The 220982-nt window shown below is 42.4% G+C and overlaps 17 protein-coding genes and 1 non-coding gene across 22 annotated transcripts; 10 read left to right on the top strand and 8 right to left on the bottom strand.

The window, feature by feature from the left end:
* Positions 1 to 5668: 5668 nt before the first annotated feature.
* On the bottom strand, positions 5669 to 10766 carry scrt2 (scratch family zinc finger 2). Its single transcript, XM_068341075.1, has 2 exons — positions 10165 to 10766; positions 5669 to 6844 (listed from the first exon to the last, which is right to left on the bottom strand). The coding sequence occupies exons 1-2, from the start codon at positions 10322 to 10324 to the stop codon at positions 6054 to 6056; spliced, it is 951 nt and encodes a 316-aa protein (XP_068197176.1). The 5' UTR covers positions 10325 to 10766; the 3' UTR covers positions 5669 to 6053.
* Positions 10767 to 40541: 29775 nt separating this feature from the next.
* Positions 40542 to 43087, bottom strand: slc52a3-1 (solute carrier family 52 member 3-1). The gene is made up of 3 exons (XM_068341942.1): positions 42087 to 43087; positions 41542 to 41665; positions 40542 to 41349 (listed from the first exon to the last, which is right to left on the bottom strand). Exons 1-3 carry the CDS (start codon positions 43085 to 43087, stop codon positions 41137 to 41139), a joined length of 1338 nt encoding a protein of 445 aa, XP_068198043.1. The 3' UTR covers positions 40542 to 41136.
* A 4156-nt stretch (positions 43088 to 47243) lies between these two features.
* Positions 47244 to 52293, bottom strand: LOC137607103 (ubiquitin-conjugating enzyme E2 variant 2-like). The gene is made up of 4 exons (XM_068332603.1): positions 52248 to 52293; positions 51018 to 51166; positions 50337 to 50462; positions 47244 to 48942 (listed from the first exon to the last, which is right to left on the bottom strand). The coding sequence occupies exons 1-4, from the start codon at positions 52267 to 52269 to the stop codon at positions 48796 to 48798; spliced, it is 444 nt and encodes a 147-aa protein (XP_068188704.1). The 5' UTR covers positions 52270 to 52293; the 3' UTR covers positions 47244 to 48795.
* A 4130-nt stretch (positions 52294 to 56423) lies between these two features.
* peds1 (plasmanylethanolamine desaturase 1) lies at positions 56424 to 62017 on the bottom strand. The gene is made up of 6 exons (XM_068332591.1): positions 61828 to 62017; positions 60481 to 60600; positions 60278 to 60369; positions 60016 to 60160; positions 59711 to 59923; positions 56424 to 59635 (listed from the first exon to the last, which is right to left on the bottom strand). The coding sequence occupies exons 1-6, from the start codon at positions 61961 to 61963 to the stop codon at positions 59514 to 59516; spliced, it is 828 nt and encodes a 275-aa protein (XP_068188692.1). The 5' UTR covers positions 61964 to 62017; the 3' UTR covers positions 56424 to 59513.
* A 3469-nt stretch (positions 62018 to 65486) lies between these two features.
* cebpb (CCAAT enhancer binding protein beta) lies at positions 65487 to 67047 on the top strand. Its single transcript, XM_068305037.1, has one exon. It carries the CDS (start codon positions 65697 to 65699, stop codon positions 66564 to 66566), a length of 870 nt encoding a protein of 289 aa, XP_068161138.1. The 5' UTR covers positions 65487 to 65696; the 3' UTR covers positions 66567 to 67047.
* An 8663-nt stretch (positions 67048 to 75710) lies between these two features.
* On the bottom strand, positions 75711 to 82068 carry ptpn1 (protein tyrosine phosphatase non-receptor type 1). The gene is made up of 9 exons (XM_068337301.1): positions 81844 to 82068; positions 80694 to 80784; positions 79718 to 79818; positions 79242 to 79340; positions 79000 to 79137; positions 78693 to 78902; positions 78443 to 78604; positions 78183 to 78343; positions 75711 to 77890 (listed from the first exon to the last, which is right to left on the bottom strand). The coding sequence occupies exons 1-9, from the start codon at positions 81898 to 81900 to the stop codon at positions 77653 to 77655; spliced, it is 1257 nt and encodes a 418-aa protein (XP_068193402.1). The 5' UTR covers positions 81901 to 82068; the 3' UTR covers positions 75711 to 77652.
* Positions 82069 to 84210: 2142 nt separating this feature from the next.
* LOC137614051 (kelch-like protein 12) lies at positions 84211 to 93134 on the top strand. Its single transcript, XM_068343540.1, has 12 exons — positions 84211 to 84387; positions 85667 to 85893; positions 86121 to 86274; positions 88034 to 88251; positions 89331 to 89480; positions 89564 to 89678; positions 89775 to 89881; positions 89967 to 90162; positions 90245 to 90403; positions 91136 to 91234; positions 91306 to 91492; positions 92188 to 93134. The coding sequence occupies exons 1-12, from the start codon at positions 84330 to 84332 to the stop codon at positions 92312 to 92314; spliced, it is 1797 nt and encodes a 598-aa protein (XP_068199641.1). The 5' UTR covers positions 84211 to 84329; the 3' UTR covers positions 92315 to 93134.
* Positions 93135 to 95196: 2062 nt separating this feature from the next.
* Positions 95197 to 99151, top strand: tuba5 (tubulin alpha 5). The gene is made up of 5 exons (XM_068331239.1): positions 95197 to 95388; positions 96524 to 96749; positions 97286 to 97434; positions 97967 to 98647; positions 98719 to 99151. The coding sequence occupies exons 1-5, from the start codon at positions 95386 to 95388 to the stop codon at positions 99010 to 99012; spliced, it is 1353 nt and encodes a 450-aa protein (XP_068187340.1). The 5' UTR covers positions 95197 to 95385; the 3' UTR covers positions 99013 to 99151.
* Positions 99152 to 101542: 2391 nt separating this feature from the next.
* On the top strand, positions 101543 to 116515 carry kdm5bb (lysine demethylase 5Bb). 3 transcript variants are annotated; one of them, XM_068343526.1, is made up of 28 exons: positions 101543 to 101857; positions 103348 to 103425; positions 103934 to 104056; positions 104136 to 104306; positions 105036 to 105092; positions 105784 to 105939; positions 106482 to 106575; positions 106958 to 107076; positions 107381 to 107539; positions 107666 to 107785; positions 107865 to 108023; positions 109270 to 109451; positions 109553 to 109715; positions 109867 to 109986; positions 110258 to 110452; positions 110605 to 110786; positions 110976 to 111100; positions 111205 to 111355; positions 111466 to 111580; positions 112094 to 112449; positions 113159 to 113297; positions 113381 to 113560; positions 113666 to 113827; positions 113949 to 114434; positions 114519 to 114603; positions 114692 to 114900; positions 115002 to 115287; positions 116159 to 116515. In XM_068343526.1, the coding sequence occupies exons 1-28, from the start codon at positions 101702 to 101704 to the stop codon at positions 116176 to 116178; spliced, it is 4548 nt and encodes a 1515-aa protein (XP_068199627.1). In that variant the 5' UTR covers positions 101543 to 101701; the 3' UTR covers positions 116179 to 116515. The 3 variants fall into 3 exon arrangements, with proteins under 3 accessions (XP_068199627.1, XP_068199608.1, XP_068199618.1); XM_068343507.1 differs by having other exon boundaries at positions 101544 to 101857; positions 115002 to 115268; XM_068343517.1 differs by lacking the exon at positions 105036 to 105092 and having other exon boundaries at positions 101544 to 101857; positions 115002 to 115268.
* A 3511-nt stretch (positions 116516 to 120026) lies between these two features.
* On the top strand, positions 120027 to 128153 carry rap1aa (RAP1A, member of RAS oncogene family a). The gene is made up of 9 exons (XM_068333110.1): positions 120027 to 120124; positions 121722 to 121883; positions 124294 to 124381; positions 124555 to 124623; positions 124720 to 124776; positions 124865 to 125005; positions 125949 to 126092; positions 126183 to 126301; positions 127440 to 128153. The coding sequence occupies exons 3-8, from the start codon at positions 124325 to 124327 to the stop codon at positions 126270 to 126272; spliced, it is 558 nt and encodes a 185-aa protein (XP_068189211.1). The 5' UTR covers positions 120027 to 120124; positions 121722 to 121883; positions 124294 to 124324; the 3' UTR covers positions 126273 to 126301; positions 127440 to 128153.
* Positions 128154 to 129091: 938 nt separating this feature from the next.
* xkr7a (XK related 7a) lies at positions 129092 to 134409 on the top strand. Its single transcript, XM_068343554.1, has 3 exons — positions 129092 to 129627; positions 131990 to 132189; positions 132368 to 134409. The coding sequence occupies exons 1-3, from the start codon at positions 129092 to 129094 to the stop codon at positions 133321 to 133323; spliced, it is 1692 nt and encodes a 563-aa protein (XP_068199655.1). The 3' UTR covers positions 133324 to 134409.
* A 2861-nt stretch (positions 134410 to 137270) lies between these two features.
* Positions 137271 to 143920, top strand: cables2a (Cdk5 and Abl enzyme substrate 2a). 2 transcript variants are annotated; one of them, XM_068343566.1, is made up of 9 exons: positions 137271 to 137849; positions 137948 to 138040; positions 139787 to 139864; positions 140007 to 140106; positions 140203 to 140371; positions 140472 to 140569; positions 141379 to 141485; positions 141668 to 141872; positions 142543 to 143920. In XM_068343566.1, exons 1-9 carry the CDS (start codon positions 137296 to 137298, stop codon positions 142681 to 142683), a joined length of 1545 nt encoding a protein of 514 aa, XP_068199667.1. In that variant the 5' UTR covers positions 137271 to 137295; the 3' UTR covers positions 142684 to 143920. The 2 variants fall into 2 exon arrangements, with proteins under 2 accessions (XP_068199667.1, XP_068199675.1); XM_068343574.1 differs by lacking the exon at positions 139787 to 139864.
* A 46-nt stretch (positions 143921 to 143966) lies between these two features.
* On the bottom strand, positions 143967 to 149123 carry LOC137611046 (proteasomal ubiquitin receptor ADRM1-like). Of its 2 annotated transcripts, none has more exons than XM_068339033.1 (10): positions 149060 to 149123; positions 148352 to 148579; positions 148160 to 148276; positions 147801 to 147924; positions 147589 to 147675; positions 147393 to 147498; positions 146845 to 147086; positions 146135 to 146292; positions 145338 to 145440; positions 143967 to 144359 (listed from the first exon to the last, which is right to left on the bottom strand). In XM_068339033.1, the coding sequence occupies exons 2-10, from the start codon at positions 148559 to 148561 to the stop codon at positions 144256 to 144258; spliced, it is 1251 nt and encodes a 416-aa protein (XP_068195134.1). In that variant the 5' UTR covers positions 148562 to 148579; positions 149060 to 149123; the 3' UTR covers positions 143967 to 144255. The 2 variants fall into 2 exon arrangements, with proteins under 2 accessions (XP_068195134.1, XP_068195125.1); XM_068339024.1 differs by having other exon boundaries at positions 148352 to 148582; positions 149060 to 149121.
* Positions 149124 to 149804: 681 nt separating this feature from the next.
* LOC137612727 (oxysterol-binding protein-related protein 2-like) lies at positions 149805 to 157203 on the bottom strand. The gene is made up of 14 exons (XM_068341403.1): positions 157062 to 157203; positions 156627 to 156770; positions 156461 to 156545; positions 156059 to 156134; positions 155463 to 155597; positions 155102 to 155199; positions 154818 to 155000; positions 154049 to 154156; positions 153870 to 153959; positions 153652 to 153778; positions 153039 to 153155; positions 152687 to 152810; positions 152474 to 152564; positions 149805 to 151896 (listed from the first exon to the last, which is right to left on the bottom strand). Exons 2-14 carry the CDS (start codon positions 156661 to 156663, stop codon positions 151794 to 151796), a joined length of 1374 nt encoding a protein of 457 aa, XP_068197504.1. The 5' UTR covers positions 156664 to 156770; positions 157062 to 157203; the 3' UTR covers positions 149805 to 151793.
* Positions 157204 to 158671: 1468 nt separating this feature from the next.
* On the top strand, positions 158672 to 167987 carry si:ch211-197l9.2 (uncharacterized). The gene is made up of 9 exons (XM_068333336.1): positions 158672 to 159452; positions 160393 to 160617; positions 161481 to 161639; positions 163490 to 163561; positions 163662 to 164804; positions 164884 to 165009; positions 165891 to 165940; positions 166037 to 167186; positions 167347 to 167987. The coding sequence occupies exons 1-9, from the start codon at positions 158847 to 158849 to the stop codon at positions 167503 to 167505; spliced, it is 3690 nt and encodes a 1229-aa protein (XP_068189437.1). The 5' UTR covers positions 158672 to 158846; the 3' UTR covers positions 167506 to 167987.
* A 2227-nt stretch (positions 167988 to 170214) lies between these two features.
* Positions 170215 to 170286, top strand: trnae-cuc (transfer RNA glutamic acid (anticodon CUC)). The gene has a single exon. It is a non-coding gene; the product is annotated as a tRNA-Glu (tRNA).
* A 657-nt stretch (positions 170287 to 170943) lies between these two features.
* dnmt3ba (DNA (cytosine-5-)-methyltransferase 3 beta, duplicate a) lies at positions 170944 to 185867 on the bottom strand. Its single transcript, XM_068324211.1, has 26 exons — positions 185652 to 185867; positions 182578 to 182712; positions 182137 to 182282; positions 181711 to 181879; positions 179899 to 181622; positions 179707 to 179821; positions 179560 to 179595; positions 179264 to 179376; positions 178890 to 179039; positions 176596 to 176658; positions 176342 to 176491; positions 176150 to 176257; positions 175770 to 175899; positions 175539 to 175655; positions 175400 to 175444; positions 175221 to 175300; positions 174967 to 175079; positions 174582 to 174765; positions 174414 to 174498; positions 174116 to 174261; positions 173922 to 174012; positions 173682 to 173830; positions 173521 to 173606; positions 173363 to 173432; positions 173170 to 173288; positions 170944 to 173076 (listed from the first exon to the last, which is right to left on the bottom strand). The coding sequence occupies exons 2-26, from the start codon at positions 182699 to 182701 to the stop codon at positions 172926 to 172928; spliced, it is 4464 nt and encodes a 1487-aa protein (XP_068180312.1). The 5' UTR covers positions 182702 to 182712; positions 185652 to 185867; the 3' UTR covers positions 170944 to 172925.
* Positions 185868 to 197964: 12097 nt separating this feature from the next.
* On the top strand, positions 197965 to 217962 carry nol4la (nucleolar protein 4-like a). The gene is made up of 11 exons (XM_068335641.1): positions 197965 to 198337; positions 206579 to 206734; positions 210326 to 210437; positions 211852 to 211961; positions 213720 to 213861; positions 214578 to 214876; positions 214955 to 215140; positions 215429 to 215617; positions 215719 to 215838; positions 215954 to 216143; positions 216689 to 217962. The coding sequence occupies exons 1-11, from the start codon at positions 197996 to 197998 to the stop codon at positions 216916 to 216918; spliced, it is 2076 nt and encodes a 691-aa protein (XP_068191742.1). The 5' UTR covers positions 197965 to 197995; the 3' UTR covers positions 216919 to 217962.
* The last annotated feature ends 3020 nt before the right edge of the window (positions 217963 to 220982 follow it).

Below are 220982 nucleotides of genomic sequence, written 5' to 3' on the forward strand. Positions count from 1 at the left end.
CTTTTGCTTGAGTGCTGATGACAAGTTGGATATCTTAGATGCATGAAAATGTGATTTTGACGTGACTTCAAAAAGAGAAGCATACGGATGAGGTGGACCCTCTGCCAACAGAGAGACGAGGAAACAGATGGGTTTTACACAAACAGCACAAACATCAAGAACACTGAGTTAAAGAGCTTGGCAGTCTCACTTGATGAAACAGTGAGGAATGGAGGCGTTTTTAATGAGCATCTCTCCTGTGATGGAGAATGTGAAAAGACAAACTGTTAGCTCTTAAAGGGGCCGTTACAGTTGTTTGGCCCATTCGCTGAACCCACTGGTTTTACTGACCCCATTTTTGGCTTTTATTTCAAAATAGTTTGAGTGGAACTTTTTGTTTTAATACTGAAAACAAAAAATTGGAAAAAGAATTCCTTTTTTCAGTTGAAGTCAAGCCACTGTTATTGATAATAAATTGCATGTTGGTGTTTGTTTGTTTGTGCTGATGAGCCAACAGATGGCGCCACATGTTTGAAAAGGGTCAAATCGAAGGCCAGCACCTGTTGGAGTGTGAAGCCAGTATTGTTCTCCTTATTGTAAAGATAAACTGCTGTTTTCTGTCACCTGTGAGCAACTGAGAAACACTAGTTGCAACTAAAATGCATTTTTCAATTGTGAGTTTGCACAATGAAACCCAGCTTTCTAGATAGGTATACATTGATTAGTAATTTTTCAAAATACAATAAGAAGTGGAGGACCAAAGAAGCTCCTTCAGATTTATAGTTTTATCTGACCAACAGTCCAAAACCCAAGTATTTTCCAAATGTAGATATTGTTCCTGGTTAATTAAATATTCATTGGATTATCCATTACTGCTTTCATGGCAATAATAGTAATCTGCCCTATGATGCTATTGTGCTTGATATAACTAACCATCTGTAGATCATTTGTGTAATTAATCAGTGAATAGCATATAATAGTAGAAAATGCTGAACCCTGAGGTGATTCCAGTAAATCCTTTGTCCCAGGCCCAGGAAGAAGAATATATAGATTCAACATTGGATGGAAATATTACAGTGAGATTTCAGCGTTATTCTCTTTTTGTTATCTTAGTAAAGGAGACCATTTCTCAGGTGAAGTTTTATAGCAAGACAATCCGAAGTGTAGTTTTGTGTAACCTCATGATCACCCTGTTATAGAAGGCATTTCTGTTTCCTCTCAGACGGTTGCTCAGAAGAAGATGCTTTTCTCAGGTCACTTTCTTTGAAGTGAGAGTGTAGCGCGCTCAATTTTGCAGGCTGTTATCAATTATTTACCTGATTTGGTCTGAGTGTGTGCGGCTGCCTGTAGATATGTATGAAGGGGTCACACTACCCCTACCCGCCTGCGTGTGCTGATCACTCATTGCCGCTCTACCAGCACCACCACGGGTAATGTAATTGAATTCTGTGCGTCCTCATTTTATACTCCAATGCCGTGTAATGAAATCAGTTATTTACTTTCATCATAAAATGTGATAAGGGGAAGCATCTGCCAGGGTAAAGTCTGAGTGATGCTGCACTTGAATGTTGATGCGTGCGGTCTACAGCATCCTCAGCTACAGCGATGGGAGCGCTGGAGAATCAACACTTGGTTGTGAGCTCGTCATTTGATGTTTATTTAGTTACCTTCAGCAACATAACTAGAAAGGTAGCGTGTAACAACAGAAATGGAAATCACTGCTTTCCCACAGCGAGAGAGGAGAATGAAGCAAAGTGTGTTGTTTCTGAGTCGCTGCTCTGTGCTGCCTGCTGTCTCATTATTCTGCCGCTGTGCTGCTGGAGGACACTGAAGGACAGAAGCGATTGAATTCAAGTGTTGTATATTCCCTGGAAACCAATCAAGAAAAGCCCCGGAATAATAATCCCTGTCCGCTGTCATGATTCATTTTTATTTTTTTTTCCATATTTTTCTCTTGGCTTTTGAGTCACTCAGAAAGAGTAGTTCTAGCATAAAATCAATGTTCCATTAAAATTTAATGACCAGAAAGGCCTTAATAGTGGCAGAACAGATGCCTGTGCTTCTGTTTAAAGCTGAGTTCTCAGGAAGTCTTATTCAAAGCTGCGCCGGCGTTCTCAGGTCGTCTGACCGCTCCGGCTCTCAGCTGCTCTGGGAAAACAAAAGGATATTGGCTTTTTTTTTTCTTTTTTTTTACAGTGAAGCTCATAGGATTGCTCAAACATTGACAGACGAGGCTACAGCTGATGGTATATTATAATCATCCCTATAATTATTCGCTGCTAATGTTGACCAAACAGAATTCAGATTCTCAAATTATTCCTAAAGATATACAGATAATTTTTTTTTAAAAAGTGTGGGATAAATTGAATAAACAGGTCTGAAAACAACAAAACGTTTTCCTGTTTAACCAAGTCAGACTTTGGCGTTTTAAAAGAAAGAACAATGGGCCGGTGGGTTCCTTGTGCTATTGTTTTTATTAACGTTATCATTGCTATTGTTGTCATTATTAATTGTAGCAGAACAAGATAAATCAAAAACATCCCTCAGCAATCATGGCTTAAGTTTCTTCATACTCAGCTGGAACAGAGAGAGAGAGAGAGAGAGAGAGAAAGATAGAGAGAGAAAGAGAGAGAGAGAGCGAGAAAGTGGAAAATCTTAATCAGTTTTTTTTTTCTTTGAGGACCATATGGAAGGTTTCAAGCAGCCAACCATATGTTGAAGGCTTTTGTCATGGAAATCATACTTTTTGGCACTTTTTCATTGCGCAGCCAAGCCGGGCACATAAATTTAAAAAAAAAAAACAGAAAAAAATCATACAGAACATGATCAAATCTTTGAGAATACATAGAGTTTGATGTTTTTGTTTGTAACTTACAACAGATAGCTTTTTAATCAAGACACTCCCTGATTCGCGTGGCCACCCAGACTGCAATTGGTACCTGTATTTGTCTTTTTTTTTTTTTGTTAATAAAAAAAAAGACAACATGAATAGAAAAAGAGCAATTAAATGTCTACATGCATTGTCATATTATTGCTGTGATATATTTACAAATGTATTTACAAACTCATCAAAGAGGAACAATGTTTCCCTACGTCTAAATATTTAGAAGGTTAGAATCCAACTGCGCCTCCTTGTCTCCGAGGACAATCTGTACTACTGCCAGTTTCACATACAATCCTGCAGTGCTTTTCCAACGTTTTTAATGATCTCTTTGCTTTCATCTACATTTTTACAGCTCCCAAGTTTAGCGACGTGTCTGTGCTGCACGCTACAGAAGGTAAACTTGTAAAAGAATCCATAGGAAGTCAAGATTTCTGTATTTGTGTTAATCAGGAGGTTTTGGATGCTCTCACGCAGTGATTCAGCTGCAGCGTTTAGACAACACCGACAGGGAACGAGGGAGGAGAACTCTCTCCTCTCTTTCCTCCACAGTTTAGCCTGTTTTTATTCCTTTATTTGTTTGTTTTTGCAGGGTCGAGCTCAGCATTTCTACGACCGCCCCATCCATTTGAAATATGCAAATTTAGCTGACAGTGCATTTGCCGGCTGGTGCTTGACCTTCCCCTTGGAGGTCGCTCACCGACTCAATTACGCTCCCTATCTGCAGTCTGTCTACAAACACCTGTTATCCTCCCACACTCCGCTACCCTCTGCCAATCCCACTTCAGCACATCTCATCCTCAGTGCGTCTGTTTAAAGGCAGTTGGGATGGGATGAGGGCGGCTGCTGAGGGGGTAGGTGGGGGTGTGAGGCAGGGACAGATGATGGGAGGGCAGCCGGGAGTGCATTACAGCATGTTGCTTTATCACAATAATGATAAAAAACTCTCTAATAAGAGAGTTAACATCAAGATAATTTCCATTAGTGCTGGTTGAGACATGTCTCCTTCCATCAGGAGGACCCTCGGCTTCGCTGAGCAGTAATGACTTTGAATTTGATTTTATTCAATATGTCAGTGACCGAAATGAGATAATCCTGTTGTTTAAAATGTAACGTAGCAATACGGGAGGATCAAACCTGCCTTTCAGCCGCCACAACAGTTTTTTATACCCAGTTAATTTTTGAAAGAGATGTTTAAAAACCACACGATCATGGAAAAGCAGTCTTTTTCGACTGAATTAACACTTAAACTGTGGCAGAGCTGGACGATTCCTGTGTTAATCGTGGTTAATGCTTCATTATCGTTATTGCTTTTACACCTTTCAAAGCTCGGCGTCGCTTTATTACTCCTATGTTATTTGGCTCTCTAATTTTAACAAGCAGACGTTTTACATTTTCACATCGACATCGCACATCAATTTTCTATTGCCTGAGATTTATTAAAGACAAAAAGGGGCCAAACTCTCCTCTCATAAGGAGATAGTGGACTTTTGGAAAACAGCAACATGGAGATTATTTTAGTCTTTAGGGTATTTTCTTTTCCTTTTATTGCCCTCAGTCGACTACAAACAGGAAAGGTGTGATTGTTATATATGTCAATTGCTTTTTCAGTAAAGTTATTGCCTTGAAAACAAAAATAACTGCATTCAGTAGTTTTGAAGCATCCTAGCATCCTATCCTAACGCTTTACATTGTTCCCCTTTAAAACAAAACTAAGTCCCGTGGACTCTCTACAGTTTTCATGCATATAAACATTTTCTTTGATGATCAGCAGCATCTTACAAGGTCAATGGATGTTCATTTTTTAAAATTAAAAACAGTAAATAAATACATGATCATTAACAAATAAGCGTTCAATAAATACACAAAATAAGGTTGATAAATAAATAAATAAGCCAATAAATAAAGTATTTACATGATAAATAGATGGTATGCATCTAAACTGTGGGCGGAGCTTTGAGCGACATACAAAACAAAGAATAATTTGACTGTCACTTTGTAACTGAGGGTGTTTCACACTGAGGTAATACTGGTGGAGGGGGTGCACCTCAAACACTGGGTGACGACTGCTCTTTGAGACTGGACGATGCACCATAAAGGCAGCAGAGTTTCTACAAGCCACCATGGTAGAGGAAGAACAAGTTTTCATTGCTATAGACAAGTCAACCGCACATGGCACTTAGATCATTTGGTCTGGATCCCAGTGTTTCTGTCCGAGTCTGTACTTCAGGGTGAGACTATGAATCTGATCAGATGGTGTGAGTGGAAACCTGTCCAACAGGCCTCTTAAACATTTTAAAATCACTGCTCTGGCAGAATTTAATTGAATGACCTATGGCCTGTAGCTTATTTAAGTGATTTTTTTTTTTTTTTGGAATACCCACAGTTACAAAGATGCTTCTTTTGATCAACAAGGGATAATAAGCACAAAAAATAAATTTAGAAAAATCAAATAGAAAAATAACATCCGTTTAATTGAAACATTGGTGTGAAAAAAGGGTTCTGTCTTTTTAACTTTTAAAATGATCTCCCTTTTTTTGCAAATACTGTCATAGTTCACATTTTCGTAAAAAGTTCATGTTGGCAGTTGCAAAAGAATTCAATTCTTAGCAAATAAAAAGCAGCATAAAAATACAAGAGGTCATTTTTGTCTCTAAAAAAACAAAAGAACACTGTTAGTCCTTTTTATGTTTTTTTTTTCATTTTCTCATTACTATTTGCTATAAAATATCAGGAATCTAAATATTATTACTATTGATATCAATATCATTATAGTCATTGATAAAAATTCACATGCCAGGCCTCATATATAATTGTGTGTATAAGTGTGCACGCGTGCGTACATTAATGTGTTTGCGTGTGTGTCTGTGTGTGTGTATCTGTTTACATGAGCCCACATCCGCAGGAGCACACATTTGTTTAACTGTATACAACTATCATCTACAGTCAGTATTTGGAAGGGGGGGGCAGGTTTTTTTGATTGTATGTTTGTCTGTGGACGATTAGCTACTGTGCAGGGAAATAATCCAGCATCTTTTGAAATTGTCTTTGCCATAATCATTAGAGTTTTCTTCACATAATCTCAGTGAAAATATTGCTTTCTAAAAAAAGGGAAGAAAAAAGGCATGGAGGGCAGAGTGATCAGGGTTGTGAACCTTCAGCAGGGGTTCAAAAAATTTTGCTTTCCGCGTGGTTATTTTTCTGATCCAGAGTCGTCTTCGTCTGCGGAACCCTTGAAGCACGCCGACTCGTAGTGCTTGTTCAGGTAGGACTTGAGAGCGAAGGTCTTATTGCAGCGCTTGCATCTGTAGTGCTTGAAGGCAGAGTGTGTTTGCATGTGGGCGCGGAGGTTTGAACGGTCAGCGAAGGCTTTGCCACAGTGTGCGCAGGCAAAGGGCTTCTCCCCCGTGTGCGAGCGCATGTGACCTTGAAGGAGCCATGGCCGACTGAAGGCCTTGCTGCACACGTCGCACTTGTGCTTGAGGTCGTGGGTGAGGATGTGCATGGCCAACGCCGGCATGGACACATACACTTTATTACAGGTGGGACACTTGCGGGCCATCTTGCTGTCCAGACTGCGGTGCGTCTGCTTGTGTCTGCTGAGATTGGAGGAGGTGGCGTACGTCTTACCGCACTCGTTACAGGAGTGGCGTGCACCGGCCCCCCTCTCCTGAGCGTTGGCGCTGCTGCTTCTCGAACCCTCTCCGTGACTTTCGTCGTCTCCCTTCCGCCTCGAGCGACCGTCGGAGATGAAGAAGGCATCCATGGTGTAACCTTCGGCCAAGGCCTCCGATTCACCACTGTAGAAGCCGCTGGCTGTCATGCCAGACTGGGGGCTGTCAGGATGCTTCAGGTCGGGGTCACAGTACTCCCCTCCACTGCTCACCTGGGTGTAGAGGGGATCTGACACCGGCGACGCCAGCTTGTGCTCCATCTTCTTCTCCTCTTGGTATACAGATGGTGTGATGTAATCCTGGATGTAGCCTGAGTAAGAGACACACGCAGACACAGTTGGCCAGAGGTTGTGATGGATGAGGGCACAGTGACATACTGGTGATTACATCATCGCTGTGGATGATTGCAGTTTTGACTGAGCGGCACCCCAGGCCTAATTGCATTTTTTCCAGAATGCAAAGGTTTTACACAAAATCATGGAGTAACGCAGAGGAGCGTGACATGCTCAACTGCATTAAGGAAGATTGGGATTTTACAGTTAGAATGAGAACTAGATAATAGCTCATCAATGAAGTCTCCTGCGTGAGGCTATGCATATTAAACATCCTTTTAAATAAAGTAGTTATGCTCTGTGATCATTTTTCAAATCTAAACCTTAAATACCTTTATTCCTAGTAAGTCTAATTAAAGCAGCTTGTAATGTTTTATGTGTTTCTTCAAAACAAAATTCTCTCTTGTCTTTTTGCTGCAAATAAATGTTTTCTGATTCCGGACCGGTGGAACTTTGTTACACAGCTGCTTCTATTCATTCTGTTGGACTTCCTGCTACTTCTTGATGCAGGTTCAACCATAATGCCAGCATAACACAAAAGCACCACAAGTGATTTAAATGTTCCCAACTGCACAGAGCTTGATTTCGGAGAGATGAATTTTATTGGCATCATTCATACCTTTCATTTCCCTGCGAAGCAACACAGTGCCAGAGGAGCTAAAAGGCTTGTTGGCAGCTAAATGCATCCAAACAGAACTCAATATATGTGCTGTGAATCTCAGCAGCTTAATAAAAAGTGAATTCATTTGAACTCCAAGGTTGATATTCAAGAATTTGAGGACAAATGTACGATATGGTGAAATTCCCTTCCTGAGACAAATAATGCCTTGCTGCAGAAAAAAAGCCATTCTAAGCACTGTGTGCATCAAGCAGTGGAAATTAGTTATTGACTGATTTTAATGAAATTCAAAGTTTAGACCTAATCAATAGCCTATCATATGTAAAACAGTGCAGCTGCGAGGACAATCGGCTGCTGCAGAAGATAGAGACAGAAATAGTGCGTGGAACAGATCAAGTATCCGCAACACACAATGAGAGTTTATTGAGCACAGCTCGGGTCCTGATTATGTTAGACATGGCATCACACACATTGTTTGTGAAGTGGGGTCACCTGTCTACAGCGGCGAGCTCGCTGAAGTGGCTTCAAGAAACAGGCCATTAAGAAATCAGTTTAAGTGCTCTCTCACTATAGCGTCTCCATTCCCAGGGGTTTCTGCGCACACACCCACTTTGTCAAAGACATGACCATGACACCCGGTGACAGGAAAACATCGGGCCTGTGCACACATTAATATGCTGCACTGTATGGGTTCTATACACAGATTATGTTGGTTGCAGAGAAATAGAGAGAGAAGGAAACACGTTTTGTTCAGAAGATGCAAAAAAAAACCCTAAGAAATTGGATTTATTTGTTGTTTTTTTACATTAAGTTGATAGAATGCAACTTCAGCAACCATTCACTGCTGGATCCACCTGTTTTACCGTTAGACTGTTGTGACTGTTATATCTGAAGGGCCTCTACATACAGCAAGACGTTATTTTTTAGTTTTCCTTTTTAAACAAACCATACTGTTTCTGTGTTGGCAGATTTTTTTTTTTTTACCGTGTTTCGATCACCCAAGGTCAGACACGGAGCTCGTCATTTAGGTCTAGAGCTGCATCAGCCTTTCCGGCTCATAGACTCGTTTCTCTAATGCAAAGTAAGCATGTAATTAATGGACCCTCTCAGCCACCCCTCTTTGTTGTTCGACAGACACTCAAGTCAAATGTCTCCTCAATGAAAGGGGAAGAAAATCTGCTGGCGCGGCAGGAGTGCGAACATTACGTATTTCATCCATGGTGATTTCTTTTATTTTGCTGCTCCTTTATTTTTGAAGATTCTTTTGTTTAAATTAAACAGCAATCCCGTGCTTTGTCGTTCTTTTTTTTTTTCCTTTTTGTTTTTCTGCTTATTTTGCAAGGTGTAAAACAATAGATTCAGGAATAATGGTGAAAATCATTTAAGAAATACTTTCTTTAATAATTACAAAATATATTAAAATCCTACAGCAGAAAGTAAAAATGTTATTAATCACATGTATCAAAATACACCTTCTAAATATTGTGAAAATGTTTATTTCCGTATTTAATTTTACTGTTTATTTTTACAGTTTTCAGTAGTTTTGACAATTTTCCTATCTCCACTCATTCTGAACCACTTATAAATTGTTCAACCTCATCTTTGGCATTCACCGAATAACAGGTGGGCATTGTCACGGCGTTCAGCTGTGGACTGCGAAGCCTCTCTCGCTGTGAAAATATCCTGACAAATCATAACAAAGACGCACATATGGCCTTCTAAATGTGGCTACAAAATGGAAGCGGCGAGCTTAAAGCAAACTGTGAGAGTGAAGGTCGCCTCTCAGCTCTGGCTGGAGCTCGCTTTGGCCGGTCCGTCTGTTGACCACAGTGCAGCTATGTGCCTTTCTTCATGTTTACTGTACAACCTCCCTCACGTGATCGGGCCTCGCTGCTGCCCCGAGCATTTCTGACTCCTTTTTTTCTCCTGCCCTTTGCTGCACTTCCCTCTTCGCTGCACTGTACAGTGTGTTGATGTCTCTTGTGGAGACGATAGGCCTGCACGGCTGAAACTCTAACCCCTGCTAGTTTTCAAATGCCCGGAAGGAAGAGAAAGATGTAGTGGAGTGATGGGGGTGGGGAGATTCTGCATGCTCCATTTGGATGGGAAGAGGGGGGCAAGGGACGATCGGCCCATGATGGGAACTCAAGGACAATAACAGCTAAGGACAAATGTATCATCTGATACTCATCTCTCATAGCCATGAATTTTTTACTCCAAATGCTGACGAGATATTCAGCCTATCTGATGCCCCACATTGAATTGGTACAGTTTTGCAAATACGTAGCCAGAGCCTCTTCTGGTTCTACACACGTTTCTTTCCATATTTACATAAGCTAATCCGTGACTGTGACCTGAATTGTGTCCGTCCTTCACTGGAGTAAAAAAAAAAACAAAAGTCTGGGAGCAGGGTGATGGGGGTGGGGTGCCTCTGGAGGGGATTATACCGGATATTGATGTAAAAATCTGCTGGCTGCATGTAACATCTCACACTAATTTGCACACCATGAGCATATTATTGGCTGAAGCCAAAGAAAATCTCATTTGACGGAAAAAACAAAAGCAGATGACATCTGTGGTAAACCTCAGGCACGCCGAAAACACCGGAGCCGTGCACGAGCCCGAGCAGCTAGCACCTCTCTAATCAGAGCGGGCATGAGTGGAGGCATGTTAACTCACCATTCTCACTGAGACGAACCCCAAGACTGGTCACCGAGTCCGTGATGGAGCGTGCAAAAGTGAACGAGTCGTCCAGGTGGTGGTGATGATTCGAGGTGGCCACATTGGACGAAGAGAAATCATCAAGCTTGATCTTCTTCACCAAAAATGAGCGGGGCATGTTTCAATGGATAAAAACACAGAGCTGAGAAAAATGCATGAGAGAAAATAGAAAAAAAAAAAAGAACCTCTGAGGAAGCACGCGAGCAGAGACGACTTGACGGTAATCCTTTCGGTTAATGTAAAGGCAAAAAAAAAAAAAAAAACAAGATAAGAAAGAAAATGGAAACCAGTGGAGAACAAGGCTGACGACAATGCTGTGTGATACTCTCTGGCTCCCCCAGCTTCACCCAGAAAAATGAAAAAATAAAAATAAAAGCGATCCTGTTCAGCACTGGATAGCTCCTGTGATGCAGCAGGCTTAAGGGACCAGTGAGGAAGAGAAGAGATGGAGACAGACAGAGAGAGGAGGGAGAGAGAGACTGTCAGACTAGCTGAGATCAGCAATCACGCCAGCCTTTATATGGGGCAGAGGCAGTGGAAGATCAGGTGGTGCTGCGAAATGGAGCTGCTTAGCTTTAATCCATCAAATGTCCCCGGGGACACACATCAAATTACTACTGAACCGTCTGTGCATTCGCACACAGACAGAGGAGAAAGAACACAGCCAGACCCCCGCTGCCCCCGCTGCTGCTCCCCCTTTTCCTCCCCGTCCCTCCCTCTTTCACCCCGCTTATGCTCCGTGCTCGGAGGAGGAGTAAAAGAGGAGGGTAGACAATGGAGATGTGGATGAGAGCACACTCAGTGTCCTGTCCCCCATTGTTTTCAGATGAAGTGGCACAGTTTATGTTTGCCTTGTACAGGCGCTGCCTCTCTCATGTCGTCTCTGTTACCTCAAACAGCCTCAGATCTTTTGCGTCCCTTCGACACCCTGCTCTGCGCTCGCATGCTGAGAGCCCTCACACAGTGCAGGAGAGGTTATCCGAGTGTCTGCGAGTTCTGGACCAGTTTCTCAAAGCTGCACTGGATTCCACCACTGCTTGATGAGCGGGCTATAGGGAAGTACCAGTGCTGCGCTGCTCAGCTTGGCTCGCTCCCTCCCCATTACCGCTGCACAGATGTGTGTCCTGCCATGCGTGGCAGTGAATTATCTGATTAATTAATTACATTTTTTTTATTAGGGTGAAATCTAGAATTAGATCCGTGCTTTGCTAAATTGGCCAGTTATTCTCTGGGTTGTCGTGCAGACTCATTAGCTCACTGTGTATTTTATGCTTCGTTTTCTTGAAGTGTTATTCTTGAGCTTTCAATATTTACTGTTATCATAACTGGAGGGGATTTTTTTTTTTCTGGTTCTAAAAGCAGCAGCGGCATGTTTTCAGGTGAGCAGTGATGCACCTGTTTGATTCACAGTCAACAGGAAACACTTGTGTCATATCACTTGTTTGATTAATTAATATGTTGCAGCATTTAATTAAATAAATACAGATTATTCAAGGGAAACTAATCCTGTTACACCACTCATAATATCAGTGGAATAAGTGCAGTCATCGGAAAATATGTCTATTCTTAGCTGGGGGTGTTTTTTTCCTGTGGCTGTTGCGTGTTTGACGCAATGATCTAATGATCATATAAAGTAAGATCTTCTCATGTCAGCAGTTAGTTTTCAATTATTTGTTTCATTCATTGCTTAGTCTGTGAAATATGTGGGTGAATTACAGCTTTTGGATTGGTTTCATATGTCCAGCAGTTCAGAAATAATTCAATCTATAAATCCTTGATGGAAATATGAAACATTTACATTCTTTAGAGATAAAAGTTGTTTACAAAACAGTTTAAGACCACTTGTGGATCCTCATGGAAGAACTCAAAATAGTTCCACTGACATAAAGTCATTTTTTAACCACTTTTAATACGTTTTGCATCTCATGTTCATCCCTAATTTGTGCTTGGATGCCGTTCAAAGTGCTATAGATTTATCCAGACGTGCAGGGGTGCCCCCTAACCTCCATCGCCTTCAATCATGCCTGTCGCCAGCAGTGACCCTGCAGCTCCAACGCATCAGGTTTCAAGAGGGGAAGGTGTTAAATCAGAGAGGTTAGGATTTATCACATGTATGTGATTGTACATTACAGCAGAAGTTCACATTGCTGTCACCAAGCCAAGCTTCTAGTGCAGAGGCAAGGACAAGAAAGGTCAGGGGAAGAATCATCGTCCAAAATAATAGCTGTGGTGAGAAATAGCTTTTATAATAAACAGTCTTGAATCTTGTTAAGCACTTTCTTTACACAAGGTGATAAATTAAATTGTTATTAATTGTAAGAGGTTTCTTAAAGATTATTTACAGTTTCAAATGTGGGAAAAAACACACACACACACACACACACAAAAAAACAGTAGCTACCCAATCCTGCCACTTTCTGAACTGCAGCTCATCTCTGGGAGAAACTCTCACTGTTCTTTTTATATAATTCTGCCGAGCATTAATACTTTCAATCTGCCAAATAAAGGGAACATTTAGCAGTGATCTAGGTGGAGGCATGCAACTGGGTGTTATTTAAATTGCATTATTAAATCATTATTTTATTAATTATTTTTCACATAGTTATGGAATTGAATCACACACTCATCTACCTAAAGATGCACAGCTTGGACTGATATGAGGCAAAGAGAAAATATTTACATAACAGGAGAATTTTTAGGCTGTAGTTTTGCAACTTTTCCCCCCTGAATATTCGACCTTTTTCTATTAATTTGTCTACATATCAGCTTATGCATAAAGGTTTTGCCAGCTCAATATGTTTCAAGTAATGGATTTAGTAAAAAAAAAAGTCAGATTTCTTTTGCTGGTTACTAAAGGAATGTTTTCTTTTTTAAGAGAAATTTGTCCATGTTGTTTGAAAAACGAATTTTAATGAGCACTTTAAGTCAAGAGACTTTAAGGAAGCTTTTCATGCTCAGGATTTTGCCACCTGGCCCCTGGTTGCTGACCGCCGCTTCAGCGTTTTATAGCAGCTGATAAATGTAAGACTTGAAGCAACAAGTTAGCCACAGGTTATCGGTGAACAAAATGAAAAACTGAGATCAAATCCTCTCTCAGGTTAGTATCCAGCAGTAGACACAGATTGTTTTCTCCTCCTCATGCCTGAGCTCCGGTCCACTTATGGCCCCCCGACTCTCTCTGACATGTGGTCACTGCCTCAGGATGTTACCATAGCGACAGACCCCCTCGGGCTGGAGGAATGGTTTTTACAATGTCGTGATGGCGCTGGAGATTGGTGGTGGTGGGGAGGGGGCAGCGCTGGTCAGATGGGACGGAGGCTCTGATACAATCAGCCTCATTAACATCCTGTTTGGCCCTCCAGGGTTATGGAGATGACCTGTTTGGTCGGATGAATGAAGTCAATCTAGTTGATTTGTTCCTTCGCACTGTTCCACAGGAGACGCCGCTGACTGTTAACCTATCTGCAGGAACATTTGTTATCTCCATTTACTCACAGGTGAAGTCTGTTTAATCATTCAACTCCCAGCTATTTCAGACACCCAGCATAAAAAAGATAAATTTCTACACACAAAATGCGATTCTGGTGCTTTAAACCCGAACCGTAAGCAGCTCATACTTAGCGCTGCTTATATAAGCTTGTTGAGCAAGGTGAAGAGAAGCCGAGTCCATTAAGTGAAGCCATGTATAATTCACCTCACTCTTGCTTACTGGGTCACTTTTTTTATTTTTTTATTTTTTGAGGGGCTACAGAGGAAGACTGGAAATAGCAGATAATAAAATATTTGAAATAAAACAAGAGCGCTCATCAAAGGCAACTAGTATTTACTTTAAAATATTGCTGATTAGTTCCTGATATACAGTAAATGTCTGTTTTTCCATCAGGCAGAAATGCATCAAAACCTGTTGACTCATATGCTCACACATGCCTCATTGATGAAGGTCACAAAACCAGTATTTAATATTTTTACCACGGATTGACATTCCAACATGAAGCCTGAATGGACCTTAGCCGCCACTCCAGAAGTACTGTATGTAATGCTGTTTGGCAGATAGTTCAGTGTATCACTCATGCCCTATTTGGCTTGTGTCTGCCTGTTGTCCTGTATGCATCTCAGAGCGTGTGCACATTTGTTGTCCATGAGCAACTGTTCAGTAAATAGGGCAATTAAGTGTGAAAAGCAGAAAGGAGCTAGCATGTTCGTATCTCTTTGGTGGGGGAGATAATTTATGCTAATAACATCTCTACTGCTCAAGCTGCCCAAAAATGATAGCAGACCCTTTTGGCTTCAGAAGAATCTTTTCATCCTCTTGGAGGAAAAAAAGAAAAAAAAGTGGTTTCTCAACACCTTGCAAATAAGACAGCTGTGTGGCAGTGAATGAATCTCTCTCCCTCTCTCTCCTCCTTTCATCTGCAGATGATAATCTTTTCTCCTTCACTGTCTTGTATAGTGCATGTTTGTTCTTCATTTAGCCTGTGGAATACTTGAAGCCAAGTTCCCCCTGCCCCCCCACCCCACCCCCTGCACTCTTACAGACTCGATGCCCGCACACAATCTATCATCATTTTTCCTTTAAGAGCCATCACAGGACGCCGCTGCATGTGTGAATGTATTACTGTAAATAGTATCCTATGCATGAGTGATGCTTCTTAATAACACTTAAACTGGAGCTCAGTATGCTGTTCATGTAGCATAAATTCTTCTATCACACTGAGGGCCACAGAGGCATTGGGTGGCTGAGGAGAGCAGAGGCCATGATGGCAGTTCAATAAATAACATCTGAGAAAGTGGAAGCAATAAACCATATGAAACCTCCACCAGCTACCCGCTATCATGCTCAGCAAGGAGCTCTCGCATCAGCCACAAAGAACAAATGTGCCAGATACCAAGGCACGGATAATTTCTTATGTGCACTACCAAAAAAGAAAGCCTGATCAAAAATGTGTCAAACATCCAGTCCTAAGGTTATAGTTTGGAAATCGGGAAAGAATTTATTTGCTTTTTCCCAAAGCATTAGATGAGAAGTTTGATACCTTCTTTTGTCTGTACAGTAAATTTTAAGCTCCCGCTAGACAAAGGTTTGCTTGGCTTAGCACAAAGACAAAAAAACTGGGATAGCGCTGGCTTTTACTCTGAAAAGAAACCAAATCAGCCGAATTCGACTGATTCAGATTCTAATCTTTTATTCCATACAAAATTTTGCATTTTACAGAAATCCGAAGAACCTCATCAGATCTCTGTCTCTAAACCTTATCTCCTCAGACTCGAACCCTGCAGGAGAGAATGTTTGTTTCAAACTAAATTTTGGGTCATTTGCAGGGCACCTCTGACCTGAATGCTAGATTCTTTGGATGTAAACTATAATTAATTAATCACCTAAATAATAATAGCGTGAAATCAGATCCTTCTCAACCTGGTCAAGTAAACATAAAAGCATATTTATTTCCCAGATTGCCTAAATTTTCTTTTTATTTGAATACTTTCAGATTGAAGAGTATTTCTGCCACGTAGTTCCGTTAATGTCTATTTCAATAGGAACCATATTTTAATTTAATTTGCAACCAGATACATTTATAAGCATTTCAAAGTGTTCCTAGTGATGCACTTTCATTTTCTAATGATGTAATTAAACCTTAACTATAAAAGTCAACATCGTACCTTGCTCTGATATATTGCGAAATAATTGTTCAGATAATCTTAGTCTAAATTAATTAGGTTAATTAATCACCGTTACATTCTCTCCCTCCCTTCCTCGCTCACATAAAGGCATTGTAGGTCTTCTGCATTACGTTGCAAAGGTCAGGGCAATGGGTAATAGACTGTCGTTTCCAATTTGTACTTCCATGCAAAGGAAGAGCCAGTGCATTAGCGTGATGCTATCAGTGCGTTTAAAATTAGACGACAAATGGACAGATTTGCATGCATGCAGCATGGATGGAGCAGCGTCGCAGAGGGATTACTTGCTGTTGTGTTGCAGCAGCAACAGAAAGAAATAATCAGACGCCAGGTACTAATTTCCTTTTTGAGGATTCACTTCACCTGTTCGCAGCCAAGGAACAAACAAAAGAGAGCAGTTCCTGACAGCGCAGGATGGTGTGGTTTAATGAAAATAATAAAAGCAACCCAATGAATTTTCCACCAGGCGACATAGGAACAGGTATTTTCTTTTTATGTTTTTCTCCAACCGGTACATGTCAAAGAGAGAGGTGTGATCAATTTACACAGGATTAAGCTGCCTGGGGAAAATGATTGCTTTTTCTAATACTTAGTAACAGTTTTTCAATTTCCTGTGGTCTTTGTTACTCTCAACATTTTTGCAAATGAGCAAAACAGAGGCGAGCGGCGTTGCTGCTCTGCGAACTTCACCTTGGGACCAAGAATCATTTGCATATATATTGAGAGCATACGTTTTTGGTTTATAATAGTCACCATTCTGGGGTGGGGGTGGGGAAATGGGGGTGGTTGGCAGGCATTCTGTCACCTGTTATGAGGCCCTTGTCCATGAACATCCCTGGGAGAGGAAAGCAGGCGATAATTACGGTGCTGGGACTAAACTGGTGTTACTCTCTCCCTTCACACATTGTTTTAGACCTGAAGAGAAAAAGTAAAACAAAGAGGGCTTCAGGGAACTCTTTGTTTCCCAGGTCCCAGAGATATTCAGGAGGCTGCAGAATTCACAGAAAATGTAATTATTTTATCGGCACAGCGCTGATCCTGTGGTGATTACAGTTTGAGCCTGACGCTAATAAATCCACACGTTCCACTCTTTGCACTTTCGCGGCATGCAGGGGCTAACTACATTCAGGCAGAATCAGAGGAGATGCACTGCAGATGGTCACATGACAAATGGTTTTATTGCCCCGTTGTGGAGATTTGAATCATAATTGAGTGTCTCTACAGTGATGTGTGCACTGGGTATGACTCACAGTGAGTCTTTTGCCAGAGGACAGATGAGCTCTGTTGCTGCTACTTAAATTTGCCAACGCATATTTAGATTTCATATCAAATCTTTTTAAACCAGCTAAAGCAATTCCATTACTAGTATTGAATATTTGAGGTTTATGTTTAAATAAAGAAACAATTTGCTCAGGGGGGGAAAGAATTATACACCAAATGGGAAATCCCACTCCAGAGAAACTTAAACCACAAATTGTTTTATTGGATATATTAGCTGGATAAAGAATGTGAGAATGCTCGTTTCCACACTGATGCGTGTGCACCACGCATCACTGCTTTTGTGTGTGTCGGGCGCTTTTCAAAGGGCATGCTTTTGTGCAAGCACAGATGATGCAGCTGGCAGAAGCATGACTATTGCTGGAAGCGCATCCACATTGGCACACTTACAGAAAGCCTTGGCTCCTGGGTCACACTTTATATAGGCTGCATAAAGGCTGCCTGCCTGTCTGCTGTCTGGCCCATCGATAACAGCTGTGATGCACAGACTTAAAAGTGCAAGGAGAATTCTGTCTGTTTTCTTACGTCTAGAGATGCAAGGTGTTAAAGCGTCTCTTGTTTCAGATGGCAGGTAGAAACAGACAGACAACCATTTACAACCTTTGTGTAAAATGAAGACACTGTCTGTGGTGTATTCAGAATTACCACGTTCACAACAATCGATCTACAGTGGGTACAGAAAGTATTCAGATCCCCTTAAATTTTTTACTATTTAATATATTTAACCATTTTCTTAATTCTTCATTTTTTAATTCAATAATGTACACACAGCACCCCATATTGACAGAAAATCACAGAATTGTTGACATTTGTGCAGATTTATTAAAAAAGAAAAACTGAAATATCACACAGCCATAGGTATTCAGACCCTTTTGTCAGTATTTAGTAGAAGCTCCCTTTGATCTAATACAGCCATGACTCTTTATTGGAATGATGCAACAAGTTTTTCACACCTGGATTTGGGGATCCTCTGTTCCTTTTTTATTTTATTTTATTTTATTTTTTATTTTACATTCTTGATTAATCCCCGCAGGGAAATTAGTGGAACACTCTAGTTAGTCAAATCAAATCACATGCATATGTTAGTGTGTACGAAAACGCAAAGACACACATGGGGCCTGTACACATGCGGGGGGGGGTAGAGTGGCAGGCAGCCCCTTTGTGGTGCGCCCAAATAAGCAACTTGTAAGGGGGACGGCGCCTTGCTCAAGGGCACCTCAGCAGTGCTCCGGAGGTGAGCTGACACCTCACACTGTCAGCTCACACTCCGGGTGTTTTTGGGCGGGAGCGGGAATCGAACCGCCGATCTTGGAACATTGGACGACCTGCTCTACCGTCCGCTCTACCCTTCCTCCTAGCAGAGCCTCTCCAGTTCTGTCAGGTTGGATGGTGAACGTTGGTGGACGGCCATTTTCAGGTCCCTTCGGAGATGCTCAATGGGGTGGGCCATTCAATGAGTTGGGGCTTTCATGTGTCTTGCATTGAGGAGAGGCTTCCGTTGGGCCACTCTGCCATAAAGCCCTGACTGGTGGAGGGCTGCAGTGATGGTTGACTTTCTAGAACTTTCTTCCATCTCCCAACTGCATCTTTGGAGCTCAGCTACACTGTTCTTTGGGTTCTTCTTTACCTCTCTCACCAAGGCTCTTCTCCCCTGATTGCTCTGTTTGGCCAGACTGCCATTGCTAGGAAGAGTTCTGGTTGTACCAAAAGGCTTCCATTGAAGAATTATGTAGGCCGCTGTGCTCTTAGGAACCTTTAGTGCAACAGGAATGTTTTTGTAACCTTGGTCAGATCTGTGCCTTGCCACAATTCTGTCTGAGCTCTTCAGGCAGTTCCTTTGACCTCATGATTCTCCTTTGCTCTGACATGTGAGCTGCGTCTTAAATACATAGATGTGTGCTTCCCTAATCAAATCCAATCAGTTTAATCAAACAGAGCTGGACTCAAATGATAGTGTTGAACCATCTCAAGGATGATCAGAAGGAACGGACAACACCTGAGTTAAATAAAAGTGTCACAGCAAGGGTCTGAATACTGATGACCATATGATATTTCAGCTTTTCCTTTTTAATAAATCTGCCGAATTGTCAACAATTCTGTGTTTCTTTGTCAATATGGACTGCTGTGTGTACATTAGTTTTAAAATAAATGACTTTAAATGATTTTAGAAAATATGCAATACAACAGAGTTTAAATTTGCCACATAAACAGCTGTTAAAATATGCATGACAGGCCTGTAGTAGAAAATCAGCATCACAGAATTAAATCAACAACAAAACCAAACAGTTTTTTTCATGTTGTTGTCTGTTTGAACAAAAATGCCAAATTTACTTATTTGTGCGACTATTTTATTTTCTTAATTATTTTATCAGATGTAGGTTAACCCTAACACCCTAACCCAAACCTTTTTATCACGGAACCTTGACATGATTGTTTATTCTACCCCATTCTATGGGCTCCAGGTTGTCCGAGTTCAACAACACAATGTTAAAAAATTGTCTCTTATTTTTCCTGTTCTGTTCTTCTCTGCCAAGAACAGGAAAAACATAGAAGTTTTTTGGGAGACACAGACATCATGGTCTTTAAGTAACGCTGTTCATACACCGGGTGATCTTAGAATTAACAAAACATCCTCCACAAAATACAATCACCGCTTGGATACTCTGAGTTTCTTGTCAATACCTGACCCATTACTAAAAAATTAAACACTGTAATAGCGTAAAAGGATCAATCATGTTATTCCCTGTAAAGCTAGCTCTATTTATTCCGTAATTGCCTGATAAATTAAACAGCACAGACACCTGTCAAAACAGCAGACAATCTCTGTGAATCCACCTCCCAACAGGCTCGTCTTGGTGGGCTAAGTTAGTAATGACAACTCCTCAAGTCTGTCCCCTCAGGCTGAAGGATGATAGCACTACGTAGTTCTCTTTCCCCATCCGTCCCTATTAGGATAATGCATCAAATAGACATTTTAATTTGAAGTTCATTTTCTCCTCAAGGCTCCGTCAGCGTCTGCAATCACACATGTTGGAAGAGATAACCTTTCTTTGCAGCATGTGATCTTTTTTTGTTTTTTTTCTGCTCTAATGAAATGTTCTCTTCATTTTCATTGACTACAGTTTGGCATTGAGGAAGAAGATAAATTCATGATATTCTAGGGGCATTTCTGAAACTGGGTGTCTTCCAAGGACGAAATAATAAATCCACGTGTTTCATTCATAGAGCTCCTCCTCCAGTGTGACAGAACAACACTGCAGATGACTCATTGATTTCTATGATCAAACCAAACTACCAGGAGTGGTGCACTCCAGTGTGACTGAGGAAACCTCATCACTCAGCAGTTATATTGTTGTGCACCCTAGAACCTTTTTTCAACCTAGCTAGTGTAATGATAACGTGCGTGAAATTAGCGCCGAGGCCTGCCAGCGGTGCCTGAGCCCTCGTAGGGCCTGACACCTGCCTGCGCTCAGCTGTTCTTGCCACGCATGACAGCATTTGGCTAATAAACAGACCTGTCCTTATCACTGGAACTCCATTAACGGGGGTCACAGTCACCTGAATCCCTCGCTGGGGCGACAGCAAATTACAAGGCAAATGGAATGGGTTTTGCTATATTGCCACACACTGAGATAGTGAATTACACCAAAGGCCTGATGTTATTACATGTCCCCAGGATGCTGGCTCTGTGTTTTATGATGACTACAGTGAAAACCAGGTCAGCGCTCAAATTGTCATGGTCTTCGCCTCCATTGCTCCAGTTCCATCTATCACATCCATTCAAAGAGGGAACAAAGGCATGCAGCAGGTCGTGCACTCACATGTCAGCCAATATTGACCACTTCAGACAAGAGTTTCCATCACACGCTCATGAGACTGCTCTCTTCATTGTCAGAGAAAAACACGGCAGTTTCTTGAAAGAGATGCAGAAGCAAAGTGATTAATCGGGTCACCGTGAGATCTGTGAGTTTTTCTGATTTGAGTATTGTTTGCGTATAAAAATCTACCTGACTTAAATCGGGCAGAAACGCTCACAGATATAAAGCCATGTCTCAAAGAAAGTGCATTTACAACTGTCTTTGCATCCAGCTGAAGAAGAAGCTATCGTAGCTCATTAACTGTTTTGCACCTTTCACTTTTCGCATTGTCACGGTATAAAAACAACACAGACAAGGTTTGAAGCAATCATAGAAAATCTCTCTTAGCTGAGGATCTCTCTAAGTGACAGTAAGCAGGCTAGCTAAACATCTATAATGAATGGAATGACGTTCAGTCCTCTTAACAAAATTCCTGGGGGAGTAAATGACACAGTAACGAGGCAGTAGAATTTCAGGGGCTAACTGTCCGACTAGCACCAGCTTTTTCCCAACCAGCAGCTCATCCTTTCTGGTGTGATGGAGACATTAACAATAGATTTATAAAAGGAAATTTGCTGGTAAACTGATGAGATCATTAGTCAGCCAAAGTGAAAGATGAACTTCCAGGTTCGGGAGAAAACCTGATTCACAATCCCTCCGATAGTGTTCCTCAGTACTTGAAAATACAGCCTTCGCACCTGAGGGAAAGGTTGATCTTTAAAATAACGCTTTAATTGTACATGGAATATTTCTTTTTGTCTGTATATTTTGTTATAATTGATCCAGAACATTATGTTTCAGAATTACATTTTACCTAACCTGATATATTGATTTAAATTTTTTTGGAATTACATTTGAAATAAAGCAAAGTAAAAATTGAATGAAACTTGCTGTTGCCTCTTTGATTCACATCCCATTCACTTTCGTCTGCAGTTATTAAATACAGTCTCTCTGGAAAAAGGGGGACATGTAACAGAAACAGTCAAAGACAAAGGGTTTGGTTTTGATTGTTGAACCCTGTATCTTCTCTCTGGCCATACATCTTCCTCTGCCAGGTCTCCCAGGGGCTTCACGACATCCACCACTATAGCTCCTTAGAAGGAGGCAGGGACAATGGTACCTGCAGGTCTCTATCCACGCTGAGGAGATACCGCTGGGACCACATTGACAAATTGTCCTTGTCTGGCCACATGAGAGAGTGGGGATTGCGGTAATTGCAAATTTCCCTCTAATTGCATTTGTCACATGTGTGGTCTGTTGCTGTGGAGCCAGGTCTGAGGCCCTTTGTCGGTGATATGTTAAACTAAACAGCTGAACTCTCACCTGCACCACTGGAAGAGGATGTGCAAGAAGAGGCCGGCAAAGAGGGCAATAAATTATGCAGTGGCACAAAACATCGGCGGAGCAGCAACGATGTCAGCCACTGAGGCGACTGCCAGACAGAGACATGCTGCAGGTCCATTAAGTCCTTGGATGTGGTCTTGTAGGAGCTGACTCTATGACGCTGTTAAAGGACAATCAAGGGTTTCTACCTGTATCATCACATGGCATGGATTTCACATGATACCTAATGTCAACTTCGATTACTATAACTAATCTGAATAACCTATAGGTAATTTCATTCATTCATTTTCTACCGCTTCATTCTCAATAAATAGCAGAAAATGGTCAAGTATGGCCATTATATGCAAACCCCAAAAATGAATTAAATTAGTTTCAGATCAGTTCTCTGCTGATCCAATATTAATTTCAACTCTATTTTTGACCCTTTTTCATGTTTCATCCGTGTTTCCCTGCTTAGGCGACGTTTCACATGGTTGATTGAGGAGGGGGCAATAATAACGAGCAGCTCTCATCTTGGCTTCTGGTGCCTTGTGATATGGGGCCAGGCTGCTGCATTATACAGAGGGGTTGTACAACTACATTTTAATCCACTCATGTTTCTGGACTGATAAAAGGATTCTCTCCATCTCTTTCTGTTTAATTCACACCATCATCAATCAAATGTGTCCCTGCCCCTCACCCCTCCCAATGCTCCCCTCCTCTTGGGTTTCGGGGGGTCTGCAACAAATAGGTTGGGGGTCCCCCGAGGGGTTTAGGGACATGACGGACCGGTCGCAGATGCCGCAAAAATTAAAATGCAAGAGTCTGTGCAAGGTGTTTCATTTCTCATACATGCTCATTTGCAGTAGCATCGGAGAAGCATGGGAGGCTTATCTGTGATTCCATATGACTCCTGCAAGATTATGTGAATATGATTTAAAAGATACACACCATTTGATCTGATTGTATACATAGCGGGGCTAGATGTGCAGAAGACTCATTGTGTGGCAGATACACTATTTTTGTCTTCCCCCACTGTCTGCACATTACATTCGCCACAGGCTACTTAGTAATGAATATGTGCCTGTAGCATGTATGCTGCGTGGAGCCTATGAATAGAGTAAATATTCACATCTCTGCACAACAGGTCAGCTTTCGAACACAGATAGAAGACAATATGATCATCCAGAGAATGAGGCTCCTGAAAGTACAAAGAAATTACGAGTAAACAACAGCTCATCCTGTGACTAAAGTGTCACACAATGTCTGATATCCCAGCAAACTCTTTTTGTCTAAATCAGGCTACAGTCCTGTGTTCTTCATTGTGTTTCACAGATATCCATAAACCTCTGATGGCAGCTCTCTTTATGTGACACATGAATACACACCCCTCTGACAGGTAATACAGAAAGGAACAGAAATAGCACATTTGTTAAAAAAGCCTATGTTGAACTATTTCATGACACTTTTATTAAAGTAAAGTCTTTTTAGACGATTTGTTAGTGTGACATGGTTCCCGCTGAGCTGCAGTATTATTTAATGTAACAGTAGGGAACAGTGTAAGAGTTTTAGAAATGCTTAGCAGTAATGAAAAATGAATATCAAAGGAAACATATACCAAAACAAGGAATTAAAAAAGCTTCACATAGAGACACCTTTTGGGATTCAAATCATGTACTTTTATGTGAATCAGATCAAATTTAATTCATATACACATATGTCACATGAATATCAATGTATATATACTGTATATGTATGTGTGTGTGTGTGTGTGTGTGTGTGTGTGTGTGTGTGTGTGTGTGTGTGTGTGTGTGTGTGTGTGTGTGTGTGTGTGTGTGTGTGTGTGTGTGTGTGTGTGTGTGTGTTATTACTTTATCAATCTCTAAACCGACATGTAAGCATGCAGAAATTGAGCTTGACTTTTTAATTAGTAATTCATATTCGAGAACAACATAAGTTGAGGTGCCTATTCAATACATAATACAATACTTAATACATCCAATACAATACATCATCAGCAGATTTTTTTGCCTTATAATTTAATATTAAAATGTCTGCTTGATAGAGCGCCCTCTACAGACGTGGATGTTCTGACACTGGCTTAGCAATGCTGTTCTTATAGTGTCTCTGATAATAATTCCTACAGAATGGGAACGTGCATGTTGGCTTTGACAGATGCATTATGTGAAAAATGATAAAAACAAGCCAACCTTGCTTTATGCAATTCAGATTTGGGCTTGATATCAGACCCTACCCTGTCTGATTACATTCAGTATTTGGACCCAGTCTGACCTGGACTCTGGAGTGAACCCAAGGAGACCTCGACATGCAGAATTTGAATTGATTCCCTCTCGTGTCACATCCATAAATATCCTGACATTTGATATCATTCCTGTAGTCAAACACTCGGGGCTTTGCGCTCAGGCTTTAATAAAATGTAAAGGTCCACAACAGGCTTGTATACTGTCAACAGTTTATCTGTGTTAAAGTGTTCCTCCTGCGCTGCGTGGCATTTTTGAAAGGATGAATGATTCAAACAGGCATGCTGCGGTTATTTAATTCTACAGGCTATTTTCCAGCAAATTTCTGGTGTTGAAAGAGAAGAAAGTGAATGTCTAGTCTTCCCTGCTATGATTCTTCTTGAATAGTCCAATTTGAACATAGAATTTAGTGTCCATCTTTAATCACAGGCCAATCTTGTAGATTTAGGAAAGCCAGCTATGATTTAATCATCACAGTTTATGGAGAAAATTGAAGAGCTTTCCGACAAGGTTTTGAGTAATTTGTTGCAGCCGTTCACCTCTGAGATATTTGTGTTTAATGTTTATAATAAAATAAATCTATTAGGAGTGAAAGAGAAAGTAGATAGAAATGCTTCAGCTAGGACACTAGGACATCACGTTTAGAATAACAATAACACATATTTCTTTTTACGTTCTTTGACATATTAATTTTATGCCCCGCCAAAGGGGGCATGTAGGGTTACCCTTGTCTGTTCATCCGTCCATGTGTAACAGGGCATAGTCGAGTCTCATCTCACAAACTGCTGGAAGGAATTACATAAAATTTCACACTTGCTTCATAGGAAACCTCAGGATGTTTATCTCACAACTAGTTTCATGAATTTCTTTATTTTTTAATTTTTTTTATAGTGTTTTAAGTTTCTTTGCTCATATTCACCTGTGATAGACGTTAGAGATCGTTAGCACAAATAGATCTTTTCACATCTGTGTCCAATTCTTTTATTTTATTTCAAACTGGTTAAAAGATTTATTGATAGGACTAATCCAGAACGCTCTTAGCTTGACATCAGAATTAAAATAATATGTAAAGGTGTATTATTATAGAGAATGTCATTTATTAGTGCTCGTGTCACTGCCATGCTTCAGAAATATATGCTTCCTTCTGTTTACCCATGGAACCCCCCTTCCACACAGTTTCTAGTTTATGCATATTTGACAAAAATGGTCCTCAAGACATATCTTGATCTTGAAAAAGAATTAAAATTAAATACCTGAATGTGTAAAACACATGTAACATAAAGTTAGCGTGATTCGCTAACATGATTCCTGCGCTGTCAGTGTAACTCCAGCCTTACTCCATATTTGTAGTTTGTGGGACAAAAGTATAAATATTTCATTGATTGTAAATAATTCAATACCTGTGTATTCCCCAGCGGTTCGCTACCAGCTCTGATCCAGTCACTTCAAGACATCTTTTGTAGATGGAGGGCCCTTCAGCCTAAATGACACTTGGCCAAATAGCACTTAAGTACATGCTCAATATTTTAACAGGTCCATGCAAGGAAGCTGTGGGGAGGTTGAGCTGTTCCTCTAAAGTAGAACAGGTGGGTTGTTTTTGCAGCGTAGACAGAAGCATGAAGCTCCAACAGTCGGTATAGATGCTATAAATCTACAAAGGAGCGGGTTATTTTCGTTATAGAATAAAGTAGAAGGATAAGCTGGTAATCTATATTTTTAATTACAGTGAAAAAAATCCCACAGAAACACCAGAAGTAACAAAATGTATTTGTTTAAGGACCAAAGTAGTTCATCAGTAGTATTTTTAAATACATTTTAAGGTTTAGTCAGATGCTGTGTGAGTTTGTGTTATCTAGGAAGAGATTATAAAATCTTTGGCTCGGAGGAATATAAAAATACACAGTCATGCTGTTTAGTAGGATTAATTCATTGTTGGTTAATGAGATTTCATGGCAATGAAACAATTAAAAAATTCTTTTTGAGATGAAGAAGAAATATGATGAGCAATCAGGGGAAAGATTTTTGTGTGTGTGTGTGTGTGTGTGTGTGTGACCAGTTCTTTTTCTGCTCCATTAGCAGGTTCTGGTAATCAAATTTACCCAACAGTTTTCTGAACTAAACCCAGATAAGCGTGGAAATGCCCATTGAAAAAGCTCTGATTAACGCGCTGTTGATGAGAAAATTAACTTATATACACTTCATTATAAACCCGGCAGACCTCAAGGACCCAGACTTTTATGAAGCTGGGACCAGATGTCATCCAGCCACAGCCCCAATTAATCTCCGGGCCTTGTAACACGCCCCTAGAAACAAAAAAAAAGAGAAAAGAAAAAAACTGATTGGGTGTGGAGGGCAGAGACAGGGAGTAGCAAGCAAGGTTGAGAGATGCTATCCGGGGAGCAGCCGGCCCTGGCGAGTCTGCAGAGGGTAAGATAAGAGGGGGGCGGCTGCGACGGAGTCCGGGTCTCAGAGAGGAGGCTGAGGTTATTCATTGCTCTGCTGTGAAAGCTTGAGAAGATTACCCAGAGCCTGGTTGGCAGTGATACAAGGGGGGACAGGCGGAGGGGGCCCCCCTCTCACCCCTTTGTTCCCCATCCATCTGCTTGAATCTCACAATGGCTCATCAGGACCAAGTAGGGTGGAGGGGTGGAGCAACAGAGGTTTGCAGAATGGGAGGAAGTGAGGAGATGGGGTGGGGCTGAAAGAGGAGGTGGGAAGGGGTGGAGTGGTGGTGGTGGTGGTGGGTGCGGGGGGAGAACCTGCAAGACATTGTGAGGTAATGCGAGGCATCGTAGGGAGAGTGGAGCTAAAAGGAGAGGGAGATAGTGCCGGACGGGGAATGAATCCTGAAGCATGGCGCTTGTTGAGATTGAATGAATGGTGCTGCAGCTGACAGGCTCTGACAGACTACATTAGGAAAGGCCAGGGAGGCGGGTGTTCACATTGTTATTTTCTGGGAGGTAATGGGCTGGCAGCTCCTCTTCACTCTGAATAATCAGTACTTTGGTTAGACTCAGACACCACTTCAAACCATGATAAATACACCACTCCAAACCCTCGCCATCAAGAGGATAGCATTTGTCTCTAAATGCCTTGACCACTATATTTATCTTGTTGAGGAATGATCAGATGATGAAGGTTGCTTTCTTCAATTTTTCAGGTAATTACAGGTGTTTTTACACAGGAAAAACATCATCGACAGCTTGCCTCCATAACATTTGAGCTTTCAACTAGTCCCATCGTGCTGGTGGCGATGAGGGATGATTCTAAAGGTGAAATGGATCCAGTTTATTATTGACTTCCAGGGGAATATTTACACTCAAATACAACAAACATGTTATTGTGCATGTTATGATGATTTCAGTCTCTGGTGTTTTAGCCTAATTATTCATTCAGCATAATAATTCCCCACAAGCTGCCACTGTAATTGATGATCTACTGCATACATTTCAGAGTTCAGGATTGCTGTGGGCTTTTTTTTTGTGGGTAAGTTGTTTTGTTTTGTTTTTGTCAGAGTGCACCAGGTTCTATTAATGGCTGTTCATCATAATGCAAGATTCATTGCACATTCACTCTTCTTTTTTTTTCTCCACATTCATAGTCCCTCAGACAGTGTTTCTGCTCCACAAATAAATCTCCTGTTTAACGCTGCAGACTGGAAGCCTGTGGATAAACTTGGACACATTCAATCATAATGGGATTTATATCCTGATGTATCCCATCAAAGCAGGTTACATTCTCCCCTCATGTTGCTTCAGTTACCCCTCCTACAAAATGACCTTCGGGTCAACCGTCTTTGATTGTTGTCAGGGTAACTAGTGCATGTGTGACTGTGAGCAGCCAGAGGCTATCCTTGAAACATGCTTGCATCTTGCAAGTGGATGTAGCGGGACGATGGTGTTAAACTAATACTGCATGTTGATAACCTTTTACCAATCATGTTTTCATCATGTTTTGATTGTGATTTTCATATAGTTGCTTTGTGTTGACTGATGACACTCAAAATGTTAATGGCTACGTCCCAACCTCAGAGGAGATAAAGTTGTCTTTTGAGCATTTCGTCAAAACCCAAAAATTGAGCAAATGGATATTGCAGAAGAGTCCCTCTCCATCCCACAGGAGCTTTTACTGGGACGTTCCCAAAAGACTCCCATCTCAAACCAAGCCAGTGTGGCTGGCACTCCCACACAGTGGACATATGGCCAATCTCCCGTCGTCTGCTGTGCTATTTACGGCTCAGTAGTCTGTCATTTGTTTTGCTTCTCAGAAACCAGTATGACACCTGTTTGAATTCTCAATAAAAGGCTTTTCTACGTCTGGGAGAAAGCTGCTGTCACTTAATCTCTCTCTCTCTCTCTACATCACTAATGATTGGCACTCTCCTTTTTTCCATGAGATTGACATCAATGTTTGTTGACTGTCAACTCGGCTATCAAAAATCAAACTATCAAATAATTGTTGATGCGTTGATGTACATCTGGACATAAATGAACGATGCGCTTGATTTCTTCACAGCATGCCGCTGTTAAAAAATCATTTAAGTGGCCGTGTAGAGAACTGAGCACTAGTTGGAGGTGTTAATTAGCATTATTAGACAACAATGTCATTAACAAAAACATGCAACATACATTAACGCTCAGATAGCTAACCTGCTAATGAAGTGTAGATTAAAACATGTATGTATCCACTAAACATATAAGGTGGTCTTTTGTGTATGGATAATAAACACGTTTGTTTGACACAGAGTCGAACTGAGATGTCAGAGCAATTAGCATTTCATTATTCTTAAAACTTACATGACAGACTTTATTAAATACAAACCTACAGTTTGTGCAGTACTGAACTTGGAGGAATCTCCATGGACTATGATGTGTGCAGATGACATTGTGATCTGCAGTGAGAGCAGGGAAGAGGTGGGGGAGAAGCTAGAGAGGTGGAGGTTTGTCCTGGAAAGGAGAGGAATGAAGGTTAGCCGCAGTAAGACATAGTACATGTGTGTGAATGAGAGGGACCCAAGTGGAAGAGTGAGGTTACAGGGAGAAGAGATCAAGAAGGTGGAGGATTTTAAGTACGTAGGGTCAACAGTCCAGAGCAATGGAGAGTCTGGAAAAAAGGAGAAGAAGCGTGTACAGGCAGGATGGAACGGGTGGAGAAAAGTGTCAGGTGTGATGTGTGATAGAAGAGTTTCAGCTAAAATGAAAGGAAAGGTGTACAAAACTGTGGTGAGACCAGCGATGTTGTTTGGTCTAGAGACAGTGTCACTGAGGAAAAGACAGGAGGCAGAGCTAGAGGTAGCAGAGATGAAGATGCTGAGGTTCTCTTTGGGAGTGACCAGGATGGATAGGATCAGGAATGAGTACATCAGAGGGACAGCACATGTTAGAGGTTTTGGAGATAAAGTCAGAGAGGCCAGACTGAGATGGTTTGGACATGTCCAGAGGAGAGATAGTGAATATATTGGTAGAAGGATGCTGAGTTTTGAACTGCCAGGCAGGAGGCCTAGAGGAAGACCAAAGAGGAGGTTTATGGATGTAGTGAAAGAGGACATGAAGGTAGTTGGTGTGAGGGAAGAGGATTCAAAGGACAGGGTTAGATGGAGGAAATTGATTCGCTGTGGCGACCCCTGAAGGGAAAAGCCGAATGGAAAAGAAGAAGAATGCAGAACTTGGGTTTATTTTACAGTTCTATTAGGACTGATTGCTAGGCTTACCTCGGATTTTAATCATTACATATTAATGTTGTAAAGTAGGTTTTAGCGGCTGTTAGTACTCACAGTGAAAAATTGAGAATTATGTTTAATTTATGAGGTCTTATTGACATCCTTGTTATAACTGTTTGTATTTTAATACAGTTAGCAGAATCTATGCTTTTCATTATATCCAGTATAAATATTGTAATTATTTTAGAGATTTCCTTTCATCAATATTTCCAGAATCCTCAACACAGCTCTCCTTCCCATCTCTATGCAGTACATGTTGTTGCACAATGGCGATATGTGCAGGTTTAATGGTCTCACCGCGGGTCGTTCTGGGGAATATTTCCACTGTGGCCCTCCCTGAGTTTGGTCTCTGCTAACCTGTAGGGTATTGATCCATATCGGAGCTCATGAGCCAAGGCTGAAGAAATGAATCATCCTTAACCCACCGCCTGATCGATAATAGGAAAACAGATTTCACAGTTTCTTTTTGTGTGCTTGTAATTTTCCCTGTTCTTCATTAATTTGGCAGCAACTCTTTGCTCCAAGATCAAAGGTTGTTTCCAGAGCAAACAGATGTTTGCTTCGAGCTCCGCGGACCATAGGAGGCAAATGCACCCGGCCTGGAGGGGGGAGTTGGGGGGTGGGGGGAGGGTGGCCTGGATATGGAATCATCTTTTGTAGCTGTGTTGAATTACTATTCCTTCCTCACTGGTTGTGAATGCAGGAGACAGCCAGTAGGAAAGAAAAAGAAATACTCACACACACAGACAAACACACACACACACACACACAGTGGAAGAATACGTATTAGATTCATTGCCGATTTTGCAGGTTTTCCCACTTACAAAACTTAAAATCGTAATAATGCTGTAATTTTTATCATAGGTACTCTTCAACTTCTTCTCCTTTTGGCTTTTGCCTTCAGGGGTCACCACTGCGAATCAGTTGCCTCCATCTAACTCTGTCTTCTGTATCCTCTTCTCTCACACCAACTACCTTCATGTCCTCTTTCACTACATCCATAAACCTCCTCTCTGGTCTTCCTCTAGACCTCCTGCCTGGCAGTTCAAAACTCAGCATCCTTCTACCAATATATTCACTATCTCTCCTCTGGACATGTCCAAACCATCTCAGTCTGGTTTCTCTGACTTTATCTCCAAAACCTCTAACATGTGCTGTCCCTCTGATGTACTCATTCCTGATCCTATCCTTCCTGGTCACTCCCAGAGAGAACCTCAGCATCTTTATCTCTGCTACCTCCAGCTCTGTCTCCTGTCTTTTCCTCAGTGACACTGTCTCTAGACCAAACAACATCGCTGGTCTAACCACAGTTTTGTACATCTGCGGTAGCATTTATATCAGGGTTTAACATTTACTTTTTAGCAGTAAACAGAAGCACAGCTGGGGTTTATGTCACTGTTTTCTGTGACATCGCAATCAGCAGGACTTCACCAAAACTGTTGCAGAACTGTTGTGTGGTCAACACTACTGCTAAGGGTATGTGGTTTAGTCAAAAACGTCTTGCTTTGATGGAGGGGAAGGTCAAAGTATTGGTCAAATTATGATGTTTGTAATCTTTGTAATTACAATAATCCCTTCTCTACAGTCTGTTCAAGGCCAGACTGTTGCACCTTCATTGCTTCTCATCGTTCTGCATCAACACCAGAAAGATGTGCTGTCAGTGTTGTTCCACCGTTTAATCAACAGTGGTAACGGTAACGTCACCAAATCTGCATGTTATCTACGTGAGACGGCGAGGCAGGAGGATGTATGAAAAGCAGCAAGTAGCAATTATTAACTAATGAGAATATATTGATCAGAAATGGCTCCAGGTTGGTTTGTTCAGTGTAAATATGCAAAGATGGCACAGAAAAGGGTGATATTCAGCCATCTCTGCATGAAGATGGTTAATAACATCCTCCTGAATCCAGGTCAGGCAGCAGCTGTCGTCACGATGAAAATCCCTTTTTTACTCTCAGAGATAAGCAGGGAAACGTGATTTCCTGTGTCCAGAGTTTTGTTGACCATCCATTCAGTGTTCCATCCCTGCAGGCTTTTGCTCAACTGTTTATAACTGATCGTAATTGTCGTTGACGATCCCAGAACCAGCCTGCTGTCATCGTTTAAGACAGACATTAACTAAACGGTCCCGATCTGCAGAACCGCTTTGGTGCCCTGACGATGAGCAGAACTTCTCTTCACATCCTCCGCATTTTAACGCCATGTGGCCGCCAACGCAGGCGATATACTGTAGCACTGCTACCTGTTATGGAGGGAACAGGATGCAATGCTCGGGTTTAGAGTGTCACCCTCAGGCCAAAGAGTGCTGAGTCAGTCGTCACTGACAAGGTCTCCTCGCCCTTCTTTCACCCTGACAGCTGAATTATTCATTAAAGGAGAGGAAAGCACAGGGGCCTTGCTAATTTCTCAATGGGATTGTTGGCTGTCCTTACAGTAGCCTGTCCAATGAAAAGACGAGCTTGGTGGGTGGGTTTAAAATGATCTGTGAATATTTTACCCAGTGTATTTAAGAAATGGACTTCACCTGCTATCTGCTCAATTAAAAGAGCTCTCAGTGACTCATTGACTTGTGGCAGAGCAGGCAGATCTTTTGTGTCCTGATCTGATATGGCATTAAGCCGCGTTCAAGGATGCTGAACGGTGGATGTGTGGGAGTCTGAATCAGGCCCTCGCAGATTTATTGAGTGCACTCACACCTTCGGATGCATCCAGCAGGGGCTGGAGTTGTTTTAAAGGTTGGGGACTTGGCCAGTTGTCATCATCAAAGAGAGTGTATCCGTGTTCATGTCCTTTCATATGTGGCAGCCAGCCAGCGAGGCATGCAGAGGTTAACTTAGCATATGACATTCTCCCCCAGCATTGAATCCCCCATATCAAACTAAATCATGTTAAAAGGAGAGAGCACTGAGAGAGAGGGCACTGCTTTCTACACGACACACTGCTGTCCGTCATCTTAAACTCTTCTGCTTACAGAGCATCAGCGCGGACATGACAGATCAATAATCTGAATCAGATAATAAAATACATCATTAAGCTTTGGGGAAACCCCAACAGGTTACAACCTGAGGACTGGCGGGACCTTTGATACCAATTAACAGTCGTATGATATCTAAATGTCAAACACAAATATGTGCAAATTAATTACCTTTTAAATTGCAGAGAGAGCGCAAAAGAAACAAAGTAACTGTAGAATGTGCACTTTATTCCCATTATCAATTAATTATTCATCAGTTTCATATATATTCTGCACTTCAAATATGATCAGACTCAAGGCAGAACAACCCCTGAATCGAATTACATGCAGCACATCCATCAGAAAGGTCCAATATTTACAAGGTCAGAGTTATCAAAGATCAGATTACAATGAGCCCACTAGAAACGGATATTCTTCGGTGTGGTTCATGTCCCAGATACATTATGTGCAGCAGAAGACTTTTTTTCATTGCCTTAGAACATTTAGAATAAAAAAGTGTACATCTCTTAAACCCATACATTCACAATAATCTGTTCAAAGCTTCTTTGTGTTTCATCTTTGTCTTTATTTATATTGACATTTGTATTTTCAATGTCGAGAAAACACTCGCCTGGAGGTTGCAGAGCAAAAGAACACTTTTTTAAATCAAGAAAATGACCTGTTTTACCTTGTTCTTACTGTAGCGATGGCTGCCAAATGTACAGACGGTTGCCACATTTGCCTGTTTCTGTAGGTTGAACTAGTCTTGAATGGCGGTCTCGCTCTTGGCAGGTGTCTCGCCTACATTTCACACCATTAACATCCTCCTCCCCTCCTCTTGGTAAATGAATCATTTCACTTACATGTAATCTGAGCATGGTGTGACAAGATCTGTATGTTCATACAGACACATAGCAGCTTTGAATTCATCATCAAATGTATGATGTAAAGTAACGAACAGAAGACTTGAGAAGCATAAAAAGATGGCTCGGCTTAAAAAACCTGCTGCTGTTGAAGAACAGTGATGCAGTAATTGTTCATATATGGAAATAACAGCACACCTTTTCACGCTAAGTGATGCTCATAATGTTGCACATGATTGTTCATATGAAGTGGTTGTGTTAAGAATGAGAACCTGTGTCCATTCCCCTCACAGCCAATCAATGACATGATTTTGGTCTGTGAATAACTTCCGCTGAGCGTTTCCTTCACAGAGACACTGAAGTAGACAGAAGTGAAAATAATACCTGTGTCATTGTCCTCTGGGGTGGGTGCATATATTATAAGCCGTGGGTACTTTTTTTACCTTTCCTACCTCCTCATTGTCGTCATTTTTAATGCTGAGCGGTGAATAACCTGAGTGCTTTGTGGATGAGACAGATAACAGTTTACCATCGCCTGTGTAGAAGGACATTAAGTCTTCCTGTCGGGACCATTTACTCTATTCTTCTTCTTTTTTTCCTGAAATAAGACTCTGGGTAAAACATCCGGGCTCTTCCACTCACACGCTGAATTTATTTAACGCTGAAGACATCCAACACGACCATCTAAATCCTTTCCTAATGTTCCCAGAGTGGAGAAGATGAACAGCAGTGTACAGCGGAGTCAGCAGGGAATAAAAATCTGTTGTTCCATTATGTTGTACAAAGACTGCATCTTTTTGTCCTTTTAACATCAGGATAGCATCTGGTTATAGGGAAGATAAAGGGCGTAATGTGTTTTTTCCATGTCAATGTATATGTCTGCTTATTTGCCCCCCCCCCAGCTCGCTAATGCTACATCTGTTTCTGCTAATTACACACCGACCATCTTGCCACATTTGTTGGTAACATGTCTCTGTTTTAAATATCAGTTTCATGGCTGCACAAGAAGCGAGAAATCCGCACTTCTGGGACCGGAGGTGTCAACAGATGCAAAACCACAAATCACATATTTTTCTGCAACCTCCCACTCCCGACATGCATGAGCGATCAGATAGACGTCGGCGACCTGTACGCGAGCACTTTCACCCGTAGCCACGCATCCTCGCAGCAACAGATGGACAAGCCTTGAGGCAGAGCCTGAGAGACTTGTGTGAGAGCCGCCAATTGATTGCTAAGATCAGGTGCGCGTCGACACAAAAGGCGCCTCCTGCTCTTTTCCTGGTTATATTAGCCTCGGGATAAACGGAGACACAAAACAACAGTGGCATCTGTGGCAGGTAATGATCCCTTCACCAAAAATCTGGATAATGACACACCTCGACCATTTGTTGCAGTTAAAATCACTGTTGCTCATTTTAAACTCCACGCGTGTCCTCTGGCGGTGTGTGGCGGAGCCGTGACGATGGCATGGCCAAAGTACAGCCGTATATCAACGGCCAGAGACCGCTGGAGTGGCGCCAGCAGGAGCGGGGCCCAAACACGGTGTCAGCCTTTATCTGCCACTGATCCAACCTGCGTCCATAGATTTGGCTTTGCAAGAAGGATAAGGTCAAAACTTGGCTAGCTAACTAGCATGTTAATGTACTCCTCTGTAGCTTAGACACAATTTCTAAACCATTAATACCTCAGCAGGTGATATTATTGATTCTTGATCATTCATAAAACCTCAACAATCAGCAATTTTGACAATTTCTGTCAGCATTCGAACATGAGAGAAGAAATGGGCGTCAGTCATGAGAAAATCACCAATGCAGTGATCTAATGCCCACGTTTAGCTTAGCATTAGCCTACAGTCAAGACTTCAATCGTGTTTTGGTCCTTTTTGAGACTTCGATCACAAAACACAATTTTGTCAGCACTTATTACATCCCGCTTCAAAGCTGTGATGTATTGTAATTGTCAGTGTTCGTGTGTTTGTCCGTCCGTCCGCTAGTCAGTCCACCAATTATCTTCGCAACCGTTGGTGATAGAAAGATTAAACAAAAAGCCCATTACTGAGGCGGCAAAGGGGATGAAAAATAGATGATGACCTTGACCTTGAGAAAACTAGGTCAAGGTCAAAATTTGAACTTTTGCACACTCAGGAACCGGATAAGATAGAAAGACGAGGGAGAAGGCCAATGTGAGTAAGACCATAGATCAAAACTTCTGCTTTGATCTATGAAAGTAAGCACTAGCTCTGATCTTTGACCTATGCAAGTAGGTCGGGATAAAATTTTAAATTCAGGGGTGTCGCGGTATGTTGCAGTCCCTGACTGCATCGGTTCTTGTTTAATGCTTGTTTTTGTTTAAATGTAAGTCCCCATTTTCTTCGGCCCGACGTTGTTTTACCATCTGGGCGGCTTGGCTGAACTGTTCCGTTAATACTAAACTCTCAACACATCAAATTCATTGAATTAATGGACCATTTAAAAATACAGATTCCCTCCCACACCTCTGCACTCATCATCTACCGCACATGTAGATGCTCCCGTCTGGTTAAACCATCTTATCAAACATGAACCCTTTTTTTTTGTTTTTTTTTTGCACAAAGCATCTCATTTGTCCACTATCTGAAAACAACAAGAAATGCTTGTGATCAAATTCACCACACACACTTGTGAAACGTCTAGGAGCGACATTACCTGCCATATCTGCCTGAGACAGGAGCACCGTAGCGAGATAAAGCACGAGACCGACATCACAACACGGCGCTGACACCCACAGCCTCCACTGACTTGTTGCAATACAATCTCCACCTGGCTGTGATTGATCCCCTGTCATGTTTCCACACAATGCCACGGTGGCACGGCTCAGACGAACAACCCACCACTCCTGGATTCAAACATCAACCAACAGGGTCTCCCCTTGATCCCCTCTTCTCCCTTCTTGCCTTAGTAAACAGGATAATAACAGTGCTGTGTTGGTGTGGACTCCATGTTAACACTGCGGCTGTCATGGGCCATCATGCCCCTTCAAAGGATGATGGCTCTCTAAAGTGGGCTCTCTCAGTAGCAGCCATTTTCCACTTGACTGGCCCCACACACAAGAGGGACTGGTAGCCCCTAGCAGCTGGGATAGACTGGTCACTGGGGGGTGGGGAAAAGGAGATGAATGAGCTGGACATGACAGCAAGAAGGGATGGGCGTCTGCGTGCATGAAGAAGAGTGTTGGCGTTTTGTCCTTAAAATACACCCTTTGTTTTAAAAACACTTCCTATTTCTCAGGTGCTTTTACACCACCAGGCCCATTGTTCCTCCTCATCCAATGACTCGCAAGTGTAAGCGTGAGGCGTAACATCTTGCGTCAGCTAAAACATTTTGCTGCTCCAAAAGAAATTATGGTAAAATGTCTCGCACCTACTTGATGAGGAACACGCCGCCAATATGTCGCCATAGCAAATGGGAACCACAGAAGAGATGAAATGATATGCATGATAATCCGGGGAATGCCTGTTTGCTCTTGCCGTACGGACACCATGTCAACACTCCGGGCCCAGCCAGGTCTCGCTTGGGGACCTGGGGGTGGGTGGTGGTGGTGGGGGGGGGGCAGTATGCATTTTCATAAATCATTTTTTGACATCGCATCAAGGTTATGTGGTTGGCAGTGTGTTGCCTGTAAATTGCCTTTGCATTGACAATGCAAAAGATCTCCGCTGGGATTCAAGCAGTTCAGCAGCTATTTATGACGGGAAAATTAGGATGACCTTTTCCCCAGAAACTGCGATAATATTGCCTTCTATAGAAACTGATTCACCAAAGCCAAATGTTTTCTGGCATTTTGTAAGTGTAACCCATTTGTGTAAAGGTAGTGTGTGTACAGAAACACCAGCTTTCTTATTTCAAATCCATCTATGTCGCACTGGCCCCGCTCTACGCACCGAGTGGCGGTAATAATTAGCTCACTACAGCGGGGTAACAAGTTAGCACCCCCGTCCTGCTGTGCTGCTCTGTAATTGGTCCCCCTCATGTGGCACAGTCGGGCCCCAGAACAAAGGGTTCCCAGAGGGGGAATCTAAGCTGACCCACGGTGAACCCCTCACAACAATGACAGGCAGGAAGCATTTACATATGCTGACAGACTTGTCTCTTCCTAGGGTGGAGTGCTAGGCACTTCATTAAAGCAACATCAATACCTGCTGATAGAAAACGAGGAGTGGGCCCATGTGCATCACTGTCTACTCCCCAACACTGTAGTGAAATGACATAGAGCTGTCACATCCCATTCCAAATAAATGGACGGCATTTATTAAATGGGGTGTGTATGTGTGTGTGTGTGTGTGTGTGTGTGTTTGTGTGTGAGTAAATTGATGGGAGAGATGCTGCCTGAGCTGTGAATCGTCTGCATGCATCAGCAATCGGTTTCCCCCACAAGCTGTTCACCTGAGCGTCAGCTGCCAGGGTTTTTGTTCAAATCGAGCCAATTTTTACACTTTCCAAGCATTGTTTTCTTATTTTTGACCCCCAACCCCCCTAAAAAAAACATACAAACACCAAAAGTCTTTTTTTCCTTTTGCTTTTACGTGAATGCTAACATGCTACTCAGCGAGTCTCGGAACAAAGAGACCTGGTCGTCACGCACAGGTGAGGTATCTGTCGAATCAGCAGGAGAGCAGATGGGGGTTCTTCATTCATTGTATCACGGTGCTGTGAATTTATTCTCTTATCCAGTTAAAGAAAGCCTAAGTCCTCCTTCCATTTGACACGCTGCTCATTTACTGAGATGGGGGGGAGGCTTTGGGGGTTCCGTGTTGGTGGTGGTGGGGGGTGGGGGGGCGTCATCCTGAGCAGATGGACCTCTCTGCGGCGCAGTAAGTGGAGTCTTCACTTTGCAGAGGAGACTGCAGGATCTCACAGGAATGGGACGCGGCATCCAGGTGGTCGCAGCCCCTCCTGACCAGCTGGAGGAGCGATGAGACCATCTGACACTTAGAGGGAAATGATACACTTTTCCTTCCATGCTTTGTTTTCCCGTCAACACAAAAGCCATGAGCCAATCAGGGGAATTTAGTTAATGAAGCTTATAGAGGAAATCCTTTTGATTGCACATCAAGGTCAAGGTCAAGTTAGCAACAGGAGAGCCGCATTTACAAGCGGCCTTCAGGTGAATGCTACCAGTTCATGCCCACTCTTCAGCGCTTATCTTAACAGAAAGACAGCGAATCTGATGTATTGTTTGACGTGATTAAGATTTCATTCAACCCCATCCGGAATCAACAACCGCCTGCTTACACAACGCCGCAGTGTAGATTCAACAAATCCGAGTGAGAAAGTCCCTTCTGTGCTTCTCCTCCACTGATCCTCGGCCCCGGAGGCTACACAGGGCTAATTGTGGCAGCAATTTCCCTTCTATATCTTTTGTTTTTACTCAGTGTTGAGGTCAGGGAAGCTCCCAAGTGACCAACGGTAGGAGCAACAGCCATCGGCCCCTGCTGAGCGTCAGTAATTAGAGCCCTCCTCCTCCTCTTCCTCCAGGCTGGGGAACCTCTCGCTCTCCTTCTGAAGGGCAAGAGGGCAGAGAGGAAGAACAGCTGCTGATGAGAAACTGCTCACCCGTTCCCATGGATGACCAGCATCCAGCAGCATCTCTGATACAGATGATGGGGGCCTGTCCCAGGCATGTTATACCATATAGACTGTTTGGACTGGATTTTTAATCATATAAACATTAAAAATGAGTAATGACATCACTATTGTTTATCGTGAGTACCACATTTATAAAGCTAATAATGATCATTTCAACTGAAAATTTACCTTCCTAAATTCCATTTTTAGCAGTGCTGCCCACTGGTGGAGGAAGTAAAAGTATCAACTCAACAAAATGAGTGTTCCCTATTGCATATAAAGTGACTACATTTAAATATATCAAATGTAAAATGACCCATGTAGAAATGTGTTCATTGATCTGGTAGCTTAATGCTTTGTGATGTAATAAAATTCACCAACAACCTCTTTTAATTGGATTTTAATTCTACTTATGCATATTTTAATATAGATGGAAACATCTCATGTGATTGCTGCATGCGTTTTAAACTTGCATGTGCAAAATCAGTTTTTATGTAATGTGTCATCCCCATCTGCTGAGAATTAACGTGATTCTGGTTGATGGGCGCCTGCAGGATGAGGAGCGACAAGGGTTGTACGTGTGAAAGCGTGTCAGCGCCATCTGGTGGACAAACAGGGCTAAACAGCGCGAGAAAATCAATCAATCCATAAAGGTGAATCAGATGTTGATCATCTTTAATTTGTAAACAGGTCAAGTTTTTGTCATCATTGTGTTTTAAATTACTTAAACATGGATTCATGTAAACATGTCTCAAAAATCACAACATTTTATGACATATCTAACTGGCAGATGAAGGGCAGCAAATTCTCAACTCGACAGAAGACCTTTGAAGAGTCGTTCCATACAGCTGATTTGTTTTATTTTGTTTAATCCAGTGATGTGTTAAAAACATCACCCTGGCTGTAATACCCACCAATTAATCACAAGCTTTTCTACACATCTGTTACAGTGAGGGAGTGTAGAGTCTGGAGTCAAATGGAGATCAGTGTAAAAACAGATTGTATGAGTGTATTGACATTGTATGAAAAGGCAGGTAGCAGCCAAATAAATAAGCCAGAGAAGAAGAAAATGAACTGAAAAGGTCTTCAGTTTGGGATCTCCTCCCATTCCGAGTAGATGATGAGATCAACCACCGTGCTCACAGGGAAGGAAAATGTTTTTGTCGTGTAATTTCATGATTTACAAAGCGCTGCTTGACGCTGATGTAAAACTGTGGGTGTAGATGTAAAATATCACAGCCGCCATACTGTTTAAACAAATGAATGAAACACGTGGTGGGAAGGTGTAATGCTGCTATTGATCTGTTCAGCTAAGCTAACACCAGGCTTAACCCCCAGATATGAGTCCTGCTTATCTTTTCATCTACTAGTGTTGACTTCTTAAGACCAGGGCTCTGTCATAAGGGACATTTTATGTTACAGAGGTCTCCTGATTTGAACAGCTGATAAACGCTAACCAGCGGGAACATGGTGACCGAACCGACCAGGGAGCCCAGCTGCGACGCGGCTCCACACCAGACCAGGGCGCTGTGGCTCCGGTCTCTCAGGATAACACCCACCATTACTTTGACATAAGTCAGTGTCCCAGTGAAGAAGAGCCATGAGAGCACCTGGTGAGGACAAAAGAACATCTGAGAAGGAATATTTATGATCAACTAATCTTAAACAGCCAAGATGTGGTCATGAGTTACATAAAAGTTGTTCAATACTGTTTTGAAGTGTTGCTACTTGCATCTACTTAAAAACACAATTAAGAAGTATTTAGTGTCTTCCTGTCTCTTCCATAAAATGTTTCTCCTTACGATGATTATCTCTCCAGCCACAGACCCCTGAAGCAAAGGACAAGGACTCAGTGCTGCCATCGCCATGTTGTAGCTGCCAAATCCTGCTCCTATTACCATCAGAACAGCAAGCAGGACCAGTGACCTACAAAGAAGAGGTTTGTTTTCATCAGCAGTTTCCAATCAGGACGGTTTTATTGGCTCGTCCATCGTAAACGGTGTGGCAAAGCCGAATATCTTGGCGACAGCGATCGTCTCAAGTCCAAATCAATAATCAGGTCATCATGAACTCATTGAAACAAAGTTTGCTTGTGGTGATTATCCTTTGACGCTTGATATTTTATTATCATTTTCTCGTAATGGGCGTCAGTATGTGATACACTGATTTCTGCATCAGGCTCTGCATTAATCAAAGTCGCTCCCACTGTTACCATCTTCTGTGTTAAATTCCCCCTTTTTGTTTCCCTTCCTGCCTCGAACCAAAAGCATGACATCACTTCCTGCCCAGCCTCTATTCCTCCATCTTCTTTTTCCCGTTTTTTGTTGAATTACAATATAAATCTTACCTGATTTGGAAGAACATTGCGATGGTGCAAGCCAGTGGGTTGGCCATTGACGACAGAGCAGCAGAGAGGTGATAGGCCAGGTTCCCATAGGGTATGCAGGAGTAGGTCTGGACGGACGGCAGCAGGCCGTTGGTGGCAGTATTAACCAACACCACCATGAAGTAGATGAAGATGAGCTGGTGCATCGTGTGTTTAGGGCTGGTCGGCGGAAACCCGCTCTGGGCTTCCCCCTCATCCTGGCTTTTCACACCTCCTCCATCCAGCTCTACTCCGGGGTTCTCCGTGCCCGGGGATACGGATGCCGGAGCGTCTGGCACTAGTTTTTCAGAAGACAGCTTGTAACTTCGAGGAAGCCTGTTGAGCGCAACGAATGCACCCAAGCTAATGCACATCATGGCTGCTAGGAGGGAGAAAAACACCTCAGGGGAAAAGTTAGGAGGAAGATACACCGTCTGCAACGTTGCATTTCCGGCCGTCTGGTTTTCTGTCTCAGAAGAGTTGACACATTTGGCCATGCCTACGCCTTGAGCCAGAGCGACCACACCCGGGATGAAGCCGCTCAGCCCCTCTCCGATAAAGTACGTGGTGATGTACTTTGCTGGAAGTTGCATCATGAAAGGCATGAAGGTAACCGAGGAGGTGCAGTCTACCAGAGACAGGAAGAACGTGATGATGAAGAAGGCAGTGCTGTGCGACGCCCCGGCCACTATCGTCGTCTTGTCCCACAGGAAGATTAGCAGGATGCAGGAGACGACGCCGATGGAGAGGATGGAGTAGATGATGACTTTCTCTTTCAGGAGACCAGGGTGCAGCTTGTGCATGACTGTGACCACCAGGGGTCCGATGTTGGCCAGCTGGATGATGACCGTCAGGTAGGAGGGGAGCTCCCAGCCTTCCGGGAGTGAGTTGACGATGACCGGTAGCTCCACCCATAGACCGTTCACCGCCACCCAGGAGCCCACGCCAAAGGCACATGCCAGCATGTGGACCAGCAGGGCCATGATATAGCGGCGTCTGTCTGAAGAGGAAGAAAACGTCTCTCCAAACAATTTCACCTCTCTCTCACCACAGAAAGAAAGCAGAGTAGCATTATTCTCGTAAAATAAAAAGCTCCTGAACCGAAAAAGTGAACTTCACAAAAGTAAAAGCACCGTCAGTCTCGCATGGGGCTCATTATAATGACAACGCAGTGACTCATGAGAATCTCACATCATTCTGACCAACATCTACACTGCTTCAGCAAATACTAATGGGGAAAACGCATTCATTAACTTCTGCATAAAATGTTTTGTGAAAAGTCCAGACAGAATTGGTTGACTTTGGCTTTTTATGATTTACTCATGTTGTTTGTTCTAGAGACAGTGTCACTGAGGAACAGACAGGAGACAGAGCTGGAGGTAGCAGAGATGAAGATGCTGAGGTTCTCTTTGGGAGTAACCAGAGGCCTGTACCATAAAGGTTGATTAACCTAACCTTCCTCTTACTTATCTGGCTTCACTTACCGAGACATCCGCCCTCCAGATTTTCGGTACCATAAAGCCGGCTATCAACTCACTAATTCAATTCAGGCTTATCCACTCTAGATCTGTGCGCGCTCACATAAAAAGGGCAGAGGTTGCTGCATGCGACCAATCGCAAACATGCAACAAACCGGCCCGAGCCGCATATTTCACAACGGAGGAGCAAACAATAATAATTAATAAACAGGAACAATACAAATCAATAATCCAGGCAAAAAGCAACACAGTTGCAGCTGCCAAACGGCGCAAGGATCGCTGGCACAAAATCGCCGACTGTGTCAATGCGGAAGTTAGTGTCATTATAATATTACTTCCCCACTATGACTGCACTTGTATATCTGACTACAGTAACATTTGTGTGTTCCATAAATGTTTGTGTGTACGACATTTTTTGTTATGGCATGTGATTGTAGCCCCCGCATGTGATTGTAGCCCCCGCGACTTTATGAAGAGCTCTACATACTGTGTTCTTCCCGAGGTTTTCGGCATCGCCAACAGAGTACATAAAAGTACCTATGAATGAATGAATCAATCCATGATTTACTTAAACAAATAATTGATTAATGGCATTTTATCTGTGGCTTGCTTGTAACCCATCCAATGAGGGATTTAAGGACATTATAATAATTACGAACATCACTAAGAAATATATTAACTGTGGCGAAAAACTTAAGTGCAATGCACACTGTCTGCGGGACTGTCAGCGCGTTGTTGCGGTGCGTTACATTACTGATGTAAGGCTCCAGCAGCTGACAGATGTAATGTAACCCCTCTCCCCAAAACCTGTACCTTTCGTACAGTGATTGTTCAGGCAATTCAAACGGATTACAGCGATCTCTAAATATTCTCTCGCGCCTGAGCACTCTTCGCACAAGCTGTGCACCAAGATCCACGGGCTCTCATAAAACGGACAGCCCATTTTCCAAGAGAACTGATTGGTCAGTAGGTGGGGCTGTTATACCTGCTGAGCTCTTATCCTGAACTTAGCCTGGTACGGAGCAGGTTGGGAGCAGCCCGATAGAAAGTCAGCCACCTTTATGGTACCAAAAAGCCAGGGTTAGCCTGAAGTTATCTTGCTAAGCCGTAATCCAGCTTTATGGTACAGGCCTCAGGATGGATAGGATCAGGAATGAGTACATCAGAGGGACAGCACATGTTAGAGGTTTTGGAGATAAAGTCAGAGAGGCCAGACTGAGATGGTTTGTACATGTCCAGAGGAGAGATAGTGAATATATTGGTAGAAGGATGCTGAGTTTTGAACTGCCAGGCAGGAGGCCTAGAGGAAGACCAAAGAGGAGGTTTATGGATGTAGTGAAAGAGGACATGAAGGTAGTTGGTGTGAGAGAAGAGGATGCAGAAGACAAGGTTAGATGGAGGCAACTGATTTGCTGTGGCGACTCCTGAGGGGAAAAGCCGAAAGGAAAAGAAGAAGAATGCAGAACTGATGTTTATTTTACAGTGCTATTAGGACTGATTGCTCGTATCACCAGTGAAGAAGTGGACTTGTTCTGGTTCAGCTCATTAGTCCAGTTTAGCCACCCTGGCTTCTTGTTAGATCCAAGGTTAATTTGCTCCTCTTTCACGTGAAGCTTAATATTGTCACATTTCTACCCCTTGTGATGGAACGATTTCAATTACTGTCTCCTCAGAAGAATACTGTCATTCATTAAAACTGCCCACTTCTTTTTTCCAGGCATTCAAACATTTCTGATGTTTGTTGAATTATTTAAAGACACTGATTTTAACCTTTTTTTGTCTGTGTATTCTTTTAATTGGGACCATTGTCCAAATCCAAAATAGTTGACCCATTCACTGACACACTCCAAGCATTCATCTCTGTATTTCTCTCTCATTGTCAAAAACAATGGCAATGACATGTTGGGTTCCCAAAAATTTCTGTTTGAATATTTTATTTTACTTTGCTGCAGCAGAAAGTGGGTAAAATATGCAAGTCAATCTGTAGCTGGGTTGTATGTCTTACGGAATCATAATTCAGTGAGCGATCATTTTTATACAGGAGAAAGGTAGGCACAACAAAACACTCCCTATAAAAGAAACGATATTGTATCAGATACATACGGTGGGAAAGGCACAGGAAGAAGCTTCACATTGGCTCTGGCCTTGGAGACTAATTCTGGACAGGGAGTTTTAATAAGTAAGATAAAAACACTAAAGAAAAGGGCAGTTTTAATCAACGAGATGAAAACATGAAAGACAGAATTCTTCTGTTGAGACAGTAATTTAAATCTTTCCATCACGCTCACTTTTGCCTTATCAGAACATGGAATGCAGATTTTGTGATTTATGGCCCACAGCACACTCGTGGATATGAGGGAAGCTTGCTTCATGAATATTTTACCAGAACACTATATTCACTTTAGCTTTTACTTGAACAGCTGCTTTTAAAATCATAGTCTACCTAATTTTAGTGTTTTCCTTAATAGAAGACTTCTCATTTATTTTCCGCATTCTTTTTTAATTACTGTTATTTGCATGTTGTCTGTCTTCTATGTTTGTCTTAAACATGGTAGAAAGAATTTCTTTGTTGAAAAAGACAAATGAAGCTGTTTATATAGAGGTACTCCATTACATTTGTATAAAGGTAATGGCAAAAGTTTCCTCTTAATATTAATTACTTTTTCTAAGTATCTTTACTTAACCTAATTAGATCCTGCTCGGGTTTTCTATGCAGCTGTTCACCTTCCAACAGTAAGAAGTAGAGAACATTTAATGCTGTACACCTTTGAGTAATGACGTCACTTGTGACTTTACAGGAAATAAAATAATCAGAATCCTTTAATAATCCCCAAGGAAGGAAATTGATTGATAGAGTTTTTATTCACAACTGATCCCTCTAACAACTCAACTGCATGGTAAACATACTCACAACTTTCCTCACTCCACGCAGGCGTTCAGTTCTGTCATTTCTCGTGGAGGTATGCGTCAGGGGTCCTTTGGTTGTTGTGACATTCACGCGCTGATTGGAATCACGTGACTCCGGGGGGGGGGTGGGGTCAGAGTCCACTCCAGTTGTTACACTGAATAACTGAGTCTGTATTCTCTGAGCGGTTTCACACACACACACCTCTTGATGACGTCATGCCAACGCTGTCTTTGATCACCTTTATCTTCTTCAGTAGTTGCGCTAGTTGTTTTATGATTGACCAGGCCCGCACAGCCTGGCGGCAGGTGGGGATCACGTGTCCACCACTGTCCAGTGCGAAGTGACGCCATTGATTCGCTGAACATGTGTGGCTCATGCAGGAGCTGATTGGATCAGCGCCCTCAATGGCGATCTAAAAAATATTTACAAGAATTTAACCAGGAAGTGCAGTAACACTGACTTTTAAATGTTTTTTAGCGCTGCATGTGAAATATATTATTTGTTCTTGACTACATTTTAAAAACTTTAGTGTCCTTGGATTTAATTCTTTAAATCAGTCCAGCTCTGAATGCTGGACTGAATGCTGAAATGTTTTTTTAATGCTTGTCCCATGTTTCTGCTGAATCATCTAGTCAGTCAAAAGCAGAGGTCACACCAATAAACACGTTTAACTAGACATGTTGAAATTTCCACATAAACTTTCACGATCAGCGACCCACTGACACAAAAGCAATAAAAGCCAAAGTATAAATGCATTCAAAGCATATATTTATCACAGAAGTCAAACACATTTCCACAAGTCATCACTCCCACTGATGTAACAGAACCAGACGAGGTAGCTCATACATTTCAAGCGTGGTTTGACTGGACTTGAACTTGTAAGATCAGTGTAAGGCGACCCAATTTAGGCACCTTGTTGGGCTGCTTTTATGAGTTCACCACAGGATTGATTGATTGTTGAACAAATCATCAACACATACTTGAGGAAATATTTCATGTGACTCTTTCTGCCCACAACAAATTCTACTTCAAAGTATTTCCAAATAAAATGTCTTTGTGTGTGTGTGTGTGTGTGTGTGTGTTGGAGGGGGGTTACTTTAAAGATAAAGCAATTATACATTTGTTCAACCATGTGCACATTTTTTTGACCATCACAAAAAGGACACACAAACAGCTACGCTCAGTAAGATTATTTATGTTATTGTACAATCTGCATTTTTAAAACAAATAATAAAATAAGATTAGTAACATGTACAGTATTTGAATGATCAGCTCTGATGTGGACTGAAGGCTCCGCCGGCCTCGTCACCTGGAGTCCGACCAGAGCTCCAGTGATGGGAGAGGGAGGGAGGGGGGAGGAAAGGGGAGGGGGACGGCGCCTGGACTGCTTATCATGAACGTCCAATTAGAGTCTGAATACATATCTATATAGATGTGTTTGTTTCTTCTCCCTTTTTTTTTTATTTTTAGCAGCGAGGGCGAAAAACAGGATGAAAAGCAACCCATCCAACTTTTAGAACCGACACATCCGCCCCCCACCCAATCGATCACATAATCCTGTTTTCTACACACGCAGCTTGTTTGATATGAATTGTTCTGATTTGCTTGTCGCATTGTAAAGCATGTGTTGCAAGATTTTTATTTTTTAATTGTGGTTCAGTATAGTTTAAGGGAGATCATGCATTTTCTGTCACTGAGGCCATTGATTTAAAAATTTAAAAAAAAAAATAGTCCCACTCCCACCCCGTCTGATAAATACACAATCTTTTAGTACTTGATGGTAAACTTGAACTAGGTAATGTTAAGCTCCATAATCTACTAGTTTAGCTTCTTGCACTAACATATTCTATCTCCAGCACTCCTGAAATGTGAGGACTGCCGTTTCTGAAATGTGACAACGGTCTCATGAAACATCGGGACATTCAGTCATTGTGTAACGCCTTCAGCTTTTTGTTTTCCGCTCCTAGATCCCTGTGAACTAGACCTACTCTTTCAGAGTGTCGAGAGGCAACGTCTTTTAGGGCCTCTGTGCCAAAAATAGAATCAGAATTTGCGTGACTTTGCAAAAATGAAAATCCCAGTGTGGGTGTTGCATTTCTAGTGGATTTGTACAATTCTGGAGAAACAGGGGGTAGGAGGGGGCACAAACATTCTGCAGCTGTGAGACACCTGCAGTGGAAACACTGGCGTGCACTCGTGTCTGTTTTTCTACATGGGCTTCTACTCTGGCAGGATGAGGAAGGATCACGCGGAGCAGGAGGGGTATACAAATGAAAGCGAAAGCAGAAAGGGTCTGGGTGGGGGCTCAGTTACTGTAGATCTGGCCTTCGGGTGGTTGAGGAAGCTTCATATTTTCCTTGCACGTCATGAGCCGTCGCAGCTCCAACAGTACCATCTGAATACTGTAGGAGTTCTGCCACTTGGCCAGCGCCGTCACCGCATGCGTGTCGACCTAAAGGACAGAACAAGGACAGAGGTGATGTCATGTGTCCGATAACATGAAGCAACAGAAAGCATCTCCCATCTAAATACACCCATTGGGGAGGTTACATCTATGTGTAGGCAGGGTTACATGAGAAGTCCTCAGTGTAAAAACACAATTTTTAAAGAATCACAAAACCTTTATGTAACTAATCCAAAATGACGACTCCCTAGTTAGAATAAACACAGATGAGTGGGCAGTCATCATCCATGGGTTGCATCGGTCCATGAGGGGCAGGATTATTCAAAGCTGATGGAGGACAAGACGGATCAGTCTGGACTCCATCACTTGAGCTCCTTCCTGAGGCTTCTCACTGGTTTTCACTGATGACATAACATCGCCTGCTTCTCTGCTCTGTTTCCTGTTTATTTTAGAATTTACAGTATGTCTGCGGTCAGAGCGACACAGCTTTGGAATGACCTTAAGATAAGACTTTTATTCTGTTTTATTGTTTTAGCTGCCCTGTGATATGCCTTCTGTTATGGTTTTATTACATCCCGCTTCAAAGCGGTGATGTATGGTAATTGTCAGTGTTCGTCCGTTCGTCTGTTCGTTAGTCCACCAAATATCTTCACAACCGTTGCAGATAGAATGGTCAACCATAGCTTTGAACATAGTAGGTCAGGGTAAGTCGCAGGATGTTGCGGTCTCTAACTGACCTACACTGAAAGGTCAAAGCTACGCACTCATTCCTTTTGCTTTTATCTGGTTATTGTCTCATCATTCACTTTTATTTTGTCTCAATCATCTGCCTAGTCAATGTGCGAACACACACATACACACTCACAGGCATGCTACACATCCACAGACCGAAGTAGAGCTAACTCATCAGCCAAAAACAAGCTGACTTCAACAACTGAGCAACTTTCGTGTTTAGAGCTGAGCCAGGACATTGTGACACACTGCTGCCTTACTGCTGGACACAAACTTCACCTCGGGGGGGAATAACACACCCTTATCCGGAGGGGAGGGGGCGGGGGTTGTTCTCATGCAGATGGACCAGGCTATGCCTATCAGTGACGTGACGACAAGCGCTTTTAAATATATCATGTCCATCTTGATTAGTCATTACATGTGAATATGTCGATTCTTAGTTCTATCACTGGTGCTGCTGATGGTGTTACTTTACTGCACAAGTGGATTATATTGATTATTTTCAACACTAACAATCAAGCTTAGGTTTGGAGAAACTTTCCCATTTGGGAAAAGTATAGGAGTCAAATTTTATGTTCAAATGTATTCATAAATGTGGCTTGAACAGGATTAAGAACATCATCATCATCATTGTAATTATTATCGATTTCAACTAAAGACACCAGAGGGATGCACGTGAAAGAAGAGCTGCATCAGGAGTACTGACTTACCACACCGCTGGAGGTGTGTACCCCATTCAAATTAATCTTTGTCACAAATCTGACATTGGGTGGTAGCTCTGGGTATTCTGGCCCACATTCCACCTTCAGATTGTACATCCTGTTTTCATAGCTCGTCTGTGAACAGAGAGAAGAGAGGTGAGCGGACATCAAACAACCAATGTTCTCTTTAGGAAATAGTTTTAACCATGAGGTAAGTCATTTTCTGTTGACAAGTAAATTTGGTATTTGTGAAACTGCCAATTTTCATTTTTGCATTTGCAAAGAACACTGGCAGCAAAAATGCAGATATCTAGGGAGTAACATTTTAAAAATGAAATGGTCTTTATAGTTGAGTTCAAAGAAGATTAAAGAAATGCAATGCTACCAGAAATTTAGCTATGCTAACAATTTCATAAATGCATGAAATGTCTAACAGAACAGACATCCTAGGGCCCATAATATGGGGAAGAACACAGTGATAATATCAAGGTTTTCCAGACAGAATTCAGCTACAAAATGTGGATTATTAAATGACTTAACGTGGAAAAACTGAACTGCTACTCTGCCTTTTAGTTGCACACATCTTGACACACTGCACAAATCAAGCCTGAGAGCTTTTGGCTACACGTCTGACCAGTTCGATGCTTCCTGCAAGCTTTAGATGACTGTTAAAAAAACGACATGACTCACTCTTGGTGGGCCAAGGATCACCCCTCTCCACTGTGTTAACGTCATGTCCTCATCGTCCTCCAGGCCCCAGCTCACTGTTCCATCCCCGACACCTTTCTGGCCCTCCTCCAGCTCTTCCAAGAGCCGGAAATTTCGAGGAACTTTAACACCTGTTAGTAAAAAAAACCACACCAAATCTAGACTGCTAACTCTTCTAACACAGACGGATTCAGGTAATTTAAAAACACACATTTTAAAAGAGGTTAACAGCTTCCAGTTCTCAATGTATGAGCCAGCAGTGGCATGACTCATTCAGGCACACACCCATCCATTTTCTAAATCCATTCATCTTTCACAGGACCCTGTACACCTGGCTAACACACACAACCATTCCTGTTCACATTCATGCCAAATGACTATATAGTCTGGTTTTGGGCTGTGGATGAATCCGCTGCACCCATGCAAACACATTCCGCCCCCCCCCCAACCCCCAAATTTTGGCTTGGAACCCAGAGCCTGCTCCACTAAATCAGGACGCACCTTATCTAATTTACCATATTGTATTGCAGTACTGCATCATTTGGCCTCTGCAGTGAATTTTACTGCACCGTAACTGAACCCTGCAAAAAAAAAAAAAAACACCTGATGTACCATTTTAGCATTAGCATCTAAAGCCTTTTTATTCAAACACACCAGGATGCACAGATTAGCATCACATCTGCATCTTGGGAAATGTGTCGTGATTGCTGACGTTTGATAGTTAATCCATGTAACCCACGGAGGGTGAATGCCGCTGCATCAACTAACGATGACATCGGGCGTTGAAGACCCAGGTACTGACAAGCGTCCTTTATTTAGCGCAAATAAATAGATGCCTAACAGACGTTGGGTGGTGGTGCTAAAGCTAAATAACATTGCTAAATGAACACCCACAATTTGTTCAGTGATATATATGCAGGCGATTGATGTTAAATGTTTAAATGGCTAATTAGACAACATAAATTCAACTGCCCGTAGTCATACCGCACCCCGTTATTCCTCTAGCCAACTTAACTTTTGCGTTAGCTTAGCGTTAGCATACACCATCACTCATCCCCTTTAAAAGCTTCGCTTTTGTGTGCGCTTCAATTTTTCCCCTTCGCAGTCGCGCCAGCAGGAAATCACCCGCAGTAAAGAGCTTGATGGCGAGTCATGAAAATTCACTTGAGCCCGTTAATCAGCCACTACTTCTCATGGTAATTCATTCCTTACCCGATGAGGCGGCAACCGCCATCTTGTCGCGACACAGAGGGAACGCGCACGTAAAGTTGCCATTGTGGTCAACGGTGGGGGCGTGGCTAACGTAAAGCGTCGATTCCGTTTTTATTTTCGTCAAACTTTATTTAAAAAATGTTCTTTTACCCTCAAATAGTAGTAACAGAAAACAATAAAATAACAATAAAACAAATTAACAAAAAGATGTGGAAACAACTCAATAATTTAAATGGATTACAATTAGTATTTGATTAGTATTTGATTTATATATATATATATATATATATATATATATATATATATATATATATATATATATATATGCTGTATTATAGGTACTACAAAATCTAGTGAAAAAATGTGTGTGTATGTAATTAGATATCTTACAAAGCAGGTGTGGGCTTGCTTATAGTCCCACAGGTCAGCTGCCACATGCTGGAATTTGTGAACAAGAGGGTCTCATCCTGCCTTCTAGTCCTTGCCACTTGTCTCTTTGGAAGTGGAACTGGGCCTTGATGTCGTCCCACTTGTCCATAGATCAGACGGTAACCAGCAGGACACTGGGTAGAGTTGGATGGTGTGCTCCTGCTCACAGCCGGTTTCTGACTCCAGCACGTTTCCCCCTGTGATTCTTCCTGTTTCTTCCCAAAGGCCCACTACCCCGGTTACACACTGCGTCCTGCAGGATCTCCTTCAACCAAACAGCACTCTCTTGAACAATCCCAGGAAAAAGTTAAGTGGACCTTGTGGTGACGCTCAGTAATGTGTCGTGGTCATAGCTTATTATTGCGAAAGCAAGCAAGGATAGAGAACTAAGAAGAGATAAGAAAATAAGCAGAATGCACAATTGCCCCTTGGGGACTAACAACGTTTTTTTAATTGAATTGAATTGTCTAAGCACAGTCTACGCTGAGCAGTCATGACAGCGTCTAGATTCATCTGCGCCACCTTCATGCAGATACAAGTGAGTTTCCTCCATAGGGTGGCTGGGCGCACCCTAAGCGATGAGAAGTTCAGTCACCAGAGACGACCTCAGAGTAGAGCCACTACTCCATAACAAGCTGAGCCAGCTGAGGTGGCTTGGGTGTCTGTTTTGGACGCCTCGCTGGGGAGGTGTTCCAGGTACGTTCCAACAGGAGAAGGCCTTGGGGAGGACCTACGACACCCTAGAGGGTTTGTCTCTTCATTGGGCTGGGAATGACCCTAATCCCGGGTCATCCCGGGAAAAGGGGGATCCCATGGTGTCTGAGGAGAGGGGCAGTATGGGAGTCTCTGCACAATGTTGTCTCTGTTACTCGGCCCCAGATAAGCGGTTGTAGTTGGATGGATGAATCATTCTACATCATCAAAGGTCAGCATAAACCTAAAGTCAAGATGAAAGCAAAGATCAAAGAGCTTTTAATTGTATGTCTATATAAACAGAGATTTAACACCAGTGCTGTTGTTTTTTTAAACACAATGACATCTCAGATTTCAAGTCAGACAAACTGTCCATCTGTGTGTATGGCCCAATTTTTCTCTCAGGAAGGCAAAATATGGCAAAACAGGAGGGAAATGAACGATGACTATCAGCCTATGGAGACAGACAGTTGTGTACTACCAGGTACAAGTGGCATGCAGGACTGTAGTGACATTGAAAATAAACTGAAATCACAAAATAATATCAACATTTTGATGAATATAGTTCAAAATATACATTCATTGTTTTTCCGAAGCTACAGAGAGCTGGATATCTCATTTCAAAGTGTACATTCATCCTATGACAAAATCTACAGTGAGATGTCAGAGTCATTTCAACATTTGAGGTTACCAATCTACTGTGACATGACAAAGGCAGCTCTCCTAGAAGCACTACAGCATATTCTGGTCATCTATAATAAAACTTTGCAATGGATATACCACTGTATGAACAGTCTACCACAGGATTGGCTGCAGTAGACAAGTTGCAAACAGCAATCACTCATTTTCATCTGTCTCTGTACCAGCTCCTGTACACTATTGCTAGTTTTCAACCGCCTCTTGAAAGAGCAGCTGAAGACTGTGCAAAGTACCAAGGCAGTTTGGTTTTGGTTCACCTTACTGATTTTGTACATACAAATCAGTTTAAATTTTGTACGTACAAAATTGAAACTGATTTAAGACATGACATGTAGAGCGCCCGGAGTTTCCCCCGCCTCACGCCCTCAGTCAGCTGGGATAGGCTCCAGCTCCCTGCAACCCGCTACAGTGGATGAAGCGTTTGTGAAAATTAATGTATCTTCAATAACCGCTTCTTCCGGTGTTACGGGTCACGGGCTTGTTGGAGCCTATCCCAGTCAACTTGGGCATGAGGCAGGGGAAACTTCGTGGACGATGCCAGTGCCCTGCGGAGCCGCATGCAGACAGACACTACCCACGCACACACTCAACACACACACCCATGGGCAATTTGAGACCTGGCAATTCACCTGAAGCTCTTGTTTTTGGGGATGGGAGGAAGACAGTGGGAGGCGTCAGCTCACCTCCCGAGCACTGCCGAGGCTCCCTTGAGCAAGACACTGTCCCCTTTATAAGCTGCTCATTGAGGTGCACCATGTTACTGGGCCTGTACACACTATATATACATGCATGAGTTTGATTAACATTGTGTGCTGGAGTGGACTAATAATTTCCCTGTGGGGATTAAAATTAAAATTAAATTAAAATTAAAATGAAAAAAATTTAAATGGTTTACCCTGGGTGCTCCAGTTTGCCTCCTTAAAAAACACTAAAAAATGGATTTTACTCCATACCTCTGTAACCCACTCCTGGTAAGTACACTGCTAACCTAGGTTGTAAGGACCTAAAGGAGTAAACTACAATAAATATACATGAAAGTACACAGGCAACAAGGTAAGTTGTGAACTGTCTCTACTGAAATAACTTGCCGGTGATAATTCACACACCAGGGAGTAATAGGAGAACACATATTAATTTTTAAAAAATTATCCCTCAAAATAATGAGTCTTTGCTGTGTCAGCAGTCAATAAAGTCTGTATTCTGTGATCATTTTCAGAATTTGTCAAGTCAATCAAATGTCTGTAGATTCCGTAATGTCTGACTGCTCGTTACAGTTCTTGAGATAGAGTGCACTTGTAAATGTGTGTCCAGGTGACCGGCGCCACCCTACCACCCCGTGGAACACCCAATGAATCAGTTCTCAGTTTCAGGGAGAGTTGCTCTGGGAGGCTCACCATCAGTGGGAGGGGATTTCTTGAGGTAGCTCTCACTCTGTAAGACCTGTTTGGTTTTACAAACAGGTCTGTAAAATTTTCTCCAATCTATTTGTATTACAACAATCAGCCAAAAATCAGTCTGCGGCCCACAGGCCAAACGTGGCCCGCCACATAATTGTATGTGGCCCACAAAAGCATAAAAGGCGAGGGTGTCTAAAAATAAATAGGTCAAAAGCGCGCATTGACCAAAAACTACATTTCTCACAATCCAGTAATTAAGTCCATTTTAACTTTGACACAAATGTTTTGAATAATGTCCTAACTTGTGTTTGATGCTATTGATCTTAATTCGCTTGGACAGTATGATCCTTGATTGATGGAGATCTGTGGGTTTCATAACCTGTTATAACAGAGCAACAAGCAAACATTTTTTCTGTACTACTGTAATGATTGTAACTTTGTTAAGTAATAAATTGAGAGTTATTTAATATTAAGGAGTAGTTACATTTGTTTTACATTGCAATGAGTTACATTTATAAGTTAGATCTGGCCCTTTGAGGACAGCCATTACGCTGATGTGTCCCTCGGTGAAAAAGAGTTTGACACCCCTGGTATAAAGCGTAAAAACAATGAATCACTGACCATGGATGGATACTTTATTAATCCCAGAGGAAATTGCATTACCACAAAAGTCCTACATCGTCACCCTATTAAAATAATTTCATAAGTCATTTTTTAAAATGTTCTTATTTGCCTAAATCATCAAAAAACGGTTCAGTTTTGTTTGTTTCCTGAAAAATCTGAAAAGATGACAGGCGAGTATTTTAAGAAGGCATCAACATGATTCTCATCAGTGATTTTTTTTCTATCAAAATTTTTTTTTTTGTTATTCCGAGATTATCAAGAAGGAGGAAAGCAGAAATAGAAATTTTATTCTAGTCAAATCAAAAAGAAAACCAGAGAAGAGATGTAATTATCAATGATTTATTTAGTTCATTTATAAATACAGTTTTAATATATACATTGTTAGTCTCCCAAATCGAAGACAACAAAAAGGCATCAAGGCATTATTTTGATATCTAAAACTCCCATCACCACCAGTATGCACAACCAACTACAAAATGTGACTTGTGAGAGGGCCTTCGAAAGTTATAAATAAACTCGCCCAATATCGCTGGCAAGGTTTTTATTTTATCAATGGAGAAGATAAGGCAACTCAACATAAAGTCCAGGGAGCATTATAGAACTGATTTCAACACAGCTTGTCAAACATACCAATGGCAGACGCCCACATCACCTATCAACAAGTTCTTTTTGGTTCCACAAAAAAATGTTTTCAGAGGGAAAATATTTAGTTTGCCACATATTTTCACAAGATACCCTTCAAATCCACTAAAGAAAGCCCATCATCTCTCAGCAGAAACAACAAACAGCTTATTCACAAGTTCTACTTCAGTAACAGGCCATAGCAACTGTACTGATACTATATATATATCTGCTAAAGCAGAACCTAAAATGAAAAAAAAAGAAAAGTCATTGCGATTCTTTGGCCAACAGAATCTGGAAAATGATTTAAACAATTTTTTAACTACTAAAACGTATTCTTAACATTACTAATTCTTTATTTTCTTTCCATAAATTCTATGTAATAAATTTAATCACCCCAAAAACAATTCCAAGATCATCTGTGGAATAAGAATGAAAAATAATTTGATAATTTAGATCCATACTACCGGCTAGATTCAGAACTAGCCAAATATGATTTAGAACTAGCTCTTTAATCAATGATTATTACAGTATGAATTTTTTTCTTGTGAATTCTTCACTACATATTGTTTAATTTTTTTCAGTTTTGTCACTCATATGTCTGTTGTTTCTAACCTTTATATTCCTGATACGCGGGATTTGAGGAAAACAAACATCCTTAAAACTGTTATTTATTACTTACATATCATCACAAAAAGCCTTTAACTGAAGTGCAGATACATTTGTTGGAACCCAAAATTCAGTTTAGAAAAAAAACAAACAAAAAAAAGTTTTCCATCAGACAGTCCTCAAACAATAATCTTCTTAATACTGATCAAACTCACGGAAGTAAAACTTCTGAGGCATTAAAAATCTGAATCTACGTCACGTGACGCCACACGTGACTTGCCTGCTCGCATAGAGAACCACCTGGTGCACAAGTGACCTTTTCGTTATGATCTACCGCCGCTGCGTGACGCATATTTTACGTTCGCTGTTGACCTAAGGTGATTAGTTTATATATAATCAAGTCTGAAGGAATTAAAAAGCCGAAACACTACACTATACAAAAACAGAATTTTGGCTTATGAACAAAGCACTACCGTCACTTAATTGCACTCATTCAACCGGAAGCTAACTGAGCCCAACTGGACATTGAGACGCCCTCCTTCCGTTAACAAAGTAGAGTATGAAACTAATATTTTGTTAATTCATCTTTTAGCAGCGAGACAATTCTTTTTATCTGGATTGAACAGTCCTCCCGAAATTAAAATAACAAAACAAAACGTGCTGGTGACTCTGCCGACATGCTGTTTGCATGCACGCATTCTTACGTCAGCGAATTGACATCGGAGTTATTTAAAGAAATGCTGCCATGCAGTTTATTAAGAAGGTAATTATTGTAGTTCCAATTTAACAAACAGGTAAACAATTAGAAAAGAAAGGCATTTTAATCTAATCAAATGTGTTAAGACTTATAGTTATGGGCCTCTATTTAACTGCATAGTTATTAGCTGTACAACACATTTACAAATGACTGACAAGAGCATTTGAAAAAAAAACCTAATTAATAATCTGAGCTATAAGAGTGAAGAAACTCCTGCTTTCACTGAAGCCCTTGTAACATCACCGACTGTCTGTTGCGGTTACCAAGACGGTAAACACACGCCTAAAACACAACTCACGGGGAATGTTACGCTCTCATACTGGACCGTTCCTTCCCACAATATAAAGGATGGATAAAAATGTGGAGAGTGAAAACAATGTTAGATTATAAGGAGGGTTTCTGCGCCTGACGAACAGACACAAACTCTGGAAACAGAGAATCAGCTATGCCTGTGCCACTTCCTGAAAAGCTGATTGTTCAGCAGGAGTCAAATGAAACTAGTCATGCTGCTGTTCTGACTCAGCAGAAAGCCATGACATACATTTCAAAGCCAAATATAGTTATATACACATGTCATTTTCTGTGTTACCGCAGATGATCCATTCTGATTCAACGGCATAACAAATAGTGATCGAAAGGCCGTAACAGGACAACAGCAAAGAGGGCAATTATTTTATTTACTTTTTGGTCAGCGAGCTTTGTTTACTCCGAGCTGTCAGGTTTCACTTTGTGTCCTTTGGCTGCGTCCGACCCTCCCGCTATAACTACCATCCATCAATAACAAAGCCAAGATGAACTATTAATTACACCTGTGTCTCCATATAAAGGGGTTACTCAAAAATACTTGTTTGTGAAAAATGATGTGCAGATTAACCAAACTGTGCAAGAAGTCAACCAGTGTAACAGAAATTCATTCATTTGTTCTTTAGCTTCTGAATTACTAAAGCATCCCAAAAACCCATCCCATCTATTCTGGCATGACTCCAGTATCATTACTTGGTTATGAAGAGGATGGATCAAATGAAGCAAGGCTACATATAAGGGGGGTGGGGGGGTGACGTGGGTGTTCAGTCTTTCAAGTATTCTCTCTTCAGTTTTCAAATGTTTTAATCGGCTAAAAAAAAAAGCAATTGAGAACTGACTATCAGGCCATCCCTTCTGAGCAAAAACGAGTGATGAATGCAAATGCTCAATATGCAAAGACTTAAAGACATACTAGAATTTGAAATGATGAGCTCTACAAGCGAGCGACGAAAAGAGACATCAACAAAGCCCTCTTCGAGAAAAGCAGACAAAATGTGCAAGACTTAAAGCTATGGCATCAGAAATCGTTTGTTAGTTTTCCTCTCTATGGATTACTGTTTTACATGAGGCAAAAAGGGGATGAGCTGGACGGAACCAGCATCTTCTGAGGTAGGGTGCAGTTAGCCTGCGATTTTACTTGACTTTCTGAGCCCACTTCAGATCATCTGATCTGGGCTTCTCTCCTGTCACTCCCTGGATAAGATCCTCCAGGTTCTTCCAGAAACCAAACTTCTCCAGAGGGTAGTTCAGCCAACCTGGAGAAGAAAAGGACTCCAGGTCAGAACTGCCTGACGTCCCATAACAGGACGAGAATGAGGATGTAAACAAACCTGTCGTGATGCAAAAGTAGGTCTCGTGGGGGGAGACGTGATGGATGCGGTGGTGCTTGCGGGGCAGGATGATGTGGCAGTCCTGGAGGAACACCACCCAGCGAGGAAGGCCGAAGTACGTGTGTGACCACTTGTGAATCTGGTTGGTGAGGGTCACAAAGACACCCAATGCAAACAAGTAGCCAAACCAGGGGTAGAGACGGTAGATCTCCGCTGCGAAAAGGAGACAACACGCATTATTTTGTATTTGCATTTTGAAAGCGAGACAGGAAATGTCAGGCTCAGTTTGATGATGCAAAACTCACCAGGTGAGAGGGTGAGGAAGTTGAAGGCCATGATTGCGAGAGGGATTATGGTCAGCATGCAGTTGTCACCATTGGTCTCAATGAAATCGTGACGGGTGATGGCCGTTGGGTCGATGTGATGCTCTCTAAACGGTCGTATAAAGGCCTGCAAGATGGATCAGACGGACCCAAAGGGGGCAAAATGGGTCAGATGGGGAAGGTGTTCCTTTCAAGTAATGATTTGTCAGTGTAATGTAGATTCTTCTTCCATGGTATTTATTACCTTTCCAAAAATGGGTAGGTCCACTGATCCCCAGGTATCAGCCCCCCAGTGGACAAGTCCTGATGCAAAGTCTGCAGTTATTATCCCTGCCACTGAAAATGAGCGTTGAGAGTAGGAAAAAAAAGTGAGAACAACCAGTACTAGCTCGGCCCGCAAGTGTGAAACACCAGATCATTAAATATAACATTTATATCAGCACTGACCGATGCTCAACAGGATGGACCACGAATGGCCCAGATGGAAATTGGCAAGTAGGTGAATAAAATTGAAGGCCAAGAGAGAGAAGCAGAGGACGACACATATCCATTCCTGACACCTTTTGCCTGAAAGAAATGAAACAGCAAACACACTATCACTCACTCATATTGATTATTATCACAGCTGACAACGTCTGTGATAAGATTATCCGTCATAACACACTTCAAGTCCAAACTACAGAAACCAGATGATGAGATGGCACATAAGCCCAATGAAAATATCCAAAGGTTAGTTAACAAGTCGGCATGATTCTCAAGCATACATTCATTGAATTAACATTCCTCCACTGTGTAACGGTCAGACAAATGGAAAAGGAGCTGCGCCTGAAATACCTGTCGACATTCAAATGGCATTTAAAAAACACACAGTTCTTGCCCCAGGGTTGAAATTCAGCTCACTAACGGAGTAGTTAGACTCAGATCCCGGTGAGGCCCTCAACTGATATGAGGATCATGCATTTGCACAAGGGGTGTGAAGGTCTTTCAGTCCGTAGGCCGGAGTTCAAAAATGCACAAAAGCTTGTGGAAGGATTTGAAACAGCGCCAGAAGTAAACCTCATTAATCCATTAATCAAAATCACGTTTTGCCAGCACCGGAAATACATATTTCTGCATATTGTTTGAATATTTTCTGTTTTCCCTGAGGGACACCTAATGGAGAGCATTCTCTGTCTGTTGGTGCCAAATTAGAAAAACATGTTCAGGAAAGAAAGTTTCATCAAGTTTTGCTCATTGAACTGAGGGATCATAAATTTCCCCAATGATATTATCGATCTAAAAGAATCCTCTACCAAATATAAGCGGATGTCAAAACTTTAAAGTGAGAATTTACATAGACGTTCGCCTTGTTTTGGGTCTGGCAACGCCCCTGCGACTCCACGCTCTGCACAGGTACACTCCTATCATCTGTTAGCGAACACACTGTTGTTAAATAAACAACAACACAGTGTTATTAAAAGATCAAAAATGGGGCAAGTGGGCCCAAAGCAGAGGCAGTGGATTCTTCTAACCTCCGCCTGATGCTCCAAATGTCAAAGGACAACAACTCGGACGGATTCAAGCATGCCGCCTCACATGATTTCTCTTGTGTAACAAGATGTGACCGTGACAGGCGATCAGCTGACACCGACTCGCCTAAATGTGGTGTTTTAAAATATTCCCCTTTTTGAATTTAGAAGTTATTTCTTGTAAACTATGCTAGTGGGTAAAAGTCGTCGTTATATCACGCGACGCGTGGACACTTAAACCGGGGAAACAAGCCCGTAAGACGCGGCCGAGGTGGGATCGACTCACCTGGTGAGTATAAACCGGCCAGTTCTCGGGCACCTGCGTGTTGCGGACCCCATCTGAGAGGCCCCCGACCCGGTCCCTGCGGCTCCGGGTTCTCTGTTTCAGCGAGACAGTCGTTGTCGTTAACGATTCTCGCCATTTCTCCACTGTGGGCCCAGCCCCTCCGGTTCCTGCATACAGTCAGGAACCAACGAAATCGTCAACTTCTCAGCCCACAGACAACGTAACACTGTGAACCAATCACGCGCAAGCCGTTGAGCGCAACCACCAATGAGCAGTGAGGAAAATGAATCAAAGTGTGCCAGGTGACCAATTGGAGTCGCGAGAGGAAGACCGCAATTTCCTGACCTCACCCGTCCGCGGAGGTGTACATCATACTATAGCAACGCTAAGACCCGCCCTCCTCCGCATATGATTGGTTTAACATACTGATGACGTAGGTCGAAGGCCTCTTTATCGAGTCGTTGTGAGAAAAACTTCCGTTATACCAAGCCAATCAGAGTCAGACAGAGGCGGGCCGTAGTGTTGCCATAGTAGGGTTGGTAACTTCGCCATATGTGCCGTCTGGTGGTCGTTCCTCCCTCGGCTACAGTGTTGGCTGTACAGTAGGTGGAGCGCTTCCTCCATCTGTTATATGAGAATATGTCAGCCTGAAGGCCGCAGGATGTTTACAGCAACATCCAACAAAAGGTCAACAGCGACCACTAGTTGCTTTAAGATGAATGAGGTTAGCTAATGTTAGCATCTCTGTTCACCTGCCTGTGGCTCACACTGGTTTTCATTACTGTCACCCTACATTACTGCAGGTTAATTAAATTCTAATAACTATTGATTACATTTAGTTGTCTGTAAATAGTCGTAAAAGTGTCTAAAACGTTGGAAATCTTTACGGTTAATGAAAATGTATTGTCTGTAAAATTTGAATTTGAATACAAAAGTACCAAAATCATAAGTTGACGTTAGTTATGTAGACTGTCAAATTATGGCTGGTTTAAAGTCAAATTTAGCTTTTTAATGTAGTGCAGGTGAAGTACAGTCAATTAGTGATTTATACCATGTAGTATGTACAGTAGTTACACCTAACAACAATAATATAGTAGTTTAATTATACCATAATTTACTAACCATGAAACCTGTTATTTGTCACAGTGTGATATCCGGTCCTATTGGTATCCTTATCAAGGAAAGTGATTTAAAAAAACATATTTTTTTGTCTGTTTGTTTATTTCTGTTTAGTTCCTTCAAAAAGATTTTTTTTATTTATCACATTTCATCCCCAAATGATTGGGCGCAGTTTCGGCTATAAATTGATCCTTGATGCACATCCAGATTATGACTTTGATCCAGATCCTTTCACGTTTGGTAGATCTTATGAGGACGTCATTGTATAATTCTTCTCCAAGTATTGCAGGCAATGTCCAGGGAGATCAAAGCAATTTTTTTAATCGCTCCAAAAAAACCCAAATCATTCTCTGGGCCCAGATGATGATCAGGATCAACAGATTTAAATTGATTATTTTCTTGGATCACACCTTACCTTTCCTAAAAAAAAAAATGGTGGAGTTAGAAATAATATAATTACAGATAAACACTTGACTTAAAATAAAAGATGCCAATAAAGGGATTTCAAATGAAATCCCTTTATTGGCATCTTTTATTTTTATTCCTGCGTTTATTTGTAATTATAATATTTTAACTCCACCATGTTTTTCTTTTTAACCTGATCAAAATTAAGTTAAAATATGTCAGTAGCAATTCCAAGTACTGACGTGTCTTTCTTTATAAATTTCATTGAACTCTGTTAAGTACACGACTTTCTGGCTCACTTCCTTGGTATATTGTGAAACTGTCATGTGGTTTTCTGTGTCACCATATTCAAGAATCAGAGGCCGCTGGGAACATTCAACACCGATTGTCAGTGACTGGTCTATTTGGGAACCTAAATAACTGTTTGCTGAGGTGTTTGCAGACAGATTAGCCTATGCTGATTTTGCGTTGTATACATACAGTGTGCAGATTGATCATGGTTTCTCCAGATACATAATCCTTGTAGTTCTTGTGAACTGCCCCACCTCCAGTGTGCTGATTAAGACTGTTAATGTCATTTTCTCTGCAGTCTTTCTGCTTTTTTTGCAGAGGTTGGTCAGTTTATCAAGGGAGAGTTGTGGTTTATAGTCGCTGATAAAGGCATAGTGATTATTTACTGTAAAAATAAATTAATCAAGCATGTCTGAAGCTCACATGTTGATAGTAACCAGACACCTGCCCTACAAATACAAGTTCAACCTGTTTTATAGGCAGTATTTTTTTAATTGGCGAAAAAAGGTTCCTCAGCTCACCACTAGGTGGCAGTATGACCTCACGTTAAATCACTGCAATACTCGTATCTACATATTCTCATCTGATCATGTTAAGAACAGTCTACGTGCATTCAGATGCACGTAGACTGAGGATTTGAGTATGCTGCCAAAAACTCAGCCAAATCACTGCTTCTGGTTAATATCACTTGTTTGTTGGCTTCATGTTTAATGTTCTGGCAGGAAACATTGATAACAAATCACAGTGAGAACACATATCCAACCACAAACCAGGTTGACCACATTTATTAGACATGTTGGAATGGACTTATCATTTCTTTCAGTAACACAACATAAAAACACATGGGGTTGTGTTAGGAGTGAGTGTTTCTCGTGTGCCTTGAAATGGGGCTGTGTTACTTTCATTGCATCCTCTTATGAAATAATAACAGATGAGCTAAGAAGGAGAAGCAGAAGAAGAAGAAGAGTGGAATTTTTGTAGTATTGTAGAGTAAAACAGACATGACCGTATAGGAAGCATGAGTTGACGTACTGTCAGCAATAGACAGATTCAGTTAACCCACCATCTTTCTTTTTTTTAAACCTGGGATCATCCCAGTGGTCTGTTATTGGGAATCTTCTTCTGAAATGTGAATTTATATGGAAGCTGTTTGCCACTTGCATGGATTAATTCCAGTACTGTTAATATGTGACTGTGTAATAAAGCTTGTTTCAAGTATCCACCTGATGCTAGGAGTAATTCCATGTTTACAGATGTTTATGTCATACTTATGTTATTTATTTATTTATTTATTTATATTTAAATGTTGAGTATTAGTATAATACCCGCCTCTAATCATTTCATGTTGGGAGCATATCTTGTAAATTTTCGTGCTACACACACCAAACTCTCCACACGTTAATCACACACATTATTCATTAATCAAGTGTGTTTCCATTGAAACATGTTGTTATAGGGGACTCGTTTGCTCCAAATTAAACTAATTAAAGCTTTATCAAGTCTGATGCAATTGTACAGTCTAGTTTTCTTCTCAAGGCCCAGATAAGTTCTTTTTTTTTTCTGTTTTAGTTCCCTTTGCGTCCGTCTCATAAAAAAAACCCACAGTCGTTGCCTTCTCCTGGCTTCCTTCTGCCGCTACAACCTCGACTAACCGTCACGAAGTCCACATAAAACTCCAGATTAACTTTTTAATTCACGATGTACCCGACACAATCAGTCGAACGTAGGACAGGTTTTGAAAGGTAGAACAGGTTGTCCGGTTGGCTCCGTTGCGCGCGTCACGCACACCTGCTCACCTAAACCCCGCCCCCCCTGTTCTTTAATAAAACCCCCCTAGCAGGAAGAGCTGTCAATTCCTCTTTATCCTTACGCACCCTCGGTTATAAGTGGTTTCACTGCTCTCGTTATTGCAGGCAGTGACAGGGAGGAATTTTACGCACGGCAATTACGACACCCGAGCCGTTTCGAAACTGAGGCAAACCGAACCAACAACCACCCCGGGCGTCTCATCTTCTGCACTCCATGCCCCTGCAATCCGGCGGGTGTTAAGATCCATGGAAGTGGCCGGCTTCTACGACGAGAGCAGCCTTGCTATCCACAGTAGAGACAGCATCATCAGCCCCGTGGGCTCACACTGGAGGCTCGCCGACTCGATGACGGAGTTGGGCATCGAAGAGCGGGAGAGAGCGATCGACTTCAGCGTTTACCTGGACCAGGCTTTGCACTGTCCGCAGCAGCAGCAGCACCAGCAGGGGGACGTGTTCTCAGATTTCCTGGCGGAGAACAAGCTGAAAAGAGTCACGGCTCTGCAGAACTACAAGAACTACTCTCTGCTGAACGAGCTGGAGACGAGTCAGTGCGACAACTTGAGGGAGCACCGGGAGCCCTACGCGCTGGGGGGCTACGGGGAGCTGCAGGAGACGCGCGTTGACAGCGTCATCAGCCCCGATCTGACCGGGAGCCGCTACCGGGCTGCTGCCGCCGCCGCCGAGAGGGGAGATAGCAGGGAAGACGCGAAGATGGAGAACGGGTCGTCTGGTTTTGACATGAGGTCCTATCTTCATTACCAATCCACCAGCGGCAGTCTGGGAAACATCTCCACCGCGTCCTCGACTTGTTCCAGCCCGCCCGGCACACCTGCCCCGTCAGGTAAAAACGGGTCACCGCCGCACGGGAGCAAAATGTCCAGCGGGAAGGCGAAGAAGCGCCTGGATAAGGACAGTGACGAGTACAGGGTGAGACGGGAGAGGAACAACCTCGCCGTGAGGAAGAGCAGGGACAAAGCAAAAATGCGCAACTTGGAGACTCAACATAAAGTGCTGGAACTGGCTGCAGAGAACGATCGTTTACAAAAGCGCGTAGAGCAGCTGTCCAGAGAGCTGGCCACCCTGCGTAATCTGCTCTCTGCCACCGGACAGTGTTAAAAAATTAAATAAATGTTTTGTTTTTTTAAAAAAACCTCATTTAGAGACTCCACACACGGACCCGCTTGTCTAATCATTGATAGACGGAGGAGATCGAGTGTTAAACGGTACGCTTCACAGGTGACAGCGACCACCAGTTTACAAGGACACTTTGAACGGGACTGAAGAAAGTGGGTGCATGGATTGCGCAATCATTCACGGTTCTTCACATGTCGCCCAAGCTTCATTCTCAGATGTGATTTTGTGTATGCAGTAGTTCTGTGCAGGTTTTACATATGTGCGAGTGTGAATTTCTTCATTTTTGCGTATCTGGAGCAATGGCTGTCAAGGGAAGAGTTGTGCTGCAGTGAAATGATGCAACTCTTTGTAATAGTATTGGCAATGAATGAAATAAGTCTAATTATTTAATATTAAGAGGGGAAACGCTTTAATTGTACCTGATATTTTATTGAATTAAACAGATTTATACTTTGTTTAACAATCTGAGTGGTAATTTCTTCTTTTCTGCCCTTTTTGAAGCGGGTGGAGGCTCAGACAGACAAACAGACATGACTGGTGTAAATATTCACACACACACACACACACACACACACACACACACACACACACACACACACACACACACACACACACACACACACACACACACACACACACACACACACACACACACACACACACACACACACACACACAGCAGTTAGATTGTGTTTTAACACGTAGGCCAGGCCCACAACATCTTCTTCAGTCAAAATTTAACTCAAGTCATTACAGCAAATTCAAAGGAACACCAACAATCCCTGGGATGTGACGTTTCCTTTTTGACACAGAATGAGTTCCATAAACGTGTTTTATCACCACTGATAAAGGAATGGGTTGGATCAGCATCTGCTCATTATCCTTTACAAAAAAAAAAGTAGGAAATTACTATAGTGGTGCATCCGCATAGCGACAGAATCAGAAATTTGAAATGGGACTGATTCATCTATAAAAAAGGCGAGGTGACAGAATAAAATCTAAATCATCTTGGATCATTTCTGACCAAGCCAAAGCATTAAAAACCAACTCTCCCCACAATTATTTATCAGCCTGCAGTCCAATTCTTTTGTTTACCCATTGATTTGACACAAAAGTCCCCAAAATCGTGACTCCAGCCCATTTATACTGAAATGATACTGCTGAGAGCAGCAAAAAAGAAAAAGAAAAAAAAATACTTGGTCACCCTGCACGCAGCCAGAAACCTCAGCTTTATCTTTAGCACACGACTCTGTCAATAGTCTGCTGGGTCCACTGGCCCAGTGAGGGGTTCAAGGTTGCACAGAAATTAATCAGCAACTAACCCTCACACCAACCTGCAGCAGGAGGCCAGCTGGGGAGTCGATGCAGGGGAGGAAAAGTGGAAAACACTCAAAAATAAAAACAGGAGCGACAAAGGGAGCTGAGGCCAAATGTGATTTGGTAGGTTGACGGTCGGTTTGCAGTGGAATTTACAAGGCCTCAGGCCACATTTCACTATGTGCACAACATGAAACATATCTGTGAAGAGCAAGCACACTCCAGACGGTGTATAAAGAAAGGCTCGGTGGGATCTGAATGTGATCTGTGACATTTCAGGGTGGGGACTGTTTTCCAACTCTTTAAACAGCAGGAAGAAGAGGAAAAAACACCTTTATTAGCTTTTCATTGACTGTATGCGCACTGAGAAGTCAGAGTAGAAATCTCTACCGGGAGCAGTTCGGCTTCTTCTTGAAGTCATTTCACCCTGAAGCGCCGGCCCTTGAACAGTTTGCCTCCTTAACTGCTAAAGCCTGGCCTATGGATTAACTTTATTAATTTGATGGTTATCCAGGAAGAACCTCTTGTTACCGTTTTTTTTTCCAGATCAGTAACTTTTGAAGATAAATCAAATTTGACACCTGATGAACTCGGAAGGGGTTCAGTTACAGCCTGATTTCAGGTACCAGTCTGGAGATTTATAATCTGTTATTACCAGATCTGGAATGTTACTCAGGTCAGTGTCAGATTCTTAGTGTTAAAGCCTTGAAATCTGTCAATCCTGAAGCATCCTTTAAAGGCAGTCCGGATCAAGATGATGATGTGGATCATCACCAGAAACCCGATGGATTGTTCCTCAAGCCTTACTCTCTATCTCCACAAAATCCATCTAAATCCGCTCATAACTTTGAGCAATCCTGCTAAAACTCAGATAGACAGACAGGGAGACGGGCGCCAGCAACAACATTACCTCCTTGCTGGAGGTAAAGACGTATTTTGAGAGATGACATTTTAAATATAGTGGATATTTCAACACACTCAGTGATGGAACGGTTTAGCTTTTAACTATTGTGCAATATCCTCCCTTTCCAACACATCATCACTTGAAGAATGCTACACCCACATTTAACTAAGACGTTTTATCCTCTTTGTACAGGATAATAGTTTATATTGAGTCCAGATCATGTTCAGCTGATCATTCTTACTACATTTAAAGGAAAGCTTGAGACAAAATTAGTCCAGCCAGGGAAACATGGTGTTAAATAATAATACGTAAATGATTCAACATCCGACTGTTGTGTTTCCTATCCTGCTGCTTCTGCTCCCCATTTAGCCGTCAGTGTTGGCATAGTTTCATTACAACATTCTAGACATTCTTTCTTCAGCGATCCCTCCTTTCCTACCAGAGCCACTTGTAGTCTTTCCCTGTCCCGACTCAGATACTGACAGGACAGGGGAAATTCCCACACAGGATGACCCCTATTCCTGAAAGTTTGAGCCCAACCCCCTTCCACATTTTACCGTCAATGGGCAGTGTCTGTCCGTAAACTCATTGCATCACCGCCCACCAGAGGCCTAAAAACTCCACTGATAAAGTAATACAAACACACACACACACACACACACACACACACACACACACACACACACACACACACACACACACACACACACACACACACACACACACACACACACACACCTGTCACTCTAATGTACTCTCTGTACCAGCGGTTGGGAAATTGAATATTTTTTTTAAACCTTATGAGTCATGTCAGTGTTTTTCTCTGACACACATGGGCAGTTTTAGTTGCTCCTCAAAAAACATTTCTGAATCACATTGGATTGGGTTTCCTGAATTAAGCATAAATAAATTAGATTATTTATTAGCTTGATCATTTATGTTGGCTTTGGTTCTGGGTTTCTGGATAGCAGCATCTCTTGAAACTACCACTAGTGTCTGAAATGAGAATAAGCTCTGAACATGCATTAAATCATGATGTTTTTAATTCCATCTCCTCAGATGAGGTGATTTACAAACAGGTATGATTTTCATATGAGCATAGACAACACAGATATTTTATCATCCAATCATTTTAGTTAATGTTTTTTAATGAAAAAGGTTCAATATTTTCCATCTTTGGCTTCTCAGAAATGAATATTAGTGGCAATGGGAATATTTTTAGATTTTCAGAACCAAACATGTGAAGACATCTGCTTAGTTACTTCCAGAACACGTCGCTATTTTTTGGCTTTTTAAAGACAAAATGTTTGATGAGAAAAATAAAAGCTAATCACAGCCCTGATATGATATTGCATGACATAATAGCATATTGTTGTTGTTGGTTTAATAAATCTCAATCTATTACTTTTTTCTTACACTAATGACATAATGAAAGTCAGTACCTAAATTTAATAACACAATAATTAGTAAATACTGATAATTTTTTGTGAACTTATCAGCAAAAACCACTTCTGACTCAGTTTATCATCTTGTTCCTACTGAAACCAGAACTCTTTATTAAATTGGGTCACAAATTCATAATTTTTTTGTAAAGGACTCGGAATTTTTTTTTTTTAAGTTCAGACTTTGTTTTTGTGATCCTTTAACTTGACTGAAGACCCACCTCTGATTCCTGAAAAGAGAGTTCAGACATTTTAAAAAAAAAAACCCAACCTGTCACCTTTTTAACTGTTTATTCATTTGGAAACTGACAGCAGGCCAGGAGTTTATTTTGATTCATGTGAGAGGAGCTTTGCTTTTCCTTCCTTCTGGTGCATGACTCCTTCAAATTTGTAAGAGGTGGGCAGAAATTCCATAAGACAAAAAGCCCCACAGATATCTGAACTCATAAATTGTGTTTTCAACTATTTGTTAATTGTTATCCACGCTTAAAAATGTATACAGTATTTTAAAACAAGTTTCTAAGATCACCAAATTCTAAGCCCGAAGTGAAAGGCTAGCCGGATATCCGGGCCACTGTAACGGGAAGCCAACCGCCTGAGCTACGGTAAACGGACCAGAACATGATCTGTCTTGAGGTGGACCAAGATTTCAACATCTCTGTTCACTTCTGCTATTCTGCCATGGATTGCTGTGAAAACACAAAACTAAAGTGCAGAAGTAACTTGCGGTCACTACGCAGCAAGTGTCACTGCCCATATCTTGTGTAACATCGAGCCATCGTTGCAAAAGAAGATCACCTTAATTATTAGATCAAAAACTGTGTGAAACAAGTTCATTTGGGGACCTAAAGTCTTATCTGTTTGGTATCTACAGGTCTTTTCTTACTGTAATCATCCTGGAAAAGTCGGTCAATGTGTGCAGATACTTGAATAAAACTTTAATTTCCAGTTGTTGTTTTCTACACCATTTAGAATTTAAGAAAATTTTACTGTGAAGCAAGTAAGAAAGAAAAATATTCAGAAAACCAAACGCTACATTTTCTTCAGTCACATCCCCTTCAACTGTTATAACACATTTTATTGGAGGAGGCCTTCAGGGCATTCAAGGTCATCCTTTAGTAGGACGTAGATGATGAAAAGGAGAGGACCGAAAACAGAGCCCTGAGGAACACCAGTGGGAGCTCCTGGGTTGTGCTACTAACCATAATGCCTGGTTACCATTGACAGTTCTTGAGTGATCACATGACCTTGGTTGACGGGATTAATACTACATTACTTTCAACCGCTAGATAAAAGACGGTACGTCGACCTTTTTGGTGTCTTATGCTGGTCGCTACTGCAATGCTTGAGAAGAGATGCTGTCCCACTGAGTTTTGACGCCATTAAAAGTTAATGCCATTGCTTCATTCCTCAAAGCTCCTATCTGAAACTTTCCTAGATTACCCCAACGTTCTTCATTTTATTTTTTTCACACAGGGGATGAAATATGTGAATTACTTGGAGGTGAAAATCAAGAAACGGCACAAAACATTGTGCAAACACAAGTCACAGGAAGGACACTTACTGTAAAATGTCCCATATGAGGTAAATATGGGAAATAATTTATGCGGCTTTGGTTTAAAATGCAATTCTAAGCAAACTTTCACTCTTTTTACTTCCATCCTGAAGGCCAAGAAAACCAACACCTCACGTTTAAGCCGTGGAAAGGTTCTCATCTTGTACCGATATGAAAGAACCTGAAGGGGAATATTTGAGAAAAAAACATGTTGTTGTTTTTTTTTTTTAATATTGATCACCTGGCGCAAAATCGACCAATCAGATATTCGATGGTTCCTCAAGTCTGAGCTGATAAAATCACAGACACCAGCTGCGTGGAGCAGCAGAGATGTGGAGATTACTCAACAGGAAGAAGGGTGTGTTGCTGATGGTGGCAGCCATGAAAACATTCATCCACCCACGTGAGATTAACAACACGACCGTCTTCACGTTTTCCCCACCTCACCTTTCACCTCCTTCCCCAAACAGACGCTTTGGTCGCAAAAACGCAAAATCATCCAACGCACGCGTTGCGTCGCAGCCACGCGTAAAGACGCACGGGGGGTTGCTGTATTTTTCCACATCAAAACAATAAAACCTAAAGATCACGGCGGTCACATCTCTGGTTTGGCAGGCGGGTCAGTCAGCTTTGTTTACATGAGGACCACATATCCACTGTACGTCATCGCTGCGTTTTAGCAAGAGGAAGGAAGCGGAGCAGGGGAAACACCACCTCCAACCTCTCCGTACTGATGCTGTGACCTACATGCGTTCACTCGGCCTGTGGCAGGGGAGGGACTCGTTGTCACATCAGTGTCTGTGTATGACGGTTGATCCTCAACAGCAGCAGCCTGGGACAGGAACAGGAAGAGGAAATGCTCACGGGTGAACGTCTCAACAGACGTAACCAAAGACATCAGCCTCTGACGAAGACGCCGTTGTTTAACTACAACAACAACAAACAAACAAACAACACAGCGTCGTTCCATAAGGGCAGAAATAATTCCTTCTGCTCGGTTAAGAAATATAATCTTAAATATAAGATGCTTTCTTCACAAATATTAAAGAAGATCATAAAAACAAACTTCAGATAATGTAAAACAGATAGGAGATACAGATAAGAAGAGTCGGACCCTAAACATGACAGCATGAGTTCGCTGATCAACAGGTTTTTGCCTGAGATGCACTTCCTCCTCCAGAGCCAATCCTTCCAAAAATCAATAAATTTACTTTAAGTTAGAGATGCCTTTTCATGTTCCAAATTAAAAATAGTAAGGAATTGGTCAGAGTTGAAATGTAAATTACTTTTAAAAATGCTGAATACAGCAGAAGTCCTACTGAGTTATAAAAAAAATGAAGGTGATGGCTTTGCAGAAATCAATGTGACTGATGTATTCTCTTTATCATAGACTGCTGATAGTAAGGTCACCGTCTGAGATGAAGCTACTTTGACCTGCCTAAAGCACACAGGTAGTCCAGTTGTTCACAGCCTTGAGGTCAGCCCGTCCAAAAGGTCACAAGATAAATCTGAAGCTCTGTGCAAATGATTAATGGGACAGGAAACAAGAGGAAACAAAGTTCACCTGAACAAATTTGTATAATTCTTTAGTATCTGCGATGTCTGCTTTTTTAACATTAAATATTTAACTTCTTTGAGCCTCAGGTAAATTGACTGCATCACACGTTGAGAGGGTAAACCTCTTTAGAGGAGCTTAAGTGTGGACAAACAGGCCAAAGGGAAGAATTATAAGAAACCTCTATTTTAACCCTTAAAGGTTAAAAGCTAGCCTTTTTTTTATTTGTCACCCAGCGACACGTGCGGTCGTTACGCCTCGGTCATCAGAGATCAAGTTATCAGTAGGAGGATTATGTCACCTTTGGACAGACTCAAATTGAACCATTTCCCTTTCTTTCCAAAGATATACTGCTAAGCTATGCGAACCTGTTCCTGGCTATGAATTAATATTTACCATATGTAAATGAAAAGGACGTTGATTCTCTCGCATACCTTTGGGCAGGACAGCAAATGTGCATGTGTCTGAAAATGGGAAACTATTCCCTTATGAATGTTTCGTGCATCATAAACTTATTAATACAATTTTTTTTTTAAATTGTGTCAGATGGAGCAGAAAGTACAACATTCCCTCTGAAGGTATAAAGTCATGTGAACTAAAGCAATATTGTTTTAATAAATCTATTAGATTTTTCTTCCTGGACAACTTGTTGACATTTGAGATTACAAGTCCGAGGACAGACATGGCACACCTGACAGTTGTGTTCTCACTTCCTGGTATTAACCCTCCTTTCCACAGTACTGGTGTGACGTGACTCAGACCCTGCAGAGTCACACTTGGTAAGACCTGACTCTCCTTGCTTTCAGGAATTTCCTGATCCGTGCTCCACTCCAGGCAAAAAAATGATCTGCCTGCTACAAGAGGTCTGGTTCCAGCCAAAGCTCGCCCCACCTACTCTCACAGCTGGCCAGCTATTGGGAAGTTCCAGGTTAATAACTAAACTCGAGGACACATGCTGAAAGAGTCAGCAAAGCAGGACAGATAGCTTTTTTTTGTATGTGTGTGCGTGTGTGTGTGTGTGTGTGTGTGTGTCGATGGTTATGTGGTGTCAGCATGTGCATAATTAGGCTGAGTAAGGAGGTCACTGAGGACAGTGCTTCTGACACCATTTTTAAAAAAATCCAACTGGATTTTTGATCTAAATTATAACATGCAACAAATCTGACAAATGTCATTTTAATTCAATCAAAGTCATTAAAGTTGATCACAGATCAATCATGACAACGCTTGAGCAGAGGTAGTTTCAAAAGAAGCAGCTGTAGCTTTAAGACGACTTCCGGTCACACCTTGATTGTAGTTTTCCTAGTAGGTGAGGGCAGCGTGTTCCATCTTGCCTGCTCGCTTTGACGTCAGCAGAGAATGGTGGTTGGGAGCACTATTACTCACTCTGTTTAAGTTGCATTCCTGTACAGCACGTACCAGTGCCTGCCTCCTATTTCTCAAACAGGAAGTCCCAGCCAAGACTGTTGCAAATCATGTGCACCACACCGCTGGGGTGGAATTTACTCAAGTCACACACAGCTTCTTTTATTACAACATTTCATCACTCATTCTTTGGCTTTGTCTAGTGGAACAATGTGGACAACTCTTTTTTTTCCCTCTCATAATAAACATTTATGCATCTGTAAAGAATTTGAAGTCCAGTTTGGGAGGAATTCAAAGTCGGAGTAGTTTAATAATATCCGGTAAAAGATGAACCAGTGTTTGTTCACACTCGTGATTCCACCTCAATATTAATAGAAAGTTAATTCGTGCAGAAAATGGGAAAGAGACGAGAACTGTCGTTAACCCTCACGTTAAGAACAGGTTTAGTCTCGCGGCGCCTCCGTGTGGTGACTCTTGTGTATTACATCCACCACAGAATGAACAATACTCAAAATGGAAAATTTTGAATCTTTTTAAACAATCACACACTTCCACAAAATCAGATTAAAATCAGTAAATCCAAAACGGAAACGCCTCAAGAATGATTAACCAACATTTATGACTTCAGGATTACACAAATCTGGCAATCCAAAATGATTCGCAATAAACTGTTTGAAACTTTGTGCTGATCTTAACATTTGATCCCAAACTTAAAACACAAATCAAAAATATTCTCCTGCGCTTTTGTTTTTATCTGCTGCAGATTCAGTAGCATCACTGTAATTAGAAAAGCGTTCTAACACTATTATAACCTTACTAAAACTGTAGTGCTGGTCTCTATGTTTAGCTTCATGTTATATAATCATTTCATTTTACATTTTTAAGCACTATTGTCCTCCTTATGTAAAACACAAGGACCTATATAGACACACTCATTTCAGTTACATGAAACAGGTCTTTATTAAAAGAATTTAATTATTCACAGATTTGATTTGTGTTTACAAAGATGTTTCATTAGATTAGATATACTTTAATGATCCCAACTGGGAAATTCACATTTTAAACCAATTCATTATATTATTGCAAATTTAAAAAATATTTTTAAAAAACTACAAAACTCATTTGAGCCAAAATTGTGTTGTATAAGAAATTACGAAAATTGGTTTAATTAAAATAAATTCCATAAATATTTGGCCTTTGACATAACAACTCAAAAACTGATCAGTGACCTTTATTTCCACAGTAACCATCCAGAAGACTGAGAATAAAGTCATCAGAACAAATCAGCAGTAAACTTTTTTATTAAAAAAAGAAAAATGACAAATGTAAATAAAAAAATACATGATTTTGAGCTCAGTATAGAAAAACAGAAGAACCAGGTGCAACAGCTGCACAGCTGCTGAGACTGAAAGCCTCGTAAAGCATTAAAAAAAACTCATTAAAAATATGTGTGTGTGTGTATGTGTGTGTGTGTGTGTGTGTGTGTGTGTGTGTATTTATATATACACACACACATATAAAATAGAGTGTTCTTGGAGAGGACATTATACATTCTTAAAGAAAGGTACAACTGTCAGACCCAAGAGCTGAGTCACAAAGGTAACGTGAAAGCTAGCAGCTCTGCTAATCTCTTCTCAGGAAAAACTTGTCGACTCACAAATGCAGCATGCTAAAACACAAAACAAAACTGAAAATCTCAACATTGCCAGCTCGGGGTTGTGACCTCACACAACCGATCATCGCTTCAATGATTCTAATTCATCCCAGCGCTGGTGTCTGATTTTTGGTTTGTTCAGAATCCCTCCGGCTCCCCGTTCAAACTCACCTCCTGTGACGTGATATTTATTTATTCATTAGTTTTGGTATTGCTGGTGAGGAACCAGGTGTTGGCTACTTTCAGGCTCGATGTGTATAACTCCACTAACTACACATACCCACATTCTTTTTAACGGGGAGAGCCTCCCCGTGCGTTTTAATCCCAACAGTGACTGAGCAAACTTTTAAAAAATGCTAATTTTTAGAATGGTGGGCTGGTGAAGGACGAGCTGGGGCGACCCCGGTTCTCGTCTTGCACCTGACAAACTGTAAATGCTTCATAAATATTCCCACCCAAGCATCAAAGCTCCATTAACTACCGCTTGCGCAACACACAAACACACACACACACACACATATACTGCATATACTCAACTACGAGGCCCCCGCCCTCCTGCGCCCACACAGGCCACTAGTGAGAACACATTGTTTAATGCCCACTCCCAGCATGCACCTCTTCTCTACTGGGCACAGTTGCTTCTCTTCCCTTTAGATAATTCAGCTTCAGTATGAACCAATAACAAAAAACACACACACACTCACACACTCATTTGTTAAAGTGTCTCCCTTACTTGTACGTTTTCAGCTGGTCAATGATTTCCTTTTGTGTAAAGATAAAGTGGTAAAGCATCCCGACAGACACCTGAAGTGGAAGACGACACATCTGGTGAATAATAAGAAAGGCAATGTGTAAAAAAAATAAAATAAAAAAACAAGAACAAAACAAAAAAAAAAGGGTCGTTCCTCCAGAGATCACTGAACAGGGAGGTCAAATCAAACCCTTTTCCTTCTCGTGTCGCTTGTCGTCAGTGTTTGGGATGTGACACCTGAAAAAACCCTGAAGCCCTGAGCATCAGTGACAACATGTTGAAAGAACATTTGTGTGGATGAAAACGACCGGCGGCCGCTGATTCCCGACCGACCGATTCCTTACACTGCATTCATAAATCGGCTCCGCTGAAGTCCGAGTGGTCCGCTAAGTGGCGGAGTAAACTCAGAGTCGAAGTGGGCTGACTGGCCAGAGGAGTCCACTTTACGACATCAGTGAGGAGACAGAGGTGGGAAAAGAGGAGTTGGAGGAGGAGGAAGAGGAGAAGGAGGAGGAGGGTTGGGAATCAGTGGAAACAGGCTCGATAGCAGACGTAAGCGCTGAGGGCCAGCGCCGTGCAAAGGCACATTTTGGTCAGTAGAGGGGACCAGCTTTCTTTCGGCCGCTCCTCAGTCTCCTCCTGCTGCTGCTGGCGCTCAGCCGGAACGCTAAAAGTCGGATCCTGAATTCCCGGCTGATCAGCATCACCTGGAGGCTGGGAGGCGGCGATGTTTCTTTGTCTCAGCCCGGAGTCAGGAGAAGATCTGAAGGAGAAAAGAGTTGAGGTTCAGCTCAGTTTGGTTCAAGTATAAATGATACGGACCCTTTCCTGTTCAAGCGTTCGATACGGTCTCCCCCATCAGGACAGGAAGTTAAAGCTAAGGTTCATTTGATGAAATTCCGGAACCCAAACAGACTGATCCTCCTCATACTCCACCTGGACACCAGCCAGATCCTATTGCTTTTTAATTTAAAGTCATTTAAACTCTGATGGACGAGCTAAAACAAAAACAAACCAAAGAAATCCTTTCCCAAACTTTTTTTTAAGACGATTACCTCAGACTGTGGATCTCCATCTGTTGGATGAGCTCATCGTTTTCCGGGAAAAAAGACGGCTTTTCTTTACTAACGTACGGTTCTCTGGGAGGAGGAATGGGAGGAGGAGGAGTAAACTCAGGAGGATCATCCTCCTCGTTTGAGAGCTCTTTCCATGACTCCTTCAGGGAAAAAAATTTGTTTCAGTACATTCAAAAATACAAACGTTTGGTTAAAAGGTGATTGTAACACCAAGAGCAGGACGGAGAGGAAGGACTTGCCTGCAGCGATGTGTCTCCCTTGATGTAGTTGGCACCCTCAATGACGGCAAGGTAGGAGAAGCGCAGCTGATCAGCCGTCTGGATCAAACCCATTCGATAGCGCCGCATCTCCAGCAGCACCTCACGCATCCGCACTGAAGACGGGTCTTTACGGAGGGACATCTACGGGAGACAGCCGAAATGTTCAGCACGAAAAGGTTGATTCCCTCCATGGTGCTGAAACTGATAGCAGCATGAAGCTCATACAGACCAGTAAGAGGCAGGTGTCCACCAGACAAAACGTTCCGGAGCGTCCGATGCCTGCGCTGCAGTGCACCACCACCGGTCCCTGATCCGCATTCAGACACCCGGACTCTCTCACCTTGAAGAGGAAGTTAAGGAAGGAGGCGGGAGACTCTGGAACCCCGAAGTCGGGCCAGGTGGTGTAGTGAAAATGTAGAATCTCCCGAGTCTCTTGAGTCTGTGAGCAAAGATCAGAGGATTTAGAACCACAAGGTTTCAGGGCGCTCATCTGCAACCACGTGTTCATTTACAAGTTGGAGCGATAAAACACTTACAGACAGATTTTCCAGCTCCAGCTGACGGACTGTGTAGTAAGATTTGATGTCTTCTGAGATCAGGGTGAGTTTGAAGTTGGTGTCTTCAAAGAAAATGTCTTTCTCCCCTCTGTGAGGCCAGTACTGGGCACATTTAATCTGAAAGGTCGCATCACGCACATAAGAAACCAGAGAGGTCAACCCACCAAACAAGAACCTGCTGACGGAAGTGAGGCGGATTATGGATGCAAGCCGCTGCTTACAGATCCTTTCTCAATGACTCTGTTCAGCATCACGACGCCACGGCTCCTCTGCTCCCACACCATCTCCCAGAAGTTGCCACATGTGTTTGGAAGGGGTCCCTGAAAAAAGAAGGATAGATGGTGGATCCTGCTGTGGAGTTTATTCTCACGCAGCGCATTTATTTAATAGATCCCAGAGAGGCATTTGATGTCGCTGATTGGATTATTCTTACAACAACCGTTCATTCTATCTATATCGCCTTTCTTTATTTATCAAAATAGAAATACACACTAAAGAAGAAAAAAACGATCGAGAAGTCGATGACAAAGACGACGACAAAGACGAACAAGATCAAGCAGAAAACTAGAGTGTGGTGTAAACTGAAAGGAAAATGGATGGATGGAAATAAAATGTATTGGAGGTGTTGAATATATATGCCATCTGTAACCTGTAACCCCATTGACAGTGTGAAAGAGGCTCATCTTGTCCTGCTTACCTGAGTTAGAATGTATTTCCTCTGCGCCTCTTCTACCGCAATGAGGCTGGCGTTAATGTAGTCGTTCAATCCCAGCTGCAGACATATTCTGCTATGGTCAACTGAAGGGGAGAAAGACAGAATCATTAAACTGGTTTGCTCTAATAGCTCCATTAAGGCGACTCAGTTTCATCATATCAAAGAAATCATCCCGAGGAAAAACCTGTGACTGCTGTAGTTAAAAATCCAGAATATGATCCAGATCATGCTAAACATATAACACAACGCAGGTGTTCCCTTTTGGCTTCAAAAAAGAGATGAATAACAACCCATTGACATACGCAGTGAGAAAATATTTCAGAACATGCTTCTCATTTTCACATACCTTCAAAGGAGGAAACACCCGACAGCATAAATATACAGTAACGATCTGCAAGCCAGTCTGCATGATTTTCATAACTCGTGTTTGAGTGTGTGTGTCTGAGTGTGTGTCTGAGTGTGTGTGTGTGTGTGTGTGTGAACCAGTGTGAAAGGAGGAAACCACATATAGTTCAGCTGCTGTTTAGAGTGACATTATGGAAAAGATACTCTTTAATTCATCTGAAGAGACTGAACCTGCGGCAACTTTTAATTTCATTCTGACAGAAGCGGGACACGTCTGATCAAAAACACAACATCATGTTTCTGTTCTCCACTACTTTAATTGCAACTTTGCATTTTTCTCATCGGTTAGAGTCTACTTGTGTTGGGAATGTGTGTGTATGAAGTGTCATCTTTTGGTCAGTGTGCAATGATGCAGCTCTCTGATTTATATAATACTGACATTGTGTAATTTAGAATGACTGACTGCATGCCTGACGTCAAACCCAAATGACCTATCATGTTTGTTTAGATTCATCTGGATACTGGTTCACTATTGGTGGATGTTTGACCTGTCATCAGGACTTAAAAGATGGGCTCAGTCCACAATGGTACAAAAAAAAGTTACTGTACTCACATGGGCTAACATCTCTGTAACGATTCCGACTCTTGTTTTCAGGCAATTTGGCAACGTGACAAGGAAGTTCACACGACTGTTGTCGAATCTCCTGTGACAGAAGAAGAATATTACATCATCAGCATTGCAGATACGTCTGAAGCAATAAGGATGACAGTAAAAATCAAGGAGCTGTTTCTGTGAAAATGCCTTAAAAATAGACAATTTGTGATGCAGGAAGAACTCGGGGTTGATGTGGACAGATGATCATCTCCAATGCAGGTGAACAAGACCTAAAAATCAAATATGCCTTAAAATTTTGACGTAAATTTGCACATCTTCAAGGAAAGTACGCGAAAAAAAATTCTGATGATTTTGAGATGTGAACAGAACATACCACATTTTGTCCGTACATTTGCCTGTACAACTGTAAAACTGTCTTCATAGAAAAGGACACAATTCGATTTGTCTTGTCAGAGTTTTAAAGTCGAAAAAGAATTCAAGTTGAATCATTTCCACGTAAATGAGAAAAATATAAATAAACTAAAAAAACTAAAACCTAAACCTAAAAAAAAGTCCCACAGGTGAAGGTGCATGAAAAGAATACTTCACAAGTTTTCTTCCGCTGAAATTATCGTAATAGGAAGATAAATTATCAATTTGTCCGTCATAATGTTGTATGATCACACACCATTTTTTTAAATTTAGAATTTTGGAGCGACTCTTCCATGGTAACAAGTATGTTTTTCCATAGCATATCATGCTAACTCTATATGCTATCGTCACCATAACACGTAGTTATAGTTGTTTTCCCCACAAATTTGGTCTTTTAATGTCTTTCCATGCATTTATTTTAGCAGTTCTGAAGGTTGGTCATCTTCTCCATGTCATAGATGAATAACAGCTCCCACCTTAGGGAATTACAAATGTACAAACTGTACAGAAAGAATGTCAAAAATGAACTTCGTGACGGGATGTTTCTCTTCGCTTGCGCCCCGCGCAGACGCATCAATCATCGGATCGGTCGAAGCAGGCCGATCGAAGCAAAGGCGAACAAGGCTTCTACCTACCCAAAAAGTAGCTACGCTGTTACAACTCAATTAGCATCGGATATCATGTAGCAGCTACACCAAGTGCTCGTTTTTCACCTTGATTTTTCGAGGCGTCCTACCTGATAAACGGCGTTCCAACTCCCGTTTTCATCGATTTCCCGAAATTCGGCTTCCATTGCGGACAGTCCAGCTGCCACTCTTTCTTCTTCTTCCTCAATTACGGACAGTCGAAGCCCCCAGAACTTGTACTCTTTCTGTGTCCCGTGGTAGTTGACAGTTCCGCTACTATTCTGTAGTATTCTGTCAGTACGGCAGCATTGATCACCGTGTTACCTCTGACGGCCTGCTCCTAGCGGAAATACGTCATTGGCTCCTCCCACGCGGTAGAACTGCTGTTTTCTTGAGGCTGAAAAGGAGCAAAAAAAATATTTTTTTTTCATAAATTTATATTCGGTTCCAGGTATTACAAGTATTTTTGATGGTGTCAAAAGAAAATATCTGTAAAAGTAAAATAAAATCACCTATTATTCCAATCGCCGCCGTGCGGACGGGCTAGCAGGCACGCGCAGAGGCATCTTGTTTTTGGAGCTCAGCGCGTGCGCATTCCTGCAGACGAATACCAAATCCCACTATGACCACGCCACGATCTTCCTGAACCTGATGGTCATTGGTTCACTACGAGGATGACGACGTTTTTGCTGTTATGGTAATATGGTCGAAGTAGTAAATGTACTCTTAATGTCTCTTCATTCACAGTATAGGAAGCAAACTGGTCATGTTTCGTATTTGCTTGATATTCCTGGTCATCACACATTCTGCATTCACATTTGAAATAACTTGACATATCTTTCTTCTATTTCTTTCAGTGTGTCATCCTTTTCCATGTCAGCCTATCTTCTGCTTCCTCCTCTCTAACACCAACTGGTCTCATGTCTTCCCTCAGGACATCCAGCCACCTTCTCTTTGGTCTTCCTCTTGCCCTCTTACCGAGTAGCTCCATCCTCAACACCCTTTTACCAATGTACCCCTGATCTCTCCTCTGGATGTGTCCAAACAATCGAAGTCAGCTCTTTCTAACTTTGTCTCCAAAATATCACACCTTTGCTGTTCCTCTGATGAACTCAATTGTGATCCTATCCCACCCGGTCACTCCTACAGAGAACCTCAACATTTTCATTTCCACCATCTCCAGCTTGGCTTCCTCTCTTCTTTTCAGCGACACTGTCTCTAATATGTCCATCATGGCTGTCCTCACCACTATCTTATAAACGTTGCCCTTCATTCTAGCAGAAATTCTTCTGTCACATAAGATACCTGACACTTTCCTCCACCTGTTCCAGCCTGATTGGACCAGTTTCTTCACCTCCTTACAAAATTCACTGTTGTTCTGGACTGGACCCCAAGCATTTAAGGTCCTCCACCTTTACTATTTTTTCTCCCTGTAGCCTCACTGTTCCTTCTCTTCTCCACTCATTTATACACAGATATTCTGTTTTACTTCAGCAAATTCATTCCTCTCCTCTCCAACGCATACCGCCACCTTTCTAAATGTTCCTCCACCTGCTTTCTGCTTTCACTGCAGGTCGCAATGTCATCTGCAAACATCATAGTCCATGGGGATTCCAGTCTAACTTCATCTGTCAGCTTATCTGTCACCACTGTGAACAAGAAAGAGCTAAGAGCTGATCCGTGATCAGTCCCACCTCTGCCCTGAACTCCTCTGATAACTTAAATAACTTGATATCCATAATCTTGAAATATTCAGCATTGGGTTGGACAAGATAGAGAATTTGCTCCTATCTATTTATCATCATTTCCATATCTGAGAGAAATTTTGAAAGTTTATTCATTTGAATAATTTTTTAAATCTTAATTTTAAAAAATAAATTTTTATTCAGATGAATAAAATTTCAAAATTTCTCTCAGATATGCAAATAACGAGATTTTAAAGTTATTCATTTGAATAAAAATGCATAAATATATATAGTCAACGTGTTGAGTACAAATACTTAGACTTGAGTTTCACGTCTAACCGGAAGTACACGGGCTATCACGACTCCATGTTTCATCACAGCAGCTCGTGCGTCTGACTCCCGAGCCAATCAGGCGCAGACGAGGGCGGGTCTTAGCGTGGCCATAGTAGTTGCGTAAATTAGCCTGCCGAGGCGCGCACGTATTTAATGGTCTGTTTACGTCCAATCTGTGGAGTCTCTTCTCCTGTGACCTGCTGCTGATTAGTCGGCGAACTGGCTGATGATATGACAGTATTCTGACATTTCGGACGCCTGTTTAAGGAGGCCGGCCGCAGTGTTAGCTAGCAGAGGTCGTCATGGATCTCCTGTAGTTCAGTCTCGCTAGCTTTCCTCAGGCAGTGTGGCTGACAGCGAGAACTGGGACAAGGGACTTGGGTGCTTCTCACGTTAGCTAGCGACGCAACTTAGCTAAACGTTGTGAAGCAGCCTTGCTGCTGCGACAGGTATCATAATAATCATATTGACAATTTGTTTTGTGTGTGTCGCTTCATGTGTTGTCCTTCTCTGGCTATCAGCTCTATTCCCATGGCTGTGTTTTCCTAGTTGTGTAGCCTTAGCATTAGTGTTTGCTAATGTGTAGCTATAGTTATTGCCTCCCAGTGGTGGAAAAAGTGTTCAAATCCTTTAACGGTAAGTTTCATTAAGACTACTATAGTGCACGATTGCTACGTTTAAACTTAAAAGCATGAATTAAATTTAGTAGGCCTGATGGCAATAAATCATGAACTCATATTACTGAAGAAAAGGATCTGTCGGTCTGATTTAATGTGCTTTGACTGGTATTTTAATCTGGTAACGCCAGCTGTCAGAGACTTAAAGAATATTTGCTTCAAAAATAGTGGAAATCAACTTTGCTTACAGGTGAGGCCAATTTTGTGCCCCCATTATTTCAACAAACATCAAACAAGATCACTTGACTTTTTTTTTTCAAATAGAACACAAAATTAGACTTGGTCTGACATCTGCAGTCTTATTGGATCTAACCAGCATTGTAGACTTTACCTTCTTCCTTCTGCTGCTATGTTATGATTCACAACCAGGCTCAACATTCTGGTTCCTGAAGGCCTCCAGTTCCAGAATACTACTGGGTTGATGTTGTGCAACCACCTTCTTGAAATCCCACCAGAGCCTTTCAATGGGATTCCAGTAAGGAGTTTGTGATGGCTTAAAAATGACCAAGGACTTCTTGAACCAAGCCTTTGTGATGTTCGTGATCTGCTTGGTCTTTGTCCTTTTGGAATATCAAATGATATCCAAGCTTTCTCGCAGATTGTGAGGTCTTCTTCTGGAATGAGGCACATCTTTTCAACACATCCTAAATTCTTCCTCTAGTACTTAATTTTCCACCCAGTTTTCTGCATAATGACGTTCCAGAATATTTAGGTCTTATACAGGTGTTTTTTTATTAGAGTAAACCTTTCTCGTGCTTGTGGGTCAGCAGCAGTGATCACCTTGGAGTCGAGAAGTGGAGCTGTTAAAAATAGGCCTGAACATAAATAAAAGAGTCTTCTGTTAAAGTCCGTCCATGCTCTCCAGCACAGTGTTTTAACAACAACTAATTTCCCTATATGTACTTTGAGTAATGTAATTCTGGGGGTTGGATAATTTTAAGACTTCACCGGTGATAAAATGTAGTATTTTATGTTTGAAGAAAACAACTCTGAATCTATTTTGAGTTATTTGAGCTATTTAACCTGTTACAGCAAATAGCTGATGATTATTATATTGGACAGTAAAGCTCCAACTGTACCTTCAAATATTATTGTTTCATGATGCTGCTCTACGCTTCTTTTGGAATCTCACGTTAAAAATCCATTTAAGTCACACTCACTCACTGGAAGTGATTCTTACAAATGTTAAGTGTTTCAATTTAACAATATAGTTAAAGTAACTTGTGTCTCTGGTTCAGATTCCTGGAGCAGTTTGAGATCATTCACAGATCCTCAGGTCAGCATGGCTCCCAAGGACATCATGACCAATTCCCATGCCAAATCAATCCTCAATGCCATGAACGCGCTTCGCAAGAGCAACACGCTCTGTGACATCACTCTGAGGGTGGAGAACACAGATTTTCCAGCTCACCGGATTGTCTTGGCTGCCTGCAGCGACTACTTTTGTGCCATGTTCACCAGTGAGGTAACACTGAAAGTGTTGGAGTACTTGCTGCTGACATAACTAGTTTATCACCATCTACAACACATAACAATGAAAGACAGTGAGATGCCCAGGCTTCAAAATTTAATATGATCCCTTTTTTTTAAACCTTTCTGATAGTTTGAATGTAGTCAATAAGGATAAAAATGTTCTGACTAACTCCCCCAGGGATTTATTGTACCAACACTTCTGTTTGTTTGGCTCTGCAGCTTGCAGAAAAGGGGAAATCTTTTGTGGACATCCAGGGACTCACTGCAGCTACAATGGAGATATTGTTGGACTTTGTCTACACAGAGACGGTGTTAGTCACCGTGGAGAACGTACAGGAGCTGCTCCCTGCTGCTTGCCTGCTTCAGCTCAAAGGTGGGTTTAGGAGTGGCTGCCAGGCTTTGAGTTAACATTTGTGTGCGTGAGTCATCTGATATCGTTGTGACTGGAACCAAAGGATAGCTGCTGCTGTTGAAATTTAGAAGATATTAAAACGTTACAATTGTAATTGACAAGCTTTTCAAATCTCCACTGTACAATTTAGTGGCATTGAGTCACAAGCTTGTAGATTGCCGCCAATTATACACCCCTTACATCACCCTATTTTTTAAGTGATATGAACAAATCAATATTGTATATCCAGAAAATGTGGCAATAAATTTTTGCAGATACTGGACTTTACCCATGTTTTTATTTGGCTATAGAAGATAATGATAAACATGCAGATTAATAAATGGAGTTGTGCAACATTTAATTATGGGTTCTTTAGTTTCAAGCTCCAGCAAACATCATTAGTGCCAGCTTGTGTAGCTAGCTATGCAGTTCTTGCCTAAATGACGATTATTTATACATCGCTTTTACAGATGGATTTTACAGATGCTTTCTACAGATGCAATATTTGCTTTGAGGATATTGATAGAGAGGTACAGAGAAGGCTAGATGGAGCTGCATTTTGTTTTTGTAGATCTGGAGAAAAGCTTATGACAGGGTACCCAGAGAGGAACTGTGGTATTGTATGAGGAAGTCTGGAGTGGCAGAGAATGTTAGAGCGGTGCAGGACATGTATGAGGACTGTAAGACAGTGGTGAGGTGTGCTGTAGGTGTGACAGAGGAGTTCAAGGTGGAGGTGGGACTGCATCAGGGATCAGCTCTGAGCCCCTTCTTGTTCGCTATGGTGATGAACAGGCTGACAGATGAGGTTAGACAGGAATCTCCATGGACTAGGATGTTTGCAGATGACATTGTGATCTGTAGTGAGAGCAGGGAACAGGTGGAGGAGAAGCTATAGAGGTGGAGGTTTGTCCTAGAAAGGAGAGGAATGAAGGTTAGCCACAGTAAGACAGAGTACATGTGTGTGAATGAGAGGGACCCAAGTGGAAGAGTGAGGTTACAGGGAGAAGAGATCAAGAAGGTGGAGGATTTTAAGTACTTAGGGTCAACAGTCTAGAGCAATGGAGAGTGTGGAAAAGAGGTGAAGAAGCGTGTACAAGCAGGATGGAACAGGTGGAGAAAAGTTTCAGGTGTGATAGAAGAGTTTCAGCTAAAATGAAAGGAAAGGTGGACAAAACTGTGGTGAGACCAGCGATGTTGTTTGGTCTAGAGACAGTGTCACTGAGGAAAAGACAGGAAGCAGGGCTGGAGGTAGCAGAGATGAAAATGCTGAGGTTCTCTCTGGGAGTGACCAGGATAGATAGGATCAGGAATGAGTACATCAGAGGGACAGCACATGTTAGAGGTTTTGGAGATAAAGTCAGAGAGGCCAGACTGAGATGGTTTGGACATGTCCAGAGGAGAGATAGTGAATATATTGGTAGAAGGATGCTGAGTTTTGAACTGCCAGGCAGGAGACCTAGAGGAAGACCAAAGAGGAGGTTTATGGATGTAGTGAAAGAGGACATGAAGGTAGTTGGTGTGAGAGAAGAGGATGCAGAAGACAGGGTTAGATGGAGGCAATTGATTTGCTGTGGCGACCCATGAATGGAAAAGCCGAAAGGAAAAGAAGATTTATGCATCACTTTTCAAATGAAGTATTTTCAACATTTACAAGTTTAAGAGCTGTAGAAATGACACAGAGTCGCATCTATCTATGTTTAAATGATGTATATGAGATTAAAAATGTGTCTATCTTCTTCAGGGGTGAAAAGAGCTTGCTGTGAGTTTTTGGAAAGTCAGCTCGATCCCTCTAACTGCCTGGGTATCCGAGACTTTGCAGAGACCCACAATTGCCTGGAGCTGATGCAAGCTGCCGACCTCTTTTCCCAAAAGCATTTTTCTGAGGTGGTTCAGCACGAGGAGTTCATGCTGCTCAGCCAGACCGAAGTTGAAAAGCTTATAAAATGCGATGAAATTCAGGTGAGGGAAAACCGCATGTCATGAGGTTTTCGATGTTACTGTATGTCAGTAATGCAGGTGGAAGCCTTTTAGATAACTAATGTTTGAAATATTGAAACCACACTAACTGTATCTGCTCCCTGATCCACCTGAAGGTGGCGTCTTAAGTCTGTTAAAGGACCTCAATGTCAAATAGATGAAAACTTTTGACTTTCCCTGCTTTTAAACAGTAAAAAACAGGTACAGGCCTGCTGTATTCTTCTTCAGTAACCCCCCACCCTACCCCACCCCCCAAACACACACATACATGCACACACACTTTTATGGATTTAGCTGACAATGAAATTGCAGGGAAGAAAATCTAATTTAATGTTTCTTATGCTCTGGAAATTCCTGATCCCAGCCACATGACTTCTTGAAAAAACTGTTATCACACAATGATTTATAGATTTCAAAATCAGTTCCTTTGCAGTTCTTCCTGTCGCTTTTTGTTATTTATACACCAAAACTAGAGCATAAGTGTAAATCATGCATAATTCACCCTCAGTAAATTTCCTCTGTGCATTTTCTTTCTTGCTTTGCCTACAGCAGAGACGCTGCATGCACCTTACTACATTCACCAATTGCAGTGTCAATGTTTATCTGCTGCCGCGTCGGTTTTATGGGCAAGGTACTGAAACACTGAGTAGGTGGTTGGATAGCAGAGCAAAATGTTTGTTTTTAGCTGCTTTGACCTCCTCCAACAGTGATGCATATCCAGACACCAGACACCTTCTGGCAACTTTCCTGAGGAATCTTATCCCAGTCCTTCAGTTCTGGCATATTCCTGGAGTCACAATTTGCAATCACCTTCAAATGCTTCTGAAGATTTTCTGAGATCCAGATCAGATGACATCCAGGAAGTTTTGTCCTAGGATTTCCTGATACTTGCCCTCTAAATTTTGTAACTTAGCGCTCTTTGAACCTATCTTGTGTTTTCATTAGTACAGCTGTTAAATAGGATTTTTGATTCATTGGCAAAATTGACTATGAGGTTTGAATGATTTTGTTTCCACCAGTCTGTGCAAGTCACACTAATCGTACATGCTGTCTGTGTGTAGGTGGACTCAGAGGAGCCTGTGTTTGAATCAGTGTTAAACTGGGTCAAACACAACCGGAAAGACCGAGAACCCTACCTGCCGGACATGCTGGAGTTTGTTCGAATGCCACTCCTGACACCGCGCTACATCACAGATGTCATTGACATTGAGGTGAGCCAGGTGATACTCATCGAGTACCCAACACAATCTCTGGGTTTAGTTTTGGTGATTAAGCATAATTTGATGTGTTTCAGCCCCTCATTCGGTGTAGCCTGCCATGTCGAGACCTTGTTGATGAAGCCAAGAAATTTCACTTACGACCGGAGCTGAGGAGTGAGATGCAGGGCCCACGCACACAAGCTAGATTAGGTGAGACTCCTGTTGTAGTGGTGGTGTAGCTTGATGCATACCTGTTGACCTGTTTTGTTGTCCAATTGATGCTAAATGATTTCTGGGTGTTTTCAGGTGCCAAAGAAGTCCTGCTGGTTATAGGTGGCTTTGGCAGCCAGCAGTCACCGATAGACATAGTGGAAAAATACGATCCCAAAACACAAGAATGGACCTTCCTTCCCGTAAGTATTGAACACGTGAAAGAGATTCTTTATGATCCATTTAGTCTGGGTGTATATGGATAATGCAGACACGTGTCTTGACCAGAACATTGCACGAAAAAGGCGTTACGTCGCCACCGTCTCCCTCCATGACCGCGTTTATGTGATCGGAGGCTACGACGGCCGGTCGAGGCTCAGCTCCGTGGAGTGCCTGGATTACACAGCAGATGAGGACGGCGTGTGGTACACCGTTGCCACCATGAATGTACGCCGCGGCCTCGCTGGAGCCACAACGCTCGGAGGTAGGCAGGCTTCTATTCCGGCTGCAGTACCACATTACTGTGTTCTTCTGTATAAATATACGGTTGTGTTTGCTCTGGACAGACATGATTTATGTCGCCGGGGGCTTCGATGGCAGCCGACGCCACACCAGCATGGAGCGATACGACCCCAACATCGACCAGTGGAGCATGCTGGGTGATATGCAGACAGCCAGAGAAGGAGCTGGATTGGTGGTGGCCAGTGGACTCATATACTGTTTAGGTAACATCAAACTTGTTATTTTATCTGCCAGTTTCTGATCATTTTTATTCAATTAATTTGAAAATCAGATCCCAGTCAAACATAAGGAAGGCTTGTTGGTTACCTTCATGTGGGTAAAAGAAAAGTAACGTAAAGGAAACCCAAAGGTGGAACCTGTCACTTAAAATTAATGAAAAAAATTGATTTAAATAATAAACAATTTTCTTGTAGGCTACTGATTTAAGTTTGTTGAAGATTTTTGAAGGAATAAGAAACTGTCTTTCAGTTTGAGATCATTTTAATCCAGAGAAGAGACGCTTTACCCATGAACTTTTTGATTGTAACATAAAACATGAAGTAAAACATTTGTGTTTCTCACACACACACAGACACTCGCCTACACTTCCTGTCGGTTTCTCAGATGAGTTCAATACATCGACAATGGAAGTTTTTGTCTGCTTGATTTATGATTCAGTCTAGTTTAGAGTAAGCTCAGTGTGATACTGACTTGTTTTCACGTCAGGGTAAAAAGGTATATACTGTGTAAAAAACTTTTATGAAATGGTCGAAAATGGAATAAATAATTTACTTGTACATTAAACTGAATACAAAGAGAACCTACAAATGCGAACTTGGGACAAAAGAATTGCTTTAAATTATCGGCCTATTACTGTGGTTGCAAGTTTGTTTGTTTTTCGTCAGCTGACATTCAACCAATCACAGCAGTGCCATCTTCCTGTTATTTCCTCTCAGGTGGATACGATGGCCTCAACATCCTGAACTCAGTGGAGCGGTATGACCCTCACACTGGCCACTGGACAAGCGTCACACCGATGGCAACCAAACGGTCAGGTAGGTCAGAAGACACAGTGAAGCTAAGCTAATGGCTAATGGTACGTCGCTGACTTTCCTTCTTCTTCCAGGAGCTGGAGTTGCTTTACTCAATGATCACATCTATGTCGTGGGAGGCTTCGATGGCGTTTCCCACCTGGACTCTGTTGAGGTCTACAACATCAGGACGGACTACTGGGCCACCGTCGCCAGCATGACGACGCCTCGATGCTACGTAGGAGCGACTGTTCTCCGTGGACGACTGTATGCCATCGCCGGGTGAGAGTTCTCACATTTTTCAAACAAACGGAACTTAATCCAGTGTTATAAATAATGTTGCCTTAATCCCTTGATTAAAAATTCTGATTAAACACATTAGGGTCGTACAACAAGTAGTTGAACCAATTTTGTTACAACATCATCTGTCATGGAGCCGTCATCCAATCAAATACAAGTCATTCTTGGTATATTAATTCATAACTTGACCATTTGGGCTTTCTGTTGCTATGGACGACCATTAACATAAAATGATTCAGTCGATTCAACATTCTTGGCCAATGAAATCCTTTCCTGTAATGTTGTAAATCTCTGTCCAGTCTTTTGGAGGCTGATCCATTGTTCAGACTCATTGATCTGTTTCTCAACCTTGACTTCTTGCTTCATGTTTTATTGTCTCTCCTCTTTGTGTCTCTCTGCTTGTTTATTTCTGACTGATTCCTCACATCAGCTTCATATAAACACAAAGTGACGACTCACTGATGAATTTGTCCTGATGAGTGGGTTTAGGGAATATAATATTTACAGAATTGTTCTGTTTTAATCATCCTCGAGCCTTTTGCATCGACTGTTGGATTCCAGTTTATATACAGCAGCTCTAATATTGATAATAGTAGACCAATGAAAATATCCAAGCACAGATTATAGGGTTTAGGTAATGCGTGGAGCAGAGCTGACTGTCTCACTTCTCTCTCCAGATACGATGGAAACTCTCTCCTAAGCAGTATCGAGTGTTACGACCCGGTCGTCGACTCCTGGGAGGTCGTCACCTCGATGGCGACACAGCGTTGTGATGCGGGCGTCTGCGTTCTACGAGAAAAGTGATCTGTACCTAAAAAGGAGAAGCAGATGCGAGCAGGCAGCTAGACTTTGCTATAAAGCCACTAGAACAGATCCACAAAGGGAGACGTTTGTATGCGAAGAGACCCTCAAATGAAGGAGTGCAGCGGTTGGGGCTGCCTCCTCCGCTGGATGATCAACCCTCCAACACCTGGACTGTGCAACAGGGATTCAGCTTCGCCGTGGTAGACTTCATCTCAAAAGAGGCCTCCGAGGAGCCCATCGCCACTTGCATGACTCTTCAGTGATGCTTGTTGCTGTCGTTCGCTGTGAGATTATTTTTTCAGTTGGTCGTCAAAGTTCAATATATTTCTACTCATCTTAAGAAAACTTAAATACATGGAGACGATTCAGACTCCAGTTGCTGCTACACGCCTTATGACTTTGGCCTACATCAGTGAACATCCATGTTGCCTCCCATTTGAACTGATTTTAGTTGAAGTAATCTGACTTGTTATTATTTAGTGTACTTATTTTGCAAAATATGAATGGGTTAGTAATCAGTCTTTTTTTGTAATTCTTCTTAAAAACAGTGCTTTTTGATTCCAGTCACTTTACTACAAGAAATTTAATACTTTTGTTGCTCTCAGATTATATCTATAAATACACATATATATATATAATTTAGAAATATTGTTTTAGAACATTACTGAATTTTACCAGTTTAATTTTTGCCCCTGTGTGACACAGCTAATTTTGAGGTGCATGTTGATTTTATTTCCTACTCAGCTCATGCATTTGGTTGTGTACGCAGAGGATGCCATGTCACCATCGCCTTGGAAGTGAATAAACTCTGAGAACAGCGTTTTCAGTTTCTGGTGCAACTTTTTCCATACATTACACACAATCAGCTCAAATTTTATTTAGCATTAGCTGCACTACCACCATCTTTCCAGATGTTTTATTAAAAGGTGTGTGTGTCTTTTCAGTTCGCAAACCTGAGAAAAAAATCTCTTGCATCCACGAAAAACAATCATCTGGAAGCTCAAACCTATTCATATTCAATCTGTGTGTTTTGGGTATGAATTTATTTTATCCCTGTAAATTTTCAAATTTCTAATAACTAGAGATTCCTGACTTTATTTTCAAGTTTTTCCAAATACTTCGGTCTCTAATTGTCTACCTGCAAAATCACAGAAGGTAGATAAAGAGCTCATGCATGGGTTACTACGTTTTTTGTTTTTTTGTTTTTCTTATTCACCTACACTGCTGGAGACTCAACATCCAGACTCACCGAGTTCCTCTCTCCTCCTCCTTCTCTCCAACCATCTGTGTTACTCCTCCTCCTCTCTGATCTCACTCTCCAAGTCTCCAATCACACCCTACTAACTCACCTTCTTCCCTGGAGTCTCTGTGCACTATGTCCTCACAGGTTTTTCTCAGGTTCACCCCTCATCCGCCCATCCGTTATGGACCTGCTCTTCCCATCCCACCAGTACCACCCCTAACCTAATCATCGGCTGGGGTCCGGCTTCCTTTTTCCTCCGCACCACCATATTGTTCCACCCCTCATCCTCCGATCTGCTGTTGACCTTCCTCTGTGGACCTGCACCTCCAAGCCCACCAGTATCACCCCCATCTCTCCATGTGCTGTGGACCTTCTCCTCCAAGCCCACCAGTACCACCCCTCATTTATCCATCGGCTGGGGTCCTGCTTCCTTTCTTCCTCCGTGCCGCCATACAGTCATCCACCCAACTGTAATTGCACCTTGACTTCAGCAGTGGGAAACATGACCTTAACCATATTGACACTGTCTCTATCTGGCCTATCTGCCACTCTCTCTGTGTCTCTGACCCTGTTCTTATCTTCCTTTGATTTCTTTTCCACCCAACCAGTCGAGGCGGATGGCTGCCCAAAAGAGTCTGGGTCCTGCCTGGAGTTTCTTCCTCATCGAGGGAGTTTTTCCCCGCCACTGTCGCTTATGCTTGCTCTGAAGGGTTCAGTTGGGCTTCTCTGTCTGTTAAAGCGCTTTGAAATGTCTGTTGCCATGATTAAGCGCTATATAAATAAAATTTGATTGATTGATGTCTTTCACACAATGTTAAGTCGTTTTTGGTATAGCACCTTTTATATACCCTAAAGTGCTTCACATAGCAACATAAGAAAACAAACACATCTTGACCAACAAAGAAAAGATTAACCATAACGGTGCTCAATAAAGAATCACCCTACTTGGGCCCAACAGCAGCTTTTAATGAAATTAAACTGTAATCCAAGCTCTAACAAGACCTGTGTGTTGTCAGAGTGGATGCCCTCAGGGTTCCTGTAAAGGGTGTAGGGGCTCCACCTCTTTCCATGCATCTACACACAAATTGCGGCTCTCACTGAACATCCATCATGTAGTTTATGTTGAACTGGCAACATCGTCACGTCTCATCTTTATGGACTTGTCACATCCACTCCAGACTTTGATGGTTTCTTTAGATATCACTTTGTTATTATCCTCTGATGTGCAACAACAATTATGACAGACTCATTATTGTAATTATTCCCTTGTCTGGCGCCCAAACCAATGGAATTTAAGGGTTAAAGTTTTGTTATGACATGCCCGATCCTTCCACTTCTATGGAAATCTGCAGAGTAGTTTATAAGAATTAACATACTGTATATAGAGATGTGTATACAAATCTATAATAAAATAATACCCATTTTCAAAAGTACAACATATGAAAGCATCAATCTCCTGACACGAACCATTCTGCATGTAGAATATTTTTACTCTATATACTTTAAAAACCGATAGAATGTGTTTCTTTTCCAAATTTTGTTTTTTGAGTATGCTAGTGTTGATTAAAAAAAGCAACTAAACCAACATTTCAAATTGGGTAAAGTATCCCCATCCTTCTCTCAGCCCATGTGATCCCTCCTCCTCCCGGTGAATAATCTTCAGACACATCAGTCAACCTGTCTGCGGCTATAAAGCACAGCTGGCAGCAGGACAACTCATCTGAGTGCTGGTAGAGACGCGTTAACTTTCTCAGAGAGGAGCAGAGGAACCCTGCATCTATCCGGAGCTGCCTAGCAAAAAACAGTTGCTTATAACGCCTGCAGGATCATGGTAGGATCATTCCAACTTACTGGAAGCTTTGAGAAAATCTCCTGTTTGGTAGCATGTTCAAAGTTGCCTGAAATGTCCACAGGGAAGTCTGTGCAAGATAAAATCCAATTTTTATCCTTAAAGCAAACAGAATTCTGACACTGCAAGTGTTTCAAATGGACAATGTTTGTTAAGCTGCTGTACACAGGCTACAAGCTTTGAATGTTGTATTCATGGTAGAGATTATGTGTTTTTAGGTTTATTGTAAACCAGCAAAGAGGAGTTCAATTCTTTAGCATCAGAATTTTAAACCAGCCCTGAGAAAAATTGGAAAATCTTTTTTTTTTTAAATGTGAATGCTTCTGTTTTTTGGTGCTTTTTGTCTAGTCTAGCCATCTTTTACAAATGTCACTCAAGAAGAGGGGGGGGGGGGGCTTCATCCTTGAGGAGAAACACAACCTGAAATTCTCAACAAGTCTAAACACGACTTCAGCAGAATTTATAAAAAGTGTTTGTAGAGCGGCAGACTAGTCTACTGTGTGTGTGTGTGTGTGTGTGTGTGTGTGTGTGTGTGTGTGTGTGTGTGTGTGTGTGTGTGTGTGTGTGTGTGTGTGTGTGTGTGTGTGTGTGTGTGTGTGTGTGTGTGTGTGTTTTAATAGAAAAGATAGTCACCCATCAGAGATAATTAGACTTCCCAGATGTGTATGGAAGCACAGAAATGCACAAATTATTTCAGTTTCATCAATAACCCAAAGCTTGAAATTAATTTATTCTTGAAATTTGACAGTGAAAACCGTCCGTGTCTATTTAGGAGATTTAGATTGTCTTTTTTTTTCTTTTTTTTTTGCAGCCAGGAGTTGAACATGTTTGCTTTTTAGTGAAATATCTTAATTTATCACTGCTGCAAAAGAATGAATCCTTCATCTTAATATCAATCCAGTGTCACCGTCATCGTGTAAAAATACAAAGCTGTACTTAATAGAAACAGGTTTTTTTACAAATCAATTATTTAAGAAGATTTTTTTTTTCATTTGATTGGAACAACTTCTGACTGCCCAAATTTACACATTTATAAACATAATCGCATCCATGACTGTCTTTATTTAACTTATTGTTAATATGAACACTTTGATTTTTGTTTTGCTGTTCTGCTCAGAGAGAGTGCATCTCCATTCACGTGGGTCAGGCTGGCGTCCAGATTGGAAATGCCTGCTGGGAACTCTTCTGCCTTGAGCATGGAATCGGGCCTGACGGCGTCTCCCTTGACCGCCCCGCTGAACCCAACTCTCGTGACGACGCGTTTAACACTTTCTTCAACACTGGGAACTCTGGCCATCACGTTCCCAGAGCGATATACGTGGACCTGGAGCCCACAGTGGTCGGTGAGTCATCCTCTTTTGTCTTCGTTATCTTCAATTCTTAATTAATGTTCGTGTTGTTACATTACGTCTGGTCATATGCATCTAGTGTGAGTTCAATTCACCAGTCGTTTCCAGGCAACGGGTGGTGGTGACTTCTGTATTGTCTATTCAAAGATGGCAAACAGTTACAGAAATATATTGTTTAATTAGCAACTTGTGCAACGCAGTATTGACTTTAGCCTGATAATTTCTTTATTATATGTCCTTTCAATTTATGCTCAAAGACAAAACAAGATTTCATATCAGCTCCTGATTCTGCTTCAATGTGGATCCAGATGAGGACCAGTTTCCCTCAGTGGGGAATGAATTAGAAAGGAAAAAACCTAAAATTTTGGTGTGGATGTGGATGGAGGGGCAGATGTAGGATTTAGATAGAACTTTCCCTAACATTTGGACACTAAATCATATGCCTGAATATAGATTTTTTAAAAAGTGATGTCAAGGTAAAGCAAGTTGTGTCTCTTTTTAAAAAAAAAAAAAAATCTGAATCTTTCCAGATGAAGTAAGGGTCGGAATCTACAAGGACCTTTTCCACCCTGAACAACTGATCTCTGGGAAGGAGGATGCGGCGAACAACTACGCTCGAGGGCATTATACCACCGGGAAAGACATCATCGATAGAGTCATGGAGCGTGTTCGTAAAATGGTTGGTGATAGTGATCTAAAACAATGTAAAAATGATTAGTAACATAAACAATGAGACATAAATGCAACACCAAAAACTTGCAGATGTCATTTCTTCCCTAATCTTCATGCCTTTCAGTGTTTTTTGCTGTGACTGGATAAATATTTTTAGAAGTTGCACTCTCTCCTTTCTTGCTGTGAGTTAGGTGAGAAATCCAAAGCACACTAAAACCTTCTGGTCAGTATGATATCTGGTTTGTTTAATCTGAACACGTCATTAAACAGAACAATACAAGGTGTAATCTTTAAATGTGCTGGCAGATGAATCTTTTATTACCTTTAACAATCAGCAATTCTCTTATTTTTCCAGCATTCCTGCCCTTGTCTGTCTTTGTCTGTCATTAATCCACTTGCTGTAGCATCACTTGTAATGAAAAGACATGCAAGACATCAATCCTCTCACCTCTGCTCTGTCCTTGAAAGTAAATAAACACATGATGAAAAACATCCAGCTATTCATCTAACAGAGGCTGTCCTTCTGTCCTGGTCCTCAGACAGACCAGTGCACAGGCCTGCAGGGTTTCCTCATCTTCCACAGCTTCGGAGGTGGAACCGGCTCGGGCTTCACATCTCTGCTGATGGAGCAACTGTCTGTGGAGTATGGGAAAAAATCCAAGCTGGAGTTCTCTGTCTACCCAGCTCCCCACATGTCGACCGCCGTGGTGGAGCCGTACAACGCCATCCTGACCACACACACCACCTTAGAGCACTCCGACTGCGCCTTCATGGTGGACAACGAGGCCATCTATGACATCTGTCGCCGCAACATGGACATCGAGAGTCCAGGTTACATCAACCTCAACCGGCTAATCGGACAGATCGTGTCCTCCATCACGGCCTCCCTTCGTTTTGATGGAGCCCTCAATGTGGATCTGACCGAGTTCCAGACCAACTTGGTCCCATTTCCACGAATCCACTTCCCACTAGTTACCTACTCACCCATTATCTCTGCTGAGAAGGCCTACCATGAGCAGCTGACCGTGGCCGAGATCACGACCGCCTGCTTTGAACCGACCAATCAGATGGTCAAGTGTGACCCTCGTCTGGGCAAGTACATGGCCTGCTGCATGCTCTACCGAGGCGATGTGGTTCCAAAGGACGTAAACGCCGCCATTGCACATCTGAAGACCAGACGCTCCATCCAGTTTGTGGACTGGTGCCCTACTGGCTTCAAGGTGAGAACAGCAATATGGCTTGATCGTAATTCAATAATAATTAAACCTGATTGTTGACTTTGTCTCCACAGGTTGGCATTAACTACCAACCTCCCACTGCAGTTCCTGGTGGAGACCTGGCCAAAGTCCAGAGGGCTGTTTGCATGCTGAGCAACACCACCGCCATTGCCGAAGCCTGGTCTCGCCTCGACCACAAGTTCGACCTCATGTACGCCAAGCGTGCATTCGTCCATTGGTATGTGGGTGAGGGTATGGAGGAGGGGGAGTTTGCAGAAGCCAGAGAAGACCTGGCATGCCTCGAAAAGGATTACGAAGAGTTGGGTCAAACAACAACTGAGAGTGAAAATGATGAAGAAGAATACTAAAACCTGAAGAGGTTTTGAGCAACGATTTATCGAGATGCTTTAAAGTCACTCCCGTGTAACTCTGGAGCTCCAGTGATGATTTGTCTGATTTGCATGATGTCATCTTCAGTTTAACAATAAAATTTGAAATTTTAATTGTGTAGGGAAATAAAAGTTTTCTTGTAACTTTCTGTGTGAAATTTCTTAGATGTGCAAGTAAGATGGTCTGGAGGTGAGTGATGAAATCATGCACAGTAACCACCATCACCCCATTTCCAGTGTGCCTCCCCTTCATATTGAATATATACGTGCAGAAAATAACATCAACATAATAGCTAGCCAACATAAGATGATGGTACAAGAGAATTTGTAGAGTGACCTCTGCCAAGGTCAAGCAGATTCCTCCAATCGGTCTTTCATCAAACCTTCCTTTTCTGGACAAATCTTGCTGACATTGCTCTGATTCCACGCCACACCTTTATCTAGATCTTTAACAAAGGACCTCAGACAAAGTTTCAAGTTTCCATCAGGTTGAGGAATCTTGCCAACATACAAACAGACAAAAAGAAATTAAGCTGATTCTTGGCAGAAGCAACACTGATAAGGTCAAATATAATAGGCCAATCCAGGTCCAACCCTGGCATATTATTACTTCCTTGTTACGCAGAATGCAAAGGATCTCAATACCAGAGTACAAGTAAAAACTTCAAAATAAAACTGTGACCCCATCATCACTGATTCCAGGGGTAATCCTCCTCATGAACACACCCATTGGATGATGTCATCCAGAGGGATGTCGTCCCATTCATCTATCAGAGCTGCCTCATGTTGCCACTAACTCCAGAGGATGCTCAAACTGTCAAATGTACTTCAGTCGGGGCCTATCACTGGGCTAGTCCAGAAATATAACATCATTCTCCACCAAAAACTGGGCGTGCAACACAATCTCGATGATGGCGTCACATAATTGCAGCATCAGTGTTGGTTGTGGGCTCAAAGAACCTCATGTTGGAGACAATTTCCTATTGTTTTGGCATGTGGGGGCCTGTTATGGATGCCAGAGGTCTCCAACAGGAACCTGTTTCTGAGGCGCAGCAGGCAGATCTGTTGATACCTATTCCCGAGCTGTTATGTGTGGTTGACTGGGGTGTGGCACAAAATGTTTTTTAAAAAATGTAGAGAATCATCATAAAACCTCACCATTAGAAACCAAAAAAAAAAAGAGAAATCCTTTGATATATGTTCACTTTGTGAAGCCCGTTTATTTTCTTTCTCAGATTATTGTGGTTCCCTGGACTGACTCATATGACTTTGAGCCTCTGGAGCAGCTGAAGGTTCCTTCTGGTCGTGGAGCATCAGACGTAAAACGTCCGCGAATGACCGACCAATCAAACTTCACGGACTCGCTGTTTAAACAATGAGTCCCGGTAGTCGTGAAGGTGTCACCTGAATGTATCCATCCGCGCTCAAGTGTAAACATAAAACAGTCTATAGAGCTGAATTTTTTGTGTGTGTGGATTATAAATACGAGTTAAATAATGCATAAGACTGAGGGGCTTGACTTTTTTCCCCCGCTATGACACAATTAATGGTTGGTCATCGATCTGAGTGGAAAATATAAGCAATCATTTGATCTGATGTGATTACTACTAAGATTGTGGTCTGCAAAGGCGAGAACGCTGATCGTTCAGCCACATCATCGATCCTACTTTAGAAGCCACACTACTAAAATCACATTTGTATTATTTAGCATTAGGACATTGTGGTTTAAGGTCAAATCATCCATCACCGATATACCGAAGATCGATAAAAGACCATCTGATGTGGGCAAAACAAAAAGTTTATTTACAGCATTATTCAGACAGCATATCAATTGTTTTACAGAAGCATAGGGTCATTAAAAGAACCCAAATGACAAGTAAATAAACGTAGATCAAATTGAGATACATCTCTAAAAACATGTAAAATATAAACGCAAACTAAATATATATGTATATATATATCTACATACATATATGTTCAAATACCCGATTTTAATCAATCGACAGTGAGTAAATCTGAGACGTATTGCAGCTTTAGGAGCCTCATGATCCACATCAGGTTTGGTTATTTATTTTATTAGTTTCACTTCTAGATTTCGGTTGTGCCACAACTGTTGCACATTTAGACACACCTGGAGGCCCAATTTCAGAACAGCTCAACATAACATGAGACTAAATCCACAACTACATTTAGCATTTACTAAGAATGACGGGCTGAGAAGGTCGAGACCGAGTTGCAAAGACGTGATGTCTTTTTATAAAAACTGGATGCAATAAAATAAAACTATTGTCAACTAATTTATTGGGCCATAATACAGACAAAATTTGGTATTATAGCTCTGGCTACTCCTAAAGAAGTCGATGTAACGCCAAACATTGCAGAAACTCGCAAATAACAAACGCACTAATAAGAAATGTTTGGTGTCTAGTTTTTTGAGCGGACGTGCTCACTGCCTTGGAACATTCTCCTCACTGTGCATGGATGTGTGAGTGTTTGTATGTGTAAGCAGCCTCCTCTCGTGTTGATGACGACTGACTGCCACCGAGTCTGACGGTGATCAAAGGGGATCGAGTCCAAAAAAACAAAAAAAACCACCACGGGAAACGCGGTCATACTTTTTCTTTTTAAAACCCGGTGACCTATCCTGTCCGAGCTAGGTCGCTCCGAAATGATGAACCAGCCTCGGCCGGACGAGTTCAAGCCTCCTCCGGAGTGCCCGGTCTTCGAGCCCAGCTGGGAAGAATTTGGTGATCCGTACGCTTTCATCAACAAGATCCGTCCTATAGCTGAAAAAACTGGCATTTGCAAAGTCCGCCCGCCTCAGGTGAGTGGAGTTAACGCCGATAAACGTTACGCCGTCACGGATGCTGAATTAGTCGGCTCGGATGGACCGAGCGCTGGGGATTTAAAGGGACTGTTCAACATGGCGGATTGACGGTTATGTTCATTCTTTGTGCTGCCACAGCTAGCTAGCTCTCATTTGCGGGGTTTTAAATCTCGCCAAGTTTGTGACGCTTTTGAGGTATTCCTGCGAAATTTTTAGTGGTTTAGTGCCATCAAAACAAAAGTGGGCTGTGTGTCGTGGTTGACCGTGTGTCAACAAAGCCTCATCGGTCCGGTGGTTGAGCCTCTTAGCTAGCGTGCTAACGCTAAAGCTACCTCTCCAACCAACCTGTCATAATTCAGCCTTGCCATTGGTGCTAATGCGGAATGAAGCCACTGCGAAGAAGATGATTGGATCTATTAAGTGTAATAACACAGACAGTACCTAATTATTATCCTTAAATGCTCCAAAAAGTCTTACATTCCACGTTAATTGTGGCTTATTTGGAAACGAGCATCACTATGCAGTTGGGTCACTTTGAGTGTGTGTGTGTGTGTGTGTGTGTGTGTGTGTGTGTGTGTGTGTGTGTGTGTGTGTGTGTGTGTGTGTGTGTGTGTGTGTGTGTGTGTGTGTGTGTGTGTGTGTGTGTGTGATCCCTTCATGGTCAGTTTGTAAATTCCACGATTGTGTGTGTCCGGTCAGGTTAAGTGATTGTTCCCTTTTTAATGGAGTGACACAGAATTTGCCTCATGATTGGATCAAGGGGTACAAAGGACAATTTAATTCTATTTTTTCCACAACTAACATGTTGCAACTTTTGCATTGTACCTTAACCCGACTTATTATTCAGTATTATAGTTGTATTGTACTCTCTAAGTGTTTTGATGATGAGCCACTATTCTTGGATGAGCCTGCTTTGTAGGGTGTTGTCCTCCATGTTGGCTTTGTGGTAAGCTGGGCTAGTGACTGAGTCTTCCATCTGGCCATTTTGTGTTTCAGTGGGGGGATGATGGCTACTGACTTATAAGAAGAACTTGGTCCTTGTTTGTGTGAAAGGTTATTGTAATGGTGTTTGCTAGGCAATGTGTACTACTATTGACTTAAATATTCATTGGTGTTTTGAGGTAAAAACTGAAAAGGATCACTGTGTTCTTGCAGCAAGAGTAGGCCTTGTTTTTTTTCCCTGTTTATAATTTACATACACATCGGTTTAACGCTGCAAGCGTAAAGTTCTATGATTTTTTTTTTGTATGTTTGTTTTCAGTTAAGTAGATTTTCCATTAAAAATATGATTAGTTGTCAAATGTGGGTCCATGCTTTCAAAAACAGTTGTCACAAGAGGGCACATTGAAAGAAAGAAAAAAAACACCAGATGGCCTCAATGTTATGAAATTTAAACAGTTCTGAATCTTTTTTTTTTTTTTTTAAATACAAGCAGATTGTTAAGTTAACATTCAACTGCTAATGTCTGTGTTTTTGTCGTGTTTCAGGGTTGGCATCCTCCGTTTGCTTGTGACATTGACAAACTTCACTTTGTTCCTCGGATTCAGAGGCTCAATGAGTTGGAGGTGAGTCTTGTTCATCAAAGTGTACCAGTGATTGTATCACCATATTAAATCTGAAATTTTACATTCATTGTCATCATTTTACCTTGTTTGTGTAATGATTGGTTCACGTAGGAAAACAATGCATTAATAGCAATGTTGTCCCTTTTTATTATCAGAGGGTAATATCAAGGGACAACATTGCTATTAATGCCTTGTTGGTGGTGTTACATAACAGAGCATAAACTACTTATTAAAGCAACAAATTACCACTCATAATCGTTACTTATTTCTAATGTTATTATTATCAGATGTAAGACTTAACTGTGTAGTTATTTACATGGTTTAGACAGTTTAACACACTACACTGTATTCTTGGATATAAAACAGTTAAGATGGTTTTGGATTAAATCATTTTCACCAGCAGGTTTTACAGTTTTATTGGAATGCTTTGGATTCCGTGTTTCGGTTGATTTTCTTGCATTAAATTTCTCTGAAGCTCATCATTTTTGCGTTTTACATGTTATTCCAGGCGCAGACCAGAGTCAAACTCAACTTTTTGGACCAGATTGCCAAATTTTGGGATTTGCAGGGATGTGCCCTGAAGATTCCTCACGTGGAACGGAAGATTTTGGATTTGTACAAGCTCAATAAGGTTTGAAGATTGACATTCATGCTCGTTATTTTACGCTATCAAACGGTTCGGACTATTAATGCCACTCCTATCGTTTCAGCTGGTAGCAGATGAGGGTGGCTTTGACATTGTCTGTCAGGACAGAAGATGGACCAAGATTGCACTACAAATGGGCTTCGCCCCGGGCAAAGCTGTCGGCTCCCACTTGCGAGGCCATTATGAGAAGATTCTCTATCCCTACAATCTGTTTCAGAGTGGAGCCAACCTGCTGGTGAGCACATGCATCCATTGTCATGACAGCATATCACGTTCTGGATGATGCATGCAAACAGCAGCTTGTCATAGACACGACAGTGTGTGGCTCGTCTAAAAAACTGCACAATCAGATTTGTCCTACAGCTTATTACCAGCAATTATTTACAGTTATTTATTATTTATTTATTTTTCCGCACTATAAGGCGCACTGGATTATAAAATGCATCTGATTATAAGGCGCACCTTCAATGAATGGCCAAGTCTAAAAACTCTTTTTATATATAAGGCTGGTTTTTGAGAAAATTAATGGCTTTAGGTGCACCTTATAGTGTGGAAAATACTGAAATGTGACTGTCAAAGAGAAAAAACACTAATATTTTGCTAAACATCAGTTGTTCAATCTGAATGAGAGCAAACAAGTTCTGAAGAGAATATGGAATACATCAAGAAAGAAAGTTAAGAATAGATGCATTATTATAGGATGTGCATGTCATATCTATGTTATACACTCTACTTTTGTCACAAATGAAAGTTGCTTTCCCACGGTTTACTTCTCTGCCTGTGGTGACGTTTTCTGTGAGAGTGAGTTTACTATCTGGTGTGAAGTAATCGAGTAGCTGCTGCACGTTAACAGTGACAACATGTTGTACAAGCTTCTATCCGAGGTCGATAGGTGGGTGATGTGTGACCTGTTTTGACGGGTCACTTTAAATTGTTTAATCACCCAAACTCTCTCCTGCCTCAGGCGCCGGAGCCAGCTTCCAAACTGATGCGTTTGGAGGCTGATCCTGAGCTTGAAAAGGTATGTTTGTGTCACAGCTGGAAACCGTTCGGCATCCCATTATAACAAAATGCATGTTTCTCCATAGCTGGAAAGTGCATTGCATTTTCAGCTTGTTGCTATAATTTTTGCAGACTCTATATTTGGACTATAACCATTCTTATAACAGTCATTATCTGCTTTTTGCATCAGGAGGATCACTAAAAAGAAGTGATCATTGCCTCTGCAGTGAAATGCCAAGCAAAATGCATATGATAGGATCGATCTTCATTACAATTCTTTGTGGAAAGCGGCAGTGAACACTTAAATACTAATTATATCTTCATTTTAATTTTTTAGTTGCTTTTCTCTTCCTTTCCCTTTCAGGGCTGCTGTAATTAATTCAAATACAAACCTTTTTAAGTCTGACATTTATTATTGCGGCTGCTTCATCTGGTCTAGCATGTTCTTTCCTCTGCTCCTTGTTTGAAGTGAAAAATTTAAAAGTTAACCACATCCTTCTCGTGGCCTCTTTTGTCATCTAGCTGTTGAATTAGAATGTGTGTTATATCAAAAACGCACCTGCTGCCATTTTCCAACCATGTTTATAGCCTCTGTTTGTATCTTACTGATTGCCATGTTTGAGCTTTCAGGTATTTCCAGTTAGGCACACACACACGTGTTTATGAAGCTAATTATCTGTGGTTGTAACTCTGACTCCATTTTCTTTCAGTGTGTTCAGAAGCCGGTGCAGCCGTTGGAGACTCCGGGCCCTATGGAGAGCACGGAGAACAAGGAAGTGGTGCCGCAGGACCCGGCTCAGAGGCAGCCCGCCCAGACTCTGGATATGAGCCCCAGCGCTCGCAGAGCCAAGAGAATGAAGTGTGAGGTGGGTGCGTTTAAAGAGCGCCAGGCACACGCCCGACTCAAGTCCTGCCCATGTTTATACAGATTCTCAACTTATATTTCACCTTGCTTGATTTTCTCAAAAAAACATTTCTCTCCTCAAATTTTTAATTTTATAAAATGTCTCTACACACAAAGGGAGACAAGCTAGTCGTGCCTGGAGATAGAAAAAAATGTTATGTCAGAGTCGACCATCAGAGAGGACATTGTGAGTATCTGTAGTCGCTTTAATTAGATGAACCAAATAAAAAGCGGTGAACAGAAACACAGATTTGTCACACAGTGCACTTCCTTGCAATATCAGTGATTAGACTCAAATGACAAGAATGGTACAACAATAATGAAGAAAGATACATTGAGAAATTTTCAGATTCACTGTTGGTCTGGATATCAGTACGATCTTAATGCAGAGGTGGAAGACAAGATTAGTGACGATGTGACGCAGCTACGCATCTGTGTGCAGACGAGGCCTAATGATGAGATTTGAAGATGCCGGCAGTTTCACATCTCATGTTTTTCCTGCAGGCGGTGTGTGTGAAGACTGAACCAGGTGAGCCTGGCGAGAGCAAACCGAACCTGAGGCGGAGGATGGGCTCTTTTGTCGCCAAGCAAGAACCAGGTAAGGCTCATCTGTTTAGCACGAAAAGCATTGGGAAAACGTTTCACTGGTTTTATAATTTATAAGCAAAATTCCACGAGTGTAACTCTTGTTTGATAGTCTGAAAAGAACAGTTAATGATATTATTATAAAAACATATGTGCGAAAATGTTTTATGGGAAAGTTAAAGTACACAAGTATATTATTAAAATGTATTTATATGCATGTAACAATATACTGTAATAGTGTGTTAACAAACCATTTATTACATGTTTTTTACATCATAAATCCTAAGAAGGAAAGCCCCAGCACGGATTGTATTTAAAGTAGAAGTTAGAATATACTTTATTGTTCTTTGTGCCCTTTTTTTTTTGAGTTTTTAATGTTTCCTTTTATTCTGCAGAAAAAGAAATTCCCATTCCAGTGAAGCAGGAACCAGTCGAAATTAAGGAACCAATAGTCGAAGCAGACAAATCCAAGTCACGGTACAAGAAATTCATCCCTCCTGTTCCTCCAAGTCCAGTAAGTGGAGACTCGAGGTCAGATTTTTTTATTTCAAAGTCTTCATCAGAATCTAATCTCTGGTTTTTTTTAAATCAGTTGTCTTTGTAATTCATCAATGTTCTGTCTCCTATGTCCTCATGATGCTGACAGCATCTTAGAATATTGTGATTGAATTTTGAAACTCTAAATGTTATAAGTTCACTGAGATTCGATAATTGGCCCTGGAAAGAAACAGCTAAGCGTAGAAAGGATCTCTTTTTGGATCTTTTCTTGACGCTGCAGCGGCTCCGGCTCATTAGGATGGCCTCTTTTTGTTCTCCAGGTGGATCTGGTTGTGTGTCTGGTGTGTGGAAGCGGCGGAGAAGAGGACCGTCTGTTGCTGTGCGACGGCTGCGATGATAGTTACCACACCTTCTGCCTGATCCCACCTCTGCAGGATGTTCCCAAAGGAGACTGGAGGTGCCCCAAGTGTCTGGCACAGGTGAGGACAGACTGCAAACGCTGGTCAATGACCTGTAAATAATCTCCTGAGCACAAAGCTATTTAAACTACTGAAACAAGTCTGTCCACTTTCCAATTATTCTTTTTTTTTTTATCTCATCCTCAGGAATGCAACAAACCTCATGAAGCATTTGGCTTTGAACAAGCGTACAGAGATTACTCATTGCGGGCATTTGGGCAAATGGCTGATGCATTCAAATCTGATTACTTCAACATGCCAGTCCATGTAAGTAGGTCACAAAGTAACTCTGCCAGTCGCTCTTGTAGCAAACAGTTTGATTCTAAGTGTTATCTGTGCTTTCCAGATGGTCCCCACTGAGCTGGTGGAGAAGGAGTTCTGGCGTTTGGTGGGAGCCATCGAGGAGGATGTTACCGTTGAATACGGGGCGGATATCGCCTCCAAGGAGTTTGGGAGTGGATTCCCCATTCCAAATGGGAAGTTTAAGGTTTCCCCTGCTGATGAGGTACGTCGGCATCATGAAATACAGCCAGGGAAACCCCAGTGCTTGTTTGTTAACACACCAACAAGAATCGTTGGTTTTATTGTGACAGAAGCGGTTCATTCCAGTCCACACTAGCAGGGCTGCTACCTGCAGTAGGAAGGAAGCTGATGTCACTGTAGGCCCTCTTCCACCCCAGGAACTTAAATCGTTCACATGGGATTTTGAATACATTTGGCACATTTCTACAAACTTTACAAAGCAAAAAACTTTTGCTCAACCCCAAACGTTCTCTAGAAAATGCATCTCGTAGGGGAGCAGGACTTTTTAGATTCCCCAGAATTTTTGTATTTGTATTTTGCTGATTGGTTGAACGCACTTGTGGCGTTCCACACTTTGGGAGTTTACGGTTTTCCATCAGTCTTTTGCTCTATTGTGCTTCCAGATGCCTGGGGAGACATGATGTACAGTATTTTCCGCACTATGAGGCGTACCTAAAAGCCCTCAATTTTCTGAATTTCTTATAATCCAATGTGCCTTGTATATGAAAAAAAGTTTTAAAATAGACCATTCATTAAAGATGAGTTCTCAGATGCGTTCTATAATCCAGTGTGCTTTATAATCCAGTGAGCCCTGTGTATGAATTTTTTTTTGAATAGGCCATTCGTTGAAGGTGCGCCTTATAATCCAGTGCGTCTAATAGTGCGGAAAATACTGTAATTGGTTGTACTCACACACTGTATCTGCACCACAGACACAGATTCCTTTGTATATTTAGTTGTAATTATCTTCTTTCTTATCAGGCATTTATGATTGTATTTTCTACTACTAATTTATCTTCCATGTAGATCGCACAGTTTTATTTGCAAATTAGTAGAACACAAGGAACAACATGTGTCATCAGCCTGATTTGAATAAATTTATACAGATTACACACAAAGATTTGCAGGAATTATTTCACCCAGGTAAATAAATGAGGAAGTGTTGTGGGAAAGGAGCGATTGACAGAAAAAGCTTTGAACTTTATAACTGGCTCGTCATCCAGCGAGGACAAAGGCTGTATTCAGTTAGTTAATTATATCTTTAACATTCTTGTTATTTGAGATATTTAAAAAAAAATCTACTTTTACGTATGATTAATAAATTTTTGATGTTTCATCAACAGATATTAAAATGTATTCTTTGACTGATTCAGTTCATCCTTCTTAATGTACAACTGAGTATTTTGTAGAAACGCCTTTGGCAATAAATTCTTCTTCCTGTCTTGCAGAAATACCTCCAGTGTGGCTGGAACCTGAACAATCTGGCGATGATGAACCCGTCTGTTCTGACTCACGTCACAGCCGACATCTGTGGGATGACGTTGCCATGGCTTTACGTCGGCATGTGCTTCTCCTCCTTCTGCTGGCACATTGAAGACCACTGGAGCTACTCCATCAACTACCTGCACTGGTACTGAAATCACATCACGTTACTGAAACTCAGCTGATATTTATGGAAGCACAGCTGCTGAACCCAAACCTTTTTTTCTTTTTATTCTCATTCATTCTAAGGGGGGAACCCAAAACCTGGTATGGAGCTCCCGGTTTTGCTGCAGAACAGCTGGAGGAGGTGATGAGGAAACTGGCCCCGGAGCTATTTGAGTCTCAGCCCGACCTGCTGCACCAGCTGGTCACCATCATGAACCCCAACACCCTGATGGCCTACGGCGTCCCAGTATGTATCCACGGAGCATTTTTCACATGCGCTGATGCTTGCCAGCTAAAATCCATATGAATAAACAGCTGACTTTTTCTCCTCCTGAGCAAACAGCTGGGCTTCCTAGTAAGAATGTTAATAATGTTCTTTTATATCTGCTCTCCTATAGATTTATAGAACAAACCAATGTGCTGGTGAGTTTGTCATCACGTTTCCCAGAGCCTACCACAGTGGCTTCAATCAGGGATTCAACTTCGCTGAGGCGGTCAACTTTTGCACCGTGGATTGGGTAGGAATGTTTTTTATTTACAATCATTTTGTTTTTTGCAAATGTTAGTTTTAAGGCAGCTCATGTAAGATATGATTTTCAAACTATTCCTTTATTTGAAAGTCATTAAAGTTTTAATATCTGGATCCCATATTTTAACTTCATAAATCATCTGAATTCACGCAGATTACCCGAGGTTGAGTTTCTTACGATAGTCACTCCTTGTATTTTGTGAATTTCTCGACAATGGGAACGTCCTTAAAATCCATTTCTTTCCTTTCTGTGACTCCAGATACCTCTTGGCAGGCAGTGCGTGGACCACTATCGTATGTTGCACCGGTACAATGTGTTCTCCCACGATGAGATGGTGTGCAACATGGCCTCCAAAGCGGACACGCTCGACGTGGTCCTGGCATCGGCCATCCACAAGGACATGGTCGCCATGATCAAAGAAGAGGAGGAACTGAGGGAGAAAGTGAAGAAAATGGTAGGAGAGCCAGCATTATCACATATATACATGATTAATTATTGATTGAGCGTCTTCATGTGTGAATACGGTTATCATGACACAAGCAAGTCATGCATACATTTACTTTTTTTGCATGTTATTAATGTTAATGTGCTACCTCACACCTTCAGGGAGTTTTGCATTGGAAGGAGGCAAAATACGATCACCTCCAGGACGACGAGCGGCAGTGTGCAAAGTGCAGAACCACCTGCTACCTGTCCGCCATCACCTGTCCATGTGACCCACGAGTGCTGGTGTGCCTGCACCACGCCGGCGACCTCTGCTCCTGCCCCGTCGCAAACTACACACTGAAGTAAGATCCCCATTCAGGAACAGCAAACGGATTTTGTTCAGAGATTTAAAAAGAGAAAAGTGCGTGTAATTAGTGATTATTTTATACACACACACACACATACTCACAAACACACACACACCTACCTTTTGAAGCACATTTGTGGTCCTTGTTATTCCCATAAATTCAGTATTGTGTTTGCTGCTGCAGCTACAGATACACACTGGAAGACCTGCTCCCCATGATGTTCGCTGTGAAGAGGCGAGCTGTGCTGTATGACGACTGGGCCGCCCTCGTGACGGAGACTCTGGAGGCTAAACTGGAGAAGAAGAAAGGTACTCACTTTTCTGGTTGATAATATTTTAGACGAATAAGCCAGGACAAATGAAAGTTTGTGTGTTATACAACCTCTTCATGTGTTTTTATGTTCTCTTCTCAGGCCTTCCGGTGTTTCGTACTCTTCTTGCTGAATCCGAGTCCAGGCTGTTCCCCGAGAACGACCTGCTGCGCCGGCTACGTCTGGTCACACAAGATGGAGAGAAGTGCTCATCCGTAGCGCAGCAGCTGCTAAACGGCAAGAGGCAGACCAGGTGAGGTTAACGTACATCGCTCCATCAGGTTTATAGATTGGCTTTCCTCAGAATTTAGTAGGAGATCGCTAACAGGGTTCACTTCCCTAATCTATGGGCTTGTCTCCCAGGTATCGGTGTGGTAATGGGAAATCGTGCAGCCAGCTGACAGTGGAGGAGTTGAGTTCGTTTGTGAGGCAGCTGTATAACCTCCCCTGTAGCCTCCCTCAGGCCCCCTTGTTGAAGGTAGGATGTGGAGATCAAATACATCCTGTGGCTTTAACACAAAAAAATACATATATAAATGTGAAAAAACAAGGTGGACAGAAATATTACTCAATGCTTTATATCGTTAACTCACAACACACAATTTGATTGGCCTGTCAGTTCAGGCAGAAACTGCTACTATTTGTCCACAGGTGATTCCTATGAATTGTATTCAAACAAGACAAGTTCCTTGAAAAATTCATTCATTGATTCATTCATTATCGTAAAGAAATCATGGATCAATTGATGACTGGAAGCTCTGCTGCAAACTTCAGCTGTGACTCATTTAGGACTTCCACGTGTATGATAATACTGTTGCTTGTACTACTACGGATTCTCGGTGTATGTGCAGGTAGACTGTGAGCATATCGATGTCTGAGCAACTTCAGCTCCACTTGAAATAACTGTATAGTTCCCTCAGTCTGATTAACACAAAAATAATGACGCCTTTATTTTGACTCTCGGCCTGTTTGAATTGACATTTTTCTCTAGGAGCTTCTGAATCGCATTGAAGACTTCCAGCAGCACAGCGAGAAGGTCCTGGCCGATGAAGTTCCCAGCGTGGCAGAGATCCAGAGCCTGTTGGACGTCAGCTTTGACTTTGACGTGGAGCTGCCCGAGCTGCCCCGCCTCAGGGTGGGCCTGGAGCAGGCGCGCTGGCTTGAAGGGGTCCAGCAGGCCAGCACGCAGCCGGCCTCCCTGACCCTGGAGATCATGAGGAGGCTCATCGACCAGGGGGTCGGTCTGGCACCTCATCCGTCGGTGGAGAAAGCCATGGCCCGTCTGCAGGAGCTGCTCACCGTGTCCGAACACTGGGAGGACAAAGCTAGCAGCCTCCTGAAGGCCAGGTGAGGGCAGCGCCGAATGATCGATGATGTTGTTAGCATCCAAACCGCAGAGTTTTCATTCTGTACTAAACAGTGGCTTTAATTCAGTCGTAAAAACATTTTTTTAAATGTACCATAACGTTCCTCTATCAAGACATTTGCACTGATGTCAGTGGATAATGTAATATTGCATCAGTGCTCTTGATTTTGCTTCATTTTAATTACAGCTAGTGCAAAATGCTGCTGCTAGACTATTCAACAAGACCAACAAAAAGTGAGCATCAAGTTTAGTTACGCCCTCATTCCATTTACTCTTAGTACTGTTCAGTATTAACTGTCACAAATGCTTTAAAAATGCTTTAATGGCATGGCTGCATCTCCATTGTCTAAACTAATTTCAAGTCAGGGCTTAAAATTCTACATTTTTAAAAAAATATTTATTCTCCATGTCTGGTTTACTGCAGCTTTAAACTTTGGGGATTCACAGTACTAAACATGGTAAATTTCTATTTTGCCCAAGGTGGTTCAAAGTCTAGCCTTTAAATTATGCCATGAAAAACTTGACAACAGGATATTTAGAACATGTGCTGGTTGTAAAAATAATTCCATCCTTCCTGCGATGACATCGGAAGAAAATGCCATGACAGTTCTTGCTATAGCGAGCTGTTAACCAGATACACTAGAGTATATGATCTACAGTACATTATGTGTGTTTTACTGCCCACTGCAGACCGCCACACTCCATAGAGACCCTCGCTGCTGCTGCTGAGAAGGCGTCCGGCATCCCCGCTTACCTCCCAAACTGTCTCCTCCTAAAAGACACCATCAGGAAGGCCCAGGAGTGGCTCCAAGAAGCCGAGGAGCTTCAGGTTACAACAACTCTCATGACTTTTTCTTCTTTTTGGGTTGATTAGAGTCGGATTTTAAAATCGGCTTAACCTGAATTTTACAGGCTGCCGGCAACAAACTGATCGTGGACAGCTTGTCTGACATGGTGCTGCGAGGACAAGCCATCCAAGTCCACCTGGAGCCTCTAGACAGACTGGAGTCTTTGATGGTAGAAGTGCAAGAATGGAAGCAAGAAGCAACAACAGCTTTCCTTCAGAAGGACTCGACAATTACCTTGCTGGAGGTAAAAATCCCACATCATGTGAAAGGAATAATAATCATATCCGCTGGATTTTGTCATTGTCTCTAATTTATGATACACAAATGCATAACCGACATTCCGTCATAGGTCCTGTGTCCAAGTTGTGAAGTTGGAAATGAGTGTTCTCCGAAGAGAAAGACCAAGAAAGGGAAAGAATCACCGAAAAGTACCAAAAAGAAAACACCCCGGCTCAACACTCTCAGCGACGTGGAAAAGGCGCTTTCAGAATCCAAGGATTCTCCTTCTATTGTGAGCAAGTTTCTCCAACATTTTCCTACAAAGATTAATCAGTCGGAGGCTTTATTAGGTGGAATTAATAAACTCTGGGTGTCAGGTGGTGTTATGACTCTATTTCTGATTCGTTCGACAGATGGCCACTCTGGAGGAGCTGTGGACGAGAGAGATGGAGGCTTTCTCTCATCTCAGAGGAGCAAATGAGTCGAAGCTCCTTCCCACGGCAGACTGCACGGACCTGAGGGTGTGCGTGTGTCAGAAGGCGCCCATGGGTGCAATGCTACAGTGCGAACTCTGCAGGGACGCCTTCCACAGCGTGTGTGTCGGAGGCGCGTCGGATGTCTGCGAAACACAGCCGTGGCTCTGTCCGCACTGCCAGCGATCAGAAAAGCCCCCCTTGAACAAAGTCCTGGCTCTGCTAGCATCCCTGGAGGACATAGGGGTACGCCTGCCGGAGGGCAACGCGCTGCACTACCTGGCGGAGAGGACGATTAACTGGCAGCAGCGAGCGCAGGAAATCGTACAGGATTATAAGCTACCAGATCTGGAGGAGAGGCCCGGAACCCCTCCCAGTCTGACTCCCTGGGCTTCAGAAACCCACAACAATCTCAGCAACTCTCAGGTTACTCCTCCTCCTTTTTTGTGCCGCCGTCTGTAGCTGTTGAAATGCTGGATTATGTTAGTAATTATGATGTTTTGGACACAGGCTCCTTATTTGACCCCAGATTGGAACAGAACGGGCCAATCACAGACGGTTTTCTACACAGAGCGGCGATGCGTCCCGCTGCAAGGTCGGTGTTTCATTCTGAACCGCACCTGTGACATTATTTGAAAGAAGATATTTGATATTTACCTTCTGGGCGTGTTTGTTTGTGACAGGCCTGAGTCAGGACCTGGAGGAGCTGATGGTGGAGGGCCTCCTGCTGCAGGTGTCTCTACCGGAGGTCCAGAGCCTCCACCACATTTTACTGGACAGATCCAGCAGCGAACACACAAATGGATGCTCGTCGCCGCCACAGGACCAGCCCACAGATTACGACGAACACATACAGTTTAATTCTCAGGGAAACAATCTGGATGTCGATCAGGTCTGAAAGTTTTGTATGAAATTAATTAGTTAATAAGAAACACTCCTCAAAACTGCCTGTGTCAGATTTGAATGTGTTTGTTTGTGTTTTCTGTTCTCCAGGATGGTGTCGATGACACGAGAGACGCTCTGATTGGCTCAGAAAAGAAAACAAAGCGGCATCTGGAGAGGGAGGTTTTAGACACAGAGTATACGGCCAAGGACAAAAAGCATTCTCACAAAAGACAGAAGATGAATAAGAAAAACCTGCAGCGCAGGGCGGCCTCCACCTCGTCCTCCCCCCGATCCGATTTCTCTCAGTCTGACGACTCCGATGAGGAAATGGCCGTTTGTCCGGCGGACAGGTGTCAACTGCCAGAAGGAGATGAGGTGGGGAAAACGTGTCGAGGTATTCTCCAACAAAATACATGTGTGTCTTCAAACATCCCTCTGTGTTTCAAGGGAATAATAAAGAGGGAATCTCATGCTAACATGTGCAATGTGACCGGCTGCTAACGCCTCACATTCACTTCAAATAAATTGTTAAATATAATTTTTCTAATGCAACTCCATCTGCGACTCTATTTCTGGCAGCACAATAGTGAGAGATACATGAACAGGACGAGTCAGACCTGTCTCAGTGCACATACTGTTCATGCTGTATGAGCTTGTGTGTCATGTTTAACTCATACCTGCATGTATGGAGTTGTGTTCTGTCAATCTTTGCTTGTTTTTCCATCCACAAACACATTTCAAGCGATTGGTAAAAGCTGAATGTAGCAGCATTTCTCCTGCTGAAAAGCAAAAGAGAGAGTTGGATGAAGCAGGGATCTTTAAAAATTTAGGTCAAGATCATTACAGATGAGGATTTTATCCCTCAATGCAAATATTAATGATATAAACCATATATCTGATGGATCGTAGGACTGTGAGATTTGTTCTTCATATTGAAAAGTTCACAGAAAAAACCTTCAGGGTTGGAGGAAGATCGAAGTGAGGATCCGCCCCTTTATCGGGATCTTCTCCAATAATCCAGTTTTCCGTCCCTACCACTCACCTTATCTTATCAATGTTACAAAAAAAAGTAGAAAGAAATCAATGATGCCTCAATGTAGCATTTCTGCAGCAGCGCTACTTTAGCTTACCCTCGCCGCAGGATTTTTTCAGTCAAATAAAACATGTGCTGGGAAACATATTTGGGGAGCATTTAAAAGCTAAAAAGTGACTGCTCATCAGGAGGAATAGCCGTGTTCTGACCGCGCGTTTGGGTTTTCTTGCAGGTGGACTGGGTCCAGTGTGACGGCAGCTGTAATCAGTGGTTCCACCAGGTCTGCGTCGGCGTTACAGCCGAGATGGCGGAGAAGGAGGACTACATTTGTGTCAGGTGTACGCTGAACGATGGACACATGAGGAAATGAAGAGAAAATAGAGATTTTTCTGAAAGACGGCCAGTGAGCCGTCGATCCGTTTGTCGGAGCCACCAGTTTGGATGTGTCACTGATCCTGCACCCCCCCCCCCCAGTCCCCATCCCATCTGTCCCACCTTTTTGTAACAACGGTGCTATTTCTTCTTTGACTTGTTGTCCAGAACTATAATGTTTAGGGGTTCTTTTTTGTATTTTTTCATACACACACACACACACACGTGTGTATATATATATATATATATATATATATATATATATATATATATAATATATGTATACATATATATTATATATATATAATATATGTATACACATATATATATTATATATATAATATATGTATACATATATATTATATATATATAATATATGTATACACATATATATATTATATATATAATATATGTATACATATATATGTGTATATATATGTATACATATATATATGTATATATATGTATGTTTAATTTCTTTCCTCTGAATTGTTTGTGGTTGTCTAAATGAAAAAAAAAACAGGATGTGAAGTGTGCTGCATGAGATTCCATTACATTGATGCAAAGGAGTCTTATAACATGATGCACTCAGTACAGAGAGTTAATTAAGAGTTAATATTTCTTCTCTGGAACCTCCATGCATGTTAAACCAGAGATTTATGGGACAGACGTCAAGGTTTTTACCCACTATCCACCCAAAAAATGATTATTGCATTTTGTTTCTTTGAAATCCAGTGTTTAGTACATGCATCTTAATATAATTATTCCCGTTTCTTTTCTCTTTTTTTTTTTGTAGAATAGATTTATTTATCTGAGCAATAATTTTTGGTCTGATTTTACTCAAATGGCTTGATCTCCGCTGAGTTGTGTCGGTGCTTTAGCGATGGTGTGTGATGTACAGGAAGCTACAGAGGAGGGTGGATTACAGCTGTTGGAGCGGTGAGGATGAACTCGGCAGAGGATGCTGTGTGAAGGACTTGGGGTAGCTGAAAATGTTACAAGTTTATATTGTGGAATAAAAGCCCTTTTGTTGTATGGAGAAGTGTCGTCTTTTCATGCTCCAAAGAAGCCACTAGATGTCCTCCTAAACCGGTGAGACTTCAGTGTTTTATTATTCTATGCATCTTAATTGTCTTTGTTGCTAGGGGTAACTTGGGGTTCACTCTAGAATGGAGAGATTATTGAAAGAAGGGATTTTAGTGATGGAAAGATGCTGACAGTCCAGTTGGATGGGTGATGTCAGTGTTTACTAAATCACTTAAAACAATTTTGCTGACTGGTAACAAACGTTTATGCCTTTGTGATATATTTTTATGATTTAAAGCAGTTTGAATGAAAATAATCATAAACCAGTCATCCATCGATATTCTGTAAATGTTTTTCCTGTACAGGGTGGGTAACTATTCAAATGTAAGGTGACTTTAAAGTGGCCCATAATTTATTTTTAGACTGTTGTAGGAAACTGGAGCAACAAAGTGGTCTGGCTCTTTGAAACTAAGTACACAAACTAAGGGGAATCAGAAGAGCGTTGGGAGGAGATCCGTCATTGCAGGACCATAAAGCATCTGGTAGGTGTGACGAATACATCCCATGGTCCGTACCAGCTGCTGTGAAGGAGCAGTGACGGCTGGTGACAGCTGAAGAGCAGTGGGATGGAACGGTTATCAGCTGTGATTCCCCGGGTGATAACTGTGGTCTTATAAGTGGTTTTTATCACATGTTTTAGAGGCTGTGGAATGGAGAGAATAAAAAAGCAGATGGAGGTTGTGGATCACTTATCTCTTTTCAACATTGTAAGATTACCCCTTTTTTGTGGCATGTTTACAGGACATGGAAAATAAAGGGCCCATGAAAATAGAAATACCAAGGCATGGATGACTCATGAGGCTCCAGCACTATGAGGATGTGAGTTAAAACATATTCAGGAGGGGTCGATATGCTTTGGGTCACAGTGATGTCATGGAGTGGCAACTGGGATTATCAAGAGGCAGAATAATTCAGACAGATTCCATTCAGAAACTAAAGTAAAAATAAATCTAGAGTCAGACATTTGTTGATACAGTATAACTACTGATAATAAACTCATTCTCAATGACAGGAGTTTGTTTCCTAGAAGAAGAAGACGAATAAGGAGAAAAGAAGAAGGACACGTGATCAAACTTGACATGAAAGCAGATCCAAGTTACACAACATCGCTATGGCGACATCATCAAAGCCTCTGTAAAAACAAAGAAAGTTAAGTAATTTTGATTTTAACTGTGCAATAATTGATCATAAAGTCTTATTTATCAGTGGGAGTTTTCACAGGGATGATGTTTTGACATTGCCTGGAAATTTTCTGATCATATTTTGGTATCAGTGGTGTTTGTGGGATTTACAGTTGTGAGTCAGAGTCTGCATGTTTATGAACCTTTCAGAGGAGTAAACTGAGAGACAATCAGACACTCTAATCCGCAAAACATTCGCAAGACAAGTATAACAATCAGATGACATTCAGTCTGCTCAGCAGCATCTAAAAGTTAATATTCACCACCTTATCAGATCAGATGCATACACATCATATAGTAAATACATGTATTTTGATTTAAGAATGAACTTATGGTGCAACACAGACATGTGTTTTGTATAATCTGTCGAGAAACAAAGACACGTCATCAAAACAATTTTGAAGAAAAATGCAAAGAAACAAAAACAGAACAAACTTAGACTGATGCTTTCAATCTGACAAAAACAAGACCTGAGATCAAATAGTGTGATGGTGAAAATGCCGGAAAATCATCCATTTTTTGGTTATGTTGTAGACAGAATAAATCTAAAATCCCAAAGCAAACAAAATCAAGGACTTTTCAGTCCTTGATTTTGTTTGGGGTCCATCAAAACCCTTGTTATTGGATTCAACTTCAAGCATCGACTAAAAAAAATTCAAAACATCCGTTCTCAGTGCAGTTGTGCTGGTCTTAATTATCAAGGCGTTGTCTCTGTGCTGTGAATTAACCCCTTTGAGTATTTGAGCATGAAATGTGATTTTTTTTTTAAAGTGATTGAAAATTTGTTTTTCCTGTGCAAAAAGAGGAAATGTGTGGATCCTAAATCTTGCCGTCTGCATTTTTCACTAATGAAAATTTTATGTCTTGAGATCTTTTAACAAAAAATCCATGACAATGGAGGTTTCTCATTCTCTGATTAATCTCCTACGTAGAAAGGAAGCATCATACACACACATCATCATACACACACACATCATGACTAGATTTCCATCCATCCATCCATCCATCCATCCATCCATCCATTTTCTGTACCCGCTTCTTCCAATGACGAGATTTCCCATTAATTATTTTACAAGCAAAAATAAATGCAAAATTTAAGCATTTATTGGAATTGTTTATAGATTTGCCTTTAGTATATACCCAATGATGGAAGAATTCATAACCTTTAGGTGAGTAAAAATAAAAGTCACACTATGACAGTCCTTGAAGAAAACTTAAATTGCATTAACCTTATAAGTTAACTATAAATCTTTTGGATGAAAAATTTTAATGCATTATGTGTATTTTACTCTTGAAGCTAGTCAACACAAAGCGAATCCGGTGCAGGATATAAATGTCCATTTAAACTTGCTGCTAGATTTTGGAGACCTTTGGTTTGAACAGTAATTTCGAATTTGTACATTTTACAACGAAAATAAACCCATTTGAATTGAACAGGTACAAATTAAATCTTAACCTGGATGGCGGTGATAGGCTGATCCTGATCCAATCAGTGGCTGCAGCACCGACTCTTCCGCACATTCAGCCTGTGTGATTTAGCGCACACATAGCGGAACACGGTAAGTGTCTAATGCAACCTCAGCCCTGTGAAAATTAGCAATTTATTAGCTAATCATCCTCGTTGTTGCTTCATTAGTTTGGTTATTACTGTATAAACATTCTGTTTTCCCAAGCGATGCACAAATTTGACTCCTTGCTCAGTGTAAGCGATATTCTTATGAGCTAAATAGCTTAGCCTACATGCTAACGTAGGTGACTGGTTTGAGTAGCTAACGTCAGCTAATGACTAACTAACGAGCTGTCGGTGCAAACATGGGTTATGGTTAAAGTCGTAGATGGTAACATCTCATCTATAGTAGTAGAATATCAACTAACGGAACCCGAACCACTGTACCGAACCTTAAACGATACATGTAAGCCCAAACGAGATTTGATTTAGCCCAATGCTAAGTAGCTAACTAACTTATTAGCCACCACTGTTTGCGAAACAATTCTATGTCCCGTTTCACTGCTTAAAATGGAGTTTGATGTTAATCAGACGAGATTTAAGTGTGAATTCAGCTTGATTTTTCTTTTTTTGGACGAAGCTAATTGGATTTCACTCGGTGTTTTTCCTCCACACCCCGCTATATATTTTCCGGGCTAACACCCAGAGACGTTCGCTCGTACATGCCAAACGCTGCTAGCTTAATGATAACATCTGAGTTGTGAAGTTATGAGCCAGTCGCAATGTAGCTACTATTACTGTAAACAAGTAGTCAAACTCCTCGTAACGTTCATATTTCTCATTCGTTAACGCGTTAATATTGTCTTCTTCGATCGTTTTTAACGATAAGAAGAAATCGCGTTCTTTAGCATTAGGAAACTAATAGCCACACCCTTCCTCTCGAAACCAACTATGCTAACGTTGCAAGTTGTCACGAAAACATGTTCGTTCGACCCTCTGTATCAGGCGCCTACACGGCTTTTACCGCACAGGTTATAAAATCGAGATAGAGTTTTTAAAAGTTTCCTTAAAGTTTGTCATCCAGACGTCTGTTTGTATATTTAGTTATATTTTCCTCCTCCTGGGTCTGACAGATTTATTTTCTACACGTAGAGCTGAGCAGCAAAGAAACCTGAGTTAGCCATACAAAAAAACGTGGTTCATTTTCCAGAGAATAATTTTATATATTTTATTTTTAGCTTTTCGTACATTGATCAGCAACAGGTGTGCAGAGGAATGTGTTATCAGTTTTGATTGTTATATAACTTGTTGAAACTCGCCCTCCGGACACCATAAAGTAGCTCCTAAACTGACAACAAAAAAAGTCATCTTTCAAAAGCATTAACATCCTGACTGAACATAGATGGATATAATCATTCTAGGTCTCAATTTTAAATTCAACTCATATAATTTAATTCTGAAAAGTAGTTTGTTGTTATCCCTCTCTGTTTGGTATGTTTTTGTTTTTTAGCAGGATTGTAAAAAAAACCCTGCTGAATGGGTTTTCATGAAATTTTGTTGGATGAGTGGTCAGATCCCATTAAATTATGTTTGTTTTTTTGTTTACCTTTACAAACAGTTAAACCTCCGATAATTGGTATTCTTTTATATACACTAGTAACTGCAGCGCTGATCTGTATTTTAACACATTGATATTGGGTCTTATTTAGGGTAACATCCTGTCTGACAGTTCGGTGTAGCCTAGATTTCTGGCTCCCAACCAACACTCAGCGCTTTCCCCCTGACGTCAGTGTACCTGAGGATCTGCCGACTCCCCTCTGCCACAGATGCAGATGTAGAGGGAGTTACCATCTGCAGCCACCGTGTACATAGTAGGTCAAGATATTCTCACTGCTTGATTGTTTGCTTTATTTTTCCTTGCATACCCTTGTGATATTTTTCTCTTGATCATAAATGTAAAGCAAAATCTTTAATGGGAAAAAGCACTACAGCTTCCTAAGGAATCACTGTCATCGATAGAACCAATAAAAATTCATTTGTTGGAGGTTGTTAGCCTGAGTGCACCTTAAATGTTTCAGTCTGACCTCGTATCTAATCAGAAAAAAGGTTTCTTATCTAATGTGGAGGCTTTGTGAGAAACACATAAATTAACATTGAAAGTAAATGTAAATATGTTTACAGCAGTTTGTCTTTGTGTACATATTTAGGCTAACAAATACCCCAGGCTCCTGTTAGTGTCAGCCTTAGATACACCCCCTCTTCCTGGTAATGATTTCAGTGCAGTTGTCTTGCACGCACCCTCTGATCTCCATTTTCCGTCTGTATGTTGTACTTGAGCAGTGGAGGGTCATTACAATGGCTCTTTGTAGCACACCACTGTGGGTTTCTGGTGGTGTTTCATACATTGTAGTTAGCATTGCAAATGCCAGTCAAGCGTGACTGAGTGTTTTTTGTATTGTTTGTCTCAATGTTTGACAAATGTCCGGCAGACCTGGGATGATTAGTGGATTCAAAGAGGTTCTCAAATGAGATTTCACTGCGGTTCTCCCCCCTCTCTGACATTTGTACATCAAATGAAGACGACATTTGAATTTCAGATTAGTCTTCAAAATGCCGCTCCTTGAAAGCACCAGATGATATTGAATGGTTGTTTTGTGTGATTATTATTTGCGAAGATGTTGCTTAATGAATTATGTATTTCATGCTATCTTTGTTTCAGAGCATTATCTTGAAACATTCATTTGATATTTAGATGGACTTCAAGATAAACAGTCTTTAATTTTGCATTCCAGTTTTGTTAAATCTTTTCAAAGTACATAAATTAGGTGCATCTACTCACCGTTGTTGGTTTAACATGAAATGAAAAAAAGGTAACAGGTTTGATCATTGTGATGTGAAGATTTTTATGCATGTATCTGTTCTCAGACTGTAAATACTGTTTTGATCAGATATGCTCGAAACTGTTTAAACCTGATAGCCATAATGATGGGTCACACTCCATGATTATTCTCCTCCTTAACAAAATGAGATGACGTTAGTTGTCGGATTGAACCTCTGACTTACTGACTGCACTCCCATTTTCTTTCTCTGGTTCTCTTTTCTTATTCCATGGGGCTGCAGGATTTTTGAAGGCTCACATATTGAAAGTTTTTACTATAATGGCCTCTGGTTTCCGTCAATGCTTCTCGATGAATTTTCCTCCTTTTTTTTAGGCGACACCCCTGTTGTAATGACATCTAAAGTCCCATGGTAGTGGGTGGGAAGGAGAGCCTATTTATTGGCAGAAGGATAACATTTTTGTCTGCTCATGTCAGCAGAGATTCAGTGCTTACAGGGTGTTAACCGAGCAACGATGTGTGGGACTCAACTGAAAAATGGAACTCCAATAACTGCAGTACTTCAGATGGCCACTTGGGGTTGAAGCTAAAAAATGGATTCCAATAGGCTGCCAGCAATTAAGCATTTTCATGCCCTATTGTTGTCCCTGTAGTAAATTACACTGATTAATATACATGGGTGTATGTTTATATAATAATACAATTTTTAATAATATAACTTTTTAGATGTGTCATGCATCATAAAGGTATTGACCCTGTCTGCAGTTGTCTTGCTAAATGAAATCACTGAAATTGAATTCTTTGTTTTTGGTGATGGTGCCTCTTGGAAAACTTTTCAGGCAAAAATTTTCAGACAAATATAAATAAATCGTTTGGTTTGCTCATTTATTGTATTTTAAAGTCGTTAAATATACCTCTGCACCACCCGGTGGCCTTATTTTTGGGCAAGGTTTCTAGAAATGAACCTGAGGTTATCCTTTCGGCAAGATGGCATTGACTGGAGATGCCACCACACTGAACAATGACTTCCCAGATGATGTCACAAACAATATTAAATTTTATGAGTTCACATGATCATCAGATCAGCCACTAGTGTACTACTTCAGATGCTATTCATTCTGAGACTTCTTCTGCTAACCAAAGAGACTCCAGTAAGGTGTTAAAAGCTGTTCAAGTTTCATTAAGGCATTAAGGGTGTGGTATAAAGTAATTCCAGTTATGTAATTTAAGCTGCTTTTCTTTCAGTTTGTATTTCTTTTCATTTGGTTTCCTCCAGAAATTCCATTTTTGTCTGACAAATACAACTAAATACTTTGCAGGCTGTTGTCCTTGGCGTAGGATCGAGTTAAAGTTTGATTTGATTTAGTTACCTCAGGAGATTTTTCTAAATGAAAGTGACACAAAGATCCTCTGCCTCACTTTGTCATCCTGTTTCTACTCACAGACCCCTGTGCTGTCCAGTGAAGTTGCCCACCATGCGTGAGTACAAGCTAGTGGTGCTGGGATCAGGAGGAGTGGGGAAATCAGCACTGGTGAGTGATGTAGGACTCAAGAGTCATATATTCATTAGTTTTAATGATATATGGTATTGGTGGTGAATCTTATTACATGATATATGTGTTTGGTTTTTTTTACTTTGGAAGTAGGTTTTTGTTTTAGGAGTGTCGGTTGGTGATGTATTTGTTTTATTTTTTATCCATTTCAGACAGTTCAGTTTGTGCAAGGCATATTTGTGGAAAAGTACGACCCCACAATAGAAGACTCCTACAGAAAGGCAAGCTTTGAACACTCCTCATTTGATTGAGCTGTCATATTTCCATGTTTCCAGGCTTCCGTTTGATATATGAAATTTGTTCCATTTCTTCAACAGCAAGTCGAGGTCGATGGGCAGCAGTGCATGTTGGAAATTCTCGACACAGCTGGAACAGTAAGTCGGCGCTGAGCTCTGGACGCTTCTACAGCGTGAATGCTAACAGGCTGCTGATTGTTTCTCCACTGTGCTGTGTTTCTTATAGGAACAGTTCACAGCCATGAGGGACCTGTACATGAAGAATGGCCAAGGGTTCGCTTTGGTGTATTCTATCACAGCACAGTCGACGTTTAACGATCTGACGGATCTCCGGGAGCAGATCCTGCGAGTGAAAGATACCGATGACGTGAGTTTGGTCTGTCATGAAGTCAGTGAAAGCCAAAATAAATGAAGTGATTGGAGGAGGATTTTAAACACGAATGCAAGATACAGCATTGATGTTTTCAGTCATTGTGATTGTATTTGATCTGTCACTTTATATTTGGTGTAAACTGTGCATTTTTCCAAGGGTTGGTTCGTTAATTTTATGGTCAGTACAACCTAGGATGAAGTTTTTTGGTTTTTTTTTCTTTCCCAAAATATTCAATTTAATTAGTTAATGTAATTAAAATAAATATTTCTGAAAAATATATAAAAGTTAAAATCCAAGTCTGCTCTCACCTTCGTAAAAATGCATTTTTCTGGTGGGTTCTGAAATTCATTCTTCAGCTTCAGAGTAGGGGGAGGTTCCACAAACCATAAAAGAATGCTTATTTATTTCTTTATCAACAAACAAAGGAGGAACAAACAATGGACACCCACGTCTGAATAATGTGCATTGGAAACATGAACCAACTAGTTTTTTCCTTTCTTTTACAACATGCCAGCTCTTGTGATTCTTTCAGTCATCTTCTCAGACAGTCTTCGTCTTGTGATAACCTTTCGTGATCCGATATATAATCTACCCGTGTCTCCTGTGAGACCCCTCACCCTCTCATTAAAGTCAGCTCCGCTGGAGACGGGTCAGAGCGAAGGGGGGCTTGAACTTAGTGACAGGGTGGAAATGTCATGGCTGTTGCTGGCTGCTGTCTGCCACTTTACGTCTCGATCTCTTCATCTCTTAATTTAGAGAGAGGATACAGTATACAGCACGCTGAGTGTGTGCTTTATTTATTCATAGGTCGCATGCTTGGCCCATGTTTTTTGGTTAAGGTCTCACACGGCTAAAACAAACGTGAATCTACTGTAATTAAGAAAGTGCTCCCTGGTGATGAAAGCATTGAGTTGAAAACAATAATTCTGTCAATCAGGTTCCCATGATCTTGGTGGGAAACAAGTGCGATCTGGAGGACGAGCGTGTGGTTGGCAAGGATCAAGGTCAGAACCTGGCTCGCCAGTGGTGCAACTGTGCCTTTTTAGAGACCTCAGCTAAATCAAAGATCAATGTTAATGAGGTGGGTACTGATAATATACCACATGAGCTGGTATGACACAGAGGTCTACGTGTTCTTTTTATCGATACGTGTGTTTGTATTGTGTTGTAGATTTTCTATGATCTGGTGCGACAGATCAACAGAAAAACGCCGATGGAAAAGAAGAAGACAAAAAAGAAGGGGAATTGCACGCTGCTCTAAAATGCTCTCCAAAAGCAGCTCCAGGCCAGGTGAGTGGGTGTTGAATCAGAAATGATTTTAGATATGAGCAGCTCTGGACTGTCACTGAATTTTGCATCATTCCGCTAATAATTAAAGCATGAATTGCGTTGTCATATTGAGGTGAAAAGATATTTAAGAACAGATGCATTCCAGGGCTTTTGCCATCACCTGCGAGCATTGCCACGTGACCACACGTTCACTGGAGCACAAATATGACATTTCCTTTTAGGGTTGTAGTCTCTATAATGGGTTACTGTCAAACCTGTTATTAATGGTTTGGCGCCACCTGCTGTTGGATTTGTAAAACTTCAATACACCAGCATTGCAATGTGTTCTTCCCCATTTTCTACAAACGGCATCTAGAACTAAGTTTTACACTAGAGCTCATATTATTTAATAGCCATTTTGAAGTCATCTTCTACTTCATACAGTTTATGTTCAATTTTTGTATTTTGTAAATGAGTCCTTGAATTCTGTTTTTCTTGAGGCTTAGTTGCTGTTTGTTCACCACATGTTCGCCTCTTCCGGCCAAAAATATTTCATTCCTTCTCCACAGCGTGCTCCAAATTAATAAATCTCGACATATGTGGTATTCAAATATTTCCTCTCTCACAAAGAGGAAGTAATTTTTCCTCTGGGTACATCGTGTGCTGTGGCAGTAGTTTAAATGATAGTTGGAAGCTTCTGGCCTTGAATCTGTTTCCTGATTTCCCTCACATGTTGAGTATATTTGTTTATTCATCAGCCGTGGGTTTCAGAAGATTCATTTAATTTCCCATCAAATCGGTCCATGAAAAAAACACCTTTTCATTTTCCATGAACATGTTGTAACAGAGGAGAATTTACGCTCTCACACTTTAACGAATACTCGACTGCAAGCGCAGAAAATATCAAGGGAGTTGTGCAACTAAATATTCGAGTTAGTCAATGTGCTGTCTCAGAATCATGACTTGAGTACACATTTGGAGCAGTGTGACGGTTCAAGGAAGAGGAGAAACGATCGCTCCATCCCAGAGTCTATTTACTGGACCGGCTCTCATGACATTTGTGTTTTGGACTTCTGCTCTAAACTGATGCTCTCTGCAAACCGCTCATGTTCCACATCATTTTGAAAGTGCACTGACATTATATTTTCCCTGCTTTCAGAAACGTGTAATGATTAACTGTTTCCCAATGGATCGTGCCAGCATTCCAAGTCCTCTCCAGAGCAATTTGAAACGGGCTGACTGAGATACTTCACCACTCGCATAATGACAGGAGACGGCACATAATCTCAAGATAATCTGTGCTTCTCTATGGGCAAAGATATCCACTTTTTTGTTTTCTCATCCCGACGACAGCTCTGTGTTTTTTTGTTTTTCTTCTCCAGGATATCTTTCTTTTAGAAATATTGGTGTAAAAGAAGAGGCCGTGGGTTTAAATCCATATATGGGAACTAAAACGTTTTATTAAAAGTAACCTCAATCTTTGGCATATTGTGATGATACTTTTGCAAAAGAAAACATGTGAAATGTTGACCTCGTCACGCATTTCTGCACTAACGGTGTCAACAAAGATGCATTACTGTTCATGCGTTTCTTGCTCTACTTACAAGGATGTGTATTGATGAGATAACATCTTTCCTAAGTGACTTTGTTTTATATTGAAAGCTGCAAGCCTTCCATATTTCCCATAATATATTCTACTTCAATTTTGCATAATAAAGCTAAGGAAATTAGTATTTTATAGACCAATGGGGGAAATGGTGTGTTCTGATTTGTGTCTTGAGGCTGAAAATATATTGTACTAAACCAACTCTAATATTGCTGTCACAGATGATTTTCCAGCTTTTATGAATGATTAAATTTTAGTACATTTTCATTATTGTGTCTTTCCCTTATTTAAACTTGGATGTCTTAAAATGGTTATTGTTTGGATAATTCTGAATATAAAAGTCGCCATGTATAGTCCTTGAAGCTACGATTGCAGTCGTGTTTTCTGTATGATTTTGAAAGCAGCTCAAGTTGGTAATCTATCCAGACGTGGTTGAGACAGCCTCAGCGCCTCCATGAGAGTATTGACATGTTGAAAGTTGGGTGAAACGGTGGTGTTTCCTGTTGGCAGGAGTGACAGCCAAAGCCCAAATCAACAGAGTTTTAGTGGAAGTGTTGAGTCAGCTGATCTGACTGCAGACTGCTGGAGAACTTCAAATTTGACTTTAAAGGGCATGAACCTCAGTGTGATCACTAAACTACCTAAAACTGACTGGATTTATTTGATTACAAAAATCTTAAAGCACTTATAAAATAAATTTTGTATTATTTACTATTTCTTAAATAAAACATATAGACTAAGAAAACAATCAAGTAAATTTATAAAGAGGATCTAAATTATACACAAACTACTATCATTATACATATGGTGGCATTAGCTTGCCAGCTAAATGATTTAGCCCTCCCGCCCCCAGCCCCTCCCAGAGTATTAGGATCGCCACTGGATGCATTAAATAAAGGTTCATCGATTATGTTTGATTCTCAATTATTGCGATTAATCGAGCCTAGCGGTAATCGATTGTTTTAACTTGCGGATTTGACGTCATCGCAGTTCAAATCCCTTTTCTCTATATTATCATTGCTGTTTGATGACTGGCTCCTCCCCCCTCCCCCTGCTCCTCCCACTCCCCCCCCCCCTCCTCCTCCCCCTCCTCCTTTCCCCTCCCTCTCTCCCACACGCGCGCATGCAAACCGACAGGGCACGCGACCCCCCTCCCCCTTCCATCATTCTCCCATCTCTTACTCACTCTCTTCTCTACAACAAACATGGCCGCGAAATCTGACGGTGCAGCCGTCTCTCAGCGAATAGAAATCCCACCCGAGTGTCCTTCCAGGTCCGAGCCGCGGCCTCCGCAGCCCCGTCCCGCCGAGCAGCGCTACACCCTCCCGGACTTCTGCTGGACGCTGTGCGCCCTTCTGGTCTTCTTCTCGGACGGGGCCTCAGACCTGTGGCTGGCGGCGGACTACTACCTGCGGAGGTACTACTGGTGCTTCGCCCTGACTCTGGTCTTTGTGATAGTCCCGTCCGTGGTCGTGCAGGTGTTGAGCTTCCGATGGTTCGCCTACGATTTCGCGCAAACCATCGAGAGCGGCACGGCCGCCGCCGCCGTGGTAGCGGCGTCGGGCGCGGAGGAGAGCGACTTCAGCACCAAGGACAGCGGCGAGCGGGGCGCTGGCCGCACTGACGCGGCCGGGGTGCTGCCGGGGCCGGGGGACGTGGGAGGAGCCCGGGGCTGCTGCAGAGTCTTCATGTGGCTCTTCCAGGCCCTGGTGCACATCTTCCAGCTGGCGCAGGTCTGGAGGTGAGTCTGCACACCCATAACGAGATACGAGGCGAAAGGGGACACTACCTCTTCCTTTGTGTGTGTGTGTGTGTGTGTGTGTGTGTGTGTGTGTGTGTGTGTGTGTGTGTGTGTGTGTGTGTGCACATGCAGTCTCCAAAGCCCAGCATCACTCCCTCCCTGTGGCTGAACGCTTATGAAACGTCATTTAGGGAGAACAGTGCCCAAAATGCCAGAATGCCTTTCTCATGTTTGCCCCCCCCCCCCACTACCACTCCAATCCCCCCTCTATCCACCCCCACACCTCCCCAGTTTGGAATAGGAGAATCAGACTCCACCCCATTCCCTCTTTTAGGTCAATCATCTCCTCCAGAAAAATCATCAAGGCATCCACACTATCGCCTTTTATAGAGGAATAAAAATACCCACGTCCTGGGGGGTTTGGACAAGAAGGAATCCGACTGCTGAAGAAAATCAGAAATGTCAAGAGAGTAGCTTCCTATTTGGAGTGAAATGTGTGTGTGTGCCCACCTCCCTGTCAGTGTCTAGTGTATTTTCAGCTCTTAGCTTGAGGCTCCTTTCCTTCATGTTTGTAAAATCTATATTCTCAGATCTCCTTCCTGTCTCTCCTCTGAGCACAAACACGTTTAATTACCGGGGAGACACAAAGCAAAGCAGTGCGTCCTGCTGTCGGTTGGATGCTAGTGGGTCTGTAGGTCAGTGGCTCCTCCGGTGATGGTGGGGCTGCTGCGCCCTGATCGGCTCTGACAGGCTGTGAGGCTCTGCCAGTCAGGGAGGCGCTCAGATGAGCTGTGGTGAGAGGGGAGTGAGACAAAAAAGGTGAAATGAAGGGAAAAGTTTGGGGTGTCACGGATTTACAAATTAGGTGTAATGATGAAATCAGAGGCAAATCAACTGTTTGATTTATCCGCAGGCTTTCGTCTGCGTCTCTCTTTGCGGTGTCTCTCTCTCCCAGCGGGTAATAAATATTGATTCCTCACTTCCTCCTGGAGACTTAGGCTTCTATGTGCGAGTGTGTCCAGGAGCGCATTAAAAAACCTTGTGGCGGCACAGAATTACCGGTAATGCCATTAAAAGCTGCCGTGTGCGTCCTGCTCGCCGCCGCCGCTGCTCTCAGACCAGCGCGTCCGCACATTAAGAGGATTACCGGGTTGTTCTACCGAACAGCCGTTAACCCGGGAATGATCTGTCACCGATACGCACCGGGGCAGGTGAACCGGGATCAATTTGTGAGAATGAAATGTCAGCACACCAGAGATGGCGCACGGGGGTTGCGTTGCGCAGCGATGGAATTGCGCGTCTCCTCCTGTGCGGCTGAAGCTTTGACCCTCATTATGCTCCATTCTGTCAGTGTGTTAGATCCCAAGGCGCACTTTGTGTAGCAGGAAGCAGAACAAAAAGGGGTTACACAAACTCCCTAGTGGTTCATTGGCTTGTTGACACAGCGCTCCTCTGACCTTTCTCCTCCAGGCAATTACTGGGACATTTATAGCTTCAGTTCCAGCGACAGCCACCAGTCTCCAAACCCCCTCAGAGCTGCGTAATGATGATCGCTTACAGATTGCTTTTCTTGGTGTCAACATATTAACGCACACATATATTTGCATAGTTCTTAGGCCAACAAAGTGATGTGAGTTAATTATAGGTGGCTGTTACAGCGGAGGTTGAGACCAAGTGGGACTCCTTGTTTATTCATTCACTCATATTTAGCTTCGATTCCGACTGACTTTAGGTAAATTGAGGTTGCAGGCAAGCACTTATATTCATTCAGCTAACATTAAAACCACAGAGCTACTTAGTTCAATTTCAGTCTAATCTAAATCCTAGATTGTGCAAGCGACTTCCCTTTTTTTTTTTTGCCAAGGACTACTGGTGACTCCAAGAATTTGGAATAATGAGTTCTGTCTCCCGAGAGTCTGTGTTTGATGTTCAAAAGTTTTTTAAGCATGTTAATAAACCTTAAAATTCAGCTTTTCTCAGCTAAATGTTAAGTCTTGATTCCATTTTAGGATCATGTGATCTCTGAAAATATCGTGTCACGTCATCACTGTGGAGAACAGTAAGCACACAGAGGGGATTGGCAACATCAATAGCGAATCATGACTGTATCAGTAATGCTTCAGTGGACAAGTGGATGGACATCAATTATTTCAAGTGTGTTCATTAAAACCGTAACTTCACTTATGTATAAAGAATGTAAATATATTAATATATGATTATTATTATTATCATTATAATGAAATTTTAATGGGATTGGAACAAGCTGTCAAATAACTTCATATGGACGTTATATTTTCCCAATTTCCGATGTGTCTTGAACGCACCATTTATGGAATAAGATATCTGCTTCCGGTTCAAACAGGTACGTCCACGCCCTGTATTTGGGCGTGCAGAGCCGGTGGCACAGAGACCCCGAGCGGCGTCACTTCTACTGGCGCATGATGTTCGAGAGCGCCGATATCAGCATGCTGCGTCTTCTGGAGTCTTTCCTGAAGAGCGCCCCCCAGCTGGTGCTGCAGCTCAGCATCATGATCCAGGCCCGGCATGTGCTGCCCCTTCAAGGTGAGCGTCCAAGAACGACTGCATCAGTCAGTCGTACGTCTGCGGCCCACGCCGTGGATGAACACCTGGTGGAAACGTACATTCTTCCTGCGCTAAATGTCGAAACGGCGACCCCAGAGCCGCTGCTATCTTATCTAAATGGCTCCATCTCTCTCTTTTTTTCCCTCTACTTCCCCAGGGCTCTCAGCTTCCGCCTCGCTGATATCCCTCGCTTGGATGATCGCCTCCTATCAGAAAGTCCTGAGGGACTCCCGAGATGATAAGCTACCCATGACCTACAAGGCTGTCATCGTTCAGATCCTGTGGCACCTGTTCACTATTGGGGCGCGCACTCTGGCCTTCGCCCTGTTTGCGTCTGTGTTCCAGCTGTATTTCGGCATCTTCATCGTGGCCCACTGGTGCATCATGACGTTTTGGATAATTCAAGGCGAGACGGACTTCTGCATGTCCAAATGGGAGGAGATCATCTATAACATGATGGTGGGCATTGTGTATGTTTTCTGCTGGTTCAGTGTGAGGGAGGGGCGCACTCGTTGCAGGATGCTCATCTACAGCCTGACTGTGTTCGTGGAGAACGTGGCACTCACAACCACCTGGTACCTGTACCGCGGCTCTCGTATCTCGGACTTCTACGCCGTCATCATGGTGTGTGTGGTGGCCAGCAGCTACGCTCTGGGCACCTTCTTCATGTTTGTGTATTACTGCCTGTTGCACCCAGATGGTCCCGTCTCAGGTTGGGGTTACATTGTGGAAAAGGAGGTGCCTGTGGAGTCGCTGGTCTCTCCGGCATCCAGCCTCCCCCCTGACGTGGTGAGCAGCCCCCCCAGAACCCTCCAGAGAACTAAAGGATCCGAAAAGGAGCAGGGGCCCGGGGTGGATGGAGACGTGTTTCAAGTGCGACCGCCTCGGGGAGCTCAGGCGCCGGCGAACAACCTCACACCCAGGACAGAGGGGCCTGTCATCCGGATAGACCTGCCCAGGAAGAAGTACCCCGCCTGGGACGCTCACTTCATCGACCGCCGGCTGCGTAAAACCATCCTGGTGCTGGAAAGCGCCGCCCCGGTGACGCCAAGAATTCAGTACCGCTGTCTGGGCACACCCAAAGAAGTGATGGAGTACGAGACCACTGTGTGACGCACTGGAGGCGCGGCGACTATCTCACACCTGGCTTTAATCGGCAGGTAGACGACTCCCACTGATCGGTCTGTTTGAGCTCCACGCCGTCTCGATTGCTCTCCGGACTGTCAGGAAGTGGAGGCGAGCAGTTGGAGGGAGGGGGACAGGGTGTGGTGTCTTTATTTTCTACAAAGGCAAAGTGCTGTGACGTGGTTTGATGATGGTGCATATTTAGTTTTCTGTATCATTTCTCAGGTGGGGTTTTGGTACAGGTAGAAGTCGGTTGTCCGGTGAATATAGAGAAAAGCACAGGTAGCCAGAGAGGCGGAGCTGTGTATCAATCAGAGGCAGGAAGTCCTCCATGACAAAAGCGCTCCAGCGCATCCTCTCAAGGCGAGCCTTCAACATGCATGACTATTTATGGCAGCTACAACAGAAACATCACCAAACCAGATGCAGATCAGTGAGTAGGAGTGGTGACGGTCGCACTGTGGTTTTTTTTTTCTTTTTTAACACAACCTGAAAACGCACAGCAGACGCTGAAAAACGGTTGACACACAAGTGAATTTCCATAGCTATTCACTCATGTTGAAGGGATGTTCGAGGATGCTGCTTCTAACCTGAAGCGCGGCTCAAAAGCAACATTTGAGTTGAATGTAAAAACAAATGTGATTATTTGTGACTTGGCTTTGAGCATTTTAATACCGTTAGTGGGATTTACGACATTCCTGTGGTACTAGATCTGTTTTTTGAAGTAAGCTAGAACAAAAAGAGATTTGTGTGTGTTTACAAGCAATCTGTTTTTGTTTTTTTTGAGGGGGGACACATGCCATCACTATTATTCTAAGAAGATGTACCTTCTTTCAGAAACGTGTATGTATTGAACAAAAGCTACGTTATGATTTCCGTTAACAGTATATATTCTACCGATGAGACTCTCAACAGTTGTATTTTCATACCGCATCCGTCTGACACACGTAGGATACACAACACATCCATGTAAATTAAACTGTACAATGAAGTTTCAGAGGGACAGCACCGTCTGTTGTTGTACGATGTCAATACTTTGTTGTCCGAAAACTTAATTAAAAAAAAAAAAGAAATAGCTGCAGACTCCTAAAAGCTCTGAATATCTCTGATGGTATTGATGATAAAGGCAGGTGGGACCTTTGGAAACACTTTATGCTACAGATCTCTTTCTTTCACACTAAAATAAAGGGAGAGGAAAAATCCAATGGTCATCTAAATGCTGAATGATCCTTCACCATAGTGGGATCCAAGTTTTTTGCTTCTAACTTCATGGATGAAGCCAATAATGACAACAATGTTATTCTAAATACTTTGGGGAGGTTTTTTTTTTAGAGTTGAGGAGTCAAAGCATCAGATGTTGCTTTTACGTAAAATAATTAGATGTATGGGTGAACGTTTGTCTAATTAAATCTTTTACTGATAAAGTGCGAAGTTACAAAGTTCCCTTTATTACAAAATAATGACCTGTAAAATAAAGTGTTACTGTGCTTTCATTTATCAGGGTTTTGTTTTATTATAGAATAGCCACAAGAGGGTGTGTGTGTGTGTGTGTGTGTGTGTGTGTGTGTGTGTGTGTGTGTGTGTGTGTGTGTGTGTGCGACAAAGAGAGAGCTCACACACCAGTGTGTGTATGGGAGTCCTGCTGTGTGCATTTAGGTTCATTTCTAATCGTTTCATGAGGTGTGACAGTCTTGTTGTAAACACTGTCCAGTCAGCGTATTTTTCCAGGTGACACTGAAATAAAGAATTAGTGCACAGAGCATCTCTAACACCCCCAGTAAAGTAACAAAGCAGAGTGGGCATGGGGGGCGGGGGCTTCAATATGGTGCTAGCACAATACATCCACTCGGTGTACCATGAAATGGGCTTGGTGTCGGTGGAGGCTGAACCTCATACACAAAGCTAGAATCAAAAAGCCTTAAACTGGTCACATCATTTTTGTTCGGAATGAGAAGGAAAAAAAAAAGATTAATGAGAAACTGGAGACAATTTCATGATGTTGTTGTTGCTAAATAAAGAGCAATGTGTTTACCTGAGATTTGTTGTTGGTGATTTTTTTTTTACACAGAAACAAGAAATAAAGTCTGAGATCATCCACTCAACAGCAGTAGGGAGATTTAAAAACATGACATCAAAAATGGCGACAGGAAATTGTGATAATGTGTCTCATATGGAAAAGTGGAGGCAGTGAAAATATTTAAAAACATTTATCGGGCCTTGCTTGAATTATGGCTACAATTTCCGATGATACTGAACTGTATGCTCCGTATCCTTAAGCTTTCCAGAATTGTGCACAAACTTGCATGAAATTTAGGCATAACACAATTGAATCTGTCTTCAGAATCATCAGTTTCTCGTGTGATGTTTTACAAGTTGAGAGCAGTAGAAGGTGAAAAGAACATGGCAAAAAACTCCATGCACTGACCTCCTCTGTTTCTTGACAGTTGATTTCATGCTCTGCTCTGAGGCCAAGCTAATCTCGGCCATGCTTTACCCGTGCCAAAGTCCTTGTTTACTTTCGTCACTCACAAACAGATTGCATTCAGAGGTGACAAGCTTGACCTCCAATCTTCAGCATCCTTCTGAAATCTGGACCCCTGGCGCCTGGAGATTCGTTTTATTTGTTCGTGCAACTTGCAATGATTTTGCACTTTTTAAAAAAATTAATAAGCATAAAGCATCAATTTATTTAATTTAATTATAAGACATTTGTCACAGATTGTAGCGTCTAAGAAGGTAGATTGTTCTGATTGGATTGGTGTCTAAATTCCATCTCTATGTGAGTGGATCAGTGGATTAGTGGTTCTGAACTTGTCACCACTCCCTATCGTACATCCACAGTAGGTCTGCCTCCTCTCAACAGTTGGAATGACTCTAACATACACACACGCTTTGGCATGCTGTTAGAACTGTAATTTTCCGCAACTGTGAAGGAGAAAAGGTTCAGGATGTCCATCAGTCTCTGTTATTGATCACTTCCTCTCAGGATACGGAAAAGCTTTCACGCTTAAGCATCATGTTTGCAAGTCAAAGGGTTGTGAATTCAAAATTAAAATCGTGTGCAAACTCTCCCATTAGCTGCAACAAACTACATGGCCTTAGAAAAGAAGCCGGACCCAGAATGCAGATCGTTTCCTCAGAGTCACTTCTGCAGTAACAGATCAATGGCACCTTCAACAGGCCTGCACAAGCCAAAATAATAAGAAATTGTTGAAGCATGATGGACTTTGAGCCCAAGGACCTGAAACTGATGCTGCGTTGACAAGATACACCGCCAGGATTATGTGCACGCAGCTTGATCGAGTGAGTACTACAGGATGAACATCCCCTGCAGACTCAGCAGCAACAGTTCTGACAGATGAGGAGGCCAACATCCAACAGAATGACATCCTAGAGGTTGCATCTATCCATGAGGAGGAGAATTACTGCTTTAATCAAAGCTGATGGGATATAGTGGTTTTTGTTTCGCATATTCCACTTATTCAGCCTGAGGAATGCATGGCGCATACATTTCTTTTGTTGTTTTACATAGTTATGTAAGTCAGAAAATCATTAAAAGTTAATCAGGAAGAAAATATGCATTATTTACATTCAACACAAGCTACTAAACACAAGGAAATGAACAGGACGTTTTTAAAATCTTTTATAGTTTTATTACGGTTGAGGCTGAAGATTGAAAAAAAAATCAAAAGTATTTTAACCTAATATCAACCGTACAAATGAATTAGATTGTTCAATCATGTTTAGTCTGTGATGTCCCGCCCACTAGTGACCCATATCCAATCAACTACATGATGTTTCTCAATATGTGTATACCATCCAATCATCTGCGAAACTGAATCAGCGTTGCCGGCATAATTAATAATCATACAGCCAATGAGAATCTAGAAGGAGGCGGGGCTAACTCAACGTACCAGTCGCTCGTTTGCTTCGCTTGAAACGAACACATTTGAAACTAGAATGGCGACCGCAGTCTGCGGGCTGCAGGCTGCCGACCGGAAGAGTAAACAGTCAAAGACTCACCGAGAACACCGGCGGAAAGTGAAGGATTCCAGGAGGAGACAAGCGGCCCTGTTGTTCCTCAATAACATCTCCCTCGACGGGCAGCCCAATTGTCAGTTCAGCGACGGGAATAGCGACCGAGGGGCCGCGGAGGAGCACCGACTCGGGGACGGGGACAGCGGAGCCACTGTCGCGCCCCTGCCGGCGGACAGCCGCGGAGCAGCCGCGCGGGTGTCGGATCCGGCCCCGGCCGGTGGTAGCTCGTCCTCCAGCGTTCAGGGGGTGTTCAGTCCTGTCCGACCTTCTTCGGTGGTGTCTCCAGGACCTGCCGGGCCAGTTGTTTTGGGGGCCAACGAGGTGTTTTTGGAGCCTGGCTATGCGGCTGAGACGTCAACCCCAGACACCCCTCTGTCTCCGGTGTCCGCCGGACACCGGCCCTGCTCCCGGGTCAGATCCACGCCCGCAGCGCTGAGCCCAGTCCCGGCTAGCAATTCTCTGGATTCACGACAGAGGTGAGACTTCCGCGTTAAATAAGATCAACAGGTAAAACAAGGAGGTTTCTATTAATTCTCAAGCAGCATTTGTAACATTTCATCATCTTTTCCCTCAGGTTGAGGAATGTATCCGGTTCTCCTGGACCCAAGGTGCCAAAGAAAGTCCACTTCATCAAGAGTATGAGGCAGTATGACACACGGGGGTGTAGGTGAGTCTCCAGTCTATTCCACACATGCAGTTTACTGGCAAAATTCACTTTAATTCACCTTTTGGTGAGTTTAAACAGCTCACTGTAACAGATCAAGTGTTTCAGTTCTTTGTGAAGTATATGCACATAGTCATGACTGGATTTACGCTTCTGGCAGCATTCCTAAGGAATCTTAGAATTCCTCAGACATAAAGGCCTCCAGTTCTGGAATATATGAGTATTCCACATTCTTCAGATAGTAAGACTTTGTTTCATGGCTCTGTAGAACAAAATCCCTCACAATCTCTGAATGTTTTACTTTGAGGCTTTATAGGAATTGCTTATTAAAAATAGAGACTCCATTAGTCAGTAAATGTTTTATTAATTTTAAATCTGCTTTGAGCTATTGAAATGTGTCTTGTTTGATTTATCTATTGTTAAACTGGCGAAAAAAAATTGAATTCCACCAATAAATTGAATATATGGTGGCGGTTGTCTAATTTTACTTTCAACTGTATGTGTGGCATATTCATCAGGGATTTCTCTACGATAGGTTTAGTGCCAGAGAAATGTAAAAGTGAGCTCTGAAGTAGACCTTTAACTCATAAGCGGTGTTATTCACTTCCCTGCTGGTGTTGTAATAAGCAGCTTATCTCTGGCAGAGACTTAGTTTGGACCGCAGGGGAGCAGTGGCAGCACCGCCGCTGAGAGCTTTTGGTGAATTTAATCACCCTTGGAAGCTTTGCAAAAGCCCAAAGAGGTGCTGCGTGGAAATGGAACGCCGTGTTGCACCAACAGTAAGTTAACGCCACAGAAAGGCAGGCTGTCAGGAAACAAGAATGTGATAATGATTGGGTTCATTTCCCAACGCTGTGAAAACATTTCATGTATGTTTTCATACTTGCCAAAATTTGTCTTTTTACTCGTTTTTTTTTTTTTTTCTTCATTTCATCATCCCCACATCTCATCCCCTCATGCATCAAAATGTGTTGTGAGGTTTTTGTTGGCGTAAGCGAAACAGTTATGGAACCGTCTTGGCTTCCCCACTGTTTCAGTTTTTTTTAGCAGAAGTGGATTTAGGTGAATTTGTCTCCTGTGGGGGACTCGACCCGCGGCAGGCTGTAGGTCATTGATCAGTGTTTTGTGAGGAAGGGAAGCCTCTGGTCACGTTCTGTGGTTGTGGAGCCGTTACGTAGGTAGACGGCTTTGCTGAATGGGTCCATTAATGAGTTTCCAGTCCCGAGGTAAAACCATCTTTAGCTCCTTAGCCCCCGTTTGTTCCTTTCCTCTTCTAACGTTACCTTTTCAGTTACAGATCAGCTCGTCATTGGCCCGAAATGAAATGGCCTAAACTATTAATGTCAGTTATATATCAAAGCCTAAATTAAAAACAGGAGAAGTTGGTGTATTTTTCTCCTTGAAAATTAAATTTTTATCATTAATTCACCACCAAAAAATTTCCCATTTAAATTCCTTTTTCTCGACATTGTTTCAGCTCTATATAAACTCCCGACCTTCACTGTCCTCAACAAGAAAGGCTTAAAAGGCTCTTGGTTTACTCTCCTACTTCTACCGTTTGTCTTCTGACGGCTGTTTGGCATCAGTCGTGATGCACATCAACAGAAGTAGCTCCGTGACGGACGCTGCTGTCATGGCGGGTTCCGGCACAGATGGATATCGCCTGTACAGCAGCGGTGACGGTCACTGAGGCTCGCGGAGACTGACACGCCATCTGTTTTGTCTGCATGTACTTGCTGTGTCCTGCAGGATCGTGCTGATTTGTGCCAAGCGGTCGCTATACGCTGCTTTCTCAGTGCTGCCCTATGGAGAGAGCGCTCACCTCAGGTACAGCGAAAGCATCATCCCACGCAGAGAGCGCCCTCCTCTCATTTTTCTGTTCTCATCCTCCTCCTGTCTGATGGTTCTCAGGAAAGAACGGGGCGAATGGTTCTCATGTTGAAAATGACCTTGTCTGTGTTTCCCACAGCGATCCCAAGCTGGAGGCTCAAAGACAAAGACTGTCTTCCGTGGCAGCGGCTGACCTGCTTCCTTCGTTGGAGGGCGTGGAGCTGGGATCCTATGGCAAAGTAAACGACTTTCAGTCGTAGAGGACCATCAGGAGAAACAGAAATGCTCTCATCAGTCCGATAAACGCTGGATGTCTTTCATTCTTCCCTCCTCAGACAGTGTCCTACGCTCAGCTCCTCTATCCGACCAACGCCTTGGTGCGACAGAAGAGCGGCGGCGCCCTGGACAACGTTACAGCTCAAAATGCCCAGAACCGTTTCCGTGTCAACGGGCAGAGGAACTTCACGCCTGCTCGTCCAAACAGCGGCGCCACTCAAGAACAACGTAAGCCTCTGATTAAAGCTGAGGGACACGACAAAAACTCTTCACTGTTGATTCACCGACTCCTGATGGCGTTACACGTTTGGTTGTCTTTTGTTTTTAGTTGCAGAAGAGTTGACGGAGTATGATCCCAACCTGCTCAGTGACCCTCAGTGGCCCTGTGGGAGACACAAGAGGGTTCTGATATTTGCATCATATGTGGTGAGAGTTCCTTCTTCTCAGTCCATATCTTATACGAGGTTAAATATCGAGGTTACAGTCGTCGTTGTCCCATAAGAGGAGTTCCTGCTTTCTGTAACCAGGTTAGACGATTACAGCATCGACCCCCGAGGGCCCTGCAAAGGATGAACTACAGAAAATAATTGGATGATTCACAGTAGAATTAATAGTTAGAATTAAAAGTGTGGCTAAACCTGAAACGGTTTACAAAGCATCAAATTACATGAAGAATAAGAGGCAACAGAGGAGGCTGTCAAATATTTTTATGATCTATTTCAGCTGCATGCTTTCCTATTTGAATACAGACTTTAACACACTTAACACTGAACTAAAACTTTGATCATTTCAGCTTTCAGGATGTAGTCTCCTCTTTCATTCTTGTTGCTAACTCTTAATACTTTTCCTGGGCTGAAAGCAGGACGTTTAAGTTTGCAACTTAATTTAATTTCTCATCAGTTAATCCATCCATTTATTCCTTTAATTTATTTTACAATCAAAAATAAACGTGCTGCCGGGAGCTACTTACATAATGTGATGTAATTATAGGCTTGCAGTCTGGTTTTTCATTGTAGCTTAAGCACGATTGTAAACCTGATCGAATTGGATTCTATTGATCTCATTAAACTGCATAAAATTGTCAAAATTGGGTTTGATAAACCGCACAGAAGCCTGAATGCAGCCATTGTTTGCTGCTGAATGAATGTTGGATTCATTTTTGTGGAGGCGATGGATGTTAAACGACTGAAGACAGGCTGACGGTTTACCGACCGGTTTGTTTTTCCTCTCTGCAGACGACTGTGATCGAGTACGTGAAACCGTCTGACCTGAAGAAGGACATGAACGACATTTTCAAGGAGAAGTTTCCTCACATCAAGCTGACTCTGAGCAAGATAAGAAGGTATGGATTTATCTCCTTCCCCCTCGGAGCGTTACGGTCTCCACTAAGACTCTTTTGAAGGATGAGCCTCGTGGCCTCTCATGTTTCCTTTTTTTTTTTTTTTTTTAAATCTGGTCAGACAGTCTACCCTGTCTTTGAAAACTGATGAGCAAACTAAATTCCTCCCCTCTCCTCTCCGGCAGTCTGAAGAGGGAGATGCGGGCGGTGAGCGAGGAGTTTGGTTTGCAGCCCGTCACCACGGCGATGGCGTTTGTTTACTTTGAGAAGCTAGTGCTGCAGGGTCGCCTCAACAAGCAGAACAGGAAGCTCGTGGCGGCGGCGTGCGTGCTGCTGGCAGCAAAGATCAGCAGCGATCTGAGGAAACCAGAAGTCAAACAGCTCATCGACGTAAGTAAAGTTTCCACGGGAACAGAAGCATGAAGTCACACAGCTCACCCTCCTCACGCAAACTAGCAAGATGGAAAAACCTGTAACAGCTGTCACATGATTAGACCTGAAACTAGGAAAGCGTCCGTCCTTCATGGAGAGTTAACTTTGTTTCTGTACAGGAAGTCAGATTTAGGCAGCAGGAAACCACAGACTGAACAACGGCTCAGGTTAGAATTCCTGCTCTAGCGTTCTTGTTCTTTAACAAATATTAACCCTTGTTAAAAACGCCCGCAGGCGAGCTGGCAGAGTGTCAAAGAACACACGAAAGTACCCGCAAATATCAACACCTGCTGACAGTATCTTGACAAGAAAATACAATGACCTCAGATGATTTTAGTCCAGCTGCAATGATGGAATAAGTCATTAGATCAGACGAGGCCAACCCGCACGTCTTATCCATAACACACCCTGAGCACAGTTCATGTTCATAAAACAAAAGCAACGTCAGAAACGAGAAGAAACCCCCTGGATCCATCCTTCCGTATAGATCCGCATCGAAAAGCGATGAAAGGCAAACACAGAGTGTATTTCACAGCCAAGTTATCACCAACGCTAATGTTTCTAGTCTCTAACCACATCACGTCATGTGACCCGTCGATCTCTTCTTTCTCGTTTCTCACGTGAGCAGAAGCTGGAGGAGCGTTTCCGTATCAACAGACGAGAGCTGATTCCTCTGGAATTTCCGGTGCTGGTTGCCTTGGAGATGGGACTTTACCTCCCCGAGAGCAAGGTCATGCCGCACTACCGCAGGCTGGTGCAGCAGGGTTAGATGGGATTGTGTGTGTGTGTGTGTGTGTGTGTATGTGTGTGTGTGTGTGTGTGTGTGTGACCAGTTCATAAGCTGTGTATTTAATTCCTGTCAGTTGTGGCTTCAGTCACTCAGTATATGAAGAGTAACTAGTTTACAGTCGTCGGCATGTCTGTAGATCTCGTCCAGTGTGTGTTCGTGTGACGTTGTCACGTTGATGGGGTCGTGAGCTGTACGTTAGAGACGTCTAATGAGCACGTTAATTGTGCTTTTTGTTTCTCGTGGCCCTTTTTAGTACGTCCTTTTTTTTAAAAAAGGAATCCGAAGCTGTGACATTTGTAGTAAACTATTCCGCACCTTTATCATCACTATACACAACCAGTGTTGTATTATTACACATGATAAAGAACCGCATGGTTGATTTTTAAATGCCTTTTAAACCCACTGTGACATGGATTCATTTTTTGCCATCAAGACAGACATGATACTGTAGATTGTGTGCATTGTGACATGTCTATCACAAGAAAGTGGCCTTTAATTTGTCTATTTGATATTCTCACTGTTTGTCCTCCAATAATCCAGCCACATTTTTATTTCTTTTGTTTTTAAACAGAAACTGTTGTTTGAGACTTCAATGTAAGTTTAGTCTTATTTAAAACAGAGGTATATTATTTATAGCAAAAAATGTGCTTTTTGGTATTTTGATATTTCTTGTTGTTACCCAGGGATACGTGTTTGTAAAATGCACTGGAAGTTACTCCTCAATAGTCGGACTTGTGGTCGTTGTATTTTTCATTTCTCAGGAATTTTACTTTCTGTCTCTCGATGCCTCACAAACCCAAAGAATTTGTTTCATCAGTGAAATCAGCTGTGCTTCACGGTAACTGTGTGATTGTGCGACTCTTGGCGTGGATGGATGAGCTGCTGCGTTAACCTGCTGAAGTACTTTTGGAGGTAGTCCTCAGATTTGGATGCCATTAGGCTGAAACTATGGGAAAAAGTGCCTGAAACTGCAGGGAAGTTGTTACCCATCTCCACCTGTACTGATATTCAGCTTTGACATTTTTTAAGTCTTGATAATCATAGATGTACTAGTGATTTATTTTATTTTGTGTGTCTAAACTACTGAAAAATAAATGTCCAAATAGATGTGATTGTAGAAAAATGTTGTATTTGTGTGTTTTTTGTCAAATGGGTGAAAAATTGTTTTCATACTGTCAAATGTTTTTGAAATATATTTTCATTCAATCAAATGGAATTTTGAGTCAAGGTCATTCATATCCATAATACACCACACTGTTCCTGATGTCCATCCGTTTGTTAAAAGGCAGCAAAATGATTTCTCGTGACACAATGTGAGAATGAAACAACAGATGGAGTTTGTCATTTTGATTTAGTGTTCCCTTGTGTTTACAGACTAGTAGCTGACATGCAGGTAGAACCAGGAGATATTAATCCAACACAACATAATCAGCAAAGGGAGACTTAATGACAGGTTCTAGTATATTAACCATAAACTTCATGCTTATTGCACTAGTTATAAAACAGCACAAACAGCTGAATAAATAAATTAAATAAAAGCCTTAATTGTTCTTAGTCCAAACTCATGTCTTCATCGTCGTCTTTCTTGTCTTTGGACTCGCTGTCCTGGTCAGACTTCGTCTCCGTTTCCATGGCCTTGGCGAAGGCTTCCACGTCTGCAGGGTGAAAGTGACAGAAAATTAGAGCTGCAAACAATTATTACATCTGTTGTCCATTATTCTTAATGGATGAAATGTCAATCCAACATGTTGACGGATTAAAAACACTGATCCTAATTAATAGGAGACAGGAACATTTTTAAAAAATAAAATTTTTCTTAAAATGAAATCTGACTAAATGTCGTTTTGAACAATAAGGGTAAAGAATTCTTCATTTGCTGGAAACAGCATTTAAACAATTAGCTTTTTTAGGCCTGTTTTTATTTATAGTTTTTATTTGTTTGAATTAAACTTTTCAATAAATCATATTTGACCCTGCTACTATAACAGGAGTCTAATTCCAGTTTAATAACACAAAGACACCTCCTGTCGAAGAAGAGCCATTTATTATTTATAGGTCCAGACGTTTATATTTAGACTCCTGTGGAGGCTCTGGTGTCGGCCTCCGGCCGTCCAAGGTCAGTGAACCGGGTCGGATCCTGGGTGGTTCTTTGATGAGCGCTATTTACAAGTTTATTTGCAAAGTCGTCTCAAAGCCGATATTCTGTCCCCGACCGTTTTTTTACAGCCCACATTTATCACAAAAGATCCGTGATGTGAAGAGTTAAGACGACTTCATTTACTGAAATTCAATATTTCTGTTTTCCAGCTGTTTTCATACAGATGACTGGTAACCATTCAAATGATGATGAAAAAATAAGACAAAAAACGCTGACTGTACAGTTGCTGTTATAAAAATGTATTGCAGTAAAAAGCAGATTATTTCTGTTTAGCCTGACTCTAAATGCAGGTCTTGTAAAAGTTAATATTGTGATAAATGTAAATATGCTTACACTTTGCCAGTCCTGTCAAACTCACACTGCTGTTAACACAGCAAATTTCTCAGTGTACTACCACCTCCCGTGTAAACATAAAAATGTTTTTTGTACTTAAGAAGCAAACAGTTTCTTTGCATGTCGTGGACTAAACACTGACCTCCTTTGTTGGCGGCGTCAACGGCCTCTGCAGGCAACCCAAACTGGTTCATTAGAGGCCCCAGCTGCCCCGACGCCAGAGCGCTGCTGAACATGCTCATAGCCTGCAAGCAGACAATAAATAACAAGCATGAGCACATTGACAATAGAGTCTTATAATTACCAGAGCGTAGCATCTCATTTCATGAGCAACTTCTGCGCCCGAAGGACGGACAAGTATTGAAAGTCAAAATCTCTCTGAAGATCGCAGCCGAGAGCAATTCATGCATTTATCAGCTCTGCCATCTGAATCTGCTGGCAAGTAAGACAAATAATCTGTTAAACGACCTTAAACGTCAAAAATGATCCATCTCGGTCTGTATTTCTAAAACAATTCTTTAAGATTGATTTTCCACTCAAATGGTTTGGCTGTGTGCAGGTCACGTTTGAGAAAAACAGGTTGTTTGTGTAAATTTAGGGTTATGGTTTGTGAGTCTGCTCAGTATTCTTATGTTACATGATTAATTCTCCCCATTAGACACTAAAACACTCCCAATTTGGACGTGTTTAAACTTCAACCAATCCCATCACTCCCTCCGTCATTGTCGCTCATACCTTTCAGCTAAATCACCCCCCCTACAATCCACCTGTCGGCTCTGGTTCAGGAAGTTAAAGAGAAATTCTTGTCAATCCCAAATGTCTGTGAGGAGTGATGAAGTCAGACCCTGGATGCCAAACTCCAAATACGCTCTCATGCTGTATTAAACAGGCTAAAAATCTGACTGAAACAGGCATGACGGCTGTTTGGACGGCGTCTACCTGTTGAAACTGAGGGGAGCTGAGTGTGTTGTGGAGCTCCTCTGTGCTCTGCAGCAGGGACTCTCCAGAGGGCAGGTAGGGCATCAGCCTCTGCTGCACCTCGGGGTTGGCCAGGATGGGAGCCATGACCTCGGGCGTCAGGACGCTGGTGAGATCCACTGGAGGAAACACACACCATCAACAAATCTGTCAGCAGGGTCCAGCACTAATCTGAAGTACAGCGCAGTGAGAAATATCAAGTCCATGTTTCTCATGTTGAACTGGATATTACTGTATGGACTTACAATGAATGTAGGTCAACTTGAAATATCACAGAGAGAGGAAAAAGAAATTCAAAAGAATTGAGGTTAGTAAAACTGAAGTAAAGAAAGAAAGAAAGAAAAGGGTGTTTCTACATCTCCACATTACTAACAATTTAAATTGTGTGTGTGTGTGTGTGTGTGTGGTAATAATACTCTCAATATGAATCTGTGTGTGAGGTAATATATAGGGATCAATAAAGCAGGGAGGACAGTTCTGTCTCATGTTCCCACCACAGTAAAATTAAATCAGAACATTCCTGCTTCAGGAGAAACCGACTTCATTAAATGCAAAAGAAAGAGCCTCACAGTCTGCTGCGTTCACACTGTGAGCTGCAATTAGAGTGGAATCAGTTACGTTTTTCCCTCCGGTGGTTATTGGAGTTCTTCCCGTCTCCTGTTTTTCCTCACCTCCCTGCGCACCGGCAGGAACGTTCATGGTGGCCAGGATGCTCTGCAGGTCCCTCAGCTGGATGGGCTGCGTGGGGTTGGCCGCCCCCGCTGCCAGAGAGGACGCAGCAGGAGTGGAGGGGGTGGTGGCTGGGGGGGAGGCAGTCGAGGTGGCGGAAGGGGTGATGGGAGTGGTCGGAACCTGAGAGGAGCCGAGGCGGCTGGTAGCAGAGGTAGAGGTGGGGGTGACGGCGGTGGATGGACTGAAACGTGAAAGAAAAGAAGTTCGGTTAACCTGAGATCAGTAAAAGTTAACTGACTTCTAACGATTGAAACAATATTTGTTATGTGTGAATAGAGCCTGGAAATTGTTTCCTGATTGGTCAGAATAAAAGTTTTTTATCTGGTGATGATGTACAGAAAATAAATCTTTCTTTTACTTCCTCTGTTCTTGAGCTCTTCTACCCTCATCCATTATTGTTGCCACTTGTTTTCCACAGCAGCATCACTTCTCAAAGAGTTTTCATAAAAGATTGAAGCTTATTGGACGTTGAACGGGAATGAGACACCTGGTGGTGGAGTTACTGGCTGCAGGAACGCTGCTGCTGCTGCTACTGCTGCTGCTGCTGCCCAGAAGATTGGCCAAGCCTGGACCGGCGAGCGCCCCGAGACCGCCTGACAACCACAAAGAAACCTGGATCGTTCATAAGATGTCTCCCCCTTTGTCTAATAACCTGCATACATTTAAAAAAAAAAAGGACTTACCAATGCCTCCTAGTCCAGTTGGTCCAATCAGCTGCATGAGCTGGTTGTGACTCATGTTACCCAGAAGACTTTGCAGACCGCCTTCCCCTTAACATTAGACAGGAATAGGTGACATTTAGTCTCAGATATTTGATTTCTTGATGATTTAAGAGAAGTTCAGGATGTTTAACATAACAGGGAACCAAAAAAATCAGCGATGTAGAATCTGTTACCTCCGAGAGCAGACAGGTCATGTCCTCCGCTGCTGCCACTACCCAGAGTTCCAGGCATGGGGGGATTGTTGATGTACTCATTCACTTTTCGGCAGTTCTCTTCATCCTTGTCGGTCTTTGGCTCCTGAAATCAAAAAGCCTTATTTCTGCAGTGATGCCTTGACTATCAAGAGTAAAGAGAATTTTTTAAAAATGCCAATATTAAGAAAACTAAAACATATACACTACTGGTAATAAAAACATGATTATAATGTGAAATGAGGGCCTATTTGTTGAATGATTAAGATGATATTACATGATTTGACACGAGACAGATTCCATCAAAGCAACATCAACATCAGGTGTGAACCCCCCAATACCTGCATCCAGAAGAAGAGCCTTTTGGATCCAGCTTTAAACTTCAGAACATAAACTCGTCCAGTGGTGCACTGGTTCACCCGCTTGAACTCACAGTCATCAGGGAAGATGATCAGATCCTAACATGAGACATTAAAGACGATCAATACCAGAAAGTCAAACACGGGTAAAGTACTACAGACTGTGTCACCAACATCATCGACGTTCCCTGTAGTCCGATCCTTCCAGCAGAAGTGGATGAGGGAGTCGTCCGTCTGCTGAATGTACACCTGACCTTTGCGCTTGTCCGGGGTCACCGTGCTGCCCTTCATGGTCATCTTACCAGCGCGAAACTCCACCAGGTACTTGCTGGAGGAGCCGCGGGACCCAGACACCATGCTGGGGAACAGAGCTCCAGAGGCCATGATGAGGAGGAGGACAGACTGCTGGAGGAAGGCCACAGCCAGTTATAAACAGAAACACAGGCGGTGGGGTGAAGGACAGCAGCTGATGGCCGGAGCTGTGAGACTGCTGTCACTCCATGTTACTGAAGAGATCATGTTTTGAATGTGTTTTTAAATGGTGGATACTATTTCCCCCATTCATTCAATATATTTTATAGCTGATATTATCTTGCTATTAGCTCACAGGTTCAAAATCGACACATAAATGACTTGACTAAAGTATAAGATGATGAATATTTGACTGGGATAACAGGAGCTCCCAATGAATTAGCTCCAGCTCCCCCAGTAGCCACAGATGACTCTGCATCCTGTAGCTAGCAGCAGGTTTCCAGCTCTGTTCGGTCGCCATAGTGACGCAATCTCACGTTTCATACAAGAAAAAACTAAATAACAGCCCGGTGAAAATGTTAAAACATTACGACATATTTAAATCAGCTGTTTATAATTGTATTTACTCACTGAAATATCGCTCAGCCGGAGAACACACCAACACACGCACACACAGAGGATGATGACGATTGGCTGGCTGCCACCGGTGCTTCAATGTCATTGGTCGAGCCATGTGTCAATCAAGCGGCTGTAAATCAACTGCGCGTGCGCGTTAGGGACGGCACTATGGCTGTCACTGAAACTACAGGTTTGCTACGACGATCAGATAATCATGGTATTTAATTCTATTAATTTAATTTGAAAACGCAAATTTTTAATCTGAAATTTATGTTTTCTCATTTTTTAAAAACATTTTAACTGTTTAGACTGTATGAACACTAATCCTTTGAAAAATATGTTAACATACTGTATATGAATTGATGGAAATATTCCTACAGCTGTTTTCTTTACATTTTTTATTTATTTCAATTGCATTGTTTTTGATTTTTCAAACTCTAATTTTTAAAAAAAATATAGCCATCATTTAGATATCTTATTTCTACATTTCAAACAATTTTTCCTATGTTGTGAATAAACATTTAACTATTCAGGCTATATGAATACTCATCCTTTGGAAAATATCAAATATTAACATATATTCATGGATGGAAATATTGCTACACCTGTTTTCTTTACAATTTACAGAAATAGTCTGAAGAAAGCCTGGGGTAGTAACCCCTCGAGGGGCCAGTGGTATAAATATGACAACCCTAGTGTCATAAGACAGCTAACAGTCAAAAATGATCATGTGAAATAAAAATCTAACACATCTGTGTAGTTTTGATAGTCCATAATTTATTTCTCAAATAGGTCATGTATGCATATGGTCATATGTCTGTAACAGTATGATGAGGATAAACACAAAATGAATGAACAAACAATGTAAACATTTTAAACAGATGCTAGACAAATCAAGAGGGCAAAAAGAAAACCATCAGACCCAGCCTGCACCTTCGAGTGTCTGCTGGCCTCGCAAAGTGCTTTGAATTCAAAATGAAGATGAGAGCAGCTGGGGAAAAACATGATGGATATTTCACTATACAACATGTGCAATGGACTGTGGGCATTCAAATGTGCAGTCTATGCATGGTTAGTGCTGTCGACCAAAAAAAAAGCTTCTCTGCAATGTTACAAATGCACTGCCAGTACGCAAGCAACACATTATGCGCAAATGACATTCATTAACTGCTGCCTCTTTAGTGTCTGACGCAGTGGTTGCAAGCTAAAGAGCGACTAAGTGTTTTATTATTCACATTTCAGGAGGGCAGACTGGGTTGGATCAGTTTGCATAGGTTTACAAAGGCTGAAGTGTCCTGTTTTGTTTGCTGCTACTGTGTCGGAGGAGACATGACTCAGGGCATTAAACTGGAAAGTCTGAGAACATTCAGAGTCACTTGTCCAAGTGTAGAAAAAAAAAAGTCTATAATTAGGAATCAGTTTGACAAAGCTCTCTCTTAAACTTCAAGCTGTGATGCAGAGGGAGAGACATGAGCCACAATGTGTTCCTATTCCTTCTCAGAGTCATGACTCAGTCAAGAATACATGATTTTCGGATCAAGCGACACACACTCTCCCCCAGGATTATTTTAAAAACAAAGCTGCTCAGAAATCACACACTACCTTGTAACTCTAGAACCAGCCTGAGAAACATCCCATTCTTTTTTAAATTTGTTCTGTATCAAAAGAATCAATCATTATCTGCAGTACATCATTGAGCACACTGCAAACAGGAAGCAATAACAGCTAATCCAGCGAATGGTAAAAACATGCCAAAATGTAAACACATACAGACTGAAAATCAGAGTTCAAGTTGCAGCCCACAGCTTTCTAGCTAACTGACTCCATGGCAACATGATGTTTCTTGTAGTTTTAAATCTGTCAACATGATTATACCCCAAATCCAAAGTAAAAGAAAGTAGGACTATTATTTAAAATGTCCCTTCCACAGGGACCTTTTAGAGTCAGACTGCTTTAGCCTTGTCTGTTGTTTTATGTGAATTCTGTACATACTGAGTGCATTAAGGTTTTTATGGCTTTAACTTTGAGTGATAAACCATAACGGTGACCGGGCATGCACCAGTTATGATACACTTCATCTATGTTACCATGGACAACGACATAATGTACCAACAACATGGGTTTACCGTGTCAGTAAACATGGTTCTAAGCAGCTTTAAACTCTACTGTACGTCTCTATTCACAGATCACACGCGAGACGTTTCAGGATGTTTTAACTAAAAATAGACATCTAATATTCAAATAGGTTTTATATAAAATTAAGCGACGTGTTTTAATAACCCCTGATATTTAAATGTAACTGGATATAAGTGTGTGGTGCATCTAAAAGTAACGTCAAGATCGAGTACCTGAACTATAAGTGAATACGTCTTCTAAAGTCAGAGCTTCTTGACCTGCAGCAGCATGGTCTGACAGGCGTGACACCATCCACAGGTGAGTAACATACATGTGGACTATTGTGGTCAGAATATATTTATTAGGCCATATAAAGATGACGTTTGTTGTCAAAATGTACAACAAGTAAACTCTAAAATTCTCCTTAATATAACAACTCTCCTGTGCGCGAGGTTCACAGTAATGATCTGATAAAGTTGTCTGATAATGTTTTTGATATCGGCCTTTCGTTTATTCACAGAGACACGGTACCAGTGAGCGTCTGAACACCACAGACACACAAATATTAGATGCTGAGAAATAAAGTGAATCCTATCAGAAAGGAGATCTTATCAACCGAGCACCTCCAGTGTCAATAGATGTTGGGACAGTCAGTGTAATTCCTGTCGAAGTACCCGCCTGTGTAGAGCCAGTCCTCGGCTCCTGTGTGAGGGTTTGTTCCCTGCTGAAACCACCTGAGGAGACACAAATCATGAGAGAACAGTTCCACCCGCATGAATGCCAGGGCTGTGTTATTTCACGCATGAATGCTGACCTTCTGAATGTGGCCTAGATGGCAAACATGGAGGGGATACTGATCTCATTATTGCTGGGAAAGTTTTTGGTGAGCTATTTTCACAACATAAGATGGAAATTTTTTTTTCGGAGATCTGACACAGTGAGAGAAGAGTTTCCTCTACTAAATGCCTTTATATTGTGTGTTTTTGAAGTGGTTGTGCTCCAGCTTTAAGTATTATTTAAATTAGTCCATCATGTGTCTGAAAATGTTACATACTTGTAGTTGTAGGATTGTTCTTATGATCACCATGAAAAAGCTGAATGGCATCGATAAATCAAATTTGGATCATAATTATGATTATGAACCAGTTACTTAAAGGGAAAAAGGTTTTCACATTTTTAAAGATCTCGTTTTTTTTGTCCTTTTCTCCATCTTATCCAACAAAAGTACAGCTTTCTTTTTGATTTTTCTAAATGGAATTTATTTGCAAGCTCCTAATAAAACACTTTGAAAAGTCACAAAGAAAGACACACCTGGTCATCCACTCCTCCTCATCCTTGTTGCGTTCTCTGCGTGACTTCCTTTGTTTCTCCTCTAACCGCTCCTTTTCTGCGCTCGCTGCATCTAGAAAAACACAAACACACGGATGAAGACGCTCCACCATCACGGAGGCTTTGGCTGGAGCAGTAAAACGTGTCCGAACAGTTCCAGATTGTCTCCAGGGCAAAAAGTCCAACTGGTATTACCTATGTCTCCATTTTCCATGGCTCTGACGTCGGGCCTCAGTCGGCAGTCTGTTGGCGCCAGTATTCTCTCCGTGTTGGGCTCCAACTCGTTCAGTGTCATGGCAAAGCTGGTGAAGTTATACATCTATACAGTGGGGATGAAACTTAGCTCGTGAGATTAAATCCCAACTCTTTTTTATAACACTCTCTTGTTTTCAAGTGCCCCCCTTTTGACTCTCCCCTGTATTGGTCAAAATCATTTATCGGGGAAAAGATGGACGCTGCTCATCATGTCATCAATACAAGAGTTACGATACGGGCACAACAATTATGACAGATATGTTGTGTATCTGTGTGTGTGAGAGCTAATGACCTGTGCTGAGTGAGCAGGCCGTGGTGTTATCCTCCACAGTAAGGCACTTCCTGGTATCACTGTCACCGTTTCTTGAACTTCAGGCATCTCATCTTCATCACCTTCACAACTATGTTCCTACACACACACACAGACACAGTAAATAACATCATCAAACATGGGCTAGCGAAGCTAACGCTTACGGCACGTCCAGAAGATGTGCAAACAGGTGATTCACAGAACTACAGTTGCCACAAATTCAACACGTTTCTCAAGCAACAATGCATGTCATTGCAAGGCATTATGGGTTAGTGCTGGCAATGAACTAATCATACACTCGGAACATAACTTGAAATAGACAATAGCAGTAGCACACTACAGATACCAAATACGCTTTTACCTTACCTTCTACTAATGCCACTGCATGTTATTGTGAAAGGAGAAAATACCATTGAGAAACAAATTTAGAGCAATGAGTAAAATTCACAGGTTACCTGACATCGAAAGACAAATAAAAAAAAACATGTTAAGACAAATGTCAGAACAAAATCCAAGCAGCATCACATCATGTGAGGAAGATCAGATGTTAGTTTGCTGAGAGGAATCTTCTGGATCCGAGTTGAACGTCACTCACAGGTTTCTGCGTCCTCGAGTCTCCTGCCGTCTTCTTGTCTGATTTCTTGAAGGCTTCGTAGACTTTGGGATCTACGCTGTACATGCACTCCGTCCATTTCCCATAAATCACTCGATGCTTCTTCTTACTGATCAGATAGAAAGAAAATTTCAATTAAATTGAAACAAGAGGAATCACAGCTGTGGTTATAAACCCCTTTCTTGCAGTTGTGCTCTCACCTTTTGTCCTGGATATAACCTTCTACTTTATGCAGCTCTTTGCCAAACATGCCACAGGGTTTGAAGTTCAGCACGCACTTGTCTCCCGTGCTGATGAGTGAAGCACAAAATCAACTTGTAAAAAAACAATCAATTATCTATCCAGTTTAAATCTGACAGCTAAATTCTTGTCACCATACCTGTGGTTGACTATCTCTACAGTTCCATACTGCTCAATCCAGAGCTTCCCCAAGATGATATTACGCACACAACACATCGGGTTCGTCCATGTGTAGGCCTCTTTATGTCTGGAACAAACACATTCACTTTGTCATTAGAATAAATTATAAGAACTTCGTTTTTTAAACCCTTTTTATCAACAGTAGTTTGTAATTCTAAGGAGTTTTTATTAGATTGCTCTTAAGAGTAAATACTCTTCCAGCACCAGAGAAACCTTGAGTGACTGATCTGTAAGACGATTGATCCAGATTTATTTACACTGAAGAGTCGAACACCTGAATGAGGGTGTGAACACCTGAAGTGTTAGCGGTGTAAACGTTGGTCAACCGGAAAAGACAAAAAAGAACCAAAACGTGACTTTTTTTTTTTCTGCAATGAATGGGTGCTGCTATGACAACCATAGTCATGTTGATTGTATACAGAACATAAGCCTCTGGCTGCATTTTGTTCTGCTGTTCCTTTCAGGGAGCTTCTCAGAATTGTTTGGTCCAAAAACATCTGAACGCCTCCCCAAACAAACTAATGTCTTCATCAATGTTCAGTGTCAAAGGTCGCTTGAACTTTACATGTTTACGTATTTTTCAATATACAATTGATGTAAATATAAATGAGAAATATTTAAGATAGATTTAAGCAAAGAGTTATAATAAACAGTAAATCAAACCAAAAATTAAATGAAGCTAAATGCACAATGAGCATAAAGCGTTTGACATCGACTCGTGAACTCACTTCAGCAGCTCCAGCGTCATGACGCCTTTAGGCTCCGCCTCCACACTTTTCCCCCAGAACTTGAGTTTTGGGTAGATGGAACCATGAAACTCAAATTCCTGCTTCAGGGACTCGGCATGAAAGGCACTGACGGGGGGATGGTGGCTCACCTGCTCTGAAATCAATCTGTAGCCCTCATCCTCTCTAGAAAACCCATTTCAGGACATAAACAAATACAAACATATATTTATATCTGTATAACCTCAAAGCAGTTCTATTTCAGTAAAAGATACGAGCTCCAATACCTTATGAGCTCAAAAGTCTCCCCCAGTAAAGGATTAAAAGGCTTTCCAGTCCTCTCCCATTGAGATGCTACTGCCGAAACAGCAAACGCAGCAACAAGCTGTCACACAGAAACGAAGAAAATTAGAGCAGACAGCAGATTTTTTTACATGATAGTAAAACTTAAAGTCTTGGTATTTGGACTGTTTGTCACAAAAAACACTAATTTAGTTACAAATTTTGGTGATAATATTCAAACTTTGATACATGGAGAGACAAACTCTTAACTTATTTATGAAGAAAACAGTATTCATCCATCTGTGCACAGAACTGTCAAAAATAGAAAATAATAATAATCTTAAAGCCTTCAGTCATTTTTTTAACCTGCATGCGCTCCATGGAGTCAGACAAACTGCAGGCCTTGTGGATGAGGTGTGTGTGCTCCATGTATTCCGACATTCTCTGGAGAAAGCTCAGTGGCTCGTTGAACTCAACTGGCATTGCTATTTTAGACAACTCCTACAGGAGATAATGGAAATATCAACATACTGGACATACTGGATCAATGAGCAGACGCAACAGATCGAATACAAACAGAAAGGGAATTCAACAAGAGCACTGACTAGTTTTTGCGCAGTGACAAACTGCACAAAGTACAGGATAAAAAGTTTTATTCGTTGCATTCTGAAATTAATTTGAGCTACTGTATGTATTCTTTAAAATGACTGCAAATATAAGAAATTTTCCAAGACAATCACAGGCAGCTGAGCAGGAATAAGAACAAAGAGTTTAGCCATGCCTGATCTTCTGTCTGAGCAACGAAACCTAAGACATGCAAATATTATTCAGAGGAAGAAATTTCTGACTCCGACTAAACTTTTCTCAAAGCAAAAGTTAAGTTTAGAAATAGATTAAGTCGTCTGATTATCTTTACAGTATAAATGCTTCCGCTTTCCTATTTGGAAACAGCTGGGACTGACCATTCCGATGCATTTCTTCAGGATACTCCACACGCTGTAGTTGTTTCTGGAGATCATTTCGGCAGGCAGGGTTTTCCTGGAGCACATTTGCAAAAAAGAATATAAAAATGAAAAGAAATATTTGACTGCTTAGCTGCTTCTCAGGCACAAGGACTAACACCGTGTCATAGCGGAACAAAATGTGCTACTTCAAATTCCAGACGCTTTTCAAGTGGAAAATTCAGCTACAGTGAACACGCTCACTTTTTGATAATCTAAAAATGTGGTTGCACTGGTCTTTCCACTTCCGGGTGTGTTGTGTGTGTGTGGGGGGGGGGGGTATGAAACTGTCAAACCCCCAACGAGAAGACCACGATCGTGTGTCAACATGCACACATATAGTGAAAGCATGCATGTCCTCACCTGCGTTCCCACACACCATTCTCCTTCGAGTCGAACACCAGGGCATCTTTAAAGCTCACCTCACAGGAATCATCTGACTCCAGCCCTGATGGACAAACGTGGAAGATGAGATCCAACTGGACACATGATGTCTCACCTGTACAAAACCTCTATCAACTTGTCTCACCTGTCTCTGCGTCGTAAAACTCTTCCTCGCTGTTCATACTGAGTACAGAAAGTAACTGGACGTCACTCAGAAGTCATGCCTCCACCGCCGGCCTGTCCCTGCAGCCCAGCCGCTCTCCAAGCATCAGTCAGCCAGAAACAACACCTGCAGACGGCACAGACTGTTAGCAGTGCACCCCTGGAGCGTCATCGCAGCAAAGTTTTTAAGGCATTATATGGATTACAAAAAAGACTACTTCTACTGTAGCTGTCATTAGTTACCCTCCCTCAACAGAGCTGTGGCTGCTAGTTAGTTAGCAAGATCCGGCTAACTAGCCTTTAGCATCCAGGTTGCAATTAACTAAAAGGTCAGGTGGAAGATGGGCAGCAGAGATTAGCTCACGATATGAACGTAGACGCCAAGACGAAGATTTAAACACAATTTAAGTGAATATACCTGTGAATTGGGGCGAAATAAGAGCTCTAGAGGCGTAAAGTAGCGAAGAGTACAGTGGATCTGGAACAGGGCGGAAGTAGGCGGTAAGGACACCGTGATGGACAGGTGCGACAACCAATCAGAGCGAAGGGGCCAAGTTATTTTAGACACAAATACAAGACAGGAATTAAACATGAATTAGATGGACGTGACACGTCCTGTGTTTGTTAAATATTGATTAAATTAATTGATTAGTGATATACTATTTAGAGTTGGGGGGTTTTCAAATCTGTGACACGCACTGTTGTTATGGGCTTTGACGGATATCCCACTGGAACCCCAATGACAGTGTCTGTTTATCATTTCCATTTCTACGAAATAAATGGGCGTGTAGTGATTTTATTTTTGGTGAAAAAACTTTTTCTTGATGTATATTTTTATTTGCTTTACTTTACATTGTTGAGCTTGCTTCATGGGTCTGTTTCTTAGAACTTTTTTAATGACAGATGCACCGATGCACTGTAAATGACTGGAACCATTTATGACATGGGATAATGATTCGTGCCTAAATTAATCAAGGATTTCCATTAGTTGTACGTCCGATTACCAGTCAGCCACAGAAAAGCTGTCTGCAGCTGATAACATTTACAGGTAATGTCATGTTATTTCTCAAGCGACCCACAAGGTGGCAGCAATGTAAAACACACTTTATTGTCCACACGAACGGGGAAATTATCTTTTACGCACCTTGTTGTACATGCATATACAGGCCCCTATAAACACAACACACACCAGGGGCCTGCTGGCATGTAGTTAATCACACATGATTAATAACCACACATGACTGGGGGAGGCGGAGTGATGGGTCGCAATATTCGGGGTGCGCCCCAATGAGCAGCTTGTGGGGGGGACGGCGCCTTGCTCAAGGGCGCCTCGGCAGTGGCTGGGAGGTGAGCTGAAGCCCCCACTGTCAGCTCACACTCCGAAGATGTCTGGCGGGAGCGGGATTCGAACCACCGATGGCTGGGCGATTTCTGGTCCTAAGACGTTTGCTCTACGCATTCATCCCAAATATGGAGATATGAATGAATGAATGAATGAATGAATGAATGAATGAATGAATGAATGAATGAATGAATGAATGAATGAATGAATGAATGAATGAATGAATGAATGAATGAATGAATGAATGAATGAATGAAAGGTTATACTGTTGTATTAGAGTAGTGTACATAAAATACCCTTCAAAACGTACCTACGGTGTGTTTGATCTTGCGGTATAATTAAACATTTGGAGATTAAATTACTTACATGATTCGTCACATGTAAATGATAGATTTCTAAAACTTAATGACAGATCAGTTTATAGTAACGCATATCGATGATGAACACGCTGTCTGGGAAGACTCTTAAGAACTTAAAAGAAATTGATTAAAAGAAACTGATTTTTATTGCGATAGGGAGGATTTGTGGAAAAATTAAAAATGTACAAATAAAACAGACTGTTTTACTTTTGTAGAGCGTTTTCCGTTAGTGAAAGATGGAAGTGCTTTATTTTGGAAATCAAGGCAGGAAATCTTGTATAAGTCGGAGCATGGTCAGCAACTGTGGCTTATTTTCTGTGCGCACACTTCGGCAAAGTTTCAGTGCGCAGGATGAGGAACGAGCAGAGGGATCTCTCTAGTGAGCTTTAAGTTTGCTGATTTTACATCCTTCAAATATATTCGTTGAAACATTATGAACATTTTGATCTAGAACAGCTGCATACCCGATCTATTTCGTTCATCCGACAGAATAAGAGTCAGGATGAACAGAGACGCAAAGACTGAGCTCCGGAGCCAGAAACAAACCAAGCACCAGAAGATTTCTGCCCAGAAAAGAATGAAGGATCCGCCTTTCAACGATGTCCAAAGTGGCGCAGCTCGGTGTGCTCCTGAGAAGGATGTGAAAACTTCAGGACCGCAAGGAAAACGACATGGGAAAGTATCATCGAGTGCCGCAGTTGAGGGCCAGAGGAGCCCCGGAGCGCACAGAAAACTCTCTGATGCCAGCAACGCCTCAGAGGACCTCAGCAAAGACTCTGGCTGCCTGTCTGGGAAACTGTCCTCCTCAGACAGCAGTTCAGAAATGTCAGATTGCCCATCGGACGGTAGCAAGCACGACTCTCCAAGCTCTGACAATGAATTAAGCTGGATAGACGGGGGAGCTTATCTGAGCCCTGACAGCGGTGGGAAAGGCGGCGGCGCACCGTGCGCAAAGGCGGCTCCAGGCAGCTGCGCTCCTCAGCCTGATGCTACTGGGGGGGCTCTCAGTCTGTTTAACTCTTCTTTTATGGATCTCATGATGGGAGAGACAACCGATGATCTCGTCAGGGAGGTGGAGGATTTAAGATCAGAGAACGAATACTTAAAGGTGGGTTTAACTTCAACTACTGTACTTCTGATTTAAACTAAGTTCACTGAGTTATTTCCGTTCGATTTGATCTCGGTTTTCCTCTGAATTCTCTGAATTGTTTTGGTTGTTGCTTATTTAACCTATGCGATCTATAAGAGGCCAAGAAGCTGATCTTCTGTAAATGCTCCTGTCAGGCTTCATTAGGGACCGGGAGCTGAAGGCTGTCAGGCAACAAACAGAAGTCATTATCACTCATCTGAAGCGTTTTACTCTTGAAATAAATGTGTTAGTGGAAACTAACGAGCTGAAAATTTTTGAAGTAAGCAGCAGATTTTGAGAAGTCCTCAGTCAAAAAACATTGACGCCTGCAATTCCCACAATGCCGCGGGACAGCCTTACATGTATGCTTGCTTCTTTTGAAAACCTTCAGTTTGCAGCATGGCATCTGTTAAACTTGTAGTCTCCAGCCTGGGCTAATACTAACAGAAATGACGTGACTTAAATCCCATTAATAACATTTAATTGTATTTTCCTCTGGAGTCAAGAGAGACGTTTACATCAGAGAGCTCCTGTGATGTTCATCCTGTTTATCATTTAATTTGTTTTAGTCAATAGCTCTTTTATGCAATAGATCACAGTCATCCATCAAGATAAGAATTTTTTTTTTTGTATCTGATTGCATTTATTTATTTGTTGGTCTGCGTTGAAATTTAATGCATATTTTGAGCAGCAGTTATTATTATTATTATTATTATTATTATTACTATTATATAGCTGAGAGAATGCCGATCAAATCTCCAGATTGTGTGACTTAGAATGTTTCAACTATAGTCTAACAGGAAAAGGTTCTAAATTTCTCCTTCATATCAACCAGCTGCACACAAGCAGACTTGAATATATAATCAAATTCAGTCGATGACTTTCCCTCACAGACTCTGTGTTTGTGCTTTTGTGCCAGGATGAAGTCGAGGAGCTTCGCTGTGAGATGCTGGAAATGCGTGACATGTTCCAGGAGGAGGAGGTCTACCAGCTGCAAGACCTGCGTCTGCAGCTGGAGCAGGCCAACAAGACCTGTCGCATCCTCCAGTACCGCCTCCGCAAGGCAGAGCGCCGCAGCATCCGGGTGGCGCAGACCGGACAAGTGGATGGGGAGCTGGTCAGGAGCTTGGAGCATGACATCAAGGTCAGAAGTCTGCCCTTTCCTCCTCCTCCTCCTCCTCCTCCTTCCTGTATGTGTGGTCTTATTAAAACTCACATAAAGCTATAAACAGTCAGAGCTCCACAGCCTAAAGGGCCTTTCAGCTGAATCACTTCTCCTTCTGCTGCCAAAATGAGTTCTGTTCATCCCACAAAAGTGTTGTCTGCCTTCAGCACGCTAACAGTTTGTGTTATTCGTGCAACAGTGAAGAACTGGATTCAGTTGACAGGAGCCTGAGTCACAGAGGCAGTAAAATGTTCTCCTGCTGTTCGTCAGCACTACAGAAAATTTTGTTAGTTTGAAATGTCTTCATCATGCATCCTGTTTATAATTTTGTCGTACCGCGGTGTAATTAAGTGGTGAGCTGTTCTCCGTGAGCAGGGAACATAAAACCTCCGTAATCTGTATCAGAATCCCGGCAGGGCTTTGTTCTGTTGTTAAACGAGACTCCATAGTGGCAGCCAGTCTCTCTTTCTTTGAGTCAGGGTGAACATGGTGGTGTAAAGTTCCCAAAAGCCTCACCCTCTCCCCCCTCACCACCTATAGCCCTCTCATATATTGAATTCCACTCTCAAGCGTTTCCTCGTAAAATCCCTTCGCTTTATCCAAACAATGTGAAGACCAGGGCGACAAAAGAACATCCACAAGTATAACTCTGTGCTGAAGTTTATCTGATCGGAACTAACAGGACCTGGGGAACCTTTCGTATCAGAAAAGTAATAAAATGAATTCATCGAATAAGGTGCAAAATGAGAAAATTCGTAGAAATGAACACAAACAGATGCTTCAGCTCAGCAGCCTGTGGTTTCTAAAGGTTACTGATTCGTTGCTGTTGGCTATGCTTCCAGGTTGCAAAGAGCGTGTCTCTTCGGCTGTACAACGAGCTGGAGGTGGTGCAGAAGAAGAATTCCCAGTTGGAGTGGGAAAATGAGGCGCTACGTGAGAAGACGCAGGAACTGGAAGTGGCCAAGCAGGTCTTACAGGTCGAAGTGGAGAAAGCCAGAGAGGTGCAACATTCAAGTGTCACTTGTGGTTAATAGTTAATTTTTATTTTTTTTAATTCGGCAATTAACTTTGCATATTCATAATTTATAGATTTCAAACATGCGGCTAGAAGAGGTTGAATTCTTACAGTTATTTAAATAGTAGTTTCATTTGTCGTGGAAACTCTTTTTTCTATGTCTTAGAAGATCTTAAATAAAACTTAACCTAAATCTCCACAGAAACGCAAGCCGCCTCCATCCCTCTGGTAGGAATCCTCCTCTAAAATTTCTGTCACTGCACAGCTGCACCCATCCCAGCCAGTTGTCCCCCTCATCCCCAATGTCAAGTGACACATGACCCCGGTGCATGATCAATGATATGAGCTGAGGGTATGGCTAACAGCTGCCCTGCTGCCTGGGCTGGGTGAAGCGGTCTGGTATGCCGCGGCCTGAACTTCAGGCACAGCTGATATTCTCAGCTGAGCGCACACAGAAAAAGGAGAGAGGCTACAACAGATTACAAAAATAGCCTTTCTCTCGCTTTCTGCTTCTATTAAGCTAGGCTAAATCTGGATCAGTGTGTATTATGGAATTCAGTGAGGCTAGTGTTTGCGTCCCGACACACTGACCTACAACCGTTCCTACCCACGCTTTTATCAAACGGAGGCTGCCGCACCCTGACAGTTATTCAATTTCTAGTCCACCTTTTATTCTCACGGCCCCTTCTGCCCCGATGACTCCTGCAATTACGATTGTGCGCTTCAGCGACACGTGTTCAGTTTAATCCAGGATTCGGCACTTTGTCACGAGCTCAGTTTGGCCCACTCATTGGAGACATCTGCTAGGCCCTTTTATCCCAACAAGGAAATCCACTTAGATTACCTAATCTAGAAGCCACAGGGCGCAGCCTAGTTGGTTGTGAAGGATGGTGAACATTTCAGAAACTCACATGACTGAAATCAAAGTGTCCCCAATGATAAATGAAAATTTGTAAAAGTACAAAAACTTCTAAATCAGTATTATTCCTCCAGATCAGAAAATTAAGTTCACTTCCATACATATTTCTTATTTTTACCACACTTGAAGTCACAGAGTAAAATATTCAAACAGCCCATGTGCCCTCTGACCTTGACTTGAAGTGTAACCCATTCCTTATATTTGCCACTTCTAGCTGGTAGAAGATGACTATTATTATCACTGTGACATCCTGTCTCTTGTCTCGGAGCGGGACAAGGGTGCCTGACATAAGCTTGCATTCCTCTCATGCTCAGACGTACAAATACACCCGGTCATGGGATGGGAAGGACTCCGATGGGAGAAAACATTTGCATCCAGTCACACCAGGAGTGGTTGCTGCATTTTAGATATTTCCATCTGAAAAAGATTTGGCGTTTAGGAAATACTGATGTCTTCTTCTTGAGATTTAAATGAGACCATCGATACTTTGCTCATATATGTCCAATAAATATGAAATTATTACTTGCAGCTAGTTAGTTTAACTTAGCAAAAAGGCTAGAAGCAGGGAAATGTTAAATCAAGCTCAAAATGTCCCAAAATCTGCCTTCTAACACCTCTAAAGGAAGGCTTTATCTTGTGTTTAAAATTATTTGTCATAAAGCCTCATAAAAACACAAATTTCATGGTGGAAAAAACAAGATATAAAACTGTAGAGTCAGGGTAGCTCTTTGCTTCAGGCTAGGTATGTAATAGAAGAGAATCAGATCTTCTCATTAAACCCTTCGAAAGAAATGTGGCATTATTCCTTTATTTGTATTTGTATATTGAAGAATGCTACTCTGGCTGTGTCTGATGTCCTCTAAATATTGCTTGTGTTCCATCCCAATGATTGTCTTGGCCATGTTTCCATAAATTAGAGCACTCTGAAGAAGAAAAGCCACCGATCGACTTCCTTCAAGTCTGAGAAGAGGCTCTCTCAACCAATTGAGGTTTGATATGCACTTCATCATGAATAACTGGAGCGTTGTCTGTGTGATTTCTCACTCTTGTGTGAATGATATTCATTGTTGTTTTTTTATGCAAAAATAGGATGACAGCGCCGATCTCAGGTGCCAACTCCACTTTGCCAAAGAGGAATTAGCTCTGATGTGCAAGAAGCTCACCAAGCTGGTATCAGAGAGCGAAGTGATGCGTGAGGAGCTGGTGAAATACCACGCAGCCTACGGCGACATGGACGTTGTCCAATCAACAGTTGGCAAACAAAGCTCTAGCCGCACCAGGGAGGCAGAGGTCAAGGTTCATCTCAAACTGGTGGAAGAGGAGGCAACTCTCCTCAGCCGGCGTATCGTTGAACTGGAGGTAGAAAACCGTGGTCTGCGAGCGGAAATGAGTGACTTGAGGGAGAAAATGGGGAGAGGAGGAGAGGAAGAGGAAGAGAATCGAGAAACGGAGGGAAATCTGTCAGATTCCAAACCGGTCAATGATTTGGGAGGGGGAGGTTTGAAAAATGACAAGGTACAAGGTGAGGCCTCAGATAAAGCTAAAGGCTATGTTGACACATCTTTGCTCGGCAGCCAGTCACAGATGGAGGGGACTGTTACTGCCAATCATATCACTCGAGAAGGTCCTGTTGGGGGTGAGCAAGACCCCTCAGACAGTCCTGAGGGTGATAACCACAAAAATATTAACAGGGATGTGAAAGAAATGACAAAAAAAGACTATGAAACTCTTCAAGCTCTCAGAGATCATTCCTATATTTTGTTGTCAGCCATTCGACTTCTGATGATGCCACCAAAAAATGGCCACTGTTCATCTCCCACACAGGCGTTTGCCTCCCAGACAGACATGGACCTGAATGGAAAGACACAGATATTCTTAGCTGGACCTTTGGACGAGGCTTTGGAGCTTCTCCAGGCCATGCTGTTGGGTTTCATGGATAGGATGGAGATGCTTCTAACAGGAGAAGACTTGGGTAAACTCGCTGTTCACAAAGATGGATGCATTTGGAACTTTGAAGCTCATGATGCGGATGTTCGGAGTAAGCAGGAATGTGCAGAAGACCTCCGCATTACAGAGGTTAAGGACAGAGGAAAACAAATGAGAACAGCGAATTCTTTCCAGTGGGATATCCTGCAGAGCTGCAAGGACCCAAAAATGCGTCTTTCACTGCAGATTTTGTGGATCCTCCATCAGTGGTGTCAAGTTAAAGCTCCAGGGATGGATAGAAAAGAGGTGAAAACTCAAAAGAACTGTATGATTTCTACAGCTAAGGTACATGTCATCAACCTCTGCTTTATGTTTATGTATACAGGGTAAGGAGAAAACCACATCTGCATCCGTGCTTCAGGGATTGTTGCAGGACCTTGTTGCAGAGCTTCGGGATGAGCACACTGTAGTGGATGGTGAGGCGAAGGTCAACCGGGGCGAGGCAGCCGAGGTGAGGCTGGGGTTTACCCCCCGGGCGTTTGTCCCTCCCGCTGTGTTTGAAGCTGTGCAATACAACGGGTCGTCCTGTGGATGATCTGTCTCTCTGGCCTCACGTCCTCCTGGAGTTCAACAGGCATCATGAAGAGACTCCAGATGCCAGAGTATTGAGGCTAATCTCTTGGAGAGGCTTCAGCCAAACATGGCAGACATATTCAAATCTGCTGCATGAAAACACTGACCGACCCCCTACACAGTCGACACCTGATGCATGACTTTAATTCATAAAGTTCGGTTCCTAAATTCTACCTGCTTGGTCGCATGCAAAAGACGTTTATCATACTAAAAAGAACTTTAATCGAATGTTTGACTCGGTGCTGCTGAAATATCGCCACAGCATGACTCCAGATCAGCTTTGAAGGGCCGGATTTTTTTCTTTGCTAGTTGTTTTTCCTCCTTATTTCACCAGCTAGACTGTAATCCCTCCTTTCCTCAGAGGCACAATTTGTTTGACATGAAAAACAAGGTCTTACAGCCTTGCTAGCAGCTCTGTGATACTGAAGGCTATGAGCCAACTGCTATGTCAATATTTGCTGATACTACGTGTCAGAGTTATCATCATTTCTGTGTGTCTGGCTTGTAACTAGCTTTGATGTTGACATACAAGCTGTAACCACGACATCTACAAGAGAGTTTTAACAGGATAGCTGGAGTGTTAATGTGGGTAGCATACTGGCTTGCTTTAGTAGACGTTAAAGTAATGAATTGAAGGTTTGACCTGAAGAAAACTCAAAGGATCACCAAAATTATTACAATTCACTCTTTCATGGTGAAAGATTTGCATCTTGGAGCTATTTTTTTAAAATAATCTTAATTTTCCGTCCTTTCAATCAGACTACCGTCAGCGCTATCTTTCACGATGAGCGACACTCTGCAGCTGACAGGTCAGTGTTTTCTGCGTTCACATCTTAGTCTCATCTCATTCATGAGGTCTCTGAGGTCTTAATTCATGCATTAATTGTTTTTCTAAAAATCGGCAGCCCAAATGGAAGAAGACTCAGGCGACAGTTTCCTCCACGGGGCTGTATGAGGAAGAACTGGTGCTATTTGAGCCATGAGGCTGCCCAGCTGGACCAGGAGGACCCGGTTAAGACGTGGGACCATCTCATCATGCCGCTTAGCTTCCCTGATCTTGACTTTGAGCAGATGTCCCTGGACAGGAGCCACACTGCCCCAGAGAAGTCAGCCTTCCGAATCTACTACAGCCCCCCGTCTGCTCGCAGAGTCCAGCTGGCTCAGCTGAAGCAAAGCCCCGCCGCAGACAGGGATTCCATCAACACGGCCTCTCCTTGGTGCACGCCGCTGACCTCCTTCTCTCAGCTCTATGTGAGCTCCTCAGCCAACCTCAGTGACGACATGAAGGAAATGACCGCCAGCTGGAGGCAGAAGGTTCATGTCGGTTCACAGGAGAAGAGAGGGAAATTACAAGGGAACTGGGTGGATGTTGTCTGCTCAGGTACTCAGACCCACATGAAGCCGCAGATGGTGAGTGTTGGTCTGCAGACAGACGGGACTCCTGAGGCAGCTACTGCAACAACCAGTCCCTCCAAAGTCCTGAGCGCTTCGCTGGTCTCTGCCCGGTCACTGGATGGAGTGGTAGGCAGAGTCGAGAGGGCCAGAGCCTCCACCTCTTCGCCAAAACTATACCGAAGACACTCCAGTTCCAGTGTGTCCTCTCCTCACTCATCGTCCTCCTCAACTTCATCCACCTCAAGAGATCGAGCAATGTGGAACCTGAATCACCAAAGCAACGCCAGCCTCTCATGGACTAAACAAACCAGTCACAGAGGAGGTGCAGGGCAGACTCTCAGTTCTCTGAGCAGCTCCAAGAGTTCCTGTAAACCTGCAAGCACCAACCGTTACGGCATGGTCACGGAGTTCCTACGCAGGGTGAGTGGCCGCACAGACAAACCGGGATCTGACCACAAGACGAAGAGCGGCTTGAAGAACTTGGAAAGGGTTCCGGCGAGGCCTTCATCTGCCCCGCTACAGAGGAACGACAGCGTGACACGGATCGTCAACCAGAGGTTCATGAAGCAGAGAGAGGAGGCCGGCCGCGTTCAGAGAGAGGAGAAGGGGAGCGGTCTGAACCACGGCGTCCGACACCGCCAGAGTACCGTCACAGCAGAGGTGAGCAGAACAAAAAAACCATGTCTGTCTAGAATCTGGAAAAAGAATCTCTGATCTGCTAATTCATGAAAAGTTTAAAGAATCACATTTCTGTTGTTTTCCCGACATTTGAAAGTGTTTCCGTCTAATTTCGGTCATCTCTCTTGATTCTTCTGACCAGGACGGAAACTACGACTGCAGCTCCAGCAGAACCTTGACCTTCTGCTTCGCCCGCTCGTCTCGCTCCACCCAGAGGCACCCATCGAACCAGAGCAAAGCCATCCGGCAGAGATACTCGCCTCCAGCCGGAATGGCGTCAGACTCCCAGATCTGTGAGTGAACAGGAGGAGAAACGGCGGCTATACTGTTACCTCTGGACAGCTGAGTGTGGTCAGAGCCACCAGGCAGGAATGTAAAATGTAATGATTGAAATGGGTGAACTGGTAGACTGTATATGGGTTGTTCATGAGACTCGTGACCTTTATAGCTCGGTGTTGTAATTGGTACAATTTATAAAACTCATCTCTATGGATGGTAAGATTCTGGACTTCCATTGTGAGCTGCAAATTAATTTTTTATTGTCTGTCTTGTATTTTGTAGAGAATAACCTAATGTTTTGTTGAATAAACTTTAAGATCTGATCACCTGTTTTTCTATCTTATTTATTGACATAGCTGTCTTTACAGTCACTCCCTGAAATCACTAGAGTTTATTTAAGCTGCAGAAACGTGTTTACTCTCCAGGCTGTTTTGTCACATGCTCAAAAAAGAAAGTGACTGCTAAGAAGTTAATAAGATAAGAGTTCCTTGTCTGTGAGTAGAATAAATCCTCCCTCTCTCTGTATGTGTGTGTGACTCTTGACTTCACTGTTAATAAGAAGCAGCAACCAACACAGTGGAAGTGCAGCGTCCGTATTACACCTGGATAGGAAATGTTGCCAAGCAGCATGAGGTGGAAGATCAGATGTTCATGGAGCAGATCAGCTTTAAGACTTTGTCTCCCGTTGGCAGCAGCTGACCAGCCATGGTCAAGGACGGTTGGATGAGTCACACAATCACATGGTATTACGTTTCCGCTCAGCAAATGTGTTCATCCTCTGCTGCTATTCAAAACATGAACGACAATATGGGTTACGTCCCAGTGGAGGGCCTTCAATCCACCGTAACCTAGATTCACATTCATGAAAAGGTGCATGCAGTAAATAATCTATTATTAAGTAAGTCTTTCTTATAAGATACAAAAACACCCTAGACCTACTAGGAATCTGACGTTATATTGAAAATAGGTTTGACCCAGAAAAAAATTATTATGCAGGGCCCCCAACCCTCAGGGCCCAAAATGTCCCAGATGGATTATCAGTTGTTTTTAGGTCATTTTAGTAACTTTTTGTCCTGCAAGAAATTTTCACCACTAAATATACAAACATTAAATTTGAAAAATCAGTGTGATCCCTCTGTAACTATTGATGTCAATATAATATAAATCAGATTGAAACTGCATTTACAAGTAATTTTAATAAAAGATACTGTACATTTTAATAAAAGATACAGAGTTGTTAAAATGCACTGCTTAGATTTCTCAGGAGACAGAACTGGAGTATACAACACTTCACATAGGAATTAGTAATTAGAGAAAAAAAAACATTATATGATGTATACAGCTATGACCTTGGATTAGTTGTATAAAAACACTGTGGTTATTGATCTCTCTCTCTCTCTGTCTATTCTCTATGCTGAGAATTGTCATATAACTTGCCCCATATATAAATGAAAAAACCGATTTTAAAATAGAGAAAAGGTTTTTTGACAAAGTGGGTCAAAACATGAGCTGTGAATTTTGTAAATCCCTTGAGCGCATTTAGTTACCCCCCATCACTGCCTCCAGGCACGCAGGAACGCTGTAATACGCTGCAGTACCTAAACTCTCCTGAGGGGCGCTGCAGCTTCAGCGCTGCTCTTCTACTCAGGCGTGTTCCGTCTTAGTGGCGATTGTTGGTTGATGCAAAATCCATTAGCGGAAGTACTGCAGCTGTTTTCTGGTCAAATCTGAATCTAGATGGAGGCTGTTTTCTCCAGATTTGACTCTTATAACTTCGAGGCCGATCAGCGGTTTCAGGAGGGGTTGAAAACTTTTCAAGGAAGCAGCGCGGATGAAAACAAAGCGCTGGACATGAAACTGTTCTTTTACAACAGGTATGTGACACCTGACTTATTTATTTATTAATTTTCATCTGTGAGTGAGCTGTTGTGTAGAATCTATGATGTCTCATATTATTATTATTATTATTATTATTATTATTATTATTATTTGTTAGCACGTTTGATGTTTACACACTTTGTACCCAGTATTTGACTTTACTTACCTTACCTCATGGCTCCCTTCTCAGGTTCGTGGAGCCGATAGACCGGACAGCCTATAAACACTGGACGTCTTCTTCTTGTGTGGTGCAGGTGGGCGATGGACAGCTGGCCCAGAGGACAGGTCCGGATTCAGACTGTCAAATCAGTCAGAATCTGATGGCAGAATCTTCTACAGAGACAAAAGGGACGCAGCTCTCCTTTGCAGAGGTGATGCGACTGGTTCAAGAGGGAGAAGAGGTGCCAGGGGTGACAAAGCTGGATGTAAAAGCATCCAACCAGAGTCCCACTGCTTCTCAGATGGAAAGGATATTAAAACCGTGGGAAGTACAATCAGTTTCTAAGTGAACATTTGCTCTGACGGACACAATGGACTTCAATAAATGAATTTTCAAATTAAGTGGTGATGTTTTACTCAGTATTGAGTAAAAAGGCCTGTTAAAGTATTTTTTGACTTGATCTTTTTTTGGAAGTATTTACTGTACAGATTTGGTTGGTATTTTATAAATTACATGACTGCCAGCGGTTTGTGGGTAAAATTGCTTTTTTCTTGTCCGAAACAAGAAGCATCAGATTAATCTCACCAATGTTTTCAAACTAAAATTTAATATAGTACTTGTGTCAATTCGTTAGGGTTAGGGTTATGAATGGAAAAAGTTTTATACGGAAAAACAAATCGCACTCTCCAGCACTCCCTGGTGGTCTAGTGGTTAGGATTCGGCGCTCTCACCGCCGCGGCCCGGGTTCGATTCCCGGTCAGGGAACAGCACTTTTTGTTATATGGCTCTTCCTTGTATTTAAATTGTAGATTATAGGGGTTTTGTGTTTTGCTACAATTTCAGAAGACGTAAGGCAACAAGTCAGGGGTTTTCGTGGGTGGTCGAGACTCAACACGTCTTCAGATGCCTTCATTCACTTAATCCCAACAACAACGGACAGCATGCCCTGGTTGACCACGTGTAAAGACCCACAGTCAAGACGGACACATCCGACCGCCTCACCTCGAGTTCCGACCGACCACGCTGGGACAGATTACACCGCGGGTATCTAGAAATAGTCCTGTAAACAGGAAGAGAATAGGTAATTTCTAAAACCGGCTAGTTCCCGTGAAATGACATGAGGTCATGAGGTGTGCCCGGGTTGTGGAAGTGACGTCACAGATAGGGGCTAATGCACTGATAACTGATGGTGTAAAATAGAGGTTAATAGACAATTGTAATGTTCTTTAGTTGTCTTTCATTTGATTCCTATTCCTATTTTGGATTAAATTAAGCTAATCATTAAAAAGGGAACCAAAAGAGCAGTTTATTAGTTTTATGACATAAAATACATGAGCGAGTAAACACATTGGGTTTTTTTAAAATCCCCTAAAAGGAAATTAGCTCAAACATCATCACTTTTAAAGTGATAAAGGGCTTCAATGTACTCCTGTGTTGAATTTGAGTTTTATTTGACATGCTAACAGAAAAAAAATGAAAAAGTAAACATTTTGGCACAGGAAAGGAGACATTCCAGTTTAATGCCTGAGGAAAAGTCACAAGTACACTTCTTTCTGTTAATCCTGACATGCCATTTGTTGTTTTCTTCAAGCTATAAGTCACACTACTTCTTTTTTATTTCATTAAAACACAGTTAACAATCAACACACAGGAGAACCACAACCTATAAGAAAAGTTCACTTTGAGGCGGTGCAGATTAAGGTCACAGGTAAAACAAACTGGACATCAGCACTGCCAGTGTAGCACCATCAGGAATCAGATGTCAGATCCAGAGTCAGAGGTAAAGGAGTCAAACACATTCACTGTGGACCCATCCATCAGAAAGCACCAGTGATTCAAACCTAAGGCAGCACAATTATCTAACAAGATTGGTTTGAACAATAAAAACAGTTGTGCATTAAAATATTAACTTAAGGACACCTTGACAGTACTGTTGATGATTCAAGAGAATTAGAAAAACAATCAAAGCTAAAGTTTTGGTAAAAAAAACAAAGATATTGACACAGAATGATGTCATTAGATGTTTTGTCCAGTTAACTCTTAAAAAATGTTCTGAGCAGAAACTAGTGAAACTCTTTACAGTATAAAAGTTTGAAGGCAAGTTCTAATGCAAATCAGCCAAATCCGTTGGCGGTGAAACATTAATAATAATAAAGCTTAATGTCTTTAATATATCCAAACCCCAATGACACCATTTATTTAAATTTTGTCCTTATATTTTCCCCCATAATTTCAAGATTAATTTGCACAAATTTTTAATTATTTTCTATTATTCATCCTTTCTAACATCCCCATCTTTGTTTAAAACAAAACAAATAAAAAGTCTGCACGCAGACTTGCAAAATGCACTTTTAATTATGCATTTTGTGTACTTGTCACATATTTATTTTAATAAAGGAACCTTCATGTTAAAACAGCACTGAGTCTCTGGTTTCCCAACTTTCGTCATCCCAAATAATGGTGCGTTTTTTTTCCTTTTATAACATGAAATCTTTGTTTTTAAAGGAAGAAAATGTGCAAAACTATCATCGTGATCCTATCTCTGCAGGGCAGATGTTCAGTAACATTAAAAAAAACACTCGTAGAAATATTGATTAACAGTCAAGGGAGGTTTTTCCACAATGAGTGGACACAGAATGATTTTGGTTTGGTATAAATAGCTGTCTGAAGAACAGATAAAAAACAAGGTTTTAAAAAGCGTATTTAAAAACTGTCCGGTTCAAGAATGGAATCGATCTAACAAAGTACAGATGCTGTAGAAACAATGTGTTCATAGTTATAAGTTAAATACACAATAAAAAAACGTGTAACGGCAGTTTCAATAATTAAAGCAGTGTTGAGGTAGCATCCTGGGGTCTGTACCATGAAGCAAGATTAACGGTTTAGATTCACAGAGTCGAACACTGGAGATTGTGAAAAACTACATGTCCAAATAATTAAATTACAGTAAATATGACTATAAATAACTGCAAAAAGACTATGAAGACATTTTGAATTTGAAAGTATCATGATTCTGTTTTCCCTCGATGCTGACCGGTTGGTAGCGGAGTTAATTTGGTTCTCTTGCATTCTCCAGCTGGGCAGGAAGGTGACTTATTAGAAGTGAACCAGCTTCAGGATGCTGCAAAAACCTGAGTTAAGCCCAACGATGGCCGGCTAACTGTCTTATCTCGCTTCGTGATTCAGGCCCTTATTCTGAGCAACATTAATGTTTGATCTCAGCACCGTCGTCTATCAAGGGAGGAAAAACCCTGAAAAGTGTCGGCGTCTGCTGGTGACGAGTGGATGGTCGATGAACGAAAACTCACAGAATTCCTTTCTACAAGTTAAGCTAATCCTAAATTAGGTCTTATTAGGATAAAGAAGTCTGAACTACAAGGCAGAGGAGAGATGGAGGATTAGGTTCACAGTTGTTGTTCGCATTGGAAGTAATCCTTCAGAGGGGCGAAGAGGTGACGAATGACAGGGACGCTCCAGGAGCGGCCCAGAACTCTCTGCCGCTGCATTCGGCCCATGTTGTTCACATCCGTGTAATGTTTGGGGAAGCCGAAGATCCTGGAAGAGTTTCCCACACAAGAAGTTACTCCAAACAAACCGATAAACAAGAGGGAGCTGTTCCCCAACATGAGATTTACAGCGCTTACTTACTGTTCTATTTCGGTGCACCACAGGTAGTCGTCCTTGCCATTCATGTTGACAGGCAGCGGCCCCATCTTGCCCTGTCGCAAGGAGTTCGATTTTGTTGTGATCGTCCGGACTTTATCAAACTACAAGAAGAGACGACAAATCAGTGTCAAAGTCTCAAACACTTCAAAGACTGATTTTTTTTTTAGGCGTCTACCATCGCATTGCGTCCGACTTCCAGACAATCCTGGAGGGACACTTTGTCATCCAGAGATGTAGCCAGAGGTCTGAATGGAAACATGAAGGAATTATAAACCTCACGCAGGAATGGGTTTTTACCTCTTAGTGTAAAAATACGCTTGAATTAATACGTACCTGTTCATACCCGGGAGATTTCCCCAAAAGTAGCGTGCCCTATGAGCTGGACTGACTTTGATCGCATCGATAAGAATTGGATTACACTGAACATGGATAAAATACAAACGATGAGTTGTAAAATTCAACATATTCTATTTGTGGGATTCAAATTCTTTCACCTCAAGAAATCTGCAGATGTCTGACTTGTCGTTGGCGCTCATGAAGACAACGTTCTCAAACAACCAGAAGAACGGACGGTTGTCACCCTCCTTCGGCTTCAGCATGGCCAAAATGCGGTAGAACTCGAAGAAGAGCCTTCCGGTTCCCTCTAGAGGACAAACAGAGGAAGAACAAGCAAGAGGATCAGGACGCTGACGCCTCCTGTGAGCTTAATTGGTGTACGTTTGGAAGGTTCATACCGAATAATCCTTTTCTTAGAGGGTTGACCATGGACAGGTCGTTACACGGACTGCCTCCGATCAGGAGATCGAACGGACCCCATTCAGCCAGCTGCAACACACAGCTACACTTTAAACTATTTTATGACTGGTTTCAGTCTAAAGCTCAGATTTGGTCCTTCCTGTGCCGAGTCGTCGCTCCAGCATACACTCACATGTTTCCTCGTGATGGTACGAACGTCATTCACGTATTCGATCTTCCCCTCGTGCTTGATCATCCCCACAGCGATCGAATCGTCACATATCTCCGAGGCGATGTAGCGCCCCACGTTTAAGCCCAGGTCTTTGAGCACGAGGTAGCCTATGGAGGTGACGTAGCGTTTAGAAACAGACAAACAAGAGGAGGAAGACGTATATTTCCATACATCCATTTTAACAGTGTCAGGTATATGTGGAATTGACCTGAGCTGTTATGTATAAACAAGAGCGTGTCACATGATATTGTAAGTCAACCTGTTGCAATGCCGTCAAAAAGAGAGAGCACTTTGATTGGCCTTCGCTGATCAGCAGGGATGGAGGGATAAACTCTGTGAGGCTCCTGCGAGAAAAGAAAATTATTTTTTTTACTTTCCCCTTAAATTGACATGTTGTTGTTAGATGTGAACAAAATCTGTTACGTACAAACTCGAAGGCGCTGTTGTTGATAAAGAAGTCTTGGACCTTGACGCTCCAGTCCGGCCTCAGTCTGAGGTTCCCCTCACACTGTGACGGTTTACACATCAAGCAGCTCCAGGGGTCGATGTCTTTCAGTTTGTCAAAGGTTCCTGGACCGATCAGAATGTCCAGACAGTCCTTACAGAAACATCTGGTAGAAATACAGACCACATCTGAGAATGGTGGATGTAAAAAAAACTGTGCAGATAGAAAATTGAGAAATAACATCAAATTAGAACTCATTTTGAGACTTCCACCCTAAAGGTAACAGCTTAAATCTTTCACATTAATCCCGTATGACATAGCTAATTTGGGACAAAGTTGAAGATGACTGTTTCAGGGTTTAGTTTACCTGCAGCAGCTGGCGTTGCCACACAGAATCACCTCTAAGCCGGCGCAACACACGGTGCAATATGACTGGTAGCCGTCTTCATCATAGCGATACAGCGTCTCTGTGAAGTTCTCCTGCAAAGAGCCACAAAGCCGATTTACAGCATTTGGGATGTTAGCAGCAGTTATGTTCCAGATGAAAGTTAGACATTTACAAAACCGGGCTGGGATGGAGGAAAGCAGAGCACATGAAGCCGAAACAAGACATCAGATTACCTTGCATTTTAGACAAAGACCACCTTCAAACAACGGGTGCTGCACGTCAACCTCAGATGATCCACAACACAAACAAAAATCTGGAATAACAAACCATTACATCCTTAAAATATATATATATATATATATATTTCTATCGTGTCATATTTAAAATCAGACATGACTAACACAAACGTTACCTTCAATTGTCTTTCCTTTCTCTTTCACCTTTTCTATAATTGTTTCTGTAAAGTGAAATGAAAGGAATCACCAATGATGACAGCAGCAGTAAATCTGGTTTGTTTGCAGTGTCTAGACATGGATGAAAATAACTGGTACCTCTGTTAAAAGTGATGATGGATGCATTTGCTTTATTTTTAAAAACATATTTCCTTTTTGCTGGAGGCTGGTAGTCAGACTGGGAAGAGTCAGGTGAACTTTGATGAACAGCAGCGTCTAAAATAGAGTTGAGAATTGAAAAAAAAAACATTTTTCTCTTAAGACATCGCTGTAACTTTCTGAAAATCTGATTATCAGTAAATTATCCAATGATTATGAATCAAATCCTACCAGGAGGAGTGAATCCTTCAGGTCCTGTAGGGAGAAATCCTTCAAAAGCCCAGTTCAGCATCAGCTTCAGCTCTTTCTCTTTATTTCCTTCCGCCTTGGCAAAAGACTTAGAACATCGTTCACCTGCTAACTGCGGATGATGAAAAACAGTCACTGGTTTCTGAGAGACAGCATAAAGTTACAGAAACATCTCTGAGGTCAGGGGAATGACCAAAACCTCTCCGCTTCTTCACTGAATATATCTCAAATGTCATTCCAGTATTATAACAAATATCTGTGTTGCATTTTAGTAACGTCCTACTACAAGTGATAATGTCCTCTTAGAAACAAATCTGTAACAAATTACAAAGTTACACAGGTAGGTGTTTTCCGTCTTGTACCTCGATGACCTGGAAGATGGCTTCCTTGTAGAGAGGCAAGCTGGCAAAGGAGTTTTTGCAAAAGCACTTGGCGAAGGCGCCGAATGACACCAGACCTTCTGTGTAGATCTGCAACAGACAGAGAGAAACGTCAAACACCATTTGACACATGAAGCGCTCTTGCAGCTCGAGCGAACGCGCCGTGCTCCTGACCTCAGAGAACATCCCGTCCCCGAACCATTCCACCTTCCGCATTCCGTGGGGATGTGATTTGGATTTCCAAGGTATCACCATTCCTGGCCACCAGGAGAAGCCCTTCACCTTCCCCCACACAAGTTCACCTGTCAGGAACCCTTTCCCGTCCTGCAGGTGAGGAAGAAAAACAAGAAAGGTGGCGATTACTCAAAATATTTTAGAGGTATCAGCAGCAAAAAAACATTTTTTGTAAACGATGACATTTGTTTTACCCTGTAGGAAGATTTCCTCCGTCCTCTCTGTGTGGGTTTACTGGACGGAGACGTCTCTTCCACCTGAGAGTCAAACACAGTTTAAACCAGGGGTCCTCATACTTTGTCAGCAGGTGAGCTACATATAAAATGACCAAGTTAACATTATCGTATATAAATATACTGAGAATTCTAAATATCTTAACTACATGAGCCTATAATGCACAACACAACACCATTAACTAGCAGAGGCTGGTGCTGCTTGTATTCTGCATGTTCAGTTGTGTTTCATGGAAAAACTCCTCAATCTCCAGACAGAGATCTCGAAATCTTTGCAGGAATATCCCTCGACTAAAGCATCTCACGTCAGGTTGAAGCAACAGCCCAGAGAGGTCGCAGTCAGCCTTCTCCAGATGTTCCCGGAACAGCTGTTTTTGAAGAGATCTGGCGCCAACAGAACCAGTGATCTTCACTGCCACATCCATGATCTTTTTCATGTTGAGCATTTTAACGCATAACGCTTGATGGAACATGCTGTAATTCAGGAAGTTAGGGAAAGCATCGTCCTGCCTGCACTTGGTAATAAATCCATTCAAGCGTCCAGACATTACAGGCGCTTCATCCGTGGTGATGGAAATCAGTTTGTCCACTGGGAGCTGGGTTTTCTCCATAAAGTTTTTGAAGAGTTGAAATATACCCTCTCCTCGCGTCTGTTCTTTCACAGTCAGTACTGTCAGTAGCTCCTCTTTCGCAGTGCAGGTGTATTAGTGAACATACACCTGCACTTTTCTCTTTCTCAGCTCGCTTTTCTTTGGAAAGTCGGTGTCGTAGTCTCCATGAACGGCTCAATAATGCTGCTCCACATTTTGTAACAATAATCACCAAGCTACACACAATTCACGGAACAGAAAATTCAAGTGCATTTACCTGAATGCTGACCAATTGTCAAATAAAATGGAAGAGCTCCAAATGATAAATGAGGTCAACAAACCAACCTTGGTAGCAATCATAGAAGTTAAAAAACCCAACTTTGTATTTACCAAAGAGGAATTACAGATCCCAGACTGTCACCTTACATGGAATATTGAACAAAATGGGAGACTAGTATTCATATATTTGAAGGACATTCATGGCATCACCTCTTAACATGACCACTTGACCCTTCAATTCACATCAACCTGTGAAACCACCTACAAAAAAAGGTGTTATGACAGAGGCAACTATGAAGGATGCTCTCAATATTAACCGGTTGGCGTGCCTAAAATATCTGGATGTTCAAGGCAGCTGGGATAAACTGTTACAGAAATTTTACGACGCAGTAAAAAATTACATTCCTACGAAACAAGTCACTCTAGACAAAAGCACAGACCCTTACAAAAGAACAAATATGTGGCCTCCAAAATTATAATTAAACTGAAGGTTAGGAGAACATGTATTCAATCAAAAAAACCTCAGATTGTTGTATGCTTGGAATCCCAAAAGCAAGAAAGCAAAGTGAGAAAATTTTTGCAAAACAATGAAATCTTATTGGGCCTACATAAACTCCCGATTTAAAACCACTGCTGGAATTGAGCTCCTGTCAGTACAGTACGTCTAACTGCTAATCCCCGCAGTGTTCTCATGTCCATCCAACATTAACTGCACTCATCAGATATGCATTTATTTCATTGTAAACGTAATAATCAATATGACTAACAATTAAGATGATTTGAATGATCCCTGTGGAGCATTAGATGAGTGAACCGGTACAATAATGCTGTACAAATGATGATGTCCCACCATCACAGGGATCAAAAGGAAGCAGCAGCAAAGCGAGTCAATACAACTGACGACAGTGAACACGTATGCGCCTTTAAATATAAGACATGCAGTTTTGTTGACATCAAACTTTAAAAAGCGCCACAGCGTCTATAGAAGTTTTAAGTTTAATGAAAGTGTTAACTTCTACATCGCGCTGCTGCAGAAAGGAAACTGTCAATCAGACCAGCCTCAGTTGAAGTGAATATTTCCTCAAACATAAAAAATCTTAGTCGATGTATCTGAAGAAATCAAAAAATAAATAACTAAATTTCCAGACTAACATCAAGGCCACGGACTTCTTTGAAAGAACGGATTCAATGCTCCTCACAGCTTTGAAGGGAAATTACTTGGATTTTAATTACATTTTTTCTAGGTTACTTATATGTTTTGTTATATATTACACCTATTATTCTTGAAGATTAACTGAGAAAGAATTTGATGAGACTCAGATTCGTCGTCAAACTGTATCTCTGGCCGTCGTGGAGTTTTCTGCCGGTTTACTTAAGTACACCTACCGCCTCATCTTGGGACTCCAGACTCTTTCTGCTGTCCTTATCCAGACAATCATGCTTGGCCCACTTGTTAACACCGGCCTGAAACACGGCACGGGCCTGGGGCTTCTGGCGCAAGCTGTTTTCCCAGCCGAAACATCCCCTAGTGGTCCCCTGAGAGACGACACACTCCCATTATAACGCTTCATATGATGCAGACAGAAGTGCGCACAACACACAGTCACACACCACGGTGGAAAACTACACCTCATTACACCGCTGAGTAAAGGTAAAAACATGTCCGAGGGGATGATGACTGGAATATTCATTTAATAGAAGCCGATTTTCATATCATGATGCAGCAAAAATACTTTTGACCTGTTATTTGGAGAGTCCTACGTGTAAATTTTAAACATCAAACTTCTACTCTTTTGTGCAGATGTCGTATACGAAGAAAAATAGAAGAAAATCTTTACCTCTCTCCACAAGGCGTAATGTTCATTTGTTGGTTCTCCAAGGGGAAAAAAATGGAAAAAATTACTTTACAAGCGATACACGTAATTGTATAACAACATGTTCAAATCTGGACATCCTGAGTCTGATTGCAAAAATACACTGAGGATACACTAAGAAAGACATAATTTTTCAACAGTGTAGATAATGCGAATAAGAAGGTTAAAACTGTTTAACTTACCGTTGATCTTTGTCAGGCGGACTTCACACGGTTTCACTGCCAGATAAACCATTCAGTGACAGTGTGAGTAAAATCACTGTCATCATCCACAAAAAAAACGTTTATTCAGAACATAAATTAAAAAAAGCACATTTACATTCTTCTTACATTTACTGTGAAGCAGGTTTTCTTTGCCACTGGCGCCATTGGATATGACATCCTCCTCGCTGTCTGTAAAGGAATCTCTTTCCATGCACAGTAGATTGTTCTCATTTTCCAAAGACTGGGACAAAGTAGCACACGGCAATGAGCAGACATTCCAAAAATGGGCACAAATTTAGAGGAAACATTTTAAAGTACCTTGGTGAAAACTTGCTGGGTCTCCAGTGGGGGACAGGGGAAAGACAGGAGGGTCAAAATGAGTTTTCTGAAGATGGAGGTCTGCTGGGTGTTCCTCAGCACCTGGGCCCAGTGCTTCTCCAGTGAAACCGCTGTCAGGTCCTCCTTCTCTTCTCCTTCCTCAGCCAGCTGATACTTAAAAAACTCACTGACAAGCTGGCCGACCTCCTCGGGTGAACAGCAGATTCCCAGTTTGGTCCCGAGCTCGCCGACTGCCTTCCCGGGGGTCTTCACCTTTCTCTGGGGATTCAGCAGCTGGGCAATACTTTTCAGCGTCGCCTCGTCCAGAGGCAGCTCTTCTGCGATGCCACCCGTTAATGCAACATAGAAACGCAGCGCCTCTTCTTGTAACAGCGACAACACCCCTGTGTTCTCTGGCTGGTTGAGAAAGTCTTCCACAGCTTTTCCTCCCACATTGAGCTCAGGGCTCAAAAGGTGGAAACTCTCGTTCTTAAGGATTTGGGCATCGTGCTCTTTGAGGAAACGAAAGGCAGCTTGAGGATGAAGGAAGCAGGAGGTGTAGGTGCAGAGCAAGTTACTCGCCTCTTCCAGGACGATCACGATGTCAGATCGGGCTGCTCCCTTCAGCGTTTGCACAAGTCTTTGGAAACTGAGCAGAGGCTTCAGTGCCTGCTCCAGGAACATGAATATGGCCCTGACTTTGGGATCCTGCAGCTGGGAGCAGATCGACTTGACTTTCTCATCATCTTTGTCGCAAGACTGAAAGTACAAAATGAGATCCGTCCATACTTCCAGGATTTTAGTGACAAACAGGCAGAAGTTAAGGCAGCTGGTGTTGAGATGAAACGGACCGTTCATGCTGACATCTGAGCCAAAAAGAGCCTGGAGCTGGTTTTTGTTGGTAGAGCAGGAGGCGTTGTGGGCAGAGATGTCTGCCATCAGCTCCTGAATCTGATTGGAGAGTTTCTTCACCCCGGCATCGCAGGCAGCATCAGCGACGCTGAACAGCCCGCCTAAGGTGACTATGTTTGGGTTGAGTTCCCTGAGATGCAAACACATTTTCTCTGAGGAGGCACCGCTTCTGTCACAATAAACAGCAGCAAGATTATGCACAGGTAACCCGAACTTTTTCAAGGTTTCCACCACCGATGCAGCTGTTCGATCTTCTGAAGCATCCACAGACTGAAACGCATCCAGGAATCGGAGACGGTGCTTGGAGGCGATCACGTCAAAAAACCCAACAAGGACAACAGAGACGGCGTCGCCCTCTCCCAGTGTTACCCTTTCATAAATGTAAACACAGTAAGGAGTGTGCTGGCAAGCAGACGTGATATCTTTGGGGTACTCTGACCCCAGTTTACAATGTGCAAAATGTCTGGACGCCTGCTCACCTTCGGCAGAGCTTTTGTGAAAGAGTTTGCGGATAAAACGAATGGCTTCGTCACTGCAGGGCAGCGGATCAGAGAGGTGGTTGTTCTGGCTGGCGTGCATAGAAGATTGAGACCTTTTCTTGTGTTTTCTTGTTTCTGCATGTCGCTGGAGATCATGAAGGCCCTTATGAAATGTGACCAGGCTCCAGTTACAAAAGTGGCAGTAAGTATATCCCTCGCCGAGAGCGCTACGGTCAGCCCAGTCATAAATATCCTTCCATTCATCAGAGTATGGAAATACTTTTGAAATTCCAGTGCCCTTCTCATCCTTGCCCGATTCTAGCTCAGATCTCCCTAGAAGAATTTGAGAGGGAAAAATATATGATAAATATAAATGTGTACATTTTTATCACGGTGATGCAAAATGTCAAGCTGCACTTACATGAATTGTGAAAAGTCACAGTAATGGGGCTAATCTCGAGGATGCCCCTTGCTTTCACAGGGTCGTATTCTAAACTTTTCACATTGGCCTTATAGAAACCTCTGAACCACTTCAGGAACTCAAAGTTGCTCTTGAAGTCCCCCATTATGAGTCGGTCAACTGGAATGGTCTAAACCAAGACACAAAAATCTAATTTAAGACATTAACTTCAATACATGGATTCTTTCACTGCTCAGAACACTTATAGAGCCAATCATTTAATGAGTTCATCTTTGATATGTTAACTTGCTTTACAGCCATTTAAAATTTCCCATTAATTTAGCATTTTGGGAAATATACCATAGTTCTTTTGGGTAACTGTAACGCTAATGCTTAGCATAATATAAGAACAAAGTTTAAAAAAAATCAACCATGAATGGCGCTTACCCGCGTGATGTCGTTCTTGCTGAAGGCTTCATGAAGGAGTCTGAAGTTGTGCTTACAGTCGTCCTCACCTTGTGCATCAAATTTTACCTTTGTCATGTCGACAGAGCCGGGAACAACACAATCCATGATCTGACAGTGACATGCACCTGCAAGATCAAACAGGCATGAAGACGGGAGTTCAGTTCAACTCGATACTGTTCATCCATGTAACATTTAAAAATTGCTGTGACGAATGTTAAGCGACATCACCAACAAATTTAATAGCAGTAAATTTCTGTACTTGCTTCACAATAAAACTTCTCTTGACAGTGACGGATAACAGCTGACCGTACGGACTGAATGGAGATTTCTCTCTATAGTATATCTATAGGATGTGTTTATAGCTGGTTAAATCAGGCACATGGGCAAACCGCTTTGGTTCTATGTGTACAGATGAATCACCTGAACCCATCTGCTGCACATCTGTGAAGTTAGTCTTCAGCAGGTTGTTGGCCCACGCCAGCATACTGAAGCGGCTGTATTTCTTGGGGGTGGAATACGGAATCACAACCACTTGGGTCGTCATCTTGCAGCTGTCTGAGAAAAGAAGGCACAAAACATCATCATTTTTAACATCAGGTGAGGTGAATTCATTTTATGATGGATCTGGATCAAGTTTTGGATGCAGTGCATTTTTCAGATGAGTGTCTGATTTCACCCTTCTCAGTGTCTTGGATGCTTGGATTTCTAGCAGGGTTATGCATAAAATACTAGACAGAATTATAACAAAACTGTAAAGCTATGAGGTCACACAACTGGAGTACACAACACATTTACACAAATTTTAATTAGTGTACAGGACGGTTAAAGGGCAACGATGTCTGCTGCTGCCAGCAAACTTAACTTTCTCAAGGTTGTCCCTTTGCAGGGACACAAAGATTTTCACTCGACTACCACACAAATCTATCAAGTGTGATGAAGGAATATTTCGTGTGATGAAGGAATATTTCATGAGTATTATAAAACCTTGCCATATATTGGTATATTGGTAAAAGGGAGTTGAGAATGGAGCTACCAGGCAAGAGGAGGTCCAAAGAGAAGGTAAAAGGATGTAGTGAAGGAAGGCATGAGGGCAGTTGGTGTCACAGAGCAGGAAGCAAAAGATAGGCTGACATGGAAAGGTAAGACACAGTGGCGACCCCTAACGGGACAAGCTGAAAGGAAAAGAGAAGTAATAATAATAATAATAATAATAATAATAATAAGAGGAAGAATAATAATAATAATTTTTTTTAATTTTTGCAAAAACACTTTAATTACATTCAAACATTTTACAATTTTACATGAGATGAAAGCACTAAAGTGCTTCAGAAGAAGAAGAAAAAACCCGAAAGCTCCTGGGTCGGTTTCTCTGCATCAGAGTCCAATCCCAATGAAGTGGTGATGTTTGAAGACAACAAGATGTATGGACAGTGCTATGAGTCAAGAGTCAACATGTTGATCAAAGGAGACAAAGTCAAAATGTTGCTCACCAACTGGACATCGTAGATTGGTTTGCTGCCCAGCGTTGATGGTTGCTATGCACTCCACTCCACCAGCACCAACAGCCAAATCTACCCGTTCTTACAAATGCTAAACATCGACAAAACTTTTGGCAACGTGGAGTTTCACGCTCATGCATTTTATCTAATGTGCAAACAATCGTCTCTGACAGACTCGGACTTGGAAAGTTTCAAGAAGCAAGCAGGTTGCCTCGGCTACTCTGGAGAACCTACCTTCAAACACGACCCACAGAATGGGTTCTGTACTGAAGGGGTTGGCATCTTTCTGAACTTCTGAAGTCAAGAACCATAAACTTCCTGTGACAAATCTGAAGTAGCAACACGGTTTTATTCAGGATGGTTTTAACCAAATAAAACTAAATTTTTTCAGAAGAAGAAGACGAAAAAGAAGACGACTGTGGAAAAAAAAGACAGGGATGTTTTGTTTTTAAATTATGACACACATAAGCAATCAATAGGTCTAATTGTTTTTAAAGTTAATCGTATTCCCTATGAATATTCATATTCAACACAAACTTATTTTTCTGTGCCGGCCACGATGTGGAAGATGATGAAAATAGCCCAACTAGGCTCTAGTACCATGGATAAGGGCTGATCATGCGAATATGTCAAGTGGATTTAGCCTGATGTGTACTGTCTGTAAAACATAACATTAACGCATCATAGATTGAGATTTCACGTCATGTCAAAATAAAATAAGTCAGCAAATATAAGACAAAGTGAACAGTTTTCGCTGATGCCTGACTTCATGTACGCTTTCCTGTTGGTACGTCATCTGCACCGTTTTGTCCTTCTTTTATCCAGATCTCTGCGAAATTCTGAGCAGAGAACGAACATACGTCTGGTCCATTGACAGCAACGAAAAGAGGACTGGTGTTGCATGGTGTTGTGCTCAGCAGAGATAGAGATGTAACAGCCAGAGAGGATAAAGATCACTCCCATCCACCCCCAACACATTGCATTTTGATCTTAAGCACACGTTTCACATAATTCTGGTTCGTTTTGATGCACCTTTCCAATCTGTTTCAGAGGGCTTTTTCCACAATGCTCTTCAATACCAAGCCATAGCTGTAATATATAACCAGAGGGAGTATTAACCCCTGCCCCATAATGACTCCTGGGGTGGGGGGTGGTTGGAACAGGACTGTGGGTGGGTTTTAATCCCTATTGTTTGTCTGTGGAGGAAAAAAGAAAGGGCTCCCATGTCAAATTGTCCAAACTAGTCTGTCTTCTACTGGTGTGAGGACAAACTCTTGTCATGTCTGCACAGATCCTTGCTGTAGTTGAGCCCCATCCAGGGGACGTCAGCCATGCTGCTGCCTCCTCCCACGTTCCTCCTCAATGCATAGAAAAAACCTAAATGAAATCTCGCGTTGTCCATAATTTGCCGCGAAAGGTCCTAGTTCTCAACTTTCACTGTCAAGGAAACTTTACACTCAAATCTCGTTACTGCACTTACCGGGGAAACACATACAATGCTTACAAGCGTAAAAAATAATTGCTTACGTCTATAGTTAGGATTTGTCATTAAATTTCGTGCATGGTGCAGCGGCTACAGCCCGATTCACATGCGATCTATATGTTTTAACGCTATGAAGAAGCAGGAAACCATATGTGACATATAGTAAACAAAACCCAACAGTATGAGAGGTAATAAACGATGCATAACGCTACCCGCGCACACGCACATTGCTACTACGACCGCTATAAACAAACAACTGGAAGTCAATTATTTGAAAGTCAGAAAAATGTCTCCTCCTCTCGGTCCGGTGTGGTGTTTATGTGGGGGGGGGGGGGTGTTCTACGAGCCGGTCTTTGTGTCGTGAGCCTGAACAAGCTCCACAATGAACGAGAACAATAAAACCCGGACAGCATCAACCAGTTGGTTACTACCCGGTATTATCCTTTACCAGAAAAGGCACAATCAGAAGCGACTGGTTATAATAGCTAACACTTATCATGCAGTTGACTCACCTCGGCTGTTCCCTTGTAGACGATCCGCCTGACTCTCAGCTCCGTCCTGAGGCGCGTTCTCCCGATAGGCAGACCGGCCCCCGTGACGTCCCACCGGCCCCCGTGACGTACCACTACACGGGGATCGCACACCGGCCCACCAATGATGGGGGTCGTTCCGCAATGGAGCCGCTTACGTCGGGCTTACCTTAACAAGCACCAGAACCCGTCCATAACTAACCAGCACCCGTCCATAACTAACCAACACTCGTCCATAACTAAGCACTGGGTTACCAATAATGCGTCTTAACTATTGCTAGCGTCGCATCTCTAAATACGCACATCTCAATTTAAAAGTTCGCTAACAAATATGGCGCCTGAATAATTTCCCACTTGTTCTTTTTTTTTTTTGGTTGTTGTTGCATCAACATTTAGCACAGTCTCATTAATAATTCGACTTTTGTAAAGCTCGTCCCCGAACAGAAATAACTTATTCGACGATTTTTAGTTTGCTGGCAGCTTTACCTATGTAAACCTATGTAAACACGCAAGTAGTATTTTTTCGTCAGGAGAGGCCATAGCATACAAATATGCAGCGTCACGCAGTATGCTAGCTATGTTAGCTCGCCGGAACGAGGTAGTTCGGGTTTAAGCCAAGCTAAGGTACCCTTTGAGAAAGACATTTTGATTTGTTTTAATCATATTAACGAATGGTTGTTGACTAAAATAAAATGCTGAAAGTGCACATTTACGTTTTTATCAATGGGTTTTCATAACTGATGTTGTCGTTAAGGTATTTTAGGAATAGTAGCTGGAGAAAAGCTGATGACAGGGTGCCCAGAGAGGAACTGTGGTATTGTATGAGGAAGTCTGGAGTGGCGGAGAAGTATGTTAGAGCGGTGTAGGACATGTATGAGGACTGTAAGACAGTGGTGAGGTGTGCTGTAGGTGTGACAGAGGAGTTCAAGGTGGAGGTGAGACTGCATCGCTATGGTGATGGACAGGCTGACAGATGAGGTTGGACAGGAATCTCCTTGGACTATGATGTTTGCTGATAACATGGTGATCTGTACTGAGAGCAGTGAACAGGTGGAGAGGTGGAGGTTTGTCCTTGAAAGGAGAGGAATGAAGGTTAGCCGCAGTAAGACAGAGTACATGTGTGTGAATGAGAAGGAGCCAAGTGGAAGAGTGAGGTTACAGGGAGAAGAGATCAAGAATGTGGAGGATTTTAAGTACTTAGGGTCAACAGTCCAGAGCAATGGAAAGTGTGGAAGAGAGGTGAAGAAGCGTGTACAGGCTGGATGGAACTGGTGGAGAAAAGTGTCAGGTGTGATGTGTGATAGAAGAGTTTCAGCTAAAATGAAAGGAAAGGTGTACAAAACTGTGGTGAGACCAGCAATGTTGTTTGGTCTAGAGACAGTGTCACTGAGGAAAAGACAGGAGACAGAGCTGGAGGTAGCAGAGATGAAGATGCTGAGGTTCTCTCTGGGAGTGACCAGGATGGATAGGATCAGGAATGAGTACATCAGAGGGACAGCACATGTTAGAGGTTTTGGAGATAAAGTCAGAGAGGCCAGACTGAGATGGTTTGGACATGTCCAGAGGAGAGATAGTGAATATATTGGTAGAAGGATGCTGAGTTTTGAACTGCCAGGCAGGAGTACTCCATCCATTTTCTTATCTGCCCTGTGGGTCACGGGTCTGCTGGCTATGGGCCGGGGTGTACAACCCTGGATAAGACGTGGGGCCACAAGAAAGAAAAACAACCTCTCAAACGCACACCAATGGAAAATTTGGTGAGACTTGTTCACCTTTGCTCCATGTTTGTGGAGGTGGGAGGAAAGAGGATAATCTGGAGACAACCCATGCAGACATGGAGAGAATGGACAAACTCCCACAGAAAGTAATCAAACCCTGCAACAGTGCTATCCACTGCACCAGCTTCCCAATCCAGTTGTACCACAGAAAAATAAATGTATTTATTTCCAACGTCAAAGATTTTTGTGGTTTACTTAGTTTGACATAAATCATACTCCAAGCCAATAATCTATTTAAGCAAGTGAAAGCAAACATTGATCTGTAATTGTGTCCACATTTACAAAATAGTCTGCTGAATGAATGTGTCAGTATCTCTGAATAAAGTTGCCCCTAGCCAGAGTTGGTAGAATCCATGTGCAGCCACATAAAGACAAGTTTATTTCGTATTATTGTGGTTTTGATCATATTACGAATGTGACTTAAACTGAGGGTCAGTCTATTTTAAACCAAGTCATTCATTCTGTATCCAAGTAAGTAGGTTCCAGTCATACATTTCGGCCACTACTTTCTTGACTTGTTATTACGAGCTTTTTCTGGTCCAAGTTTCTCAATCCAGATTGAGCCCAACTAAACCAGAACAGGCTATTCAAAAAGCCTGATCCCGGAACAGCTCTACCAATAGTTTACATGGATGGTACCAATATTGGACCGGCATGGTGAAAAATGTGTCCTGTGAAGTGAGATGTTTATATTTAAATAACTGACAAAATGATCTCAAAATAGTCTGAGGTTCTTGAATAACCATCATTACACCCAAGTAATATTTTTTCACAAGCATTGGCTACAGCGAGGATGGTGCTAAGAGTCAACGAGCATTTCCAGGAGTTAATTTTCGTGTCTAGAGCTCAGTCTCTGATTAAATGGAAGTGAATGCTTGGCAATTGGATGACATAGGTTGAACCCTGATAGCTGTTTGTTTACAGGGAAGGGAATGCTCACCGCACTGTATTTATGAGTTGATACTGACGTTTATTACACTTGATGTAAAAATGCTCTTATGGTGTGAAATATCGTTTTAATACCAAAACAACACATTGTCCCTGGATATCATTTTGTGATGTCATTATGGCGATAACTCGGGGCCTTTTCAGCACCGTCTGTGGTGAGTGTCTACATTCTGGTTGCCTACAGCGGGGTCAGTGGGGTCAGGGTTGGCTTTGTTTATCCAACCACCTCTCCAGCAGCCCATCCTCCCAAAGGCTAGGACCATCACAGTGGACAGAGAGAGAGAGAGAAAGGGAGAGAACAGAATGCATTGAATTGTCTTGTGATTCTTTTATTTTTTTAGCAACGGGTAATGGTGCTGACTGTCTGAGTATATGTTTTTTAAAAAGATTACTTCTACAAACCAGTTGAGCATGTAGGATTTTCTTTTCTTTCTTATAGTTTTATATGTTAATTTTGATTGTAACGATGCATGCAGAGGAAAAGAACAACCATAAATTCCACAGATCCAAAGCTTATATGCCTAGTGTAATAAAATCTATTGTGGCAAGAAATCATTAATTGAAGTGGGATAAATGGTGAGAGGCACTTCATTTTCTACAATGTCTTGAAGTATACATTTTTTTCCCTTTAGAAAATATTTCCTTAATCTTTCATGGATATCAGCTATTATTCAAATAAACAATATAGTCTGATTACAAGCTCCTTGGACTCAAGTGATTAAACAAGACAGACTTTGCGCAGTCATCTCTGTAAATGATTAATAGTTGGGAGGGAACTTCTTTGTTGAAACATGGCAGAAGTTTCAGTAATGTGCCTTCTGATCTCCAAGAGGTCTTTTTACAAAAAAATTGTACGAATGTTGTCATTTGAAAAAGTTTGTTTACCAAATGATCACATTTGATTCTATATGGTCAATCTGACTGCATAATCTAGTAAAGCTACAAGTATGCCTGATGTCTGACTCACACCTCTAAGATTTATAGAGGGTGGTTCAGCAATCAGGAAAAAAAAGTTTAAAAATGTTCAGCTGTGAGAAAACAAATACTAGAAATGTACCAACTTTTTTCAGGATCTACGTCAAAATTTAATGTAAATCATTTCTGCATTTTTATTACAAAGCAACAATGGAACCATTATTTTTTTTGAAAACTGATGTTATAAAATTCCTTTATTTTTACTTTTAAATGATACACTGTGTTATAGTACACACAATAAACAGATCAGTCAACTGCTACCAATAGTTATAATATAATTTATTTATCATCCAAAAATTATTTGGTTGTGTTTTTCTGACTTGACCAAATTATTTTTCAGCTCCAAAGTGTCTCCTGGAACAAGAGGCCATTGCAGTTGGTGAAAGCACATGCCAATTACCAATTACTAACCTAATTTGTTTGCAAATGTTGTGATTTATTTTATAACGAGCGATCAATGCCTTCATTTGTCTTTTTGTCACAAAAAAAAACTACTTGATGGTCTTGAAAGAATTTTGGTGAGACCAGTATAATCATTACAAAAATTCATCAGGAACAATCGGTCAGGACTTGTTTAATTTTACATCAGTAGTTTAATTTAATAATGGAAGAAAAATAAATAAATACACACACTGAGAGCTGATGGAGTTTTCGTCATTAAGGAGCAGCAATATCCAAAAACAAAACCTACACATCACTGGCAGTGTGAAAAGTCAACTGTGAACTGATTTAGATCATTGGCTGGGATGCTACACAAAGCTAGCTCCATTCAGATTTTATACCCCGGCACTGGATTGTTAAAAACTTTGAATAAATATTTAGTAGCGTCTGAGAACAGATGAATCACTTAATGCAAATACAATAATGAAGGTATTTTACTTTCAACCTGTCATGTGTGAGCTTTCACATTGTAGGACCCACAATTCAGCATTTTCTCTGAAAATGTGTATTGGCAAGTTAAATATTCCTGATTGTAATTGACTAATCACTAATATTTTGCACCCAGTTGATAAGAATTTTTCCACTGAAAACAAAAACAAAAGTTAAAAAGTAACTGAGAGACGATTGAGTCATCTTAATGAGAAAATGAGTCAACTGCCGTCACTGTGTCGCAAAGCAGGTGCGTCTAAGAAAGGATGGGAGTCAATCAGACTGAAGTTTTCTAGATTTGTATATGTGTGTGTGTGTGTGTGTGTGTGTGTGTGTGTGTGTGTGTGTGTGTGTGTGTGTGTGTGTGTGTGTGTGTGTGTGTGTGTGTGTGTGTGTGTGTGTGTGTGTGTGTGTGAGTTTGTTTGTGTCTGTGAGGCTAAGAAAGGTCTTAACCACTTTCAAGAGCGTCATGTGGTGTCGCCAGAGAAGGAGGAATAACAAGTGAGAGCGGGAAAGAAAAGTCTGAAAAGGGGAAGAAGACAAAGGTCAGTGAGAGCATTTAGAGGATGAGGCTAAGAGGACACAGCCTGACATGTGCAATAAAGTGGATGTCAGTGCAGCGGTGGGGGGGCGACTATAAGCATGTCACAGGCAATCAGGATGGGAGGCTGGAGTGTTTGTGTTTCTCTCTACTGTGAGCCCATTACTGCTGTCAAGAGCTGGTAGTACTGACACGATCAAGGCTGCAAACACAGGTGGAGCCGACTTGTCGGAAGGAGTGATCAGTTATGGTGCTTCGCTATTTGTGAATGGACGGATTGAATAATGGTCATGTTTAGTTTACTTACAACTTATATTTGACTCCAATTTGTTGCTACTCAAACTGCACTCAATGCCGGTTTATAAGGCAAATGTTGTTGAAGATAAAGCTTTGGTTAAGAGCGGAAATAATGGCGCCTTTGTGTGGAGGTAACAGACTTCCTGTGGGCCCCCCTCAGACCACAGCGGGTTGGTCCTGCAACTTTTCTAAGATTGCCCTGCCATGTTCCTGTAACGTTTACTTTACAGGAAGCTGTTATAATGGATGTTTAGACCAAGTCTTCCAGTATTTTCATGCACATAGGTTGAATTACTCTGAACTACTCTGTGATGGAAGTAAGACAAATGTCTCGGTATCTGAAAACACAGAAGCCTTGAGTCATTTTACACCGTATGCAGAGCAGCTGAGGATATGACACACGTCTGTCTCACATTTATCAGGCGTAGAGCCGCATATCCAAGTTGTTTACAGGCAGTTAAATCATCCTCATATGCTGAAAGAACGGTGCATAAGCATTACCAACGTCCACAATTCTATTACAGCAGAAACAACATATGCTTGGAAGTTATGAACAGTACTAATATGTGTAATTATAAACATGTAAACACAAACATCCCATAAAATTTTATCCCCAAGTTCTATAATTTTAAAATTTCTGAATAATTGAACTATGTTATTTATTCTCTGCTATGTTATTTATTCATTGACTGATCATCTCACGGACGAACAAAATTCATATGTAAAATACCACAATTTTATGAATAGCACCTATATTGATAAAACTTACAAGCAGAGCATGCAATCAACCTGGCTGTGAATAAATATCAATACACAAACATAATTTTAAGTCTTCTTTTCATGCTGGTCCTGTGAAAAAATCTTTTTAGTACTTCAGAAACCTTTGAATTTTATTACAAATTGCATCCATGTTGGCAAATACCACAATATTCTACATTGCTGATATGACTCCTTTCATGGTCGAATTTTGAAATTCACAAAACCATGTAGTGCTCTTTCATTATTGGACCATCATTCACATGTCCAACACTTGCAGCAATATATTATTCATTTAAAGTCTTATTTCCATCTGTTGCATGAATTATAGGATAAAACACCTTCTTATAGTTTTAATGGTTGCTAAAAGCTCCACCATATTCAGTCCCAAGTTCCCAGCTGTGCGCGTTTGATGCTAAGCAGGTATTCCTTTGGGTCTTTAGTGCCTTTTCCCGTTAATATAGCTGTCTTGTGGTGCCATAAAGAACGCTGTGTGCCATGAGAGCCAATTTAGACAGTTGAGTTGCAACACAATGAAACTATTACCTTCAAATTACTGTAAAACTCCATTAAGGCTTTGCAGGCTTCAGATTGAAGCGATACCTCTCTGTGGGTTCATCGCTTGCAGCAACCCCTTTCACATGATCACATCTTGTGCATCAAATATAACAATGTGGATCAAATCCATTAATATTAACAATGACACTCGTTCACACGTGCTGCTCAGTTTAATGGCTGATCGCCAGCTTGTTTCTCTTGCTCCTTGTTGTGTGTGCTCATTTACACCCCCTCATGGATTTACAAAGAAAATGATGGTGGAAGAAGGGTGGAGGCAGCCTCTCTGGCTCACACTGACACTAATCCGGTGTCAATGCTTTGCACGTGTGAGGAGGGAATGTGCGGCCTACACTTTGGCGGAGAGGGTTCGCATTGAGCCAGAACTGTGGCCCTTGGTCTCTTTGTCACTGTCCCACCCTTTTGCTCTCGCTCTCTCTCTCTCTCTCTCTCTCTCTCTCTCTCTCTCTCTCTCTCTCTCTCTCTCTCTCTCTCTCTCTCTCTCTCTCTCCTTGTGATTAAACACACTCATCGCCCTCTATGGTCTGTCGTTTCCTGTTACTTAGTTACCAGTTGCCACGATTTGCCTGGGCCGCTTGTGTTTCCATGGCGACTGTGCCCATCCTGTCATCTCCTTGGCTGTGCTGTCCCAATGGCCTACAGCCACCCCAGGCCTTGACCCACAGCTCCTTTTCTCCCTGCCTTGCGGTCCCATCAGGCTGTCAGTGTGTGTTCGCGTCGCACTGCCACCCAGCGCCATGCCAGACTGGAGAACACAACTTCTGGCTGGTTGGTGTTGTGGCTGACTGAGCAGACAACGAGAGTGGATAGAACAGCCACTAAATATGCAGTCAGCATTCTCCGTGCCTCCTTAACACAGATCCTTTTCGGTATATATCAAACACAACATCAGTAGGAGGAGAACAAAAATGTCACATCACCCCAAATCAAACACACACAGAAAGAACAAGAGTAGAAACGTCCTATATGATAACTACCTTTTCAAAAAGGCTCCTTCAGGCTCTTTCAGATTATTTTGTCTTATCTTATTTCTGCCTACACGTTTCAGCGGTTTCGTCTTTCATTCCTATAAGTTATCACTGGGACTTTTTAAATTCTTACTGAAAAGCTAACCGGCCTGTGATGGATTCTAACACACTGCAACACATACAGACTGTGCGCTGAAATTAACCAATTTAGGACCTCAAATGTCATCATATAAGTAGCTCTGTTTAAAACGTACACTGCTGATTGAAGAACTAAAACAAAAGAAAATGTCAATATAAAAAATACATTAAAAAACGACAAAGCATATTCGCACAGATTTCAGATTAAACATCTGTTACGATGAATGTGAATCTTATTTTTAATCTTTACTGGTTTATTCTAACGTGTTTTCACTAAATAATTAAATCCATACATAAAATTAGTGGAAAAACATCATATAGGCTGAAATGTGGATGTTTTTCATGTGATTTGGCTGAATTAATCCTTTATTCATATTAATATTTATTATATCACCACCCAGCCGTGCGGTGAGTTGGAACAGGTGCGTTCTGGATCTGTGGTCGGTAACGGGACGGCCCGGTTCAGGGGGGGTGGAGGCACAAAGGAGGTGAAGTCATCAGCTCCGCCATCGGGAGGCAGTAGAGTCACCAGATTGGCGCTCGGTCTGCGGTGCGCACCGGGCAAACGTGTCCGCCCCACGGAGGCCGATCCGCGGGGAGGAGGCTGCCCCTCACGCGCCGATTCAGTCCACACACACACACACACACACACACACACACACACACACACACACACACGCACACGCACACACACACACCCACCCTCATCGCGCCCCCCCCCACAGACCGCCAGACTCTGCTCTTGTTATTCAACCCTCCAGGAAGATTTGGCTTATTTTTTACAGCTTCATGAACATTTTCTTTGCAGTCAGATCAGCAGATATCCTTTTTGTCACCTGAGTAAATACCCCGGAGGTAAAAGATGAGCAGCAGAGATACCACCAGTGGTGAAAATTATAACCTCAAGTATATTGACTCAAGTATCCTACAGTTTACATGAGTATTCAGATAATACAAATACAAATAATTTCATAAAATCCTTTCAAAGGCCTGCTGATAAACACTTGTCACAGGATTTGATCTGGACATAACCTGGTAACTTTCTCCCAATTGCTCAGGTTGCAGGACTCATGAACTCCTTTACTGTATATTAATATTATGAAACGATTTGGTAACCCTTGACTTCACCGTTAGCAGTGCTCCTGATAGACATTTGTGCTCAGACATTAGAGGGTTTTTGCCAAAATCTTCTCTCTTGCCTTTTGAAAGTTTCCTCTAGAGCCACAGAATGAATTATTCAACTGTTTTCTCATCTGTTGTGACTGATTAAACTCATTAAATACCTCCTTAAATATAGGATCTATTTACTGTAAGTGTCACCATTGGATACCCTGAGACAATGTCAGCAGAATGGCGATGCCACCGTTTGTGAAAAAGGAGGATGATGAACCATCTTGAGGTTGGTGGCGAGTGGCTCAGGGTGTGGGATGATGGGTGGGAAGCTGCTGTCATCTGGCCCCAGTTTTTAAGTGAGGGGTTTATATTTGAATGTGGGGTATCTGAGCCAGAGACAGCCCTCGCTGCGGCCCTCCAGGACAGGAGTTGTCCACCTCGTGGTGAAAGGAAAGTGCTTGGTGGGGGATTGTGTGCATAATTACAGCAGTTTTGCCTCATTAAGAGTGAGGAGGCGTGACCCTGCCTACAGGTCTGACAGCTGAACCGCCACAGATGGTGGTGCTGAGAGATGATCTCTGCTCAGAGAATGAGAGGTTGGCGCATCACGAGAGAGTCCCGTTAAATGTGTGTCTGTTTGTCCAGAGGTGGGGGATACCATTATTACCATTAGATACCATTATGAGTAACAGAGTGAAATAGTATCGCAACAATGCAGAAATAATCAAATACAGGCACAAACCTGGCATTATTATCAGCTAAATGTACTTAAAGCACAGAGAAAGTATCTGTACTTGTTTTATTTTATCGTTAATGATGAATGAATGTGTAAAGGTCATTCTAAAGCTGTGACACAATGGATCCCTTCTAAATCGAGGGTTAATGCAATGTTGAAATAAAAATACACAAATCTGCTCATATTTCCTTGCGTTCCTTAGATGCTTCTTAACTCCTAAAATGATTTCATTAATAATAATTAAATAATATAATTACAAAATAAATTGTTTATCTATTTATTCACTCTTTGTTTTACACTTTGGTTCAGACTTTCAGATTTGCAAAACAAATTATTATTTAGTTTGCCAACACCATGTGTCTGTACAACCTGAACATATATAAAATATCTTGTAAAAAGTTCTGAAAAATGAATCAAAAAGAAGAGTTCATTAATTATATAATGATTTTTATGATACTGGATGCATATTCAAATAGTCCTGAATCTGGAATTTATATTTATATCCAGATCCACTCCTGCAGAAACATGTTGGAGATAGTTTCTTACCCACCGTCGAACAAACAAATAGTGATCACATAACGTCCTTCATCTCCTACTGGTGGAGGAAACAACACATGATGGGCGGTTCCCCCTTGTGGGTTCTGCTTAGCGTTAAACCGGTAGTGTTGATGCTTCATCGAGAACTGGGTGAACTTTGTTATTTGATCTGTAAATGACAACAAAGTTGACACATGTTGTAGAGAAAAAAACTACTTCTCATTGAGAGACAACATAATAGCCAATACTGGCTGTTTTTATGTTAACTTCACTGACTTAAACACAGTTAAACACACTTTAAAGGCACGTTTTGTGTTGTCTTAATAGAATCACTTGTACTTTTTTTTGTAGCAGACACCACCTCCATGTCAAAAACTTAAGTTTTCATCATAACAGAATGGGTGAGATGTTTCCTCTCCTGATGGGTGGCAGTGGAGCCCCCGGAGCTCAGCCTGCGTGCACACAGCTTGAGACCAAATGATGAAATGAAATGAAACATCCTGCACAGCTTCGCCCATCCACCACACAGATTCACATCTTTATCTGAGGAGGGTCGCACTGTCCTTCTAGGGTGGGGCCTTTTTGTCCAGCGTGCCATCGTCTGAGTCAGGATGGAGCGATGAGGACGGGGCATCCCACTCACCCTCTGCACGGCCGGAGACAAGTACTGCTGCGCTGCTGTCATGGCAACAGCAGCAGTCACCACCACCAGCATGGGCCTGTAATGCACAGACCAGGAGGAGTCTCACTCACACACAGACACACACACACAGACACACAGACACACACACACGCACACGATGAAAACTACATGTTGGAGACAAATCACAGAAATAAATATAAATAAATATAAATCATAGAAAGGGGATTCTTCTTTTTTGAGCTTCTTATCCCGCTTATGTCAATAATGACAAACTAAATTAAATAGGTGTGAATATTTTAATTTGTTGTTTACTGTGACAGATGTTGAGAATTTAAATCACCTTAACCGTCCCCAGACAAACTTCCATTCTCAAATCACACAAAAGCTTACGCCTTTGGATAAAATTACAAGAAGGAAAAAGATTTGAAAGAGATTTTTTTTTTAAACGTCCCAGTTTTCTCAACAGGTTATTTGTCCACGCATCACTGACCACCTGTTTTACCAGTTTCCTTTGCAGAATGAGTTTTCGTTCGCAGTGTTTTCCAGCACATTCTTCATAAGGGAGAAAATAAATTCTGCCCCCACCCTCTCACCTTCCACGTCTCCAAATCGGACATTTTCTCTCTGCGTCTGAGCAACATGCAAACGGCAGTCTTTGCTGCAAATCGAGCCCGTGTGGCGCAGATGTGGGTGCGCTTTTGCGGGACAAAGAGCAGACAGTGCAGCGCGAATCGCATTCAAACAGGTGTGAGGAGCGGAGACAATCCCAGGTGGCGCATGCTGATCGGATATGTGGCAGTGTAGGAACAGGTTTTGAGCATCTTTACGCTTTTTTTTTTTTGAAGCGTTGAGCAACCCGCATCCGAAAATAGGGTTGGCTGTTGAAAAGTAGGTCGGTGGGAACTGAGAGCGACGTATTTCCCCCCCCTCTTTTGACTGTTATTTGTTCTTAAGCGATGATCAGGGTTTTTTCCAGCCGACCGTTTGGTGAAGAGCGTTTTTACGCACAGGTGGAAGAGAAACCCGCGCAGCGCACTGTAGGACAGCCCCCCTCTCCGCGCCTCAGCGCATGATGTGAGGAAGTGACATTTCTCACCGCTGCGTGTCGGGACAGCACTGCTCCTCTGCAAACAGGTGTGCTACTGTCCGGATCACTTTCGCTGGGAAACAACCAGGAGGTCGCGTCCCAAATCTTGAACCAAGCCTCCTTTGGACGCGGGACAGCGGGTACCACGGGAGGAGAATCGACCGGTTCAAGTCTTTTTCTTTATTAGCCTGGGCTGTTTGAACGGGTTCAGTTTGCGAGGGGGAAAGAGAGAGAGAGAGAGAGAGAGAGAGAGAGAGAGAGAGAGAGAGAGAGAGAGAGAGAGAGAGAGAGAGAGAGAGAGAGAGAGAGAGAGAGAGAGAGAGGGAGAGAGAGAGAGGGAGAGAGAGAGGGAACGAGGGAGCGATGGCAACGAAAAAGGCGTGCGTTGATGCACCCAAAAGGAGCCGGAGTCCGGTCGTGTTAGAGGCGGAGATGTTCAGTGAATTTCAGGACTGGTGTCTCCGGACATATGGAGACTCCGGGAAAACAAAGACGGTCACCCGGCGAAAATACAACAAAATCATGCAGACACTGTTGCAGAACGACGAGTCGGATGGCGTTTATATCGACAACAGCCACATCAACGCAAAATTTAAATTTTGGGTGAAGTCTAAAGGATTTCAGGTCGGGACCAACGTTTTGGGAGAGCACAACAAGAAAGGAGCCCCGGGGAAACCCGTTCTATATGTCCCGGTCAAGTCAACGGTAAAGTGTGTGTTTGTGTGTGTGTGTGTGTGTGTGTATGTGTGTGTGTGTGTGTGTATGTGTGTGTGTGTATTTGTCAGAGAGAGAGAACGTGCGTGTACACGTGCACGAGATGTCCCGCTGCCGTCTTTAAGTTGTCATAATTTCCGGATGCCCGCATGAATCAGTCACATGAATAAAACGACAACTTGTCGATGTTTTGTCGTCCCGGATCGCGTCCTGATCTTTATAAAGCTCCACTTTGTCCATATCCCAACCAGAACAGCCCTATACTCTCATCCCTTGCTGCCATAGCAACGCCGGTGCCTCCTGGCAATCGCAGTTGTAAAAGGTAGACTATCGCGCACAGCCATCTCTCCAGTGAGGCTGAAGTCCTGTCAGAGGCGCACTGCCGGGCGGACAGCACCAGATCATTGATTATTGACTATATGGTGTTGGACCGTGATGTGCGGGGTCTCGTGTGGCGTGATACGGTGATGCCGTATGCGCGCGTCCGGATGCAAAGGCATGTTGGTGGGGTTAGGGTACGTCAGGGGTCTCCGGTGTGCTCCCCCATGGCGCTGGAGGATATCACGGCCGGTTTAGAAGATGTCAGGATGACCTTTTCTGCTTTGGGTTTGATTGTCAGGGATTCATCACATCGACGCGCCCTCGCTGTCCCATCCCAAACAAGCGGCGGGGACAGTGTCCGCGCATCCCCACGGCTCATTTGTCTTCATTCCAGAGACCAAGACAGGGTTAAACTGTAACAGGGATGTTATATTTTTATTTTGAAAATTAAAAAAAAAAAAAAAAAATCCGTCAGTCTGAGTCTCGCTGTTTGCGCGACACTTTTCATTGTCCTGGTCTGGATGCGGATGGGTTCTCAGCCACTCGTTGCTCTGGCAACACCTGTGTAGCCCAGGATAGTCTGCCTCTGTCGCATTTCATCGTGTTCGTACCGAGATGAAGCTCTTTTAACCTCAGCTAGAGAAACGTTTTAAAACGTTTTTTTTCCCCTCTCTTCTTCTTCAATGTTTTTGATGGACGTGGGCATCTGTGCGTAATTGGTGACCACGTGAGGGGCTGTGGCGGAAACAAAAGGGTCCGCTCGGGACCGATCGCCCGACAAACGCCCATAGTTAGTGCTCCAGGACTTCACTTCCACGCGTCTGTGGAACGATGGGGGTGATGGAGCCGCGCGTCCTGCTACTGATGGGGTTAACCCGCATGTTCCCGTTTCGACAAAGATCGCCAAAATACACACGTATACATGTCGGAACTGTCAGCGGTGGCCCGGCTGCTCCCCTGGAGTGCGCGTGCGCAGGTTCGTGCGCGTTCATGTGGTGTTTGGGCCCCTGCTGTGCCAGCTAGGAGACAACCACCATTTTAAATGATCGCCTTCGGGGAACGCCCCCCCCCCACACACACACGCCATCACCACCATCACCATCATCCGTCCTCCTGGGACAGACTCTCCCTGGACCTCAGGAGCAGAAACACCTTTCTGTTCAGATACAGCCATCGTGAGTCAGTCCATCCATCCTCTGATAGTGGTTGGATGGTTCCGATCCCTCCACAGGTGCTACGCCTGTGTGAACGCACAGATTTTAGGCCTCCCCTATAACTACCTTTATAAAAGTCTAATCCCCTCTCGACGTTGCGTTCCCTCTGGGTAAGAGGGCAGACGTGATGTGTCTCTGCAGGTGCAGATGGTGCCTGAAATGTGTTGTTGACCAGCTTTTGTCTGCGGGGTCCTGCGAATTCGTCTTCACGTATACATTCCTACATGTCGTCTCCAGCGTGTGCATTGGCGTAAACGCTCTCAAGGCCAGACGGTTTCCCTGTGAGGTCCATTTAACAGCAGCTGAGCTGATAGAATTGTGAGGTTATGCTAAACCAGTGCTCACTGTTTTTCTGTATCTCCCATCACCAGGCGGGGGGAGACTCCCCCCTGACTCAGTTCTACTTGGGGACATTTAAACAACAAGCAAAAGCATCATCCGACACAAGTGGCTTCTAATGATGAGTCAGAGAAGAGAATTCAACCAATTTACATGCATGTGACTATTAGAAAGCAAGGTTTTTGATTCAGCATCCGTGTGCTTTTATAAATAGAATGTCACGGGCCCGGGTGGAGAAGTGACACACACACGAACAGACGTACGAACGCACACAATGGTCACTGCCTCCTCATGCGGCTGCAGGGCCGGGGGCGTGTCTCTGGAGCTGGAGCATTGGAAGCCCCCGCTGCAGCTGCTCCCAGGGTGTGCCAAGTTTCTGTATGGGGGCAGGCATGGGGCTAAATGACGGGAGGCTGGGTGGGGGTTGGGACGGTGGCGGCTGATGTGCAGACAGAGAAGGTCTCTTCTATGTGTCATTGAAGCATACAAGGCGGCTTCAGTGTGTGATGGGACAGAAAGGCAGGGCACGGCGTCGATGCCTTCTTTTCAAGTCAGAATTATGTTCTTTATGCGTCCGTCTCCGTCCTTTTGTCTGTCATCTCGTCCTGCCTCTGCACAACTCAGAGCCCTCGCAGCGCTCAGAGAATCCAGCAGCACTCAGCGTGGAGATGCAACCTCGTTTGGTTCTCATTATGTCCTGATTAGAGGATGCTACAGAGGAGGAGGGGAATGGGACCAGAAACAGACGTGGAGATGCACCACAGAATCGCACACAAGACTTTCACCCAGACGATGGAGTCTGAGCGCAGCCAAATATCAAAGAAATGCTTAATCGTCCGGTGTCGTTCCCTTTCAGTTGAAAAGCACGTTGTAGTGTTAGCTGATGCCTTTTTTGTTACATCATCTGAAATCTTTAAAAATGAACGTTCATCTGTACACAAAATAAATATGTACACAAGTGCACATATGTAAAAGTTGCAAAGGTAACAAATAAAAGTAAAGATTTACATTTTAACTCCTAAATTTAACTCAGACACCAGGGTTAAAAAGAGTTTCAAGGTAAAACGTGTTAAAAGCTTATTGATCTGCAGGAAATACCAATTATTTATTACTTACCACTATCTAGATGAATTATTTGGTTTCCACGGTTTCTCAAAGCTCAGATTGATGTGTTGGCCACCCAATGAAACTAGAGGAGTGACAATACAAAACAGTAATAACATATTGAAATATTCAACCAATTAGTTCCATATTTTCAGGAAAAAAACTGATCAAATAACAAATTTTTGCAGCTCCATTGGCGAGTATCAAATCTATTTCACACCCCCCCCAAAAATAAAAATAATTAAATAGTATTCTCTTTCCAGCCTCTCAAATAGGCTGTAAGTGAACCAAGCGTGTTTGAAGACGCTACCTCATGCTTAGATTAAAACAGGACTTATTTTAGAATTTCATCGACAAAACCGTTCATTACTAAACAATAAGCCTCATCCTCGTTGATAAAGACAGCTGATAACAGCCACAGGGCAGGAGCAAATTAAACCAGACTGCCCCAGCGAAAGGTCTTCAGAAGAGAGGATTTAATGATGCTATCAGTTTGGTTTCATTCAGGACGTCCCCTCTTTGTAGGGAAAGAAGAACCCACAACTCATAATCTGTGTCTGGGAAAATGGGCCCTAAATGTTTGTGCCTCAGCGTCAGCAGGGAAGAGGAACATCATTACTATCTGATTAATTAGTCCACATTTCCCCTGAGAGCTCCTCTTTTGTGGCAGGGCCATAGAGTCAAAAGAATACTACCCGTATTATTCAACAGCATTTGCATTAATGCTTTTTTTTGTGTGCGTGTTTTTTGCAGAGTGTATCTCTGGTTTCTCGGTCCGCTCGGCCTTTTTTGTTTCAAACCTCTCCGGCGGCACTCATTAGATGAATCGTGGCTGACGCTCGTAGTTTTGAAAGCTCTCCATCCCAAACCAGACTCAGGTCGTCTCGTCTGTCATGACGCAGCGATGGACCGGCTCCAGAAAGAAACGACTTCATGCCAATGTGTTCATTCCAGACGTTATGCTGCTATTAATGGGTGGTGAAATTCATCTATCCCTGCATGTATGTGGTAGTTTTGTCTGCGCTTGTACAAAGAGGGGGTCGCTGATCGCATGCTCCGCGTTTCCTCCCTTCAGCACCCTCTGTTGCCATGGAGAGACCATTCTTTGCTTTCCCATAGGAGGAGAAATTAACACCATTTTTAACTGGCCCGGGGGCCTCCCCCCTGTGTGGGAGATAGTCTGAGTCCTGCTCCACACACTTACAAACACACACACACACTGTTGTTTCATTTTTAATACTTTCACCGGGACAGATTTTACCGAAGTGGGACATTGGGATAAAAGACTGAAAATGGTGAGAGGGTGTGCTGGATGTGTGTTTCATTTACACACCACTTTGCGCGTCTGGAGAGTCGACAGCAGAGGTGTGTGTCAGCCGGGGGAGTCCGACGGTGTCTCCAGGTCGGTGGGACGTTGGATACGTCACACATTCTGTCAAATGACGTTCACACATGGATGCCAGACAGAAGGAAGGAGCTCAGTGCACCTGATCTGGATTTGATGACAAGTGTTTTTAGGTGGGGGAGGAGAGAAGGGGGGGGATGATGGTGAAAGAATAACGACAGGTTGGGTTTCAACAAGAAACCTTTAGACGTCAAAACAACGATTTTGTTACAACGAGGGTGTTGCTCACGTTGTCTTGCTTCTTTTTTTTGTTAATAGTTTCATTTTCATTTTCAGTGGAGCTGGTCGCCATAGCGATGCCAGATAAACATACCAACACGTAATTTCTTACTAGAGAACAAGGTTCACATTTAAAGCAAAACCGACCGCGTCTGTTTCGTCTTTACGTTTGTCCAATCTCGCAGTGACGATGCACCATAATGACAATCTTTCTTGACCAATCAGCTGTCAGCAGTGATGCCAAGATTGCATTTGGTATTGCCTTTGCTTGTGTGGAACCTGGTCAGAGGCAGTCCCAAAAACAGCACCTGGTACCGGGTCAGGAGAGCCGATACATCTGTGTGACAGGATCTCCGTTCCTTTTTTGAGCCCAGAGTAGTCAGTATGGTTTTTGATATGTGCATGGAGAGGATGTCCAAACTTAAAGCATTTTCCATACTATAAGGCGCACTGTATTATAAGGCGCACATTCAATTAAATTTTTTAGTCTATAATTTATTTCATACATAAGGCGCAAAGGTTATAAGGCGCACTGCAGGTTTATGGGAACTATATAGGCTTTTAGGTGCGCCTTATAGTGCGGAAAATACTGTAAGTAGAAAACTAATAAAATTAGATTTGTGGAAAAAGCTTATTGTAATAAATAAATGCGTAAAATCTGGTGATGCTAGAATGTATAGTTTGGGTCTCCGACAGACATGACCATCATTGTTTTACCTTGATTTTCCTGCCGGGGAAGGCTGAAGGATGTGGAGGTAATCACATGTTTTATCCCAGTTTTCCTGTCACATGAAGATTTATTTATGAGACACACACACACACACACACACACACACACACACACACACACACACACACACACACACACACACACACACATACACACACACAGCCTGTTAAATTTACGTGTCCATTAACCAGTTAATAGATTTACAGAGTGGAGACAGGCCTTTAAAAGATGACCTGTTGTCACATCTGTGGTGAGATAATCTGAGTCATGAGTGCTGTTGACACAGCCATCTTTACTCCCTACTTGCTGGATGCACACACACAAAGTACCTGCACATGTGTCGCCGCCGCCGCCGCTCTTCAGGCTACTTTCCCTATGAAATAAAATCGGACTTTTAAAGTTAAGTGTGAATCTAATTTAGGATCTTTGGTTGTTGGGTGAGCGCTGTAGCTCATATTTTTGGCGCCATCCGTCTCTTCTTTTACGTTTTTCCAGCCCCTTCCTGTCACCCAGCTGCTTCTCGTGAACCCCCCCCCTCCCTCCCTCCACCACCACCACCACCTCCTCCTCCTCATCATCCCCTCCCCACCTCCTCCTCCTGACCTGGCTGTGTGCAGGACTGCTCCTCTCTCCCCTCTCTGCTACAGCGTGCGCGACTGCCAGCGGGGGTGGGGGCAGCCGACTCAACCCCTCCAGTCTCCTAGCAACAGAGCGGTTTGGTGCGGGACAGGGTATGGGGGCTGGTTGTACAGTGGCTGGCGAAGAGCAAAGTCCTACAGGATTAGAAAGATAGAGAGAAGGAGGAAAGGAGAAGAAGGAGGGTGAGACTTTTGTGTTGTTGGCAATTAGGGATGCTGACACGTCTCCTTTGCTCTTTAAAACGGCACGCTGCCGGTGAGACGTAATATCTACAGCGCTGTTCAACAGCTGTTCTCCTCCGAGATGCTTCAGCTGCAAGCGCTGCCTGTTAGACACATACTGCACTTAAACACACATAAAAACACACGAACGAAGCGCGCCGTTGTTGAGGTGAATGTTTAACTCTCTGTTGACTTGCGTTGAGAAACTAAAGGGCTTAAGGGCACCGAAAAGGCCTTTGGGTGGAAGGATAGATGGTGGCGAGTGATGGATATTATTACTTGAGGCGTAGCGGTACCCAGCAGAAGGGCGAGATTAATCAGTGAGGAAAATAATCAGCAGCATTTGAAAATTAATTCAAGCGAAAGTGAAAGCATTCAGCAGTTCCAGCAATTTAGAAGCAGCTTTTCTTTGCTTTGTACGTTTATACAGGGAAAATCCTCGGGGTTGAGTCTCGACTAAAGACATTTCACGACCTCGCCTCGACTTTAAGCACGAAAATGATCCATAAATTTCAGGCTTAGACAAAAGCGTCTCAGATTTTAGCTTCAGACTTCACCAGAATCAGCCAGTCTTACCTCCAGGTCTAACAATGATGGGACTCAAATATGATACGCTCCCTACGGTGGGGCTTCTCATTGGAGAATAGCTTCCCAGCAGAATATCCGGTGTGTATGCTGGATATTTTGTTGGGGGTAGAATTCACTGGAGGATGCTGCTGCGGTGTGGGTGCGCTGCACACCCCACAGTTGTATGAGATTATCTAAATCCAGCGTGAATGGACCTGACACCATTGTCCCAAACAGCAGCAGCAGCAGCAGCGGCGGCGGCGGCTGGTGATGTCACCAGGAGAAAGATGATAATACCACCAGGTTCCATAGATTACAGTTGTGATGATGAGGTGGAGGATTGCTATTACCTCATTTATTATCATTAAATTTAGCCCAAACTGACAGGGGAGAGTGACTAGAAAGAGAAAAAGGGGAGAGAGGGCCAGATTAAAACAAACCCGCTCTGTGAGCTGGTTTTAGTTGCCATGGCAACGATCATTACCTCGCACTTGGGAGAGCAGGAGCAAGGAGAGAGATGAGGAGGAGGGGGGAGAAAGAAAGGAAGGCAGGAAGGAAGACGGGACAGAGATCTGGGATGAAGGCATGGAGGCAGGAGGGATGAGGTAGTTGAGGAAAAATGAGAAAATGAAATGTCAGATTCCAGGAACAGTGCAGAAATGTCAAGGAGACGATGGAGAAAAAAAAAGTGTGATTCCTCAGTGCCAGGGGGAAACTTTTTGAACTCCGGACCCCCTCTCGCTCAGACAAGAAAAGATCACTCCCCATCTAGAACCCAATCTCCAGAAAATGTCAGCGCCTGTTTCATATGTGCAAGGGCTTAAAATTTTTTTTAATGAAATGCGAAAATTCTTTCTTTTCCACGTTATGCTCCCTGGGACGCTAAATATCAGCCGGTGCAGAAATAAAAACACAAGATGCAAACTGTTGATTGTGTGTTTAGGAGGGAACAAGGTTTACTCTGAGGAAATGATGGATGCTGAAAGGACAGGAAAGCCCCACGTGCGCAGGAGGCCGTTGTCCTGGCGATTCCACTTGTGCTGCCTGTCACGTGACCCTTTGCCCAGCACACCTGCCTGGGAGAAATCAGTGGCAGTTTCTATGGCGACAGGGTCAGCTGCAAGAGCGCCAGAGGTGGTGGTAGGAGGGACTGATGGTCCTGAACAGAGTGTTGCGTGTTATTTTTAAACATTGCAGAGATGATGTGATGGCCGGACCAAGACTTGTTCACCTGAGAGGGAGCCGCCTGAGGCGGAATGATTGCCACAGGAGGGCTGGCTGTAACAAGGTCTTTTTGGGTTGCATTTCAGTGCTGGTGAGAACACCATGAGCTTGACTGCCTGTGATCACATGACCCATGAATCACACTCAGAGTGACCAGATGCGTGCAGGAATCTCCAATTGCAGATCTGCATCATCCCCGTAAGCCTGAGGTGGGACAGTCAGCTCAACTCCTGTGTTTGTCTGTTTCAGTGTTCAGATGGAAACTCGGCCCAAGATAATTCCTCCCTGAAGCGCGTAGCGGTGGTAGAAGACTTCTTTGACATCATCTACGCCATGCATGTGGAGATGGGTGCCGACCCTGGCAGAGCGCCCAAACATGCAGGCCAAAAGAAGACCTACAAAGCGGTGGGTAACCATCTCTTAGCATCTCTTTTTAAATACACAGACTGCTGACAGGAAAGTCAACCCACACTGATATTTTTAAGCCACAGCCAAAAACGTTTTTGTCTGACTTATGAGATCTTTGCCAAAAAAAAAAAAAAAGAACAAATAAATAGACCATACTGAAATTTATATTTACTTTAGACCATGGGTGTCAAACTCCTATTCATCAAGGGACACATCAGCATAATGGCTGTCCTCAAAGGGCCAAATGTAACAAATAAATGTAACTCAATGCAACTCAATTTAATGTAAAATGAATGTAACTACTCCTTAATGTTAAATAGCTCTTGAATTTATTACTTATTGAAGTTGCAAACATTACACTTACAGGGAAAAAATGTTTGCTTGATGCTCTGTTATATTTGTCAGATTATGAAACCCACATAACTCCATCAATTAAAGATCAAATTATCCAAGTGAATGAAGAAAAATAACATCAGACACAAGTTAGAACATTAACTATTTTCAAAAAGTTTTTGTCTGAGTTAAAATGGGCTTAATTACTGCATTGTGGGAAATGTAGTGCTGGTCAAAGCACACTTTTGACCTATTTATTTTTAGACACTCTGACCTTTTATGCTCTCGCGGGCCACATAAAATGATGTGGCGGGCCACAATTGGCCCCCGGGCCTTGATTTTGACACGACTTATAGAGGATCATTTATGATGCGTCAATTTTACGGAAACGGATACGTCAGTCCGGAAATGGGAGTACCCGGTAATACTGTACTTCCATTCGTCATTTACGTCAGAATTAATAAAATCCCAGTGGGACAATGAAGCCTCAGAAGTTTCGACAACAAATATATTGCAAAGGCTGAAGGAGATTTTTACAAAAGCCCCTGTAAATATTAAAAAAGCGGAAGTAATAATGTAGTCGGCTATTCGCTGTGAGGCCTTCAGGGACATCGAGACGAGCGGGTTTTTCATGACACTTTTTCTTCATTGTATTTAAATAATCCTTTTGCCTTGCTTGAATTGTTTCTATCATCCTTAAACACTCATCGTATGTTCACAAACACATACTAGAGTCACATTCATCTTTAATCTATTTTGTAATGTTGACGATAAATGGTTAAAAAAGTATACAAGGTTTACCTTCCCCGGTGGCAGGACGGCCTCCTCCTCCCAAAATTGTTGATATCTCCAGGTGAATTTATTTTGTTTTAGCAGTTAACTTTTGCCAGTTGCTTTTTCAAATCTCGTTTGTGGGTTGTACATATAAATTGTCAAAGTGTCACTTTATTACAAAGTGGGCGCAATTACTACCTGTGCTGCTGCCACAATTACACACTCGTAATGTTTATACGGAAGAGCGAGGGGCAATAAAACGGAGCTGAAGAGCTAACATCAATGCTAACAGTTCAGCGAGGCTTGTAGGCTAAAAAAATAAATTAAAATGACGTCATGCTGCGTTCAGGTAAATCGGACATGTGGAAAGAAATAACAAGATCGACGCGTGTGATATGATTCTTGACTAATTAGTAAAGTTGCTAGAATTCCAGAGATGTATAATCATTGATATTTACCTACAAATTTACATGGTTATCTATTAATATGTCTAATAATTAGGGTTTCTGATATGATGACGTCATCATAGATTTTTCCTAGGAGAATCCAAGATTGGGAATCAGGAGTTTAAAGCCTCTTCTTAAAGCCTCAGTAAACATATTTAAATTCTTTAGGAGTAGTGTTTCACATGTTCATCATCTCATATAAGTTTAGCATTTTTAATATTAGCTAATTATTACTTACCAACTTGCTAAGACTTATATGACCACTATACTTTTGTAATTATTTAATAAAATGTTGGACAAATTGGTATTATAATTTGTTATTAAATGAAAGCTTTACCAAAGGAAAATTTACTTCAGCCTTTTTCTATGGGAAATGAAATTTCTGACTAAATTTCAGATTAAAAAAAGAAAATCTGCTTGTGTGGAGATGCCGTATTAACACATTATGCCCAAAAAATTCATTTTCATTTAACCAAAAAGCCCCAGCATGTCATATTGTAAATGAACACAATTCTAGCCAATATCATAGCCAACCATTTTAGCCCTGAAGTATCTGAACATCTTGTTCATTCAGATATTTGATATCCTTAGGGGAGAAGCTTTGGTGATCCTCTGACTTTTCCTCCAACACCAACTGTTCTTTGTTTCAATTTGCCCAATAAGTGCCACATTTACATCGGCTATTTTGACATGAATAAAATTAAGAAAAGATGGTAATTGATCTTTGTGCTGTTGTGTTGCACATTGGCTCACAGAAAAGTCAGTGCTGCGCTAAATTTAAAGATCTTTTACAGGGTCCTTTTTTGACACAAGTCTTCCCTTGGATTGATAAAGCATGCATTGATGACGGAAACATAAAAATTACAGCACTCAGACAACAGACTCCATTTATTTTGTGTGAAAAAATGTGCCTAATGAAATCCCAATATTACTTTTGTGTTTGAAAAGAAAGGAGTGGAAAGTGAGGTTGTAATTATTCAGACTATCTAAATGCCATTAACTAAAGAAAGACACTACAGAGATAATTTTTCCTATGAAAGACACAAGGTTATTTTTTTTACTCTCATTTTAACATCAGGAGTTACCAAGGGAACCGTATACCACCTTTACCAGGAAAACAAAGTATTTGCGGAACAAAGGCAGTGCCTGGGTTTTCATAGTAAACGAGGTGTGGTCTCGGGTCGCGTCTGGTGTCTTCACAGAATGAGAGGCTTGCTACATAGCTTTAGTGCAGTGTTGGGGGGTTTATCAGGACTTTAGTACTCATCCTCTCCTCCCTCCCGCCCCTGAGGTTTAAAAAAAAAAAATCACGGAGCCAATTCCCCCTGCCCTGTAGAGAGGTTCTGTCACGTCTCATAGAGTGTACCCTTTTGAGGAGGCAGCATCACTGGGGCAGGGCATAATATGGAACTGTCACTGTGGCCTTCTGGGAGGTGCATGCTCCTCTGGGTGGCCTTTCCCTCTCAGCTGCCTCAAGGGGTTAGGAGGGATGGGCAAAGAGGATGGGGAGCTGTGGCAGTGGTGATGTCGGCGGGCCAGTGGGGGTGGGCACCCCTGCTGCCTCTCCATGGTCACGTGAAGGTCGCATTTTATTTACAGGGAAACGCCAGAGGGGGTGAGGAGAGTGGGAGGGTGGCACAGGAGTGGCAACCAAAAGAGGAAGAAGACCGAGAATGAGAGAGAGGGGTATAGATATGAGCCGACTGCACCTGAGAGTGCAGTGAGACGGAAGAAAAAGATGACAAACAGCACTTGCATTTTAGGATATCAAAGCAGAAATATGTAGAGGGGTGCAGCTGGAATTAGGCCATCCGAAGACATGAGAGATCGCCTCGAGGGAGGATTCCTCCTCATGCCACGCTGAGATAACACACAATCACTGACCCCAAACATTCACACATGCACACAAAAACACAACAAGGAAAAAAAACAAACACCTGCATATATTTTGAGTTTCACCTGAGCCATATCTGCTTTTTTTTCTTCTTTTTTTTTTGCCTTAACAACAATCTCCTTTGCTCGCTCCCCGGCACAGATAGCAGAAACCTATGCCTTCCTACCCAGAGAGGCGGTGACTCGGTTCCTAATGAGCTGTGGAGAGTGTCAGAAGAGGATGCACATCAATCCCAGCACGGCAGAGTTCAAAGGTAACGGCGCACGATCACATCTGACCCGTAGATGGCTCGCTATTTCTGCAACCATCATTAACTCATGTATGCTATTTTTGAGATTAACCTTTAAGAGTGGATCATTCTAATTACTAATAACCATTTTTGCAGTGCATGCTGAGAAGGTTTAAAACATTCATGCTTCTACTACAGCAACCAGACAGGATCGTTTCATCCTGATATTTGGAGAAATGTTCTTTTCTGTGAGTTTTTGGTTGATGTCTGAATGGCAAACACGGTAAATTCTCCTGTCAGGCGTTGAATATGAGCTCATATGATGTTAGGTATTTATGTGTTGAAGAGTTTTATAGTAAAAACCCTCATGAATAAAACATTTTGTGTGTATCTATCACTGACATGATGTAACAAAGACTCAAGAGGACCACATCTCTGGGACTGTCGACCTAGGAAAACGATGTCAGAATCCCCCTAGTGGCCTGTATGCGCACTGCAGACTGCTCACTGTCAAGTGATTCAGGTGTTGCATGCAGTCGAGGGAAGTGCTTGTATTTCTACCTTTGGCAATGTATTGCAGCAATTCTACCTCACTAAAAGATTAATTCAAAGAAGAAGCAAAGCGATAATTCCCAGAGGGGTTTAGTGCAAGAACAAAAAACTGGTGGTCATGTATTTATTTATTGGTATACTGTTCCTTCCTCTGGTTAAAGCCTGCCAGTGCTGTAAACCAGAAGAAGTTAGTTGCAGATTCCTGGTCTGACAATTTGCATCCAACCTAACTTCTCAGAGTCATAACACAGACACATCTTGGCAAACACATCTTATCTGCTGTCAGTTATTTATCACTGAAATACTTAAATACAGAAAGGACTGAAGTACTCAAATGAAGCAGACATAATTCACTCGCAATTAGATTCATCTGCTTGCTTCTATAATTTTATGACCCCTGCCAACATGTTTGTGTTTTCACCACTGTTTCTTTGTTGGACTGTTTGGCAGGATGATACAAAAACTACTGAACACATTTCCATGGGTCAATGGGTTTAAATCAGAATTTTGGCGTATATCCTAAATTTCCTCTCAGGATTGGTCACACATTTATTTAACCATGTCTCTCAAAAAGGGATTTAATGAGTTTTTTCACTTGCTTTAAGATGTGTTCCCAAGGAATAATTATGTTAGTCAAAAAAGTCTTGCATATTTATGGGTTGGTATGTGTGCAAATTCCTGATCTACAAAATTTGATAATTGCTGTCACAAATCCATTAACCTTAAATGATGCTCGCTTGGCCGAGAGTTTGATTTTGGATAAGACTTGATTAAATTAAAGGAGGCCGTTGGGGCTTGAGGAGGAGGTGTGGGCTTGGCATTCTCGTCGGACATTAAGTCATCATTATTTCTCGTAACTGGCCTCCTTTCTTGCTTCCTTTGTCAGAAAATGACAGACCAACCTCACTGGTCCCGGACCTCATCGATTACAACATGCCCCTTACTGCCACCTACCTGAAGCAAATGAAACTGCAGTGCATGACAGCCACCGAGAGAGTAAGTGTTCCTCTATTAATATACGTTTCTGACGTGTGTGAATAAAAACAATGCGTATCTACATGTGTATTTGTCCTGAATACACAAATAATTACCATAGGCAGGAACGCAGTCGCAATAACACACCCCACCGCTTAAATTCACAATTAAACAACCTGAGCCGGCTTTCTTCCGGGAGGAGGAGCTAATAAAGCCTCTTTGCTGAGTGACGTCACTGGCGAGGCCGCGCCCATGTGTGGCCGTGACAGAAGCGCTCTGACGGAGACGCTGACAGGGACCGCTGTCAATAAAAGTGCGCTTTGCGGTCCTCGATCGTGATGATGTCGACTTCTCTCACGCATAATTAGGATTATCCGCAACAATGACCCAGACTGTGATTCACCGGTGAGTAGAAATTAACAAATGCTAAGATTGTTGGCTGCATCTGCGCGCAGAAGGGAAACGAGCAGGACAATTATTTAATAATTAATCACCACACATGGTTATTCCAGTGTTGTAAGAGACTTGTAGTAATTTGTTCCGTATCCTTGGTACTTGTTCCGCTGACAAAAGCGTAAAATCTGCTGCTGCAACCACCTCCCAACTCTTTGTAGGTTGTTCTGCTGAACTTCGGTGATTCTTAGGACACAGCTTCTCCTTCCGATTTTGGTTTTTATGGAAAAAGAAGCAAATCTCCAGATAAAAATTATCTGCAGTGCATATGTCTGCCTCAGTTTGGAAAACAAGAAAAAGATTTTTCTATTCTAAAATGTTTGAGTATTTATCACGGATTGGTTCTTTTGAAAGATGGACCTAGTTTCTCAAAGTAAGTCCCCATAATTTCATCAATGATATTATTTCCTTAAAGCTTAGACGTTAATGATGCACCATTAAAACTATAATTAGAGCCTCTTCTCTCCTCCGTCGCTGTCTCCATCTCTTTAATGCTCACTTGGTACCTAATGGAGCTGCCACTGAGCATTTTGGTCGCCCTCGAAGCCTCTTACAGAGGGACGGATGCTTATTCCCAGGAGTTCAGGCCCATGTCTGTGCTCTAGTGGGGGGAATGATGAGATGACGAGGTGCATTTCTGCTCTGTTTCCATCGCGGAAGTTTTGCTCCCTTCTGCCAGCTGACACATGATGGCGTTCACGCAGGTCAAAGAGAAGTCACCATTTACATCCTGTGTTGCTCTGCAGCTCAGCGCCAGTCTGAAACGTCTCTGCGGTTCAGCAGATGCTATCATTTTTTGAATAGTTCCAGAGATTATTCCACCCTACTTTGCTAATCCTTACTCCCACGGTTTACCCATACTCGTATTTCACCACAACAGGAATCTTTTTGGTCTTTATGTAACAGAATTAAAAAATGCTGAAGCTCGTGGAAGCATGATTTAAGAGAGAGGCTCCAGCTTTTCCCATTTCATTTTTTGCTAGCAGCCTCCAGCATCTTATATTAAGAGCCAAATCGAGACAATCTCCATTAAGGGTGAGTTCACAAATTAATGACACTGAAAGTGTTATCAGTTGCTCTAATTGTTTCTGCATTGGAGGGGAATCTTCTGCAGCTGCTTTTAATGTATGTGAAGCAGGACAAAAACCAAAAAGCTTTTATTTTGTGCTAAAATACACACTTAATTTGCCTGATTTGTTAACCTTGCTCCTCGAGGATCCGTTGAACAACTGATGCTTTGGAAAAGTAGGATCGACTTTACAAACTCCGGAGAGAATTTTTTTTGTCAAACGGCTGAAGTTCATTCTCTTTCTTGTCTCCCATCAGGATGACAGTTCCGTGAGCAGCGAGGACATGACCAGCGCTGAGCCCACATGGGTCACCGGCGAGCAGCCCCCAGTGCCTGAGCCCAGCCCGACCAATGGGGACAGAGTCAGCAACCCCACAGCCGCCGTTAAGGAAGAGGACGGTAAGGATAACTGCTCTTGTGGCCTACTCGATTTTATTTACATCTAGAAATGGGAGGTAAACTACACCGGCTACAGATTGGTGCACAGGAAACAGCTTGCCCCCCTCCGTTCTTAGTGGACTAATCCTAAAAATCCAGTTTTACAGGGGGTGGGACAGGACCGCAGCCCCCAGTCCATTGTGCACCACCTCTCTCTCAGGGTACAGGGCTTAGCGAAGTAGGACAAAGGCCGACGGTAACCTTCACAGATTAGGGACCGCCGCAGAAAAGACTGAAAATAGGGCAAGTCATCAAAAGTGAGAAGTAATCACTGGGAATAGGAGTAAACAGAACATATGTGGAAAACATCCCAGTAAAATGGTTACACGGCTGTAAATTGGGTTAAAAAGCAGGAAGTGAAGGCTCCCTTCCCCCATCAGTTCCTCCTCGTCCTCGTCTCCATCCCTCATCAGTTACAACGGCTAAGATTTCCCCTTTCTACACTAACTTTTATTTATCCTGACAGCCGACCTCGATATTCATTAACAGTTTCAAAAAGCAACAACACGAGGCAGGAAGTCCCATCCCCCTGTCGTTACGCACCCACTCCGCTGCCGTCCAGGACAGAAATAGTCCCTATTGTAGTAAACAAACCCACATTTATGTAAATGACGGCGAACATCCGCGCAGCTCATCTCTGAACCTGCGTGTTCATCCCGTCCTGTTGCTCTTGTCAGATGACGACTCCTTGGAGAGCGGTGGCGGCGGTGGCGGCGGCGGCGCCAACAGGCTGCCGGCCCTCGCGTCCCCGGAGGTGCTGGCCGTGGGTGGGAACCCCCCAGATGGCGGGGAGGTGACAGAGAATGGGTTGGGTGCTCCCCTTGACTTCAGCACCACCTCGCCCCTGTCCTCCTCAGAGGATCAGCAGCCGGTCAATCTCAGCGACAGACTGCTGCCGGCGGGGAGCTCCTCGCCAAACTCCTACCCCGTGGACCCCAACAGGAAGTACCCCCTAAAACCAGAGTACCCCAACAAGGTAAGAGGCTCTTTTTAGTATTTTAGCTTCAACTATATGCCTGTATCTCCTTTAAAAAATGTGTGTCTGTGCTTCCAGTCGCCTCCTTACAGCTCAGGGAGCTACGACTCTGTGAAGACGGAACTGAGCATGAGCGCCGAGGACTTGACCTCCAGTCGGGCGCAGATGATCGACGACGACGACGACGATCACGACGATCACGATGACAGCGACAAAATCAATGACGCTGAGGGGATGGACCCAGAGAGACTCAAAGCCTTTAATGTAAGCAGCCTGTGTGTTTAAGTTCATTTAGATCAGAATAAATTATGGGATGCTCTTGTAGAAATTTTGCCCTGAACATGAATAATGACGCCTGATCACCTCCCCCTCTTTATCCTCTCTTCCTCCACTCCTCCTCTAACGCTCCCCCCCATCCGCCGTCTTCCCTTCCTTCCCTTTTGTTTTCAACTCTCACACCCCTCGCTCTCCACCCCGCACCCCTCCACTCCCACCCTCATTTTTCTGCTCTACATCCCACCGTTCCCCTCCCCCTCTTCATGCCCCTGTCAGATGTTTGTGCGTCTGTTCGTGGATGAGAATCTGGATCGCATGGTGCCCATATCCAAACAGCCCAAGGAGAAGATCCAGGCCATCATCGAGTCCTGCAGCCGCCAGTTTCCGGAGTTCCAGGAACGCTCACGCAAACGCATCCGCACCTACCTCAAATCCTGTCGGCGCATGAAAAAAGGCGGTTTGGAGGTGGAGATTGTTTCAGTTCAGCATATAGACATGAATTCCAAGTGTTTTAAATGATCATAATATGTTAAAAAAAAAAAATCCTCGCTGACCCTTGTCGCCAGATACGGCCCACGCCTCCTCACCTCACCTCCGCTATGGCTGAGAACATCCTCGCTGCCGCGTGCGACAGCGAAAGTCGAAACGCTGCCAAGAGGATGCGACTCGACGTTTACCAAGCTACGGTAAAAAAAATCTTGGCAGCTGATGCGTGTGACAACCAGGCATCATTAACACCAAGCTGCTGAAAATAAACTACAGCATTCCAGCTAAAAGTGAAAAACATTTGATTCCTCACAGGACGAGCCCACCTCTGTCGACAAACCCAACTCGAGGGACCCGGCGTCCGTGACCCCGTCAGGGTTCTCCATCTCCAGCGCAGCTTTTACCCAAGACCAGCTCTACACCAACGGAGGCCTGAACTACAGCCTGCGGGGTTACGGGACCGTCAGCGGCAACCAGCAGAGCTCCGGAGCTGCACAAACCAACGGTGAGAAACTTCTACCGATATGTGTATCCAGAGGAAGAGGATATTCAAAACACAGTTTGTGTAATAGAAGGATAGTAAACACAAATACAAAAACGCTTTCCTCGCATTCAAGTCTCCATCCCGGAAAGGAACACTAAACACACTAAGGATGAAGAGGACAGGAAGTGTGAAGCAAAATGACAGAAAATGGATAAAGGAAACAGGAAACGGATTAACAACAATGAACCTACAAAATAAGATCAAAACATGGACCTGTAGAAGTATGTGACATCCAAATGCTCTATTTCATTAACTAGCAAGAAGGAATCAACTCTTCCTTCAGATACTGAGCTCCTGTTCAGTGCAATAAGTGATTGGATGGTTTTAGCTGCACAGGAAACACATCATATCAGTATAAAAAGATTTGTCAGATTAAACATCATTATGCTTCCTGACACTATTTTAAATGCATTGTAAAAACAGAAAAAAACAACATTTATTTCTGACAGAATAGGCATGTGTTTGTTTCATTTGTGTTAAATCCTCACTGTCGGCTGTGTTTGCAGGTCCCACAGATCTAAGTATGAAGTCAATCGGACCAAACTCCTCCTCCTCCTCCTCCTCCTCCAGCGCCAACAGCCACGGTCAGGGAGGAGGAGGGGGCGGAGCTTCGGCTCAGCTCAGCCCCCCGGAGGTGACGGCGGTGAGGCAGCTCATCGCGGGATACCGGGAGTCTGCCGCCTTCCTGCTCCGCTCGGCGGACGAACTGGAAAACCTGATCCTGCAGCAGAACTGAGCCGGAGGCGTCGTCTCCTCCGCTCTCTGTCGCATTCGTTTAGGCAGACTCGCATACAAAGACACAAATGTTCACCGATTGATACTGCAGTGCACAGCAGGTCCTGTAGGTACGGATCTTTACTTATTCCCTCAAGTTTATGTATTTGGGCCGGAACATATCACATGCTGAAAGATGTTTATTTATGCATTCGGCTCACTTTGACCTTAGTGCCCTGTTATCAGTAGCCGTTCATCCCAGTCCCGTTCATTTTACGACTTCAACCTCCATTTCGTCTCAGGAAGCGATGATCTATGCCACTTTTGGTTCGTTTGTGCAGATGTCGTCAAATTATTAGGTGTGATTTTTAGCGTCGCGTAGCTTGTAAAGTTTTGCTGTGGCATGATTTGATCGGGTCGATTCCAAAAACGACAGCGCTCTCCAAACTCGCGTCTGCATTGCTTTCTCAAGGGGCATAGATGAACCGTTGCTCAACCCACCGACCTGCTGACCTCAACAGCTGCTGATGGACACGCTGACGTAGTTACGCTCAAAAAAATATAGAGGAAAAGAAAAACAAGGCAGTGTTTGTCGGTTTTCACCTGTCGCTTGAAGTCGATCACTTTACCTCGGTCCGGCTCCGTTGGAGATCCTTAAGCGCTCATCACCCAACAAAATTTAAGTTATTGTAGGAGATTTCTATCACGGGCCATTTATCATTACTTGAAGGCTTTTGAGATGCATTGGTGTGAAAATTTAAATGACAGACAACAGTCAGGGAAAAAAAAAAAAAGGAGATTAATATATTGTTCGTACTCTTGCTACTGGAATAGTGGAAAAAGGTGCAATATGGAAGATAATCAGTAATGGTGTTCTTACTGAAACGACTCTGTCAGACTCTGCTGAAGGATTTTAAGGCAAAAATGGGGGAAGAATTCACCGTAACCTCCTCCCGCTCGAACCGCCAAGTTGTAAAAAAGAAAAAAGAAAAAAAAGACAAAAAGATATGATCCCATGCAGCATTGTAGCTAATTTCAATGTTGTTGTTTGTTGTGAATACCGATCTTTATTGCTGACCTCATGACTGAGGCACTTTCATGTATCCGTAGTGGTTAAAGGAAGTGGGACCTGACAGAAAAATGAGACTTAGTGTTGCACGTTTTTTTTTCCTTTAAAGTGATTTTGGGGTTCATGTTGTGAAGGAATCGTTCTGTGAGTGCTCTTTGAGTTAAAAACGGGCACATCGAGCTCACGTGCATCCCCACCCTCCCCCTATAACACCCCCCCCCCCACATATTGTCCGTTTGGCTTTAATGGAGGCATCGCAGACAAAAGAAACGCCGTCGGTCCGGCCGAGTCTCATCCCTGTCCGTTCACATCGTGTCTGAAACACACTTTGAAAAGAAGCATGAGACAATCTTTTGGAAAAGATGTAATTGCATCACAGTTTACTCTCCCTACGGTGTGTGTGCATGTGTGTGCGCGTGGGTCTGAGGGCACACAAGAGTACTCAAAGGTGATCTGGAGCACAGTCTCACAACGGACACCTTGGATGGTGAGTCACTCAGCACAAAAACAGTTGTGTAAGTGTGTGTATGTGGTGTTTTTTTAATGATGTGTTGATGTTGATGTTTTTAGTTTGTGAGCCAGTTTGTACATCATCAATCTGTGAAGATTAAATTCAATAGGCTGAAACATTCCAAACAAGGACAATGACTCTGACGCAGCTGTAAAGGCTCGCACCTTATTGATTTGTCAAAGTTTAGAGAGATTTTTTTTTCTGCACTCATCACAAATCTATCAGCTGTTGATCAAGAATTAATTTTTGGGTGTCATTAATTTCACTTTCCACCATCGCCGGTTTAGTTTAGATTTGCTCAATGTCCGTTTTACACCTTATTACCACGTGCATCCACATTTAGATCCTGTTATCTTTTGCAAGTTTGGAAGCACTTTATACCTCAGGATTAAGGTAACACAGTGATGTGAGTGTGTCTTTACCTCACCGGAATATCAGCTTCGGTTCAAACACATCGAGGAGTGACCGCGACAGTTTGATGTGACTCAATCAGAAGAAGCCATCACTGTTTTATTGATGAATATATATTTTAAAAAAAACAAAACTCCTCGACGTTCAGTTTGAGCTCTTCCCTCTTCCTGTGGCCCATCCGAGGCGGTGTTTCATAAAGGAGTCTTGGGAAAGCTTTATAAAGAGTTTCATCTTCTGCTGTCTGGCCTGAATATTTACTATTCTCGTCTCCTTACGTCACATCAGCAAAAGAAAAAGTCAGTAGGGACCAAAAACAAAGCTAAAATGACTAATATTGCTCTGCAACTGTTGGATGTATAAATAAGCAGCTTCAAGGCCTAAAGTGACCAAAAATCCTTTTTGCAGCCTACAGCATGATAAAACTAGTTAAGTACCTTCAGATGGGCTTCGGTAAAAGGATTCTAGGTGGGTGAATCCTTTAAATTTATTTTACCGACGCTACATCTTTGGGCTAAAGTAGTGTATTATCTTTAATTGAACTGCCTTTAAAAGCACATGCAGGATGTAGACGGTAGGAACATTCAGGGTGGAACCTATGTGAGAACGCCGTGTTTCTGATTTTGTCTTAAAAGGACAGACTTTCCTCAGTGCACCTGTCAGTCCAGGTGTGATCCGCTTCATGAAACACCCCTCTGGGCTCAATCAGACGTCATCATTGGGGCCCCGAGTCCTCACGTACGTCTTCCTTGTGTGCCCCCCTCCCCCCCCAGCTTGTTTGTTACCGTGGCCATAGCACACCTGTCCACACTCCACGTGTAACTCAGCAACACCGTGTCGGTCTCATCTCACTGCCAAAAATCCACAGAACATCCGCTTGCAGATCCTTTAAGCGTTACGTCAGCGCTGAGTGTCACGCCCCTCTCTGGAGTTACTGTGATCGATGGCGACTTGTGTCGTCACGTTTTGGTTTTTTTTTAAACGGTGCCCAATGGATTTTCTCTTTGTATTGACTGGACAATGTAATCTATTGGTGTTGATTAAAAATGCCCTGGTAGCTTGTGGGTCGCTCAAGTGTTCAGATAAATGTACTGTATAGCTGTACAAAGTTATAAAAGATGTTTTAGACTTTTTTTTTCTGTGGGTACAGCACTGTTTAAAAAAAAAAATCAAAGTGGTTTTAGCCCTTGCCTGTCTTAATTTATGATTTGGTAGTAGTCTGTGTTACTTCAATTGTTATTTATATCATTTAAATTGTTGCCTCTCCTGCTCCGGTAAGAGACTGTAGCTCTGGGCGGGGGTCGTACTGTAAACCCATGTGAAGCTTTGTATTTTCCCCTCTGGTTTTGGACTCAGTGAAAGTGTGATGTTTACATGTACAGTTTTTCAGAAAAGTTGTGTTTTGTTTTCTTCAGGCTTTTGTCTTTTCTCCTCAGCTAAAATCTTAATCTCTGTACATTTGCCCCGATATTTTTTTTGGTTCTTTCCTTCTTTTTTCCTTTTCGTTGTTTCATTGCATCCAGTGCAGACGTGACCTCTGGGGTCACATGGGTGGTAGCGTGCCGTGACAGCCGGTTCGGCTCGGTGTTGTGGTAGCTTCCAGTGTTTAAAAAGAAAAAAGAACAAAAAAAAAAAAAAGGTTTTCTCAAGTAAAAGCAAGCTTCACAACTTCTCAAAGTGGACCAGCAAAGATTTATTAAGGACCAAGATGACTTTAATCAGCTGGTTTAGAATACTATTGTGGCCTAAATGGAGATCGTTGGGTGAGGTTCATTTATTATATTACATTAAGTGCTCAGAATCTTTTAAATATCCCGGCTGTAATGTCAGGAAAAACCTGTCCTTAACCTGACTGGTACCGTGAAAGGTACACTTTGACCTGTTGTAATATCTCATGAAAGCCATTCCCCTCTCCTGGCCTTTTTAAGGGGAACCCATAAACCTCAGGAAATACTAAATCTCCAATTTTTGTTTTTATCCACTGATTTCTTCTGAACTGAGATTTTAAATCTCCAACAAAAACCATTAACATTTATATGAGATGTCTATTGTTTTGTACATTTATCATTGTGATTTAAAGGTGGAGCTTTTTCCAGTA

The sequence above is a fragment of the Antennarius striatus genome, chromosome 2, assembly GCF_040054535.1.
Source record: "Antennarius striatus isolate MH-2024 chromosome 2, ASM4005453v1, whole genome shotgun sequence".
NCBI classification, from domain to species: Eukaryota; Metazoa; Chordata; class Actinopteri; order Lophiiformes; family Antennariidae; genus Antennarius; species Antennarius striatus.

Coding starts and splice junctions, on each gene's coding strand:
- cebpb (XM_068305037.1), top strand. CDS start 65,697: ATGGAAGTGGCCGGCTTCTACGACGAGAGCAGCCTTGCTATCCACAGT.
- dnmt3ba (XM_068324211.1), bottom strand. CDS start 182,701: ATGACGACCCAAGTGGTTGTGATTCCGTATTCCACCCCCAAGAAATAC. Junction 175,445..175,538: donor CATCATCACTTTTAACAGAG/GTACCAGTTATT, acceptor TTCACTTTACAG/AAACAATTATAGAAAAGGTG. Junction 174,262..174,413: donor TTTTGACGGCATTGCAACAG/GTTGACTTACAA, acceptor TCACCTCCATAG/GCTACCTCGTGCTCAAAGAC.
- nol4la (XM_068335641.1), top strand. CDS start 197,996: ATGGCAACGAAAAAGGCGTGCGTTGATGCACCCAAAAGGAGCCGGAGT. Junction 206,735..210,325: donor AAAAGAAGACCTACAAAGCG/GTGGGTAACCAT, acceptor TCCCCGGCACAG/ATAGCAGAAACCTATGCCTT. Junction 213,862..214,577: donor CGCCGTTAAGGAAGAGGACG/GTAAGGATAACT, acceptor TGCTCTTGTCAG/ATGACGACTCCTTGGAGAGC.
- kdm5bb (XM_068343507.1), top strand. CDS start 101,702: ATGATGAACCAGCCTCGGCCGGACGAGTTCAAGCCTCCTCCGGAGTGC. Junction 101,858..103,347: donor GCAAAGTCCGCCCGCCTCAG/GTGAGTGGAGTT, acceptor GTCGTGTTTCAG/GGTTGGCATCCTCCGTTTGC. Junction 107,077..107,380: donor CTCCTGTTCCTCCAAGTCCA/GTAAGTGGAGAC, acceptor TTTGTTCTCCAG/GTGGATCTGGTTGTGTGTCT.
- si:ch211-197l9.2 (XM_068333336.1), top strand. CDS start 158,847: ATGAACAGAGACGCAAAGACTGAGCTCCGGAGCCAGAAACAAACCAAG. Junction 159,453..160,392: donor CAGAGAACGAATACTTAAAG/GTGGGTTTAACT, acceptor CTTTTGTGCCAG/GATGAAGTCGAGGAGCTTCG. Junction 161,640..163,489: donor AAGTGGAGAAAGCCAGAGAG/GTGCAACATTCA, acceptor TCCATAAATTAG/AGCACTCTGAAGAAGAAAAG.
- xkr7a (XM_068343554.1), top strand. CDS start 129,092: ATGGCCGCGAAATCTGACGGTGCAGCCGTCTCTCAGCGAATAGAAATC. Junction 129,628..131,989: donor CAGCTGGCGCAGGTCTGGAG/GTGAGTCTGCAC, acceptor CGGTTCAAACAG/GTACGTCCACGCCCTGTATT. Junction 132,190..132,367: donor GCATGTGCTGCCCCTTCAAG/GTGAGCGTCCAA, acceptor CTACTTCCCCAG/GGCTCTCAGCTTCCGCCTCG.
- ptpn1 (XM_068337301.1), bottom strand. CDS start 81,900: ATGGAAGCCGAATTTCGGGAAATCGATGAAAACGGGAGTTGGAACGCC. Junction 80,785..81,843: donor GTTGGAACGCCGTTTATCAG/GTAGGACGCCTC, acceptor CTTCTGTCACAG/GAGATTCGACAACAGTCGTG. Junction 79,819..80,693: donor TTACAGAGATGTTAGCCCAT/GTGAGTACAGTA, acceptor TCTCCCCTTCAG/TTGACCATAGCAGAATATGT.
- scrt2 (XM_068341075.1), bottom strand. CDS start 10,324: ATGCCCCGCTCATTTTTGGTGAAGAAGATCAAGCTTGATGATTTCTCT. Junction 6,845..10,164: donor GGTTCGTCTCAGTGAGAATG/GTGAGTTAACAT, acceptor TCTCTTACTCAG/GCTACATCCAGGATTACATC.
- slc52a3-1 (XM_068341942.1), bottom strand. CDS start 43,087: ATGGCCCTGCTGGTCCACATGCTGGCATGTGCCTTTGGCGTGGGCTCC. Junction 41,666..42,086: donor GCAATGTTCTTCCAAATCAG/GTAAGATTTATA, acceptor TCTTCTTTGTAG/GTCACTGGTCCTGCTTGCTG. Junction 41,350..41,541: donor TGGCTGGAGAGATAATCATC/GTAAGGAGAAAC, acceptor TGTCCTCACCAG/GTGCTCTCATGGCTCTTCTT.
- cables2a (XM_068343566.1), top strand. CDS start 137,296: ATGGCGACCGCAGTCTGCGGGCTGCAGGCTGCCGACCGGAAGAGTAAA. Junction 140,570..141,378: donor TGATATTTGCATCATATGTG/GTGAGAGTTCCT, acceptor TCCTCTCTGCAG/ACGACTGTGATCGAGTACGT. Junction 141,873..142,542: donor AAGTCAAACAGCTCATCGAC/GTAAGTAAAGTT, acceptor TCACGTGAGCAG/AAGCTGGAGGAGCGTTTCCG.
- tuba5 (XM_068331239.1), top strand. Junction 96,750..97,285: donor CCTGGAGCCCACAGTGGTCG/GTGAGTCATCCT, acceptor GAATCTTTCCAG/ATGAAGTAAGGGTCGGAATC. Junction 98,648..98,718: donor GGTGCCCTACTGGCTTCAAG/GTGAGAACAGCA, acceptor TTGTCTCCACAG/GTTGGCATTAACTACCAACC.
- rap1aa (XM_068333110.1), top strand. CDS start 124,325: ATGCGTGAGTACAAGCTAGTGGTGCTGGGATCAGGAGGAGTGGGGAAA. Junction 124,777..124,864: donor TTCTCGACACAGCTGGAACA/GTAAGTCGGCGC, acceptor TGTTTCTTATAG/GAACAGTTCACAGCCATGAG. Junction 125,006..125,948: donor GAGTGAAAGATACCGATGAC/GTGAGTTTGGTC, acceptor TCTGTCAATCAG/GTTCCCATGATCTTGGTGGG.
- LOC137607103 (XM_068332603.1), bottom strand. CDS start 52,269: ATGGCGGTTGCCGCCTCATCGG. Junction 51,167..52,247: donor GGCGGTTGCCGCCTCATCGG/GTAAGGAATGAA, acceptor TTTTACTAACAG/GTGTTAAAGTTCCTCGAAAT. Junction 48,943..50,336: donor TACACACCTCCAGCGGTGTG/GTAAGTCAGTAC, acceptor TCTGTCCTTTAG/GTCGACACGCATGCGGTGAC.
- peds1 (XM_068332591.1), bottom strand. CDS start 61,963: ATGGCGAGAATCGTTAACGACAACGACTGTCTCGCTGAAACAGAGAAC. Junction 60,601..61,827: donor GGCCGGTTTATACTCACCAG/GTGAGTCGATCC, acceptor CATTTCTTTCAG/GCAAAAGGTGTCAGGAATGG. Junction 60,370..60,480: donor GTCCATCCTGTTGAGCATCG/GTCAGTGCTGAT, acceptor GCTCATTTTCAG/TGGCAGGGATAATAACTGCA.
- LOC137612727 (XM_068341403.1), bottom strand. CDS start 156,663: ATGAACAGCGAGGAAGAGTTTTACGACGCAGAGACAG. Junction 153,779..153,869: donor GGTTATATCCAGGACAAAAG/GTGAGAGCACAA, acceptor CTATCTGATCAG/TAAGAAGAAGCATCGAGTGA. Junction 152,811..153,038: donor GGCCTGCTCACTCAGCACAG/GTCATTAGCTCT, acceptor CCCACTGTATAG/ATGTATAACTTCACCAGCTT.
- LOC137611046 (XM_068339033.1), bottom strand. CDS start 148,561: ATGGCCTCTGGAGCTCTGTTCCCCAGCATGGTGTCTGGGTCCCGCGGC. Junction 147,676..147,800: donor TGACCTGTCTGCTCTCGGAG/GTAACAGATTCT, acceptor TCTAATGTTAAG/GGGAAGGCGGTCTGCAAAGT. Junction 144,360..145,337: donor TGACGCCGCCAACAAAGGAG/GTCAGTGTTTAG, acceptor TTCACCCTGCAG/ACGTGGAAGCCTTCGCCAAG.
- LOC137614051 (XM_068343540.1), top strand. CDS start 84,330: ATGTGTAGCTATAGTTATTGCCTCCCAGTGGTGGAAAAAGTGTTCAAA. Junction 85,894..86,120: donor GTGCCATGTTCACCAGTGAG/GTAACACTGAAA, acceptor TTGGCTCTGCAG/CTTGCAGAAAAGGGGAAATC. Junction 89,882..89,966: donor AAGAATGGACCTTCCTTCCC/GTAAGTATTGAA, acceptor TGTCTTGACCAG/AACATTGCACGAAAAAGGCG.